Here is a 288,358-nt window from a genome sequence, read left to right on the forward strand (position 1 = left end):
CTTTGCGGGGAAAATGCCATCTGTGTTTGCTAAAGATGACTATTAGTCTCAAAGGTTAGTTTTAAATGTTTCCATTTCTTACAATTCCTTTAGTTTTATCATATAGAATTAGCACTCCGTTGACCGAATATGTTAGTGGTTAGCTTCATTTAATAAAATCATAATCCTGCAGTTGTTTTAAAGGTGTGTACATACTTTTGTTTAGCATTTATATTTTTTGAAAGTGTGGTAGAATGTATATAACACAGTATTTATCATTTTAATCATTTTTAAATGTATAGTATGGTGGTATTAAGCAAACTTCTATCGCTGTGCAATAATCACCACCATCTCCAGAACTTTTTCATCATCCCATTTTAAAACTGTGCACTCATTAAGCAATAATTTTCCATTTGTCCCTCTCTGTCATCGCTGGGAACTATTTTACTTTCTCTATGAATTTTGACTACTCTTTGTACCTTATATAAATGGAATTATCTAATAGGTGTCTTTTTTGACCTCTTTCTCTTATCATATATTTTTAAGGTTTATTCGTGTTATAACAAATGTTAGGATTTTTTTTTTTTTTATAACCGTTTTATCAGTGAAGGTATCTCTTTTTTTTTAAGGTTTTATTTGTTGATTGATGGGGCGCCTGGGTGGCTCAGTGGGTTAAGCCTCTGCTTTCGGTGCGGGTCATGATCCCAGGGTCCTGGGATCGAGCCCCACATCGGGCTCTCTGCTGGACAGGAAGCCTGCTTCCTCCTCTCTGCCTGCCTCTCTGCCTACTTGTGATCTCTCTGTGTCAAATAAATAAATAAAATCTTTAAAAAAAAAGATTTTATTTGTTGATTGAGAAGAGCACATGTGTGCATGCACTTATGAGTGGTGCAGGGGTCAGAGGGAGGGGGAAGCAGGCTGTCCACTGAGCAGGAGGCCTGACAGGACACTGAGATCACACCCTGAGCTGAAGGGAGATGCTTAACTGGCAGAGTTACTCAGGTACCCTAAGTGATAGGATTTTCTGTAAAGCTGAAAAATACTCTACTGTATGTAGATAACACGTTTTGTTTTTCTGTTCATCTGCCAATGACATTGGGATTTTTCTACCTTTTAAGTGTGGATAACGCTCCTATGAACATAGATGTACAAAAATATTATTCAAGTCCCTGCTTACGGTTCTCTTGTATATAGACCTAGAAGTGGAATTTTTGGATCAAATGATTATTTGCTGTTTAATCTTTTGAGTAACCAGCATAAAGTACCATTCACAGTACCATTCACAGCAACAGTACCATTTTACATTCCCCCAAGCAACGCACAAGGTTTCACATTTACCCCCATTCACAATATGACTTTTTTTTTTTGGTTTTCGTTGGTTTTAATGATAGTTGTCCAAATTGTGTGAAGTGGTATGTCATTGTGGTTTTGATTTGCATTTGCCTAATGATTAGTGATGTTGAGTATCATTTCACGTGCTTATTGACCATTTGTATATCATCTTTGGAGAAATGTCTATTCAAGTCCTCTGCCTATTTTTGGTTTTGAGTTTTAGGGATTCTTTATATATTGTGGATATTAATCTCAGATAATATGACATAGAATTATTTTCTTCTATTTGGTGGGTTGCTCATTTACTCTGTTGATAGTGTCCATGGACACTTTTTGACATTTGGCCATGTATTCCTGGATTTGTCTGTGCTCTTTCTTCTGTTCCATTGATCTATGTGTCTGTCTTTATGCCAATGCCATATTGTATTGATTACTATAGTTTTATAGAAAATTTCAACATTAGGGAGTGTGTGTCCTCCAAATTTGTTCTTTTTCAAAATTGTTTTGGATATTTGGAGACCTTTGAGATTCAATATTAATTTAGGGTGGCTTTTCAAAATTTGGGATCTTGATAGGGATTGCATTGAATTTGTGGTTCACTTTGGGTAATATCTGTATGTTAACAACAATAAGTCTTACAGTCTGTGAACATAGGGTGTCTTTTTATTTATTCTGTATTCTTTAGTTTCTTTTATCAGTGTTGTTGAGTTTTCAGTGTGCAAGTTTTTCACATTGACTAAGGTAATTCCTGAATATTTAAAAAAAAATTGATGCTATTGTAGAGGCACCTAAGGTGGCTCAAGTCAGTTAAGCCAAATTTTGGCTTTGGCTCTTGCATCCTGATTTTGGCTCAGATTATGATCCTGAGATTGAGCCCCACATTGGGCTCTGTGCTGTGCGGGGAGCATGCTTGAGGATTCTCTTCCTTTCCCTCTGTTTCTCCCCACTCTTGCACGCACACACGCTCTCTAAAATATTAAAAAAAATTTTTTTGATGCTATGGCAAATGGAATTATTTTCTTCTTTCAAACTGTTTATTGTTAGTGTAGAAATGCAACTGATTTTATTGTGTTCATTTGTATCCTACTACTTTGATGAACTTATTAGTTCAACAGGTTTTTGTGGAATCTTTTTAGTGGATTCTATGTATAAGATCACATCATCTGCAAACAGAGGTACTTACACTTTTTCCTTTCCAGTTTGGATACCTTTTATTCATTTTTCTTGCTTAATTGCTTTGACTAGAACTTCCCCTGTTGAATTTATGGGGCAAAATCAGTCATTCCTGTCTTATTCCTGATCTTAGAGGAAAAGCTTTTAGTCTTTCACCACTTGAACGTGGTGTGAGCTGTGGGGTTTTCCTATATGATTTTTATTTTGTTGAGGTAGTTTCCTTCTATTTCTAGTTGATTTTGTTTATCATAAAAGAATATTGTACTTTGTCACATGCTGCTTTTGCATCAATTTAGAGGGTCATGTGTTTTTTTCCTTCATTCTCTTAATGTGGTTTATCACATTGATTAATTTTATTAGTGTGTTAAATCATCCTTACATTTCCAGGAATAAGTCCCACTTTGTCATGGTGTACAGTCCTTTCAACATGCAAAACACACAACAGGCAAAATCACACCATCTCAATTACTATTCATTTTATAATAAGTCTATTAAATAACTGTATGAGTCTTTTCTTCAAGGTAGTTTTGACTATTCTTTATATTCGCAAATGGATTTTAAAATAATCTTGTTAGTTTCTGCATGTAATAAAAGGAAATCTGGTATTTTGATTAGGATGGCATTGAATCTCTAGATTAATTTGGGGGAGAATTGACATCTTTATGAAATTGAAACATCTCAGAATCTGCAAAGATGGATTTTTCTTTTAGTATATTTTAAATTTCAGGATCAAGGCATTTTTGTTTTCTGTGTTTTGTTTTGGATAACTGAGATAATAGCATCTTTCATTTAATGTTTTGCCCGTGGGAGTGCTTGCTTCAGTATAGAAGAAAATTTTGACTTTGAAGGAAAGAAAGGAGGAATTGCTGTAGCCAAGACCTAAATAGGAAAGAAGGCATGTATAGTCGGACAGATGCTGATGGATTGATAGATATGATGGCAGGAACTTGAGGAGATTCTCTTCTGATTACTGTTTTTTCCATAAGTCGAATAGGTAGCAAAGTCATCAACTGAAAGTGAGGATGAGTGATGAGTGTTAGAGTGTTAGAATAGGGCATCAAATAATCAAGCACATAACTGGGAAATGGAAAATTACTGAACTTAAGGAAAGATTAATTAGCCTGGTGAGTATGGTTGTTTATTCTCAGCCTATTCAGCTACATGGAAGTAAGCAGGTAGTCAAGAGCGGGTTCTTTCCCAGGAAATGACTGGAGGGAGGAGAGAAGAGGGAGAGCAAGAGCCGAGGGAGTGAGGGTGCATGAGAATTTAATTAGATAAAGAGACATAAACTGGCTGAGGAACAGTGAAAAGGTGGTAGGTATAATTAAATTATAGCACCTAATGGGATCTAAAGAGTGTTAAAATTATGTTACTACAGCATTTGAGCCAGAAATATGGGAAGTAGTAGTTAAAAAGAGTTATACTTATGAGTTTAGTTTGATATAATTTGCTTTCAGATTTTTGTTGGTTATTCGTATTAATCTTCATGTGGTAAATGCAGCACATGTTATAAAAAACAAGTTCATATTTTTTAATCCAAAACCTTTGGGGACAGATATTTGTTTTATTTTCAGCCCCTCTATTATTTTTTCCAGGAACTTGCCAGTTTTATTATTCCCTCCAAAGAACTAACTTTTAGTTTTGTTGATCTCTGTTGTATATTTTTTATTTCATTATGGTATGCTCTTTTATTTCTTCATCTGTAGTGTCTTGGGTTTAATTTGTTCTTTTTATAACACTTTCAGATGGTTGCTTAGAACATTGGTTTTTGGCCTTTCCTCCATATATGTGTTCTAAAGCTATAAATTTCCCTCTTAAGCATGGTGTTACCTGCATCCCATAACTTTTGATGTTATGTGAATTGTATAGTGTTCAATTCTTTTCTGATTGTGGCTGTGATTTCTTCTTTGACCCATGAGTTGATTAGAAGTTTATTGCTTAATTTCACTCTATAAGCATTTCTAATCATATTGTTGTTACTTCATAGCTTAATTCATTGGAGGTCAGAGAAACATGTCTGTCCTTTGGAATTTGTTAGCAGTTTATGATCCAGCATGTGGTCACTTTTGGCAAATGTTTTTATTCACTTACAAGGAATGTGTCTTCTGCTCTTGTTAGGCATACTGTACTGTATGTCAGGCTGGTAATTGTAAAATTCAAATCTTTTTGTTTCTTCTAATCTATTCCTTGTTTTGGTGTGCTTGTTCCATTAGTTTCTGAGAAAGCTTTGTTAAAATCAACTTGCTAGATTTGTCGTCTTACTTACTAGTTCCCTTGGTACTGACTGAAGTTTATTTGGAGAAAGTATGTTTTTGGGGTGCCTTGGTGGCTCAGTCGTTAAGTGTCTGACTCTTGATTTTTGCTCAGGTCATGATGTCAGGGTGGTGAGATTGAGCCCGACATCAGGCTCTGTGCTCAGCAGGGTCTGGTTGAGATTCCTTCTGCCTCTGCCTTCTCCCAACCCTGCTTTCTCTCTCAAATAAATTTTGAAAACAAAAGTGTTTTTCCATCTGCACAGTTCAGTACAATATTTTAACAAACTGATATGTGGGCAAAGTCACAAAGTAAATTTCAAATCAATTTGTAGAACATTAGAATCACAGGTAGACATTTTTGAGTCATGTTCTGTCAACAGAGGGAATGTGCATCTCTGTTGCTACTGGCAAAAAGAAAGAGGTTTCCATATTATAAGCCTTTGAGCTGTTATCTGCTGTATGTGTATGTCTTGCATAAATTTCTAATTGCTGTTGTATTTGTCCCTTAATTTTGCTTAGCTTTGTAGAAAGCACAAAAAGTGTTTAACACAGAAAGTGTTAAATCATGGAAAAGGAAATAAAGCCAGTGAGAAAGCTATAGCATCTGAAGTCATGTAGTATTTTACATCCTAACCATGGTAATTTTCTATTATAAATGGACATTTTCTGTATTTCAGTTAAGTATTAAAAGAGAAACAATTGGGGATTATGAGTTTATATGTAATATAATTTTTCCTATTTAAAAACATGGAAAATAAAGTCCTAGTTAGGATTTTGTACAGGATATCTGATTTTAAGGAACAGATTCCTGACTTTAAGTGTTACTAGGTATATTCAGATTTAGAATTGCTAGCTCTTTCCAGTGAATTGAGCTTTTACTGTGTCCTGGAATTGAGTCCTACATCGGGCTCCCTGCTTCGTGGGAAGCATGCTTCTCTCTCTCCCACTCCCCCTGCTTGTGTTCCTCTCTCACGGTGTCTCTCTCCCTCTGTCAAATAAATAAATAAAATCTTCAAAAAAAATAAAAAAATGTACTGTGATAAAGTATAGCTACAGATCTTTATTTTTGATTTGTGTTCTACACAGTGTGTTCTCCATGCTTTTACTTCCATTCTATCTCATATTTAAGATGTACTTTTGTAGTCATCAGATCTTTTTTTAATACAATTCAGGTATTAATTCATTTTCCCCTTCCATTAGCTTGTTAGCTTTCTGTACTTTTACTGCTCTTACATGCATCTTTGACTCAAGTCCAAAAAGTAAAAAAGTACTCTTTTTATTTCCCATTAAATGAAAGGGTTTTAGAACACCTTAACTTTATTTACTCCTGTACTGTACTGTTGTTGTGTATTATTAATATTTTAAATTCTACAGTGTATTATTATCTTCTTTAGTCTATTTACTCAGAGTTACATATTTACCCTCTTCCTTATTCTTATTTGTTTGTTTATGTACGTACTTTTTGGTGCAATATCCAAGCTGTGTCTGGTATCCTTTTTTCTTTCATTCTTCTTTTTTTATTTAAAATTTTTTATTTTTTTTATAAACATATCATATATTTTTATCCCCAGGGGTACAGGTCTGTGAATCGCCAGGTTTACACACTTCACAGCACTCATCAAAGCACATACCCTCCCCAATGTCTATAACCTCACCTTCCTTCTCCCACTCCCCCTCTCCCTAGCAACCCTCAGTTTGTTTTGTGAGATTAAGAATCACTTATGGTTTGTCTCCCTCCCAGTCCCATCTTGTTTCATTTTTTTCTTCTCCGACCCCCTTAACCCCCCATGTTGCATCTCCACTTCCTCATATCAGGGAGACCGTATGATAGTTGTCTTTCTCCGCTTGACTTATTTTGCTAAGCATGATACCCTCTAGTTCCATCCACGTCGTTGCAAGTGGCAAGATTTCATTTCTTTTGATGGCTGCATAGTATTCCATTGTGTATATATACCACATCTTCTTTATCCATTCATCTATTGATGGACATTTAGGTTCTTTCCATAGTTTGGCTATTATAGACATTGCTGCTATAAACATTCGGGTGCACGTGCCCCTTTGGATCACTAGGTTTGTATCTTTAGGGTAAATACCCAGTAGAGCTATTGCTGGGTCATAGGGTAGTTCTATTTTCAACATTTTGAGGAACCCCCATGTTGTTTTCCAGAGTGGTTGCACCAGCTTGCATTCCGACCAACAGTGTAGGAGGGTTTCCCCTTTCTCCGCATCCTCTCCAGCATCTGTCATTTCCTGACTTGTTAATATTAGCCATCCTGACTGGTGTGAGGTGATATCTCATTGTGGTTTTGATTTGTATTTCCCTGATGCCGAGTGATATGGAGCACTTTTTCATGTGTCTGTTGGCCATCTGGATGTCTTCTTTGCAGAAATGTTCCATGCTCCTGGATTGGAAGAATAAATATTGTGAAAATGTCTATTCTACCTAAAGCAATCTACACATTTAATGCAATTCCTATCAAAGTACCATCCATCTTTTTCAAAGAAATGGAACAAAGAATCCTATAATTTACATGGAACAAGAAAAGACCTCCAATACACAAAGGAATATTGAAAAAGAAAGCTAGAGTTGGTGGCATCACAATTCCGGACTTCAAACTCTATTACAACGCTGTCATCATCAAGACAGCATGGTACTGGCACAAAAACACACACATAGATCAATGGAATAGAATAGAAAGCCCAGAAATAGACCCTCAACTCTATGGTCAACTATTCTTTGACAGAGCAGGAAAGAATGTCCAATGGAAAAAAGACAGCCTCTTCAATAAATGGTGTTGGGAAAATTGGACAGCCACATGCATAAAAATGAAATTGGACCATTTCCTTACACCACACACGAAAATAGACTCCAAATAGACGAAGGACCTCAATGTGAGAAAGGAATCCATCAAAATCCTTGAGGAGAACACAGGCAGCAACCTCTTGGACCTCAGCCGCAGCAACATCTTTCATTGCCATAGGCAAGGGAAGCAAGGGCAAAAATGAACTATTGGGATTTTTGTCAAGATCCAAAGCTTTTATACAGCAAAGGAAACAGTTAACAAAACCAAAAGACAACTGACAGAATGGGAGAAGATATTTGCAAATGACATATCAGATAAAGGGCTAGTGTCCAAAATCTATAAAGAACTTAGCAAACTCAACACCCTAAGAACAAATAATCCAATCAAGAAATGGGCAGAAGACATGAACCGACATTTCTGCAAAGAAAACATCCTTTTTTCTTTCTACTTGAAGAAGTCCCTTCATTGTTTTTGGTGTTAAATTCTTTGTTTCTATTTGATTACAGATGTCTGTGTTTTGCCCCCCCCCCCACCCCCTTCAGGAGTATTACTTGCCAGATAGACTATTCTAGTTTGGCATTTCTCCCACTCTTGGCACTTTGAGAATATCATTCCATGTCTTCTGACTTCCATTACTACTGTGAAAAAGTCCACTGTAAATCTTTCCTTTTTTGACTACTTTTAAGATCTCTCTGTCTGTGGCTGTGTCTCTTTGCGTGAGTCTCTCTCTTTCCCTCCATCCACCCTTTTTACTTTGATATGTTTTTTGTTGTGGTTTTCTTTGGATTTGTTTTGCTTGGGAGTTTGTAGATCTGGGTTCTGTGGCATGATGTCACTGGTAAGTTTTTAAAAAGTTTTCAACTATATGTCTTTAAACATTTCTCTCTTTTCTTTCAAGGACTGCAGTTACATGTATTTTGGATCCATGTGTCATAAGTTTTTCACACTCTTTTCTGTATTTCCCAATTTATGTCTTTTTGGGCATCAGTATGAGTATTTTCCTCTTTCTTAGCTTCTGGATCATTGATTGTTCAGCTGTATTCTAACCTATTATGATTTATTTTTTTATTTTCTGTTTTCAGAATTGTATTTTTCAGTTGTTTTCCATACTTTTAGCATTATCTGCTAATAGTCGTTATTAATTCTTTGAACACATTCACATATTTTAAAGTTCTTTTCTGATAACACCATTACTTGGATCTACTATGGGTCTGATTTCTTGCCATTTTAAAATCTGAGTTTTCAAGTCAGGTCTTGACTGGTTATTTTTCATTTTTAGACATTTTATATAATAATGATAAGATCATTTAAATTTCTAGATGATATTAACTTTTGCTGGTAAGATATACTTTTGCTAAAATCTTTACAGGAGTTTTTATTGGCCTGCAGCTAGGCTAATGACACTAGGTAGCCCAGATTCCTTAACCTAATCAGGGATTGAGATGATATGAAGCTATACTTTCCTCCTTGTTGGTCTGGTCTATTTCTAATTTACGTATATACCTAGGGTATAGGCTTTTGGATTCCCTCCCTACTCCCGGTGTGTTTACTGGGGCTGGGCTATTCCTTGGCAGACCTTGCATCTATTTTTGTGTCCTACTGAAGATCTGTTGAAAGCTCTGTTTAGCTTCTCAGCCTCTCAGCCAACGTTGTTGGGTCTAAAAATAAACACACACACACACACACACACACACACACACTCTTATTTATTTGAGAAAAAGTGAGAGAGAGAGCAAGAGTGGAGAGGAAGAGGGAGAAGCAGACTCCCTGCTGAGCAGGGAACCTGACATGGGGCTCAGGCAATATTTTAAGAATCTACTAATGACTAGGGGGAGAATTAATCTGAAGTGCGTTCTCATCCGTTTCTTCCAGATCTCAGCCCTTCAATTCTGTCTTGGAAGTTCTCCAGTGGTTTTGAACAGATTACTTTTCTTGTTGTTTTCTCATTATTAGAAGGTTGGTTTGGGGCTCCTGGGTGACTTAGTCAGTTAAGCATCTGACTTACTTTTGGCTCAGGTTGTGATCTCATTGTTTGTGGGATTGAGCACTCTGTCAGGCTTCGCGCTCAGGTCGGAGTCTCCTTGAAGATTTTCTACCTCTGTCCCCTCACCCCCCCCCACCATTTGTGCTTGCTTATGTTCTCTCACCCTCCCTCTGAAATAAATAAATCTTAAGAGAGAAGGTTGAAGTAACCTATTCAACTATTGTCAAAAGCAAAATGCTTAGATATGGTCTAATAGAATTCAGAATTTTTCAGATTCTAAAAGAGAGTGCAGTACATACACCTTAGAGGCATTAGAGGCATTAGAATTGAAATGCACGAACATTTATCTTGTCTACTACAGTTCAAATTTTTATAATGGGAATTGAATGCAGTGTGATCTGTAAAGGAACATGATTTGAATAAACTGACTTTTATTGGTTTATAGTGCAGTCTCATGAGGAAGCAAAAACATTCTACAGCACAGTTGTTTGTTTGGTTCCCACCAGTTGACTAGCCATCCTTCAGTTTTTCTAATGTTTCCTGCTTCCGTGCACATGGTATTCTCTCTGCTTAGAATGTATACCTTCATACTCAGGTTTGAGGCACATTCCAAAGGAAGCCTTACCTAACTTGTGAATTTAGGTCAAATAAACTAACATCCTAATTTTAATTTCTGGACTCATTTATATGGTAGTTTGATTAATGTCTGTTTTCCCCTCTAAACTATGAACTCAGTGAGATCAGAAATCATGCCTTTTTTCTTTTTAAATATTTTACTCTATGTGCCTACTTCAGTGTTTGGAAGTAGAATACTTTTGCAAGTTGGTGATCAGTTAATAGGTTATCAATTGTTAATAGATGTTCAGTTAATGTTTGTATGAATGAAGAAATGAAAGAATACAAGGGAAGATACGTAAGACATGCCATGCTTATAGTTATGATGGTAGTGTTAAGAAATGAAAAATTCACTGCTTTTGAGCAAAAGCCAGATTTAATCAAACATGGATTTGCACAGTACTTTTAAAGTTTTATGGCTGTATATGCACAATATTAGAAATACTTGAATAAAATTCCCCTGAGAATTTATTATTGTATTTTAGTATTTGTCTTTTATTCCCTTGTAAATATTTTATTATGTAAGTTTTGAAAACACTAGGTCTTTGACACAACTGTCATTCGGAACATGACAGATGATATCATTGCCAGTCATTGAATTACAGGGATAAATGGAATAATAATAAAAAAAAAAATCCTGTTCTTGAAGGATTCATGGTCTCAGGAATACGGACTTAGAATTTATTATACAAATAGCCACAGAGTATAAGGTGCTATGGTTTACTCTATCCGGGGGAACTGAATCTTGATAAATTAGGAGAATTTTATTAAATGGCTAAAAGGAACAATATTTCATTTAATAAGTGGACATTATTATGAAATCATATGGTGCCTTTATGGATTGACAGTAATTTGGGTGGTAGCGAGGGCAGTTTGCAAGAATCATTTGTAAGGGCAGATTGGGGCTACCCAGATTTTTAGTTCATCCTTTGACATGGAGGACATCAGAAACTTTCCAAGGATATTTCCAAGGATATTTTCCAAGCAGAGAAATTCTGGAGCCAGAGTCCCTGAGTTCATATTCCAAGCCCTGCCCTTTACTGTGTGTGTTACCTTGGACATATTTATTTAGGATCTCTCTGCCTCAGTATCCTTATTTATAAAATGGTGATGATAATTAAACCAAAAAGAATGCTGTTTAGATTGAATGAGTTAAGATATATCAGGTACATGGAAAAATTCTTGGCACATAGAAAAATCCCAATAAGTATTGGCTCTTGTTGCTTTTACTATATGCATTGAGAAAAACTCAAAGCTTATTTTCAGCCAGAGCTAGAGGCACAAAAAGATTCAAGGGATTTCTTAGGGGTGAAGTTAACAAAGCTTCAAGTTAACTACCAATATGTAACCAGGAATTTCAACTAATATGTGCCTATGTGCAGCGCAGAGGTAAGTTTGAAATTTGTATAACACTTCCATGATTTACAAACTTATAGAACTTAAATTTTCTAATTTGTGTTTTCTTTTGGATCTTCTAGAAAATTCCAGCTGTAGCCCTTGCACCAGAAGCTGAAATAATAGAAGCTGTGTACGATGCATTAGGGTATTGAAGAAAATACATTTTGAATTAAATGTTTGGAATATAAGGAAGGAAAGGTGATTGAAAATGGGGCGGAAGAAAATTCAAATCACACGCATAATGGATGAGAGGAATCGACAGGTAAATGAAAATTTTAACTTATTTATTCTTGATGTAAATATTTTTTTTTTTTAAAGAGGAGCATAGGATAGAATGGTTGAGTTTTTCTTAAATTTAATTCCAAGTCTATTTTTGTTTTCAAACTAAATAAAAAATTTAAACACTTTTAGCTTGTCATCATGTGCTTTAAAGAAACGTTTTCTTATTGCAAAAATCATAGATGTTGGTTCTAGAAAATATAGGGGAAAAGAAGAGATCACTGTAGTCCCACCGTTACTGTCCATTGTGTAGATTTATTGTAATATACTTAGTCTTTTGTTCATTTGATTATGTTTGTTTTTAATAGGTTAATTATTATTATAAATTCTCACCTCTATTTTCATAATTAGGGAATACCTAAGTTAACTATGGTTATCAGTGAATGTGCTTTAGTCACTTAAATTTTCTGGTTAACCAACAAATAAAGAGAATTTTTTTATGACTCATATTATCACAAATATTCCCAGAACAGTTATTATATTGATCTCAGTTTTAATTGATAAAATATAGTGAACTTAATTTTTAGCACCAGTGTCAATAAACCCTTATAAGTTCAAGATAATTATAGTACTGATATATGAAGACTAGAAATTGTAAGAGTTTAGAGCAGGTATTGGCAAACTGTGGTTCATGGGCAAGCTGGCTCATTTTACAAACAAATCATTGTTAGAAAACTGCCATGTGCATTTGTTTACATATTGTCTGTGCCTGATTTCACATTGTAACAGCATAATTGAGTAGTTGCCCATAGGCCTAAAATCTTTACTCCTGGCCTTTTAAGAAGTTTGCCATGCTCTTGGTTTACAGGAAAGAAGGAAAAATAGTTTCATAGAATATTGTAAATAATCTAGTATTCACAGCATATGCAGGAGGGGTAGATTCTGCTCTGGAAAGTTTACCTCTCAGGAGAAGTTTCCAGAAAAGCTGGTTTCTGGAAGCTTACGAGGAACAGAACAGCACTAAAGATAAAATCTGCCGAGTCTGAGTAGTAATTCATCTGGTAATATGGATATAATTGGAGACAAAACTCAGCTGAATAGCTGATAGAGAAGTTAGTGGAAGTGATTAGAGTTGTCACTGGACCTAAATGATGAGAACTCCTGATTCATCTCATGAAAATTCTTCTGATAAAATGTAGGGCTCACACAGTATGATTCTTTATGAAGGTTGATAAAACAGGGGAGAGTGAGAAAATAACTATTCCATCATGATTCTAAGCAAGCTTGCAAGTAAATGTCCCTTCATAAATCTGAGGACTATGTCACATAGAGGGAACATGGGGGACCTGCTTCATGAACACATGCAATATTAATGTAAAATAGGGTTTATTCGGGGAATAACATAAAAGCAGAGAACTGGCAAAGGACGTAACATTCCCTGAACTCTCATCCCATAGAGAGTCATGTTTAAATTCAGCATAGATACACTGGATCTACCAGTGGAAAAGACATCCCAACTTTAGAGAGAAAAAGGAGCTAGGCATATGTAAGTGACTGTGTAATGGAGCTTTTTAAGCTAAGGAAATGATATTATTAAAAGATGAAGCTTGCCACTATACTCAGCAACTAGAATTAGCCTGAATTAATAATTAATATGCTGAGTTTACCTAAGTCATTTTCTTACTAAGCTGCCAGATGGGGCAAGGGTAAGGGTGTCTGAGTTTCTTCTCAGGAGATTTTGGCAAAGAATGCAGAAACCGTACTGTGGAGGTAGTTAGACAATTTGGTTTTCAGGTTTGATTAGGCACAGACGTAATTTGTCATTTTTAACTTGTGGATTTTGAGTTAAAAGTTTCATTATTCTTGCATTAAAATGGGGGAAAAAGGTTTCTGTGCTGAAGAGAATATGTGTCACTTATTCATCCAAATTTGAATATTTACCATATCAGAGAGAGACTGTTAAGCACTGGAGACTCATTCAAAATATATAGCCTACAGAAGAAATTTAACTATGTGGCAGATAGATGCTAAGCTTAGGTGTTGGGAGGGTTTATGGAAGGAACTACCAACCTCTGGGGTTGTTTAGCGAGCAGTACTGAAGGAGGTAACAGCGAATAGAGTTTTTAATGATGGATTTTTGGAGCTACTAAGATAAAATCACACTTCAAGTCATTAGAAGAGTGAGTTAAAACTCTTGGGGTTGACACTACCATGCACTTAAGAGCTGCTTCACCTCACTTCAATTCTACTTGGAAGCTTTCACTTGACTTCCATTTGGGAGCTTCTAGTGAAACCTTGTGTTGGTCCTTCTTGGCATAATATGTTTCTATTTAAAAAGTAAATTTTGTATTAAAGTATAACATAAAAGAAAAGCACACAAATCCTAAGTGTGGCTAAGAGAGTTATTGCAAAAAGTACATGGCCACGTAACCAGCATATCCCAGTGCACCACCCCAGAAACTCTCTGTCTTGTCTCCCAGGCATTATCTCCCTGCCCCAGGGAAGGAAAATCATTAACTGAACTTTCTAACACATAGGTTAATTACCCCTGGTTTTGAATTTATGTGAACAGCATGTGTTCGTTTGGGCAACATTATGTTTGTGAAATTAATGTTAGTGTTGCATGTGGGTATATATGTAGATGTATTTTATAAATCTACATATTCATATATGTTTTCATTGATGTATGATATCCCATTGAGTGGATAGAACACAATGTGTACACTTATTTTTTCTACTGTAAATAGAATTTTGGGTTGTTTTCTACTTTGAGACTTATTATAAAGAGTGCTATTTTGATTACTCCCGTGTGTGTCTTTGGTACCTATGCATGCTTGGGTATGTACCGAGGGGTACAGTTGCTAAGTCAGAGAATATACCTGTGATAGCTTTAATAACAATAGTTTTCTAAAGTGGTTGTACTGATTTATAATTTTTGCTCTGCTAACAGGGTGTGAAAGTTCCAGCTGCTCAGCTGCTCTAAATATTCACCATTACTAGTTTTTATTCCTTTCATTTTAGCTGTTCTGGTGGGTGAGCAAAAGTAACATTTTAATTTTAAGTTTCTGTGATGTTTGATGAAGTTGATCACCTTTTCATATCTTTCCTGGCCCTTTAGATACCTTCTTTTATGACTTACCTGTTAAGTCGTACCTCACTACCTTTTCTTAGGCAGTCTCCTTGACTGCTTTTTTCTTAGTAATTATTAGTATACATTCTGTATATAATATATTCTGAGTGTTTTGTTCATTGTGTGCATTTCAAATAACTTCCCTCATATCATGGCTTGCCTTTTCACTTTTTCAATTCTTTTTTTTTTTTTTTAATGTTGTCCAGGTTCTCTTCCTTTTTTTTTTCCTTTATGGCTAATGCTCTATGTTGTGTTGGAGAATTACTTACCTATCATAAGTCCATAAAGATTGTTTTTATGCTTTCTTCTGCTTTTTACCTTTCATGTTTTAGATCTGTTATCCATTTTGAATTTAGTTTTGTGTATGGTTTGAGGTGTTGGGTTAAGATTTGTTTTCCTGATAAATACTCAGTTCACCCAGTACAGTTTGTTTTAAGAACCATCCATCCTTCCTCCATTGCATGACAGGGGTTGCCTTTGCTGTGAATCAAGGAATCATACACATGTGGGGCTGTTTCTGAACTCCGTTTTGTTCCATTTTTGTATTTAATATCCTTGCTCAATTCTGTACTATTTTAATTACTGTAGTTTAATATTTGGTAGTAGAAATTCTCTACCATGGTATTCTGCATGACTGAGTGGTTGTTCTTGTCATTTTTCTTTCCAAGTGAAACCAAGTGTCAATATTCACTTAAGAGATGGGCGCCGGGGTGGCTCAGTGGGTTATGCCGCTGCCTTCAGCTCAGGTCATGATCTCAGGGTCCTGGGATCGAGTCCTGCATCGGGCCCTTTGCTCAGCAGGAAGCCTGCTTCCTTGTCTCTCTCTCTGCCTGCCTCTCTGCCTACTTGTGATCTCTCTCTGTGAAATAAATAAATAAAATCTTTAAAAAATATATTCACTTAAGAGAATCAACAAAATAAACTTACTGGAATTCAGATGTATGGATTGATTTAGGAGAACTGAAATCTTTACAGTATTAAGTCTTGTAATCCATAAATAGATATGGTTACCTTACATTTGTTTTTCATTAATGTACAGGTCTAAACATTTTTTATTTTGTTTATTTATAGGTATTGGATTTTTTTTAGTGTCATTATGTTTTTCCCCAGATTTCATTAGTCTCGATGCTTGTTGCTAAGCCTATAAAAGCTTAGTTTATTTTTTTAATGTTGACTTTGTGTCTAGCAATCTTGCAAAATTCACTTTCAAAATTTACTTATTTCTAATAGTATAAGTTGTACACTATTTTGGATTTCCTATGTAAACAGTTGTGTTGTCTGTGAACAGTGATTTACTCTTTTTGAAATCCTTTATTACATTATCTTGTTTCATTGTACCAGCTAGGACCTCTAGAATAATGAATAAATGTGAAGGTAGTGGGCATCCTTTGTCTCATTCTCAACTTTAGGAAAACACATTCAATATGTGATCATTGATTATGGTATTTACTGAGAGTTTTTCTAAAAGATCCCTTTTATCAGAATAGAAAAGTTTTCTGCTATTTCTAATGCCACTGTTTTTATCCTGAATCAGTATTGAATTTTATCAAAAGCTTTTTCTGAGTTTATGTAGATGATTCTATGGTATTTTTCTCCCCTTTTTTCTTTAATGTAGTATCCTATGTTGGTTGATTTTCAAATGTTAAAGCATTTGAATGCTTTAAAAATGTATTTCTTGAAATACACCTTTATATATATCACTTGATTTGATTGTTCTTACCCCATTTTTTATTTTTGCGAGTATGTGTGTGTGTGTGTGAGTTTATTCTGAAATTTTTTTTTCTTGTAATGTCATTCTTAGGTTATGACAAGTTATGCTGGCCTTATAAAATGAGTTGGGAAGTCTTGTTTCTTGTTCTCTGGAGAAGTTTGTGTAATAGTAATATATTTCTTCTTTGAATACTTGGAAAAGTTTACCAGTAAATCTGTTTGTCCTTGGAGTTTACTGTGTGAGAGTTTTTTTAAAGTAAATATTTAATTTCTGTAAGAGATAGAATGATTCCTACTCTTCTACTTTTTCTGCCAGTTGGGTAAGTTGGGTTTTTCAAGAAATTCTCTATTTTATTTAAATTGTTAATATTATTGATATTCAAAGTGCATATGCTCTAATTTTCTTCATATTGCTCATATTCTCTTTTATATTTTGTCTTCCATTCCTTATATTGCTACTTTGTGTCTTTCTTTCCCTTGATCACTGAGATTATGTCAGTTTTATTAACCTTTCTTTTCTTTTTTTTTTATTGTGTTATGTTAGTCACCATAATTATTAACCCTTTCTAAGAATGAACATTTTAGCTCACGGGTTCTGAGCTGTGTCTGCCAGAGAGATGCCTGGGGAGTGAGACAGGGTTTAATGAAATAAAAGGTGAGCCCAAAAAAGGACCTGCCCTCTCCCCACAGGTCTGCTTCTGGAAATGACTTTGTGGACCAGGGACCCTCCTGGGGGCCATCTTGGGGGTGATGGGCTAAAGATGGAGAACCACATGGACCACTGCAGTTACCCCTAGAACAGAGTTAATCCCTTCCAAATATTCTTGGACATGCTGGCTCCACAGAAAATTCATGAATTCATGAGACTCTGCCAGCTCCAGCTGATTTCTTCTGACTTGCTAGAACTAGAATCCATTGTCTTAATACCTTTGGGGAGACCCTTTCACTCCTGGGAAGCTGCCTGCCCAGAGTGGCTGAGGGGACCTCAAAAGAGACAGATCCCTGAGACCCTGGAGGACAGGGCCAGGCTTCTCTGAAGCAGAAGGAAGCTTTAAATCAGGAGAATGAGCCTCACTTACAGGTGGGGGTCCTGAGAGAATGGTCAAGGTCTGGCCCTGCTTTGACCCGTAGGTTTCCTGTCGGGTCATGTGGGCCTTCAGTGGCTGGACACCTGGCTACAATCAGTCTTTCCACCTCCCCCCATGCCTGTAGAAGTGAGATCACTTTTTATTTCAGGGCAAAGTTAGAGCAACTATCTCCTAGAAGCTGGCTGGCCTCCCCATCCCCCAATGCAACTGCTGTGCTCTGGTTGTCAGGCAACTGTTTACCTTAGAGGTAGAGCGCCCCCCAAGGTTCTGAGCCTTCAGTTGAGACCCAGAGAACACTGGCCTTTGGAGGCAGAGCTGGGGAGCTCTCCATAGCCCTGGATGGCCTCCTGCCTACCATAGATCCACTTTCCACTTGGTCCTAGACCACCTGTGCGGTCCTCTGCTGGTGATTTCTGAAAGCTGGAGACACGTTTCAGGTCTCCGTGGATTTCCCTGGGAGATCCTGGTATAAACTGTGATACTGGTTTTACCAGTGAAGAAACAACACATTTTAGAGAAGTGTGAAGGTGTCAGGCAAAAGGTGTTTCACCCACGCTGAAGTCTGTGGAAAAGGCAGTGAGAATATGGAACCGCTGACACAAGCTGATGATGCCCGAGGTCTGCCCGGGGCGGAGGCCAGTCTTCCCAACTTAACATCCTCGTGCTTATCAGCAATAAATACAAACCTCTGTAGGCTGTCTCTTCAGAATACTCTTGACTTTCTGAAAAAGTTGCTGAAGGGCCAGCCTCCTAAATCATCTCATGAGTCTGGTCACAGACCCATCTTCAAAGCCTCAGAAGAGAAGGGAGAAGATCTTGGGGAGAAAACACTGGGTGATGTGAATAAAAACCCTCCTGATCTCCAGAGTCCAGAACGGCTCGCCCAAGAAATTGCGAGATGGAAGCAGAGACTCCATGAAATGGAGCAGGAGAAAGAAAGGCTTGAACAGTCAAACGCAGGATTCCAACAGGCCCTGAACGAGAAAGTCAGCCAGTTAGTACCCGTGGGTGAAAACCTGCTGAAGACCTTCCCCGGGCCCACACACCTTGGAGATCATTTGGGTCATGTCAACTGTGAGGTCGAGGAAAAGAGGCAAACAGAAAATGACGATGGCCCCATCCACGGGTCAGAGGGTGATCTGAAGGGTGTCACTGATGATGCTGATTCCAATGTGTCCCTTCAAAGTGCTGAAGTGAAAAAGCAGGAACTAGCCAGACAATTGCAGGAAGGAAAGCAAATGAATGAGGAGCTTATGGCACAAATAACAGATCTTCAAGCCAAGGAGGCCTCTTTGCAGCGTGAAAATTCACAGCTTGAAGAGGAGATTCAGCAGCTGAAACAGAAGCTTCAAACTCTGCCTCAATTATATCAAGAATGCATCAGCCCCGTTGAGAGAAAATGGTCGGAGGCAGAAGAGCAGTGTGCAGACATTAAGTGGAATCTTTCCTGCACACGTAGAAACATCAAGGCCATGTCTCAGACTCGAGACTTCTACAAGGAGATCGCTGAAGACACCAGAAGACAATTGGAGGAAAATGCCATACACTATCAAAAGGGGATCCTCTTCCATGCAAAGAGAGCTCAGGAAAGCTGGATGGCAGCTGTGCTGACCGAGAGAAGCCTCAAGGAGCTAAAGAAAGAAAGTGATTACAACAGGCAAATGTTGGCCAAAGCAGAGTCCAACTTCCAGCTTTTCCCAAGTGGCCCTTTTACTCCTGCTCCTCCACCAGCTGCCCACAGAGGCCCAGAAGTGTCAGAGAACCCCTGGATCATCAGCACCCCCAGGAAGGAGAAGAGCCAGGACTTGAGGGCCCAGGCAGCTGGGCCACACCACCAGAGCCCCCTGAGGATTTGACTGAGCTCACCGCAGGCCGGTCCTGAATTCCCACAACCACAGCATAACATCTGCATGTGTTTTCTGTCTTTAAAGTTATTTTGACTTATCTCTTTTTAGTTTAGGTATTATTTAGATAGATAGTTAGATAGTTATTTAATTGATAGTACAATTGCTTTTATTCAAGTAGATTTAGCATTATAGTTTTCAGATAGTATTTTTCCATTAAAGTTTCATTTCCTATAATTCTTACAGTTGCATTATTTTCACCAGACCCTCTAGAACTAGAAAATATTAAGTTAAAGATTTCAGTTAAAGATCTCCAGTTACTTTAACAATTATCAAAATTTGGCATGCATACAAACATTTAAAATAATCAACATTTTTTTTAAGAACGTTTTTCTATGGCATGAACATTTTTGTGTGCTGTTTTCATACACATAAGCTTGTATGAGACATCTGCACAAGTCAATTAATATGTATCTGAACAAATTTTGACTTGAAAAACTGGGGAAAAGAAAACCCTAAAACAACAATTTCCTATTCCAACTTCATAAAATTTTGATTATCTTAGCAGAGTTTAGTTACAATTTTTTCTCCCTTTGTTAACATTTAAAACTTTTTTCCTTTTCTTTTAGTTATTGTTTGCTAAATGTTTCGACATTTCTCAATTTATGTAGCAAAAATAAAAGTTTTTCAGAGATGGCAAGCAAACAGACCTCCCCCATGCAGTTCACAAGGCACTTTCAGTCAGTTTGGCGGTCACAGAGAGTAATAGAACAGTAAAGAAAGCTGCCAATTTTTAAAACAATTTTAAAGAGAGAAAGAAATGATGTTCACACAATTTGTATAATATGCAAAATATACCTAGCTCGTATATACACAAAAGGAGAATTGCCCAATGTATCAGATAGATGCTTGCCCTCTTGTTTCTTGGAGCTGTGGAAGCAGAAAGCAAGGCAAAAAGCAGAGGGAGACTCCCAGATGCTAACAACAGGGGGAGCTGTTCCCACTCTTGGGCCTGCCTGGAGGGAGGAGGGGGAACGTGGTGCCATCAGGGCCCTAGGGAAGGCAGATTTAGTTCCAGGCCACCGCAATAATGCAAATGTCACCATAAAGCACATAATTCATTAATTAATATTTTTTATGGAAATCAAATAAAAAAGCCTTGTTTAAAAAATATTTTTTGTTATTATTTCATTTATTTATTTGAGGGAGAGAGTGAGAGTGAGAGAGAGCATGAGAGGGGAGAAGAACAGAGGGAGAGGCGGACTGCTCGTGGATCGGGGAGCCCCATGTGGGACTCGATCCCAGGACTCTGGGGTCATGACCCGAGCTGAAGGCCGTTGCTTTGCCAACGGAGTCCCCCAGCCACCCAAATTAAAAAATATTTTCTTGCTGAAAACTGCTAACCGTCATCTGTGCATTTAGCAAGCTGTAATCTTAGCTGGGAGGAGGGTCTCGTTTCACTATTGATGCACATTGATCAGGGTGGTGGTTGATAGAAAACTGTCACAATTTCTTCAAAGACGACGACTACCAAGGTTGCCGCATCAGCCTACCCTTCCTGTCACGAAGACTTCTGGTAGCGGGCAGGGCTGTGGAGGGACGTGAACAAATTGGAGCGCAGATGGTTGGGAATGTGAAACAGTGCAACTGCTGTGGAACATGGTGCGAACTTTCCTCCAAAAATTAAAAAATACTCTATGATCCAGTAATCCCACTTCTGTATTGCGGAAAACTGAAATCAGGATCTGAACGGGGTTTCTGCATTTCTAGGTTTATAGGGCACTATTCCCAGGAGCCCATGGATGGATGGATGGGCTGAGAGAATGTGGTGTGAATGAGTAAAGAAAATGTAATATTATTCTTTAAAAAGAAGGAAATTCTGTCACACGTTACATATGAATGAAACTTAAGGATATTGCTTTCCACAAAATAAGCCAGTCTCACATACACACACAGACACCAGATTTTCTGAGTCCCCTTATATGAGATCTCTAAAATGGTTGAAAATAATATAAAATAGGGACAGCTGGGTGGCTCAGTAGGTTAAAGCCTCTGCCTTCAGCTCAGGTCATGATCCCAGAGTCCTGGGATCGAGCCCCACTCTGGGCTTTCTGCTCGGCGGGGAGCCTGCTTCCTCCTCTCTGCCTACTTGTGATCTCTGTCTGTCAAATAAATGAATAAAATCTTAAAATAATAATAAAAATAAAATAAAAAATAAAGCAGTCAAATTTCTACAAACAGAAATTGGAACCATGGCTCCCAGGGCTGAGGGGTGGAAGGAACGGGGTGGTTCTTCCCTGTGCATAGAGTTTCAGATTTGCAAGATTAAAATTTCTAGCAACCCTTGCACAATTATGTGAATTTAGTTAGTAATACAAAACAGCAAACTCAAACTCGCATGAGAACAAATGTGTCCTTTCTATCCCCCCAGAATCAAATCAGAAGTTAGGGAGTTAGCCAATGAGGAGGAAGCTGGTGTCTTATTTTCCTATTATTCTATGATGTTTGGGTGCCCTGATTATATACCTCTGGAGAATATCCTAGATATAACCTCAAGATAGAGATTAATCCAAAGGCGCCTGGGTGGCTCAGTGCCTGAGGAATCCAGTTCTTGCTTTGGGTTCAGGTGATGATCTCAGGGTCTGGTATTGAGCCCTGCATCTGAGCTTGTCCCTCGCACTCCTCCTCCCCCACGTACGCGCTCTCTTTCTCTCTCAAATAAATAAATAAATAAATAAATAAATAAATAAATAAAATCTTTTTAAAAAGAGATGATTCTACCTAGAGAACATTTCTCAGGTAGTTCTTCCTATCTCAAATGAAGCTGGTGATTAAACCCAGTCATATCACTCCCCTCTTTTTTTTTTTTTAACAGAGAAAGCAGCAAGCGGGAGGAACAAAGGAACAACAGGCAGAGAAAGAGGAAGAAACAGCCTTCCTAGTGAGCAAGGAGTCCTATGTGGGGCTCCATCCTAGGACCCTGGAATCATGACTTGAGCCTAAGACAGACACTTAACTGATTGAACCACCTAGGAGCCCCGTCCTCCTGGAATCTCAAAACACTTCCCCATTTTGTAATCCAAACAGGTTTACCAGCAAAACAGGTTGTACCAGGCCATGCTGGGGGTCCTGAAGACTGTTAACGTTCAGTCATTACAAAATGAAATTAATATTTGAGCAAATATGCACCATTTATTGTGTTTATAGACTTATTTTTGGTTATTGCCTGTTTAATTTTCCCCTTAATCAGAATTGATTTTAAAAGCTGTTTGCATATACAAACCTCTTTTCTTTCACACTGCATTATACTCAGGGCAGAGGTATCCAGTGAAATTTGGTAAGTTCAAACATAAAGTAGAAATTTTCTTCATAATTAGGTTGAGGTTTTTTTTTTTTTTTTATCAACGCTTGAGGAGATGCTTAGAATTTTAGGCCCTTAAGACTTGATACAGGGAATGTTAATACCCTGTCAGGAGCACTTTGTTTCATTTTGCTTTCTAATTTGTTGGCATTCACTGATTAAGCACATAATTAACAAGCTAGTATAACAGGAGAAGGCATTAGGGAGTGGTTTTTCTTGGGTCATTCAGGTCTTCAGTTATCATCAGCAATTGTATTAAGTGTTATCTATTTGCTTTGTAAAATGTAGTTGAGATATTTGAAAAGAGGAGTTTGAATCAGTCATTTCATTTAACCCTTCTTGTTAATATGGAAAATTGGAAGTTGTAGTAACTTGTTTCACTATATAAACTGTGATATTTGACATTCAACTATTATTGGAATGATAGTGTCTACACTGTTTTTATTTGTTTCAGATTACTTCTTTACAAGATGTATCCATGTGATTTTGTGATATTGTCTTGTGTAATTTCTGCTCTGGTAATTATCCTATAGAAACTTAAAACTTATTTTAAGAATAAGTTTGAGAAGTTGTCAGTGTTTATCATTTTTGTTCACAGCAAGCACTCACCTGTTGTCATGGTATCTCATGACATGAGTGGCTCGGTCACTCAGTGGTTTGCCATCTGCCTTTGGTTCAGGGCTCAGGTCATGTTCTCAGAGTCCTGGGATTGAGCTCCAGCAGAGTTGGGCTCCCTGCTCAGCAAGGAGTCTGCTTCGTCCTCTCCTTCTTCCTCTCCCCCTGCTCGTACTCGCTCTCTCTCTCACAAATAAATATATAAAACCTTAAAAAAAAAAAAAGTGAGCTGAACTGTGGTTGTGCATAACTGTTAAAAGCATGCCCGGGTTAGACAACTTGACTGACTTTGCTATGTGACCTTGGTAGGTACCTTCTTAGTCTGTCAGTTTCCTTTTGAGGATAATAATGAGATTATTGTTGGCTTGCCTTTGTTGCTGTTCCTAACTGCATCTAAAGCAGTTAGGATATTGGTTAGCATATGATAAATACTGCTGTTGCAGTTGCTGTTATTGTCATCATCTCATTAAGTCTTTCTCAAATCTTAATCCCATATGATAGTACTTACTTCCTTGCTTTCTCTCTCTCTCTCTCACTCTCTTTTTTTTTTTATTAAGGACTTCATATAACTGCTGTATATTACATATTCCTCATTCATTCTGTGATGTAGGCTTCCCCAACTAGAATGCAAGCTCCATGAGATCAGTCGTAGAGATGTAGAGATTTTTCACTAGAACAAGAAAGGTGTCTGGAGTATATTGGATACTCAGTAAATATTTTCTGAATGGACTATATTGAATTCTATTCCAAATACTAACTAGATATTGGGGATATAAAAATGCATGAAGTTCTTTCTCTAAAAAAAACATAAAGTATAGAATAGAAGAGGCTCATACTTAAACAAAACTCAGTATGATTTTACTCCCCCCCACCTCCCAGAAGTGATTGTGATGGTAAGAGTATTCCTGAGGTTGCTGTCACAGAAGGTGCCGTTAAACTGGGGAAGATTGTTTAAGAGATGGGGGCACACTGTTTTCTAGCAGAGGTGAAAATTTGAGCGGAATTACAGAGCTTGAAGTCCAGGTTAACAACAATGTAGGCTGATTAGAAATGGAGGGACTGGGTGACTCAGTTGGGTGTCTGACTGGATTTGGCTCAGATCATGATCTCAGGGTTCTGCAGTTGGTTCCATGCTTGGTATGGAGCCTGCTTAGGAGTCTCTGTCTCCCTTTCCCTTTGCTAAACCCCTCTCCCCAACCTGCTTGCTTATATGAATGCAAGCCGCTCCCTCTCAAAAAAAAAAAAAAAAGGTAGAGTGTCTAGCTAGGAGGTTGGTGGGGATCACGGAATCAGATTTGGGAGTAATAGCAATTGGAGATGCAGGTTGTCTAGCCCTTGCCTGGACAGAAGCAATGAGATTTGGAGATTTAATATATGAAATTTAATGATAACTGGATGTAGCACTAACATTTTCGTTCAGGTTTTATTTTGAAGGTAAGAGTATGTTTCATTATAGAACATTATAAAAGAATTTGATTTTTTAAAATATTTCCTTTTAGAAATTGAGAACTATGTACAAAACACAAATTTCCAATAACAATTCATTATTTATTTATTTATTTATTTATTTATTTATTTTTAAAGATTGTGTTTATTTGTCAGAGAAAGAGTGAGAGAGTAGAGACCACAAGAGTGTGCATATCAGCTGGGGAAATAGCACACATAGGGAAAAGTAGGCTGGCTCCCTGCTGAGCAAGGAGCTGGATATGGGACTCAATCCTAGGATCCTAGAATCATGATCTGAGCCCAAGGCAGCGGCTTAACCCACTGAGCCACCCAGGCGCCCTAAAATTGGCTTTTTAAAGCAAGCTCTTTTTAACCTTGCCAAAAAAAGCTTATTTGTGTGTCTATATGTCTTAAAAGTTCAGGCTTTAATATTTAATTTATTAATACAAAAAGAATATTTGGCAATTTGTATTTTTTCCCCTCTAGAGAAGGGGTTGATTTGAAATGGAAATAAAATTATAGTATCACAGTAATTAATATTGCCGAATCAGATTCTAAAGACTGGTATTTCTTTTCATGGAGAAATTACCATTTTTATTTGATGTAGCAGATTTACTTGGGAGTTGGTAGAGTCATCCAGTCATGCATTTCTAAATTATTGGATGAACAACACCATAATTGGTCCTGGCCCATCTGGGTGAGCAAGGTGGGGACTGAGGGAAGGGGCTTTTACCATCTTTCCTTTATACCTAAAGGCCTTACTGGTATTCAAAGAACTGGATTATTCTTTATGTACTGATCCTTGGTTAGTATTCACCAGTGTTCCTTTTTTAAATATGAATTATTGACATCAGTTTTATGTTCACTTTGGCAATCTTATGTTCATTATTTTCATTTCATTATTACCTTTAAAAGACAGTGAAAGCTACAAGCATACATGTATTTGAATACAAACATATTTTACAGCAACGCAGATCACTGACCCTCTGACAATTTTCTTTTATAAATGAGAACATAATATAGTGAATACTTCCAATTATTTTAGCAAAGCGCACATTCAGTAGGCTGTGTGTACAAGGTAAATAGAAAGCATATCATTGGATCTAGAGTGTAGGAAAATGGGACCTAGGAAACCCAATTTGTGAATCTAGTGAGTTATCGAACATTACTGAACATCTAAATAATACTTAACTGAAAAAATAGGTTAGTGACATTAGAAATTCCCCATTGGCTAACATTATGTTTTTATTAGGCAAATACCACAAATGACTTAAATATTTATTTTCCTATTTTTCAGCAAGTATTTTTGGAGCTATCTGCCGGGCATAGTGTTGGAATGTATAATGTATAATGACAAAACATATTTAGTTCAATTTTGGAGTTAAGAACACTTACCCATCTCATTTTTTTTTTTTCCTATAGCAATTGCATTTTGTGAAAAAGGAGCAAAGAATTTTCTGCGAGGATCATATGAAGTGCACTTTCTTGCTGATATATCATTTCTAGTAAGATATTTTTCATTATGTTATGAAGTAAATAAACACAATGGAAATGATTTCCTTTCTTAAAATCAGACGGTCTTGTGAGCTTGAATAGTAGTCTTTTTGGAGTTCATTTTGTGGCTTAATGTAGATTAATTAAGGGAATTTATACTGTCCATTTGAAGCGCATTCTGTTGTACTCTGACAGTTTTTCATATATTTAGCAATACCGCTGAGATAATCCTAACTTTTTCATTGTTCTCACTTCATCTTCCATATCATTTAGCCTTATTTAAAAAAAGAAAAAAAAAACCTGAATTAGTCCATATTTTCTGTGACAATAAATAGAAGAAAGTGTGGATTTGAGGACATGAGTTAGATATAAGCTGAGAAAGATGTTCAAATGAAAGATGAAGTGTACAAATATTTCCTGAAAATATCTTAGGAAGGGTCAAAGAAAAAAGTTAAGCAGAGTTAAGAGATTTTTTAAAAATGTCAACTTAACATTTGTAACTTGAATTTGCCTCCTTAAATCATAGGTGCATATTTGCAAAGCTTCTGAGTAGGGTGTTTGACTTACAAATTTACAGTGGTCTAGGTTCATGGTTCCAGATTGTAAGATGTATAGTGCTCTTCGAACGTTTTCATGGGGGCGCCCCCGTGGCTCAGTGGGTTAAAGCCTCTGCCTTTGGCTCAGGTCATGATCTCAGGGTCCTGGGATCGAGCCCCACATGGGGCTCTCTGCTCAGCAGGGAGCCTGCTTCCCGCCCCCGCCTCCCCCGCTCTCTCTGCCTGCCTTTCTGCCTACTTGTGATCTCTATCAAATAAAAAAAAAATGTTTTCGTGACTGAAACTTTATCTGAATTCCTCCTGTATTCAAAATGGAAAAGAAGTTAGTTACATTAATACCAGAGCATATTGAAATAATAAAATTTTGAAAAATGTTAGTAGGGGATAGCTTTTGATGTGTTTCAATAGATATTAGACCTCATTGATGTGCCTGATGATTATCTCAGTAAGAAAAGGGAGTGGAACTTGACATTTTTTGTACTTGTTTTAAGAACAGTTTTATTTAATATAAAATGTAAAATTTAGGGGGTATTAAGTGGTATTCAAACCTTATGACTTATAAAATGAATCCTTTGTTAAAGTACTTTATTGTGATACCAGTTTCCTTTTAAAAATTTTTTATTTTTAAATTTTTATTTCATTTTTTTGAGAGAGAGAGGGATGGGGAGTGGTAGAGAGGAGGGAGGGAGGGGAGGGGGAAGGCCAGAGGTAGAGGGAGAGAGAGAATCTTAAGTAGGTTCCATGCCCAGTGCAGAGCCCAATGTGGGGCACTATCTCACAACCTTGAGATCATGATCTGAGCTGAATAAGAGTCAGACACTTAACAGAATGAGCCAGTCAGGCACCCCATGATACCAGTTTCTTATGTTTCTATATTTTTCTTTTAAAACTTTGACAGAGGAAGCGTCCATTTTATGATATCTTTCAGTTTGGGGAAGTAGGAGAAGAGGCATAATTTTTTCAATTGAAGCCAAGTATCCTACAGGCCAGAACTTGTATACACACAGGCAGGATGGGAAAAATAGAGTCAAATTCCTATTTTTATTTTTTAATTTTCTAAATATTTTATTTATTTATTTGACAGGCAGAGATCACAAGTAGGCAGAGAGGCAAACAAAGAGGGGGGAAGCGGGCTCCCCACTGAGCAGAAAGCCTGATGCAGGGCTCTATCCCAAGACCCCATCATGACCTGGGCCAAAGGCAGAGGCTTTAACCCACTGAATTTAAGAAGATAAATGTGTGTAAGGTGCAATACAAGGTTTCTAAGATAAATTGGTGATTTCTAAGATAAACTGGAAATTACAGGATTCTGTTGTTTTCCAAGCACCTGGATTGAAGTTTGCTAAAGAAAAATGTATAGATTAAAATGGGTCCTGGAACAGTATTCACTCAGCAGTTCCCCTTCTTTTTGTTGATGAATATTTAAAGAAAAGGGAAGAATTCAGAGTATCTACTAAGCTTAAGCAAAAGAATTTAAACTATGTAGAAACTACGTATGTAATATATGTATTATATACTCTTATGTTTTAGTTTGCTTTTTTTTTTTATGGTATAACCGTAGATACCAATTGGACATTTAATTTTTGAAAATTAATTATAAGAGAATATTTTCCGTTGAAGTTTTTCTCCTGATTTCTAGTGTATGTACAAAAAAAGGTATTAATATGTTTCAAAGAAAGTAAATATGTGAAATAGCATGAATGCAGTAAATACTCATTTTTTTATGATCATAAATACTAATATCATGCTTGGAAATACATTTGTTAGTAGTAATAATGATTCACTCTCCCGCAAATATTTACAATTGTGTAGCATTTTGTTCTAGCCCCATGTGGTACATATAATATGTATAATTTCAATTTTTCTCATAAAAAGTTAGTTTTAGAAATTGTGAGATACTGAAGGTTATGCAGCTCAAACAGTGAAATGTTTGTGGCTAGGATCCACCTTTCTTACTCAAATAGTAATGGATCTTCTCAGTCAGATAGTGCTTTGAAATTCTAAGCAAGTTGTGAAGAAGGAGTAATTGGAAATGGCGCAAAATGCTAAAGCAGAAGGAAGATTTCAGCGGTGTTTAAAGTTCATGATTTTTGGTCTTCAGGATTTGTCTTTCTTCTTTAATTTAAAGGCAGCCATTGTGGTGTTGTTTATGGGAACTTTCTTCCTTTTCTACTACTTCAAAGTAGAATGCATTTTTTCAAGGGAAGCTGAAAGATTTCTTTTTGGAAAATATTTAAAAAATTCTTTTTCTTTAGAGGTGCCTGGGTGGCTCAGTTGGTTAAGTATCTGCCTTCAACTCGGGTCTTGATCCCAGAGTCCCTGGCTCAAGCCCCACATCGGGCTCCCTGCTCAGTGGGGAGTCTCTCCCTCTCTCTGTCCAGACTCAGACTCACCCTCTCTTGCTCTCTTTCTTTCAAATAAGTCGATAAAATCTTAAAAGTCTTTTTATTCTTTACTGTTGACCACATTGTTTAAAAACCTCATGTCTAGATGATAGTTCTGGGGTATTCATTTGCAACAGTAATATATATTGTGTTCCTTAGGACTTTGGTGCTGATTTCATTTTATGTTATCCCAAATGAGCACAGTGTTTCCCACAACATTAATAATTATATGCTCAAGATTCCCAAAGGCATATTTTTAGCTCTAATCTCTGAGTCTTGTGCCTAGGTTCCTGTTTGACATTTTCAATTGTATGATCCATGACCATCTCAGGTTTAATATGTCCCAAATTGAATTAAGTCCCCTCCTCCTCCTCCTCCTCCTACTCTTCCTCCTTCTTCTTCTCCTTCTTTCCTTCCTTCCTTCCTTCCTTCCTTCCTCCTTCTTCCTTCTTCTTTCCTCTAACAATTTATTTATTTGAGAGAGAATGTGCCTGCCAACACAAGCTGGGTCAGGAACAGAGGGAGAGAATCTTCACGTGGACTCCCTGCTGAGCACGGAGCTCAACAGAGGCTCAATCCTAGGACCCTGAGATCCAGACCTGAGCTGAAATCAAGAGCCAGTGCTTAACTAACTGAACCACCCAGGTGTCCTCTAAGTTCCCTTCTTTTAAAGCAGTAATGAATCATTCAAGATTTTCTCTTGTTAAGTACTTGTTTATTTGTTTAAAAAGCTCAGTTGTTGATTGTACACAGTTACTTCTACTACAAAGGTACTTTTTACTAAAAAGTTAGTACTTTTTACTAAAAGTTTTTGAAAAACATTACCAGGATCATCAGAATGAGATGATCTGATGAACTCAGAGATTGATGTTTATTTAATAAGAGCTAACCTTAGAAAGTAAAGTTCACCATGTGTTTAAAGTTCATGCTCTTAAAATATTTAGTTACTTAAGCAACAGAGTTCTTTAAAACAGTAAACAAAATTGATTTGAAAAGACTGAAATTCTGTGATCAGTATTAGTATGATTTTGAGTGTTAGACGATGTTATTTCTCTTTCCCTTTTTTCTTTTTTTTAAATTAAGTGAACTGTACCCCCCTTCGTGGGGATTGAACTCATAACCTGAGATCTAGAGTCACAAGCTCTACTGAATGAACCACAGGTGCCCTGGTATTTCTTAAATTAAGACAGCAGAACCCATATTGGAAGTCTTTCTAAAAATGTGGTTTCTGATTTTATGAAAATGACCCACTAAAAAGAATTTCAGTTAACTGAGAGTTCAGTTTAAACTGATTTTTGACTTTAATGTTGCCTGAACACAGATATAAGCCTTGGAGTTAGTGAGATTCCTTCCCCTCCCCCGAAGGATAAGATATATTACTTTGCGGGGAAAATGCCATCTGTGTTTGCTAAAGATTTCTATTAGTCTCAAAGGTTAGTTTTAAATGTTTCCATTTCTTACAATTCCTTTAGTTTTATCATATAGAATTAGCACTCCGTTGACCGAATATGTTAGTGGTTAGCTTCATTTAATAAAATCATAATCCTGCAGTTGTTTTAAAGGTGTGTACATACTTTTGTTTAGCATTTATATTTTTTGAAAGTGTGGTAGAATGTATATAACACAGTATTTATCATTTTAATCATTTTTAAATGTATAGTATGGTGGTATTAAGCAAACTTCTATCGCTGTGCAATAATCACCACCATCTCCAGAACTTTTTCATCATCCCATTTTAAAACTGTGTACTCATTAAGCAATAATTTTCCATTTGTCCCTCTCTGTCATCGCTGGGAACTATTTTACTTTCTCTATGAATTTTGACTACTCTTTGTACCTTATATAAATGGAATTATCTAATAGGTGTCTTTTTTGACCTCTTTCTCCTATCATATATTTTTAAGGTTTATTCGTGTTATAACAAATGTTAGGATTTTTTTTTTTTATAACCGTTTTATCAGTGAAGGTATCTCTTTTTTTTTAAGGTTTTATTTGTTGATTGATGGGGCGCCTGGGTGGCTCAGTGGGTTAAGCCTCTGCTTTTGGTGCGGGTCATGATCCCAGGGTCCTGGGATCGAGCCCCACATCGGGCTCTCTGCTGGACAGGAAGCCTGCTTCCTCCTCTCTGCATGCCTCTCTGCCTACTTGTGATCTCTCTGTGTCAAATAAATAAATAAAATCTTTAAAAAAAAAGATTTTATTTGTTGATTGAGAAGAGCACATGTGTGCATGCACTCATGAGTGGTGCAGGGGTCAGAGGGAGGGGGAAGCAGGCTGTCCACTGAGCAGGAGGCCTGACAGGACACTGAGATCACACCCTGAGCTGAAGGGAGATGCTTAACTGGCAGAGTTACTCAGGTACCCTAAGAGATAGGATTTTCTGTAAAGCTGAAAAATACTCTACTGTATGTAGATAACACGTTTTGTTTTTCTGTTCATCTGCCAATGACATTGGGATTTTTCTACCTTTTAAGTGTGGATAACGCTCCTATGAACATAGATGTACAAAAATATTATTCAAGTCCCTGCTTACGGTTCTCTTGTATATAGACCTAGAAGTGGAATTTTTGGATCAAATGATTATTTGCTGTTTAATCTTTTGAGTAACCAGCATAAAGTACCATTCACAGTACCATTCACAGCAACAGTACCATTTTACATTCCCCCAAGCAACGCACAAGGTTTCACATTTACCCCCATTCACAATATGACTTTTTTTTTTGGTTTTCGTTGGTTTTATTTTTTTTTTTTTTTAAAGATTTTATTTATTTATTTGAAAGACGGAGATCACAAGTAGGCAGAGAGGCAGGCAGAGAGAGAGAGAGGGAAGCAGGCTTCCTGCGGAGCAGGGAGCCCGATGCGGGGCTCGATCCCAGGACCCTGAGATCATGACCTGAGCCAAAGGCAGCAGCCCAAACCACTGAGCCACCCAGGCGCCCCGGTTTTCGTTGGTTTTAATGATAGTTGTCCAAATTGTGTGAAGTGGTATGTCATTGTGGTTTTGATTTGCATTTGCCTAATGATTAGTGATGTTGAGTATCATTTCACGTGCTTATTGACCATTTGTATATCATCTTTGGAGAAATGTCTATTCAAGTCCTCTGCCTATTTTTGGTTTTGAGTTTTAGGGATTCTTTATATATTGTGGATATTAATCTCAGATAATATGACATAGAATTATTTTCTTCTATTTGGTGGGTTGCTCATTTACTCTGTTGATAGTGTCCATGGACACTTTTTGACATTTGGCCATGTATTCCTGGATTTGTCTGTGCTCTTTCTTCTGTTCCATTGATCTATGTGTCTGTCTTTATGCCAATGCCATATTGTATTGATTACTATAGTTTTATAGAAAATTTCAACATTAGGGAGTGTGTGTCCTCCAAATTTGTTCTTTTTCAAAATTGTTTTGGATATTTGGAGACCTTTGAGATTCAATATTAATTTAGGGTGGCTTTTCAAAATTTGGGATCTTGATAGGGATTGCATTGAATTTGTGGTTCACTTTGGGTAATATCTGTATGTTAACAACAATAAGTCTTACAGTCTGTGAACATAGGGTGTCTTTTTATTTATTCTGTATTCTTTAGTTTCTTTTATCAGTGTTGTTGAGTTTTCAGTGTGCAAGTTTTTCACATTGACTAAGGTAATTCCTGAATATTTAAAAAAAATTTGATGCTATTGTAGAGGCACCTAAGGTGGCTCAAGTCAGTTAAGCCAAATTTTGGCTTTGGCTCTTGCATCCTGATTTTGGCTCAGATTATGATCCTGAGATTGAGCCCCACATTGGGCTCTGTGCTGTGCGGGGAGCATGCTTGAGGATTCTCTTCCTTTCCCTCTGTTTCTCCCCACTCTTGCACGCACACACGCTCTCTAAAATATTAAAAAAAATTTTTTTGATGCTATGGCAAATGGAATTATTTTCTTCTTTCAAACTGTTTATTGTTAGTGTAGAAATGCAACTGATTTTATTGTGTTCATTTGTATCCTACTACTTTGATGAACTTATTAGTTCAACAGGTTTTTGTGGAATCTTTTTAGTGGATTCTATGTATAAGATCACATCATCTGCAAACAGAGGTACTTACACTTTTTCCTTTCCAGTTTGGATACCTTTTATTCATTTTTCTTGCTTAATTGCTTTGACTAGAACTTCCCCTGTTGAATTTATGGGGCAAAATCAGTCATTCCTGTCTTATTCCTGATCTTAGAGGAAAAGCTTTTAGTCTTTCACCACTTGAACGTGGTGTGAGCTGTGGGGTTTTCCTATATGATTTTTATTTTGTTGAGGTAGTTTCCTTCTATTTCTAGTTGATTTTGTTTATCATAAAAGAATATTGTACTTTGTCACATGCTGCTTTTGCATCAATTTAGAGGGTCATGTGTTTTTTTCCTTCATTCTCTTAATGTGGTTTATCACATTGATTAATTTTATTAGTGTGTTAAATCATCCTTACATTTCCAGGAATAAGTCCCACTTTGTCATGGTGTACAGTCCTTTCAACATGCAAAACACACAACAGGCAAAATCACACCATCGCAATTACTATTCATTTTATAATAAGTCTATTAAATAACTGTATGAGTCTTTTCTTCAAGGTAGTTTTGACTATTCTTTATATTCGCAAATGGATTTTAAAATAATCTTGTTAGTTTCTGCATGTAATAAAAGGAAATCTGGTATTTTGATTAGGATGGCATTGAATCTCTAGATTAATTTGGGGGAGAATTGACATCTTTATGAAATTGAAACATCTCAGAATCTGCAAAGATGGATTTTTCTTTTAGTATATTTTAAATTTCAGGATCAAGGCATTTTTGTTTTCTGTGTTTTGTTTTGGATAACTGAGATAATAGCATCTTTCATTTAATGTTTTGCCCGTGGGAGTGCTTGCTTCAGTATAGAAGAAAATTTTGACTTTGAAGGAAAGAAAGGAGGAATTGCTGTAGCCAAGACCTAAATAGGAAAGAAGGCATGTATAGTCGGACAGATGCTGATGGATTGATAGATATGATGGCAGGAACTTGAGGAGATTCTCTTCTGATTACTGTTTTTTCCATAAGTAGAATAGGTAGCAAAGTCATCAACTGAAAGTGAGGATGAGTGATGAGTGTTAGAGTGTTAGAATAGGGCATCAAATAATCAAGCACATAACTGGGAAATGGAAAATTACTGAACTTAAGGAAAGATTAATTAGCCTGGTGAGTATGGTTGTTTATTCTCAGCCTATTCAGCTACATGGAAGTAAGCAGGTAGTCAAGAGCGGGTTCTTTCCCAGGAAATGACTGGAGGGAGGAGAGAAGAGGGAGAGCAAGAGCCTAGGGAGTGAGGGTGCATGAGAATTTAATTAGATAAAGAGACATAAACTGGCTGAGGAACAGTGAAAAGGTGGTAGGTATAATTAAATTATAGCACCTAATGGGATCTAAAGAGTGTTAAAATTATGTTACTACAGCATTTGAGCCAGAAATATGGGAAGTAGTAGTTAAAAAGAGTTATACTTATGAGTTTAGTTTGATATAATTTGCTTTCAGATTTTTGTTGGTTATTCGTATTAATCTTCATGTGGTAAATGCAGCACATGTTATAAAAAACAAGTTCATATTTTTTAATCCAAAACCTTTGGGGACAGATATTTGTTTTATTTTCAGCCCCTCTATTATTTTTTCCAGGAACTTGCCAGTTTTATTATTCCCTCCAAAGAACTAACTTTTAGTTTTGTTGATCTCTGTTGTATATTTTTTATTTCATTATGGTATGCTCTTTTATTTCTTCATCTGTAGTGTCTTGGGTTTAATTTGTTCTTTTTATAACACTTTCAGATGGTTGCTTAGAACATTGGTTTTTGGCCTTTCCTCCATATATGTGTTCTAAAGCTATAAATTTCCCTCTTAAGCATGGTGTTACCTGCATCCCATAACTTTTGATGTTATGTGAATTGTATAGTGTTCAATTCTTTTCTGATTGTGGCTGTGATTTCTTCTTTGACCCATGAGTTGATTAGAAGTTTATTGCTTAATTTCACTCTATAAGCATTTCTAATCATATTGTTGTTACTTCATAGCTTAATTCATTGGAGGTCAGAGAAACATGTCTGTCCTTTGGAATTTGTTAGCAGTTTATGATCCAGCATGTGGTCACTTTTGGCAAATGTTTTTATTCACTTACAAGGAATGTGTCTTCTGCTCTTGTTAGGCATACTGTACTGTATGTCAGGCTGGTAATTGTAAAATTCAAATCTTTTTGTTTCTTCTAATCTATTCCTTGTTTTGGTGTGCTTGTTCCATTAGTTTCTGAGAAAGCTTTGTTAAAATCAACTTGCTAGATTTGTCGTCTTACTTACTAGTTCCCTTGGTACTGACTGAAGTTTATTTGGAGAAAGTATGTTTTTGGGGTGCCTTGGTGGCTCAGTCGTTAAGTGTCTGACTCTTGATTTTTGCTCAGGTCATGATGTCAGGGTGGTGAGATTGAGCCCGACATCAGGCTCTGTGCTCAGCAGGGTCTGGTTGAGATTCCTTCTGCCTCTGCCTTCTCCCAACCCTGCTTTCTCTCTCAAATAAATTTTGAAAACAAAAGTGTTTTTCCATCTGCACAGTTCAGTACAATATTTTAACAAACTGATATGTGGGCAAAGTCACAAATTAAATTTCAAATCAATTTGTAGAACATTAGAATCACAGGTAGACATTTTTGAGTCATGTTCTGTCAACAGAGGGAATGTGCATCTCTGTTGCTACTGGCAAAAAGAAAGAGGTTTCCATATTATAAGCCTTTGAGCTGTTATCTGCTGTATGTGTATGTCTTGCATAAATTTCTAATTGCTGTTGTATTTGTCCCTTAATTTTGCTTAGCTTTGTAGAAAGCACAAAAAGTGTTTAACACAGAAAGTGTTAAATCATGGAAAAGGAAATAAAGCCAGTGAGAAAGCTATAGCATCTGAAGTCATGTAGTATTTTACATCCTAACCATGGTAATTTTCTATTATAAATGGACATTTTCTGTATTTCAGTTAAGTATTAAAAGAGAAACAATTGGGGATTATGAGTTTATATGTAATATAATTTTTCCTATTTAAAAACATGGAAAATAAAGTCCTAGTTAGGATTTTGTACAGGATATCTGATTTTAAGGAACAGATTCCTGACTTTAAGTGTTACTAGGTATATTCAGATTTAGAATTGCTAGCTCTTTCCAGTGAATTGAGCTTTTACTGTGTCCTGGAATTGAGTCCTACATCGGGCTCCCTGCTTCGTGGGAAGCATGCTTCTCTCTCTCCCACTCCCCCTGCTTGTGTTCCTCTCTCACGGTGTCTCTCTCCCTCTGTCAAATAAATAAATAAAATCTTCAAAAAAAATAAAAAAATGTACTGTGATAAAGTATAGCTACAGATCTTTATTTTTTATTTGTGTTCTACACAGTGTGTTCTCCATGCTTTTACTTCCATTCTATCTCATATTTAAGATGTACTTTTGTAGTCATCAGATCTTTTTTTAATACAATTCAGGTATTAATTCATTTTCCCCTTCCATTAGCTTGTTAGCTTTCTGTCTTTTTACTGCTCTTACATGCATCTTTGACTCAAGTCCAAAAAGTAAAAAAGTACTCTTTTTATTTCCCATTAAATGAAAGGGTTTTAGAACACCTTAACTTTATTTACTCCTGTACTGTACTGTTGTTGTGTATTATTAATATTTTAAATTCTACAGTGTATTATTATCTTCTTTAGTCTATTTACTCAGAGTTACATATTTACCCTCTTCCTTATTCTTATTTGTTTGTTTATGTACGTACTTTTTGGTGCAATATCCAAGCTGTGTCTGGTATCCTTTTTTCTTTCATTCTTCTTTTTTTATTTAAAATTTTTTATTTTTTTTTATAAACATATCATATATTTTTATCCCCAGGGGTACAGGTCTGTGAATCGCCAGGTTTACACACTTCACAGCACTCATCAAAGCACATACCCTCCCCAATGTCTATAACCTCACCTTCCTTCTCCCACTCCCCCTCTCCCTAGCAACCCTCAGTTTGTTTTGTGAGATTAAGAATCACTTATGGTTTGTCTCCCTCCCAGTCCCATCTTGTTTCATTTTTTTCTTCTCCGACCCCCTTAACCCCCCATGTTGCATCTCCACTTCCTCATATCAGGGAGACCGTATGATAGTTGTCTTTCTCCGCTTGACTTATTTTGCTAAGCATGATACCCTCTAGTTCCATCCACGTCGTTGCAAGTGGCAAGATTTCATTTCTTTTGATGGCTGCATAGTATTCCATTGTGTATATATACCACATCTTCTTTATCCATTCATCTATTGATGGACATTTAGGTTCTTTCCATAGTTTGGCTATTATAGACATTGCTGCTATAAACATTCGGGTGCACGTGCCCCTTTGGATCACTAGGTTTGTATCTTTAGGGTAAATACCCAGTAGAGCTATTGCTGGGTCATAGGGTAGTTCTATTTTCAACATTTTGAGGAACCCCCATGTTGTTTTCCAGAGTGGTTGCACCAGCTTGCATTCCGACCAACAGTGTAGGAGGGTTTCCCCTTTCTCCGCATCCTCTCCAGCATCTGTCATTTCCTGACTTGTTAATATTAGCCATCCTGACTGGTGTGAGGTGATATCTCATTGTGGTTTTGATTTGTATTTCCCTGATGCCGAGTGATATGGAGCACTTTTTCATGTGTCTGTTGGCCATCTGGATGTCTTCTTTGCAGAAATGTTCCATGCTCCTGGATTGGAAGAATAAATATTGTGAAAATGTCTATTCTACCTAAAGCAATCTACACATTTAATGCAATTCCTATCAAAGTACCATCCATCTTTTTCAAAGAAATGGAACAAAGAATCCTATAATTTACATGGAACAAGAAAAGACCTCCAATACACAAAGGAATATTGAAAAAGAAAGCTAGAGTTGGTGGCATCACAATTCCGGACTTCAAACTCTATTACAACGCTGTCATCATCAAGACAGCATGGTACTGGCACAAAAACACACACATAGATCAATGGAATAGAATAGAAAGCCCAGAAATAGACCCTCAACTCTATGGTCAACTATTCTTTGACAGAGCAGGAAAGAATGTCCAATGGAAAAAAGACAGCCTCTTCAATAAATGGTGTTGGGAAAATTGGACAGCCACATGCATAAAAATGAAATTGGACCATTTCCTTACACCACACACGAAAATAGACTCCAAATAGACGAAGGACCTCAATGTGAGAAAGGAATCCATCAAAATCCTTGAGGAGAACACAGGCAGCAACCTCTTGGACCTCAGCCGCAGCAACATCTTTCATTGCCATAGGCAAGGGAAGCAAGGGCAAAAATGAACTATTGGGATTTTTGTCAAGATCCAAAGCTTTTATACAGCAAAGGAAACAGTTAACAAAACCAAAAGACAACTGACAGAATGGGAGAAGATATTTGCAAATGACATATCAGATAAAGGGCTAGTGTCCAAAATCTATAAAGAACTTAGCAAACTCAACACCCTAAGAACAAATAATCCAATCAAGAAATGGGCAGAAGACATGAACCGACATTTCTGCAAAGAAAACATCCTTTTTTCTTTCTACTTGAAGAAGTCCCTTCATTGTTTTTGGTGTTAAATTCTTTGTTTCTATTTGATTACAGATGTCTGTGTTTTGCCCCCCCCCCAACCCCTTCAGGAGTATTACTTGCCAGATAGACTATTCTAGTTTGGCATTTCTCCCACTCTTGGCACTTTGAGAATATCATTCCATGTCTTCTGACTTCCATTACTACTGTGAAAAAGTCCACTGTAAATCTTTCCTTTTTTGACTACTTTTAAGATCTCTCTGTCTGTGGCTGTGTCTCTTTGCGTGAGTCTCTCTCTTTCCCTCCATCCACCCTTTTTACTTTGATATGTTTGTTGTTGTGGTTTTCTTTGGATTTGTTTTGCTTGGGAGTTTGTAGATCTGGGTTCTGTGGCATGATGTCACTGGTAAGTTTTTAAAAAGTTTTCAACTATATGTCTTTAAACATTTCTCTCTTTTCTTTCAAGGACTGCAGTTACATGTATTTTGGATCCATGTGTCATAAGTTTTTCACACTCTTTTCTGTATTTCCCAATTTATGTCTTTTTGGGCATCAGTATGAGTATTTTCCTCTTTCTTAGCTTCTGGATCATTGATTGTTCAGCTGTATTCTAACCTATTATGATTTATTTTTTTATTTTCTGTTTTCAGAATTGTATTTTTCAGTTGTTTTCCATACTTTTAGCATTATCTGCTAATAGTCGTTATTAATTCTTTGAACACATTCACATATTTTAAAGTTCTTTTCTGATAACACCATTACTTGGATCTACTATGGGTCTGATTTCTTGCCATTTTAAAATCTGAGTTTTCAAGTCAGGTCTTGACTGGTTATTTTTCATTTTTAGACATTTTATATAATAATGATAAGATCATTTAAATTTCTAGATGATATTAACTTTTGCTGGTAAGATATACTTTTGCTAAAATCTTTACAGGAGTTTTTATTGGCCTGCAGCTAGGCTAATGACACTAGGTAGCCCAGATTCCTTAACCTAATCAGGGATTGAGATGATATGAAGCTATACTTTCCTCCTTGTTGGTCTGGTCTATTTCTAATTTACGTATATACCTAGGGTATAGGCTTTTGGATTCCCTCCCTACTCCCGGTGTGTTTACTGGGGCTGGGCTATTCCTTGGCAGACCTTGCATCTATTTTTGTGTCCTACTGAAGATCTGTTGAAAGCTCTGTTTAGCTTCTCAGCCTCTCAGCCAACGTTGTTGGGTCTAAAAATAAACACACACACACACACACACACACACACACACACACACACACTCTTATTTATTTGAGAAAAAGTGAGAGAGAGAGCAAGAGTGGAGAGGAAGAGGGAGAAGCAGACTCCCTGCTGAGCAGGGAACCTGACATGGGGCTCAGGCAATATTTTAAGAATCTACTAATGACTAGGGGGAGAATTAATCTGAAGTGCGTTCTCATCCGTTTCTTCCAGATCTCAGCCCTTCAATTCTGTCTTGGAAGTTCTCCAGTGGTTTTGAACAGATTACTTTTCTTGTTGTTTTCTCATTATTAGAAGGTTGGTTTGGGGCTCCTGGGTGACTTAGTCAGTTAAGCATCTGACTTACTTTTGGCTCAGGTTGTGATCTCATTGTTTGTGGGATTGAGCACTCTGTCAGGCTTCGCGCTCAGGTCGGAGTCTCCTTGAAGATTTTCTACCTCTGTCCCCTCACCCCCCCCACCATTTGTGCTTGCTTATGTTCTCTCACCCTCCCTCTGAAATAAATAAATCTTAAGAGAGAAGGTTGAAGTAACCTATTCAACTATTGTCAAAAGCAAAATGCTTAGATATGGTCTAATAGAATTCAGAATTTTTCAGATTCTAAAAGAGAGTGCAGTACATACACCTTAGAGGCATTAGAGGCATTAGAATTGAAATGCACGAACATTTATCTTGTCTACTACAGTTCAAATTTTTATAATGGGAATTGAATGCAGTGTGATCTGTAAAGGAACATGATTTGAATAAACTGACTTTTATTGGTTTATAGTGCAGTCTCATGAGGAAGCAAAAACATTCTACAGCACAGTTGTTTGTTTGGTTCCCACCAGTTGACTAGCCATCCTTCAGTTTTTCTAATGTTTCCTGCTTCCGTGCACATGGTATTCTCTCTGCTTAGAATGTATACCTTCATACTCAGGTTTGAGGCACATTCCAAAGGAAGCCTTACCTAACTTGTGAATTTAGGTCAAATAAACTAACATCCTAATTTTAATTTCTGGACTCATTTATATGGTAGTTTGATTAATGTCTGTTTTCCCCTCTAAACTATGAACTCAGTGAGATCAGAAATCATGCCTTTTTTCTTTTTAAATATTTTACTCTATGTGCCTACTTCAGTGTTTGGAAGTAGAATACTTTTGCAAGTTGGTGATCAGTTAATAGGTTATCAATTGTTAATAGATGTTCAGTTAATGTTTGTATGAATGAAGAAATGAAAGAATACAAGGGAAGATACGTAAGACATGCCATGCTTATAGTTATGATGGTAGTGTTAAGAAATGAAAAATTCACTGCTTTTGAGCAAAAGCCAGATTTAATCAAACATGGATTTGCACAGTACTTTTAAAGTTTTATGGCTGTATATGCACAATATTAGAAATACTTGAATAAAATTCCCCTGAGAATTTATTATTGTATTTTAGTATTTGTCTTTTATTCCCTTGTAAATATTTTATTATGTAAGTTTTGAAAACACTAGGTCTTTGACACAACTGTCATTCGGAACATGACAGATGATATCATTGCCAGTCATTGAATTACAGGGATAAATGGAATAATAATAAAAAAAAACATCCTGTTCTTGAAGGATTCATGGTCTCAGGAATACGGACTTAGAATTTATTATACAAATAGCCACAGAGTATAAGGTGCTATGGTTTACTCTATCCGGGGGAACTGAATCTTGATAAATTAGGAGAATTTTATTAAATGGCTAAAAGGAACAATATTTCATTTAATAAGTGGACATTATTATGAAATCATATGGTGCCTTTATGGATTGACAGTAATTTGGGTGGTAGCGAGGGCAGTTTGCAAGAATCATTTGTAAGGGCAGATTGGGGCTACCCAGATTTTTAGTTCATCCTTTGACATGGAGGACATCAGAAACTTTCCAAGGATATTTCCAAGGATATTTTCCAAGCAGAGAAATTCTGGAGCCAGAGTCCCTGAGTTCATATTCCAAGCCCTGCCCTTTACTGTGTGTGTTACCTTGGACATATTTATTTAGGATCTCTCTGCCTCAGTATCCTTATTTATAAAATGGTGATGATAATTAAACCAAAAAGAATGCTGTTTAGATTGAATGAGTTAAGATATATCAGGTACATGGAAAAATTCTTGGCACATAGAAAAATCCCAATAAGTATTGGCTCTTGTTGCTTTTACTATATGCATTGAGAAAAACTCAAAGCTTATTTTCAGCCAGAGCTAGAGGCACAAAAAGATTCAAGGGATTTCTTAGGGGTGAAGTTAACAAAGCTTCAAGTTAACTACCAATATGTAACCAGGAATTTCAACTAATATGTGCCTATGTGCAGCGTAGAGGTAAGTTTGAAATTTGTATAACACTTCCATGATTTACAAACTTATAGAACTTAAATTTTCTAATTTGTGTTTTCTTTTGGATCTTCTAGAAAATTCCAGCTGTAGCCCTTGCACCAGAAGCTGAAATAATAGAAGCTGTGTACGATGCATTAGGGTATTGAAGAAAATACATTTTGAATTAAATGTTTGGAATATAAGGAAGGAAAGGTGATTGAAAATGGGGCGGAAGAAAATTCAAATCACACGCATAATGGATGAGAGGAATCGACAGGTAAATGAAAATTTTAACTTATTTATTCTTGATGTAAATATTTTTTTTTTTTAAAGAGGAGCATAGGATAGAATGGTTGAGTTTTTCTTAAATTTAATTCCAAGTCTATTTTTGTTTTCAAACTAAATAAAAAATTTAAACACTTTTAGCTTGTCATCATGTGCTTTAAAGAAACGTTTTCTTATTGCAAAAATCATAGATGTTGGTTCTAGAAAATATAGGGGAAAAGAAGAGATCACTGTAGTCCCACCGTTACTGTCCATTGTGTAGATTTATTGTAATATACTTAGTCTTTTGTTCATTTGATTATGTTTGTTTTTAATAGGTTAATTATTATTATAAATTCTCACCTCTATTTTCATAATTAGGGAATACCTAAGTTAACTATGGTTATCAGTGAATGTGCTTTAGTCACTTAAATTTTCTGGTTAACCAACAAATAAAGAGAATTTTTTTATGACTCATATTATCACAAATATTCCCAGAACAGTTATTATATTGATCTCAGTTTTAATTGATAAAATATAGTGAACTTAATTTTTAGCACCAGTGTCAATAAACCCTTATAAGTTCAAGATAATTATAGTACTGATATATGAAGACTAGAAATTGTAAGAGTTTAGAGCAGGTATTGGCAAACTGTGGTTCATGGGCAAGCTGGCTCATTTGACAAACAAATCATTGTTAGAAAACTGCCATGTGCATTTGTTTACATATTGTCTGTGCCTGATTTCACATTGTAACAGCATAATTGAGTAGTTGCCCATAGGCCTAAAATCTTTACTCCTGGCCTTTTAAGAAGTTTGCCATGCTCTTGGTTTACAGGAAAGAAGGAAAAATAGTTTCATAGAATATTGTAAATAATCTAGTATTCACAGCATATGCAGGAGGGGTAGATTCTGCTCTGGAAAGTTTACCTCTCAGGAGAAGTTTCCAGAAAAGCTGGTTTCTGGAAGCTTACGAGGAACAGAACAGCACTAAAGATAAAATCTGCCGAGTCTGAGTAGTAATTCATCTGGTAATATGGATATAATTGGAGACAAAACTCAGCTGAATAGCTGATAGAGAAGTTAGTGGAAGTGATTAGAGTTGTCACTGGACCTAAATGATGAGAACTCCTGATTCATCTCATGAAAATTCTTCTGATAAAATGTAGGGCTCACACAGTATGATTCTTTATGAAGGTTGATAAAACAGGGGAGAGTGAGAAAATAACTATTCCATCATGATTCTAAGCAAGCTTGCAAGTAAATGTCCCTTCATAAATCTGAGGACTATGTCACATAGAGGGAACATGGGGGACCTGCTTCATGAACACATGCAATATTAATGTAAAATAGGGTTTATTCGGGGAATAACATAAAAGCAGAGAACTGGCAAAGGACGTAACATTCCCTGAACTCTCATTATCCCATAGAGAGTCATGTTTAAATTCAGCATAGATACACTGGATCTACCAGTGGAAAAGACATCCCAACTTTAGAGAGAAAAAGGAGCTAGGCATATGTAAGTGACTGTGTAATGGAGCTTTTTAAGCTAAGGAAATGATATTATTAAAAGATGAAGCTTGCCACTATACTCAGCAACTAGAATTAGCCTGAATTAATAATTAATATGCTGAGTTTACCTAAGTCATTTTCTTACTAAGCTGCCAGATGGGGCAAGGGTAAGGGTGTCTGAGTTTCTTCTCAGGAGATTTTGGCAAAGAATGCAGAAACCGTACTGTGGAGGTAGTTAGACAATTTGGTTTTCAGGTTTGATTAGGCACAGACGTAATTTGTCATTTTTAACTTGTGGATTTTGAGTTAAAAGTTTCATTATTCTTGCATTAAAATGGGGGAAAAAGGTTTCTGTGCTGAAGAGAATATGTGTCACTTATTCATCCAAATTTGAATATTTACCATATCAGAGAGAGACTGTTAAGCACTGGAGACTCATTCAAAATATATAGCCTACAGAAGAAATTTAACTATGTGGCAGATAGATGCTAAGCTTAGGTGTTGGGAGGGTTTATGGAAGGAACTACCAACCTCTGGGGTTGTTTAGCGAGCAGTACTGAAGGAGGTAACAGCGAATAGAGTTTTTAATGATGGATTTTTGGAGCTACTAAGATAAAATCACACTTCAAGTCATTAGAAGAGTGAGTTAAAACTCTTGGGGTTGACACTACCATGCACTTAAGAGCTGCTTCACCTCACTTCAATTCTACTTGGAAGCTTTCACTTGACTTCCATTTGGGAGCTTCTAGTGAAACCTTGTGTTGGTCCTTCTTGGCATAATATGTTTCTATTTAAAAAGTAAATTTTGTATTAAAGTATAACATAAAAGAAAAGCACACAAATCCTAAGTGTGGCTAAGAGAGTTATTGCAAAAAGTACATGGCCACGTAACCAGCATATCCCAGTGCACCACCCCAGAAACTCTCTGTCTTGTCTCCCAGGCATTATCTCCCTGCCCCAGGGAAGGAAAATCATTAACTGAACTTTCTAACACATAGGTTAATTACCCCTGGTTTTGAATTTATGTGAACAGCATGTGTTCGTTTGGGCAACATTATGTTTGTGAAATTAATGTTAGTGTTGCATGTGGGTATATATGTAGATGTATTTTATAAATCTACATATTCATATATGTTTTCATTGATGTATGATATCCCATTGAGTGGATAGAACACAATGTGTACACTTATTTTTTCTACTGTAAATAGAATTTTGGGTTGTTTTCTACTTTGAGACTATTATAAAGAGTGCTATTTTGATTACTCCCGTGTGTGTCTTTGGTACCTATGCATGCTTGGGTATGTACCGAGGGGTACAGTTGCTAAGTCAGAGAATATACCTGTGATAGCTTTAATAACAATAGTTTTCTAAAGTGGTTGTACTGATTTATAATTTTTGCTCTGCTAACAGGGTGTGAAAGTTCCAGCTGCTCAGCTGCTCTAAATATTCACCATTACTAGTTTTTATTCCTTTCATTTTAGCTGTTCTGGTGGGTGAGCAAAAGTAACATTTTAATTTTAAGTTTCTGTGATGTTTGATGAAGTTGATCACCTTTTCATATCTTTCCTGGCCCTTTAGATACCTTCTTTTATGACTTACCTGTTAAGTCGTACCTCACTACCTTTTCTTAGGCAGTCTCCTTGACTGCTTTTTTCTTAGTAATTATTAGTATACATTCTGTATATAATATATTCTGAGTGTTTTATTCATTGTGTGCATTTCAAATAACTTCCCTCATATCATGGCTTGCCTTTTCACTTTTTCAATTCTTTTTTTTTTTTTTTAATGTTGTCCAGGTTCTCTTCCTTTTTTTTTTCCTTTATGGCTAATGCTCTATGTTGTGTTGGAGAATTACTTACCTATCATAAGTCCATAAAGATTGTTTTTATGCTTTCTTCTGCTTTTTACCTTTCATGTTTTAGATCTGTTGTCCATTTTGAATTTAGTTTTGTGTATGGTTTGAGGTGTTGGGTTAAGATTTGTTTTCCTGATAAATACTCAGTTCACCCAGTACAGTTTGTTTTAAGAACCATCCATCCTTCCTCCATTGCATGACAGGAGTTGCCTTTGCTGTGAATCAAGGAATCATACACATGTGGGGCTGTTTCTGAACTCCGTTTTGTTCCATTTTTGTATTTAATATCCTTGCTCAATTCTGTACTATTTTAATTACTGTAGTTCAATATTTGGTAGTAGAAATTCTCTACCATGGTATTCTGCATGACTGAGTGGTTGTTCTTGTCATTTTTCTTTCCAAGTGAAACCAAGTGTCAATATTCACTTAAGAGATGGGCGCCGGGGTGGCTCAGTGGGTTATGCCGCTGCCTTCAGCTCAGGTCATGATCTCAGGGTCCTGGGATCGAGTCCTGCATCGGGCCCTTTGCTCAGCAGGAAGCCTGCTTCCTTCTCTCTCTCTCTGCCTGCCTCTCTGCCTACTTGTGATCTCTCTCTGTGAAATAAATAAATAAAATCTTTAAAAAATATATTCACTTAAGAGAATCAACAAAATAAACTTACTGGAATTCAGATGTATGGATTGATTTAGGAGAACTGAAATCTTTACAGTATTAAGTCTTGTAATCCATAAATAGATATGGTTACCTTACATTTGTTTTTCATTAATGTACAGGTCTAAACATTTTTTATTTTGTTTATTTATAGGTATTGGATTTTTTTTAGTGTCATTATGTTTTTCCCCAGATTTCATTAGTCTCAATGCTTGTTGCTAAGCCTATAAAAGCTTAGTTTATTTTTTTAATGTTGACTTTGTGTCTAGCAATCTTGCAAAATTCACTTTCAAAATTTACTTATTTCTAATAGTATAAGTTGTACACTATTTTGGATTTCCTATGTAAACAGTTGTGTTGTCTGTGAACAGTGATTTACTCTTTTTGAAATCCTTTATTACATTATCTTGTTTCATTGTACCAGCTAGGACCTCTAGAATAATGAATAAATGTGAAGGTAGTGGGCATCCTTTGTCTCATTCTCAACTTTAGGAAAACACATTCAATATGTGATCATTGATTATGGTATTTACTGAGAGTTTTTCTAAAAGATCCCTTTTATCAGAATAGAAAAGTTTTCTGCTATTTCTAATGCCACTGTTTTTATCCTGAATCAGTATTGAATTTTATCAAAAGCTTTTTCTGAGTTTATGTAGATGATTCTATGGTATTTTTCTCCCCTTTTTTCTTTAATGTAGTATCCTATGTTGGTTGATTTTCAAATGTTAAAGCATTTGAATGCTTTAAAAATGTATTTCTTGAAATACACCTTTATATATATCACTTGATTTGATTGTTCTTACCCCATTTTTTATTTTTGCGAGTATGTGTGTGTGTGTGTGAGTTTATTCTGAAATTTTTTTTTCTTGTAATGTCATTCTTAGGTTATGACAAGTTATGCTGGCCTTATAAAATGAGTTGGGAAGTCTTGTTTCTTGTTCTCTGGAGAAGTTTGTGTAATAGTAATATATTTCTTCTTTGAATACTTGGAAAAGTTTACCAGTAAATCTGTTTGTCCTTGGAGTTTACTGTGTGAGAGTTTTTTTAAAGTAAATATTTAATTTCTGTAAGAGATAGAATGATTCCTACTCTTCTACTTTTTCTGCCAGTTGGGTAAGTTGGGTTTTTCAAGAAATTCTCTATTTTATTTAAATTGTTAATATTATTGATATTCAAAGTGCATATGCTCTAATTTTCTTCATATTGCTCATATTCTCTTTTATATTTTGTCTTCCATTCCTTATATTGCTACTTTGTGTCTTTCTTTCCCTTGATCACTGAGATTATGTCAGTTTTATTAACCTTTCTTTTCTTTTTTTTTTATTGTGTTATGTTAGTCACCATAATTATTAACCCTTTCTAAGAATGAACATTTTAGCTCACGGGTTCTGAGCTGTGTCTGCCAGAGAGATGCCTGGGGAGTGAGACAGGGTTTAATGAAATAAAAGGTGAGCCCAAAAAAGGACCTGCCCTCTCCCCACAGGTCTGCTTCTGGAAATGACTTTGTGGACCAGGGACCCTCCTGGGGGCCATCTTGGGGGTGATGGGCTAAAGATGGAGAACCACATGGACCACTGCAGTTACCCCTAGAACAGAGTTAATCCCTTCCAAATATTCTTGGACATGCTGGCTCCACAGAAAATTCATGAATTCATGAGACTCTGCCAGCTCCAGCTGATTTCTTCTGACTTGCTAGAACTAGAATCCATTGTCTTAATACCTTTGGGGAGACCCTTTCACTCCTGGGAAGCTGCCTGCCCAGAGTGGCTGAGGGGACCTCAAAAGAGACAGATCCCTGAGACCTTGGAGGACAGGGCCAGGCTTCTCTGAAGCAGAAGGAAGCTTTAAATCAGGAGAATGAGCCTCACTTACAGGTGGGGGTCCTGAGAGAATGGTCAAGGTCTGGCCCTGCTTTGACCCGTAGGTTTCCTGTCGGGTCATGTGGGCCTTCAGTGGCTGGACACCTGGCTACAATCAGTCTTTCCACCTCCCCCCATGCCTGTAGAAGTGAGATCACTTTTTATTTCAGGGCAAAGTTAGAGCAACTATCTCCTAGAAGCTGGCTGGCCTCCCCATCCCCCAATGCAACTGCTGTGCTCTGGTTGTCAGGCAACTGTTTACCTTAGAGGTAGAGCGCCCCCCAAGGTTCTGAGCCTTCAGTTGAGACCCAGAGAACACTGGCCTTTGGAGGCAGAGCTGGGGAGCTCTCCATAGCCCTGGATGGCCTCCTGCCTACCATAGATCCACTTTCCACTTGGTCCTAGACCACCTGTGCGGTCCTCTGCTGGTGATTTCTGAAAGCTGGAGACACGTTTCAGGTCTCCGTGGATTTCCCTGGGAGATCCTGGTATAAACTGTGATACTGGTTTTACCAGTGAAGAAACAACACATTTTAGAGAAGTGTGAAGGTGTCAGGCAAAAGGTGTTTCACCCACGCTGAAGTCTGTGGAAAAGGCAGTGAGAATATGGAACCGCTGACACAAGCTGATGATGCCCGAGGTCTGCCCGGGGCGGAGGCCAGTCTTCCCAACTTAACATCCTCGTGCTTATCAGCAATAAATACAAACCTCTGTAGGCTGTCTCTTCAGAATACTCTTGACTTTCTGAAAAAGTTGCTGAAGGGCCAGCCTCCTAAATCATCTCATGAGTCTGGTCACAGACCCATCTTCAAAGCCTCAGAAGAGAAGGGAGAAGATCTTGGGGAGAAAACACTGGGTGATGTGAATAAAAACCCTCCTGATCTCCAGAGTCCAGAACGGCTCGCCCAAGAAATTGCGAGATGGAAGCAGAGACTCCATGAAATGGAGCAGGAGAAAGAAAGGCTTGAACAGTCAAACGCAGGATTCCAACAGGCCCTGAACGAGAAAGTCAGCCAGTTAGTACCCGTGGGTGAAAACCTGCTGAAGACCTTCCCCGGGCCCACACACCTTGGAGATCATTTGGGTCATGTCAACTGTGAGGTCGAGGAAAAGAGGCAAACAGAAAATGACGATGGCCCCATCCACGGGTCAGAGGGTGATCTGAAGGGTGTCACTGATGATGCTGATTCCAATGTGTCCCTTCAAAGTGCTGAAGTGAAAAAGCAGGAACTAGCCAGACAATTGCAGGAAGGAAAGCAAATGAATGAGGAGCTTATGGCACAAATAACAGATCTTCAAGCCAAGGAGGCCTCTTTGCAGCGTGAAAATTCACAGCTTGAAGAGGAGATTCAGCAGCTGAAACAGAAGCTTCAAACTCTGCCTCAATTATATCAAGAATGCATCAGCCCCGTTGAGAGAAAATGGTCGGAGGCAGAAGAGCAGTGTGCAGACATTAAGTGGAATCTTTCCTGCACACGTAGAAACATCAAGGCCATGTCTCAGACTCGAGACTTCTACAAGGAGATCGCTGAAGACACCAGAAGACAATTGGAGGAAAATGCCATACACTATCAAAAGGGGATCCTCTTCCATGCAAAGAGAGCTCAGGAAAGCTGGATGGCAGCTGTGCTGACCGAGAGAAGCCTCAAGGAGCTAAAGAAAGAAAGTGATTACAACAGGCAAATGTTGGCCAAAGCAGAGTCCAACTTCCAGCTTTTCCCAAGTGGCCCTTTTACTCCTGCTCCTCCACCAGCTGCCCACAGAGGCCCAGAAGTGTCAGAGAACCCCTGGATCATCAGCACCCCCAGGAAGGAGAAGAGCCAGGACTTGAGGGCCCAGGCAGCTGGGCCACACCACCAGAGCCCCCTGAGGATTTGACTGAGCTCACCGCAGGCCGGTCCTGAATTCCCACAACCACAGCATAACATCTGCATGTGTTTTCTGTCTTTAAAGTTATTTTGACTTATCTCTTTTTAGTTTAGGTATTATTTAGATAGATAGTTAGATAGTTATTTAATTGATAGTACAATTGCTTTTATTCAAGTAGATTTAGCATTATAGTTTTCAGATAGTATTTTTCCATTAAAGTTTCATTTCCTATAATTCTTACAGTTGCATTATTTTCACCAGACCCTCTAGAACTAGAAAATATTAAGTTAAAGATTTCAGTTAAAGATCTCCAGTTACTTTAACAATTATCAAAATTTGGCATGCATACAAACATTTAAAATAATCAACATTTTTTTAAGAACGTTTTTCTATGGCATGAACATTTTTGTGTGCTGTTTTCATACACATAAGCTTGTATGAGACATCTGCACAAGTCAATTAATATGTATCTGAACAAATTTTGACTTGAAAAACTGGGGAAAAGAAAACCCTAAAACAACAATTTCCTATTCCAACTTCATAAAATTTTGATTATCTTAGCAGAGTTTAGTTACAATTTTTTCTCCCTTTGTTAACATTTAAAACTTTTTTCCTTTTCTTTTAGTTATTGTTTGCTAAATGTTTCGACATTTCTCAATTTATGTAGCAAAAATAAAAGTTTTTCAGAGATGGCAAGCAAACAGACCTCCCCCATGCAGTTCACAAGGCACTTTCAGTCAGTTTGGCGGTCACAGAGAGTAATAGAACAGTAAAGAAAGCTGCCAATTTTTAAAACAATTTTAAAGAGAGAAAGAAATGATGTTCACACAATTTGTATAATGTGCAAAATATACCTAGCTCGTATATACACAAAAGGAGAATTGCCCAATGTATCAGATAGATGCTTGCCCTCTTGTTTCTTGGAGCTGTGGAAGCAGAAAGCAAGGCAAAAAGCAGAGGGAGACTCCCAGATGCTAACAACAGGGGGAGCTGTTCCCACTCTTGGGCCTGCCTGGAGGGAGGAGGGGGAACGTGGTGCCATCAGGGCCCTAGGGAAGGCAGATTTAGTTCCAGGCCACCGCAATAATGCAAATGTCACCATAAAGCACATAATTCATTAATTAATATTTTTATGGAAATCAAATAAAAAAGCCTTGTTTAAAAAATATTTTTTGTTATTATTTCATTTATTTATTTGAGGGAGAGAGTGAGAGTGAGAGAGAGCATGAGAGGGGAGAAGAACAGAGGGAGAGGCGGACTGCTCGTGGATCGGGGAGCCCCATGTGGGACTCGATCCCAGGACTCTGGGGTCATGACCCGAGCTGAAGGCCGTTGCTTTGCCAACGGAGTCCCCCAGCCACCCAAATTAAAAAATATTTTCTTGCTGAAAACTGCTAACCGTCATCTGTGCATTTAGCAAGCTGTAATCTTAGCTGGGAGGAGGGTCTCGTTTCACTATTGATGCACATTGATCAGGGTGGTGGTTGATAGAAAACTGTCACAATTTCTTCAAAGACGACGACTACCAAGGTTGCCGCATCAGCCTACCCTTCCTGTCACGAAGACTTCTGGTAGCGGGCAGGGCTGTGGAGGGACGTGAACAAATTGGAGCGCAGATGGTTGGGAATGTGAAACAGTGCAACTGCTGTGGAACATGGTGCGAACTTTCCTCCAAAAATTAAAAAATACTCTATGATCCAGTAATCCCACTTCTGTATTGCGGAAAACTGAAATCAGGATCTGAACGGGGTTTCTGCATTTCTAGGTTTATAGGGCACTATTCCCAGGAGCCCATGGATGGATGGATGGGCTGAGAGAATGTGGTGTGAATGAGTAAAGAAAATGTAATATTATTCTTTAAAAAGAAGGAAATTCTGTCACACGTTACATATGAATGAAACTTAAGGATATTGCGTTCCACAAAATAAGCCAGTCTCACATACACACACAGACACCAGATTTTCTGAGTCCCCTTATATGAGATCTCTAAAATGGTTGAAAATAATATAAAATAGGGACAGCTGGGTGGCTCAGTAGGTTAAAGCCTCTGCCTTCAGCTCAGGTCATGATCCCAGAGTCCTGGGATCGAGCCCCACTCTGGGCTTTCTGCTCGGCGGGGAGCCTGCTTCCTCCTCTCTGCCTACTTGTGATCTCTGTCTGTCAAATAAATGAATAAAATCTTAAAATAATAATAAAAATAAAATAAAAAATAAAGCAGTCAAATTTCTACAAACAGAAATTGGAACCATGGCTCCCAGGGCTGAGGGGTGGAAGGAACGGGGTGGTTCTTCCCTGTGCATAGAGTTTCAGATTTGCAAGATTAAAATTTCTAGCAACCCTTGCACAATTATGTGAATTTAGTTAGTAATACAAAACAGCAAACTCAAACTCGCATGAGAACAAATGTGTCCTTTCTATCCCCCCAGAATCAAATCAGAAGTTAGGGAGTTAGCCAATGAGGAGGAAGCTGGTGTCTTATTTTCCTATTATTCTATGATGTTTGGGTGCCCTGATTATATACCTCTGGAGAATATCCTAGATATAACCTCAAGATAGAGATTAATCCAAAGGCGCCTGGGTGGCTCAGTGCCTGAGGAATCCAGTTCTTGCTTTGGGTTCAGGTGATGATCTCAGGGTCTGGTATTGAGCCCTGCATCTGAGCTTGTCCCTCGCACTCCTCCTCCCCCACGTACGCGCTCTCTTTCTCTCTCAAATAAATAAATAAATAAATAAATAAATAAATAAATAAATAAATAAAATCTTTTTAAAAAGAGATGATTCTACCTAGAGAACATTTCTCAGGTAGTTCTTCCTATCTCAAATGAAGCTGGTGATTAAACCCAGTCATATCACTCCCCTCTTTTTTTTTTTTTAACAGAGAAAGCAGCAAGCGGGAGGAACAAAGGAACAACAGGCAGAGAAAGAGGAAGAAACAGCCTTCCTAGTGAGCAAGGAGTCCTATGTGGGGCTCCATCCTAGGACCCTGGAATCATGACTTGAGCCTAAGACAGACACTTAACTGATTGAACCACCTAGGAGCCCCGTCCTCCTGGAATCTCAAAACACTTCCCCATTTTGTAATCCAAACAGGTTTACCAGCAAAACAGGTTGTACCAGGCCATGCTGGGGGTCCTGAAGACTGTTAACGTTCAGTCATTACAAAATGAAATTAATATTTGAGCAAATATGCACCATTTATTGTGTTTATAGACTTATTTTTGGTTATTGCCTGTTTAATTTTCCCCTTAATCAGAATTGATTTTAAAAGCTGTTTGCATATACAAACCTCTTTTCTTTCACACTGCATTATACTCAGGGCAGAGGTATCCAGTGAAATTTGGTAAGTTCAAACATAAAGTAGAAATTTTCTTCATAATTAGGTTGAGGTTTTTTTTTTTTTTTTTTTTATCAACGCTTGAGGAGATGCTTAGAATTTTAGGCCCTTAAGACTTGATACAGGGAATGTTAATACCCTGTCAGGAGCACTTTGTTTCATTTTGCTTTCTAATTTGTTGGCATTCACTGATTAAGCACATAATTAACAAGCTAGTATAACAGGAGAAGGCATTAGGGAGTGGTTTTTCTTGGGTCATTCAGGTCTTCAGTTATCATCAGCAATTGTATTAAGTGTTATCTATTTGCTTTGTAAAATGTAGTTGAGATATTTGAAAAGAGGAGTTTGAATCAGTCATTTCATTTAACCCTTCTTGTTAATATGGAAAATTGGAAGTTGTAGTAACTTGTTTCACTATATAAACTGTGATATTTGACATTCAACTATTATTGGAATGATAGTGTCTACACTGTTTTTATTTGTTTCAGATTACTTCTTTACAAGATGTATCCATGTGATTTTGTGATATTGTCTTGTGTAATTTCTGCTCTGGTAATTATCCTATAGAAACTTAAAACTTATTTTAAGAATAAGTTTGAGAAGTTGTCAGTGTTTATCATTTTTGTTCACAGCAAGCACTCACCTGTTGTCATGGTATCTCATGACATGAGTGGCTCGGTCACTCAGTGGTTTGCCATCTGCCTTTGGTTCAGGGCTCAGGTCATGTTCTCAGAGTCCTGGGATTGAGCTCCAGCAGAGTTGGGCTCCCTGCTCAGCAAGGAGTCTGCTTTGTCCTCTCCTTCTTCCTCTCCCCCTGCTCGTACTCGCTCTCTCTCTCACAAATAAATATATAAAACCTTAAAAAAAAAAAAGTGAGCTGAACTGTGGTTGTGCATAACTGTTAAAAGCATGCCCGGGTTAGACAACTTGACTGACTTTGCTATGTGACCTTGGTAGGTACCTTCTTAGTCTGTCAGTTTCCTTTTGAGGATAATAATGAGATTATTGTTGGCTTGCCTTTGTTGCTGTTCCTAACTGCATCTAAAGCAGTTAGGATATTGGTTAGCATATGATAAATACTGCTGTTGCAGTTGCTGTTATTGTCATCATCTCATTAAGTCTTTCTCAAATCTTAATCCCATATGATAGTACTTACTTCCTTGCTTTCTCTCTCTCTCTCTCACTCTCTTTTTTTTTTTTATTAAGGACTTCATATAACTGCTGTATATTACATATTCCTCATTCATTCTGTGATGTAGGCTTCCCCAACTAGAATGCAAGCTCCATGAGATCAGTCGTAGAGATGTAGAGATTTTTCACTAGAACAAGAAAGGTGTCTGGAGTATATTGGATACTCAGTAAATATTTTCTGAATGGACTATATTGAATTCTATTCCAAATACTAACTAGATATTGGGGATATAAAAATGCATGAAGTTCTTTCTCTAAAAAAAACATAAAGTATAGAATAGAAGAGGCTCATACTTAAACAAAACTCAGTATGATTTTACTCCCCCCCACCTCCCAGAAGTGATTGTGATGGTAAGAGTATTCCTGAGGTTGCTGTCACAGAAGGTGCCGTTAAACTGGGGAAGATTGTTTAAGAGATGGGGGCACACTGTTTTCTAGCAGAGGTGAAAATTTGAGCGGAATTACAGAGCTTGAAGTCCAGGTTAACAACAATGTAGGCTGATTAGAAATGGAGGGACTGGGTGACTCAGTTGGGTGTCTGACTGGATTTGGCTCAGATCATGATCTCAGGGTTCTGCAGTTGGTTCCATGCTTGGTATGGAGCCTGCTTAGGAGTCTCTGTCTCCCTTTCCCTTTGCTAAACCCCTCTCCCCAACCTGCTTGCTTATATGAATGCAAGCCGCTCCCTCTCAAAAAAAAAAAAAAAAGGTAGAGTGTCTAGCTAGGAGGTTGGTGGGGATCACGGAATCAGATTTGGGAGTAATAGCAATTGGAGATGCAGGTTGTCTAGCCCTTGCCTGGACAGAAGCAATGAGATTTGGAGATTTAATATATGAAATTTAATGATAACTGGATGTAGCACTAACATTTTCGTTCGGTTTTATTTTGAAGGTAAGAGTATGTTTCATTATAGAACATTATAAAAGAATTTGATTTTTTAAAATATTTCCTTTTAGAAATTGAGAACTATGTACAAAACACAAATTTCCAATAACAATTCATTATTTATTTATTTATTTATTTATTTATTTTTAAAGATTGTGTTTATTTGTCAGAGAAAGAGTGAGAGAGTAGAGACCACAAGAGTGTGCATATCACCTGGGGAAATAGCACACATAGGGAAAAGTAGGCTGGCTCCCTGCTGAGCAAGGAGCTGGATATGGGACTCAATCCTAGGATCCTAGAATCATGATCTGAGCCCAAGGCAGCAGCTTAACCCACTGAGCCACCCAGGCGCCCTAAAATTGGCTTTTTAAAGCAAGCTCTTTTTAACCTTGCCAAAAAAAAGCTTATTTGTGTGTCTATATGTCTTAAAAGTTCAGGCTTTTAATATTTAATTTATTAATACAAAAAGAATATTTGGCAATTTGTATTTTTTCCCCTCTAGAGAAGGGGTTGATTTGAAATGGATATAAAATTATAGTATCACAGTAATTAATATTGCCGAATCAGATTCTAAAGACTGGTATTTCTTTTCATGGAGAAATTACCATTTTTATTTGATGTAGCATATTTACTTGGGAGTTGGTAGAGTCATCCAGTCATGCATTTCTAAATTATTGGATGAACAACACCATAATTGGTCCTGGCCCATCTGGGTGAGCAAGGTGGGGACTGAGGGAAGGGGCTTTTACCATCTTTCCTTTATACTTAAAGGCCTTACTGTTATTCAAAGAACTGGATTATTCTTTATGTACTGATCCTTGGTTAGTATTCACCAGTGTTCCTTTTTTAAATATGAATTATTGACATCAGTTTTATGTTCACTTTGGCAATCTTATGTTCATTATTTTCATTTCATTATTACCTTTAAAAGACAGTGAAAGCTACAAGCATACATGTATTTGAATACAAACATATTTTACGGCAACGCAGATCACTGACCCTCTGACAATTTTCTTTTATAAATGAGAACATAATATAGTGAATACTTCCAATTATTTTAGCAAAGCGCACATTCAGTAGGCTGTGTGTACAAGGTAAATAGAAAGCATATCATTGGATCTAGAGTGTAGGAAAATGGGACCTAGGAAACCCAATTTGTGAATCTAGTGAGTTATCGAACATTACTGAACATCTAAATAATACTTAACTGAAAAAATAGGTTAGTGACATTAGAAATTCCCCATTGGCTAACATTATGTTTTTATTAGGCAAATACCACAAATGACTTAAATATTTATTTTCCTATTTTTCAGCAAGTATTTTTGGAGCTATCTGCCGGGCATAGTGTTGGAATGTATAATGTATAATGACAAAACATATTTAGTTCAATTTTGGAGTTAAGAACACTTACCCATCTCATTTTTTTTTTTTCCTATAGCAATTGCATTTTGTGAAAAAGGAGCAAAGAATTTTCTGCGAGGATCATATGAAGTGCACTTTCTTGCTGATATATCATTTCTAGTAAGATATTTTTCATTATGTTATGAAGTAAATAAACACAATGGAAATGATTTCCTTTCTTAAAATCAGACGGTCTTGTGAGCTTGAATAGTAGTCTTTTTGGAGTTCATTTTGTGGCTTAATGTAGATTAATTAAGGGAATTTATACTGTCCATTTGAAGCGCATTCTGTTGTACTCTGACAGTTTTTCATATATTTAGCAATACCGCTGAGATAATCCTAACTTTTTCATTGTTCTCACTTCATCTTCCATATCATTTAGCCTTATTTAAAAAAAGAAAAAAAAACCTGAATTAGTCCATATTTTCTGTGACAATAAATAGAAGAAAGTGTGGATTTGAGGACATGAGTTAGATATAAGCTGAGAAAGATGTTCAAATGAAAGATGAAGTGTACAAATATTTCCTGAAAATATCTTAGGAAGGGTCAAAGAAAAAAGTTAAGCAGAGTTAAGAGATTTTTTAAAAATGTCAACTTAACATTTGTAACTTGAATTTGCCTCCTTAAATCATAGGTGCATATTTGCAAAGCTTCTGAGTAGGGTGTTTGACTTACAAATTTACAGTGGTCTAGGTTCATGGTTCCAGATTGTAAGATGTATAGTGCTCTTCGAACGTTTTCATGGGGGCGCCCCCGTGGCTCAGTGGGTTAAAGCCTCTGCCTTTGGCTCAGGTCATGATCTCAGGGTCCTGGGATCGAGCCCCACATGGGGCTCTCTGCTCAGCAGGGAGCCTGCTTCCCGCCCCCGCCTCCCCCGCTCTCTCTGCCTGCCTTTCTGCCTACTTGTGATCTCTATCAAATAAAAAAAAATGTTTTCGTGACTGAAACTTTATCTGAATTCCTCCTGTATTCAAAAGTATTCAAAATGGAAAAGAAGTTAGTTACATTAATACCAGAGCATATTGAAATAATAAAATTTTGAAAAATGTTAGTAGGGGATAGCTTTTGATGTGTTTTAACATTAACATTTTCAATAGATATTAGACCTCATTGATGTGCCTGATGATTATCTCAGTAAGAAAAGGGAGTGGAACTTGACATTTTTTGTACTTGTTTTAAGAACAGTTTTATTTAATATAAAATGTAAAATTTAGGGGGTATTAAGTGGTATTCAAACCTTATGACTTATAAAATGAATCCTTTGTTAAAGTACTTTATTGTGATACCAGTTTCCTTTTAAAAATTTTTTATTTTTAAATTTTTATTTCATTTTTTTGAGAGAGAGAGGGATGGGGAGTGGTAGAGAGGAGGGAGGGAGGGGAGGGGGAAGGCCAGAGGTAGAGGGAGAGAGAGAATCTTAAGTAGGTTCCATGCCCAGTGCAGAGCCCAATGTGGGGCACTATCTCACAACCTTGAGATCATGATCTGAGCTGAATAAGAGTCAGACACTTAACAGAATGAGCCAGTCAGGCACCCCATGATACCAGTTTCTTATGTTTCTATATTTTTCTTTTAAAACTTTGACAGAGGAAGCGTCCATTTTATGATATCTTTCAGTTTGGGGAAGTAGGAGAAGAGGCATAATTTTTTCAATTGAAGCCAAGTATCCTACAGGCCAGAACTTGTATACACACAGGCAGGATGGGAAAAATAGAGTCAAATTCCTATTTTTATTTTTTAATTTTCTAAATATTTTATTTATTTATTTGACAGGCAGAGATCACAAGTAGGCAGAGAGGCAAACAAAGAGGGGGGAAGCGGGCTCCCCACTGAGCAGAAAGCCTGATGCAGGGCTCTATCCCAAGACCCCATCATGACCTGGGCCAAAGGCAGAGGCTTTAACCCACTGAATTTAAGAAGATAAATGTGTGTAAGGTGCAATACAAGGTTTCTAAGATAAATTGGTGATTTCTAAGATAAACTGGAAATTACAGGATTCTGTTGTTTTCCAAGCACCTGGATTGAAGTTTGCTAAAGAAAAATGTATAGATTAAAATGGGTCCTGGAACAGTATTCACTCAGCAGTTCCCCTTCTTTTTGTTGATGAATATTTAAAGAAAAGGGAAGAATTCAGAGTATCTACTAAGCTTAAGCAAAAGAATTTAAACTATGTAGAAACTACGTATGTAATATATGTATTATATACTCTTATGTTTTAGTTTGCTTTTTTTTTTTATGGTATAACCGTAGATACCAATTGGACATTTAATTTTTGAAAATTAATTATAAGAGAATATTTTCCGTTGAAGTTTTTCTCCTGATTTCTAGTGTATGTACAAAAAAAGGTATTAATATGTTTCAAAGAAAGTAAATATGTGAAATAGCATGAATGCAGTAAATACTCATTTTTTTATGATCATAAATACTAATATCATGCTTGGAAATACATTTGTTAGTAGTAATAATGATTCACTCTCCCGCAAATATTTACAATTGTGTAGCATTTTGTTCTAGCCCCATGTGGTACATATAATATGTATAATTTCAATTTTTCTCATAAAAAGTTAGTTTTAGAAATTGTGAGATACTGAAGGTTATGCAGCTCAAACAGTGAAATGTTTGTGGCTAGGATCCACCTTTCTTACTCAAATAGTAATGGATCTTCTCAGTCAGATAGTGCTTTGAAATTCTAAGCAAGTTGTGAAGAAGGAGTAATTGGAAATGGCGCAAAATGCTAAAGCAGAAGGAAGATTTCAGCGGTGTTTAAAGTTCATGATTTTTGGTCTTCAGGATTTGTCTTTCTTCTTTAATTTAAAGGCAGCCATTGTGGTGTTGTTTATGGGAACTTTCTTCCTTTTCTACTACTTCAAAGTAGAATGCATTTTTTCAAGGGAAGCTGAAAGATTTCTTTTTGGAAAATATTTAAAAAATTCTTTTTCTTTAGAGGTGCCTGGGTGGCTCAGTTGGTTAAGTATCTGCCTTCAACTCGGGTCTTGATCCCAGAGTCCCTGGCTCAAGCCCCACATCGGGCTCCCTGCTCAGTGGGGAGTCTCTCCCTCTCTCTGTCCAGACTCAGACTCACCCTCTCTTGCTCTCTTTCTTTCAAATAAGTCGATAAAATCTTAAAAGTCTTTTTATTCTTTACTGTTGACCACATTGTTTAAAAACCTCATGTCTAGATGATAGTTCTGGGGTATTCATTTGCAACAGTAATATATATTGTGTTCCTTAGGACTTTGGTGCTGATTTCATTTTATGTTATCCCAAATGAGCACAGTGTTTCCCACAACATTAATAATTATATGCTCAAGATTCCCAAAGGCATATTTTTAGCTCTAATCTCTGAGTCTTGTGCCTAGGTTCCTGTTTGACATTTTCAATTGTATGATCCATGACCATCTCAGGTTTAATATGTCCCAAATTGAATTAAGTCCCCTCCTCCTCCTCCTCCTCCTACTCTTCCTCCTTCTTCTTCTCCTTCTTTCCTTCCTTCCTTCCTTCCTTCCTTCCTCCTTCTTCCTTCTTCTTTCCTCTAACAATTTATTTATTTGAGAGAGAATGTGCCTGCCAACACAAGCTGGGTCAGGAACAGAGGGAGAGAATCTTCACGTGGACTCCCTGCTGAGCACGGAGCTCAACAGAGGCTCAATCCTAGGACCCTGAGATCCAGACCTGAGCTGAAATCAAGAGCCAGTGCTTAACTAACTGAACCACCCAGGTGTCCTCTAAGTTCCCTTCTTTTAAAGCAGTAATGAATCATTCAAGATTTTCTCTTGTTAAGTACTTGTTTATTTGTTTAAAAAGCTCAGTTGTTGATTGTACACAGTTACTTCTACTACAAAGGTACTTTTTACTAAAAAGTTAGTACTTTTTACTAAAAGTTTTTGAAAAACATTAAGAATTGATTTACCAGGATCATCAGAATGAGATGTTCTGATGAACTCAGAGATTGATGTTTATTTAATAAGAGCTAACCTTAGAAAGTAAAGTTCACCATGTGTTTAAAGTTCATGCTCTTAAAATATTTAGTTACTTAAGCAACAGAGTTCTTTAAAACAGTAAACAAAATTGATTTGAAAAGACTGAAATTCTGTGATCAGTATTAGTATGATTTTGAGTGTTAGACGATGTTATTTCTCTTTCCCTTTTTTTTTTTTTTAAATTAAGTGAACTGTACCCCCCTTCGTGGGGATTGAACTCATAACCTGAGATCTAGAGTCACAAGCTCTACTGACTGAACCACAGGTGCCCTGGTATTTCTTAAATTAAGACAGCAGAACCCATATTGGAAGTCTTTCTAAAAATGTGGTTTCTGATTTTATGAAAATGACCCACTAAAAAGAATTTCAGTTAACTGAGAGTTCAGTTTAAACTGATTTTTGACTTTAATGTTGCCTGAACACAGATATAAGCCTTGGAGTTAGTGAGATTCCTTCCCCTCCCCCGAAGAATAAGATATATTACTTTGCGGGGAAAATGCCATCTGTGTTTGCTAAAGATGACTATTAGTCTCAAAGGTTAGTTTTAAATGTTTCCATTTCTTACAATTCCTTTAGTTTTATCATATAGAATTAGCACTCCGTTGACCGAATATGTTAGTGGTTAGCTTCATTTAATAAAATCATAATCCTGCAGTTGTTTTAAAGGTGTGTACATACTTTTGTTTAGCATTTATATTTTTTGAAAGTGTGGTAGAATGTATATAACACAGTATTTATCATTTTAATCATTTTTAAATGTATAGTATGGTGGTATTAAGCAAACTTCTATCGCTGTGCAATAATCACCACCATCTCCAGAACTTTTTCATCATCCCATTTTAAAACTGTGCACTCATTAAGCAATAATTTTCCATTTGTCCCTCTCTGTCATCGCTGGGAACTATTTTACTTTCTCTATGAATTTTGACTACTCTTTGTACCTTATATAAATGGAATTATCTAATAGGTGTCTTTTTTGACCTCTTTCTCTTATCATATATTTTTAAGGTTTATTCGTGTTATAACAAATGTTAGGATTTTTTTTTTTTTTATAACCGTTTTATCAGTGAAGGTATCTCTTTTTTTTTAAGGTTTTATTTGTTGATTGATGGGGCGCCTGGGTGGCTCAGTGGGTTAAGCCTCTGCTTTCGGTGCGGGTCATGATCCCAGGGTCCTGGGATCGAGCCCCACATCGGGCTCTCTGCTGGACAGGAAGCCTGCTTCCTCCTCTCTGCCTGCCTCTCTGCCTACTTGTGATCTCTCTGTGTCAAATAAATAAATAAAATCTTTAAAAAAAAAGATTTTATTTGTTGATTGAGAAGAGCACATGTGTGCATGCACTCATGAGTGGTGCAGGGGTCAGAGGGAGGGGGAAGCAGGCTGTCCACTGAGCAGGAGGCCTGACAGGACACTGAGATCACACCCTGAGCTGAAGGGAGATGCTTAACTGGCAGAGTTACTCAGGTACCCTAAGTGATAGGATTTTCTGTAAAGCTGAAAAATACTCTACTGTATGTAGATAACACGTTTTGTTTTTCTGTTCATCTGCCAATGACATTGGGATTTTTCTACCTTTTAAGTGTGGATAACGCTCCTATGAACATAGATGTACAAAAATATTATTCAAGTCCCTGCTTACGGTTCTCTTGTATATAGACCTAGAAGTGGAATTTTTGGATCAAATGATTATTTGCTGTTTAATCTTTTGAGTAACCAGCATAAAGTACCATTCACAGTACCATTCACAGCAACAGTACCATTTTACATTCCCCCAAGCAACGCACAAGGTTTCACATTTACCCCCATTCACAATATGACTTTTTTTTTTTGGTTTTCGTTGGTTTTAATGATAGTTGTCCAAATTGTGTGAAGTGGTATGTCATTGTGGTTTTGATTTGCATTTGCCTAATGATTAGTGATGTTGAGTATCATTTCACGTGCTTATTGACCATTTGTATATCATCTTTGGAGAAATGTCTATTCAAGTCCTCTGCCTATTTTTGGTTTTGAGTTTTAGGGATTCTTTATATATTGTGGATATTAATCTCAGATAATATGACATAGAATTATTTTCTTCTATTTGGTGGGTTGCTCATTTACTCTGTTGATAGTGTCCATGGACACTTTTTGACATTTGGCCATGTATTCCTGGATTTGTCTGTGCTCTTTCTTCTGTTCCATTGATCTATGTGTCTGTCTTTATGCCAATGCCATATTGTATTGATTACTATAGTTTTATAGAAAATTTCAACATTAGGGAGTGTGTGTCCTCCAAATTTGTTCTTTTTCAAAATTGTTTTGGATATTTGGAGACCTTTGAGATTCAATATTAATTTAGGGTGGCTTTTCAAAATTTGGGATCTTGATAGGGATTGCATTGAATTTGTGGTTCACTTTGGGTAATATCTGTATGTTAACAACAATAAGTCTTACAGTCTGTGAACATAGGGTGTCTTTTTATTTATTCTGTATTCTTTAGTTTCTTTTATCAGTGTTGTTGAGTTTTCAGTGTGCAAGTTTTTCACATTGACTAAGGTAATTCCTGAATATTTAAAAAAAAATTGATGCTATTGTAGAGGCACCTAAGGTGGCTCAAGTCAGTTAAGCCAAATTTTGGCTTTGGCTCTTGCATCCTGATTTTGGCTCAGATTATGATCCTGAGATTGAGCCCCACATTGGGCTCTGTGCTGTGCGGGGAGCATGCTTGAGGATTCTCTTCCTTTCCCTCTGTTTCTCCCCACTCTTGCACGCACACACGCTCTCTAAAATATTAAAAAAAATTTTTTTGATGCTATGGCAAATGGAATTATTTTCTTCTTTCAAACTGTTTATTGTTAGTGTAGAAATGCAACTGATTTTATTGTGTTCATTTGTATCCTACTACTTTGATGAACTTATTAGTTCAACAGGTTTTTGTGGAATCTTTTTAGTGGATTCTATGTATAAGATCACATCATCTGCAAACAGAGGTACTTACACTTTTTCCTTTCCAGTTTGGATACCTTTTATTCATTTTTCTTGCTTAATTGCTTTGACTAGAACTTCCCCTGTTGAATTTATGGGGCAAAATCAGTCATTCCTGTCTTATTCCTGATCTTAGAGGAAAAGCTTTTAGTCTTTCACCACTTGAACGTGGTGTGAGCTGTGGGGTTTTCCTATATGATTTTTATTTTGTTGAGGTAGTTTCCTTCTATTTCTAGTTGATTTTGTTTATCATAAAAGAATATTGTACTTTGTCACATGCTGCTTTTGCATCAATTTAGAGGGTCATGTGTTTTTTTCCTTCATTCTCTTAATGTGGTTTATCACATTGATTAATTTTATTAGTGTGTTAAATCATCCTTACATTTCCAGGAATAAGTCCCACTTTGTCATGGTGTACAGTCCTTTCAACATGCAAAACACACAACAGGCAAAATCACACCATCTCAATTACTATTCATTTTATAATAAGTCTATTAAATAACTGTATGAGTCTTTTCTTCAAGGTAGTTTTGACTATTCTTTATATTCGCAAATGGATTTTAAAATAATCTTGTTAGTTTCTGCATGTAATAAAAGGAAATCTGGTATTTTGATTAGGATGGCATTGAATCTCTAGATTAATTTGGGGGAGAATTGACATCTTTATGAAATTGAAACATCTCAGAATCTGCAAAGATGGATTTTTCTTTTAGTATATTTTAAATTTCAGGATCAAGGCATTTTTGTTTTCTGTGTTTTGTTTTGGATAACTGAGATAATAGCATCTTTCATTTAATGTTTTGCCCGTGGGAGTGCTTGCTTCAGTATAGAAGAAAATTTTGACTTTGAAGGAAAGAAAGGAGGAATTGCTGTAGCCAAGACCTAAATTGGAAAGAAGGCATGTATAGTCGGACAGATGCTGATGGATTGATAGATATGATGGCAGGAACTTGAGGAGATTCTCTTCTGATTACTGTTTTTTCCATAAGTCGAATAGGTAGCAAAGTCATCAACTGAAAGTGAGGATGAGTGATGAGTGTTAGAGTGTTAGAATAGGGCATCAAATAATCAAGCACATAACTGGGAAATGGAAAATTACTGAACTTAAGGAAAGATTAATTAGCCTGGTGAGTATGGTTGTTTATTCTCAGCCTATTCAGCTACATGGAAGTAAGCAGGTAGTCAAGAGCGGGTTCTTTCCCAGGAAATGACTGGAGGGAGGAGAGAAGAGGGAGAGCAAGAGCCGAGGGAGTGAGGGTGCATGAGAATTTAATTAGATAAAGAGACATAAACTGGCTGAGGAACAGTGAAAAGGTGGTAGGTATAATTAAATTATAGCACCTAATGGGATCTAAAGAGTGTTAAAATTATGTTACTACAGCATTTGAGCCAGAAATATGGGAAGTAGTAGTTAAAAAGAGTTATACTTATGAGTTTAGTTTGATATAATTTGCTTTCAGATTTTTGTTGGTTATTCGTATTAATCTTCATGTGGTAAATGCAGCACATGTTATAAAAAACAAGTTCATATTTTTTAATCCAAAACCTTTGGGGACAGATATTTGTTTTATTTTCAGCCCCTCTATTATTTTTTCCAGGAACTTGCCAGTTTTATTATTCCCTCCAAAGAACTAACTTTTAGTTTTGTTGATCTCTGTTGTATATTTTTTATTTCATTATGGTATGCTCTTTTATTTCTTCATCTGTAGTGTCTTGGGTTTAATTTGTTCTTTTTATAACACTTTCAGATGGTTGCTTAGAACATTGGTTTTTGGCCTTTCCTCCATATATGTGTTCTAAAGCTATAAATTTCCCTCTTAAGCATGGTGTTACCTGCATCCCATAACTTTTGATGTTATGTGAATTGTATAGTGTTCAATTCTTTTCTGATTGTGGCTGTGATTTCTTCTTTGACCCATGAGTTGATTAGAAGTTTATTGCTTAATTTCACTCTATAAGCATTTCTAATCATATTGTTGTTACTTCATAGCTTAATTCATTGGAGGTCAGAGAAACATGTCTGTCCTTTGGAATTTGTTAGCAGTTTATGATCCAGCATGTGGTCACTTTTGGCAAATGTTTTTATTCACTTACAAGGAATGTGTCTTCTGCTCTTGTTAGGCATACTGTACTGTATGTCAGGCTGGTAATTGTAAAATTCAAATCTTTTTGTTTCTTCTAATCTATTCCTTGTTTTGGTGTGCTTGTTCCATTAGTTTCTGAGAAAGCTTTGTTAAAATCAACTTGCTAGATTTGTCGTCTTACTTACTAGTTCCCTTGGTACTGACTGAAGTTTATTTGGAGAAAGTATGTTTTTGGGGTGCCTTGGTGGCTCAGTCGTTAAGTGTCTGACTCTTGATTTTTGCTCAGGTCATGATGTCAGGGTGGTGAGATTGAGCCCGACATCAGGCTCTGTGCTCAGCAGGGTCTGGTTGAGATTCCTTCTGCCTCTGCCTTCTCCCAACCCTGCTTTCTCTCTCAAATAAATTTTGAAAACAAAAGTGTTTTTCCATCTGCACAGTTCAGTACAATATTTTAACAAACTGATATGTGGGCAAAGTCACAAAGTAAATTTCAAATCAATTTGTAGAACATTAGAATCACAGGTAGACATTTTTGAGTCATGTTCTGTCAACAGAGGGAATGTGCATCTCTGTTGCTACTGGCAAAAAGAAAGAGGTTTCCATATTATAAGCCTTTGAGCTGTTATCTGCTGTATGTGTATGTCTTGCATAAATTTCTAATTGCTGTTGTATTTGTCCCTTAATTTTGCTTAGCTTTGTAGAAAGCACAAAAAGTGTTTAACACAGAAAGTGTTAAATCATGGAAAAGGAAATAAAGCCAGTGAGAAAGCTATAGCATCTGAAGTCATGTAGTATTTTACATCCTAACCATGGTAATTTTCTATTATAAATGGACATTTTCTGTATTTCAGTTAAGTATTAAAAGAGAAACAATTGGGGATTATGAGTTTATATGTAATATAATTTTTCCTATTTAAAAACATGGAAAATAAAGTCCTAGTTAGGATTTTGTACAGGATATCTGATTTTAAGGAACAGATTCCTGACTTTAAGTGTTACTAGGTATATTCAGATTTAGAATTGCTAGCTCTTTCCAGTGAATTGAGCTTTTACTGTGTCCTGGAATTGAGTCCTACATCGGGCTCCCTGCTTCGTGGGAAGCATGCTTCTCTCTCTCCCACTCCCCCTGCTTGTGTTCCTCTCTCACGGTGTCTCTCTCCCTCTGTCAAATAAATAAATAAAATCTTCAAAAAAAATAAAAAAATGTACTGTGATAAAGTATAGCTACAGATCTTTATTTTTGATTTGTGTTCTACACAGTGTGTTCTCCATGCTTTTACTTCCATTCTATCTCATATTTAAGATGTACTTTTGTAGTCATCAGATCTTTTTTTAATACAATTCAGGTATTAATTCATTTTCCCCTTCCATTAGCTTGTTAGCTTTCTGTACTTTTACTGCTCTTACATGCATCTTTGACTCAAGTCCAAAAAGTAAAAAAGTACTCTTTTTATTTCCCATTAAATGAAAGGGTTTTAGAACACCTTAACTTTATTTACTCCTGTACTGTACTGTTGTTGTGTATTATTAATATTTTAAATTCTACAGTGTATTATTATCTTCTTTAGTCTATTTACTCAGAGTTACATATTTACCCTCTTCCTTATTCTTATTTGTTTGTTTATGTACGTACTTTTTGGTGCAATATCCAAGCTGTGTCTGGTATCCTTTTTTCTTTCATTCTTCTTTTTTTATTTAAAATTTTTTATTTTTTTTATAAACATATCATATATTTTTATCCCCAGGGGTACAGGTCTGTGAATCGCCAGGTTTACACACTTCACAGCACTCATCAAAGCACATACCCTCCCCAATGTCTATAACCTCACCTTCCTTCTCCCACTCCCCCTCTCCCTAGCAACCCTCAGTTTGTTTTGTGAGATTAAGAATCACTTATGGTTTGTCTCCCTCCCAGTCCCATCTTGTTTCATTTTTTTCTTCTCCGACCCCCTTAACCCCCCATGTTGCATCTCCACTTCCTCATATCAGGGAGACCGTATGATAGTTGTCTTTCTCCGCTTGACTTATTTTGCTAAGCATGATACCCTCTAGTTCCATCCACGTCGTTGCAAGTGGCAAGATTTCATTTCTTTTGATGGCTGCATAGTATTCCATTGTGTATATATACCACATCTTCTTTATCCATTCATCTATTGATGGACATTTAGGTTCTTTCCATAGTTTGGCTATTATAGACATTGCTGCTATAAACATTCGGGTGCACGTGCCCCTTTGGATCACTAGGTTTGTATCTTTAGGGTAAATACCCAGTAGAGCTATTGCTGGGTCATAGGGTAGTTCTATTTTCAACATTTTGAGGAACCCCCATGTTGTTTTCCAGAGTGGTTGCACCAGCTTGCATTCCGACCAACAGTGTAGGAGGGTTTCCCCTTTCTCCGCATCCTCTCCAGCATCTGTCATTTCCTGACTTGTTAATATTAGCCATCCTGACTGGTGTGAGGTGATATCTCATTGTGGTTTTGATTTGTATTTCCCTGATGCCGAGTGATATGGAGCACTTTTTCATGTGTCTGTTGGCCATCTGGATGTCTTCTTTGCAGAAATGTTCCATGCTCCTGGATTGGAAGAATAAATATTGTGAAAATGTCTATTCTACCTAAAGCAATCTACACATTTAATGCAATTCCTATCAAAGTACCATCCATCTTTTTCAAAGAAATGGAACAAAGAATCCTATAATTTACATGGAACAAGAAAAGACCTCCAATACACAAAGGAATATTGAAAAAGAAAGCTAGAGTTGGTGGCATCACAATTCCGGACTTCAAACTCTATTACAACGCTGTCATCATCAAGACAGCATGGTACTGGCACAAAAACACACACATAGATCAATGGAATAGAATAGAAAGCCCAGAAATAGACCCTCAACTCTATGGTCAACTAATCTTTGACAGAGCAGGAAAGAATGTCCAATGGAAAAAAGACAGCCTCTTCAATAAATGGTGTTGGGAAAATTGGACAGCCACATGCATAAAAATGAAATTGGACCAGTTCCTTACACCACACACGAAAATAGACTCCAAATAGACGAAGGACCTCAATGTGAGAAAGGAATCCATCAAAATCCTTGAGGAGAACACAGGCAGCAACCTCTTGGACCTCAGCCGCAGCAACATCTTTCATTGCCATAGGCAAGGGAAGCAAGGGCAAAAATGAACTATTGGGATTTTTGTCAAGATCCAAAGCTTTTATACAGCAAAGGAAACAGTTAACAAAACCAAAAGACAACTGACAGAATGGGAGAAGATATTTGCAAATGACATATCAGATAAAGGGCTAGTGTCCAAAATCTATAAAGAACTTAGCAAACTCAACACCCTAAGAACAAATAATCCAATCAAGAAATGGGCAGAAGACATGAACCGACATTTCTGCAAAGAAAACATCCTTTTTTCTTTCTACTTGAAGAAGTCCCTTCATTGTTTTTGGTGTTAAATTCTTTGTTTCTATTTGATTACAGATGTCTGTGTTTTGCCCCCCCCCCCAACCCCTTCAGGAGTATTACTTGCCAGATAGACTATTCTAGTTTGGCATTTCTCCCACTCTTGGCACTTTGAGAATATCATTCCATGTCTTCTGACTTCCATTACTACTGTGAAAAAGTCCACTGTAAATCTTTCCTTTTTTGACTACTTTTAAGATCTCTCTGTCTGTGGCTGTGTCTCTTTGCGTGAGTCTCTCTCTTTCCCTCCATCCACCCTTTTTACTTTGATATGTTTGTTGTTGTGGTTTTCTTTGGATTTGTTTTGCTTGGGAGTTTGTAGATCTGGGTTCTGTGGCATGATGTCACTGGTAAGTTTTTAAAAAGTTTTCAACTATATGTCTTTAAACATTTCTCTCTTTTCTTTCAAGGACTGCAGTTACATGTATTTTGGATCCATGTGTCATAAGTTTTTCACACTCTTTTCTGTATTTCCCAATTTATGTCTTTTTGGGCATCAGTATGAGTATTTTCCTCTTTCTTAGCTTCTGGATCATTGATTGTTCAGCTGTATTCTAACCTATTATGATTTATTTTTTTATTTTCTGTTTTCAGAATTGTATTTTTCAGTTGTTTTCCATACTTTTAGCATTATCTGCTAATAGTCGTTATTAATTCTTTGAACACATTCACATATTTTAAAGTTCTTTTCTGATAACACCATTACTTGGATCTACTATGGGTCTGATTTCTTGCCATTTTAAAATCTGAGTTTTCAAGTCAGGTCTTGACTGGTTATTTTTCATTTTTAGACATTTTATATAATAATGATAAGATCATTTAAATTTCTAGATGATATTAACTTTTGCTGGTAAGATATACTTTTGCTAAAATCTTTACAGGAGTTTTTATTGGCCTGCAGCTAGGCTAATGACACTAGGTAGCCCAGATTCCTTAACCTAATCAGGGATTGAGATGATATGAAGCTATACTTTCCTCCTTGTTGGTCTGGTCTATTTCTAATTTACGTATATACCTAGGGTATAGGCTTTTGGATTCCCTCCCTACTCCCGGTGTGTTTACTGGGGCTGGGCTATTCCTTGGCAGACCTTGCATCTATTTTTGTGTCCTACTGAAGATCTGTTGAAAGCTCTGTTTAGCTTCTCAGCCTCTCAGCCAACGTTGTTGGGTCTAAAAATAAACACACACACACACACACACACACACACACACACTCTTATTTATTTGAGAAAAAGTGAGAGAGAGAGCAAGAGTGGAGAGGAAGAGGGAGAAGCAGACTCCCTGCTGAGCAGGGAACCTGACATGGGGCTCAGGCAATATTTTAAGAATCTACTAATGACTAGGGGGAGAATTAATCTGAAGTGCGTTCTCATCTGTTTCTTCCAGATCTCAGCCCTTCAATTCTGTCTTGGAAGTTCTCCAGTGGTTTTGAACAGATTACTTTTCTTGTTGTTTTCTCATTATTAGAAGGTTGGTTTGGGGCTCCTGGGTGACTTAGTCAGTTAAGCATCTGACTTACTTTTGGCTCAGGTTGTGATCTCATTGTTTGTGGGATTGAGCACTCTGTCAGGCTTCGCGCTCAGGTCGGAGTCTCCTTGAAGATTTTCTACCTCTGTCCCCTCACCCCCCACCATTTGTGCTTGCTTATGTTCTCTCACCCTCCCTCTGAAATAAATAAATCTTAAGAGAGAAGGTTGAAGTAACCTATTCAACTATTGTCAAAAGCAAAATGCTTAGATATGGTCTAATAGAATTCAGAATTTTTCAGATTCTAAAAGAGAGTGCAGTACATACACCTTAGAGGCATTAGAGGCATTAGAATTGAAATGCACGAACATTTATCTTGTCTACTACAGTTCAAATTTTTATAATGGGAATTGAATGCAGTGTGATCTGTAAAGGAACATGATTTGAATAAACTGACTTTTATTGGTTTATAGTGCAGTCTCATGAGGAAGCAAAAACATTCTACAGCACAGTTGTTTGTTTGGTTCCCACCAGTTGACTAGCCATCCTTCAGTTTTTCTAATGTTTCCTGCTTCCGTGCACATGGTATTCTCTCTGCTTAGAATGTATACCTTCATACTCAGGTTTGAGGCACATTCCAAAGGAAGCCTTACCTAACTTGTGAATTTAGGTCAAATAAACTAACATCCTAATTTTAATTTCTGGACTCATTTATATGGTAGTTTGATTAATGTCTGTTTTCCCCTCTAAACTATGAACTCAGTGAGATCAGAAATCATGCCTTTTTTCTTTTTAAATATTTTACTCTATGTGCCTACTTCAGTGTTTGGAAGTAGAATACTTTTGCAAGTTGGTGATCAGTTAATAGGTTATCAATTGTTAATAGATGTTCAGTTAATGTTTGTATGAATGAAGAAATGAAAGAATACAAGGGAAGATACGTAAGACATGCCATGCTTATAGTTATGATGGTAGTGTTAAGAAATGAAAAATTCACTGCTTTTGAGCAAAAGCCAGATTTAATCAAACATGGATTTGCACAGTACTTTTAAAGTTTTATGGCTGTATATGCACAATATTAGAAATACTTGAATAAAATTCCCCTGAGAATTTATTATTGTATTTTAGTATTTGTCTTTTATTCCCTTGTAAATATTTTATTATGTAAGTTTTGAAAACACTAGGTCTTTGACACAACTGTCATTCGGAACATGACAGATGATATCATTGCCAGTCATTGAATTACAGGGATAAATGGAATAATAATAAAAAAAAAAAATCCTGTTCTTGAAGGATTCATGGTCTCAGGAATACGGACTTAGAATTTATTATACAAATAGCCACAGAGTATAAGGTGCTATGGTTTACTCTATCCGGGGGAACTGAATCTTGATAAATTAGGAGAATTTTATTAAATGGCTAAAAGGAACAATATTTCATTTAATAAGTGGACATTATTATGAAATCATATGGTGCCTTTATGGATTGACAGTAATTTGGGTGGTAGCGAGGGCAGTTTGCAAGAATCATTTGTAAGGGCAGATTGGGGCTACCCAGATTTTTAGTTCATCCTTTGACATGGAGGACATCAGAAACTTTCCAAGGATATTTCCAAGGATATTTTCCAAGCAGAGAAATTCTGGAGCCAGAGTCCCTGAGTTCATATTCCAAGCCCTGCCCTTTACTGTGTGTGTTACCTTGGACATATTTATTTAGGATCTCTCTGCCTCAGTATCCTTATTTATAAAATGGTGATGATAATTAAACCAAAAAGAATGCTGTTTAGATTGAATGAGTTAAGATATATCAGGTACATGGAAAAATTCTTGGCACATAGAAAAATCCCAATAAGTATTGGCTCTTGTTGCTTTTACTATATGCATTGAGAAAAACTCAAAGCTTATTTTCAGCCAGAGCTAGAGGCACAAAAAGATTCAAGGGATTTCTTAGGGGTGAAGTTAACAAAGCTTCAAGTTAACTACCAATATGTAACCAGGAATTTCAACTAATATGTGCCTATGTGCAGCGCAGAGGTAAGTTTGAAATTTGTATAACACTTCCATGATTTACAAACTTATAGAACTTAAATTTTCTAATTTGTGTTTTCTTTTGGATCTTCTAGAAAATTCCAGCTGTAGCCCTTGCACCAGAAGCTGAAATAATAGAAGCTGTGTACGATGCATTAGGGTATTGAAGAAAATACATTTTGAATTAAATGTTTGGAATATAAGGAAGGAAAGGTGATTGAAAATGGGGCGGAAGAAAATTCAAATCACACGCATAATGGATGAGAGGAATCGACAGGTAAATGAAAATTTTAACTTATTTATTCTTGATGTAAATATTTTTTTTTTTTAAAGAGGAGCATAGGATAGAATGGTTGAGTTTTTCTTAAATTTAATTCCAAGTCTATTTTTGTTTTCAAACTAAATAAAAAATTTAAACACTTTTAGCTTGTCATCATGTGCTTTAAAGAAACGTTTTCTTATTGCAAAAATCATAGATGTTGGTTCTAGAAAATATAGGGGAAAAGAAGAGATCACTGTAGTCCCACCGTTACTGTCCATTGTGTAGATTTATTGTAATATACTTAGTCTTTTGTTCATTTGATTATGTTTGTTTTTAATAGGTTAATTATTATTATAAATTCTCACCTCTATTTTCATAATTAGGGAATACCTAAGTTAACTATGGTTATCAGTGAATGTGCTTTAGTCACTTAAATTTTCTGGTTAACCAACAAATAAAGAGAATTTTTTTATGACTCATATTATCACAAATATTCCCAGAACAGTTATTATATTGATCTCAGTTTTAATTGATAAAATATAGTGAACTTAATTTTTAGCACCAGTGTCAATAAACCCTTATAAGTTCAAGATAATTATAGTACTGATATATGAAGACTAGAAATTGTAAGAGTTTAGAGCAGGTATTGGCAAACTGTGGTTCATGGGCAAGCTGGCTCATTTTACAAACAAATCATTGTTAGAAAACTGCCATGTGCATTTGTTTACATATTGTCTGTGCCTGATTTCACATTGTAACAGCATAATTGAGTAGTTGCCCATAGGCCTAAAATCTTTACTCCTGGCCTTTTAAGAAGTTTGCCATGCTCTTGGTTTACAGGAAAGAAGGAAAAATAGTTTCATAGAATATTGTAAATAATCTAGTATTCACAGCATATGCAGGAGGGGTAGATTCTGCTCTGGAAAGTTTACCTCTCAGGAGAAGTTTCCAGAAAAGCTGGTTTCTGGAAGCTTACGAGGAACAGAACAGCACTAAAGATAAAATCTGCCGAGTCTGAGTAGTAATTCATCTGGTAATATGGATATAATTGGAGACAAAACTCAGCTGAATAGCTGATAGAGAAGTTAGTGGAAGTGATTAGAGTTGTCACTGGACCTAAATGATGAGAACTCCTGATTCATCTCATGAAAATTCTTCTGATAAAATGTAGGGCTCACACAGTATGATTCTTTATGAAGGTTGATAAAACAGGGGAGAGTGAGAAAATAACTATTCCATCATGATTCTAAGCAAGCTTGCAAGTAAATGTCCCTTCATAAATCTGAGGACTATGTCACATAGAGGGAACATGGGGGACCTGCTTCATGAACACATGCAATATTAATGTAAAATAGGGTTTATTCGGGGAATAACATAAAAGCAGAGAACTGGCAAAGGACGTAACATTCCCTGAACTCTCATCCCATAGAGAGTCATGTTTAAATTCAGCATAGATACACTGGATCTACCAGTGGAAAAGACATCCCAACTTTAGAGAGAAAAAGGAGCTAGGCATATGTAAGTGACTGTGTAATGGAGCTTTTTAAGCTAAGGAAATGATATTATTAAAAGATGAAGCTTGCCACTATACTCAGCAACTAGAATTAGCCTGAATTAATAATTAATATGCTGAGTTTACCTAAGTCATTTTCTTACTAAGCTGCCAGATGGGGCAAGGGTAAGGGTGTCTGAGTTTCTTCTCAGGAGATTTTGGCAAAGAATGCAGAAACCGTACTGTGGAGGTAGTTAGACAATTTGGTTTTCAGGTTTGATTAGGCACAGACGTAATTTGTCATTTTTAACTTGTGGATTTTGAGTTAAAAGTTTCATTATTCTTGCATTAAAATGGGGGAAAAAGGTTTCTGTGCTGAAGAGAATATGTGTCACTTATTCATCCAAATTTGAATATTTACCATATCAGAGAGAGACTGTTAAGCACTGGAGACTCATTCAAAATATATAGCCTACAGAAGAAATTTAACTATGTGGCAGATAGATGCTAAGCTTAGGTGTTGGGAGGGTTTATGGAAGGAACTACCAACCTCTGGGGTTGTTTAGCGAGCAGTACTGAAGGAGGTAACAGCGAATAGAGTTTTTAATGATGGATTTTTGGAGCTACTAAGATAAAATCACACTTCAAGTCATTAGAAGAGTGAGTTAAAACTCTTGGGGTTGACACTACCATGCACTTAAGAGCTGCTTCACCTCACTTCAATTCTACTTGGAAGCTTTCACTTGACTTCCATTTGGGAGCTTCTAGTGAAACCTTGTGTTGGTCCTTCTTGGCATAATATGTTTCTATTTAAAAAGTAAATTTTGTATTAAAGTATAACATAAAAGAAAAGCACACAAATCCTAAGTGTGGCTAAGAGAGTTATTGCAAAAAGTACATGGCCACGTAACCAGCATATCCCAGTGCACCACCCCAGAAACTCTCTGTCTTGTCTCCCAGGCATTATCTCCCTGCCCCAGGGAAGGAAAATCATTAACTGAACTTTCTAACACATAGGTTAATTACCCCTGGTTTTGAATTTATGTGAACAGCATGTGTTCGTTTGGGCAACATTATGTTTGTGAAATTAATGTTAGTGTTGCATGTGGGTATATATGTAGATGTATTTTATAAATCTACATATTCATATATGTTTTCATTGATGTATGATATCCCATTGAGTGGATAGAACACAATGTGTACACTTATTTTTTCTACTGTAAATAGAATTTTGGGTTGTTTTCTACTTTGAGACTTATTATAAAGAGTGCTATTTTGATTACTCCCGTGTGTGTCTTTGGTACCTATGCATGCTTGGGTATGTACCGAGGGGTACAGTTGCTAAGTCAGAGAATATACCTGTGATAGCTTTAATAACAATAGTTTTCTAAAGTGGTTGTACTGATTTATAATTTTTGCTCTGCTAACAGGGTGTGAAAGTTCCAGCTGCTCAGCTGCTCTAAATATTCACCATTACTAGTTTTTATTCCTTTCATTTTAGCTGTTCTGGTGGGTGAGCAAAAGTAACATTTTAATTTTAAGTTTCTGTGATGTTTGATGAAGTTGATCACCTTTTCATATCTTTCCTGGCCCTTTAGATACCTTCTTTTATGACTTACCTGTTAAGTCGTACCTCACTACCTTTTCTTAGGCAGTCTCCTTGACTGCTTTTTTCTTAGTAATTATTAGTATACATTCTGTATATAATATATTCTGAGTGTTTTGTTCATTGTGTGCATTTCAAATAACTTCCCTCATATCATGGCTTGCCTTTTCACTTTTTCAATTCTTTTTTTTTTTTTTTAATGTTGTCCAGGTTCTCTTCCTTTTTTTTTTCCTTTATGGCTAATGCTCTATGTTGTGTTGGAGAATTACTTACCTATCATAAGTCCATAAAGATTGTTTTTATGCTTTCTTCTGCTTTTTACCTTTCATGTTTTAGATCTGTTATCCATTTTGAATTTAGTTTTGTGTATGGTTTGAGGTGTTGGGTTAAGATTTGTTTTCCTGATAAATACTCAGTTCACCCAGTACAGTTTGTTTTAAGAACCATCCATCCTTCCTCCATTGCATGACAGGGGTTGCCTTTGCTGTGAATCAAGGAATCATACACATGTGGGGCTGTTTCTGAACTCCGTTTTGTTCCATTTTTGTATTTAATATCCTTGCTCAATTCTGTACTATTTTAATTACTGTAGTTTAATATTTGGTAGTAGAAATTCTCTACCATGGTATTCTGCATGACTGAGTGGTTGTTCTTGTCATTTTTCTTTCCAAGTGAAACCAAGTGTCAATATTCACTTAAGAGATGGGCGCCGGGGTGGCTCAGTGGGTTATGCCGCTGCCTTCAGCTCAGGTCATGATCTCAGGGTCCTGGGATCGAGTCCTGCATCGGGCCCTTTGCTCAGCAGGAAGCCTGCTTCCTTCTCTCTCTCTCTGCCTGCCTCTCTGCCTACTTGTGATCTCTCTCTGTGAAATAAATAAATAAAATCTTTAAAAAATATATTCACTTAAGAGAATCAACAAAATAAACTTACTGGAATTCAGATGTATGGATTGATTTAGGAGAACTGAAATCTTTACAGTATTAAGTCTTGTAATCCATAAATAGATATGGTTACCTTACATTTGTTTTTCATTAATGTACAGGTCTAAACATTTTTTATTTTGTTTATTTATAGGTATTGGATTTTTTTTAGTGTCATTATGTTTTTCCCCAGATTTCATTAGTCTCGATGCTTGTTGCTAAGCCTATAAAAGCTTAGTTTATTTTTTTAATGTTGACTTTGTGTCTAGCAATCTTGCAAAATTCACTTTCAAAATTTACTTATTTCTAATAGTATAAGTTGTACACTATTTTGGATTTCCTATGTAAACAGTTGTGTTGTCTGTGAACAGTGATTTACTCTTTTTGAAATCCTTTATTACATTATCTTGTTTCATTGTACCAGCTAGGACCTCTAGAATAATGAATAAATGTGAAGGTAGTGGGCATCCTTTGTCTCATTCTCAACTTTAGGAAAACACATTCAATATGTGATCATTGATTATGGTATTTACTGAGAGTTTTTCTAAAAGATCCCTTTTATCAGAATAGAAAAGTTTTCTGCTATTTCTAATGCCACTGTTTTTATCCTGAATCAGTATTGAATTTTATCAAAAGCTTTTTCTGAGTTTATGTAGATGATTCTATGGTATTTTTCTCCCCTTTTTTCTTTAATGTAGTATCCTATGTTGGTTGATTTTCAAATGTTAAAGCATTTGAATGCTTTAAAAATGTATTTCTTGAAATACACCTTTATATATATCACTTGATTTGATTGTTCTTACCCCATTTTTTATTTTTGCGAGTATGTGTGTGTGTGTGTGAGTTTATTCTGAAATTTTTTTTTCTTGTAATGTCATTCTTAGGTTATGACAAGTTATGCTGGCCTTATAAAATGAGTTGGGAAGTCTTGTTTCTTGTTCTCTGGAGAAGTTTGTGTAATAGTAATATATTTCTTCTTTGAATACTTGGAAAAGTTTACCAGTAAATCTGTTTGTCCTTGGAGTTTACTGTGTGAGAGTTTTTTTAAAGTAAATATTTAATTTCTGTAAGAGATAGAATGATTCCTACTCTTCTACTTTTTCTGCCAGTTGGGTAAGTTGGGTTTTTCAAGAAATTCTCTATTTTATTTAAATTGTTAATATTATTGATATTCAAAGTGCATATGCTCTAATTTTCTTCATATTGCTCATATTCTCTTTTATATTTTGTCTTCCATTCCTTATATTGCTACTTTGTGTCTTTCTTTCCCTTGATCACTGAGATTATGTCAGTTTTATTAACCTTTCTTTTCTTTTTTTTTTATTGTGTTATGTTAGTCACCATAATTATTAACCCTTTCTAAGAATGAACATTTTAGCTCACGGGTTCTGAGCTGTGTCTGCCAGAGAGATGCCTGGGGAGTGAGACAGGGTTTAATGAAATAAAAGGTGAGCCCAAAAAAGGACCTGCCCTCTCCCCACAGGTCTGCTTCTGGAAATGACTTTGTGGACCAGGGACCCTCCTGGGGGCCATCTTGGGGGTGATGGGCTAAAGATGGAGAACCACATGGACCACTGCAGTTACCCCTAGAACAGAGTTAATCCCTTCCAAATATTCTTGGACATGCTGGCTCCACAGAAAATTCATGAATTCATGAGACTCTGCCAGCTCCAGCTGATTTCTTCTGACTTGCTAGAACTAGAATCCATTGTCTTAATACCTTTGGGGAGACCCTTTCACTCCTGGGAAGCTGCCTGCCCAGAGTGGCTGAGGGGACCTCAAAAGAGACAGATCCCTGAGACCTTGGAGGACAGGGCCAGGCTTCTCTGAAGCAGAAGGAAGCTTTAAATCAGGAGAATGAGCCTCACTTACAGGTGGGGGTCCTGAGAGAATGGTCAAGGTCTGGCCCTGCTTTGACCCGTAGGTTTCCTGTCGGGTCATGTGGGCCTTCAGTGGCTGGACACCTGGCTACAATCAGTCTTTCCACCTCCCCCCATGCCTGTAGAAGTGAGATCACTTTTTATTTCAGGGCAAAGTTAGAGCAACTATCTCCTAGAAGCTGGCTGGCCTCCCCATCCCCCAATGCAACTGCTGTGCTCTGGTTGTCAGGCAACTGTTTACCTTAGAGGTAGAGCGCCCCCCAAGGTTCTGAGCCTTCAGTTGAGACCCAGAGAACACTGGCCTTTGGAGGCAGAGCTGGGGAGCTCTCCATAGCCCTGGATGGCCTCCTGCCTACCATAGATCCACTTTCCACTTGGTCCTAGACCACCTGTGCGGTCCTCTGCTGGTGATTTCTGAAAGCTGGAGACACGTTTCAGGTCTCCGTGGATTTCCCTGGGAGATCCTGGTATAAACTGTGATACTGGTTTTACCAGTGAAGAAACAACACATTTTAGAGAAGTGTGAAGGTGTCAGGCAAAAGGTGTTTCACCCACGCTGAAGTCTGTGGAAAAGGCAGTGAGAATATGGAACCGCTGACACAAGCTGATGATGCCCGAGGTCTGCCCGGGGCGGAGGCCAGTCTTCCCAACTTAACATCCTCGTGCTTATCAGCAATAAATACAAACCTCTGTAGGCTGTCTCTTCAGAATACTCTTGACTTTCTGAAAAAGTTGCTGAAGGGCCAGCCTCCTAAATCATCTCATGAGTCTGGTCACAGACCCATCTTCAAAGCCTCAGAAGAGAAGGGAGAAGATCTTGGGGAGAAAACACTGGGTGATGTGAATAAAAACCCTCCTGATCTCCAGAGTCCAGAACGGCTCGCCCAAGAAATTGCGAGATGGAAGCAGAGACTCCATGAAATGGAGCAGGAGAAAGAAAGGCTTGAACAGTCAAACGCAGGATTCCAACAGGCCCTGAACGAGAAAGTCAGCCAGTTAGTACCCGTGGGTGAAAACCTGCTGAAGACCTTCCCCGGGCCCACACACCTTGGAGATCATTTGGGTCATGTCAACTGTGAGGTCGAGGAAAAGAGGCAAACAGAAAATGACGATGGCCCCATCCACGGGTCAGAGGGTGATCTGAAGGGTGTCACTGATGATGCTGATTCCAATGTGTCCCTTCAAAGTGCTGAAGTGAAAAAGCAGGAACTAGCCAGACAATTGCAGGAAGGAAAGCAAATGAATGAGGAGCTTATGGCACAAATAACAGATCTTCAAGCCAAGGAGGCCTCTTTGCAGCGTGAAAATTCACAGCTTGAAGAGGAGATTCAGCAGCTGAAACAGAAGCTTCAAACTCTGCCTAATTCTTGATATAATTGATATCAAGAATGCATCAGCCCCGTTGAGAGAAAATGGTCGGAGGCAGAAGAGCAGTGTGCAGACATTAAGTGGAATCTTTCCTGCACACGTAGAAACATCAAGGCCATGTCTCAGACTCGAGACTTCTACAAGGAGATCGCTGAAGACACCAGAAGACAATTGGAGGAAAATGCCATACACTATCAAAAGGGGATCCTCTTCCATGCAAAGAGAGCTCAGGAAAGCTGGATGGCAGCTGTGCTGACCGAGAGAAGCCTCAAGGAGCTAAAGAAAGAAAGTGATTACAACAGGCAAATGTTGGCCAAAGCAGAGTCCAACTTCCAGCTTTTCCCAAGTGGCCCTTTTACTCCTGCTCCTCCACCAGCTGCCCACAGAGGCCCAGAAGTGTCAGAGAACCCCTGGATCATCAGCACCCCCAGGAAGGAGAAGAGCCAGGACTTGAGGGCCCAGGCAGCTGGGCCACACCACCAGAGCCCCCTGAGGATTTGACTGAGCTCACCGCAGGCCGGTCCTGAATTCCCACAACCACAGCATAACATCTGCATGTGTTTTCTGTCTTTAAAGTTATTTTGACTTATCTCTTTTTAGTTTAGGTATTATTTAGATAGATAGTTAGATAGTTATTTAATTGATAGTACAATTGCTTTTATTCAAGTAGATTTAGCATTATAGTTTTCAGATAGTATTTTTCCATTAAAGTTTCATTTCCTATAATTCTTACAGTTGCATTATTTTCACCAGACCCTCTAGAACTAGAAAATATTAAGTTAAAGATTTCAGTTAAAGATCTCCAGTTACTTTAACAATTATCAAAATTTGGCATGCATACAAACATTTAAAATAATCAACATTTTTTTTAAGAACGTTTTTCTATGGCATGAACATTTTTGTGTGCTGTTTTCATACACATAAGCTTGTATGAGACATCTGCACAAGTCAATTAATATGTATCTGAACAAATTTTGACTTGAAAAACTGGGGAAAAGAAAACCCTAAAACAACAATTTCCTATTCCAACTTCATAAAATTTTGATTATCTTAGCAGAGTTTAGTTACAATTTTTTCTCCCTTTGTTAACATTTAAAACTTTTTTCCTTTTCTTTTAGTTATTGTTTGCTAAATGTTTCGACATTTCTCAATTTATGTAGCAAAAATAAAAGTTTTTCAGAGATGGCAAGCAAACAGACCTCCCCCATGCAGTTCACAAGGCACTTTCAGTCAGTTTGGCGGTCACAGAGAGTAATAGAACAGTAAAGAAAGCTGCCAATTTTTAAAACAATTTTAAAGAGAGAAAGAAATGATGTTCACACAATTTGTATAATATGCAAAATATACCTAGCTCGTATATACACAAAAGGAGAATTGCCCAATGTATCAGATAGATGCTTGCCCTCTTGTTTCTTGGAGCTGTGGAAGCAGAAAGCAAGGCAAAAAGCAGAGGGAGACTCCCAGATGCTAACAACAGGGGGAGCTGTTCCCACTCTTGGGCCTGCCTGGAGGGAGGAGGGGGAACGTGGTGCCATCAGGGCCCTAGGGAAGGCAGATTTAGTTCCAGGCCACCGCAATAATGCAAATGTCACCATAAAGCACATAATTCATTAATTAATATTTTTTATGGAAATCAAATAAAAAAGCCTTGTTTAAAAAATATTTTTTGTTATTATTTCATTTATTTATTTGAGGGAGAGAGTGAGAGTGAGAGAGAGCATGAGAGGGGAGAAGAACAGAGGGAGAGGCGGACTGCTCGTGGATCGGGGAGCCCCATGTGGGACTCGATCCCAGGACTCTGGGGTCATGACCCGAGCTGAAGGCCGTTGCTTTGCCAACGGAGTCCCCCAGCCACCCAAATTAAAAAATATTTTCTTGCTGAAAACTGCTAACCGTCATCTGTGCATTTAGCAAGCTGTAATCTTAGCTGGGAGGAGGGTCTCGTTTCACTATTGATGCACATTGATCAGGGTGGTGGTTGATAGAAAACTGTCACAATTTCTTCAAAGACGACGACTACCAAGGTTGCCGCATCAGCCTACCCTTCCTGTCACGAAGACTTCTGGTAGCGGGCAGGGCTGTGGAGGGACGTGAACAAATTGGAGCGCAGATGGTTGGGAATGTGAAACAGTGCAACTGCTGTGGAACATGGTGCGAACTTTCCTCCAAAAATTAAAAAATACTCTATGATCCAGTAATCCCACTTCTGTATTGCGGAAAACTGAAATCAGGATCTGAACGGGGTTTCTGCATTTCTAGGTTTATAGGGCACTATTCCCAGGAGCCCATGGATGGATGGATGGGCTGAGAGAATGTGGTGTGAATGAGTAAAGAAAATGTAATATTATTCTTTAAAAAGAAGGAAATTCTGTCACACGTTACATATGAATGAAACTTAAGGATATTGCGTTCCACAAAATAAGCCAGTCTCACATACACACACAGACACCAGATTTTCTGAGTCCCCTTATATGAGATCTCTAAAATGGTTGAAAATAATATAAAATAGGGACAGCTGGGTGGCTCAGTAGGTTAAAGCCTCTGCCTTCAGCTCAGGTCATGATCCCAGAGTCCTGGGATCGAGCCCCACTCTGGGCTTTCTGCTCGGCGGGGAGCCTGCTTCCTCCTCTCTGCCTACTTGTGATCTCTGTCTGTCAAATAAATGAATAAAATCTTAAAATAATAATAAAAATAAAATAAAAAATAAAGCAGTCAAATTTCTACAAACAGAAATTGGAACCATGGCTCCCAGGGCTGAGGGGTGGAAGGAACGGGGTGGTTCTTCCCTGTGCATAGAGTTTCAGATTTGCAAGATTAAAATTTCTAGCAACCCTTGCACAATTATGTGAATTTAGTTAGTAATACAAAACAGCAAACTCAAACTCGCATGAGAACAAATGTGTCCTTTCTATCCCCCCAGAATCAAATCAGAAGTTAGGGAGTTAGCCAATGAGGAGGAAGCTGGTGTCTTATTTTCCTATTATTCTATGATGTTTGGGTGCCCTGATTATATACCTCTGGAGAATATCCTAGATATAACCTCAAGATAGAGATTAATCCAAAGGCGCCTGGGTGGCTCAGTGCCTGAGGAATCCAGTTCTTGCTTTGGGTTCAGGTGATGATCTCAGGGTCTGGTATTGAGCCCTGCATCTGAGCTTGTCCCTCGCACTCCTCCTCCCCCACGTACGCGCTCTCTTTCTCTCTCAAATAAATAAATAAATAAATAAATAAATAAATAAATAAATAAAATCTTTTTAAAAAGAGATGATTCTACCTAGAGAACATTTCTCAGGTAGTTCTTCCTATCTCAAATGAAGCTGGTGATTAAACCCAGTCATATCACTCCCCTCTTTTTTTTTTTTTTAACAGAGAAAGCAGCAAGCGGGAGGAACAAAGGAACAACAGGCAGAGAAAGAGGAAGAAACAGCCTTCCTAGTGAGCAAGGAGTCCTATGTGGGGCTCCATCCTAGGACCCTGGAATCATGACTTGAGCCTAAGACAGACACTTAACTGATTGAACCACCTAGGAGCCCCGTCCTCCTGGAATCTCAAAACACTTCCCCATTTTGTAATCCAAACAGGTTTACCAGCAAAACAGGTTGTACCAGGCCATGCTGGGGGTCCTGAAGACTGTTAACGTTCAGTCATTACAAAATGAAATTAATATTTGAGCAAATATGCACCATTTATTGTGTTTATAGACTTATTTTTGGTTATTGCCTGTTTAATTTTCCCCTTAATCAGAATTGATTTTAAAAGCTGTTTGCATATACAAACCTCTTTTCTTTCACACTGCATTATACTCAGGGCAGAGGTATCCAGTGAAATTTGGTAAGTTCAAACATAAAGTAGAAATTTTCTTCATAATTAGGTTGAGGTTTTTTTTTTTTTTTTTATCAACGCTTGAGGAGATGCTTAGAATTTTAGGCCCTTAAGACTTGATACAGGGAATGTTAATACCCTGTCAGGAGCACTTTGTTTCATTTTGCTTTCTAATTTGTTGGCATTCACTGATTAAGCACATAATTAACAAGCTAGTATAACAGGAGAAGGCATTAGGGAGTGGTTTTTCTTGGGTCATTCAGGTCTTCAGTTATCATCAGCAATTGTATTAAGTGTTATCTATTTGCTTTGTAAAATGTAGTTGAGATATTTGAAAAGAGGAGTTTGAATCAGTCATTTCATTTAACCCTTCTTGTTAATATGGAAAATTGGAAGTTGTAGTAACTTGTTTCACTATATAAACTGTGATATTTGACATTCAACTATTATTGGAATGATAGTGTCTACACTGTTTTTATTTGTTTCAGATTACTTCTTTACAAGATGTATCCATGTGATTTTGTGATATTGTCTTGTGTAATTTCTGCTCTGGTAATTATCCTATAGAAACTTAAAACTTATTTTAAGAATAAGTTTGAGAAGTTGTCAGTGTTTATCATTTTTGTTCACAGCAAGCACTCACCTGTTGTCATGGTATCTCATGACATGAGTGGCTCGGTCACTCAGTGGTTTGCCATCTGCCTTTGGTTCAGGGCTCAGGTCATGTTCTCAGAGTCCTGGGATTGAGCTCCAGCAGAGTTGGGCTCCCTGCTCAGCAAGGAGTCTGCTTCGTCCTCTCCTTCTTCCTCTCCCCCTGCTCGTACTCGCTCTCTCTCTCACAAATAAATATATAAAACCTTAAAAAAAAAAAGTGAGCTGAACTGTGGTTGTGCATAACTGTTAAAAGCATGCCCGGGTTAGACAACTTGACTGACTTTGCTATGTGACCTTGGTAGGTACCTTCTTAGTCTGTCAGTTTCCTTTTGAGGATAATAATGAGATTATTGTTGGCTTGCCTTTGTTGCTGTTCCTAACTGCATCTAAAGCAGTTAGGATATTGGTTAGCATATGATAAATACTGCTGTTGCAGTTGCTGTTATTGTCATCATCTCATTAAGTCTTTCTCAAATCTTAATCCCATATGATAGTACTTACTTCCTTGCTTTCTCTCTCTCTCTCTCACTCTCTTTTTTTTTTTTATTAAGGACTTCATATAACTGCTGTATATTACATATTCCTCATTCATTCTGTGATGTAGGCTTCCCCAACTAGAATGCAAGCTCCATGAGATCAGTCGTAGAGATGTAGAGATTTTTCACTAGAACAAGAAAGGTGTCTGGAGTATATTGGATACTCAGTAAATATTTTCTGAATGGACTATATTGAATTCTATTCCAAATACTAACTAGATATTGGGGATATAAAAATGCATGAAGTTCTTTCTCTAAAAAAAACATAAAGTATAGAATAGAAGAGGCTCATACTTAAACAAAACTCAGTATGATTTTACTCCCCCCCACCTCCCAGAAGTGATTGTGATGGTAAGAGTATTCCTGAGGTTGCTGTCACAGAAGGTGCCGTTAAACTGGGGAAGATTGTTTAAGAGATGGGGGCACACTGTTTTCTAGCAGAGGTGAAAATTTGAGCGGAATTACAGAGCTTGAAGTCCAGGTTAACAACAATGTAGGCTGATTAGAAATGGAGGGACTGGGTGACTCAGTTGGGTGTCTGACTGGATTTGGCTCAGGTCATGATCTCAGGGTTCTGCAGTTGGTTCCATGCTTGGTATGGAGCCTGCTTAGGAGTCTCTGTCTCCCTTTCCCTTTGCTAAACCCCTCTCCCCAACCTGCTTGCTTATATGAATGCAAGCCGCTCCCTCTCAAAAAAAAAAAAAAAAAAAAAAGGTAGAGTGTCTAGCTAGGAGGTTGGTGGGGATCACGGAATCAGATTTGGGAGTTATAGCAATTGGAGATGCAGGTTGTCTAGCCCTTGCCTGGACAGAAGCAATGAGATTTGGAGATTTAATATATGAAATTTAATGATAACTGGATGTAGCACTAACATTTTCGTTCAGGTTTTATTTTGAAGGTAAGAGTATGTTTCATTATAGAACATTATAAAAGAATTTGATTTTTTAAAATATTTCCTTTTAGAAATTGAGAACTATGTACAAAACACAAATTTCCAATAACAATTCATTATTTATTTATTTATTTATTTATTTTTAAAGATTGTGTTTATTTGTCAGAGAAAGAGTGAGAGAGTAGAGACCACAAGAGTGTGCATATCAGCTGGGGAAATAGCACACATAGGGAAAAGTAGGCTGGCTCCCTGCTGAGCAAGGAGCTGGATATGGGACTCAATCCTAGGATCCTAGAATCATGATCTGAGCCCAAGGCAGCGGCTTAACCCACTGAGCCACCCAGGCGCCCTAAAATTGGCTTTTTAAAGCAAGCTCTTTTTAACCTTGTCAAAAAAAGCTTATTTGTGTGTCTATATGTCTTAAAAGTTCAGGCTTTTAATATTTAATTTATTAATACAAAAAGAATATTTGGCAATTTGTATTTTTTCCCCTCTAGAGAAGGGGTTGATTTGAAATGGAAATAAAATTATAGTATCACAGTAATTAATATTGCCGAATCAGATTCTAAAGACTGGTATTTCTTTTCATGGAGAAATTACCATTTTTATTTGATGTAGCAGATTTACTTGGGAGTTGGTAGAGTCATCCAGTCATGCATTTCTAAATTATTGGATGAACAACACCATAATTGGTCCTGGCCCATCTGGGTGAGCAAGGTGGGGACTGAGGGAAGGGGCTTTTACCATCTTTCCTTTATACCTAAAGGCCTTACTGGTATTCAAAGAACTGGATTATTCTTTATGTACTGATCCTTGGTTAGTATTCACCAGTGTTCCTTTTTTAAATATGAATTATTGACATCAGTTTTATGTTCACTTTGGCAATCTTATGTTCATTATTTTCATTTCATTATTACCTTTAAAAGACAGTGAAAGCTACAAGCATACATGTATTTGAATACAAACATATTTTACGGCAACGCAGATCACTGACCCTCTGACAATTTTCTTTTATAAATGAGAACATAATATAGTGAATACTTCCAATTATTTTAGCAAAGCGCACATTCAGTAGGCTGTGTGTACAAGGTAAATAGAAAGCATATCATTGGATCTAGAGTGTAGGAAAATGGGACCTAGGAAACCCAATTTGTGAATCTAGTGAGTTATCGAACATTACTGAACATCTAAATAATACTTAACTGAAAAAATAGGTTAGTGACATTAGAAATTCCCCATTGGCTAACATTATGTTTTTATTAGGCAAATACCACAAATGACTTAAATATTTATTTTCCTATTTTTCAGCAAGTATTTTTGGAGCTATCTGCCGGGCATAGTGTTGGAATGTATAATGTATAATGACAAAACATATTTAGTTCAATTTTGGAGTTAAGAACACTTACCCATCTCATTTTTTTTTTTCCTATAGCAATTGCATTTTGTGAAAAAGGAGCAAAGAATTTTCTGTGAGGATCATATGAAGTGCACTTTCTTGCTGATATATCATTTCTAGTAAGATATTTTTCATTATGTTATGAAGTAAATAAACACAATGGAAATGATTTCCTTTCTTAAAATCAGACGGTCTTTTTAGCTTGAATAGTAGTCTTTTTGGAGTTCATTTTGTGGCTTAATGTAGATTAATTAAGGGAATTTATACTGTCCATTTGAAGCGCATTCTGTTGTACTCTGACAGTTTTTCATATATTTAGCAATACCGCTGAGATAATCCTAACTTTTTCATTGTTCTCACTTCATCTTCCATATCATTTAGCCTTATTTAAAAAAAGAAAAAAAAAACCTGAAGTAGTCCATATTTTCTGTGACAATAAATAGAAGAAAGTGTGGATTTGAGGACATGAGTTAGATATAAGCTGAGAAAGATGTTCAAATGAAAGATGAAGTGTACAAATATTTCCTGAAAATATCTTAGGAAGGGTCAAAGAAAAAAGTTAAGCAGAGTTAAGAGATTTTTTAAAAATGTCAACTTAACATTTGTAACTTGAATTTGCCTCCTTAAATCATAGGTGCATATTTGCAAAGCTTCTGAGTAGGGTGTTTGACTTACAAATTTACAGTGGTCTAGGTTCATGGTTCCAGACTGTAAGATGTATAGTGCTCTTCGAACGTTTTCATGGGGGCGCCCCCGTGGCTCAGTGGGTTAAAGCCTCTGCCTTTGGCTCAGGTCATGATCTCAGGGTCCTGGGATCGAGCCCCACATGGGGCTCTCTGCTCAGCAGGGAGCCTGCTTCCCGCCCCCGCCTCCCCCGCTCTCTCTGCCTGCCTTTCTGCCTACTTGTGATCTCTATCAAATAAAAAAAAAATGTTTTCGTGACTGAAACTTTATCTGAATTCCTCCTGTATTCAAAATGGAAAAGAAGTTAGTTACATTAATACCAGAGCATATTGAAATAATAAAATTTTGAAAAATGTTAGTAGGGGATAGCTTTTGATGTGTTTTAACATTAACATTTTCAATAGATATTAGACCTCATTGATGTGCCTGATGATTATCTCAGTAAGAAAAGGGAGTGGAACTTGACATTTTTTGTACTTGTTTTAAGAACAGTTTTATTTAATATAAAATGTAAAATTTAGGGGGTATTAAGTGGTATTCAAACCTTATGACTTATAAAATGAATCCTTTGTTAAAGTACTTTATTGTGATACCAGTTTCCTTTTAAAAATTTTTTATTTTTAAATTTTTATTTCATTTTTTTGAGAGAGAGAGGGATGGGGAGTGGTAAAGAGGAGGGAGGGAGGGGAGGGGGAAGGCCAGAGGTAGAGGGAGAGAGAGAATCTTAAGTAGGTTCCATGCCCAGTGCAGAGCCCAATGTGGGGCACTATCTCACAACCTTGAGATCATGATCTGAGCTGAATAAGAGTCAGACACTTAACAGAATGAGCCAGTCAGGCACCCCATGATACCAGTTTCTTATGTTTCTATATTTTTCTTTTAAAACTTTGACAGAGGAAGCGTCCATTTTATGATATCTTTCAGTTTGGGGAAGTAGGAGAAGAGGCATAATTTTTTCAATTGAAGCCAAGTATCCTACAGGCCAGAACTTGTATACACACAGGCAGGATGGGAAAAATAGAGTCAAATTCCTATTTTTATTTTTTAATTTTCTAAATATTTTATTTATTTATTTGACAGGCAGAGATCACAAGTAGGCAGAGAGGCAAACAAAGAGGGGGGAAGCGGGCTCCCCACTGAGCAGAAAGCCTGATGCAGGGCTCTATCCCAAGACCCCATCATGACCTGGGCCAAAGGCAGAGGCTTTAACCCACTGAATTTAAGAAGATAAATGTGTGTAAGGTGCAATACAAGGTTTCTAAGATAAATTGGTGATTTCTAAGATAAACTGGAAATTACAGGATTCTGTTGTTTTCCAAGCACCTGGATTGAAGTTTGCTAAAGAAAAATGTATAGATTAAAATGGGTCCTGGAACAGTATTCACTCAGCAGTTCCCCTTCTTTTTGTTGATGAATATTTAAAGAAAAGGGAAGAATTCAGAGTATCTACTAAGCTTAAGCAAAAGAATTTAAACTATGTAGAAACTACGTATGTAATATATGTATTATATACTCTTATGTTTTAGTTTGCTTTTTTTTTTATGGTATAACCGTAGATACCAATTGGACATTTAATTTTTGAAAATTAATTATAAGAGAATATTTTCCGTTGAAGTTTTTCTCCTGATTTCTAGTGTATGTACAAAAAAAGGTATTAATATGTTTCAAAGAAAGTAAATATGTGAAATAGCATGAATGCAGTAAATACTCATTTTTTTATGATCATAAATACTAATATCATGCTTGGAAATACATTTGTTAGTAGTAATAATGATTCACTCTCCCGCAAATATTTACAATTGTGTAGCATTTTGTTCTAGCCCCATGTGGTACATATAATATGTATAATTTCAATTTTTCTCATAAAAAGTTAGTTTTAGAAATTGTGAGATACTGAAGGTTATGCAGCTCAAACAGTGAAATGTTTGTGGCTAGGATCCACCTTTCTTACTCAAATAGTAATGGATCTTCTCAGTCAGATAGTGCTTTGAAATTCTAAGCAAGTTGTGAAGAAGGAGTAATTGGAAATGGCGCAAAATGCTAAAGCAGAAGGAAGATTTCAGCGGTGTTTAAAGTTCATGATTTTTGGTCTTCAGGATTTGTCTTTCTTCTTTAATTTAAAGGCAGCCATTGTGGTGTTGTTTATAGGAACTTTCTTCCTTTTCTACTACTTCAAAGTAGAATGCATTTTTTCAAGGGAAGCTGAAAGATTTCTTTTTGGAAAATATTTAAAAAATTCTTTTTCTTTAGAGGTGCCTGGGTGGCTCAGTTGGTTAAGTATCTGCCTTCAACTCGGGTCTTGATCCCAGAGTCCCTGGCTCAAGCCCCACATCGGGCTCCCTGCTCAGTGGGGAGTCTCTCCCTCTCTCTGTCCAGACTCAGACTCACCCTCTCTTGCTCTCTTTCTTTCAAATAAGTCGATAAAATCTTAAAAGTCTTTTTATTCTTTACTGTTGACCACATTGTTTAAAATCCTCATGTCTAGGTGATAGTTCTGGGGTATTCATTTGCAACAGTAATATATATTGTGTTCCTTAGGACTTTGGTGCTGATTTCATTTTATGTTATCCCAAATGAGCACAGTGTTTCCCACAACATTAATAATTATATGCTCAAGATTCCCAAAGGCATATTTTTAGCTCTAATCTCTGAGTCTTGTGCCTAGGTTCCTGTTTGACATTTTCAATTGTATGATCCATGACCATCTCAGGTTTAATATGTCCCAAATTGAATTAAGTCCCCTCCTCCTCCTCCTCCTCCTACTCTTCCTCCTCCTTCTTCTCCTTCTTTCCTTCCTTCCTTCCTTCCTCCTTCTTCCTTCTTCTTTCCTCTAACAATTTATTTATTTGAGAGAGAATGTGCCTGCCAACACAAGCTGGGTCAGGAACAGAGGGAGAGAATCTTCACGTGGACTCCCTGCTGAGCACGGAGCTCAACAGAGGCTCAATCCTAGGACCCTGAGATCCAGACCTGAGCTGAAATCAAGAGCCAGTGCTTAACTAACTGAACCACCCAGGTGTCCTCTAAGTTCCCTTCTTTTAAAGCAGTAATGAATCATTCAAGATTTTCTCTTGTTAAGTACTTGTTTATTTGTTTAAAAAGCTCAGTTGTTGATTGTACACAGTTACTTCTACTACAAAGGTACTTTTTACTAAAAAGTTAGTACTTTTTACTAAAAGTTTTTGAAAAACATTAAGAATTGATTTACCAGGATCATCAGAATGAGATGTTCTGATGAACTCAGAGATTGATGTTTATTTAATAAGAGCTAACCTTAGAAAGTAAAGTTCACCATGTGTTTAAAGTTCATGCTCTTAAAATATTTAGTTACTTAAGCAACAGAGTTCTTTAAAACAGTAAACAAAATTGATTTGAAAAGACTGAAATTCTGTGATCAGTATTAGTATGATTTTGAGTGTTAGACGATGTTATTTCTCTTTCCCTTTTTTCTTTTTTTTAAATTAAGTGAACTGTACCCCCCTTCGTGGGGATTGAACTCATAACCTGAGATCTAGAGTCACAAGCTCTACTGACTGAACCATAGGTGCCCTGGTATTTCTTAAATTAAGACAGCAGAACCCATATTGGAAGTCTTTCTAAAAATGTGGTTTCTGATTTTATGAAAATGACCCACTAAAAAGAATTTCAGTTAACTGAGAGTTCAGTTTAAACTGATTTTTGACTTTAATGTTGCCTGAACACAGATATAGGCCTTGGAGTTAGTGAGATTCCTTCCCCTCCCCCGAAGAATAAGATATATTACTTTGCGGGGAAAATGCCATCTGTGTTTGCTAAAGATGACTATTAGTCTCAAAGGTTAGTTTTAAATGTTTCCATTTCTTACAATTCCTTTAGTTTTATCATATAGAATTAGCACTCCGTTGACCGAATATGTTAGTGGTTAGCTTCATTTAATAAAATCATAATCCTGCAGTTGTTTTAAAGGTGTGTACATACTTTTGTTTAGCATTTATATTTTTTGAAAGTGTGGTAGAATGTATATAACACAGTATTTATCATTTTAATCATTTTTAAATGTATAGTATGGTGGTATTAAGCAAACTTCTATCGCTGTGCAATAATCACCACCATCTCCAGAACTTTTTCATCATCCCATTTTAAAACTGTGCACTCATTAAGCAATAATTTTCCATTTGTCCCTCTCTGTCATCGCTGGGAACTATTTTACTTTCTCTATGAATTTTGACTACTCTTTGTACCTTATATAAATGGAATTATCTAATAGGTGTCTTTTTTGACCTCTTTCTCTTATCATATATTTTTAAGGTTTATTCGTGTTATAACAAATGTTAGGATTTTTTTTTTTTTATAACCGTTTTATCAGTGAAGGTATCTCTTTTTTTTTAAGGTTTTATTTGTTGATTGATGGGGCGCCTGGGTGGCTCAGTGGGTTAAGCCTCTGCTTTCGGTGCGGGTCATGATCCCAGGGTCCTGGGATCGAGCCCCACATCGGGCTCTCTGCTGGACAGGAAGCCTGCTTCCTCCTCTCTGCCTGCCTCTCTGCCTACTTGTGATCTCTCTGTGTCAAATAAATAAATAAAATCTTTAAAAAAAAAGATTTTATTTGTTGATTGAGAAGAGCACATGTGTGCATGCACTCATGAGTGGTGCAGGGGTCAGAGGGAGGGGGAAGCAGGCTGTCCACTGAGCAGGAGGCCTGACAGGACACTGAGATCACACCCTGAGCTGAAGGGAGATGCTTAACTGGCAGAGTTACTCAGGTACCCTAAGTGATAGGATTTTCTGTAAAGCTGAAAAATACTCTACTGTATGTAGATAACACGTTTTGTTTTTCTGTTCATCTGCCAATGACATTGGGATTTTTCTACCTTTTAAGTGTGGATAACGCTCCTATGAACATAGATGTACAAAAATATTATTCAAGTCCCTGCTTACGGTTCTCTTGTATATAGACCTAGAAGTGGAATTTTTGGATCAAATGATTATTTGCTGTTTAATCTTTTGAGTAACCAGCATAAAGTACCATTCACAGTACCATTCACAGCAACAGTACCATTTTACATTCCCCCAAGCAACGCACAAGGTTTCACATTTACCCCCATTCACAATATGACTTTTTTTTTTTGGTTTTCGTTGGTTTTAATGATAGTTGTCCAAATTGTGTGAAGTGGTATGTCATTGTGGTTTTGATTTGCATTTGCCTAATGATTAGTGATGTTGAGTATCATTTCACGTGCTTATTGACCATTTGTATATCATCTTTGGAGAAATGTCTATTCAAGTCCTCTGCCTATTTTTGGTTTTGAGTTTTAGGGATTCTTTATATATTGTGGATATTAATCTCAGATAATATGACATAGAATTATTTTCTTCTATTTGGTGGGTTGCTCATTTACTCTGTTGATAGTGTCCATGGACACTTTTTGACATTTGGCCATGTATTCCTGGATTTGTCTGTGCTCTTTCTTCTGTTCCATTGATCTATGTGTCTGTCTTTATGCCAATGCCATATTGTATTGATTACTATAGTTTTATAGAAAATTTCAACATTAGGGAGTGTGTGTCCTCCAAATTTGTTCTTTTTCAAAATTGTTTTGGATATTTGGAGACCTTTGAGATTCAATATTAATTTAGGGTGGCTTTTCAAAATTTGGGATCTTGATAGGGATTGCATTGAATTTGTGGTTCACTTTGGGTAATATCTGTATGTTAACAACAATAAGTCTTACAGTCTGTGAACATAGGGTGTCTTTTTATTTATTCTGTATTCTTTAGTTTCTTTTATCAGTGTTGTTGAGTTTTCAGTGTGCAAGTTTTTCACATTGACTAAGGTAATTCCTGAATATTTAAAAAAAAATTGATGCTATTGTAGAGGCACCTAAGGTGGCTCAAGTCAGTTAAGCCAAATTTTGGCTTTGGCTCTTGCATCCTGATTTTGGCTCAGATTATGATCCTGAGATTGAGCCCCACATTGGGCTCTGTGCTGTGCGGGGAGCATGCTTGAGGATTCTCTTCCTTTCCCTCTGTTTCTCCCCACTCTTGCACGCACACACGCTCTCTAAAATATTAAAAAAAATTTTTTTGATGCTATGGCAAATGGAATTATTTTCTTCTTTCAAACTGTTTATTGTTAGTGTAGAAATGCAACTGATTTTATTGTGTTCATTTGTATCCTACTACTTTGATGAACTTATTAGTTCAACAGGTTTTTGTGGAATCTTTTTAGTGGATTCTATGTATAAGATCACATCATCTGCAAACAGAGGTACTTACACTTTTTCCTTTCCAGTTTGGATACCTTTTATTCATTTTTCTTGCTTAATTGCTTTGACTAGAACTTCCCCTGTTGAATTTATGGGGCAAAATCAGTCATTCCTGTCTTATTCCTGATCTTAGAGGAAAAGCTTTTAGTCTTTCACCACTTGAACGTGGTGTGAGCTGTGGGGTTTTCCTATATGATTTTTATTTTGTTGAGGTAGTTTCCTTCTATTTCTAGTTGATTTTGTTTATCATAAAAGAATATTGTACTTTGTCACATGCTGCTTTTGCATCAATTTAGAGGGTCATGTGTTTTTTTCCTTCATTCTCTTAATGTGGTTTATCACATTGATTAATTTTATTAGTGTGTTAAATCATCCTTACATTTCCAGGAATAAGTCCCACTTTGTCATGGTGTACAGTCCTTTCAACATGCAAAACACACAACAGGCAAAATCACACCATCTCAATTACTATTCATTTTATAATAAGTCTATTAAATAACTGTATGAGTCTTTTCTTCAAGGTAGTTTTGACTATTCTTTATATTCGCAAATGGATTTTAAAATAATCTTGTTAGTTTCTGCATGTAATAAAAGGAAATCTGGTATTTTGATTAGGATGGCATTGAATCTCTAGATTAATTTGGGGGAGAATTGACATCTTTATGAAATTGAAACATCTCAGAATCTGCAAAGATGGATTTTTCTTTTAGTATATTTTAAATTTCAGGATCAAGGCATTTTTGTTTTCTGTGTTTTGTTTTGGATAACTGAGATAATAGCATCTTTCATTTAATGTTTTGCCCGTGGGAGTGCTTGCTTCAGTATAGAAGAAAATTTTGACTTTGAAGGAAAGAAAGGAGGAATTGCTGTAGCCAAGACCTAAATTGGAAAGAAGGCATGTATAGTCGGACAGATGCTGATGGATTGATAGATATGATGGCAGGAACTTGAGGAGATTCTCTTCTGATTACTGTTTTTTCCATAAGTAGAATAGGTAGCAAAGTCATCAACTGAAAGTGAGGATGAGTGATGAGTGTTAGAGTGTTAGAATAGGGCATCAAATAATCAAGCACATAACTGGGAAATGGAAAATTACTGAACTTAAGGAAAGATTAATTAGCCTGGTGAGTATGGTTGTTTATTCTCAGCCTATTCAGCTACATGGAAGTAAGCAGGTAGTCAAGAGCGGGTTCTTTCCCAGGAAATGACTGGAGGGAGGAGAGAAGAGGGAGAGCAAGAGCCGAGGGAGTGAGGGTGCATGAGAATTTAATTAGATAAAGAGACATAAACTGGCTGAGGAACAGTGAAAAGGTGGTAGGTATAATTAAATTATAGCACCTAATGGGATCTAAAGAGTGTTAAAATTATGTTACTACAGCATTTGAGCCAGAAATATGGGAAGTAGTAGTTAAAAAGAGTTATACTTATGAGTTTAGTTTGATATAATTTGCTTTCAGATTTTTGTTGGTTATTCGTATTAATCTTCATGTGGTAAATGCAGCACATGTTATAAAAAACAAGTTCATATTTTTTAATCCAAAACCTTTGGGGACAGATATTTGTTTTATTTTCAGCCCCTCTATTATTTTTTCCAGGAACTTGCCAGTTTTATTATTCCCTCCAAAGAACTAACTTTTAGTTTTGTTGATCTCTGTTGTATATTTTTTATTTCATTATGGTATGCTCTTTTATTTCTTCATCTGTAGTGTCTTGGGTTTAATTTGTTCTTTTTATAACACTTTCAGATGGTTGCTTAGAACATTGGTTTTTGGCCTTTCCTCCATATATGTGTTCTAAAGCTATAAATTTCCCTCTTAAGCATGGTGTTACCTGCATCCCATAACTTTTGATGTTATGTGAATTGTATAGTGTTCAATTCTTTTCTGATTGTGGCTGTGATTTCTTCTTTGACCCATGAGTTGATTAGAAGTTTATTGCTTAATTTCACTCTATAAGCATTTCTAATCATATTGTTGTTACTTCATAGCTTAATTCATTGGAGGTCAGAGAAACATGTCTGTCCTTTGGAATTTGTTAGCAGTTTATGATCCAGCATGTGGTCACTTTTGGCAAATGTTTTTATTCACTTACAAGGAATGTGTCTTCTGCTCTTGTTAGGCATACTGTACTGTATGTCAGGCTGGTAATTGTAAAATTCAAATCTTTTTGTTTCTTCTAATCTATTCCTTGTTTTGGTGTGCTTGTTCCATTAGTTTCTGAGAAAGCTTTGTTAAAATCAACTTGCTAGATTTGTCGTCTTACTTACTAGTTCCCTTGGTACTGACTAAAGTTTATTTGGAGAAAGTATGTTTTTGGGGTGCCTTGGTGGCTCAGTCGTTAAGTGTCTGACTCTTGATTTTTGCTCAGGTCATGATGTCAGGGTGGTGAGATTGAGCCCGACATCAGGCTCTGTGCTCAGCAGGGTCTGGTTGAGATTCCTTCTGCCTCTGCCTTCTCCCAACCCTGCTTTCTCTCTCAAATAAATTTTGAAAACAAAAGTGTTTTTCCATCTGCACAGTTCAGTACAATATTTTAACAAACTGATATGTGGGCAAAGTCACAAAGTAAATTTCAAATCAATTTGTAGAACATTAGAATCACAGGTAGACATTTTTGAGTCATGTTCTGTCAACAGAGGGAATGTGCATCTCTGTTGCTACTGGCAAAAAGAAAGAGGTTTCCATATTATAAGCCTTTGAGCTGTTATCTGCTGTATGTGTATGTCTTGCATAAATTTCTAATTGCTGTTGTATTTGTCCCTTAATTTTGCTTAGCTTTGTAGAAAGCACAAAAAGTGTTTAACACAGAAAGTGTTAAATCATGGAAAAGGAAATAAAGCCAGTGAGAAAGCTATAGCATCTGAAGTCATGTAGTATTTTACATCCTAACCATGGTAATTTTCTATTATAAATGGACATTTTCTGTATTTCAGTTAAGTATTAAAAGAGAAACAATTGGGGATTATGAGTTTATATGTAATATAATTTTTCCTATTTAAAAACATGGAAAATAAAGTCCTAGTTAGGATTTTGTACAGGATATCTGATTTTAAGGAACAGATTCCTGACTTTAAGTGTTACTAGGTATATTCAGATTTAGAATTGCTAGCTCTTTCCAGTGAATTGAGCTTTTACTGTGTCCTGGAATTGAGTCCTACATCGGGCTCCCTGCTTCGTGGGAAGCATGCTTCTCTCTCTCCCACTCCCCCTGCTTGTGTTCCTCTCTCACCGTGTCTCTCTCCCTCTGTCAAATAAATAAATAAAATCTTCAAAAAAAATAAAAAAATGTACTGTGATAAAGTATAGCTACAGATCTTTATTTTTGATTTGTGTTCTACACAGTGTGTTCTCCATGCTTTTACTTCCATTCTATCTCATATTTAAGATGTACTTTTGTAGTCATCAGATCTTTTTTTAATACAATTCAGGTATTAATTCATTTTCCCCTTCCATTAGCTTGTTAGCTTTCTGTACTTTTACTGCTCTTACATGCATCTTTGACTCAAGTCCAAAAAGTAAAAAAGTACTCTTTTTATTTCCCATTAAATGAAAGGGTTTTAGAACACCTTAACTTTATTTACTCCTGTACTGTACTGTTGTTGTGTATTATTAATATTTTAAATTCTACAGTGTATTATTATCTTCTTTAGTCTATTTACTCAGAGTTACATATTTACCCTCTTCCTTATTCTTATTTGTTTGTTTATGTACGTACTTTTTGGTGCAATATCCAAGCTGTGTCTGGTATCCTTTTTTCTTTCATTCTTCTTTTTTTATTTAAAATTTTTTATTTTTTTTATAAACATATCATATATTTTTATCCCCAGGGGTACAGGTCTGTGAATCGCCAGGTTTACACACTTCACAGCACTCATCAAAGCACATACCCTCCCCAATGTCTATAACCTCACCTTCCTTCTCCCACTCCCCCTCTCCCTAGCAACCCTCAGTTTGTTTTGTGAGATTAAGAATCACTTATGGTTTGTCTCCCTCCCAGTCCCATCTTGTTTCATTTTTTTCTTCTCCGACCCCCTTAACCCCCCATGTTGCATCTCCACTTCCTCATATCAGGGAGACCGTATGATAGTTGTCTTTCTCCGCTTGACTTATTTTGCAAGTGGCAAGATTTCATTTCTTTTGATGGCTGCATAGTATTCCATTGTGTATATATACCACATCTTCTTTATCCATTCATCTATTGATGGACATTTAGGTTCTTTCCATAGTTTGGCTATTATAGACATTGCTGCTATAAACATTCGGGTGCACGTGCCCCTTTGGATCACTAGGTTTGTATCTTTAGGGTAAATACCCAGTAGAGCTATTGCTGGGTCATAGGGTAGTTCTATTTTCAACATTTTGAGGAACCCCCATGTTGTTTTCCAGAGTGGTTGCACCAGCTTGCATTCCGACCAACAGTGTAGGAGGGTTTCCCCTTTCTCCGCATCCTCTCCAGCATCTGTCATTTCCTGACTTGTTAATATTAGCCATCCTGACTGGTGTGAGGTGATATCTCATTGTGGTTTTGATTTGTATTTCCCTGATGCCGAGTGATATGGAGCACTTTTTCATGTGTCTGTTGGCCATCTGGATGTCTTCTTTGCAGAAATGTTCCATGCTCCTGGATTGGAAGAATAAATATTGTGAAAATGTCTATTCTACCTAAAGCAATCTACACATTTAATGCAATTCCTATCAAAGTACCATCCATCTTTTTCAAAGAAATGGAACAAAGAATCCTATAATTTACATGGAACAAGAAAAGACCTCCAATACACAAAGGAATATTGAAAAAGAAAGCTAGAGTTGGTGGCATCACAATTCCGGACTTCAAACTCTATTACAACGCTGTCATCATCAAGACAGCATGGTACTGGCACAAAAACACACACATAGATCAATGGAATAGAATAGAAAGCCCAGAAATAGACCCTCAACTCTATGGTCAACTATTCTTTGACAGAGCAGGAAAGAATGTCCAATGGAAAAAAGACAGCCTCTTCAATAAATGGTGTTGGGAAAATTGGACAGCCACATGCATAAAAATGAAATTGGACCATTTCCTTACACCACACACGAAAATAGACTCCAAATAGACGAAGGACCTCAATGTGAGAAAGGAATCCATCAAAATCCTTGAGGAGAACACAGGCAGCAACCTCTTGGACCTCAGCCGCAGCAACATCTTTCATTGCCATAGGCAAGGGAAGCAAGGGCAAAAATGAACTATTGGGATTTTTGTCAAGATCCAAAGCTTTTATACAGCAAAGGAAACAGTTAACAAAACCAAAAGACAACTGACAGAATGGGAGAAGATATTTGCAAATGACATATCAGATAAAGGGCTAGTGTCCAAAATCTATAAAGAACTTAGCAAACTCAACACCCTAAGAACAAATAATCCAATCAAGAAATGGGCAGAAGACATGAACCGACATTTCTGCAAAGAAAACATCCTTTTTTCTTTCTACTTGAAGAAGTCCCTTCATTGTTTTTGGTGTTAAATTCTTTGTTTCTATTTGATTACAGATGTCTGTGTTTTGCCCCCCCCCCACCCCCTTCAGGAGTATTACTTGCCAGATAGACTATTCTAGTTTGGCATTTCTCCCACTCTTGGCACGTTGAGAATATCATTCCATGTCTTCTGACTTCCATTACTACTGTGAAAAAGTCCACTGTAAATCTTTCCTTTTTTGACTACTTTTAAGATCTCTCTGTCTGTGGCTGTGTCTCTTTGCGTGAGTCTCTCTCTTTCCCTCCATCCACCCTTTTTACTTTGATATGTTTGTTGTTGTGGTTTTCTTTGGATTTGTTTTGCTTGGGAGTTTGTAGATCTGGGTTCTGTGGCATGATGTCACTGGTAAGTTTTTAAAAAGTTTTCAACTATATGTCTTTAAACATTTCTCTCTTTTCTTTCAAGGACTGCAGTTACATGTATTTTGGATCCATGTGTCATAAGTTTTTCACACTCTTTTCTGTATTTCCCAATTTATGTCTTTTTGGGCATCAGTATGAGTATTTTCCTCTTTCTTAGCTTCTGGATCATTGATTGTTCAGCTGTATTCTAACCTATTATGATTTATTTTTTTATTTTCTGTTTTCAGAATTGTATTTTTCAGTTGTTTTCCATACTTTTAGCATTATCTGCTAATAGTCGTTATTAATTCTTTGAACACATTCACATATTTTAAAGTTCTTTTCTGATAACACCATTACTTGGATCTACTATGGGTCTGATTTCTTGCCATTTTAAAATCTGAGTTTTCAAGTCAGGTCTTGACTGGTTATTTTTCATTTTTAGACATTTTATATAATAATGATAAGATCATTTAAATTTCTAGATGATATTAACTTTTGCTGGTAAGATATACTTTTGCTAAAATCTTTACAGGAGTTTTTATTGGCCTGCAGCTAGGCTAATGACACTAGGTAACCCAGATTCCTTAACCTAATCAGGGATTGAGATGATATGAAGCTATACTTTCCTCCTTGTTGGTCTGGTCTATTTCTAATTTACGTATATACCTAGGGTATAGGCTTTTGGATTCCCTCCCTACTCCCGGTGTGTTTACTGGGGCTGGGCTATTCCTTGGCAGACCTTGCATCTATTTTTGTGTCCTACTGAAGATCTGTTGAAAGCTCTGTTTAGCTTCTCAGCCTCTCAGCCAACGTTGTTGGGTCTAAAAATAAACACACACACACACACACACACACACACACACACACTCTTATTTATTTGAGAAAAAGTGAGAGAGAGAGCAAGAGTGGAGAGGAAGAGGGAGAAGCAGACTCCCTGCTGAGCAGGGAACCTGACATGGGGCTCAGGCAATATTTTAAGAATCTACTAATGACTAGGGGGAGAATTAATCTGAAGTGTGTTCTCATCCGTTTCCTCCAGATCTCAGCCCTTCAATTCTGTCTTGGAAGTTCTCCAGTGGTTTTGAACAGATTACTTTTCTTGTTGTTTTCTCATTATTAGAAGGTTGGTTTGGGGCTCCTGGGTGACTTAGTCAGTTAAGCATCTGACTTACTTTTGGCTCAGGTTGTGATCTCATTGTTTGTGGGATTGAGCACTCTGTCAGGCTTCGCGCTCAGGTCGGAGTCTCCTTGAAGATTTTCTACCTCTGTCCCCTCACCCCCCACCATTTGTGCTTGCTTATGTTCTCTCACCCTCCCTCTGAAATAAATAAATCTTAAGAGAGAAGGTTGAAGTAACCTATTCAACTATTGTCAAAAGCAAAATGCTTAGATATGGTCTAATAGAATTCAGAATTTTTCAGATTCTAAAAGAGAGTGCAGTACATACACCTTAGAGGCATTAGAGGCATTAGAATTGAAATGCACGAACATTTATCTTGTCTACTACAGTTCAAATTTTTATAATGGGAATTGAATGCAGTGTGATCTGTAAAGGAACATGATTTGAATAAACTGACTTTTATTGGTTTATAGTGCAGTCTCATGAGGAAGCAAAAACATTCTACAGCACAGTTGTTTGTTTGGTTCCCACCAGTTGACTAGCCATCCTTCAGTTTTTCTAATGTTTCCTGCTTCCGTGCACATGGTATTCTCTCTGCTTAGAATGTATACCTTCATACTCAGGTTTGAGGCACATTCCAAAGGAAGCCTTACCTAACTTGTGAATTTAGGTCAAATAAACTAACATCCTAATTTTAATTTCTGGACTCATTTATATGGTAGTTTGATTAATGTCTGTTTTCCCCTCTAAACTATGAACTCAGTGAGATCAGAAATCATGCCTTTTTTCTTTTTAAATATTTTACTCTATGTGCCTACTTCAGTGTTTGGAAGTAGAATACTTTTGCAAGTTGGTGATCAGTTAATAGGTTATCAATTGTTAATAGATGTTCAGTTAATGTTTGTATGAATGAAGAAATGAAAGAATACAAGGGAAGATACGTAAGACATGCCATGCTTATAGTTATGATGGTAGTGTTAAGAAATGAAAAATTCACTGCTTTTGAGCAAAAGCCAGATTTAATCAAACATGGATTTGCACAGTACTTTTAAAGTTTTATGGCTGTATATGCACAATATTAGAAATACTTGAATAAAATTCCCCTGAGAATTTATTATTGTATTTTAGTATTTGTCTTTTATTCCCTTGTAAATATTTTATTATGTAAGTTTTGAAAACACTAGGTCTTTGACACAACTGTCATTCGGAACATGACAGATGATATCATTGCCAGTCATTGAATTACAGGGATAAATGGAATAATAATAAAAAAAAAAAATCCTGTTCTTGAAGGATTCATGGTCTCAGGAATACGGACTTAGAATTTATTATACAAATAGCCACAGAGTATAAGGTGCTATGGTTTACTCTATCCGGGGGAACTGAATCTTGATAAATTAGGAGAATTTTATTAAATGGCTAAAAGGAACAATATTTCATTTAATAAGTGGACATTATTATGAAATCATATGGTGCCTTTATGGATTGACAGTAATTTGGGTGGTAGCGAGGGCAGTTTGCAAGAATCATTTGTAAGGGCAGATTGGGGCTACCCAGATTTTTAGTTCATCCTTTGACATGGAGGACATCAGAAACTTTCCAAGGATATTTCCAAGGATATTTTCCAAGCAGAGAAATTCTGGAGCCAGAGTCCCTGAGTTCATATTCCAAGCCCTGCCCTTTACTGTGTGTGTTACCTTGGACATATTTATTTAGGATCTCTCTGCCTCAGTATCCTTATTTATAAAATGGTGATGATAATTAAACCAAAAAGAATGCTGTTTAGATTGAATGAGTTAAGATATATCAGGTACATGGAAAAATTCTTGGCACATAGAAAAATCCCAATAAGTATTGGCTCTTGTTGCTTTTACTATATGCATTGAGAAAAACTCAAAGCTTATTTTCAGCCAGAGCTAGAGGCACAAAAAGATTCAAGGGATTTCTTAGGGGTGAAGTTAACAAAGCTTCAAGTTAACTACCAATATGTAACCAGGAATTTCAACTAATATGTGCCTATGTGCAGCGCAGAGGTAAGTTTGAAATTTGTATAACACTTCCATGATTTACAAACTTATAGAACTTAAATTTTCTAATTTGTGTTTTCTTTTGGATCTTCTAGAAAATTCCAGCTGTAGCCCTTGCACCAGAAGCTGAAATAATAGAAGCTGTGTACGATGCATTAGGGTATTGAAGAAAATACATTTTGAATTAAATGTTTGGAATATAAGGAAGGAAAGGTGATTGAAAATGGGGCGGAAGAAAATTCAAATCACACGCATAATGGATGAGAGGAATCGACAGGTAAATGAAAATTTTAACTTATTTATTCTTGATGTAAATATTTTTTTTTTAAAGAGGAGCATAGGATAGAATGGTTGAGTTTTTCTTAAATTTAATTCCAAGTCTATTTTTGTTTTCAAACTAAATAAAAAATTTAAACACTTTTAGCTTGTCATCATGTGCTTTAAAGAAACGTTTTCTTATTGCAAAAATCATAGATGTTGGTTCTAGAAAATATAGGGGAAAAGAAGAGATCACTGTAGTCCCACCGTTACTGTCCATTGTGTAGATTTATTGTAATATACTTAGTCTTTTGTTCATTTGATTATGTTTGTTTTTAATAGGTTAATTATTATTATAAATTCTCACCTCTATTTTCATAATTAGGGAATACCTAAGTTAACTATGGTTATCAGTGAATGTGCTTTAGTCACTTAAATTTTCTGGTTAACCAACAAATAAAGAGAATTTTTTTATGACTCATATTATCACAAATATTCCCAGAACAGTTATTATATTGATCTCAGTTTTAATTGATAAAATATAGTGAACTTAATTTTTAGCACCAGTGTCAATAAACCCTTATAAGTTCAAGATAATTATAGTACTGATATATGAAGACTAGAAATTGTAAGAGTTTAGAGCAGGTATTGGCAAACTGTGGTTCATGGGCAAGCTGGCTCATTTTACAAACAAATCATTGTTAGAAAACTGCCATGTGCATTTGTTTACATATTGTCTGTGCCTGATTTCACATTGTAACAGCATAATTGAGTAGTTGCCCATAGGCCTAAAATCTTTACTCCTGGCCTTTTAAGAAGTTTGCCATGCTCTTGGTTTACAGGAAAGAAGGAAAAATAGTTTCATAGAATATTGTAAATAATCTAGTATTCACAGCATATGCAGGAGGGGTAGATTCTGCTCTGGAAAGTTTACCTCTCAGGAGAAGTTTCCAGAAAAGCTGGTTTCTGGAAGCTTACGAGGAACAGAACAGCACTAAAGATAAAATCTGCCGAGTCTGAGTAGTAATTCATCTGGTAATATGGATATAATTGGAGACAAAACTCAGCTGAATAGCTGATAGAGAAGTTAGTGGAAGTGATTAGAGTTGTCACTGGACCTAAATGATGAGAACTCCTGATTCATCTCATGAAAATTCTTCTGATAAAATGTAGGGCTCACACAGTATGATTCTTTATGAAGGTTGATAAAACAGGGGAGAGTGAGAAAATAACTATTCCATCATGATTCTAAGCAAGCTTGCAAGTAAATGTCCCTTCATAAATCTGAGGACTATGTCACATAGAGGGAACATGGGGGACCTGCTTCATGAACACATGCAATATTAATGTAAAATAGGGTTTATTCGGGGAATAACATAAAAGCAGAGAACTGGCAAAGGACGTAACATTCCCTGAACTCTCATTATCCCATAGAGAGTCATGTTTAAATTCAGCATAGATACACTGGATCTACCAGTGGAAAAGACATCCCAACTTTAGAGAGAAAAAGGAGCTAGGCATATGTAAGTGACTGTGTAATGGAGCTTTTTAAGCTAAGGAAATGATATTATTAAAAGATGAAGCTTGCCACTATACTCAGCAACTAGAATTAGCCTGAATTAATAATTAATATGCTGAGTTTACCTAAGTCATTTTCTTACTAAGCTGCCAGATGGGGCAAGGGTAAGGGTGTCTGAATTTCTTCTCAGGAGATTTTGGCAAAGAATGCAGAAACCGTACTGTGGAGGTAGTTAGACAATTTGGTTTTCAGGTTTGATTAGGCACAGACGTAATTTGTCATTTTTAACTTGTGGATTTTGAGTTAAAAGTTTCATTATTCTTGCATTAAAATGGGGGAAAAAGGTTTCTGTGCTGAAAAGAATATGTGTCACTTATTCATCCAAATTTGAATATTTACCATATCAGAGAGAGACTGTTAAGCACTGGAGACTCATTCAAAATATATAGCCTACAGAAGAAATTTAACTATGTGGCAGATAGATGCTAAGCTTAGGTGTTGGGAGGGTTTATGGAAGGAACTACCAACCTCTGGGGTTGTTTAGCGAGCAGTACTGAAGGAGGTAACAGCGAATAGAGTTTTTAATGATGGATTTTTGGAGCTACTAAGATAAAATCACACTTCAAGTCATTAGAAGAGTGAGTTAAAACTCTTGGGGTTGACACTACCATGCACTTAAGAGCTGCTTCACCTCACTTCAATTCTACTTGGAAGCTTTCACTTGACTTCCATTTGGGAGCTTCTAGTGAAACCTTGTGTTGGTCCTTCTTGGCATAATATGTTTCTATTTAAAAAGTAAATTTTGTATTAAAGTATAACATAAAAGAAAAGCACACAAATCCTAAGTGTGGCTAAGAGAGTTATTGCAAAAAGTACATGGCCACGTAACCAGCATATCCCAGTGCACCACCCCAGAAACTCTCTGTCTTGTCTCCCAGGCATTATCTCCCTGCCCCAGGGAAGGAAAATCATTAACTGAACTTTCTAACACATAGGTTAATTACCCCTGGTTTTGAATTTATGTGAACAGCATGTGTTCGTTTGGGCAACATTATGTTTGTGAAATTAATGTTAGTGTTGCATGTGGGTATATATGTAGATGTATTTTATAAATCTACATATTCATATATGTTTTCATTGATGTATGATATCCCATTGAGTGGATAGAACACAATGTGTACACTTATTTTTTCTACTGTAAATAGAATTTTGGGTTGTTTTCTACTTTGAGACTATTATAAAGAGTGCTATTTTGATTACTCCCGTGTGTGTCTTTGGTACCTATGCATGCTTGGGTATGTACCGAGGGGTACAGTTGCTAAGTCAGAGAATATACCTGTGATAGCTTTAATAACAATAGTTTTCTAAAGTGGTTGTACTGATTTATAATTTTTGCTCTGCTAACAGGGTGTGAAAGTTCCAGCTGCTCAGCTGCTCTAAATATTCACCATTACTAGTTTTTATTCCTTTCATTTTAGCTGTTCTGGTGGGTGAGCAAAAGTAACATTTTAATTTTAAGTTTCTGTGATGTTTGATGAAGTTGATCACCTTTTCATATCTTTCCTGGCCCTTTAGATACCTTCTTTTATGACTTACCTGTTAAGTCGTACCTCACTACCTTTTCTTAGGCAGTCTCCTTGACTGCTTTTTTCTTAGTAATTATTAGTATACATTCTGTATATAATATATTCTGAGTGTTTTGTTCATTGTGTGCATTTCAAATAACTTCCCTCATATCATGGCTTGCCTTTTCACTTTTTCAATTCTTTTTTTTTTTTTTAATGTTGTCCAGGTTCTCTTCCTTTTTTTTTCCTTTATGGCTAATGCTCTATGTTGTGTTGGAGAATTACTTACCTATCATAAGTCCATAAAGATTGTTTTTATGCTTTCTTCTGCTTTTTACCTTTCATGTTTTAGATCTGTTATCCATTTTGAATTTAGTTTTGTGTATGGTTTGAGGTGTTGGGTTAAGATTTGTTTTCCTGATAAATACTCAGTTCACCCAGTACAGTTTGTTTTAAGAACCATCCATCCTTCCTCCATTGCATGACAGGGGTTGCCTTTGCTGTGAATCAAGGAATCATACACATGTGGGGCTGTTTCTGAACTCCGTTTTGTTCCATTTTTGTATTTAATATCCTTGCTCAATTCTGTACTATTTTAATTACTGTAGTTCAATATTTGGTAGTAGAAATTCTCTACCATGGTATTCTGCATGACTGAGTGGTTGTTCTTGTCATTTTTCTTTCCAAGTGAAACCAAGTGTCAATATTCACTTAAGAGATGGGCGCCGGGGTGGCTCAGTGGGTTATGCCGCTGCCTTCAGCTCAGGTCATGATCTCAGGGTCCTGGGATCGAGTCCTGCATCGGGCCCTTTGCTCAGCAGGAAGCCTGCTTCCTTGTCTCTCTCTCTGCCTGCCTCTCTGCCTACTTGTGATCTCTCTCTGTGAAATAAATAAATAAAATCTTTAAAAAATATATTCACTTAAGAGAATCAACAAAATAAACTTACTGGAATTCAGATGTATGGATTGATTTAGGAGAACTGAAATCTTTACAGTATTAAGTCTTGTAATCCATAAATAGATATGGTTACCTTACATTTGTTTTTCATTAATGTACAGGTCTAAACATTTTTTATTTTGTTTATTTATAGGTATTGGATTTTTTTTAGTGTCATTATGTTTTTCCCCAGATTTCATTAGTCTCGATGCTTGTTGCTAAGCCTATAAAAGCTTAGTTTATTTTTTTAATGTTGACTTTGTGTCTAGCAATCTTGCAAAATTCACTTTCAAAATTTACTTATTTCTAATAGTATAAGTTGTACACTATTTTGGATTTCCTATGTAAACAGTTGTGTTGTCTGTGAACAGTGATTTACTCTTTTTGAAATCCTTTATTACATTATCTTGTTTCATTGTACCAGCTAGGACCTCTAGAATAATGAATAAATGTGAAGGTAGTGGGCATCCTTTGTCTCATTCTCAACTTTAGGAAAACACATTCAATATGTGATCATTGATTATGGTATTTACTGAGAGTTTTTCTAAAAGATCCCTTTTATCAGAATAGAAAAGTTTTCTGCTATTTCTAATGCCACTGTTTTTATCCTGAATCAGTATTGAATTTTATCAAAAGCTTTTTCTGAGTTTATGTAGATGATTCTATGGTATTTTTCTCCCCTTTTTTCTTTAATGTAGTATCCTATGTTGGTTGATTTTCAAATGTTAAAGCATTTGAATGCTTTAAAAATGTATTTCTTGAAATACACCTTTATATATATCACTTGATTTGATTGTTCTTACCCCATTTTTTATTTTTGCGAGTATGTGTGTGTGTGTGTGAGTTTATTCTGAAATTTTTTTTTCTTGTAATGTCATTCTTAGGTTATGACAAGTTATGCTGGCCTTATAAAATGAGTTGGGAAGTCTTGTTTCTTGTTCTCTGGAGAAGTTTGTGTAATAGTAATATATTTCTTCTTTGAATACTTGGAAAAGTTTACCAGTAAATCTGTTTGTCCTTGGAGTTTACTGTGTGAGAGTTTTTTTAAAGTAAATATTTAATTTCTGTAAGAGATAGAATGATTCCTACTCTTCTACTTTTTCTGCCAGTTGGGTAAGTTGGGTTTTTCAAGAAATTCTCTATTTTATTTAAATTGTTAATATTATTGATATTCAAAGTGCATATGCTCTAATTTTCTTCATATTGCTCATATTCTCTTTTATATTTTGTCTTCCATTCCTTATATTGCTACTTTGTGTCTTTCTTTCCCTTGATCACTGAGATTATGTCAGTTTTATTAACCTTTCTTTTCTTTTTTTTTTATTGTGTTATGTTAGTCACCATAATTATTAACCCTTTCTAAGAATGAACATTTTAGCTCACGGGTTCTGAGCTGTGTCTGCCAGAGAGATGCCTGGGGAGTGAGACAGGGTTTAATGAAATAAAAGGTGAGCCCAAAAAAGGACCTGCCCTCTCCCCACAGGTCTGCTTCTGGAAATGACTTTGTGGACCAGGGACCCTCCTGGGGGCCATCTTGGGGGTGATGGGCTAAAGATGGAGAACCACATGGACCACTGCAGTTACCCCTAGAACAGAGTTAATCCCTTCCAAATATTCTTGGACATGCTGGCTCCACAGAAAATTCATGAATTCATGAGACTCTGCCAGCTCCAGCTGATTTCTTCTGACTTGCTAGAACTAGAATCCATTGTCTTAATACCTTTGGGGAGACCCTTTCACTCCTGGGAAGCTGCCTGCCCAGAGTGGCTGAGGGGACCTCAAAAGAGACAGATCCCTGAGACCTTGGAGGACAGGGCCAGGCTTCTCTGAAGCAGAAGGAAGCTTTAAATCAGGAGAATGAGCCTCACTTACAGGTGGGGGTCCTGAGAGAATGGTCAAGGTCTGGCCCTGCTTTGACCCGTAGGTTTCCTGTCGGGTCATGTGGGCCTTCAGTGGCTGGACACCTGGCTACAATCAGTCTTTCCACCTCCCCCCATGCCTGTAGAAGTGAGATCACTTTTTATTTCAGGGCAAAGTTAGAGCAACTATCTCCTAGAAGCTGGCTGGCCTCCCCATCCCCCAATGCAACTGCTGTGCTCTGGTTGTCAGGCAACTGTTTACCTTAGAGGTAGAGCGCCCCCCAAGGTTCTGAGCCTTCAGTTGAGACCCAGAGAACACTGGCCTTTGGAGGCAGAGCTGGGGAGCTCTCCATAGCCCTGGATGGCCTCCTGCCTACCATAGATCCACTTTCCACTTGGTCCTAGACCACCTGTGCGGTCCTCTGCTGGTGATTTCTGAAAGCTGGAGACACGTTTCAGGTCTCCGTGGATTTCCCTGGGAGATCCTGGTATAAACTGTGATACTGGTTTTACCAGTGAAGAAACAACACATTTTAGAGAAGTGTGAAGGTGTCAGGCAAAAGGTGTTTCACCCACGCTGAAGTCTGTGGAAAAGGCAGTGAGAATATGGAACCGCTGACACAAGCTGATGATGCCCGAGGTCTGCCCGGGGCGGAGGCCAGTCTTCCCAACTTAACATCCTCGTGCTTATCAGCAATAAATACAAACCTCTGTAGGCTGTCTCTTCAGAATACTCTTGACTTTCTGAAAAAGTTGCTGAAGGGCCAGCCTCCTAAATCATCTCATGAGTCTGGTCACAGACCCATCTTCAAAGCCTCAGAAGAGAAGGGAGAAGATCTTGGGGAGAAAACACTGGGTGATGTGAATAAAAACCCTCCTGATCTCCAGAGTCCAGAACGGCTCGCCCAAGAAATTGCGAGATGGAAGCAGAGACTCCATGAAATGGAGCAGGAGAAAGAAAGGCTTGAACAGTCAAACGCAGGATTCCAACAGGCCCTGAACGAGAAAGTCAGCCAGTTAGTACCCGTGGGTGAAAACCTGCTGAAGACCTTCCCCGGGCCCACACACCTTGGAGATCATTTGGGTCATGTCAACTGTGAGGTCGAGGAAAAGAGGCAAACAGAAAATGACGATGGCCCCATCCACGGGTCAGAGGGTGATCTGAAGGGTGTCACTGATGATGCTGATTCCAATGTGTCCCTTCAAAGTGCTGAAGTGAAAAAGCAGGAACTAGCCAGACAATTGCAGGAAGGAAAGCAAATGAATGAGGAGCTTATGGCACAAATAACAGATCTTCAAGCCAAGGAGGCCTCTTTGCAGCGTGAAAATTCACAGCTTGAAGAGGAGATTCAGCAGCTGAAACAGAAGCTTCAAACTCTGCCTCAATTATATCAAGAATGCATCAGCCCCGTTGAGAGAAAATGGTCGGAGGCAGAAGAGCAGTGTGCAGACATTAAGTGGAATCTTTCCTGCACACGTAGAAACATCAAGGCCATGTCTCAGACTCGAGACTTCTACAAGGAGATCGCTGAAGACACCAGAAGACAATTGGAGGAAAATGCCATACACTATCAAAAGGGGATCCTCTTCCATGCAAAGAGAGCTCAGGAAAGCTGGATGGCAGCTGTGCTGACCGAGAGAAGCCTCAAGGAGCTAAAGAAAGAAAGTGATTACAACAGGCAAATGTTGGCCAAAGCAGAGTCCAACTTCCAGCTTTTCCCAAGTGGCCCTTTTACTCCTGCTCCTCCACCAGCTGCCCACAGAGGCCCAGAAGTGTCAGAGAACCCCTGGATCATCAGCACCCCCAGGAAGGAGAAGAGCCAGGACTTGAGGGCCCAGGCAGCTGGGCCACACCACCAGAGCCCCCTGGGGATTTGACTGAGCTCACCGCAGGCCGGTCCTGAATTCCCACAACCACAGCATAACATCTGCATGTGTTTTCTGTCTTTAAAGTTATTTTGACTTATCTCTTTTTAGTTTAGGTATTATTTAGATAGATAGATAGTTATTTAATTGATAGTACAATTGCTTTTATTCAAGTAGATTTAGCATTATAGTTTTCAGATAGTATTTTTCCATTAAAGTTTCATTTCCTATAATTCTTACAGTTGCATTATTTTCACCAGACCCTCTAGAACTAGAAAATATTAAGTTAAAGATTTCAGTTAAAGATCTCCAGTTACTTTAACAATTATCAAAATTTGGCATGCATACAAACATTTAAAATAATCAACATTTTTTTTAAGAACGTTTTTCTATGGCATGAACATTTTTGTGTGCTGTTTTCATACACATAAGCTTGTATGAGACATCTGCACAAGTCAATTAATATGTATCTGAACAAATTTTGACTTGAAAAACTGGGGAAAAGAAAACCCTAAAACAACAATTTCCTATTCCAACTTCATAAAATTTTGATTATCTTAGCAGAGTTTAGTTACAATTTTTTCTCCCTTTGTTAACATTTAAAACTTTTTTCCTTTTCTTTTAGTTATTGTTTGCTAAATGTTTCGACATTTCTCAATTTATGTAGCAAAAATAAAAGTTTTTCAGAGATGGCAAGCAAACAGACCTCCCCCATGCAGTTCACAAGGCACTTTCAGTCAGTTTGGCGGTCACAGAGAGTAATAGAACAGTAAAGAAAGCTGCCAATTTTTAAAACAATTTTAAAGAGAGAAAGAAATGATGTTCACACAATTTGTATAATATGCAAAATATACCTAGCTCGTATATACACAAAAGGAGAATTGCCCAATGTATCAGATAGATGCTTGCCCTCTTGTTTCTTGGAGCTGTGGAAGCAGAAAGCAAGGCAAAAAGCAGAGGGAGACTCCCAGATGCTAACAACAGGGGGAGCTGTTCCCACTCTTGGGCCTGCCTGGAGGGAGGAGGGGGAACGTGGTGCCATCAGGGCCCTAGGGAAGGCAGATTTAGTTCCAGGCCACCGCAATAATGCAAATGTCACCATAAAGCACATAATTCATTAATTAATATTTTTTATGGAAATCAAATAAAAAAGCCTTGTTTAAAAAATATTTTTTGTTATTATTTCATTTATTTATTTGAGGGAGAGAGTGAGAGTGAGAGAGAGCATGAGAGGGGAGAAGAACAGAGGGAGAGGCGGACTGCTCGTGGATCGGGGAGCCCCATGTGGGACTCGATCCCAGGACTCTGGGGTCATGACCCGAGCTGAAGGCCGTTGCTTTGCCAACGGAGTCCCCCAGCCACCCAAATTAAAAAATATTTTCTTGCTGAAAACTGCTAACCGTCATCTGTGCATTTAGCAAGCTGTAATCTTAGCTGGGAGGAGGGTCTCGTTTCACTATTGATGCACATTGATCAGGGTGGTGGTTGATAGAAAACTGTCACAATTTCTTCAAAGACGACGACTACCAAGGTTGCCGCATCAGCCTACCCTTCCTGTCACGAAGACTTCTGGTAGCGGGCAGGGCTGTGGAGGGACGTGAACAAATTGGAGCGCAGATGGTTGGGAATGTGAAACAGTGCAACTGCTGTGGAACATGGTGCGAACTTTCCTCCAAAAATTAAAAAATACTCTATGATCCAGTAATCCCACTTCTGTATTGCGGAAAACTGAAATCAGGATCTGAACGGGGTTTCTGCATTTCTAGGTTTATAGGGCACTATTCCCAGGAGCCCATGGATGGATGGATGGGCTGAGAGAATGTGGTGTGAATGAGTAAAGAAAATGTAATATTATTCTTTAAAAAGAAGGAAATTCTGTCACACGTTACATATGAATGAAACTTAAGGATATTGCGTTCCACAAAATAAGCCAGTCTCACATACACACACAGACACCAGATTTTCTGAGTCCCCTTATATGAGATCTCTAAAATGGTTGAAAATAATATAAAATAGGGACAGCTGGGTGGCTCAGTAGGTTAAAGCCTCTGCCTTCAGCTCAGGTCATGATCCCAGAGTCCTGGGATCGAGCCCCACTCTGGGCTTTCTGCTCGGCGGGGAGCCTGCTTCCTCCTCTCTGCCTACTTGTGATCTCTGTCTGTCAAATAAATGAATAAAATCTTAAAATAATAATAAAAATAAAATAAAAAATAAAGCAGTCAAATTTCTACAAACAGAAATTGGAACCATGGCTCCCAGGGCTGAGGGGTGGAAGGAACGGGGTGGTTCTTCCCTGTGCATAGAGTTTCAGATTTGCAAGATTAAAATTTCTAGCAACCCTTGCACAATTATGTGAATTTAGTTAGTAATACAAAACAGCAAACTCAAACTCGCATGAGAACAAATGTGTCCTTTCTATCCCCCCAGAATCAAATCAGAAGTTAGGGAGTTAGCCAATGAGGAGGAAGCTGGTGTCTTATTTTCCTATTATTCTATGATGTTTGGGTGCCCTGATTATATACCTCTGGAGAATATCCTAGATATAACCTCAAGATAGAGATTAATCCAAAGGCGCCTGGGTGGCTCAGTGCCTGAGGAATCCAGTTCTTGCTTTGGGTTCAGGTGATGATCTCAGGGTCTGGTATTGAGCCCTGCATCTGAGCTTGTCCCTCGCACTCCTCCTCCCCCACGTACGCGCTCTCTTTCTCTCTCAAATAAATAAATAAATAAATAAATAAATAAATAAATAAATAAATAAAATCTTTTTAAAAAGAGATGATTCTACCTAGAGAACATTTCTCAGGTAGTTCTTCCTATCTCAAATGAAGCTGGTGATTAAACCCAGTCATATCACTCCCCTCTTTTTTTTTTTTTTAACAGAGAAAGCAGCAAGCGGGAGGAACAAAGGAACAACAGGCAGAGAAAGAGGAAGAAACAGCCTTCCTAGTGAGCAAGGAGTCCTATGTGGGGCTCCATCCTAGGACCCTGGAATCATGACTTGAGCCTAAGACAGACACTTAACTGATTGAACCACCTAGGAGCCCCGTCCTCCTGGAATCTCAAAACACTTCCCCATTTTGTAATCCAAACAGGTTTACCAGCAAAACAGGTTGTACCAGGCCATGCTGGGGGTCCTGAAGACTGTTAACGTTCAGTCATTACAAAATGAAATTAATATTTGAGCAAATATGCACCATTTATTGTGTTTATAGACTTATTTTTGGTTATTGCCTGTTTAATTTTCCCCTTAATCAGAATTGATTTTAAAAGCTGTTTGCATATACAAACCTCTTTTCTTTCACACTGCATTATACTCAGGGCAGAGGTATCCAGTGAAATTTGGTAAGTTCAAACATAAAGTAGAAATTTTCTTCATAATTAGGTTGAGGTTTTTTTTTTTTTTTTTTATCAACGCTTGAGGAGATGCTTAGAATTTTAGGCCCTTAAGACTTGATACAGGGAATGTTAATACCCTGTCAGGAGCACTTTGTTTCATTTTGCTTTCTAATTTGTTGGCATTCACTGATTAAGCACATAATTAACAAGCTAGTATAACAGGAGAAGGCATTAGGGAGTGGTTTTTCTTGGGTCATTCAGGTCTTCAGTTATCATCAGCAATTGTATTAAGTGTTATCTATTTGCTTTGTAAAATGTAGTTGAGATATTTGAAAAGAGGAGTTTGAATCAGTCATTTCATTTAACCCTTCTTGTTAATATGGAAAATTGGAAGTTGTAGTAACTTGTTTCACTATATAAACTGTGATATTTGACATTCAACTATTATTGGAATGATAGTGTCTACACTGTTTTTATTTGTTTCAGATTACTTCTTTACAAGATGTATCCATGTGATTTTGTGATATTGTCTTGTGTAATTTCTGCTCTGGTAATTATCCTATAGAAACTTAAAACTTATTTTAAGAATAAGTTTGAGAAGTTGTCAGTGTTTATCATTTTTGTTCACAGCAAGCACTCACCTGTTGTCATGGTATCTCATGACATGAGTGGCTCGGTCACTCAGTGGTTTGCCATCTGCCTTTGGTTCAGGGCTCAGGTCATGTTCTCAGAGTCCTGGGATTGAGCTCCAGCAGAGTTGGGCTCCCTGCTCAGCAAGGAGTCTGCTTCGTCCTCTCCTTCTTCCTCTCCCCCTGCTCGTACTCGCTCTCTCTCTCACAAATAAATATATAAAACCTTAAAAAAAAAAAGTGAGCTGAACTGTGGTTGTGCATAACTGTTAAAAGCATGCCCGGGTTAGACAACTTGACTGACTTTGCTATGTGACCTTGGTAGGTACCTTCTTAGTCTGTCAGTTTCCTTTTGAGGATAATAATGAGATTATTGTTGGCTTGCCTTTGTTGCTGTTCCTAACTGCATCTAAAGCAGTTAGGATATTGGTTAGCATATGATAAATACTGCTGTTGCAGTTGCTGTTATTGTCATCATCTCATTAAGTCTTTCTCAAATCTTAATCCCATATGATAGTACTTACTTCCTTGCTTTCTCTCTCTCTCTCTCTCACTCTCTTTTTTTTTTTATTAAGGACTTCATATAACTGCTGTATATTACATATTCCTCATTCATTCTGTGATGTAGGCTTCCCCAACTAGAATGCAAGCTCCATGAGATCAGTCGTAGAGATGTAGAGATTTTTCACTAGAACAAGAAAGGTGTCTGGAGTATATTGGATACTCAGTAAATATTTTCTGAATGGACTATATTGAATTCTATTCCAAATACTAACTAGATATTGGGGATATAAAAATGCATGAAGTTCTTTCTCTAAAAAAAACATAAAGTATAGAATAGAAGAGGCTCATACTTAAACAAAACTCAGTATGATTTTACTCCCCCCCACCTCCCAGAAGTGATTGTGATGGTAAGAGTATTCCTGAGGTTGCTGTCACAGAAGGTGCCGTTAAACTGGGGAAGATTGTTTAAGAGATGGGGGCACACTGTTTTCTAGCAGAGGTGAAAATTTGAGCGGAATTACAGAGCTTGAAGTCCAGGTTAACAACAATGTAGGCTGATTAGAAATGGAGGGACTGGGTGACTCAGTTGGGTGTCTGACTGGATTTGGCTCAGGTCATGATCTCAGGGTTCTGCAGTTGGTTCCATGCTTGGTATGGAGCCTGCTTAGGAGTCTCTGTCTCCCTTTCCCTTTGCTAAACCCCTCTCCCCAACCTGCTTGCTTATATGAATGCAAGCCGCTCCCTCTCAAAAAAAAAAAAAAAAAAAGGTAGAGTGTCTAGCTAGGAGGTTGGTGGGGATCACGGAATCAGATTTGGGAGTAATAGCAATTGGAGATGCAGGTTGTCTAGCCCTTGCCTGGACAGAAGCAATGAGATTTGGAGATTTAATATATGAAATTTAATGATAACTGGATGTAGCACTAACATCTTAGTTCAGGTTTTATTTTGAAGGTAAGAGTATGTTTCATTATAGAACATTATAAAAGAATTTGATTTTTTAAAATATTTCCTTTTAGAAATTGAGAACTATGTACAAAACACAAATTTCCAATAACAATTCATTATTTATTTATTTATTTATTTTTAAAGATTGTGTTTATTTGTCAGAGAAAGAGTGAGAGAGTAGAGACCACAAGAGTGTGCATATCAGCTGGGGAAATAGCACACATAGGGAAAAGTAGGCTGGCTCCCTGCTGAGCAAGGAGCTGGATATGGGACTCAATCCTAGGATCCTAGAATCATGATCTGAGCCCAAGGCAGCGGCTTAACCCACTGAGCCACCCAGGCGCCCTAAAATTGGCTTTTTAAAGCAAGCTCTTTTTAACCTTGCCAAAAAAAGCTTATTTGTGTGTCTATATGTCTTAAAAGTTCAGGCTTTTAATATTTAATTTATTAATACAAAAAGAATATTTGGCAATTTGTATTTTTTCCCCTCTAGAGAAGGGGTTGATTTGAAATGGAAATAAAATTATAGTATCACAGTAATTAATATTGCCGAATCAGATTCTAAAGACTGGTATTTCTTTTCATGGAGAAATTACCATTTTTATTTGATGTAGCAGATTTACTTGGGAGTTGGTAGAGTCATCCAGTCATGCATTTCTAAATTATTGGATGAACAACACCATAATTGGTCCTGGCCCATCTGGGTGAGCAAGGTGGGGACTGAGGGAAGGGGCTTTTAACATCTTTCCTTTATACCTAAAGGCCTTACTGTTATTCAATTGTGAGTTATCGAACATTACTGAACATCTAAATAATACTTAACTGAAAAAATAGGTTAGTGACATTAGAAATTCCCCATTGGCTAACATTATGTTTTTATTAGGCAAATACCACAAATGACTTAAATATTTATTTTCCTATTTTTCAGCAAGTATTTTTGGAGCTATCTGCCGGGCATAGTGTTGGAATGTATAATGTATAATGACAAAACATATTTAGTTCAATTTTGGAGTTAAGAACACTTACCCATCTCATTTTTTTTTTTCCTATAGCAATTGCATTTTGTGAAAAAGGAGCAAAGAATTTTCTGTGAGGATCATATGAAGTGCACTTTCTTGCTGATATATCATTTCTAGTAAGATATTTTTCATTATGTTATGAAGTAAATAAACACAATGGAAATGATTTCCTTTCTTAAAATCAGACGGTCTTTTTAGCTTGAATAGTAGTCTTTTTGGAGTTCATTTTGTGGCTTAATGTAGATTAATTAAGGGAATTTATACTGTCCATTTGAAGCGCATTCTGTTGTACTCTGACAGTTTTTCATATATTTAGCAATACCGCTGAGATAATCCTAACTTTTTCATTGTTCTCACTTCATCTTCCATATCATTTAGCCTTATTTAAAAAAAGAAAAAAAAAACCTGAAGTAGTCCATATTTTCTGTGACAATAAATAGAAGAAAGTGTGGATTTGAGGACATGAGTTAGATATAAGCTGAGAAAGATGTTCAAATGAAAGATGAAGTGTACAAATATTTCCTGAAAATATCTTAGGAAGGGTCAAAGAAAAAAGTTAAGCAGAGTTAAGAGATTTTTTAAAAATGTCAACTTAACATTTGTAACTTGAATTTGCCTCCTTAAATCATAGGTGCATATTTGCAAAGCTTCTGAGTAGGGTGTTTGACTTACAAATTTACAGTGGTCTAGGTTCATGGTTCCAGACTGTAAGATGTATAGTGCTCTTCGAACGTTTTCATGGGGGCGCCCCCGTGGCTCAGTGGGTTAAAGCCTCTGCCTTTGGCTCAGGTCATGATCTCAGGGTCCTGGGATCGAGCCCCACATGGGGCTCTCTGCTCAGCAGGGAGCCTGCTTCCCGCCCCCGCCTCCCCCGCTCTCTCTGCCTGCCTTTCTGCCTACTTGTGATCTCTATCAAATAAAAAAAAAATGTTTTCGTGACTGAAACTTTATCTGAATTCCTCCTGTATTCAAAATGGAAAAGAAGTTAGTTACATTAATACCAGAGCATATTGAAATAATAAAATTTTGAAAAATGTTAGTAGGGGATAGCTTTTGATGTGTTTTAACATTAACATTTTCAATAGATATTAGACCTCATTGATGTGCCTGATGATTATCTCAGTAAGAAAAGGGAGTGGAACTTGACATTTTTTGTACTTGTTTTAAGAACAGTTTTATTTAATATAAAATGTAAAATTTAGGGGGTATTAAGTGGTATTCAAACCTTATGACTTATAAAATGAATCCTTTGTTAAAGTACTTTATTGTGATACCAGTTTCCTTTTAAAAATTTTTTATTTTTAAATTTTTATTTCATTTTTTTGAGAGAGAGAGGGATGGGGAGTGGTAGAGAGGAGGGAGGGAGGGGAGGGGGAAGGCCAGAGGTAGAGGGAGAGAGAGAATCTTAAGTAGGTTCCATGCCCAGTGCAGAGCCCAATGTGGGGCACTATCTCACAACCTTGAGATCATGATCTGAGCTGAATAAGAGTCAGACACTTAACAGAATGAGCCAGTCAGGCACCCCATGATACCAGTTTCTTATGTTTCTATATTTTTCTTTTAAAACTTTGACAGAGGAAGCGTCCATTTTATGATATCTTTCAGTTTGGGGAAGTAGGAGAAGAGGCATAATTTTTTCAATTGAAGCCAAGTATCCTACAGGCCAGAACTTGTATACACACAGGCAGGATGGGAAAAATAGAGTCAAATTCCTATTTTTATTTTTTAATTTTCTAAATATTTTATTTATTTATTTATTTGACAGGCAGAGATCACAAGTAGGCAGAGAGGCAAACAAAGAGGGGGGAAGCGGGCTCCCCACTGAGCAGAAAGCCTGATGCAGGGCTCTATCCCAAGACCCCATCATGACCTGGGCCAAAGGCAGAGGCTTTAACCCACTGAATTTAAGAAGATAAATGTGTGTAAGGTGCAATACAAGGTTTCTAAGATAAATTGGTGATTTCTAAGATAAACTGGAAATTACAGGATTCTGTTGTTTTCCAAGCACCTGGATTGAAGTTTGCTAAAGAAAAATGTATAGATTAAAATGGGTCCTGGAACAGTATTCACTCAGCAGTTCCCCTTCTTTTTGTTGATGAATATTTAAAGAAAAGGGAAGAATTCAGAGTATCTACTAAGCTTAAGCAAAAGAATTTAAACTATGTAGAAACTACGTATGTAATATATGTATTATATACTCTTATGTTTTAGTTTGCTTTTTTTTTTATGGTATAACCGTAGATACCAATTGGACATTTAATTTTTGAAAATTAATTATAAGAGAATATTTTCCGTTGAAGTTTTTCTCCTGATTTCTAGTGTATGTACAAAAAAAGGTATTAATATGTTTCAAAGAAAGTAAATATGTGAAATAGCATGAATGCAGTAAATACTCATTTTTTTATGATCATAAATACTAATATCATGCTTGGAAATACATTTGTTAGTAGTAATAATGATTCACTCTCCCGCAAATATTTACAATTGTGTAGCATTTTGTTCTAGCCCCATGTGGTACATATAATATGTATAATTTCAATTTTTCTCATAAAAAGTTAGTTTTAGAAATTGTGAGATACTGAAGGTTATGCAGCTCAAACAGTGAAATGTTTGTGGCTAGGATCCACCTTTCTTACTCAAATAGTAATGGATCTTCTCAGTCAGATAGTGCTTTGAAATTCTAAGCAAGTTGTGAAGAAGGAGTAATTGGAAATGGCGCAAAATGCTAAAGCAGAAGGAAGATTTCAGCGGTGTTTAAAGTTCATGATTTTTGGTCTTCAGGATTTGTCTTTCTTCTTTAATTTAAAGGCAGCCATTGTGGTGTTGTTTATAGGAACTTTCTTCCTTTTCTACTACTTCAAAGTAGAATGCATTTTTTCAAGGGAAGCTGAAAGATTTCTTTTTGGAAAATATTTAAAAAATTCTTTTTCTTTAGAGGTGCCTGGGTGGCTCAGTTGGTTAAGTATCTGCCTTCAACTCTTGATCCCAGAGTCCCTGGCTCAAGCCCCACATCGGGCTCCCTGCTCAGTGGGGAGTCTCTCCCTCTCTCTGTCCAGACTCAGACTCACCCTCTCTTGCTCTCTTTCTTTCAAATAAGTCGATAAAATCTTAAAAGTCTTTTTATTCTTTACTGTTGACCACATTGTTTAAAAACCTCATGTCTAGATGATAGTTCTGGGGTATTCATTTGCAACAGTAATATATATTGTGTTCCTTAGGACTTTGGTGCTGATTTCATTTTATGTTATCCCAAATGAGCACAGTGTTTCCCACAACATTAATAATTATATGCTCAAGATTCCCAAAGGCATATTTTTAGCTCTAATCTCTGAGTCTTGTGCCTAGGTTCCTGTTTGACATTTTCAATTGTATGATCCATGACCATCTCAGGTTTAATATGTCCCAAATTGAATTAAGTCCCCTCCTCCTCCTCCTCCTCCTACTCTTCCTCCTTCTTCTTCTCCTTCTTTCCTTCCTTCCTTCCTTCCTTCCTCCTTCTTCCTTCTTCTTTCCTCTAACAATTTATTTATTTGAGAGAGAATGTGCCTGCCAACACAAGCTGGGTCAGGAACAGAGGGAGAGAATCTTCACGTGGACTCCCTGCTGAGCACGGAGCTCAACAGAGGCTCAATCCTAGGACCCTGAGATCCAGACCTGAGCTGAAATCAAGAGCCAGTGCTTAACTAACTGAACCACCCAGGTGTCCTCTAAGTTCCCTTCTTTTAAAGCAGTAATGAATCATTCAAGATTTTCTCTTGTTAAGTACTTGTTTATTTGTTTAAAAAGCTCAGTTGTTGATTGTACACAGTTACTTCTACTACAAAGGTACTTTTTACTAAAAAGTTAGTACTTTTTACTAAAAGTTTTTGAAAAACATTAAGAATTGATTTACCAGGATCATCAGAATGAGATGTTCTGATGAACTCAGAGATTGATGTTTATTTAATAAGAGCTAACCTTAGAAAGTAAAGTTCACCATGTGTTTAAAGTTCATGCTCTTAAAATATTTAGTTACTTAAGCAACAGAGTTCTTTAAAACAGTAAACAAAATTGATTTGAAAAGACTGAAATTCTGTGATCAGTATTAGTATGATTTTGAGTGTTAGACGATGTTATTTCTCTTTCCCTTTTTTCTTTTTTTTAAATTAAGTGAACTGTACCCCCCTTCGTGGGGATTGAACTCATAACCTGAGATCTAGAGTCACAAGCTCTACTGACTGAACCATAGGTGCCCTGGTATTTCTTAAATTAAGACAGCAGAACCCATATTGGAAGTCTTTCTAAAAATGTGGTTTCTGATTTTATGAAAATGACCCACTAAAAAGAATTTCAGTTAACTGAGAGTTCAGTTTAAACTGATTTTTGACTTTAATGTTGCCTGAACACAGATATAGGCCTTGGAGTTAGTGAGATTCCTTCCCCTCCCCCGAAGAATAAGATATATTACTTTGCGGGGAAAATGCCATCTGTGTTTGCTAAAGATGACTATTAGTCTCAAAGGTTAGTTTTAAATGTTTCCATTTCTTACAATTCCTTTAGTTTTATCATATAGAATTAGCACTCCGTTGACCGAATATGTTAGTGGTTAGCTTCATTTAATAAAATCATAATCCTGCAGTTGTTTTAAAGGTGTGTACATACTTTTGTTTAGCATTTATATTTTTTGAAAGTGTGGTAGAATGTATATAACACAGTATTTATCATTTTAATCATTTTTAAATGTATAGTATGGTGGTATTAAGCAAACTTCTATCGCTGTGCAATAATCACCACCATCTCCAGAACTTTTTCATCATCCCATTTTAAAACTGTGCACTCATTAAGCAATAATTTTCCATTTGTCCCTCTCTGTCATCGCTGGGAACTATTTTACTTTCTCTATGAATTTTGACTACTCTTTGTACCTTATATAAATGGAATTATCTAATAGGTGTCTTTTTTGACCTCTTTCTCTTATCATATATTTTTAAGGTTTATTCGTGTTATAACAAATGTTAGGATTTTTTTTTTTTTATAACCGTTTTATCAGTGAAGGTATCTCTTTTTTTTTAAGGTTTTATTTGTTGATTGATGGGGCGCCTGGGTGGCTCAGTGGGTTAAGCCTCTGCTTTCGGTGCGGGTCATGATCCCAGGGTCCTGGGATCGAGCCCCACATCGGGCTCTCTGCTGGACAGGAAGCCTGCTTCCTCCTCTCTGCCTGCCTCTCTGCCTACTTGTGATCTCTCTGTGTCAAATAAATAAATAAAATCTTTAAAAAAAAAGATTTTATTTGTTGATTGAGAAGAGCACATGTGTGCATGCACTCATGAGTGGTGCAGGGGTCAGAGGGAGGGGGAAGCAGGCTGTCCACTGAGCAGGAGGCCTGACAGGACACTGAGATCACACCCTGAGCTGAAGGGAGATGCTTAACTGGCAGAGTTACTCAGGTACCCTAAGTGATAGGATTTTCTGTAAAGCTGAAAAATACTCTACTGTATGTAGATAACACGTTTTGTTTTTCTGTTCATCTGCCAATGACATTGGGATTTTTCTACCTTTTAAGTGTGGATAACGCTCCTATGAACATAGATGTACAAAAATATTATTCAAGTCCCTGCTTACGGTTCTCTTGTATATAGACCTAGAAGTGGAATTTTTGGATCAAATGATTATTTGCTGTTTAATCTTTTGAGTAACCAGCATAAAGTACCATTCACAGTACCATTCACAGCAACAGTACCATTTTACATTCCCCCAAGCAACGCACAAGGTTTCACATTTACCCCCATTCACAATATGACTTTTTTTTTTTGGTTTTCGTTGGTTTTAATGATAGTTGTCCAAATTGTGTGAAGTGGTATGTCATTGTGGTTTTGATTTGCATTTGCCTAATGATTAGTGATGTTGAGTATCATTTCACGTGCTTATTGACCATTTGTATATCATCTTTGGAGAAATGTCTATTCAAGTCCTCTGCCTATTTTTGGTTTTGAGTTTTAGGGATTCTTTATATATTGTGGATATTAATCTCAGATAATATGACATAGAATTATTTTCTTCTATTTGGTGGGTTGCTCATTTACTCTGTTGATAGTGTCCATGGACACTTTTTGACATTTGGCCATGTATTCCTGGATTTGTCTGTGCTCTTTCTTCTGTTCCATTGATCTATGTGTCTGTCTTTATGCCAATGCCATATTGTATTGATTACTATAGTTTTATAGAAAATTTCAACATTAGGGAGTGTGTGTCCTCCAAATTTGTTCTTTTTCAAAATTGTTTTGGATATTTGGAGACCTTTGAGATTCAATATTAATTTAGGGTGGCTTTTCAAAATTTGGGATCTTGATAGGGATTGCATTGAATTTGTGGTTCACTTTGGGTAATATCTGTATGTTAACAACAATAAGTCTTACAGTCTGTGAACATAGGGTGTCTTTTTATTTATTCTGTATTCTTTAGTTTCTTTTATCAGTGTTGTTGAGTTTTCAGTGTGCAAGTTTTTCACATTGACTAAGGTAATTCCTGAGTATTCAAAAAAATTTGATGCTATTGTAGAGGCACCTAAGGTGGCTCAAGTCAGTTAAGCCAAATTTTGGCTTTGGCTCTTGCATCCTGATTTTGGCTCAGATTATGATCCTGAGATTGAGCCCCACATTGGGCTTGTGCTGTGCAGGGAGCATACTTGAGGATTCTCTTCCTTTCCCTCTGTTTCTCCCTACTCTTGCACGCACACACGCTCTCTAAAATATTAAAAAAATTTTTTTGATGCTATGGCAAATGGAATTATTTTCTTCTTTCAAACTGTTTATTGTTAGTGTAGAAATGCAACTGATTTTATTGTGTTCATTTGTATCCTACTACTTTGATGAACTTATTAGTTCAACAGGTTTTTGTGGAATCTTTTTAGTGGATTCTATGTATAAGATCACATCATCTGCAAACAGAGGTACTTACACTTTTTCCTTTCCAGTTTGGATACCTTTTATTCATTTTTCTTGCTTAATTGCTTTGACTAGAACTTCCCCTGTTGAATTTATGGGGCAAAATCAGTCATTCCTGTCTTATTCCTGATCTTAGAGGAAAAGCTTTTAGTCTTTCACCACTTGAACGTGGTGTGAGCTGTGGGGTTTTCCTATATGATTTTTATTTTGTTGAGGTAGTTTCCTTCTATTTCTAGTTGATTTTGTTTATCATAAAAGAATATTGTACTTTGTCACATGCTGCTTTTGCATCAATTTAGAGGGTCATGTGTTTTTTTCCTTCATTCTCTTAATGTGGTTTATCACATTGATTAATTTTATTAGTGTGTTAAATCATCCTTACATTTCCAGGAATAAGTCCCACTTTGTCATGGTGTACAGTCCTTTCAACATGCAAAACACACAACAGGCAAAATCACACCATCGCAATTACTATTCATTTTATAATAAGTCTATTAAATAACTGTATGAGTCTTTTCTTCAAGGTAGTTTTGACTATTCTTTATATTCGCAAATGGATTTTAAAATAATCTTGTTAGTTTCTGCATGTAATAAAAGGAAATCTGGTATTTTGATTAGGATGGCATTGAATCTCTAGATTAATTTGGGGGAGAATTGACATCTTTATGAAATTGAAACATCTCAGAATCTGCAAAGATGGATTTTTCTTTTAGTATATTTTAAATTTCAGGATCAAGGCATTTTTGTTTTCTGTGTTTTGTTTTGGATAACTGAGATAATAGCATCTTTCATTTAATGTTTTGCCCGTGGGAGTGCTTGCTTCAGTATAGAAGAAAATTTTGACTTTGAAGGAAAGAAAGGAGGAATTGCTGTAGCCAAGACCTAAATTGGAAAGAAGGCATGTATAGTCGGACAGATGCTGATGGATTGATAGATATGATGGCAGGAACTTGAGGAGATTCTCTTCTGATTACTGTTTTTTCCATAAGTAGAATAGGTAGCAAAGTCATCAACTGAAAGTGAGGATGAGTGATGAGTGTTAGAGTGTTAGAATAGGGCATCAAATAATCAAGCACATAACTGGGAAATGGAAAATTACTGAACTTAAGGAAAGATTAATTAGCCTGGTGAGTATGGTTGTTTATTCTCAGCCTATTCAGCTACATGGAAGTAAGCAGGTAGTCAAGAGCGGGTTCTTTCCCAGGAAATGACTGGAGGGAGGAGAGAAGAGGGAGAGCAAGAGCCGAGGGAGTGAGGGTGCATGAGAATTTAATTAGATAAAGAGACATAAACTGGCTGAGGAACAGTGAAAAGGTGGTAGGTATAATTAAATTATAGCACCTAATGGGATCTAAAGAGTGTTAAAATTATGTTACTACAGCATTTGAGCCAGAAATATGGGACGTAGTAGTTAAAAAGAGTTATACTTATGAGTTTAGTTTGATATAATTTGCTTTCAGATTTTTGTTGGTTATTCGTATTAATCTTCATGTGGTAAATGCAGCACATGTTATAAAAAACAAGTTCATATTTTTTAATCCAAAACCTTTGGGGACAGATATTTGTTTTATTTTCAGCCCCTCTATTATTTTTTCCAGGAACTTGCCAGTTTTATTATTCCCTCCAAAGAACTAACTTTTAGTTTTGTTGATCTCTGTTGTATATTTTTTATTTCATTATGGTATGCTCTTTTATTTCTTCATCTGTAGTGTCTTGGGTTTAATTTGTTCTTTTTATAACACTTTCAGATGGTTGCTTAGAACATTGGTTTTTGGCCTTTCCTCCATATATGTGTTCTAAAGCTATAAATTTCCCTCTTAAGCATGGTGTTACCTGCATCCCATAACTTTTGATGTTATGTGAATTGTATAGTGTTCAATTCTTTTCTGATTGTGGCTGTGATTTCTTCTTTGACCCATGAGTTGATTAGAAGTTTATTGCTTAATTTCACTCTATAAGCATTTCTAATCATATTGTTGTTACTTCATAGCTTAATTCATTGGAGGTCAGAGAAACATGTCTGTCCTTTGGAATTTGTTAGCAGTTTATGATCCAGCATGTGGTCACTTTTGGCAAATGTTTTTATTCACTTACAAGGAATGTGTCTTCTGCTCTTGTTAGGCATACTGTACTGTATGTCAGGCTGGTAATTGTAAAATTCAAATCTTTTTGTTTCTTCTAATCTATTCCTTGTTTTGGTGTGCTTGTTCCATTAGTTTCTGAGAAAGCTTTGTTAAAATCAACTTGCTAGATTTGTCGTCTTACTTACTAGTTCCCTTGGTACTGACTGAAGTTTATTTGGAGAAAGTATGTTTTTGGGGTGCCTTGGTGGCTCAGTCGTTAAGTGTCTGACTCTTGATTTTTGCTCAGGTCATGATGTCAGGGTGGTGAGATTGAGCCCGACATCAGGCTCTGTGCTCAGCAGGGTCTGGTTGAGATTCCTTCTGCCTCTGCCTTCTCCCAACCCTGCTTTCTCTCTCAAATAAATTTTGAAAACAAAAGTGTTTTTCCATCTGCACAGTTCAGTACAATATTTTAACAAACTGATATGTGGGCAAAGTCACAAAGTAAATTTCAAATCAATTTGTAGAACATTAGAATCACAGGTAGACATTTTTGAGTCATGTTCTGTCAACAGAGGGAATGTGCATCTCTGTTGCTACTGGCAAAAAGAAAGAGGTTTCCATATTATAAGCCTTTGAGCTGTTATCTGCTGTATGTGTATGTCTTGCATAAATTTCTAATTGCTGTTGTATTTGTCCCTTAATTTTGCTTAGCTTTGTAGAAAGCACAAAAAGTGTTTAACACAGAAAGTGTTAAATCATGGAAAAGGAAATAAAGCCAGTGAGAAAGCTATAGCATCTGAAGTCATGTAGTATTTTACATCCTAACCATGGTAATTTTCTATTATAAATGGACATTTTCTGTATTTCAGTTAAGTATTAAAAGAGAAACAATTGGGGATTATGAGTTTATATGTAATATAATTTTTCCTATTTAAAAACATGGAAAATAAAGTCCTAGTTAGGATTTTGTACAGGATATCTGATTTTAAGGAACAGATTCCTGACTTTAAGTGTTACTAGGTATATTCAGATTTAGAATTGCTAGCTCTTTCCAGTGAATTGAGCTTTTACTGTGTCCTGGAATTGAGTCCTACATCGGGCTCCCTGCTTCGTGGGAAGCATGCTTCTCTCTCTCCCACTCCCCCTGCTTGTGTTCCTCTCTCACGGTGTCTCTCTCCCTCTGTCAAATAAATAAATAAAATCTTCAAAAAAAATAAAAAAATGTACTGTGATAAAGTATAGCTACAGATCTTTATTTTTTATTTGTGTTCTACACAGTGTGTTCTCCATGCTTTTACTTCCATTCTATCTCATATTTAAGATGTACTTTTGTAGTCATCAGATCTTTTTTTAATACAATTCAGGTATTAATTCATTTTCCCCTTCCATTAGCTTGTTACCTTTCTGTACTTTTACTGCTCTTACATGCATCTTTGACTCAAGTCAAAAAGTAAAAAAGTACTTTCATTAAATGAAAGGGTTTTAGAACACCTTAACTTTATTTACTCCTGTACTGTACTGTTGTTGTGTATTATTAATATTTTAAATTCTACAGTGTATTATTATCTTCTTTAGTCTATTTATTCAGAGTTACATATTTACCCTCTTCCTTATTCTTATTTGTTTGTTTATGTACGTACTTTTTGGTGCAATATCCAAGCTGTGTCTGGTATCCTTTTTTCTTTCATTCTTCTTTTTTTATTTAAAAATAGAAATGGAAGGAAAACTTCCAAACTCATTTTATGAGGCCAGCATCACCTTGATCCCAAAACCAGACAAGGATCCCACCAAAAAAGAGAGCTATAGACCGATATCCTTGATGAACACAGATGCGAAAATACTCAACAAAATACTAGCCAATAGGATTCAACAGTACATTAAAAAGATTATTCACCACGACCAAGTGGGATTTATTCCAGGGCTGCAAGGTTGGTTCAACATCCGCAAATCAGTCAATGTGATACATCACATCAATAAAAGAAAGAACAAGAACCATATGATACTTTCAATAGATGCTGAAAAAGCATTTGACAAAGTACAGCATCCCTTCCTGATCAAAACTCTTCAAAGTGTAGGGATAGAGGGCACATACCTCAATATCATCAAAGCCATCTATGAAAAACCCACCGCAAATATCATTCTCAATGGAGAAAAACTGAAAGCTTTTCCACTAAGGTCAGGAACACGGCAGGGATGTCCATTATCACCACTGCTATTCAACATAGTACTAGAGGTCCTAGCCGCAGCAATCAGACAACAAAAGGAAATTAAAGGCATCCAAATCGGCAAAGAAGAAGTCAAATTATCACTCTTCGCAGATGATATGATACTATATGTGGAAAACCCAAAAGACTCCACTCCAAAACTGCTAGAACTTATACAGGAATTCAGTAAAGTGTCAGGATATAAAATCAATGCACAGAAATCAGTTGCATTTCTCTACACCAACAGCAAGACAGAAGAAAGAGATATTAAGGAGTCAATCCCATTTACAATTGCATCCAAAACCATAAGATACCTAGGAATAAACCTAACCAAAGAGACACAGAATCTATACTCAGAAAACTATAAAGTACTCATGAAAGAAATTGAGGAAGACACAAAGAAATGGAAAAATGTTCCATGCTCCTGGATTGGAAGAATAAATATTGTGAAAATGTCTATGCTACCTAAAGCAATCTACACATTTAATGCAATTCCTATCAAAGTACCATCCATCTTTTTCAAAGAAATGGAACAAATAATGTTAAAATTTATATGGAACCAGAAAAGACCTCGAATAGCCAAAGGGATATTGAAAAAGAAAGCCAACGTTGGTGGCATCACAATTCCGGACTTCAAGCTCTATTACAAAGCTGTCATCATCAAGACAGCATGGTACTGGCACAAAAACAGACACATAGATCAATGGAACAGAATAGAGAGCCCAGAAATAGACCCTCAAATCTATGGTCAACTCATCTTCGACAAAGCAGGAAAGAATGTCCAATGGAAAAAAGACAGCCTCTTCAATAAATGGTGTTGGGAAAATTGGACAGCCACATGCAGAAAAATGAAATTGGACCATTTCCTTACACCACATACAAAAATAGACTCAAAATGGATGAAGGACCTCAATGTGCGAAAGGAATCCATCAAAATCCTTGAGGAGAACACAGGCAGCAACCTCTTCGACCTCTGCCGCAGCAACATCTTCCTAGGAACAACGCAAAAGGCAAGGGAAGCAAGGGAAAAAATGAACTATTGGGATTTCATCAAGATCAAAAGCTTTTGCACAGCAAAGGAAACAGTTAACAAAATCAAAAGACAACTGACAGAATGGGAGAAGATATTTGCAAACGACATATCAGATAAAGGACTAGTGTCCAGAATCTATAAAGAACTTAGCAAACTCAACACCCAAAGAACAAATAATCCAATCAAGAAATGGGCAGAGGACATGAACAGACATTTCTGCAAAGAAGACATCCAGATGGCCAACAGACACATGAAAAAGTGCTCCATATCACTCGGCATCAGGGAAATACAAATCAAAACCACAATGAGATATCACCTCACACCAGTCAGAATGGCTAAAATCAACAAGTCAGGAAATGACAGATGCTGGCGAGGATGTGGAGAAAGGGGAACCCTCCTACACTGTTGGTGGGAATGCAAGCTGGTGCAGCCACTCTGGAAAACAGCATGGAGGTTCCTCAGAATGTTGAAAATAGAACTGCCCTATGACCCAGCAATTGCACTATTGGGTATTTACCCTAAAGATACAAATGTAGTGATCCAAAGGGGCACATGCACCCGAATGTTTATAGCAGCAATGTCCACAATAGCCAAACTATGGAAAGAACCTAGATGTCCATCAACAGATGAATGGATCAAGAAGATGTGGTATATATACACAATGGAATACTATGCAGCCATCAAAAGAAATGAAATCTTGCCATTTGCGACAACATGGATGGAACTAGAGCGTATCATGCTTAGCGAAATAAGTCAAGCAGAGAAAGACAACTATCATATGATCTCCCTGATATGAGGAAGTGGTGATGCAACATGGAGGCTTAAGTGGGTAGGAGAAGAATAAATGAAACAAGATGGGATTGGGAGGGAGACAAACCATAAGTGACTCTTAATCTCACAAAACAAACTGAGGGTTGCTGGGGGGAGGGGGTTTGGGAGAAGGGGGTGGGATTATGGACATTGGGGAGGGTATGTGCTTTGGTGAGTGCTGTGAAGTGTGTAAACCTGGTGATTCACAGACCTGTACACCTGGGGATAAAAATATATGTTTATTAAAAAAAAAAAAAAAAAGAAAGGACAAATACCCAACTTTTGTAGCAGCATGGACGGGACTGGAAGAGATTATTATGCTGAGTGAAATAAGTCAAGCAGAAAGAGACAATTATCATATGGTTTCACTTATTTGTGGAGCATAACAAATAGCATGGGGGACATGGGGAGTTAGAGAGGAGAAGGGAGTTGGGGGAAATTGGAAGGGGAGGTGAACCATGAGAGACTATGGACTCTGAAAAACAATCTGAGGATTTTGAAGGGGTGGGGGGTGGGAGTTTGGGGTACTAGGTGGTGGGTATTATAAAGGGCACGAATTGCACGGAGCACTGGGTGTGGTGAAAAATAATGAATACTGTTATGCTGAAAATAAAAAATAAATTTAAATAAATAAATAAATAAATAAATAAATAAATAAATAAAATAAAATAAAATTTTTTATTTTTTTTATAAACATATCATATATTTTTATCCCCAGGGGTACAGGTCTGTGAATCGCCAGGTTTACACACTTCACAGCACTCATCAAAGCACATACCCTCCCCAATGTCTATAACCTCACCTTCCTTCTCCCACTCCCCCTCTCCCTAGCAACCCTCAGTTTGTTTTGTGAGATTAAGAATCACTTATGGTTTGTCTCCCTCCCAGTCCCATCTTGTTTCATTTTTTTCTTCTCCGACCCCCTTAGCCCCCCATGTTGCATCTCCACTTCCTCATATCAGGGAGACCGTATGATAGTTGTCTTTCTCCGCTTGACTTATTTTGCTAAGCATGATACCCTCTAGTTCCATCCACGTCGTTGCAAGTGGCAAGATTTCATTTCTTTTGATGGCTGCATAGTATTCCATTGTGTATATATACCACATCTTCTTTATCCATTCATCTATTGATGGACATTTAGGTTCTTTCCATAGTTTGGCTATTATAGACATTGCTGCTATAAACATTCGGGTGCACGTGCCCCTTTGGATCACTAGGTTTGTATCTTTAGGGTAAATACCCAGTAGAGCTATTGCTGGGTCATAGGGTAGTTCTATTTTCAACATTTTGAGGAACCCCCATGTTGTTTTCCAGAGTGGTTGCACCAGCTTGCATTCCGACCAACAGTGTAGGAGGGTTTCCCCTTTCTCCGCATCCTCTCCAGCATCTGTCATTTCCTGACTTGTTAATATTAGCCATCCTGACTGGTGTGAGGTGATATCTCATTGTGGTTTTGATTTGTATTTCCCTGATGCCGAGTGATATGGAGCACTTTTTCATGTGTCTGTTGGCCATCTGGATGTCTTCTTTGCAGAAATGTTCCATGCTCCTGGATTGGAAGAATAAATATTGTGAAAATGTCTATTCTACCTAAAGCAATCTACACATTTAATGCAATTCCTATCAAAGTACCATCCATCTTTTTCAAAGAAATGGAACAAAGAATCCTATAATTTACATGGAACAAGAAAAGACCTCCAATACACAAAGGAATATTGAAAAAGAAAGCTAGAGTTGGTGGCATCACAATTCCGGACTTCAAACTCTATTACAACGCTGTCATCATCAAGACAGCATGGTACTGGCACAAAAACACACACATAGATCAATGGAATAGAATAGAAAGCCCAGAAATAGACCCTCAACTCTATGGTCAACTATTCTTTGACAGAGCAGGAAAGAATGTCCAATGGAAAAAAGACAGCCTCTTCAATAAATGGTGTTGGGAAAATTGGACAGCCACATGCATAAAAATGAAATTGGACCATTTCCTTACACCACACACGAAAATAGACTCCAAATAGACGAAGGACCTCAATGTGAGAAAGGAATCCATCAAAATCCTTGAGGAGAACACAGGCAGCAACCTCTTGGACCTCAGCCGCAGCAACATCTTTCATTGCCATAGGCAAGGGAAGCAAGGGCAAAAATGAACTATTGGGATTTTTGTCAAGATCCAAAGCTTTTATACAGCAAAGGAAACAGTTAACAAAACCAAAAGACAACTGACAGAATGGGAGAAGATATTTGCAAATGACATATCAGATAAAGGGCTAGTGTCCAAAATCTATAAAGAACTTAGCAAACTCAACACCCTAAGAACAAATAATCCAATCAAGAAATGGGCAGAAGACATGAACCGACATTTCTGCAAAGAAAACATCCTTTTTTCTTTCTACTTGAAGAAGTCCCTTCATTGTTTTTGGTGTTAAATTCTTTGTTTCTATTTGATTACAGATGTCTGTGTTTTGCCCCCCCCCAACCCCTTCAGGAGTATTACTTGCCAGATAGACTATTCTAGTTTGGCATTTCTCCCACTCTTGGCACGTTGAGAATATCATTCCATGTCTTCTGACTTCCATTACTACTGTGAAAAAGTCCACTGTAAATCTTTCCTTTTTTGACTACTTTTAAGATCTCTCTGTCTGTGGCTGTGTCTCTTTGCGTGAGTCTCTCTCTTTCCCTCCATCCACCCTTTTTACTTTGATATGTTTTTTGTTGTGGTTTTCTTTGGATTTGTTTTGCTTGGGAGTTTGTAGATCTGGGTTCTGTGGCATGATGTCACTGGTAAGTTTTTAAAAAGTTTTCAACTATATGTCTTTAAACATTTCTCTCTTTTCTTTCAAGGACTGCAGTTACATGTATTTTGGATCCATGTGTCATAAGTTTTTCACACTCTTTTCTGTATTTCCCAATTTATGTCTTTTTGGGCATCAGTATGAGTATTTTCCTCTTTCTTAGCTTCTGGATCATTGATTGTTCAGCTGTATTCTAACCTATTATGATTTATTTTTTTATTTTCTGTTTTCAGAATTGTATTTTTCAGTTGTTTTCCATACTTTTAGCATTATCTGCTAATAGTCGTTATTAATTCTTTGAACACATTCACATATTTTAAAGTTCTTTTCTGATAACACCATTACTTGGATCTACTATAGGTCTGATTTCTTGCCATTTTAAAATCTGAGTTTTCAAGTCAGGTCTTGACTGGTTATTTTTCATTTTTAGACATTTTATATAATAATGATAAGATCATTTAAATTTCTAGATGATATTAACTGACTGGATTTGGCTCAGGTCATGATCTCAGGGTTCTGCAGTTGGTTCCATGCTTGGTATGGAGCCTGCTTAGGAGTCTCTGTCTCCCTTTCCCTTTGCTAAACCCCTCTCCCCAACCTGCTTGCTTATATGAATGCAAGCCGCTCCCTCTCAAAAAAAAAAAAAAAAAAAAAAGGTAGAGTGTCTAGCTAGGAGGTTGGTGGGGATCACGGAATCAGATTTGGGAGTTATAGCAATTGGAGATGCAGGTTGTCTAGCCCTTGCCTGGACAGAAGCAATGAGATTTGGAGATTTAATATATGAAATTTAATGACAACTGGATGTAGCACTAACATTTTCGTTCAGGTTTTATTTTGAAGGTAAGAGTATGTTTCATTATAGAACATTATAAAAGAATTTGATTTTTTAAAATATTTCCTTTTAGAAATTGAGAACTATGTACAAAACACAAATTTCCAATAACAATTCATTATTTATTTATTTTTAAAGATTATTGTTTATTTGTCAGAGAAAGAGTGAGACAGTAGAGACCACAAGAGTGTGCATATCAGCTGGGGAAATAGCACACATAGGGAAAAGTAGGCTGGCTCCCTGCTGAGCAAGGAGCTGGATATGGGACTCAATCCTAGGATCCTAGAATCATGATCTGAGCCCAAGGCAGATGCTTAAACCGACTGAGCCAATCAGGTGCCGCTCCGATTTGTGTTTAATTGGTTATTTAATATGGGTCAAAAGCTAAACTTTAATTTGAGAACCCATAAAAAAAAGAGCTCCACTTTGAATTACTTGATTTTAGAAGTTGGTGATGAAACTTTTTAAGGAGCTTTTTTTCTTTTTTTTCATTTCAGTGTAATTAGTTTAAAAGCTAAAATTGGCTTTTTTTATTAAAGATTTTATTTATTTATCCGACAAAGAGAGATCACAAGTAGGCAGAAAGGAAGGCAGAGAGAGAGGAGGAAGCAGGCTCCCCGCTGAGCACAGAGCCTGATGGGGGACTGGATCCCAGGATCCTGAGATCATGACCTGAGCCGAAGGCAGCGGCTTAACCCACTGAGCCACCCAGGCGCCCTAAAATTGGCTTTTTAAAGCAAGCTCTTTTTAACCTTGCCAAAAAAAGCTTATTTGTGTGTCTATATGTCTTAAAAGTTCAGGCTTTTAATATTTAATTTATTAATACAAAAAGAATATTTGGCAATTTGTATTTTTCCCCCTCTAGAGAAGGGGTTGATTTGAAATGGAAATAAAATTATAGTATCACAGTAATTAATATTGCTGAATCAGATTCTAAAGACTGGTATTTCTTTCCATGGAGAAATTACCATTTTTATTTGATGTAGCAGATTTACTTGGGAGGTGGTAGAGTCATCCAGTCATTCATTTCTAAATTATTGGATGAACAACACCATAATTGGTCCTGGCCAGTCTGGGTGAGCAAGGTGGGGACTGAGGGAAGGGGCTTTTACCATCTTTCCTTTACACCTAAATGCCAAACTGGATTATTCTTTATGTACTGATCCTTGCTTAGTATTCACCAATGTTCCTTTTTTAAATATGAATTATTGACATCAGTTTTATGCTCACTTTGGCAATCTTATGTTCATTATTTTCATTTCATTATTACCTTTAAAAGACAGTGAAAGCTACAAGCATACATGTATTTGAATACAAACATATTTTACGGCAACGCAGATCACTGACCCTCTGACAATTTTCTTTTATAAATGAGAACATAATACAGTGAATACTTCCAATTATTTTAGCAAAGCGCACATTCAGTAGTCTGTGTGTACAAGGTAAATAGAAACCATATCATGGGATCTAGAGTGTAGGAAAATGGGACCTAGGAAACCCAATTTGTGAATCTAGGGAGTTACAGAATATTACTGAACACAGCCTCAGAGTGATCACCTCAGTTTCTGCTCCTCCCTTCTCACTAGTTTATCAACCCCTGGAGTTTTCAGTGTTCAGCTCCCAGGACAAGAGCGATTAATTAGCAGCAACCCATTGCCCATACAAAGGTTAGATTCTTCATCTCCCTATACACAGATCCTTCATCTCCCTTTACAGATCCTGTAAAGGGCTACAAGGAAAAAACAGTTGCAGAAGACCAATTCACATCTGTCAGGTTTTCACCCCTCTAGAGTCTTGGCAACTCAAGTCCTTTTTCCTGCAGGAACTTTCCAGTGTCTTTTGTTGTATTTTATCTTGTTTTTCTGGTTGATGTCAGTGGGTTATTTAGTCTTCTATCAGTTACTTCATCTTACCTAGAAGCAGGTTTGTCAATTTCTTTCAACATTTTATTAATATAATACATGCTATTTTATATATTTTGAGACTACATACCATTAGGCTCATACATATTTAGAATTATTTTACCTTCTTGATGAATTTTTCAATATATATTGATCTTCTCTGTTTTCAGTGAGACTTCCAATTTTAAGTCTATTTCATCTTACTTTAACATAGTTATACCTTTCTTACAGCTAGTGTTTTCTCAGTAGGTCTAGCTCTCTACATTTACTTTCAACCTTACTATGTACTTAATGCTTTAAGTATATGTTTTATATATAGTATATGGCTGGATTTTTCTTTTTAATGTAGTCTGATAGTATCTCTTGACTTGCCAGTTTACTTGGATTTTATTCTTTGTTTTGTTTGTATATTTGCACTATTTTATAACATCTTATTGATTTCAATTTGTTTAAGGGCCTCAGGCATTAAAAAATGACATAATCATATCACTCCTTGTGTCCTTAAAGGGGATATCAGAGGGGGAAGCACACCATGAGAGACTGTGAACTCTGAGAAACAAACTGAAGGTTTTGGAGGGCAGGAGGGTGGGGGTATGGGGATGGGTGGTGGGTATTAAGGAGGGCACGTACTGCACAGAGCATGGGGTGTGGTGCATAAACAATGAATTTTGGAACACTTAAAAGAAATAAAATAAAATGGGGGGGGGGGAAGAACTCTTCAGATTCAGCTTTACACAGAGTCCCCTACAGAAAAGAGCACTGGAAGAAGATACTCTATCTAGATGGAAATCTACCAATGGGGGGGGGGGGTTGGTTTGTATTTTGTTTTGTTTTGTTTTTGGATTTGTTTGTTTGTTTGTTTTGTTTTGTTTTAAGATTTATTTAGAGAGAAGGCTTGAGTCGGGGAAGGGGCAGAGGGAGAGAATCTTTCAAGCAGACTCCTCTCTGAGTGAGGAGCCCAATGCAGGGTTCAATCCCACAACCCTTGAGATCAGGACCTGAACCAAAACCATGAGTCAGATGCTCAACCAGCTGAGCCACCCAGGTGCCCCAACCTTGGAGGTTTTGATTAAGAATGGTTAGGTAGCCAATGCCAGAGGTTAGTCAGTCCCTACCCATTTTTTTCAGACTCTTATACAAACCATTGCTTCTGTGATGCTCTGATATTAATCCCTCTTATGAGGTGGCAGGTAGTAGGTGTCCCAGAAATGAAGATGAGAGGCATAAGCTGAACTGAAACTGCTCCTTTTATTTTATATTATATTGTTTTATTTTGTTTTATTTTATTTCTTAAGTAAACTTCCGTGTCCATTAGGGATCCCAATGTGGGACTTGAATTCATGACCTGAGCTCAAGACATCCCTCACATTCAGAGTTAGATGCTTAACCAACTGAGCACACAGGCACCCCAAAACTGCTTTTTATCATTTTTAAATTTTTAATTTTTTAAAAGATCTTATTTATTTGCCAGAGAGAAAGAGAGAGCAAGCGAGTGAGCACACACAAGCAAGGGGAACAGCAGGCCGTGAGTGGAGTAAGCTCTCCACTGAGCAAGGACCGAGATGCAAGACTCTATCCAGGACCCAAGATCATGACCTGGGCTGACAGCAGACGCCAGGTGCCCCACCACTGGTTTAATTCTAAGGGAGGTAGATCCTGTGTCAACATCTTGTCAGAAATCTCAATTTGCTATTTTTTGATTTTGTTAAAATTAATAGTCCTATTCTATTCTGTGATCTAAATTTCCAGTATTTTAGTCATAGTTCTCAATTGAAAGGATTCATTAGTTATCAGTTATTCTTTACTGTGGTTCTTGCTTCCTTTTGTTGTTGTAATCTGTTTCGTGCTTTATGGATTAATTTAGAGAATTCTTTAGCACCACTCAGTGCCATGTGGCATTTTAGAAGCTGACTGAATATGCAGCATTGAACAAAACTGAAAAAAATCCCAGTCTTTCCCAATTTACATTTTACTTAGATGACTAGGTTTTTTCCAGCTAGTAGTTTTGTTTTGTTTTTCTTCCAAGAAGAGTTTCTGGGTGCTATATTTCCTTAGTATTTTTTTTAAAGATTTTATTTATTTATTTATTTGTCAGAGTCACAGGTAGGCAGAGAGGCAGGCAGAGAGAGAGAGGGGGAAGCAGGCTCCCCGCCAAGCAGAGAGCCTGCCATGGGGCTTGATTCCAGGACCCTGAGACCATGACCCAAGCCGAAGGCAGAGGCTTTAACCCACTGGGCCACCCAGGCGACCCTCCTTAGTATTTTTATGTTTGAAAATGTTTGTTACTTTGTACTTGCACTATGGCTTGGTCATTCCTTTTCCCTAGAACATTGCAAAGGTTAGTTCAAGGCGTTCTGGCTTTCAGTTTTGCCAGCATCAGACTGAGTATATTTTTCTTTTCACCAACAAGTGATTTAACATTCAGTAACTTATGCAGAATATGACATGAGTTTGATTACTTAAAGTGTGTGTGTGTGTGTGTGTGTGTGTGTCTGAAGTTTGTGACCTTTCAGTATTATTTTTTTAATTTTTAATTTTTTTCATTTGGTATGGCTATACTTTGCTTTCTTTCTTTTTTTTTTTTTTAATTTTAATTCCAGTGCAGTTAACATGTTGTATTAGTTTCAGGTGTACAGTATAGTGATTCAGAGTCCAATATATTACTCAGAGTGCATCAAGGTAAGTGTACTCTTAATCCCCTTCACCTATTTCACGCATCCCCCACTCCACCTCCCCTCTGGTAATCTACTGTTCTCTAAGTTGATAATCTGGTTTTTTTGGTTTCTCTTTTTTTCTTTATTCACTCGTTTTGTTTCTTAAATTCCACACATGAGTGAAAGCATATGGTATTTGTCTTTGCCTGACTGGCTTATTTTATTTAGCAGTATACTCTCTAGATCCATCCATGTTGGTGCAAATGGCAAGATTCCATTCTTTTTTATGGTTCAATAATATTCTAATGATATATAACACATCTCCTTTATTCTGCAATCTGTAGACACTTGGAGTGCTTCCATATCTTGTAACAAATGCTGCAGTAAATATAAGGGTACATATATCCCTTTGAATTAGTGTTTTTGTATTCTTTGGGTAAATACCCGGTATTGTGATTACTGGATTGTAGGGTAGTTCTATTTTTAGTTTTTTGAGGACTCTTCATAGTCTTCCACAGTGGCTGCACCAGTTTGCATTCCCACTAAGAGTGCACAAGGGTTCTTTTTTTCCCATATCTTCTCCAATGCTTGTTGTTTCTTGCATTTTTTTATTTAAGCCATTCTGATAGGTGTGACATGATTATCTTATTGTGGTTTTGATTCGTATTCCTGTGATGATGAGTGTTTTCATGTGTCTGTCGGCCGTCTGAAAGTGTTTTTTGGAGAAATGTCTGTTCATATCGTCTTCCTATTTTTTATTTGGGTTATTTGTTTTTTTGGGGTATTGAGTTGTATAAGTTCTTTATATACTTTAGATAATTCCCCTCGATTGGATATGTCATTTGCAAATATCTTTTCCCATTCCCTAGCTTGTTTTTTAGTTTTGTCACTTGTTTCCTTTGCTGTTTTCAATGTAGTCACAAGAGTTTGCATTTTGCTTTTATTTCTCTTGCCTCAGAAGACATGTCTAGAAGAATATTGCTATGACCAGTGTCAGAAAAGGCTACATGCGCAAGAATGAAACTAGACCACTTTCTTAGACTATACACAAGAATAAACTCAAATGGATTATGGATCTAAAATGTGAGATGTGAAACCAAAAAAAATCCCAGAGAAGAACACAGCCAGAAATTTCTCTGATGTTTTATTTTTAAACAAATATTTTTTCTTTCCAGTTGTGTGCTTTTTTAATATACTTTCTTTTGATGTTTTTATTCATACTAATTTTTTGTTTGTTTGTTTTGATCCTTTGAATTTCCTTATTGTGGCTTTAATCTCTGTTACGATTTCTTTTCTTCCTGGTTCTTGTCTGTGTGATACTAGCTCACTTTTTAGGTCATTATATTATGTCTTTGGTAATGGCATTAGGTACAAGTAAACAAGGGATGATTTTTTCCGCCCCTAAAGATTTTATTTATTTATTTGAGAGAGAAAGAGCAAGAGCCAGAGGGAGGGGAGAAGGACAAGCCAACTCCCTACCAAGGTATTCTCTAGCCTAATTTTATGTTATGTTATCTGCTTCACATGAAGTACATGAACTGAAATGTAGCTGGATTGCAACATTACTAATTAACAGTATACCAATTAGGAGACTGACTAATACCCACTTTTAGATGGAAAACTGATGTCTAGAAGGAAATCTCTATATGCCATCCAAAAATTTCTTAACTGCAAACTCTGAAGTAGAGGCAAAATGTAGAGACTCTGAAGGCTTATTTTTTTCCTTTGTATCTTATTATTTTGTTACAATCTAGCATCTTGGGCAGAATGTTTTTTACCTTAAACGGTAATCGTTATCTTTTTATTCTCTCTGTTGTTGCCCTCCCCCACCTGAATTCCATTTCCTTAAAAACGAAAACAAATATTTCAGCAGATGTTGAGGGGTTTTTTTGTTATTTGTTTTGTTTTGTTTTAACGTAACTTGTAATTTGTGTTTCATACTGAGAATTAAAATATCAGCTATAGGCCAGTATTCAAAAATACTTCATAAAAAGTATTTTGGATGTGTGGACACCTTTCATATAAGTAAGTGCCATAAGCAGGCTGCATTGCTTTGGCTCATTAACTTTTCTCGTCACGTGAAAGTTTAATTAAAAAAAAAAAGAACTTTTAACCCTATTTTCAGTCAGTCCACAAAAATGTGGCTTATTTTTCTGGTTATATAATATGTGGCACTTTATACTTGGTGTACTGTGAAATATAAAAAAAATACAAGGCCTTAAGAACTTAAGGAGATAGATCTCTATAAAGTTAGGAGAATAAAGTAATCAAGTGCTAAGAGGTATAGATGTTAAATGCATCTGATGTTACCAAAAGGAAGAACACATACATCTTGCCTAAATTTACTGAAAACTATTAAATCATGTTACATTTTAATTTTATCATGCTACATAGGAAATTTATTGAAAAATAAGGAATATCTTTCATTTGTACAGTGAAATGCATTTTAATTGTTGCTTCTCTTTTACATGTGTAGATTATATTTGTAATATAATAGTATAGTCAATTTTATACCTGTGGGAACAACTTTGTAGTAGAAACAATTACCTTAATCATATTAAAGATTCTCAGCTTCTTCAATAACTACTGTAATGATTGATTATAAATGTAGGTCGGTAATGAGACAAAGTTCATAGAAGGAAAAGCATATCGTAGTTGTTGGTGAGGAGAGAAAATGCTGCAGTTAACACTGTTTCCAGTTCTAAAGACTATTTAAAGGTACATTTATGGACTTTTTTTTTAAAACCCATTTTTTTAAAAGATCTTATTTATTTATTTATTTGACAGAGAGAGAGAGATCACAAGTAGATGGAGAGGCAGGCAGAGAGAGAGAGGAGGAAGCAGGCTCCCCGCTGAGCAGAGAGCTCAATGCAGGGCTGGATCCCAGGACCCTGAGATGATGACCTGAGCCGAAGGCAGAGGCTCAACCCACTGGGCCACCCAGGCAACCCCCCCCCTTTTTTTTTTAACCCATTTAAAAAAAATAGACTTTATTTTTAGAACAGTTTTAGATTCACAGCAATATCAAGGAGAAAGTTTGCGTATACTTTGTGCTCCCACAGATGCACAGTTCCCTGACTACCATATCCTACATCAGAGTATGGTACCTTTTTTTAAACTGTTAAAGCTACATTGAACAACATCATCGCCCAAGGTCCATGGTTTACTTCGGGGTTCATCCTCAGTGTTGTACAGTCTCTGTGGTTTTGACAGTTGTATAATGACATGTAGTCATCATTATAATATCATGCAGAATAGTTTCACTGCCCTAAAAATAATCCCTCCTGCTAACCCCTGAAAACCACTTACCTCTTTATTGACTCCTTAGTTTTGACTTTTCTGAATTTCCTGGGATTTTTGCAAATTAAATTTTCCCAAATTAAATCATATAGTATGTAGCCTTTTCAAATTGTTTTCTTCCATTAGTAATAATACATTTAAGGTTCCTACATGTCATTTCATGGCGTGATCGTTTATGGCTTCTTAGAGTTGAATAATATTCCATTGTCTGGATGTATCACAGTTTATCCATTCACCTACTGAAGGTACATACATATTTATTGGGTTCTGTTGATATTATGTTGAGTGTTTTTACATCTATGTTCATAAGAAATATTGGCCTGTAGTTTTATTTTCTTGTTCATCTATGTGGTTTTGGTATTTAGGGTAGTCTTAGTCCCTTATAGGTACCATTGGATAAGTTATATCCTCATAGGATAAGTTAGGAAGTATTCCCTCCGCTTCTGTCTTCTAGAAGAGGTTGTAAAATGTTGATATAATTCCTTAAATGTTTGGTAGAATTCACCAGTGAATCCATCTGGGGCTGATGCTTTCAGTTTTCAAAGGTTGTTTACTATTGATTAATAGATGATCTGAATAGGCTTGTATTGATTTCTCCTTGTTTGAGATTTGGCACATTGTGGCTTCCAAGGTACTGGCCTATTTTATCTAGCTCATCAAATTTGCAGGCATAGAGCTGTTCATATTCCTCTGTTATCTTTTTAATGTCAGTGGGATTTGTAGTTGAGTTGTAATGTCAGTTTTTCATTTCTAGTATTAGTAATGTCTATCTTTGTTCCTAGTTAGCCTGACTAGAGGTTTATGAATCACTCCCCACCCCCAGAGAATTAGTATTTGGTCATAACATTTTCCCCTTTTGATTCCCTATTTTCAACTTAAGTGTTTGCTGTTCTAATTCTTATTGTTTCTTCTCCTTCCTTTGGATTTAATTTTAATCTAATTTAAGCTTAGATTTTTGATTTTAGATCTTTCTTCTTCTTAGTTTATGCATCTAATACTATTTTCCCTCTAAGCATTGCTTTCACTCTCAGTACCTGAGTACTTTGATCTAGTTCAAAATAGTTTTTCATTTCTCTTGAGATTTCTTCTCTGACCTCTATGTTATTTAGAAGTATGCTGCTGGGTGTTATATTCAACTAATGATGTACTATAAGTTGGCTCTTTAAATTTAAATGAAAAATAAATTAAAAAATAAAAGCACACACACAAAATAAAAGTATGTTGTTTAAGTATTTTGATATTTTCCAGCCAATTTTCTGTTACTGATTTATTTAATTTCATTGTCATCTGAAAACCTATACTTTGTGATTTCTATTCTTATAACTTTGTTGAGGTATTTTATGGCCCAGAATGTGGTCTGTCTTATTGAATATTTCATGTGAGCTTGACAGTAATGTATATTCTTCTGTTATTTGGTGAATTTGATGTCAGTTATATTAAATTGCTTGATGATGCTGTTGAGTTCAGTTATGCCCTTACTGATTTTTCTGCCTGTTGGAACCAATATTCAACATTTCTGATAGAAATGTAGTAAATAAAATGCAGTCTAATTTAATAGCTTTCACTAAATTTACTCAAGATGTCTGTTTTCTTCTTTTTGGTAACATCAAATCCCTTTAATATCTATTTGTCCTATGTTGAAGTCTCCTCCTATAATAGTAAATTTCTCTGTATTTCCTTGAGGTTTTAACACTTTGTCTCATATATTATGATGCTTTGTTATTAGGTTTATATGCTTTAAGGACTGTTATGTCTTCACAAGAATTGACTCCTTTATCAATTTTTAATGCCCTTCTTCATTTGAGATAATTCTCCTTGCTCTGAAGATTGCTCTGCTGGAAATTAATGTAGCTATGTTAGTTTTGATTGGTGTTATAGCAAAGTATATCTTTCTCTACTTTTAATCATTTATGTGTCCTTTAAGTGGTTTTTTTTTTTTTTTTGTAGACAGAATATAATTGAGTATTGGTTTTGATATATGGACAATCTGGTTTTTAATTGGTGTATTTAGACCATAGACTTTTACAGTGATTGGTGATACAGTTAGATTAATAACTGCCATATTTGTGTTCTAATGGTTGCTCTAATTCTTTGTTCCTTTTTTTGTTTATGGTCTTTTTCTGCTTTCTGTGGGTTTAGTTGAGTATATGATTCCATTTTCTCTCCTTCCTTAGCAGATCAGTTATAGTTCACTTTTTATTTTTATTTTTTTAGTGTTTGCCCTAGAGTTTGCAGTATAAATCTACTTTCAGATAAACACTTCACAGTTATAGATTTACAGGTAGTACAATAACCGTATAATAACAAGTATTCCCAATTCCTCCCTTCTATCCATTCCATGTCATTACTGTAATTCATTCCATTAGTATTTTGTTGCTATTATTATTTGAATAGACTGTTATCTGTTATGTCAATTAAGAAAAAAAAGAAAAGCTTTTATCTTCCCTTATTACTTTTTTGATATTCTTGATATTCTTTGATATTCTACATGAGTTTTTGTTCTGTAGGAGTTACCTTCTTTTTGAATAATTTCTTTTGACATTTCTTGCAAGGCAGATCTATAGACCATGAATTCCCTCAATTTTGTTTGTCTGAGAGGGTCTTTGTTTCTTTTAAAGTGTAATTTCTCAAGATACAGAATTTTGGATTGGTGGATTTTCCCCCCTTAATACTGTATATATTACTCCACTGTCTTATTTCTTATATTGTTTCTGAGGAGAAATTGCTTATAATTCTTATATTTGTACTTCTGTAGGTACGGTGTTTCCCCCACTCTCCCAGCTTCTTTCAAGATTTTTTATTTTCTATACTTTATATCGACTATACTTAGATGTAGTTTTTTGTTTTTTGCAGGGGGCGGGGCAGGGTTGTTGCATTTCTTCCTTGATCTGTGGTTTGCTGTCTGACATTAATTTGGGGAAAATTCTCAGATGTTATTGCTTCAAATGTTTCTTACTTTCATTTTCTTCCCCTTCTGGTATTCATGTTATGCATATGTTATACTTTTTTAGTTGTCCCACAGTTCTTGGATATTTCATTCTATTTTTTTCAGTCTTTGGTCTTTTTGATTTTCAATTTTGGAAGTTTCTGTTGACATATACCTTAGCTTAGAGGTCCTTATCAGTTTGCAGCCTGCTAATGATCCCATCAAAGACTTTCTTCATTTCTCTTAGAGTATTTTTTATCATGAGCATTAAAAACAAAAAAAAAAAAGTTTTTTAGAAGTTCTGTCTTTTTAGTTATGTTACTCACATATATTGTCTGCTTTTCCTCCATTAGACTCCCTTAGCATGTTAATTAGCATGTATTGCTGGTCTGATCAACATTTTTGTTAAATATGAGTAGTTTTGATGCTTCCCTTTTCTCTTCAAACTGTGTTTTTTTGCCATGAAGTTTGCCTTGTAAATTTTTTTGGAACCAGGCATGATGTCCTGGGAAAAGGAACTGCAATAAAAAGACCTTTAGTAATGTGGTGGTATGGTATGGGGAGAGGGGAAGTGTTCTGTAGTCTTCTGATTAGTTCTCAGTCTTTTAGTGAACCTGTGCCTGTGGCCTGTAAACTTTAAACCTGTTTCTCAATCCCTGCCCCCCATCTTTAGGTGGGACAGAATGGATAGAGGGGTTTAAAGGTGAATATTTCCCTTTGCTCATGTTAAAGGCTTGAGGGAGCTGGAGCTGGATATTTCCTTTTCCCTAGGTTACTTGGGCTCTGCTGTCATAGAATAGTTTGTCTTGAAGGCAGGCATTGTAAAGAACAGAATGTTCTGGTGTATTTCAAAATGATCACTTTTCCCATATTCCCTGCTTAGAAGCACAGAGGGATTTTTCACTGATCTTTACTGTGAGAACGTGAGAGGCATAAAACTCAAAAAAGTGTATACATGCACCCCAAAGCCCAAACCCTCCCCCCCCCCAGGAGTTTTTAACTTTTATATTTGTCTTCTCTGAGACTTCAGGAATTCCTCAATTACAGTTTAGGTTTTTTTTACCTTGGTATTTCTTTTTGTGATAGTTTCTGCTGTGGCTCTGGTATTTTATGATTTTCTGTATCTGCACATCTGTGTCCAATTTGGAGAGCAGAAATTACTCTGCGACCTCAGTAGTGGGGGATCTAAAAGAGTTGTTGATGTTCAGATTGCTCAGTTTGTTTACACACATAACATGGAGGGTAAATAACATGCTGGGTCAACCAGGAAATCAAAGAGGAAATGAAAAAATACATGGAAATAAATGAAAATGAAAGCACAATGGTCCAAAATCTTTAGGATTCAGCGAAAGCTGTTCTGAGAGGGAAGTTTGTAGCAGTGCAGGACTACCTGAAGAAACAAGAAAAATGCCAAATAAACAACCTAGCCTTACCCCTAAAAGAGGTAGGGGGAAAATAAAAGAACAAAGCCAGTAGAAGGAAGGAAATAATCTAGCACAAAAAGAAATAAAATAGAGACTTCAAAAAGCAACAACAACAACAACCAAGAAAGATTAATGAAACTAATAGCTGGCTCTTTGAAGAGAGCAACAAAATTGATAACCCTTTAGCCAGACTCATGAAGAAAAAAGAATAATCAAATAAATGAAATCATAAATAAAGGAAGAGAAATAACAACTGACACCTCAAAAATGTAAAAGATTATAAGAGAATATTGTGAAAAATGGTATGCCAACAAAATTGGACAACCCGTAAGAAATAATTAAATTTCTAGAAACATACAACCTACCCAAACTGGAACAGGAAGAAAAACAAAAACAAAAACTGAACAGAATGATTATTAGCAATGAAATTAAATCAGTAATCAGAAACTCTTGACAAATAAAAACACAGGATCAGATGGCTTCACAGGTGAATTCTACAAAAGATTTAAAGAGTTAATACTTATCATTTTCAGAGTATTTTTTAAAACTAGAAGGGGAGAGAAGGCTTCCAAATTCATGCTATGAAGTCGACATTACCCTGATAACCAAAACAAAATAAAGGCACTACAAAGAAAGAAAAATAACAGGCCAATATCTCTGAATGAACATCGATGCAAAAATTCCTCAACAAGAAGATATTAGCAAACTGAATCCAACAATACATTTTAAAAAATCATTTACCATGATGAAGTGAGATTTATTTCAGGGATGCAAGAGGGGTTTGTATGGGTCATTATTCACAAATCAATTACTGTGACATACCACATTAATAAGAGAATGGTGGAAACCATCTGATTATCTCAATAGATGCAGAAAAAGCATTTGGCAAAGTACAACATCCATTCATGATACAAACATTCAACGAACTAGGTCTAGAGGGATCATACCTCAACATAATAAAAGCAGTATATGAAAAACTCATACCTAACCTCTTACTCAATGGTGAAAACCAGAGTTTTTCCTCTAAGACCAGGAATAAGACAGGAATGTCCATTCTCACTACTTTTATTCAAAAAGACATCTAAATTGGTAAGGAAGAGGTAAAGCTGTCACTCTTTGCAGATGGCATGGTGTACTGTATGTAAAAAACCCTAAAGACTCCACTAAAGAAACTCCAAGAACTGATAAATTCAGTCAGTCCTAGGATACAAGATTAATATACAGAAACCTGTTATATTTGTATACACAATAATGAAGTAGTAGAAACTACTAGAATACAGTCACACTTTAAATTACACCAAAAATAATAAAATACTTAGGAATAAATTCAACCAAGGAAGGGAAAGACTTCTACTTTGAAAACCATAAAACACTGATGAAAGAAATTTAAAAGTTACCCAAACAAATGTAAAGATACTTCTTGTTTATGGATTGGAAGAACAAAAATTTTTCAAATGTTCATACTACCAAAAGTAATCTAGAGATTTAATGCAATCCTTTTCAAAATACCAACATTTTTCACAGACCAGAACAAATAATCTTGTAATTTGTATGGAGCCACAAAATTCTCCAAATAGCCTAAGCAGTCTTGAGAAAAAACAGCAAAGCTGGAGATATCCAAATCTGGAATATCCAGATATTCCAGATTTCAAGATATACTGCAAAGCTGTGGTAATAAAAAACTGTGCTATTGGCACTAAAATAGACGTATAGATAATGGAAGAGAATAGAGAGTCCAGAAAGAAACCCATGCTTATATGGTCAATGTGCAATAAGAGAGGCAAGAATCGACGATGGGGAGAAGACAGTCTCTTCAACAGATGGTGCTGGGAAAACTGGACAGCTACATGCAAAAGAATAAGGCTGGGCCACTGTCTGAAAACATACACAAAATTTAAATGGATTAAAGATCTAAATGTGAGACTCAAAACCATAAAATTCCTAAAAGAAAACACAGGCACTAATTTCTTTGAAATCAATTGTAGAAACAGTTTTCTAGATGTCTCCTAAGGGAAGGGAAACAAAAGTAAAAATAAACAATTGGGACTGTATCAGAATAAAAAGCTTTTGCATAGCAAAGGAAACTATGAACAAAACAAGGCAACCCACTGAATGGGACTTCTCCCATTTATTTACAAATAAATATTTAAATAAATATTCATATACTTAAAAATGAATATATTTGTAAATGATATATCCAACAGGGGGTTCATATCCAAAATATATAAAGGACTTAGATCTATACTATAAAAAACCAAACAATCTGATCAGAACATGAGGCAAAGGACCTGAATAGACATTTTTCCAAAGAAGACCTCCAGATGGCCAGCAGACACATGAACAACATCGCTAATTATCAGGATAATGCAAATCAAAACCACAATGAGAGATCACCTTAATAATCTGTCAGAATGGCTAGAATCAAAGAGACAAGAAATAACAAGTGTTAGTGAGGATGTGAAGAAAAAGGAACCCTTGTGCACTGTTGGTGGGAATGCAGATTGGTGCAGCCACTATGGAAAATAGTGTGGAAACTTCTCAAAAAATTAAAAATGAACTACTTTATGATCCAGGAATCACACTGCTGGATAATTTGCCCAAGGAAAACAAAACCACTAATTCACAAAAAAAATTTATATATCCCTATGTTTATTGCAGCATTATTTATAGTAGCCAAGATAAGGAAGCAAATCAAGTGTCCATTGACTGAAGAGTGGATAAAGAAGGTAAAGATAAAGAAGATATTGAGATAAAGATAAAGAAGATATTTAAAAAATTATATATAGTATATATATACACACATACATACATGCAGTGGAATATTATTCAGCCATAAAAAAGAATGTAGATGGACCTAAAGGGAAAAATGCTAAGTGAAATAAGGCAGACAGAAACATAAATACTATATGATTTCACTCATATGTGGAATTTGAAAAACAAAACAAATGAATAAGAGACAAAATAGACAAATACAGAGAACAAACTGGTGGATGCCAGGAGGCAGGTGAGGTGGGTAGGAAATAGATGAAGGGGATTGAGAGTATACTTATACTGATGAACACGGAGTAATATTTAGGACTGTTAAATTAAAAAAAAAATTCAACAGTAAAGATAGACCGAAATACATAGCATGTAAGAATCTTTGCAGGCACTTGGGATCTTAAATATAGATGGTCTTTGAGATATGGTGTGCCACCCTTGTTAAATTCAGAGAATTATATGAGTCCCAGATTTGATAACAAAATCCAGAAAACTATTTAGGGTAAAACAAATTTGTCTCAATTTATAAAGGTAATGAGTGTTTTTTAGGTTAGGCTTTTAGTCCTATTTTGTTTTTCTTTATAGTGATGGTAGTACGGGAGTAAAATGATTTAAAATTTGTGTTTATTTTGGCTACATATCACTGAAATAGTGATACTTTAAGGATTATTAAAATTTGACAATAGTTAGAATAAAATATCTAATGTGTTTGATGTAATTTATAAACCCATTTCATGATGTATTCAAAATACTGAAGGGGAAGAATCTACAGCCAAGAATACTCTATCCATCAAGACTATCATTCAAGGGCACCTGGGTGGCTCAGGGGGTTAAGCCTCTGCCTTCGGCTCTGGTCATGATCTCAGGGTCCTGGGATTGAGTCTCGCATTGGGCTCTCTGCTCAGCAGGGAGCCTGCTTCCTCCTCTCTTGCTCTGTCTGCCTCTCTGCCTCCTTGTGATCTCTGTCTGTCAAATAAATAAAATTTTAAAAGAAAAAGATTATCATTCAAGATACCATTTTACCTTTAAGTGGGAAGAGTTTCCCAGACAAAAGTGAAGATTCATGACCCCCCTAAACCAGCCCTGCAAGAAATATTAAAAGGTACTCTTAAGTGCAAAAGAGAGACCAAAAGTGAGAGAGGATAAGAAAGGATGGGGGGAATTCTTAGTAATCAAGGTAATGAGGGCTGCATAAATCCTGATTCACTCAACATAATTTCCAAAAATAATCCACACAGAAAAGCATGAAGAACAAATACAATTGTATGAAACCTACAACTTTGGTGCAACTAGAAAGCAAATGATGTCCAAATTTGTTTTAGCTTTAGGGAAATATTACCAACTTACAGTGTGCTATTTTTTCTTTAACTTCTGCAGGTCTTTCACATGAGCAAGCATACTTAAGGAAAAACAGTGTGGAAGGGAGAAGAGACTTTGTGAATATCTAAAGTTGATTTGAAATCATTACTAAAAAAGGGAAGTCTATTCTAATAAGTACAAAAATTCTGAAAAATACTACTTGTAGGTCAAACAGACCAGCGGTAAAGGACTTAAAATTTATGTGATATTTAAGGAAATGGTCTTGGGAGGGTAACTGTTTGGGGGCTTTTATAAAGGAAGACAGAGGTAATCATTTGGAAAATGTTTTTTGAATGGAAAAGAAGGGAAGAGATAATGAAATCCTTCAAGATAAATTTTTTTAAAAAGTACAAAAAAAGATATTGAATGATATCAGAACTCCTCTCCCTCCTGCTGCTCCCTTAAAAAAAAGCTTCCATTAAAGAGACCATACTGAATGATCCATCCTCCCACTGCCAGTACTTTCCATTGCAATTCATTGAGGCCAGTAATTTTCATGTATACAATCTACTATAAAGAAGAAAACAGATGATTTATAGCTGTTCAGGTGATGAAGTTGTTGTCCCCAAACAATGGAAAAGTGGAAAAAAACCTGTAAAATGATAACTCCAAGCTGAAACCATTCTCCATAAATAAGTGTTTAGAAATGTGACCGATGAAAAAAATCATTATTCAAAATTTGGAAATACTAAGAATAGATTTCGATTTTTTCCAAAGCTATAGATGAAACAAAGTGATTAAATTGCATAAAGAAAAATAAAAAGATAACATTATATCAAAACAAAGGTTAAATTACACAGTGACCACAGAAGACTAGATTCAAGTGAAATCTTAAAAAGATTACTGAAGGATAGCAGGAGATAACTAAGTGAATGGAAATGAGATAAGATTGTTCAGGGGGTTAGGGAGAAGGTGTTTGAAAAGGGAGGTAGATTAGAGAGGTCCAGCTTACATATAATTCCTTGGAGCATCTCACTGTGCCTGCAAGTTCAGAGAATATTGGGAACATGTCAGATGGACACAGAAGATAGCATAGTGGATCTCTCATTGGTAAAATCAAAAACAATTTAAACATCAAAAGAAAAAAGGTAATGATTATAATGCATTGAATAAGGTAGCCTATAAGTTGATATGGACATGAATGAGTAAATGCATACATGGAGGAAAAGCAAACTGTCTTATAAAATGCAATTAGTAGTAAATGTAGATATAATGTATTATGAAATTAGAAAATCCCTATTTGACAACCACCATAGTAATTTTTAGGCAAGAATCATGAATGGATTAATGGATCAGTTAAACTTTGATAAATATGATATTTACATAGAAATTTTATCAAATACTTACTAATTACAAGGGGGAAAATAGTAACTTTATAAGGGAAAAATCTTGACAGACTCTATCTTAACCAAGTTAACACTACCAGTTGGGACAAATAGATGTCATGTGGATTTTCATGAGAGAGATTGTGGACAGAACATCACTTCTAAGTTGTTCCTGCCAAAAACATAGTCTAAAGGTAATCAGAAAGAAACATTAGACAAAGTCAAATTGAGAGATATATGACAATATAAATATAGCCTGTATTCTGCACAAGTACGAAGGTCCTGAAAGACAAAGACTGAGGAAATATTTCAGATTAAAGAGGTTGCAGTTTTCAGAAAGCAACAGCTAATTCTGGATTGGATCCTGCACTAGCAGGGGGAAAAAGGAAATTGGGAATAATTGAGAAATTTGAATAAGGTTTGTAGATTATAGTGCTATATCCTTGTTTTCTGATTTTGATAATTGTGTTTTTCTTTGTTTTTAAGAAAATATTTAGGGGCAAAGGGACCGTATAACTTCTACTTTAGTTTGTCCAAAGGAGTCAGGAAAAAAAGTGTGTGTGTGTGTGTGTGTGTCTTTTATTTAGGGAAGGCAGTCATGGTAAAATGTTAACAGTTGGGGAGTTTGGTTGAAGATAAATGAAAAATGTGGAATATAAAGTTAATTTTATGTTACTAATTTCATATAAGCTGCTAGCAGTAAACCAGTGTTTTAGACTAAATGCTATAGATAAAATGAAAAAAGACTTTATTTATGAAAGTTGAAAGCGAAATATTAATATTTCTAGTTTTCAATGTTATGTCTTTGGGGTCATCCTTGAAATATAAGTGTGTTCTTGTACACATTTTTCTAATTACTGGGAAAGCTCTTTTAGACCTGTAGTTGAAAGACCCACGGATCCCCTTACCCAAGAATTCAACACTGCCACAGGATGCAAACAGCAAGAGGCTGTCTTTTTTCCATTGGACATTCTTTCCTGCTTTGTTGAAGATTAGTTGACCATAGATTTGAGGGTCTATTTCTGGGCTCTCTATTCTGTTCCATTGATCTATGTGTCTGTTTTTGTGCCAGTACCATGCTGTCTTGATGATGACAGCTTTGTAATAGAGCTTAAAGTCCGGAATTGTGATGCCACCAACTTTGGCTTTCTTTTTCAATATCCCTTTGGCTATTCGAGGTCTTTTCTGGTTCCATATAAATTTTAGCATTATTTGTTCCATTTCTTTGAAAAAGATGGATGGTACTTTGATAGGAATTGCATTAAATCTGTAGATTGCTTTAGGTAGCATAGATATTTTCACAATATTTATTCTTCCAATCCAGGAGCATGGAACATTTTTCCATTTCTTTGTGTCTTCCTCAATTTCTTTCATGAGTACTTTATAGTTTTCTGAGTATAGATTCTGTGTCTCTTTGGTTAGGTTTATTCCTAGGTATCTTATGGTGCTGGGAAAATTGGACAGCCACATGCAGAAAAATGAAATTGGACCATTTCCTTACACCACACACAAAAATAGACTCAAAATGGATGAAGGACCTCAATGTGCGAAAGGAATCCATCAAAATCCTTGAGGAGAACACGGGCAGCAACCTCTTTGACCTCTGCCGCAGCAACATCTTCCTAGGAACAACGCAAAAGGCAAGGGAAGCAAGGGAAAAAATGAACTATTGGGATTTCATCAAGATCAAAAGCTTTTGCACAGCAAAGGAAACAGTTAACAAAATCAAAAGACAACTGACAGAATGGGAGAAGATATTTGCAAACGACATATCAGATAAAGGACTAGTGTCCAGAATCTATAAAGAACTTAGCAATCTCAACACCCAAAGAACAAATAATCCAATCAAGAAATGGGCAGAGGACATGAACAGACATTTCTGTAAAGAAGACATCCAGATGGCCAACAGACACATGAAAAAGTGCTCCATATCACTCGGCATCAGGGAAATACAAATCAAAACCACAATGAGATATCACCTCACACCAGTCAGAATGGCTAAAATCAACAAGTCAGGAAATGACAGATGCTGGCGAGGATGCGGAGAAAGGGGAAACCCTCCTACACTGTTGGTGGGAATGCAAGCTGGTGCAGCCACTCTGGAAAACAGCATGGAGGTTCCTCAAAATGTTGAAAATAGAACTGCCCTATGACCCAGCAATTGCACTATTGGGTATTTACCCTAAAGATACAAATGTAGTGATCCAAAGGGGCACATGCACCCGAATGTTTATAGCAGCAATGTCCACAATAGCCAAACTATGGAAAGAACCTAGATGTCCATGAACAGATGAATGGATCAAGAAGATGTGGTATATAAACACAATGGAATACTATGCAGCCATCAAAAGAAATGAAATCTTGCCATTTGCAACAACATGGATGGAACTAGAGCGTATCATGCTTAGCGAAATAAGTCAAGCAGAGAAAGACAACTATCATATGATCTCCCTGATATGAGGAAGTGGTGATGCAACATGGAGGCTTAAGTGGGTAGGAGAAGAATAAATGAAACAAGATGGGATTGGGAGGGAGACAAACCATAAGTGACTCTTAATCTCACAAAACAAACTGAGGGTTGCTGGGCGGAGGGGGCTTGGGAGAAGGGGGTGGGATTATGGACATTGGGGAGGGTATGTGCTTTGGTGAGTGCTGTGAAGTGTGTAAACCTGGTGATTCACAGACCTGTACCCCTGGGGATAAAAATATATGTTTATAAAAAATAAAAAATTTTAAAAAAAAGATAAAACTCTGAATAAAATGAATGAGCTCATTGTGCTTCCAATAATAAAGATTGGATGGAGAGGGGGGTGCAAGTTAGTTAGTTATTATAGCTAAGGAGCTTTTACTTAGATAAGTAAAAAAAAAAAAAAAAAAAAAATCACAAAGTATGAAATGGCCAAAAGATGGGCAATATAGAGAAAGCAAATCCCAAATGACAACAAATATAAGAAAAATATATCTAACAATTACTAGTTAGGAAATGCATATTAAAGAAATGAGATTTTTATTTTACATCTATCATACGAACAAAACAGTTGTAACATTTATATGAAAAAATTATGAAAGAGTCCATTAGTATACCATTTGACATAGAGGCATATCCACAAGGTGTGGTTGAATGACTAAAATAAAATAAAGAGTATTGATAGAGTCCCTGTTTTATCAAATGCTGACAAAATCCCTTATTATGTATACATGTATATATGAATATGGTTATATGATCTTGCATAAAAATGTGGAATGAAAAATACTAAGTGAAAAACACTGGTTAAGGGGTTTATTTTGGTTCAGGGGAAAGTAGGGAGGCAAGTATAAAACACTATTTCCATATATATATGCACTTATATAAAATATATATTTGTGTATTTATATTGTAAGGATTTTTTTTAAAGATTAATTAATAATAGATTTACTTTCACAAGGTGAGGAAAGCAACCATTAGACACATGTAGTGTTAAGAGTGTTCCACAAGGAGGGAAAATAGAAAAGTTCCCAGGGAGGAAAGTAGCTGGTGGTTAAGGAAGACACACACACATGCACATAAGCACACACACAAACACATGAATGAGGCTTACTGGATGTAAAGGAGAGTGATGGGAAATAACTTCAGAGAGATAGTTTGAAGCCAGATAATTTATTTTGTTTACTTAATGAGTTTGGATATTACTTCCAGTGCAGAAAAAAAGCTCTAAACTTCTACTTAAATAATGGGATGTATGTTTTAAAAATATCACTTGGTTATCCAAAGGATACGAGCATAGTCATTTGAAGGGCACATGCATCTCAGTGAGGGAAGAAAGGACCTGAGAATAGACTGTAACAAAGGGGTGAGGTAAGTGGACTGCAGGACTGGATGCAGGTTAAAGAATTTCTGGAGAGAGGATACAAAGCAGGAGAGCTAGATAGGAGGCAAAGTGGAATACAAGAAATTGAGATTTTGGAGGTGATGTTGATGAAGTTCTAGAACCTAGATGAGGTTCGGTGGGCTGAGGTCTGGTGCCGATGACCAAGAAAGAATTCTTGAGACATCTTTGGTGCAGAATGGTGGTTTATTAAAGCACAAGGACAGGACCTGTGGGCAGGAAGAGCTGCTGCCCTGGGTTGTGGGGATGGCAGGTTATATACCCTGTGGTTGGGGGAAGGTGAGGGGGAGGAAGGTTTCAATGGAGTTTTCATATGCTAAGGAGGGCCTATAAGGTGCCAGGATGTCCCAGGCCTACCTGAGGCCTTGCCCTGGCGACTTGATCAATGTTGTCTTTAGACCAGCCATTAACATTAAGATAGTTGGGAGACTTTTTGGTGGGGTGTCACAATCCTGCTCTCAATCGTCTTTGTTAGTGAGATTTAGGACATTTGTAAGCCAAGGGAGACTCCTGTCTAGCAGGATTGTGAGCTCTGCAAATTAACCATTTGCTTATTGTTCATGCAGTCAGGGCTGCCTGAGGGATGCTACACATATACTGAGCGGGAGCAGATGGAGAGGGGGGTGCAAGGCGCCAGCTTTTGCTTTGTCTTCAGCCAACCTCATGCTCCCTCATCAATGTGATTATTGGTGGTGGCAGAGTTAAAGGTGTGACAGTAGGAGTGGGTGTTTAACATAGGGTGGATGTGGATCATTTGGAGGTTGGGGATGTTTTTGCAACGATTTTTTTTTTTTAAACTGGGATACTGAAATCACCAGTTATACAAGTAGGGCTGGAAAGGGAAGTACCAGGTGAAAGATATCAGTACATGAGGGGGTCACATGGTGCCCTTCAAGAGGACAGTTATTGAGTGGTTTAAGTTTCATGGTGTGAGCTTCAAAATACCTGGGGCTTTTGAAGGGGAAGGAAGGAAAAATAACTTGTAAGATAGAATACGGAGCAAAAAGGACTTATTTATCTTTCCCGCTCTTGAGCATAGTAGATGTAATATTTAAAATAGACCAACAAATATTGGTCTCTGTTTGAGAGGACTTCAGGTGACAGGTTTCAGTTGGAAACTGGAAGAATATTCAAAGAAAAATTTGAGGACACTGGGGAATTTGTTGACCCTAGACTGTGAATTTTACACTGGATGATAAGGGCCCAGTGGTCAACTGTGTCCTCTTGTTTTTTGTGTTCTGCAGCAGACTGGCAGCCAGGGATAAAGGAAAACTTCCTCAGGAGAGTGCTTTCTGAGGAATTAGAAGTTAAACGTGGAACACTAGTCTTGCGGCAGATGGGGGAGTAAGAGGCTCATGTGGAACGTGAGGCTACCAAGCTTTTTCAGCTGTGGAATCTGACTCAGGATTAAAAGAGGCCTCATCTTTAGGTAGCCTGTATTCAAGTACTGCTAATGCTTTTACTAAAATATATACCTTTTTTTTCTTTGATCGTCTAGGTTACTTTTACAAAGAGAAAGTTTGGATTAATGAAGAAAGCCTATGAACTTAGTGTGCTCTGTGACTGTGAAATAGCATTCATCATTTTCAACAGCTCTAACAAAATGTTTCAGTATGCCAGCACTGACATGGACAAAGTTCTTCTCAAGTATACAGAGTATAATGAACCTCATGAAAGCAGAACCAACTCGGATATTGTTGAGGTAACACATATATCTAGTAATGCCTGAATTGCAGACATGATTATTTCTTCCCTTTAGTAACTTTTAACTGTCAGATTGCTTCACATCCACATTTCAAATCCGTTGTATATATATATAAAATACATAAAAATATTTAAAAACATATATTTTATTATATATATATAAAATTTTTTTTTCTCCAAATCATTTCCTGGGATGATCTGATTATTGTATAATAATGTATATATATTTTTTATCCCAATCATTTGTTACAAGGATCTGATTATTGCTCTGTCATGACCCACTTAGGCTATATACATATCCTGTTTATTGAGACAAAATTAGGCTATTGTACTGTGTAGAGCAGTATAATACAGCATTTTATCTATGATTATTTTGTATGCATTTTAAAGTTAATATTATAAGAATCTATATCACTTGGGATAGTATGAAGTTACACTGTTAATATGCTTTAATCATTTCGTTGCATCAGTGACTACCCACAATTTTAAACACTAATGAAATGGAAGAAAATGACAAAAATAATACTTCTATTTTGTGAATATTATTTTAGTTGTGGGGTGGGGAGAGATTCTTCACTTTTTTTCCCCTCCTTATCTGTTGTCCTTCAGTATTTCTAATAATTCTGCCAACCTAATTAAAGTGAAAATAAAAGGAATTTATTTGGAATTATTTCCATCTTACTCAGAAATAGGTTTTAAAGCAAAACCTTCAAAAAGGAGAATCTGTATGCCTTCCCCTATAATTCTTTTCTGCTGTAAAATATTTTTATAAAAGATAATTTTCCATTTATATTTCTAATGACATTTTAAATTAGCTTAATACTTTTGTCTTTTTTGTTTACATTTAGAGATTCTGTTTCATTTTTATTCAAAAAAGGAAATTTTTTTCCCCTACTACTTCAAAAGTTACATACTTTGGCTTAGTTTTTATATTAGAAGACTATTTCAGTAAATTAGGGATTTCCTTGTGAAAATACTAAAACCGTGTGAAACGATGCGGAATTAACCACAAAGGAAGAAATGAAATCCTAATGTAGATTTTATATGAGTAATTAAAATTAAGATAAAGATTCTTTAACTATTGTAGTGTACAGGAAGCTAATTTACCTGTCTCCACTGATGAAATGCATTTTAAATTTCCTCTATACCCTATTACTCTACTGCAACCATTCATTTTTGGACAGTAATTGATTTAGTTTGTTACTGCGGGGGAAAAAAATCTGCTACTTATAGTTAAAAAAAACCTCTGTTACTTTTTAGCAGTTAATCAGTTGTTTGCAGTGAGAAGTAAAAGCATCTTCTATTACAGCTACAACTCATCTCTGTTGCTTGTTCCCCACAGTTTTATTTAAATGGCTCTTTGCTATGAACATCCCCTGAAATGTGTATGAAGTGTTCGATTTTGCTTTTGTGGTTCACTTCAGTTAAACAACATGGTTACGTAGCCAAACCCCTTAATGCAGTTGTGATTGTATCAATTTTAAGTTACTTTATATTAGCATTTATGGTATATCTTAATCACTTATGTGCGGTATAAATTAGACCCTTTCCCTATTAAACCATAATTCACTTTGAATTATGATTTTGTAAATTATGAGATCATTATTCAGGTAATCTTTTATCAGAGACTTCATAACTGGATTCCCTTGAAATGGAGAATATCCCTGGTGCGTTTAATTTAAAATGACATCTTATTTTAAAAATCTTTGTATCTTATCAAACGCTCCACTGCCTAAGTCAAAGAAATAGAGTTGACTTTAATAATGTCAACAAATAGATAATTCAAGCTAGTTTCATTGTAGAAGGCAACCACCTCCTTAACCCTAACTACTCTGCTCTTTCATTGCAGCAGTTGTTGTTCTTGGCCCCTGGAAGTTGAGGGTACTTCGCACAGCCTAAAGTTTACTTCCTTAGAGAACATGAAGAATATAGTCTGATTTAATCCTCACAGAATTTTCAAACTGCCTCAGTCTTCATCTCTGTTGTGGTCAGCAATCAAAGTGTAAGAGAGTAAATCCCAAACATGTTTTAGCAGTCTCCTATATTACAGTTTACTTTAGTGTGAAGGGAAACTTCGCAGGTCAATTATCAATTGGGAGTTGAATGTTTTCTTTTTAAGTGAATTTCTTAGATACAAGTGAACATGAATATTATGTGGAGTTCTGAATTATATAAATACAGTGGGTAGAAGACATATTGGCTTATAAGGGATAAATTTGTTGGTAGGATAAATTATAAGGCTGAATTTACTTTGTATGTGAAGCTGACTGAATTAACCTTCATTATAAAACGATGGTGGTTATCCTAGATACTCTTTCTTCCACATATAAAGGTAATGGAACTGCAGCCTCACTAGTGTTGTGCATGTGTCTGAGTTCCTTTTATCAGTGGTGGTGATGGCTAATACTAAGGGAGCTATGAAGATTATTGTGAACCAAACTAAGATTATAGGATAAGAGTAATGACAGATACATATAGAACTTCCTATGGGACAGGCATTTCCAAGTGCTTTACAAATATCTCATTTAAAGATACTTTTAGAATACCATTGTAAGTATTTTTTTCATATAGTGTTTCATATAGTTTCCTTTCAAACAGTTGTAGTCATTGGAAGCACATTTTTGTCCATTTAACAGAAATATTCAAGGGGTTCCTGTGTGCCATGGAGTCTGCAGAGTGATGTTATTTAGTGATTTCTGACTCAGGCGCCAAGACTATTCTTTCTACACATAGTTTTGTAAACCAGTGAGATACACTTGTACCAACTGAAGATTTTTTATCTGTGAACGTCTAACAAATTGGTGTAATGTTCTGGGTGGCCGAAAAGCCATCTCCTGTGACTGAGTTCATCAGCTACAGTAAATGGAAGCATAAGTGACTCACTTTAGAGTGTTTCCTAATGCAATATGGTTGTCAGTGAGACTAACTGAAAACTTTGAGAACAACCTTCATAAGGCCTCTAACATGAATTCATTTATTTCCTATTGCATGTAAGTTGATGAAGTTCCAGAACCTAAGTCAGGTTCGGTGGGGTGAGGTTCGGAGCTGACGACTAAGGAAAGAATTCTTAAGACATCTTTGGTGCAAAATGGTGGTTTATTAAAGCACGGGGACAGGACCCGTGGGCAGGAAGAGCTGCTGCCCCGGGTTGTGAGGAGTGGCTGGTTATATACACAGGAGTTGGGTAGGTGAGGACAAAGGGGTGTTCAGAAGGGCTATTGGGGCAAAGAATACTATCAGGATATTGAAGGCTTAGTTGCTATCAAGTAAAGACAATTGGGAGTCTCCTGGTGGAATGTTACATTCCTGCTATCAAGCATCCCTGTTAATGAGATTTAGGTTTAGAAGAAATTTAACTTTATTTACTTTTCCTTCTACCTCTGCCTCCTTCGGTTTTTTATGGAGGGGAGGGTGACCTTAGGGATTGAGGAACTGTGTTCTGTGTCTTTGGAAATTGGGAAATTGATAAGGTAACTTCTTTGTTGTAAATCTCAAGGACATTTGCAAACCAAGGGAGACTCCTGCCTTGCAGGACTGTGATCTCTGCAAGTTAACTATTTATCCTTTTGGGCAGTCAGGGGTGCCTGAGGAATGCTACACATATGGAGGGGAGCGGGTGAAGAGGGGGTGCAAGGCGCCAGCTTTTGCTTTGTCCTCAACCAGCCTCCTGCTCCCTCATCAAGTTACTCTTTAAGATCAGTAGGATTTTACTTTCTCCCATATTGCTAAAAAGCTATACCTGCAAGGATGTACGTGTATTAGGCCTATGGAACTAGATCTAGTATGTTTTTTGGGAACACAGTGAAAAAAATATATTTAAAGTAGTTGGTATTTAAATATTATGATGATAAACAGATAAAAAGAAAGATGTGGTTCTCACATTTTATCTATCTTTTGATTTTAACCTCAAATTTAAGAAACCCATATACAGAATGGTGTTCTATCTTTGCTGTCCCTTGTTTCACATTACCTATATTTTGAAACTAGTTTCTTAAAATTTTAACAATTATAATTGATAAAAAATAATTTCTCTATGGCTTTTAAAAAAAATCAACAGCATTTACATATTTTAAATTGCATTTAGATATTTTAAAGTCTGTAATGTCTTGTAGGATGTAAATACCCCCTACATTCAGAAAGCTTAAATAAATGAAAATGGAAACTTACACATTAGTCAATTAGATAGTGTCATTAAGATAAACTTTATAAGAGACTTCATAACTGGATTTCTTTATAATGGAGAGTATTGCTGCAGTGTTAATGGGATTTTATTTGAAAATGCTTATACACTGCTTTTTAGGAGCTTATTCCTTTAAAAAATGAGTTTTACTATATTTACTATATTTCATTAGGAGACATTCTGTAAAGAATGTCATCAGAAATATGCATTGTACCTCTCCATGTTATTAAGCATTGATAACAAAAATATGTGGCTTTTTGTTTGGTAATTTAGTTGAAATGTACAAAGGCAATGTTATAATCCCCCATCTTTCTCTTTTCAATAAATTAAGATTTAAAAGCTTATGAACTGTAGTATGCAATTTGATAAGAACATTGGATTTGTCTTAGAGTATTAGAGAAACTAGCAATGAAAATCAGTTGGTTACCGTTATTCATACACGTGTGTGTACATTGTGTTTACACTAAACAAAGGCTAGGGCCAATAAAACATTTCTGTATCAAAATAAAAATGATGCTAAAGCCACAAAGCGAGGATTTTAGCAGCTGCTAGTAAATGCCTGAGAATAGTTTTGTATCTACTTTTCTCTTTGCTTCGCTTTGCAGGAATATTTGAAATATGATATATTCCAGTGTATAAATATTTTAAAAATAGTTATGACTTGGTGATATTGGAGAATATTCAGCAAATAGCTTATGTGGTGATTCTGATCACTGTGCTGTTATTTAAGAATGTAAGAGACCATGGCCATTTACCTCTTTAGTTAGTATCTTGTAAACTGTTCCCAGATAGAGGTATCTTCCTCATGACAGGAATACTGTAGTACTTAAAAGAAAAATTTCTCTTGTACTATCTTATTTGATCTTCATATCCAAGGTATGCTTTTTCAGAAGTGGGGATTGAGACTCCATTTGCCCAGAGTCATGTAGCAATTTAACAGCAGAAATAGGATTAGAATCTGGCATTGACATTATAGCCTCCCTTTGCTCCCCAGTTTATTGAATCCATTGGAGCTTTGGAATATTTCGCCATAAATGGATGAAGGTTTTTTTATATAAGTCAGTGATGTATACATAACATGTAGCAAACATGAATGAGTTTTCCTCAAAAATAACAGAAAATGAGTGGGGATAATTGTAGTAAGAATAGTAGATAACTTTTATCTAGTTGCTAATTTAGCCTGGTACCTTCTGGGGCTTTTACTTATTTCATCTGATTGAACCCTCTTACTGTCCTTATTTCACAGATGAGGAATTTGAGACACAGTGATAAAATAGGATGACAATAATTCAGATTCTAAAGAAAGAGAAAATCTGCTTTTTCAGAGTCTTACTCATTCCTCCGACTTTCAGATCACAAAGAATTTAGAAATTACCAATATCTTAAAAAAGAGGAAGATAGGGAATCAATATAAGATGCATCTACCAATTATTAAATAAAAAGAGCTGGTAGTGAAAGTTGACCATGGCAGGGATACATTATTTGAAAATCCGTGGCTCTCAGAGTATAGTACCTTGACCACCAGGAGCAGCATCATAAGAGAACTTTTAGAGATCTGAGGTTACTGAATCAGAAACGCTGAGGGGAGGTCTGAGCAATCTTGTATGAACTCGAATTAACTTGTCCTAAGTGGTGTGAGCCCAAAAGCTTCAAGGTAACATGCAGTCCCTGGGCAGTGGTTATCCAGCTTCTTAAACATTTTTATTCCCAAGAATATCCCTGAAATCATTTTAAGCAATGAGCAAGAACAAAGTGTAACTTGTAAGACCTTCTAAGGAAGCAATCCAAAATAGCATGCCAATTTCGGTGTGAATTACAAACTAGGGGACACGTTTCCAGTGGGTTACCTTCTAACGGGTTACTTTCAATTCACTTCTGCATGGTTATAAGTGCTTCTTTGAATGTATATAGAGGGCCTGGTGCGGATGTGTGGACCATGGATTACAGTTCCTCAGTTGAACAAAACAGAAAGATAAAAATGATTTTTGTCTCCTGAGATCATCTAGTACTGACCTTATAGAATCAGAAGCATCATTATACTTCGGTTTTCTGACAGTATTACAATGTTCTCAGAGAATCTTTCTGAGCCAATAAGTTTTTTTTTTTTTTTTTCTCCCCATGTTACAGATGAGGAATGGAACAGACAGGGAGTGTTTAAGAGGCTTGCCTAATGTTTTACAGCGCTGCAGTGGAGCGGCAGGGAAAGGGGAAAAATAATGAGACAACTGAAGACAAGACAAAGCTTCCCTCCACCTCCAGCCCCCTGCCCTGCTCTTTTATTCCTAACAGAGCCTGATGCAGCAGGATGGTGATTCACAGGGCGAGGCAAGAAATCCTCATGGCCCTCCTCCTCTTCTCACTTGTCCTGCACCATCACCTCACACAGCAGTCACCATAGCTCTCGCAATTTCAGTATGACTCTTTTTATTTTTACTATGTATTTGAATATTATTATTTATCATACAATTATTGGTTCTCACGTATGTGCTTTTTAAGGAACTGTGCATCTCTGCTTGTGATTTTTATTTTCTTGAGGTCAGATTTTTCTCCCAACGAAGATTGATGTTGCTGATATATGAACAGGAGTTCATGTGGGAAAGGGATGAGGGATCACTTTATAATACAGCTTACATTTCTCTACTGCATTTCTTGTGTTCATCGATGGATACCTATGTATCTTTTTCATGTCTCTTTGGGTCACAGATTGAGTGTTTTAGTAGTTAGCATCAGTAAGTTGTTCTTTTTCCTCTGAAGTTCTTTGCTACATTAGCCACATTTTTGGCCAGTGAGAAAAAGGGTACAGAGGATTGGGGGAGTGATCAGAGCAAACTTCCTCTCGAGGTAACACCATCATCTTAGTTTTTTAAAGGACAGGGTTGGAGAGCAAAAAGGGTAGAAGAACGGTGTTCTAGCTCAAAGGGGCAGCTTATGTGGAAATTGGGAAATGAAACCTAGCACAGTTATTTTATGGAGTTAAAGTCAGCCAAGCATAGCTGTAGTAGTATAGTGTGAAGAGTGGAAATGGCCAAGACCTGGAAAGGAAACCAGATCCCAGGGAGGTGTATAAGGCCCTTGACTTTCTCCTGAAGGCTTGGGTAGCTATTGAAAGAGCTGTGTCTAGGTTTTATGGACTCTCTTCTCTTTCCAAGCAGTACCTTGTGTTCAAATCACACTGTAATTTTGTTTGTTTGTTTGCTTTTGAAAGGGGTTGAAAAGGGAGGAGGAAAAGGGTAAAAATGTTGACTATAATGCATTATTTTTACATTTTTAATTTATTGTACTGATACTTACCATTCCATGTGCAAGGCATTGTGCCACACACTGGGAATAAGTGGCCATATCTCTGCCATTTTCCTAAAAGCTATTTTATTATCTTTCTACAGAAGTTCTTTTGTTAGATAAATTTCAGTACAGATTCAAGACACTTAGAATCTCAAGGTTTTGATGTTTCCCATCAAAGAGTAATCATTCAGCATATAAATACTATCTTACTATTAGAGTTATAAGCTAATTCAGTGCAAAAGATGCAGGGTACTTACCATGTTTAAGGATGTTCTGTGTATGCCTATAGAGTGAGAGATAGATAGAGTGTAAGTGATATATCTCTTATAAAGTTGTAGCAAGTGCAGACATGCAGTTTTTTAAAAAAAAAAAAAATGGCCATTGAAACACATAGCTCTTCTTAAAATTAAGGAGACAATTTGTATAGTTTTTATATTTATTCTGATGTTATTTTTGTAGCTCAGCTTTGAGAGAAGCTCTAGAGATCTAGAGTCTAAAGAAAGGTATCTTTTTTTTTAAGATTTTCTTTGTTTATTTGAGAGAGAGAGAGAGAGAGAGAGAGAATGTGTGCATAAGCAGGGGGAGCAGCAAAGGGAGAGGGAGAGAAGCAGGCTTCCCGCTGAGTAGGGAGCCTGATACAGGGCTTGATCCCAGGACCCCAGGATCGTGACCTAAGCCAAAAGCAGACACAACCAACTGAGCTGACCAGGGACCCTGAGAGGTATCTTCTTATCATAGATTAGTCATAATCCTACTTTTTAAATTTACAATTACACATTCAGTGCTTGACCAAATAAATCCTTCCAAATGGTAGTATGAACTTCCCTTATTTTGGAAAAGTAAGCATACCTTGTAATTTTGTAGGTTTTGTTTGGTGTGTTGATTTGTGAATCAAATCAATTTTGGATATGTGCTTTGATACTTGTGTGTCCTAGGGATATTCTGTGAAGAATCTTATTGTATGTGTAGGCACACTGATATTTGATTTTATTTCTTACTCATTTTGATTTTAATTGATGGGCAGTAAAAGATCAGAAGTACACTTTTAAGATTGTTTTTGAAATGTTAATGATTCTTGCAACTTGTTATGTAAACTACAAGTCTGAGTCTTAGAGAATAAACCAAAGCTTGAATTCATATTGGAATTTACCTCTTGTAATTTGACAGGAAGTATTGTTCTGTGCTGCCTTGTTTTTAAAGAAATTTTCATTCCATATAACTGCTTTGTTATTTTGTGGTAATTTCTGGGCTTGAGTTGTTATTTCCAAAGTCTCTTGAAAATCTCAAAAAGCTTATGTTCTGCAAAAAACCCTTAGAAATAGTAACTAGTATTTGTAAAGGAATTTTTAAAAAATCAGTTTGCTTTTTCATGCTACCAGTGGTCTTATAGGATTGTTCCATTGTATAATTAAAATATTTTTAGTGCTATTTTCCATATGTGTTATAGTTGGATTAAGTTTTTAAAAATTGTTCTGTTAGTTTGAGGTATAAAAAAATCTATCAGTTATGTTCTGTACAACAACAGAAAGGAAGGGTTTTAGATGAAGATTTAGGCATTTTGTGAAAGGTGGTAATAATTCTCAAATTCTGTTATTTGAGACTTCACTGATTATGATCTAAAGTAAGTTTCTATATTTAGTATTTATAATTAGCATTTCTTTGCTATACTGATCTGTTATTTATTGAATATTTATGGTACCTATTTAATAGGAACAGAAAGTAGAATTAAAGTTCTAAATCCTGGGGCGCCTAGGTGGCTCAGTGGGTTAAAGCCTCTGCCTTCAGCTTGGATCATGAGCCTAGAGCCCTGGGATTGAGCCCCACATCAGGCTCTCTGCTCAGTGGGGAGCCTGCTTCCTCCTCTCTCTCTGCCTGCCTCTCTGCCTACTTGTGATCTCTCCCTATCAAATAGATAAATAAATCTTTAAAAAAAAAGTTCTAAATCTTGTGGGTATTCAGTATCAATTAAAATAATATATGCATAAGCATTTTTTAAAAAAGATTTTTTATTTTTAAGTAATCTCTACATGCAGCATGGGGCTCATACTCACAAGCCCAAGATCAAGAGTTGTATGCTCTACGGACTAACTCAGCCAGGCACCCCATGAAAGCATTTTGAAAACTCTTTTGTATTAGATTGTTTCTGATTACAAGCAACAAAGACCTGACTGAAACTCACCTTTAAAATAAGGGTACTTGTTGGGGCGCCTGGGTGGCTCAGTGGGTTAAAGCCTCTGCCTTTGGCTCAGGTCATGATTCCAGGGTCCTAGGATTGAGCCCCACATCGGGCTCTGTGCTCAGCAGGGAGCCTGCTTTCTCCTCTCTCTGTCTGCCTCTCTGCCTGCTCGTGTCTGTCAAATAAATACATTTATTAGCAAAGTCTTTGCTAAAGAACATCAATATTCTTCCCACTGGATTCCCAAGATCTTTTAAAATCTTTTTAGAAAATTAAAAAATAAATAAAATAGGGGTACTTGTTACATCACATAACAAAAAATGCAGCAGTGTGGTAGAGATTAGGCTCTGCTCTGTTGAAGTAGGCTCCAGGTTTCTGCCTTCTCTCAGGCATCAGCTTTGTCCTTATGCTGGCTGGTGCATATTGACAGTAGCAGCTCCCGATCTTACCTCTGCACATGGCATCATCTATAGCAGCATTACCCAATAGAATTTCTTGTGGTGATGGAAATGTTCTCTATTTGTGCTGTCCAGTAGTGGTAGCCATTAGTCATATGTAGCTGTTGAGCACTTGAAATAGTAATAGTGCCATTGAGAAACTGTATTTTTAACTTGTCTACCATATTGTTAAGTACCAATATAAAGCATCAGAGATCTGTTCTGTCCTAGAGTTTTCACCAAATGTTCTGAAATTAACTCTATTATGCTGACTTGGATAACATGCTTCCACACTCCTCCCTGCAGTACACTAATCATGGTAGCGAGGAGAAAATGGAAAGTGCTGATTGGCTTATTCTTGCTAGATACTCCACCTCTGAGAGGTACTATGAAGCTACATTGATCCAGAAAGTTTCTATTTGCATAGGTGGGGATAGACCTGTAGCTCTGTATGGGTCTGACCCATACATTCATGGTCAGTGGACGTTTGACAAAAGTGCTAAGGTTAATCAATGAGAAAAGGAAAGTCTTTTCAATAAATGGTGCTAGAAAAGCTGGATATACATAAAGAAAAAATAAACCTTAATATTACTACACATCATACACACGTCTATGGAGTAAAGAGTTTGTATGGGTGAATAATAAAGGTGAGGAACACACAGACTGGGTGTAGCTGATACAGTGCCTTGAATATCAGGCTGTGGTGTTTGACCTTTGTCTTACAGGCAGTGGGCAGCCTTTAGAGGTGTTTAAAAGTTTAGGTAGTCAAATAATTGTTACAAGAATACTAATCTGGCAGCAGATTACCAGCATTTTAAACATGTTTATAGCTTTTAAAAATAGACTACAGATCTCATCTTTTAATTATGATAGTCTTTAGTAATGTTGAGATTTTATGAAGAAGAATGCTGTTCCACTTAGTTTGAATGACGAATGGTGATTAAAATGGTGGTTTAGACTGTGTCCTAAAGATTATGGAATATTGACATGTCATGCTTTTTCTTAATTGATCTATAAAAAAATTGAAGAGAGCATCATTTGTAGAAAAGGAAATGTTTAGAATTTACCCATAATGTGAATGTGATCAAGTATAAGTATAAATAAGCTTTGTAATGTGATCTCCCTTAATGTAACAATTTATAGTATTTTTATTTAAAGTCATTATTTATTATGAAAAAGTGACCAAAGTTACTGTAAAAGGGAGTTTATTATGAGAAGGTTTGGAAAACCCTGATCTAGTTCTGTACTTCATTTAAATGATAAGAAAGCAGGAGTCCAAACAAAGCCAGGGACTGGTCCAAGATCTTACGAGTTTGCAGTGACAAAACCAAGACTTAAATAATGTTTTCTTGAAGACCCTGGGTCTATCTCAGAAAGTCTTTGCTAAAGAACATCAATATTCTTCCCACTGGATTCCCAAAAATCAGCACACAGCTTAATAATAACCTGTACGGTTGAACTAAAAGCAGTGTTGCTTCCTTCAGTTAATTTATACTCTTAAAACTTTATCAGGGACGCCTGCGTGGCTCAGTTGGTTGGGTGTCCAACTTGATTTTAAGTCAGGTTCACGGTCTCATGGTGACAGGATCAAGCCCCACGTTAGGCCCTGCACAGTGTGGAATCTTGCTTGAGATTCTCTGCTCCCCTGCCCCATTCACAAACTGTCTCTCTGTCTCAAATAAATCTTTAAATTAAAAAACAAAAAACAAACATCAGACGTTACCCAAAAGTGTTAAGGACAAAAAGCAATGAAGTATGTTTAAATGGAAATAAAGTTCAAGAATGAAAGAATGTGATTCTCTTCACACTGTAATACTGGAAATACTGCCTTGATTGCTGTATTGCCCCCATCTTTCACATTGACTCCCACGATATATTATTTCCAACCTTTAGAAAAGTAAACAGACTTAAAAAGAAAAACATACAAGTGCTTCTGCTGTAATGCATTCCTGAAAAATCTCATAAACTCCAAAACCTGTGCAACGTTGTGTTTTGATCAACACAAACTAAAAAATAATTAGTAATTGAAAAGAGAATTTGAACTGCTCAGTGAGACAGCTTAGTATGTAGTTAGTGGCTACCACAGTAGGTGTTATAAATGCACAGAATTGATTACTTGAGTAGAAGTGTTGGCAACATTTAATTAGAATGGAGATAGTGGGTCTTAGGACAGTGCAGATGACTGTGTAGCAATGAGCAATGGAAGGTGGGGGGTTTGCCATTAAAGTGAGCATGGGAAATATTACAACCTTCATCAAGGCTGGGAATAGTCCTCTGAAGCCCTCGTTTTCAATTTCTTTTTTTCTTTTTTTAAAAAGCTCTGGCTCTCAAGAGGCCTTTCTCCTTTCCTGCTAAAGGTTGCCACTTTCCTGGCTCCCCTTTCCTAGGAAAAATCCCCAGTGAACCAGAGTGACTTCTTTATACTGACACCATTCCCTATTTGTCAGTTTCATGGCACCTAATTTACATTCCAAAACACATTATAGTAGAGAAGACTGTATTGTTTAATCATAGAAAGAGTTTTGCTTTTTTTTTTTTTTAAAGCAAATTTATCAGCTAATATTCATCTGAATAAGCGGCTGCTGTGTAAAAGATTATTCTGGGTGTGGGGGGAGTTGTATTATTACTGGTTTCTTTTAAGGTACAAAAAATAGCTGTTTTCATAGATTCTATTGGCTTTTGTTTCATATAGTTCTGTTCAGTGCTAATCTTAATATACCTGGGTATAAGACTCAATAGGTGTGAATTCCAGTGTGATTATTCATAATAATGGTAAAGATTTCTAGTGTTTTCTGCAACCTGCATAAAGTGCTTTCACACTACCTGATATCTTTATAAATTATTGCCCCCCAAATCCTTCACTGTCATGTGAAATTGAATGATTGAATGTTCAGCAAGGCAACGTAGTTTAGCTAGTGGCTACCACAACGTAGACACATTTGAGATTAACTTTTTCTCTTTTTATTGAGATATAATTTTCAGACCATAGAATTCACCATTTAAAATTATAGTTTTTAATGTATTCAAAAGTTTGTGCAACTGTGCACGCTAATTCCAGAACATTTTCATCAACCGTTCACAGTCATTTCCCAGCTCCCCTTACCTCCTCATCCTGGCAAACACTAACCTTTTTTGTGTGTCTATGAATTTGCCTATTCTGGATATTTCATATAAATGTTCTGTCTTGTGTCTAGCTTCTTCCATTCAGCATAATACTTCCAAGGTTCATTTATATTGTAGTATGTACCAATATATCATTCCATGGTTAAATGATATTCCATTGTATGGATAAACCATATTTTGTTTATCCAGTCATTCATTGATGGACATTGGGTTATTTCCACTGTTTTATTGCTACAAAAATGTGGCTCTGAATTTGTGTACAAGTTTTTGTACGGACATGTTTTCATTTTTCTTAGGTATCTACCTAAGAGTGGCATTGGCCAGTTTGTATGATAGCTCTGTGTTGAACTTTTTGAGGAACTTGACAGTGGAATTCTGTAGAAAAGATGGGACTCCTTTCCACAATTCAAGGAAAAGCAGAAACATCATCAAAAAACTTTGTAGATGTCATTAGAAAATATTTGGTTAATTTTTTCCTAAAACATTGTTGTTGTTGTTGTTTTTTTTATTTCTGTAATGTTGGATCAGGTTATCTGGACCAACCCTTCTGCTGAAGACAACTAAAAATACTAGAAAAATTGTACAAAAACTTCCTTATAGTATCAAAGAGCTGTTAAGGAACATGCCAGACCAAAATCTAAGAAAAGGTAAGATCCTAAGAGGTAAAGAAGTATTTAAAATTCTGGCTACCCTGAGTCATTTGCCCACCAGGATAAAACAGTTGAAAACTGAGCTTCAGGTTTTGTTGGATCCAGAGGCAAAGAACAACTCATTACATGTAGGTTTCCAAGTCTAATAGATCGCCTCCCATATCAAACTGGGACCAGGAAGAACAAAAAGTCCACAGTCTTTTCTCACTTGAAAAAATTGCAAGGGGAGATCTGTTGTCCTGAACAGATGGGGGAAGAGGAGAATAAGAAAAGTAAGAAAGAGAACCTGTCTCTGTGGGTTGTAAAACAAGTACCAGCATTGTGTGGGACCACTCATTGTCCAAAATCATTTAACACAGGAAGCCCGGGAAAACTTTTGCCTCAGGTATCTGGAAGAAGCAAATTGATATACTTTTTGAAGAAAGGCACTTTATTCAAAGCATCAAAAATCTCTTTCAAATAACCTTTCAAAACCATAGAGCATACCTCATACAAAGATGACTGACCATAAAAGAAAATAAGACACCATAAGCAAAATGCAGAAGAAATAGCAGAAACTAACATCTAAATACTTCAGATACTCATTATTATACATAGATTATAAACAGTTTCACTCTGTTTTAATAAACAAGCTTGAAAATATCTGCAAGAAACAGGAAAATCTGAGAGAAGTAATATAGCAAAATTGAATGAAATACTTAGAGCAATGAAAATTCACAAGAATTTGTGAACTGAAACAGGTTATCTGGAGGCTCACCACAAAGAGATGAAAAGGTAGAAAATATAAGATGTTGAGGAAAAGGAAAATTGGTTGGAAATTCTAGCCTGAATTTTTGTTGGCTTTCTAGAAGGAGGGGAAGAGAGGATGAATATGATGGGGGCAGATGTGATATTTGAAGAGATAATGACAATTTTCCAGGATTGGTTTAAGGAGTTCAACAAATCCCTTGCAGAATAAAAGAAAAAAGAATATATATATATTGTATGTATATATATATATATGGAGTGAAACTACAGAAAACAAAGACAAAGAGAAAAACATACAGAGCAGTTTATCTTCAAAGGAGTAGTGACTCTAGCCGCAAATGAAAATCTCTAGTCAATGAAATGATATCCTGAATGTGTTGAGAAGACGGAACTTGTAATCCAATTTAGAATTCTATATTCAGAGAAAATGTTTTAAAGAATGAAGGCAGGATACCTGACTTACATGCCCAGGAAACCCCATTGCTTCCTTTCTTCTGGCTGGCAGCAGGGAGGCCACACTATAGCTGGAGGTACTGTAAAAGACATGAACTAGCAGGAATTCATCAGCGCTCTGGCAGTCTTTGCTGAAAACATTTGGGGAGCTGAAAGTCCCTGCATGGGTAGACACTATAGCAGAAAGAGCTTGCTTGCTCTCTGTGATGAGAATTGTTTTGTTTGTTTGTTTGTTTTTTAAAGATTTTATTTATTTGTCACAGAGAGCACAAGCAGAGGAAACAGCAGACAGAGGGAAAAGCAGACTCCCCACTGAGCAAGGACTCCCTCCCAGGACCCTTGGATCATGACCCAGGCCGAAGGTAGCAGCTTAACCGACCGAACCACCCAGAAGTCCCTGATGAGAACTGGTTCTACACATGGGCTGCTTCCGCAGCACGGCACCTGTTTCTCCAGGGTGGTGCTGGGGTCAGCTCCATAACCAATATCTACGGGGGACACCAGAGAAATGGGTTCATGCCCAGCCACTTCAGCAGAGGTTCTAGGAGCATGGCCCACAAGTCCTCCAAAACTTAGGAGCTGAAAACTATGAAGAAGGACCAAGAGGGAACCTGCACACTGACACATCAGGGACAGAGAAATCTGGAAAGAATCACCAGACAGGTATCAAGTGCCACCAGAAGTATTAGAACAAATGCTGGGTTAATAAATTGGCTCATTCATTTAAAAAAAAAAAGCAAAAAACTGTGTATCAGTTTTGCAACTAAACCATGTCAGGCTTTTGAAGAAGGGGTCCAAAACCCAAGTCAGACTGTCTTGGTAAGAAAGCAGTCTTCATGGGAAGATCAAATGATCTTCAGAAGCTTCCAGTAGACAGTGACCCGTGTCTCTGTTTCATCAGTGAACATTAGAACCTAGTAGGTACTCTCAGTAAGTTTTGTTGGAAAAAAAGAAGGCAAATTAAATTATTTGTACAATTAAAACACACACACACACTAAGAAGGGATGGTGAAAACCAATAGCCAAGGCTTTTGAAGATACACTTTCCTGACTTCATGGTGCACTGAGAACCAAGTTTATCAAAATATTTATGTGTGAAGATTTGCAACAGAATTACATTATCCTCTGTTGATAGGCTGATGCCCAATATCTCGGTTTCTGTGAGTTAAGGGCCCCCTCAAACTGTTGGGATTGCTCAGGGTTAAGGGAAGAAGTATCATTGTCATTTATTGGGATCTTTACACTCAATCCTAGGAGTATCATAGAACTTTTAAAATTTAAAGAAGCCATATTTTGAACACGACACACTTCTTACTGAGGAAGATAGGAATAAGATTATGGAGGAACTGGAGAAGGAACCAGAAGGCATTGCCTATAGCTATATGCAAAAGGAATGTGCTGTCTTCCCAAGGTTGAAGTGTTTCCTGATCCCAAGCCTCTCTGTGTTCTCCCTTTCATTTATCAGCTGATTAATGCAGTCTGTTGAACCAGCTGAACTAGTACAGTGTGGTGGAAAAAGCACTGAATTGGACATCAGAAGATTTAGATTCTAGTCCTAGTTCTGCTACTTAAGAGCTGTGTGATGTGGTAGGGTTGAAGGCGGAGTACTTGGGTCTCTCCTAAGCTTCATATTCTCCTTTGTAAAGATAGGAGGTTAACCTAGGTTGCAATGGTACCATTTAATTTGTTTTTCATCAGCTATCTTAGTATACTTTTTTTGTGTATGTAAAATCTCAGGATCCTGTTGTGCCTCAAATATTTTGACTCAGTGGACAAATTTTCAGAAAAATAAAACTTAACAAAATGGAATCATGAAACTATAGACAACCTGAATAGTCTTAATTGTGAAGTTTACCACAGAAGATCTCCAAGTCCAGATGGCTTCATAAGCAAGGACTAACAGATTTTTTAAGGAAGAAATAATGCCAGTATTTCTAAACTCTTTCAGAGAACAGAAAAAGAAGAAACACTCTTTTCTCCATTATATGCGCTAGCCCAACTTTGATAGTAAAACCAGCAAGCAGAGTTCGAAGAAGAAAAATCAGAAGTCAGCCCCACTGAACATAAATGCAGAACTCCTAAACAAAATATTAGTCCACTCCTTTGAGCTCACATTTTTTTTTAGTGGAGACACTTAACTTGTTTTCACTTTGATGCATTTTCTGTACTCCTTGGGCATGCATATAGACTCTATCAGCCTCTCTTTGGGAGTAGCCATGTGACTAAATTGGCCAATGGAATTTGAGTAGAAGTGACACATGCTGGTTCCAGGGCTGATCTGTCAAATACCTCCCACATGATCTTTATACTGTCTCTTCCCTCTTTGCCTGCCAGGTGCAGAGAATCCAGATGGGCACTCTTGAGGTCTTATGTGTGGAAGCACAAGATAAATGAATCTGGGCTCTGAATAATCTCATGCAAGCCTCTGAGATAAGAAACAACCTCATATGGCTTTTTATGAATAGGAAACTTCATTGTGTTAGACCACTGAGAGTGTTTTGTTCATTAAAGCATCTCGTGTTACTTATGCTAACTAAAACAGAAATTAAATCCAGCAGTATATAAAAGGGACAGTGTATTATGACTACATTGGATTGCTCACAGGAATGTAGGGTTGATTTAACAGTTATCCCATCATTGTGGAATGGAACTCTCAATAGGTATATATCTCTGCCACCAAAAACCAACCAACCAAATAAATAAATAAATAAAATAATAATAATCTTTATAGAGTCAAGGTAATGCCAGTCAAAAGAATTCAACAACTGATTCTGAAATAAAGGGAAAATGAGGGGGAAAAGAAGACCTCCTGAAGAATAACAGTGTGAGAGGGTTTGCTCTACAATATATTGTGACTTATTTTAAAGCTGTAGTAATGGAGATACTATGACAATGCACAAATACTGATTTCCAAACATAGCAGTGAAGTAATAGCTTAGAAACTGAACCATGTGTGCATAAATGGGGGGGTATCTATAATCATAGGGGAAAGAAAAAAATTCTTTAATAGTGCTGGGACAATTAGATACATAGGAAACTATGAAGGGAGTCTACCTCATATCTTACGTAAAATCTATCTCCAGGAAGATTATAGACTTAAATGCAGAAGGCAAAATTGAAAGCTTTTAGAAGATATAGGAGATTATTTTTATGATTTTGAGGTAGGGAAGGATTTATTGAAGACATAAAAACTATAAAGGAAAAATTGGTAAATTTGACTTTGTTTTTATCTGAAGGCAGTTTTTTTTTTCAAACCACAGAATGGAAAAAGATTTTTATAATGCATAAAATTAGTAAAGGACTTATGTTGATTTCAAATTTTAAAAATGACAATAAATAAGAAAAAGATGAACAACCCAATTAAAAATTTGGAAAGTACTTGACCAGACACTTAGAAAAAAAAATTCAGAGAGCCAATAGGTATGAAATGTGCTTCATTTCCTTAGTAATCAGGGAAATGCAAATCAACTTCTCATTTCAGGTAGAAATGTACTTCGATACAATTATAGTTGACCCTTGAACAGCTCCACAGTTGGGAAAACAGCACCCTGTGCAGTTGAAAATCCATGTTTGACTTTTAACTCCCCCTAAACTTAGCTGCTTACCAGAAGCCTTACCAGTAACATAGTCAGTTAACACACATTTTTCAAGTTATATGTGTTACATACTGTATCCTGACAGTAAAGTCAGCTGGAGAAGAGATGTTATTAAGAAAACTCGAAGGAAGAAAAAATACATTTACTGTATTATACTGTATTTATTAGGAAAGAGATTTTGGTAGGTCTGCACAGTTTAAACCTGTGTTGTTCAAAGAAAAAAGTACTTTAAAAAATGTTTTGACATTATCTAGTATAAGAAAGATAAGAGCCACATATTTTATGAACTTTGCAGTTCCATTCCCAAGAATATACTCTAGAGAATTGTGTGTAGATATGGGGTAGGTTATGTTTACAAAAATGTTCATAGCACCATTTTCATTTCAATAATGGCCAAAAAACTGAAGCAACTCCAATATCTGCAGTAGAATGAATAAAGTTTTTCCCCTATACAATGAGTTACAATATTCAGTGAAAATGAACAAACTAGATCTGTATGCAACCCTGAATCTAATAAACATAATGTATAATAAAAGAGGCGAGACAGAAGAATGCATCGCATATACTTCATTCACATAATATTAAAAAGTAAGCCGAAGGATATAGTTACAGGTACGCATACATGTGGTAAACCAGAAAGCTTCGTCATCACAGAGGTTGGGTGGTCTTTCCTGGAGAGGGCAGAGAGGAGAGGTGTGTGATTGAGGGAGATATATAGGTTCCAGTTCTAGTCTGTGTTTTGATTTGGTTTGATTACTAGTAGTCATTATATAATTGTTGAATTTAATAAATTTTGATGGCCTTTCTTTGTGAATTTTTCAGTTTTAAAAAATTAAATGTTTTTATGCATTTTCAGAGTGTTTAGGAAGAATATGAAGTGTCTTTAATTAGCAACAGTTATTGAAAATGAGGAAAAAGAGAACTTTGCCTATTTAAAATAGCCCTATTTGGTTTGAGTTCCTTGAAACTTAAGACATGTTATTCCTTTATTTTACAAGTAGTCATATCTTGTGCTAGATCTGATTATCCATTCATCCAGTATTTATGGAGCATTTACTGCTCAGGTGCTTGACAGAAATGAGATTCAGGATGGGTGGTGATATTATAGATTGATTAATTAGCTCCTTGTGCATTTAAAAAATCATGCATATATACGTATTGAGTATTTTAGTTCCATAGTTTTGCTTCTGAGTACTGTGATTCTATTAGCTTGTAATGGAATTTGGCAGTAGCAGAATTGAGCATACATTAAAGAACATTTCAGTTCTTTGTAGGCAGTTGTTAAACAGTCTTGTCAGGTGTGGGCTCTGGTAAACACTCAGACAGTATAGACTCCTGAGTTGAAAACTTTGTAGCATAACTAAAAATTGCAGAAAATGCCAGCCCCCTGTGATTTTTTTTTAATTTTTTATTTTTTTTATAAACATATATTTTTATCCCCAGGGGTACAGGTCTGTGAATCACCAGGTTTACACACTTCACAGCACTCACCAAAGCACACACCCTCCCCAATGTCCATAATCCCACCCCCTTCCCCCAAACCCCCTCCCCCCAGCAACCCTCAGTTTATTTTGTGAGATTAAGACTCACTTATGGTTTGTCTCCCTCCCAATTCCATCTTGTTTCATTGATTCTTCTTCTACCCACTTAAGCCCCCATATTTCATCACCACTTCCTCATATCAGGGGGATCATATGATAGTTGTCTTTCTCCGCTTGACTTATTTTGCTAAACATGATACACTCTAGTTCCATCCATGTTGTCGCAAATGGCAAGATTTCATTTCTTTTGATGGCTGCATAGTATTCCATTGTGTATATATACCACATCTTCTTGATCCATTCATCTGTTGATGGACATCTAGGTTCTTTCCATAGTTTGGCTATTGTGAACATTGCTGCTATAAACATTCGGGTGCACGTGCCCCTTTGGATCAGTACGTTTGTATCTTTAGGGTAAATACCCAATAGTGCAATTGCTGGGTCATAGGGCAGTTTTATTTTCAACATTTTGAGGAACCTCCATGCTGTTTTCCAGAGTGGCTGCACCAGCTTGCATTCCCACCAACAGTGTAGGAGGGTTCCCCTTTCTCCACATCCTCGCCAGCATCTGTCATTTCCTGACTTGTTGATTTTAGCCATTCTGACTGGTGTGAGGTGATATCTCATTGTGGTTTTGATTTGTATTTCCCTGATGCCGAGTGATATGGAGCACTTTTTCATGTGTCTGTTGGCCATCTGGATGTCTTCTTTACAGAAATGTCTGTTCATGTCCTCTGCCCATTTCTTGATTGGATTATTTGTTCTTTGGGTGTTGAGTTTGCTAAGTTCTTTATAGATTCTGGACACTAGTCCTTTATCTGATATGTCGTTTGCAAATATCTTCTCCCATTCTGTCAGTTGTCTTTTGATTTTGTTAACTGTTTCCTTTGCTGTGCAAAAGCTTTTGATCTTGATGAAATCCCAATAGTTCATTTTTGCCCTTGCTTCCCTTGCCTTTGGCGATGTTCCTAGGAAGATGTTGTTGCGGCTGAGGTCGAAGAGTTTGCTGCCTGTGTTCTCCTCAAGGATTTTGATGGATTCCTTTCGCACATTGAGGTCCTTCATCCATTTTGAGTCTATTTTCGTTTGTGGTGTAAGGAAATGGTCCAATTTCATTTTTCTGCATGTGGCTACCCAATTTTCCCAGCACCATTTATTGAAGAGGCTGTCTTTTTTCCATTGGACATTCTTTCCTGCTTTGTCGAAGATTATTTGACCATAGAGTTAAGGGTCTATTTCTGGGCTCTCTATTCTGTTCCATTGATCTATGTGTCTGTTTTTGTGCCAGTACCATGCTGTCTTGATGATGACAGCTTTATAATAGAGCTTGAAGTCTGTAATTGCGATGCCACCAACATTGGCTTTCTTTTTCAATATCCCTTTGGCTATTCAAGGTCTTTTCTGGTTCCATATAAATTTTAGCATTATTTGTTCCATTTCTTTGAAAAAGATGGATGGTACTTTGATAGGAATTGCATTAAATGTGTAGATTGCTTTAGGTAGCATAGATATTTTCACAATATTTATTCTTCCAATCCAGGAGCATGTGTCTTCCTCAATTACTTTCATGAGTACTTTATAATTTTCTGAGTATAGATTCTGTGCCTCTTTGGTTAGGTTTATTCCTAGGTATCTTATGGTTTTGGGTGCAATTGTAAATGAGATTGACTCCTTGATTTCTCTTTCCTCTGTCTTGTTTTTGGTGTAGAGAAATGCAACTGATTTCTGTGCATTGATTTTATATCCTGACACTTTACTGAATTCCTGTACAAGTTCTAGCAGTTTTGGAGTGGAGTCTTTTGGGTTTTCCACATATAGTTTCATATCATCTGCAAAGAGTGATAATTTGACTACTTCTTTGCCAATTTGTATGCCTTTAATTTCCTTTTCTTGTCTAATTGCTGAGGCTAGGACCTCTAGTACTATGTTGATTAGCAATGTTGATAATGGACATCCCTGCCGTGTTCCTGACCTTAGCGGAAAAGCTTTCAGTTTTTCTCCATTGAGAATGATATTTGTGGTGGGTTTTTCATAGATGGCTTTGATGATATTGAGGTATGTGCCCTCTATCCCTACACTTTGAAGAGTTTTGATCAGGAAGGGATGCTGTACTTTGTCAAATGCTTTTTCAGCATCTATTGAGAGTATCATATGGTTCCGGTTCTTTCTTTTATTGATGTGTTGTATCACATTGACTGATTTGCGGATGTTGAACCAACCTTGCAGCCCTGGAATAAATCCCACTTGGTCGTGGTGAATAATCCTTTTAAGGTACTGTTGAATCCTATTGTCTAGTATTTTGTTGAGTATTTTCGCATCTGTGTTCATCAAGGATATTGGTCTATAGCTCTCTTTTTTTATGGGATCATTGTCTGGTTTTGGGATCAAGGTGATGCTGGCCTCATAAAATGAGTTTGGAAGTTTTCCTTCCATTTCTATTTTTTGGAACAGTTTCAGGAGAATAGGAATTAATTCTTCTTTAAATGTTTGGTAGAATTCCCCTGGGAAGCCGTCTGGCCCTGGGCTTTTGTTTGTTTGGAGATTTTTAATGACTGTTTCAATCTCCTTACTGGTTATGGGTCTGTTCAGGCTTTCTATTTCTTCCTGATTCAGTTGTGGTAGTTTATATGTTTCTAGGAATGCATCCATTTCTTCCAGATTGTCAAATTTGTTGGCGTAGAGTTGCTCATAGTATGTTCTTATAATAGTTTGTATTTCTTTGGTGTTAGTTGTAATCTCTCCTCTTTCATTCATGATTTTATTTATTTGGGTCCTTTTTCTTTTCTTTTTGATAAGTCGGGCCAGGGGTTTATCAATTTTATTAATTATTTCAAAGAACCAGCTCCTAGTTTCGTTGATTTGTTCTATTGTTTTTTTGGTTTCTATTTCATTGATTTCTACTCTGATCTTTATGATTTCTCTTCTCCTGCTGGGCTTAGGGTTTCTTTCTTGTTCTTTCTCCAGCTCCTTTAGGTGTAGGGTTATGTTGTGTATTTGAGACCTTTCTTGTTTCTTGAGAAAGGCTTGTACCACTATATATTTTCCTCTCAGGACTGCCTTTGTTGTGTCCCACAGATTTTGAACCGTTGTATTTTCATTATCATTTGTTTCCATGATTTTTTTTTCAATTCTTCTTTAATTTCCCGGTTGACCCAATCATTCTTTAGAAGGATGCTCTTTAGTCTCCATGTATTTGGGTTCTTTCCAAACTTCCTTTTGTGGTTGAGTTCTAGCTTTAGAGCATTGTGGTCTGAAAATATGCAGGGAATGATCCCAATGTTTTGATACCAGTTGAGTCCTGATTTAGGACCGAGGATGTGATCTATTCTGGAGAATGTTCCATGTGCACTAGAGAAGAATGTGTATTCTGTTGCTTTGGGATGAAATGTTCTGAATATATCTGTGATGTCCATCTGGTCCAGTGTGTCGTTTAAGGCCTTTATTTCCTTGCTGGTCTTTTGCTTGGATGATCTGTCCATTTCAGTGAGGGGGTGTTAAAGTCCCCTACTATTATTGTATTATTGTTGATGTGTTTCTTTGATTTTGTTATTAATTGGTTTATATAGTTGGCTGATCCCATGTTAGGGGCATAGATATTTAAAATTGTTAGATCTTCTTGTTGGACAGACCCTTTGAGTATGATATAGTGTCCTTCCTCATCTCTTATTATACTCTTTGGCTTAAAATCTAATTGATCTGATATAAGGATTGCCACTCCTGCTTTCTTCTGATGCCCATTACCATGGTAAATTCTTTTCCGCCCCCTCACTTTAAATCTGGAGGTGTCTTCGGGCTTAAAATGAGTTTCTTGGAGGCAACATATAGATGGGTTTTGGTTTTTTTATCCATTCTGATAGCCTGTGTCTTTTGACAGGGGCATTTAACCCATTAACATTCAGGGTAACTATTGAGAGATATGAATTTAGTGCCATTGTATTGCCTGTAAGGTGACTGTTACAGTATATGGTCTCTGTTCCTTTCTGATCTACCACTTGTAGCTCTTTGCTTAGAGGACCCCTTTCAAGATTTCCTGTAGAGCTGGTTTGGTGTTTGCAAATTCTTTCAGTTTTTGTTTGTCCTGGAAGCTTTTAATCTCTCCTTCTATTTTCAATGATAGCCTAGCTGGATGTAGTATTCTTGGCTGCATGTTTTTCTCGTTTAGTGCTCTGAAAATATCATGCCAGCTCTTTCTGGCCTGCCAGGTCTCTGTGGATAAGTCAGCTGCCAATCTAATACTTTTACCATTGAATGTTCCAGACTTCTTTTCCCAGGCTGCTTTCAGTATTTTCTCTTTCACTGAGACTTGTAAATTTTACTATTAGGTGACGGGGTGTGGGCCTATTCTTATTAACTTTGAGTAGTGTTCTCTCAACCTCCTGAATTTTGATGCTCGTTCCCTTTGCCATATTGGGGAAATTCTCCCCAATAATTCTCTCCAGTATACCTTCTGCTCCCCTCTCTCTTTCTTCTTCTTCTGGAATCCCAATTATTCTAATGTTGTTTCGTCTTATGGTGTCACTTATCTCTCGAATTCTCCCCTCGTGGTCCAGTAGCTGTTTGTCCCTCTTTTGTTCAGCTTCTTTATTCTCTGTCATTTGGTCTTCTATATCACTAATTCTTTCTTCTGTCTCATTTATCCTAGCAGTGAGAGCCTCCATTTTTGATTGTACCTCATTAATAGCTTTTTTGATTTCAACTTGGTTAGATTTTAGTTCTTTTATTTCTCCAGAAAGGGCTTTTATATCTCTCGAGAGGGTTTCTCTAATATCTTCCATTCCTTTTTCGAGCCCGGCTAGAACCTTGAGAATTGTCATTCTGAACTCTAGATCTGACATATTACCAATGTCTGTATTGATTAGGTCCCTAGCCTTCGGTACTGCCTCTTGGCTCTTTTTTTTGTGGTGAATTTTTCCGCCTTGTCATTTTGTCCAGATAAGAGTATATGAAGGAGCAAGTAAAATACTAAAAGGGTGGCAAGAACCCCAGGAAAATATGCTTAAACCAAATCAGAAGAGATCCTAAATTGTGAAGGGGGAGAAAGGGGATAAAAAGAGGTTCAAAAAGGAAGAAAGAAAAAAAAGAAAAGAATTTTAGAAAAGAAAACAAATAAAGAAAAATATAAAAAAGAAAATATATATATATTAGATAAACTAGTTTAAAAACGTTAAAAAAAAAAAGGGTAAAAGTTAAAAAAAATTTTACCAGAAGGTGAGAAAAAAAAAATTAAATTAACGGCGAGACTAAAAAAAATCACAGGGATAATGCCATGAGTTCTGTGCTTTGCTTTCTCCTCCTCTGGAATTCTGCTACTCTCCTTGGTATTGAAACTGCACTCCTTGGTAGGTGAACTTGGTCTTGGCTGGATTTCTTGTTGATCTTCTGGGGGAAGGGCCTGGTGTAGTGATTCTCAAGTGTCTTTGCTCCAGGCGGAATTGCACCGCCCTTACCAGGGGCCAGGCTGAGTAATCCGCTCGGGTTTGCTTTCAGGAGCTTTTGTTCCCTGGGCGCTTTCCGTAGAGTTCCGGAGGACGGGAATACAAATGGCGGCCTCCTGGTCTCCGGCCCAGAGGAGCCGAGAGCCCGGGGCCCCACTCCTCAGTGTGCCCTCAGAGAACAGCGCCCAGTACTCCCGTCTGCCTGACCTCCGGCCACGCTCCGAGCTCACCGTGCCTGTGGCTGGTTCAAGGTAACACCGAGCTGTGAGCTTACTGTCCGCTCTGTCTCTGTAGCTGGTTTTCCCGTTCCAATACCCGCAAGCTCTGTGACAGTCAGACACCCCAGATCCTTCTGTGACCCTGCGGGACGTGAGGCCACGCTGACCCCACGTGGGCTTCACCCCAGTTTAGCCTCTGGAGCGATGTCCCTCAGTGGAACAGACTTTTAAAAGTCCTGATTTTGTGCTCCGTTGCTCCGCCGTTTTCCGGGAGCTGGCCCCTCCCCCCGGGGTCTATCTTCCCATCGCTTTGGATTCACATCTCCGCCAGTCCTACCTTTCAGAAAGTGGTTGTTTTTCTGTTTCCAGAATTGCTGTTCTTCTCTTTGATCTGCTGATGGATTTGCAGGTGTTTGCAATCTTTAGATAAGCTATCTAGCTGATCTCCGGCTAGCTGAAGTAGTCTCAGCCTGCTACTTCTCCACCATCTTGACTCCTCCCTGGGATTTTTTTTTTTTAAGATTTTATTTATTTACTTGTCAGAGAGCGAGGGAGCGAGTGAGCACAGGCTGACAGAGTGGCAGGAAGAGGGAGAAGCAGGCTCCCTACTGAGCAAGGAGCCTCGATGTGGGACTCGATCCCAGAACGCTGGGATGATGACCTGAGCCGAAGGCAGCCGCTTAACTGACTGAGCCACCCAGGCGTCCCTCACCCCGCCGGTCGGGATTTTTATCAGTTCTTATTTCAGACTTCCTAGAGTTTAAATATTTAAACTTATTTACAGTGAAAAATATCATGAGTACTAGATTTCTTTATTAAAAAACAAAATATTATGGTAACATGATTTTATGTATATGTATTTATATAATATCTCTATATATACACATGCATATATGTAATTTCCATGGAGAATAAGCGTATCTAAAATTTTAAATACATTGTTTTTTGGGGATAAGAGCATGTAAGCTAAAAAAAAAAAAAAAGCTGTTTAAAATTGACCACCTTTTGTATACAACCCATTTTGAAATATGTTTGCTTTTTTAAATTTATTGTATAAAAGAAAACTTGGATATACTTAGGGAAAAAAGTAAACAGCATTGTTTTTGTCTTGAGTTTCTTTTCCCTGTCTCCTTTCCACCATTTCCTTATCCTTTCCATCTCCACTGTCACTAGCAGATTTAATAATATAGGCTAGAAAATGAATTATAGGACCTGCCAATCTGTGCTATATACCGAGAATTCTGTATCTGCTTCCTTGAACTTGAGAGATAGGGTCGGTGATGCTTTGTAAGTAGAACAATACAGCACTTTAAGGATCTTTGTTGGTATATGTACCATTATTTGAATCAATTATCTTTGGCTAGAAACAGTAAGCACTGCTCAGGCATCTTACTTCCAGGTTTGGGATCCTTTCTGAGCTCAGAGTAGTGGGGGCACTAGCCAGACTTGTTTTGGGAATTATAGGACTTAGATAAGAGACCACTAATATATGACCTAAAGGATTATGATAGTTTTTTTCATCAAGGTTCTTTGATTCTAAGAACTAGAAATCCATTTAAAGTAACTCAAGCTAAAGAAGAATTTATCATTTTTTTAAAAAGATTGTATTTATTTGAAAGAGAGAGCACAAGCAGGGAAGAGGGGCCGAAGGAGAGGGAGAAGAAGGCTCCCTGTTGGGCAGAGAGCCTGCTTCAGGGCTCGATCCTAGGACCTGGAGACCATTACCTGAGTCAAAGGCAGATGTTTAATTAACTGCGCCACCCAGATACCCCTAAAGGAGAATTTATTGAGAGAATACAGTCACGTGGCACCCAAGGCAGATAGGAATACCGGGTGTTCTAAAGGCTTGGCACCAGGAGCTCCATCTCAAGGTCTGCATGGTGTGTCATCTCTGCCACCAACCCTGGTTTGCTGGATGACTCTGGCAAAGGCTTTATGTAAAAATAATTGATGTTCTGGGTCCTTTTCCAGTTAACCATTTTTATAATCAGAGTATAATTTCCAAATTTAAAAAAAGCTTTATTTATCTTACTGTCTTTTGTCGCAGTGGGAGAAAAGGGTTGGTGAGCTGTGGGACCTCTATCTTAGTACGAATAAGATTTTTTAAAAAACTGGGTTGGTTCTCTATAGATGGTATGAATTTTTCTACTCTAGAAAAGTATGACTTTTGTTTTTCAGGTTACCAAGTTTGTATTCCAACCTGCTGGGCTCAAAATAAGATCCAGAATCAAAACCTTTGTTTGGTAAAGACTATACACACACAGTGTAAGAGATGTCCTCTTGCACTACCAGTTCTATTCTTTATTATCCAAAAGCCCACTGGGGCATCTCCCAGCAGCTTTCAGAATATAAAAGTTAAATACATGTATGAATTTAAGAAATTATACCTATGAAATTATATTTTTTCTCATAGTTCAAAAGTAGCCAAATACAACAATTTCTGTGGATCCATCTGGTACAAACTAATATTTTTAGATTGCCTTATTATGTATTTTTACAAATTCATAACTTTATGTTTTAGAAGACTTCTAAAGGAACTTGTCATAGCATCCTGATCTCGTTCTTTGCCTTTTTTTTTATCTTGCAAGTATTAATAAATAAATATTTTATGCTTGTCTACCACCTTGTTTGTCTAGATTCAGAAAAATGTAAAGCAGTCTAGACTTCAGTCTTTGACTTGAAAGTTCACGTATTAGTTGAGGGTACATTAGATAGGTAAATACAAGGTAGTATAAATAAATGAATGTTCTATTGAATAAGTGCTCTTAGAATTTTATTGTAGGGAAGTAGTAGGGGAAAAGTTTCATGGAAGATGGGGTTCAAACAAGGCCACAGGCCATAGTGAGCTATAAAACAGTCCTACAGAAAAGAGGGCAGGGTTTTAAACAAGTGAGCCGATAAGTAGGAGCTAGGCTGTTGGTGACTTGCAGTTAGGCTAAGGAATTTTGGTTCTGTATTCTGTATCTGTTATTTCCAAAGAGGGATGTAAGATATGTAAAACAGTCTCTTGCAGTTTAGGAAGAAAATATTAGAAATTCTACTCTAAAATGTGCTTATTAATATTAAAAGGATTAATTTATGCATATAAATTGCAAAATGTATGCATATTTTGGGGGCTGTGCATAAAATATGTGTCTGGATGGAGTAGCTAATCTAAGTCTTAGAGACTGCTGCTTTAGATTCTAGAGAAGCATCAAAGATTTAAAACAGGTGTGATAAATACAAAGTGGTTTTGAGGAGACCCAAATCTCTAACAAGTTATGGGACAGATTAGAAAAGAGAGTAGAAAAAGTACAAGGGTATATTCTAAGCATCTAGATATAAAGCAGCACAGGCCTGTGTTGAATATGGTGGCAGTGGAAATAACTATAATCTATAAAACTTGGTGTTCCCTGTGAATTGTGGGGGAGAAAACAAAGCATGCACCTCAAGATTGCTTTCTGTGTTGCCTGGAGAAGGGTAAGTCTGAAGAGGGGATCTGTTTAATGAGAGGTAGTGAGTTCCATTGAAATAGAGTAGCCAGATATCCAAATGAAAATGTGCAACAGGCAGTTGAGACTATAGGTCTTCCAAATGTTAGGTTAGGTGTGAAAGAAAGCATAATCATTACTCTTACAACTATAGAATGAACAGGCATCAAAGATTTTATTTAACGAATGAGTACACCAGTAAGATGTTACAGCCAGTTCAAAGAACTCAAAATACCATGTAATAGTGGTTAAAGAATGCTGAAGTGAATTTACAAATGCAAGAACACGGGTCAGTATCCACAAGGTGATAATCAGTGACATCCCACAGGAAACAATTTCTATGAACAGGAGTTATTTGCAGTTATTATTCATTTTCTGCAAGTTAATTAACATCCATCCCTACAGAGTTGTAATATAGCTTTGTCAAAGAACAAAGGTAGATAAACCTGAATGAAAGTTCTAGCCAGGATGTAATTTTCATTGTTTTTTCCATAAATTGATGGAAATGTTTTAAATTTCAGAGCCTTCCTATTGGTAGGGTCTTTAATCAATAGAAATTTTTAAGTTCCTCTTCATTTAGTTAAAACTCATTTAATTAATACAAAAAAAAAAAAAAAAAAAACGACCCACCTCTTTTAAGTTTAATTTGGGCATTTCCAGCTCAGAAACTGTGGATGTGATACAGGGATCCCTTGTCCCTTGGAAGTTTTGTTTTTGGTTTTTTGGTTTTTTGTTTTAAGATTTTATTTGTTTATTTGAGAGAGCACAAGCAGGGGAAGCCTCAGGTAGAGCGAGAGGGGGAGAAGCAGGCTTTCTGCTGAACAAGGAGCCCAATGCAGGGCTTGACCCAGGACACTGGGATCATGACTTGAGCCGAAGGCAGACGCTTAACCAACTGAGCCACCCAGGTGCCCCTCCCTTGGAAATTCATATATGTAAAACACCACCCAGTCTTCTAGCAGCTCAAATTTCACCTTAGAACTCACTTACTTCAGATGGAGAGGAACCCTGCCTCAGAAGATTGTGGGTTTGTTGTTGTAGACTGTTGTACTCTTAATACTGTGATAGGAATAGCATTTAATTTATGAATTACCACAAGAATTAAGGATTACTCTTTTATTTCTTGAAGAAGAATACTGAAAGGTTACAAGCCTTCTCTGATCATCTCTCCTTAATTTTTGATACTATAATAAATTAACACAAATCACTAATCAGTTAACCAAATATTTTCAAAAAATTTAGCAGCACATTAGTTTTTTCTTTTAAAAACCAATGCTTAGTACATACTAAATCCTAACAAGAATTACTGGGAAGCTCCCTTGAGTTTACATTTACTGTGAAACATAAGTCAAGGGTAGTTTTATACTACTGTTAAACAGTACTCTTCAAAAGTAAAATCATGACTCTCAAATCTAAAATGAACATGAATCAAAGACTTTAACTCGTGGGCACCTGAGTGCTCAGTCCGTTAAGCATCCAGCTCTTGGTTTGGGTTCACGTCGAGATCGTGGGGGTCCTTCGATCACCCTGCATTGGCCTCCGCATTCAGTGCAGAGACCACTTGAGAATTCTGTCCCTCTGCTCCTCTTTCCCACTCACACACACTCTTTAAAAAAAAAAAAAAAGATTTTAACTCATTAGTGACTGAGGAAACTGGAAAAAATTACAAGTGGTTAATAGATAAATCCTAAGATTAGACAAATACATAAGCCCATCAAGAAGGCAAAATAAATTTTCTTCGTCGGTGCAAAAAAATAAAAGACCTGACCTCTTCCACAGTAGTGACAGAAGTCAATTGAACCACCATCAGACAGAATTTATTTGCATGTCTACAAACATTAATTTCCATTATTACCAGTTTCAACAAATTAACTTCTATCTCTACAGAGTTGTTAAATAGCTCAAAGGCACAAACCCCATAGAATCGGATGACATGGAAGGATGTGCCCTAAACAATACATAGTTTTCCATAAAGACACTTAGGAGGGGTTTTTTTTTTTTTTTTTGATCCATTTAAAAAGCTTTCAGAATCTGTCCTTAGATAACTAATACTTAAGGTAAATATTAGCTAAGGACGTTGATTATTTAAAATCTGCATTTTATAATGTATGTTCAAGTATGCAGAAAGTACCTGACCGAATTGGCCCAAAATATAAGAAGAAGTGCCATTAAAATCATAATATTGTTTACATCTATTGTGAGGAGTAGAAATGTTTGTTTTTTAAAGGTGTTTAGCTAACCCTCCAAAAATAAAATTTCTTTTATAGAAACACACTGATGAAAATTATATGGGCATTCATTTTAGGATTTCATTTAAGTAATCTTTGCAGTTGGAATCATTAGACATGTTTAGAACACTGGTACAAAAGAACACCTAACAGGTTGTATCAAGTTAGCTTAAATTAATAACTTAATTATTTAAGAAAAGCAACTTCAGTCAACTTACATGATACATACCTGTGAAACTTGAAATTATTTTGGCACAATTGAACTTTCCCCATGAGTTTGCCATAATGTCACTGAAAACTGTCTGTTGATGTACAATAGCAAAGTACTTTTTATGAAGTACTATTTACTTCAGAATGGACCATAATAATCATCTGTAATAGCCATAGACTGTGCACCGTGCTAGTACTCTTAAGGAATACACAACAACAGATTCCTCAAAATGGTAGCCTTTCACACTGTTTTCTTCGTTAACCAAGTGTTTTTATTGTGGCTGACCTGAAGCACGTGAAAAAATTGAAGCTAGCCTGTTTCTTATATGCCTCACCTAAGCTTGTTAATAGATGACAGCATTCCATGTGTTAGTACCTGTGACACAGGAGAGACTTTTACTATTAAGCTCTGTGGTAATGATAAAGAAGACAGAAAAAGTCTTTTTATGGTAGTTGGGTCCTCACAACAACTCTTCATGTTCTGGTGATAAGAAGACGCAAGTTGGGTATCCAGTAGAGGTACATGAGCTTGTTATCTCCAGAGCTGATAGAGCCTCTTGAATTCCCTCACAATGACAGGAACCCCATCTGAAGTGAAGGCTTGCAGAGCTGGAGATACCAGAACACTATTCTTTATGAGTGCAAGTAGGGTTAACCCTGTTGTTGTAGAATAAAACTTCTGTGTAATTACTTTAAAAGTCCATATTCTTTTTCTTCAGTAATTTGAAAGGACTTCAAAGAGGCACATAGTTGGTGGTCGCTATTAGTGAAAGCATGACTATGAATTTCCTAGTCTTAAGATGCGTGAATATGATGGGAAAATATCTGGAGATTTCAGGCTAGAATAAGTCAACAAGTTCATGATGAAATCTGTGTAGGCACTTACTATATTTGTTTTGTTTCTAGGGCTGTGTAGGTTATAAGAGTTCATTGTGTTCCAATATTCTGAATGTTAACGTCTTCATTGCTGATAGCAACTTGCAGAGCTTTGGCAAGCAGAACTTGCTACAGTGAGCGGAGGAGAATACATGTCTCCATCCCTTAGTTCTAAATAACTGGACCTTTTATGGCTAAGTACACATAAAAGTTCATGTGATCAGTTATATCCATAGAACATAGAGCCACGGGGCCAGTGTTAGGGAAGTACAGGTAGTGTTTGCTCTATGCTTATGTTTAGTGATTGTGTTACGGTGGGGGTTTCAGAGACTATATGTGGGATTCCTAGTGCATGCTAAGTAATTGGAGAAGTTAACGTATCAGCACTTAGGATTGTTTATGATTCTGTAAGCATGAAAAAAATCAAATTGACTAAAGGATTTTAAAATAATTTGACTTCAGGGAAACTAAGAAAAAAATTTCCTATCTTAACCTGTTGTGTGTTTACATTCTTTCAGTGCTTATAAAATAAGCATTCATAATTGTAAATTATATTTTAAAGGATATCAAGATTACTATGAATTAATTAAGTGCATCTTAAATCTAATTTAAATAATCATTAAAGAATAAATTAGCAAACATAGTACTAATTTATTGATCAAACTTTGTTTCCCAATTAAATAAACTTCATTAGTTTACTTGGAAAATTTTAACTTCCCAAAACTTCACAGTGGTTGATTAGAAAATCAGCCAGCCTCAAAGCTATTTAAAATGTTGAACTCTGTAATTCTACTTTAAAAAAACACCCATTGGGGTTTTTAAAAATTTAGACATTCTGGAAATAAATTAGTATTCCACAAATTGTCAAGCCCTTGGTTGTAAAGCTACTCTTTTAAATATTGAACAAGTCATTTATGGTGATTTTAGTGAAAAAAATTAAAAATCAGAAAACAAATAGTTCATTATATTTTTACCTCAAAATAAGAAGGAAAAGTGAACATATTGTCTAGGAGATACTTTCATAACACAAAGTTTTCCAGAAAGTCAGTTCAGTGGATTAGGTCAACCCCTGAAGGAGCTCTGTACGAAGAGGTAGCCAAGGGGGTGAAAGATACATGCTGTTTAACATATTATTACAAACTTTAAAAGTAAGTAGAAGGGGGAAAATTTCATTAGTGGGGTGTTTTTTTGTTTTGTTTTATAGAACTTCAAAATAAATTTGTTGCAATCTTACACCAATAGATGTTCAGTGTCACTAATAAAGTCACTAATAATATGTATACTCTACATAGAAAAGAGTCATAGCTGTCAAATGTAAATAAGTATTTGCGTTTTTTGCCTTTAAGTTTTGTAGGAAAATGATAGTATTTAAGAACAAATTAGGAATGAGGTTACTGAGATAGGATGCTAATTCTTTCTGGTGGCTAGGATAAACTCAGGTGGAAAGCAGTTTCAGTAGATGAAGTTGCTGAAATGTTCATTTTGTAAAGGTACTATGATAGCTTCTCAGAGCATCATTTTGATACATTTCTGTGTCAGTTTGCACACTCATTGGCCCTATCAGATGTGTTGATCAGGCTGTAATCAGATTCAGATTGTAAATGTCAGAGCCGTGAGTAATTTAGTATCTCTAGGAAGTTTGGGAAGAAAGAATCCAAATAAATTAACATTTCTTTTTTTCTTAATGTGCACTGGGAACATTAATTTTGCTTATACCTAAGGTTTACATTATTTGGAGGATTAGAGTACATTTGTGATCATTTAAAAACCATTTCAGTGGCTCTTGTAATAATTCATTCAGTCTGTGCTCTCTTAATAAATTTTACAAAACTCATGGCAAGTTAGTATCATTTGTGTGTGAATTTTCCAATTGTATTTCAGACTTTAAGAAAGAAAGGCCTGAATGGTTGTGAGAGTCCTGATGCTGACGATTACTTTGAGCACAGTCCACTCTCGGAGGACAGATTCAGCAAACTAAATGAAGATAGTGATTTTATTTCAAACGAGGCCCTGAAAGTACTTTTACTTTACCTCTACTTTTTATTTGTTGATCCTTTTTGTTAACTTCATTATATAGGCTCTGAACAAGAAGGAACACAGAGGGTGCGACAGCCCAGACCCTGATACTTCCTATGTGCTAACTCCACATACAGAAGAAAAATATAAAAAAATTAATGAGGAATTTGATAATATGATGCGGAATCATAAAATCGCAGTGAGTACTAAAGTATGGTTTCTGCTTTTATCTTGTGCATGAAGATATTGGCTATGCATCCTGTTTATTTTCGCAGTGGGTGATGATACCAATAAGTAGAAGGGGAAGAAATTTCGTTAGGGTTTTTTTGTTGTTGTTTGTTTTACAGAACTTCAAAATAAATTTGTTGGAGTCTTATAATAATACATGTTCAGTGTCTTAAACAAGGAAGTGAAGAGAAGGCATCCTAATCTAAGTTCTACTTACTGTCTCCTATACCTTTGGACAGGGCGCATAAATCCCTCTCAGATGCCAATTTTCTCATCAGTAAAGTGAATGAGCTGGCTTACGTAATTTTTAAGGTCCCTTCTAGCTCTTAAATTTCCATGATTGTAAATATAAAGGGTTCATATAAGATTTCCCTTTCCCTCTCATGACTTAAAAAATATTACATGTACATTAATAGATCTTGAGACTATAAAATATAAAGTGATTAGATTTATTACAAAATTTGATGTTTCAGGATTATTTTTAATTATTTTGTATAGTTGCTGTAATAGTAGTAACTTACTCTTTGGTTCTTTGTAAATGTCTGAAAACTATTTGGCAAAATACCTCCAAACTTTTCTTTTCTTTTATTGTAGGTATTGAGGAAGAGAGGCTTGGCTTGATACTAATTTAAGGAAGCAAAGTTTTTAAACTGGTTGCAAATCAAATACTTGGTTTAAAATTTTCCTATGCTCATACATCTAACCATCATGAAAACCAGTAGTTTTTTGAGTTATCCTTCTTTGATAGTTCTTCAAAGAGTTCTTACGGGGAGCTCATTGGCAAGAGCTGCTTAAAACAGCTATTTTGGATCTGATTTTCTAAAGCTGCATCTGTAGTGTAGGCTTCAGGGAACAAATTGGTTCTGATTCTGATATTTATCTTATTGTCAGAGTTAATTCTCTTAAAAACTATGCCTTGAAGTATACATCATGGATTATCTCTTCAAAGGAGTCCTTTACTATAAGAAGCTCATGAAAAATAGATTTAAGGAAGTATTTTTGTGCTAATACAGTTATTATTCTTTAAAAACATAAATAAAATAAAATCCCTTCTGACCTCACATGGATGCTGGTGACTTTGTAGTAAATGTTAAACTGCAAAATATTGTGTAAATAAAATTGCTTTACCTTTGAAAAAAAATTTTTTGTCATGTAGCCATTGTTTTATGTCAGTTAATGAATGATAATTTTCTTTCTGAAATAATCTATTGAATAGAGAACATAAATTATGTTCTTCCAACTTTGAATTAGCAGTGTTACCACTCTTTGCAATCACTTTTAAAATATGGAGAGAAGAAAGCTTTCTTCTTTCTCTATAATGGAGATTTTATAAAGAGAACTGTTATATTCATGGTTAACAAGTATATTATATATGGTCTACGAAGGAAATACAAGAAGAAATGACAAATACTGTTTTAAGGGGGTGTGGAATACTTAGGAGGGAAGTAAGATAGCATTTATAATTATAACTTAATCTTCATACAATTTAAAGATAGGTTTTCAGCGGTTAATTTTATTGTTTAGATGGTTTCTTTGCATTTCATCACACTCAGATTGCATTGTGTTGTATATATGACTTGATTTTTTTTTTAAGTTTTGTCCATTAAGAATGTCAGTCAGTTAAACCAGGGCTGATTTATAATGTCCCACATTTGGTGTATTAAATTTATAATTTGTGTACATATTTTCTCCTTTTGTTAAATTTGTAATCTCTCAATAGAAATGTAATGTTACTAAACTGGTTTGGATTATTAAAATGCAAATTTTATGCTTACTTGGTAACAATATATTTTGTAATGTCTAAATCTGACAACACTACTTTAATATCAGGTTCTGACATCTAATTTTCATTTCTAGGACTGTTTTAAATATATATATATATATATATATATACACACACACACACACACACACACTTTATAGTGGTGTATATGTATTCATATATAAAACGGAAATTGAAAAGTTTATGTCAGACATACTCATGTTCAAATGTAATTCTGAAGAAAGCAACTTAAATCTACCAGTTGATTAGTAAGAAACTATCCCTGTCCTCAACTTTTAATAACTGTGGAGTTACCTTATCCAAATTAAAATTCGTAAGTTATTTATTTAATATAGATGAAAATGAAACTAACAGTTTTCTCTTCCTTGTTCTTTATTTACAGCCTGGTTTGCCACCTCAAAACTTCTCAATGTCTGTCACAGTCCCTGTGACCAGCCCTAATGCTTTGTCCTACACTAACCCAGGGAGTTCACTTGTGTCGCCATCTTTGGCCGCCAGCTCAACATTAGCAGATTCAAGCATGCTGTCTCCACCTCAAGCCACGCTGCACAGAAATGTATCCCCTGGAGTCCCTCAGAGACCGCCGAGTACCGGCAGTACAGGTGTGTAGTGGTCTCTCTTCTGCTGGTTCTTTAAGAAAAAGAATTGCTGACATAAGCAGTTTCTTATTTCGCTACCTTTAATTTTCTATGATGTGCGAGAGTCACTGCCACATAATTGATTCCATTTTAAGGAATATTTTTGAGGATTTACTGCGGCGCTGTGGCATCCTCTTGGGTACAGTGGACCCATATACAGAATCTCCCATCTATAACTTTCCTTTTCACGGGAAACCATACTTTGACAGGCAGAAAATTTAATTAGGGTATCATGAGCAAAGACTTAAAGTTCGAGTGTGAGTCACTCATGTCAAAAATAAGAGAGTAGATGTACCTGACTGGAGTTAGAGTTCATGAATTCAGCAAAAATCAGCATTTATGACTTTATTCTTTGTAATACAGTGTTTCCTCTTCTTTAAGTCCCAAATTTAATAGTACTGTTAGCACTGACCCCATTCTTAGGAATTTGTACTTTTTGATATTGATACAGGAAAGCATTTGTATCCAGAGCTTGATAGGTGAGCTTTTATATGTATATTTAACTATATCATATTACACAGTTATGCCAGATTCAGTCTAGGGCTAGTTTTTATTTTTGCTTTTTAGGAAAGGAGTGCAGTTTACTTCGTTCAGATAAGGAAAACCAATTCATGTTCATTCTCTGCCCTCTCTGTTCCCTCTCCAAAATTTTTAGGTGGGATGTTGAGCACTTCAGACCTCACAGTGCCAAATGGAGCTGGAAGCAGTCCAGTGGGTGCGTGAATTACTCCTGTTTGTCTTTCTAGGCATCTGCCCTATATGAGATAAAGGGAATATTGTCCCTCAAATGAGGCCTTATACCAGATAAGGGAAAAATGGGTATATGACTAGAACAGACATGTCCCTTCGTAGACTTAATTTTCTTCTGAGGGGTGTTTTTACTAATACCTAACATTTTTAAATAACATCCCTGCTCTGTTCTTTATACCTTGGCCTTGAGTGCTTCCTCAAGTGCTTTCAGATACTGTTCTTTGCTAAAGATGCAATTGCCTTCATACAGTTTTTACATCAAGCTAGTTTCTTAAGGAGAAGATTTCTGTATCATCTATTCTTGCCAAAAGTTAGATCATTAGCAGATGATACATTTTATAATAGCATGAAATGTTTTTGGAGAGGTTGCAATAACAAAGAAATGGTGGGCCTGCTTCTAGAGCTACAAAGATTATTAAGAAGTTTGTCTTCAAAGCATTGTTTTGGTGGCTACCTGTAGAACATCCACATTTTGTCACAGTTGTAGCCAAATTGGGTTAGTTTTGTTTTGTTTTTTACTTTAGGATCCCAAAGATGACTAGCAAGTTTAAACACATGTTTAAATATGTCTGCCCAACCTCCGAGTGCCGGCAAAGATACACTATGAACTGAACATTACAGAAACATGGCATATATGTCAAAGAGTTGTAAGAATAACTGTATTCCTTTGGATTATCATCACATTAAGTGGTCTTGGTCTCTTAATCTGTGATAAACATAGTTGTCATCATTGTATCATCATTGTATCTGGAAAAAAAAACTTTCCTCCCTGATTTAGATATCGTGTGTTCCTGGAGACTTCTGAACACAGACACTTCTAAGAAAAATTTACACTTGTATGTATTCAGCCCATTCATTCTATTAAAATGTAAGGAGCTTCTGCCTCAAGAGATTTGCAGAGATAATTGAATAACTTAATTTAAGGTGATGAGAAAGAAACATATTGCTGAGACAAGTTATAAAACATAGTGGTAGGTTAAATGCCTAATTCTGCCACATATTAATTGTGCTTTGGATGGAATATTATATAAGACCAATGTAGGATCTTTTTTAACATAATTGTGGAAAATTCATAACAGTATTAATAGTTATACATTAGGCTGCTTTACTTATATGTGTATTTCCAAATATTTATAGTTTATTTAAACTTCATTTGAGTTATTTGCATGCCCATATACATACTCTTTTTGTGTTAAACCTTCCCATATGCTTGTACTCCCCCAGTACTGCCCATCTTACTTTGCCTTCTACTTCCTAGCTTAGCTAAGGCTAGACTCGAGAATTTCTATTTCATTTAATGTTAATTGTAAGTACCTCTTGGTTTATTTCTGAAATAGTTCCCCCCTCCCCCATGGAGTTTAACTCTTCGAAGATTTCTAATGTGTTTTCCCCTTGACTTTCCTTCTTTTTTTTTTCTTCATCCTTCTGGCATATTGTAAACACGGTTCTAACTCCTGTCAAACAAGTGTTTCAATTCCCATTTTTTTTTGTACTTTTTACACTTTCTAAAAGCTTTTATCAATATTTTTTCTTATCTGCCATGCAACTGTAAATCTAAACTCTGTCTCTGCTGCTTGGTTTTTCTGTGCTCCCTTTGGTAATTTGAAACTCAGACTTTGTCATCATCAAAATACATTTTCTTTTGTTGTTGTTGTTGTTTTCATTCATTTTTCTTTTTTTATAAGCCTCCTCTCCCTGTCGTGACCTTTATGTTTAGAGGACTACATAATCCTACTCCTGGGATCATGGCACATCGTCATTACTTCATACAAAGCATCTCAGTCTGCTGTGTATTAATCCCTTTTATACCTCTGTTCCATTCCCATGCCCTTCCTCCCCCCATCTTAGGTAACTAATGTGTTTAGTGTTAATAGTGTTAATAATCATGATTAGGGAACATGTATTTCTATTAAAACTTAAAATTCAAGTAAGTATTAAAATATTGTAAGTGCTTAGTGAGAAACTTAAAGATTTTATTTATTTGAGAGAGAGAGAGCATTGCATGAATGGGGGGCTGGGGGAGAGAGAGGAGACAGAAGGAGAGAAACAAGGAGCCTCCTTGCTGACCTGCTGACTGGGGAGCTGGACATGGGGCTCAGTCCCAGAACCGCATCACAACCTGACCCACAGGCAGACATTTTACCAACTGAGCCCCCCAGGCACCCCTTTAGTGAGTTATTTAAAAGTCTGTTTATATTATTACGTATAAACAGAGATAAATCCTGCTTCTTAGGGTACACCTCAGCATCTCATAATGCATCAAGATTGTATGTCCTGATTCTTCATTAACTCATACTCGTACATGCCAATTTTACCTAGACTGTGTGTAACGCTACTTACTCCACTTGTGTGGCTTGTATTCTAAATGGCATATATGTATCTATCTATCTATCTATCTATATATTTATATATATATATATATCTGCTTTTTAACAGAATTAGATCTGAGTAGACTTTTTATGTCAACTAAGATACCAACTGGAAGCATGTATTTATGTGAAATACTTAGAGCATACATGGGTTTAAAGTGTTTTTACTATAAATTGTCCCTAAAATAAATGATCTGCCATGGGTGTTTTTAAAATGTTATTTTTGTGAGGAAGAGCCAGATAATATGTTTTAGCTCATTTTCAACAATGATGCCATTTTGGTTTAGTAGTTTGGAAAAAGTAGTTTAAACTCATTATTATACCAGATATACTCTTTATGAATGAAAAGATTAAACAGTTAAGATTCCCAGGGAAATTTAGAGGGAAAAATATTTAAAAGTAAAGAATGATTTCTAATCTATTTTTCCAGATATGTTTCTTGGAACTGTATGAGAAGAAGGATTTATCAATGTTTGGTAAACCTTGTGTTAAATAAAACTAAGCAATTTTCTTCACTGTAGGACTTACTGGAGCCTTTAAAATGCTAATTTGTTTGTGAGTCATTAAACTTAGTATGTAACATATGGTTACACAAAGTGATTTCATAATAGAAACCTTCATTTTTTTCCTCATGAAAAAGCATCTTTCATAATTAGTATCATAAAACATTTTGGGAAATCTTCTTTCTGGTCTTAAGATGATATATAGAAAAGAGCTTTTGGATAATGAAACCTTCCATAAATGAAATTAAAATTGAGGTTTAAAAAAAGACAAGACAATTAAGCTTGTGCTGTGATAATAGTAGACCTGATTATTGGGACCAACCCTTCCACTGAAGACACCTACAAATGCTAGGCAAAATATTTTTTAAATCTGCTTGAAAGCACTTGAGAACCTACAAAATAATGAAGAATTCCTGGCTCAAGATCCAGGGAATGTTGGAGACAGATCCTCAAAGAGGGTGAGCCTGGCATTAGTGACTGCTTTTCCGCAGGTGGTAGTTGCCACTTCCACAGTGGAGCAGGATGCCTCAGAGACCTAGGGGGACAGGGAAGTCAAAGTTCAGGGCCCTTAAAAATTGGGAGGGTCCAGTGTGCTCCTGTCACTTTGTCCCTAAAATAAATGATCTGTCATGGGTATTTTAACACTTTGTGTTAAGCCCCCAAAAGGCAAGACCATAGAAGTAGAGTGAATCAGAGATTAACAGGCCCTTCTAGTAGCTACATCTAACATCTGCGCCATCTGCTTTCCATACACTAGAGTGTTGTTATCTACATTTAAAGTACAGAGTAAACGTTCTTTACACTGTGTTCCTTTTTTCTCTTTTTTAAGATTTTGCTTGTTTATTTGTCAGAGCATGAGGGGGGAGGAAAGACAGGGCAGAGGGAGAAGCAGAGTCCTTGCTGAGCAGGGAGCCCAGTGTGGGACTCAGTCCCGGGACCCTGGGATCATGACCTGAGCTGAAGGCAGACGCTTAACTTGACTGGCCACCCAGGTGCCCCATATGTTCTTCTATACTTAAAAAAAAAAAAAAAAAAAAAAGTTCTTTGTGTACATAAAACTGAAAATTGACCACATGCTGGGCCACAAAAAAAGTATCAACAAATTTTGGAGAATTTAATCACATAGAGGTAAGCTCTCTGGTGACAGAGTATTTCAGCCAGCAACCATTTTTTATGTATAATAAATCAATTTTTTATACATAATCTGTATAATAACTTTAATTTTTCAGTCCAGGCTTAAAGGCTTGCCATGAACCACTTCCATATAGTTTCAATTAACCTTTAAACTGGAACATTTTTACTGATACTGTAATTTTCAAATGTATAATGTTTTTATAGATGAGCCTCTGTTCTCCTCGTTCTTATTTTAATTTTTGTTGAGTCTCCTGCTTCCCAAAATACAGGATGCTTCAGGCCCATGTAATAAGGCAAGCAGAAGCATCTTTGAGGTTTTTAAGCATGAGACAAACTTAGAATAGGGAAAGACATGTTAAATAGGAAATCAGAGGAAGCATAACTGTAAAAGAAGGATTGATTTGGTTGTGTAAAATTAAGAATCTTTATTGATCAAAATCACCATGAAGAGAACAAAAAGGCAAGACAGTGAGAAAATGTAGATTGTATACATACAGCACACAGAGGTCTTTTTTATCAAGAATACTTACAAGTCATCATGAAAAAAATCTGATTTTTGAAAATGTGCATGAGAACATTTTACAAAAGAAGTTACCGGGTATCCAGTAAGCCTGTGACAAGATACTCAGTCTCAGTAACCAAGGCAATGCAAAATTAAAATCACAGAAAGCATCATACAACAGCCAGAATGGCCAAAGCAGAATAGGCTGATAATACCAGGTGTTGATAACTCTCATTGTGAGAGTTCCAAACTCTCATTCCCTGAGGATTACGGTGCAAATTGATGCAGCTGTTTTGACATTGTCTCCTAAAGTAGTAGATATATGGGTTCTACAACCCACCATTTTTATTCATCCTTATATACTGTAGAGAAATGCATATGTGTACCATGAGCATCAGGAAATAAAGGAATGCGCATGGCATTGCCTGTTACAGGCAACATCTAGAAATAATCCAAATTTCTGTCAACAGTAGAACAAATAAATAAGTGATAGTATGTCTATGTGAAGGAGTTCTATACTGGAATGAAAAGGAAGAAACTATAGCAGTAATTAGCATGGTGGCTGAATTTCATCAGACTATGATGTATGAAAGACAATGGATGCAAATACAAAATTATTCTATTCTATCTAAATAAAGCTGGAAAAATAGCCAAGCAATATTATGTGCTAAGATTGCGTGTAGATAGATGATAAAACTGTAAAGAAAAACAAGTCACTGTAATAGTCATAATACTGGTTATTTTGGGTAGGTGGGACAACAGGAATGTTCGGGGGGCCCAATTATAGAGCCTTTTCAGGGTTTTGGCAGTATTGTTTTTCCTGATGTAATGGATACATGGAGATTTTAAATTTATGCTAAAGCCTTGATTGTTAAGTTTTTATTTTATGTACCATTTTGTATTATGTGGTATGTTAATATGAGTTTTAAAATAGATACATTTGATTTTTAAAAGGAATTCTAAACCAAAGTGTGGAGGTACTTTTAAAATGCTAAGAGAGGGGCACCTGGGTGGCTCAGTGGGTTAAAGCCTCTGCCTTCAGCTCAAGTCATGATCCCAGGGTCCTGGGAGCCCTGCCTCTGGCTCTCTGCTCAGTGGGAGACCTGCCTCCCCCTTTCTCTCTGCCTGCCTCTCTGCCTACTTGTGATCTCTGTTTGTCAAATAAATAAATAAAATATTAAAAATCAATCAATCAATCAAATGATAAGAGAATGTAGTGTATATTGTATAGGTGTTATACTATCCTGAAATCTAGAGAGAAAACATTACACATTCATACTCTCAGAAAGACTTAACAGTCTTTGGGCAAAGACTCCGTTCATTGGGCACTATTGTCTGCATGTGGCAGCGGGATGTACAGTCCCATCTTGAGATCAGGAAGCACGACTGTGTCAAGGGGACAGACCAGCAAAAGCCTAGGATGGCAGAGCAGAAAGCTGGAAAGCTCTGGCTCCTCCACAGTGAGCTGCAAAAGCCACTGAGCTTGCAACCACTTTTCTCCAGTTGTCTTAAGGGAGATAAAAAGATTTTCTCATTCCGTAAAGAAGTAAAATAAAATACAAGCAAGAGGAAGGGGAATATTTAATAAGTAGGTGGGTTTTTTAATGTACCTAAATGTACAATTCAAAAAAGAAACCCAACTAGTATTTGAAAAATGGAAAGGATGTATCAGGAGATTTAAATAAAAATGACAAAAGAAAACCACAAACTCACTAATTGCCAACTATTACCACTTTGTGTTGTGATCTGGAGAACCAGTGCAGGTGTGAGGAAACTGATGATGGCATTGTAAGTTAGTAATGAGCTTTCTGAAAAGATTTTGCAAAGATGTCCCAGTAGTCATAAAAATGTTCATGCCTCTGAGCCCACAAATCCCATTCCTGGGAATCTCTCCTAAAGAAATGAACTAGAACTTGAAAAGATTCACTGCAACTTTATTTATAGTATGAATAATAGGAAGAAACCAATGTATTCAACAGTATGAAAGTTATGTAAATGAAAATTTTCATCTGAACTTCTTTTTAGTTGTAATTTAAAACTATGCAAAAAAATATGCATGTGGAAAATAAAAAGGAGGGGAAATCCAAACTGATTATCATAGTTATGTTGGGATGGTGGATATAGGAATTTTCTCTCTCCTTTTCTAGTTTCTAAACTTTCTATATTGATATGGTTGGTACCTCCACAGTCATAACATTTTATTATAGTAAATTAAAGCATTCATTTGTTTTTCCTTGAAACATAATTTGTTTTCAGTCTTTTATTGTTCAAGTAAAACCTGCCAGTTTTGTACATGCTGTAAATTGTATACATTTTCCAGAGTGGCACTCTGACTTGGCATACGAGGTACATTTCTCTACTGAAAGTTGACCTACTCTGATGTAGGTGAAGTCCAAGTTCTTTTGGAGGCTTTTTCTTCACAAACCCCACTGGGTGCTCACAGAAGAGATTGGGAACATCCTGAAGATGTCTCCCCTATGATGTACGGCTGAGAAAAGGGAAGAGCAGCCCCTGTAATAGGGACAAAATGTGCTGCCTGGACCCTTCTCCCCTTTCTGTCCTATGGACCAGAAGTGTTCATCTGTGAGGGGATGAACGACAGAAAGTGTCACCCTCCAGGCCCTTTGGCGACCTCCCATTGTATCTTGAGAAATGGAAAAGGAAAAACATTTGAAGCCAGGGCGGAGGTGCAGGAACAATGTGAACGCCAAGAGCATGGCAGATGCCCAAGAGGCCCCAGCCCGGGGCGCAGCACCAAGAGGGGAAGGCTGCAGACTGAGAATGGATCACACACTGGAGAAAAACCGACTTCCGGCAAACCAGCCTCACTTCCTGCTGCAGGGATTCGGGGCCCATGGTGGCGGCACCAAGGGTGATGACTGCACCCATGAGCTCCAACTCAGCCCAATTCCTAACTAAATGAACTCCAACCAAGCGCTAAAGACCTATTGGTCTGTAGGTCAGTGAAGTTAACCCAAACTGCAAAACAAAGAGCAGAACAAATCTTCCAAGAGCTGTGGACTTCTATCAGGTGGTTTAACATATTTGTCATTGGAATTCCAAAAAGAGGGGAGAGAGAACAGAGCAGAAGAAATATTTGAAGAAACAGTAACACCAAGTAGGACAAATACACACACATTTCAGGTTACTAAAAGCAAAGGACAACAAGGAGAAAATCTTAAAGGCAGCCAGAGGAAAGAGAAGGAAAAAGAAAATATATACCATACTTCTCTTCAGAACCTATGCAAGCTATAAAACCGTGGAGTAACCTGCGGTGCTGGAATTCAAAACAAGAAACCCTCAACCTGGAATTCTGTATCCAGCAAAGTTGTCTTTCAGAAATGAAAGAGAAATAAAAACTTTCTCAAACAAAAAAATCTGGGGAATTTATTGCTGGGAGATCTGTTCTGCAAAAAATGCTGAAGGAAGTCCTTCTGCAAAGGGACTGTGATGCCAGCGAAAACTTGGATCTACACAGAGAAATATAGAACACAGAGAAATAAAGAACAATGGAAATGAAATAAATGAAGATAAAATAAAACACAATTTATTTTCCCCTAAATTTTATAAACCTTTTATTTTAGATTACAAAGATAGTACAGAAAGTTCTCCTAATGCTTCGTACCAGTTTCTCCGATTATTAACATCTTGCATTAGTATAGTACAATAGTACTGGTAGTACTGCATAGTACTAAAAGGTCAGTATTGATACATTATTATTCACAGAACTTTTGTACGTTATTCAGATTTCTTTAGTTTTTAAACCACATAGCTTGTGTTCTGGGACCCCATCCAAGACACCACATTACACTTAGTAGGCTGTTTCCCACTTAGTAGGCTGTTTCCTCAGACTCCTCTTGGCTGTGATAGTTTCTAAGTCTTTCCTTGCTTTAATGACCTTGACAGTTTTGAGAAGTACTAGTAAGGTATCTTGTAGAATGTCCTTCCATTGGGACTTTTTTCCCCACGTTTTACTCATGATTAGACTGGGGTTATGGGTTTCAGGGAGGAAGGCCACAACTCAAGTGTGCCATTTTGATCACCTCATACAAAGGGTACATAGTATCATTATGAGTAATTACTGTTGTTGTCAACCTTGGTCACCTTGCTGATGCAGTGTTGCATGGGTTTCTGTGCTGCAAAGTTACACTTCTTCCTTTGCGTACTGTCCTCTTTGGAAAGAAGTCCTATGCAAGGTCCATACTTAAGGAGTGGGGAATTGGGCTCTACCTCCTTGAGGGCAGAATATCTACATAAATTATTTGGAGTTCTTCTGAACAGGTGATTTATCTGTTTGCTTTTATTATTTAATGATTTACTTTAATACAGACATGGATATTTATACTACTAAATTCTGCTAACATATAGTTCTACCAATACTGTTTCATTCTGTTGCTCATATTCCAGCTTTAGCTGTCGAGGACTTTTCACTTGGTTCCAGTTCCTCTGAAAATACACCCTCATCCTTGTGGGGTTATTTTTGGCAGGGAGGGGATAATGAAGGTTACTTTAAAATTTTTCAGTTACGATGAAGTGTTCCAGGCTCATCTTGTATATTCCCTGCCCCAGTTCCAGAATCAGTCATTTCTCTAAGGAACCAGGTTCCTTATTATTGGAGACTGGTATTAGAAACCGGAATCCAGGCATCTCTCTTTTTCATTGTTCTAAAAGATCACTACTTTCTAAAGCAAAAATAGCGGGAATGAATTTGGTGCTTATAATACATGTAGAAATAAAGTGTAGGACAACAAAAGACAGGAAGCAAAGTTGTAAACACACTGTTCGAAGCCCTTACTCTACACCTAATATGATATCTACTTGACGGTAAACTCTAGTTAACTAAAGATGTATGTTATAAAACCTAGTGCAACTACAGAAAACAATTTATGAAAGAGGTATAAAAAGTCAATAGAGGAGATAAAATGGAATTATTAAAAAATGCTCGAATAGCCCAAGATATGGGAGAAAACAGGAAAATACAACAAAGAGACAATGAGGCAAATAAATACAGCTAACAACATTGTAGATTGTAATCCAACCATACAAGTAATCACACTGAATGTGGTCGTAAACATCAGTTAAAAGACAAAATGTCAGATTGTTTAAGAAAAGGAAGGTCATGGCGATTCATAGACCTGTACCCCTGGGGATAAAAACACATCATATGTGTATTTATTTTTAAAGATTTTATTTATTTATTTGACAGACAGAGATCACAAGTAGGCCAAGAGGCAGGCAGAGAGGAGGAAGCAGGCTCCCTGCTGAGCAGAGAAGCCAATGCGGGGCTTGATCCCAGGTCGCTGAGATCATGACCTGAGCCGAAGACAGAGGCTTTAACTCACTGAGCCACCCAGGCACCCCCTTTATATGTTTATTTTAAAAATTAATTAATTTTAAAAAAAGGAAGGTCATACTATACACAGTCTATAGAAACCCTACTTTAAATATAAAGGCAGAAAAGTTAGCAGATAGAGAAAACATACTATGCAAATGTTAACCACAAAAAGGCTAGTGTAGCAATATTAATTTTAGACAATATGGGCTTCAAAATAAGGAATATTATCAAGAATAAAGAAGGACTTCACACAGTCCATTTTCCAAGAAATAAGTATCTTTAATGTATACACATGTAACAGCCTGCCTTCAAAATTTGTAAGCCAAAAACTGATGGAACTAAAAGGTGAAATAGAAAAATCCACAACTGTAGCTGGAAACTTAAACATTCTTCTCTCCGTAATCGGCAGAACAAGCAGGCAGAAAAATCTGTACAGATCTGGACAACCTGAGCAATACTCAACCAGCCTCACCAGTACTCTAATAGACTTTTATGGGACACTTCACAACAGCAGAGCATAACATTTTTCTTAAGGGCCCTTGGAACATTCACCAAGATAGACCATTACCTGTGCCATAAAGTAAATCTCAACAAATATCAAAGAGTTAAAATCAACTAGATTATATTCTATGATCATAATGAAATCATAACAGAAAGGAAAAATCCTTATATATTGAGAAATTAACACACTTTTAAATAATCTCTGGGTCAAAGAGGAAATCTTAGGAGAAATTATAAAATATGTATGTGTGTATGTGTGTGTATATGTATGTATATGAGAGAGGGAAACTTACAGCATTTGATGTTTATATTAGAAAAGAGAAGGTACTAAATCAGTAAACTTTTGTTAAAACTCATAAACTCAAGAAAGAAGAGCAAAAACTTAACCCAAAGCAATCAAAAGAAAAAATTCAGAAATAAATGAAATTTAAAATGAAAGCAATAGAGAAAAGCAATCAAACAAAGCCTAGTTTTTTGATTGCTAAACTTCTGGCCAAGCTGACCAAATTAAAAGAGAAGGCACAGGTTATCAATATCAAGAATGAAAGAGGTACTGGCAGAAAGGTGGGCGCCAGTGGACAAAACAGAGAGCCCAGAAAATAGACCTACACAGATATATTCTGTTGTATTTTGACAAAGGCAGTAAAGCAGTTCAGCCGAGAAAGGATAGCTGGTCCAACTGACTCTCCTGGAACAGTTCACCATCCATATGCAAAAATAAAACCTCAAAATACAAATCATACCTTATTCAAAAATTAACTAAAAACGCATCATAGACTCAAGCATAAAATACAAAACTCTGAAACTTTTAGAAGAAAATTTTGGAAGAAACAATACACCAAAAACACGATCCATAAAGAAAATTCTGATATATTGATGCTATCAAAATAGTTTCACTATCAAAAAGTTTTACTCTGTAAAAGGTCCTACCCAGAGAATAAAAAGACAGCCTACAGATGAGGAGAAACTGTTTGCAAATCACATACTCGTAAAGGACCTACCTGCTTCTATGATAATACAACTGTACATCTATTAGGATGGCTAAGATTTAAAAAATAAAATCAGTGGTACTGTGATAGCATTGTATGGGGACAGATGGAAAAGCTACACTTGTGAGCACAGCATACTGTATGGAGTTGGGGAACTGCTGTGTTGCACACCTGAAAAAATGTAACATCATGGGTCAGCTTTACTCGGGTGCCTGGTTGGCTCAGTCGGTTAAGTGTCCAGCTCTTGATTTCAGCTCAGGTTTTGATATCAGAGTTCAAGACCCGCTGATATCAGAGTTCAAGGCGAGTTCAAGGCCCGATGAGGGCTACTTAAAACAAAAACCCAGCATTCTAAAATGCCAAGTTCTGACAAGGATGCAGAGCAACAAGAACTCTCGTATATTCATGCTTAGAGCAAAGTCACACACCACTTGGGAAAACAGAACAACAACGTCTTACAAAGTTAAATATATACTTGTCATACAACCCAACAGTCCTCTCGGAGAACTGTGCTTATAGAAATCTGTATTTTTCACAGTTGCCAAAAACTGAGAACAACCTAGATGTCCTTCCAACAGAAGAATCGATGCATATACACACTGTGGTACATCCAAAGAGTACTGCTCAGCAAAAAAAAAGGGACGAGCCACTTATTCACAGCAGTATAGATGATCTTAAATGAGTTTTGCTAAGTGAAAGAAGCTGGATCCAAAAGACTACATAGCATTTGATTCTATTTATATTTCATTCTGCAAAATGCAAAACAGATCAGTAGTTGCCAGGGATGGAGAGAGGAGTTGACTGCAAAGGGTATGTGAGGTGAATTTTTGAGGCGATGGAACTCTTCAGTGATCCTGTGCTGGTGGGTGTACATATGAGTCTATGCCTCTGTTAAAACTCATAAAACTGTACAAAGAGTGGTTTTACTATATGCGGTTAAAAATCAACCAGGATTCCAGGGGAACTGCAGATGGAATACAGACTGTGACACATGAATATGGCTGTAGTACAAGTCTGTGACAGGATGATCCGGAAGGGGACGGGGAAGGAGCTCTCAGTAACTTTGGAAACGGTTTTAACTCTAGATAGAGAAAACAAAAAAATGAGGAAGTCGTTGTGCTCAAGAGGGTACATTTGTTAGACAACACTCAAACAGTGAATACATTGTAGATAAAGCCAGGTTTTTCATTGTTCGGGGGGGGGGTGACTTACAAATAAGCAAGGTGGTTGGGGTTGGGGAAGGAAGGCTACAGTGAACACTGTGTTTCTGGGCTATTGTTGGAAGTTTCAGTATGAACTTACTTTCTTAACATAGATAGAGAAATATCAATGTATATACACGTGAATAGTGTACCTCATATATTTCCTAGCTCTACCGATAGACCCTTCAGGTAATGGCACCTGATAACTGAACACACCTAGTACTCAGATCTTCGTTTCTAAACATTCTCCAATAAAAGGAATCAGGATTCCTTGGAGAAATGATTGATTATAGAGTGGGAGCAATGAAAATACAGGATGAGTCGGAGGTGCCAGAGGATAAGGAAGTGCAGGTGAAATGCTTACAGGAACCAGCCTCTCTGAAGAGCTCCAGTGGCCCAAACTAGAACAATTTAAGCAACAAAATAAGTAACAATAGTATTGGATTAGTACCCAAGGAATACAAAATACCAAGTCTGTTATTGATAAAAATGATGAAAGAAACAGCTCTTCCTTAGAGAAGAGTTCTAATTATTACATGTAGAAAGAATGAGAGAAATAGCAAATCATCACTGTCATTACCACAGTACAGAGATCATGGCCAGACAGGGTCAATGGATGCTAAAATGAGTGAGTGAAAGTTTAAGGAAAAACAGGGTGTTTGCATAGCCTCAAAATGTCTCTCCCCAAATAACTGACAAAGGGAACAATAGTAATTTTGTAGTAGGGAGTCCTCAAAGACGCGACTTTCACCAGCAATCGAGTTTAACATCACCAATAATGAACTGACATACCTTCTGGTATGTGCTAAGAGGGTCACATCACCTCTTTGGTACTCTTCCAAAAATCCATGCTCTCTATCCAAGAAAATTTAAGACCCAAATTACAGGACGTTCCATGAGATATCCACCCAGTACTCTGCAGTTTTTTTTTTTATCCAAAGATTTTATTTATTTATTTGACAGAGAGAAATCACAAGTAGACTGAGAGGCAGGCAGAGAGAAAGAGAGAGAAGCAGACTCCCTGCTGAGCAGAGAGCCCGATGCGGGACTCAATCCCAGGACCCCGAGATCATGACCTGAGCCAAAGGCAGCGGCTTAACCCACTGAGCCACCCAGGCGCCCCTACTCTGCAGTTTTTAAGGTCATGCAAAATGAGGAAAGATGGAGGGAGCGGTCACAGACCAGAGGAGACGAAGGGTATGTGACCGGTAAGGGCATGTGGGATGCAGCATCCAGTCCTGGAGTAGAAAAAGGACATCAATGAAAGACGGGTGAAATCCAGGTGAAGTCCTGTAGCCTCAGTTATTGCTGGTTCCTCTGTCAGTTTGACAGTTGTCTCGTGCTTCTTTGAGAGGCAGACCCGGGTGGGGTGGTGCTGGGGTGTGTGCTGTGATGGTGCGCTCTCTTCACAGCCGCTCTCTAGGGGTAAAATTATTGCAGGATACCGAGTTAAAGATACACACAGGTGTAACAGGTAACCCCGAAAAGAAAAACATGTGGGCATTCAGGGTAGTCATTTGGCTCACCGTTTAGGAACAGGATGTCGAACACCTGCCCCTGTCTTTCAGAGAGGCTACAGAAAGTTTCATTTAAGGCTCAGTCAACTGCAGAAGGTAAGGGCAGACCTGCATGGAGGACTTCAGCTGCTGGTCAGAACTATCTCTGTCTGGGCTTTCTTTCAGAGATCATGAAGCAGCTCTTAGAAGACTCAGAATTTGCCATATAAACTATTTTACACCCTTGGCCTGGCAGGTGCAAGTGGAAACCACACAGCACTTACCTGCGGTATTTGCATGCGGGTCCTGTGGTTGGAGGCCTGTGAAGATCTGTGTAACTCTGCCGCTGAAGGGCCTCTCGCCCACATTTGAGACAGCAGCTGTAGGCTGGGCGCTTGTTTTTCAGAGTTGGCAACCAGCCTGCCTGTGTTACCGTTTGTTTGCAGGTTGGCTGGCTTTTGGATCCGGGTCTCCTCCATCACTGATGCTTACAAAGACTTCCGTAGATTGACAGAGAAACTTGACTCCTTCAAGTAAAATAAGAAAGCACTAGCTAGCAGATTATTTCTAGCATGTTAGTATTTTCTGAATGCTTAGGAGAAGAGCAAATATGTGTCCTTCATCTCTTTTCTGGACGTGATTTATCAGTTCAGTTCTCTTCCAGTCTCATTAGCTTCATACATGTTACTGTTTTTCCGCAGCGAAATTATACACACGAAAGCTGTATTTGCATCCAAATCCATGTTATCCAAGACTGTTATGAACTACTGTTGGAGTTCTTCTTGTTTTGTAACACTATGCTAGCTGCGGTGGGAAATTAGAAAACAAAATAATTCCTGCTGACCAAAAAGCATACAACTAGGAGATAAATAATGGACGTGTGTGACCAGGTGGGCTACGGATGCGAGGACGAAGTACTCTCAGGGTTTCAAGTATAAACTGGTGTCATGATGAGGAACTCTGTTTAAACACAGTGGCGGTAGCCCGGCGGTATGTGGGTGAGGCCGACACAGGAGTGGACGAAGCCAGGGAGGGGGGCAGCTTTAAAGCCTGGCCTGCAAGAATCCGAAGAATCTTTCTTCTGAAAGCAGCTACTAGTGGAGATACGATAAATAATTTATATTTGTATTCACTGCTTATATTTAATCATCTCTTTAGAGTTCCAAGCAACTGCTAGTGTCCGAATAACGTGTTTTTCTAAGGAAATATTTTATTTTTGAGTATCAACAGTCTTAGTAACTCCCGTATCCCTCTCATGTGCTGAGTGCAGTCGGAGGAAGAAGAATTGGAGTTGGTGACTCCAATTGGTGAGTGTGCGTTTCTGCTTGAAGGGAGTTGCAAAAGATCTGGAAAGTACGAATTCTCTTAAGTGTTTATATCTAACCAGTGTTCCCTTTGTTACACAGTTTTTCTTGCTGTTATTAAACACTATCCAAGCACTTTTAATAACGGAACCAATCTAGTACTACTGAGTCCATCCCGTTTTTCTGCTTATAGTTGTATATCTTGACCCATTTTGTTTGTTGGAGGGAACATTGGAACAGAGCCTTTAAAAACAATAGCTGTCAATGATCACAAGACACTTGCTAAAGATTTTTTTTTTAAGGAAGGATATAAAATACCTTATATAGTTCCCCAAATTATTAACATATTTTTAGAAAATGACTTCACCCTCAAAGTTCCTCAGATTGTAACACATGGTCTTGTGTTATTTCTCTTTCTTTCAAAAAGATTACATCATTTTTGGTGAGGTCACTTTTTTCAGAGTTGGAATTATTTCATACTGCATGAGATGATCTGAACCATAAGGGGGATTCCCTGTTTGCTAAAAGGAATGTCTGTAATTTAATATACACAAATTTACCTTTTTGTATCAGGACATACTCTGTTGTTAAAAGTTTTTCTAAAATAAATGATTTCTTTTTTCTAAAATAAATGATTTCTATTGGCTTCTCTTCTAGAAAATAAATTTGACTAAAAATAACTTTTATCTCTTCTTTGGGAACTAAAACCCAAAATTCACAGAAATCATATAAATTCTGTCAGTTGCTAATTAGTGACCTTAAGGGAGAAAAACTTCAAAATGTTTAGTTTGTAGCATGGACAAGGGTTCAGATTGCATCAGAGCATGGGGGGAAGGCATCTGTTGGTTTTATTTATATTTTATTATTACATATATACACATGCTGGTGTGTTTTGCACAGTTTCTGTCTTTTTAGATAAGGTTGTCTGTGTTCTGTCCTTAAACTAAGAGATCATTCTTTAACTTCGTGATCACTCACAGTTTGAGATGTGGTTTTGTATTTAGTAAACTAAAATATACTAGTGTGCCATCAACTGTGGTGTTGGATTATATCATGTGCAGATTTAGACTTTCTTCTGGGGAAATACTTTATTTAGTGATATGGTAATAATTAGAAAATGGAAGTTTATAATTAAAGATAAAATGATTTGTCTTCGACTGTTTACTCTTAAGAAGTTAGTTGTCACAAGTGTTTCCTTTCAATTCTGTAGCAGTATGTTGCCCTCTAGTGGTCCCACAAGTCTCTTACTCAGAAAAATCAATGCCTTGGAGATTCGGAGCTTTGATGCATCCTGCCGATATATTGGCATTCACCGTTACACACACACACACACACACACACACATACACACCACCTCTTCTTGAGGTCATGCCCGGAGATTGCCATGGAGTTGAAGCCCTGGCATGGATAGAGTTAGGCCAAACTGGGTCATGCTGTGTTCTTTCGCCTACTGTCTGACTCTGAGTTTCCAGATTAAGTCCAAAGTATATCTCTACCTCAAAAACTCATTAAAATTATTAACTTGATGCTGAGATGAACATGTGTTCCCACTTACCATACACTGACTTCCACCCACTTAAAGTTCACTCCCCAGTTACAGAATCTCAAAGATAAATTTCTAAATCTTTGAAAACCACAAGGTGAAGAAAGACTCTCATGGTGAGAGCCGGGCTGCTGAGATGCCTTGAGAAGCCTTGCTGTTCTAAACAACCTCGCTTTGTGGTAGCTCCAGGGGTCTCACCTGTGGATCTGAAGTGACATAGAAATGTGGGCCAGAGGGTTTCTCAGGAGAGTCATTTAAGGATACTGTCTTACATCTGGGTGGTACTCCAGTCACCAGAGCACTTCCCACCTCTTGGCTCATTAGAGCTTCCCAGTAGTACCCAAGGCCGGCAGCACAAAGATCACTGTCTTCCCTACTGTGCAAACAGAGAGGTTCAGAAAAGTGAAATGATTCCCCCCCCCCAACCTTAGGAAGTCGGGAATTGGGGAGAAAAACGTAGGTGATGTCTCTATATTAAAAGCCCTGGGCTAGTTGTGCTTTGGCCTTCTTGGGTGCTGAACCCATGGATCATGGAGTCTGTTCTCTTTATCTGAGCCTGCTTTTGGAGCATTCCCGGAAGCCCCTGTCGTGAGAAAGTGCTGTCACCCCCGAAACGTAGAGTGGCCATGTCAGGCTGACTTGATTATTCAGTAGTTGGGTTTTTTCACTCCCGGTACAGATAGGATATGGTGTAGATGGAGTCGGTCAGCGAGCATTTAGTGTTGCCCCATTCGCCGTCTCATGAGAAGTGCGCTAGTTACAAGCTCTCCACGCAAAGCCTCTCCTTTCAGAAGTGTCGGGAGCCTGAGCAGGGATGTGTATTGGAACCTGCTGCCAAGAAATAGGTCACTGGGGGGGGGGGGTGACAGTAGGGGAGGCTGAGCTTGTATGGGCGTGGGGCACCGGGGGGTGTGGGGGGCATGGGGTGTGGGGGTGTGGGTGTAGCAACTGTAGGAGCGCAGGGCAGGAAAACTGGAAGCAAACTGTACTATAGGAAGCCAGGACCTCACAGCACGCTAACATGGGAATGCTGCCGGTGCAAGTGGTTTCGATCCCTAAACTTACTTACACTCTCAGGATACAAAAGACTTTTGGCTCTCCTCAGCTCGAAAACCTAGATGTTTGATTTGGGGCAGCCTGGTGGTATTTTAGTGCCAGCAAGTCCTCATTTATGGTAACACATCAAAGCATTCTCACCCAGAGTGCAGGTTTCTGTTTTAAGGATATATCCTTGCCACCGATAAACACTATGAAAGACAAGGGAAAATGAATAATTAATGTAAAACTATGTCCCTTGAAATTAAATATTTAGTTCACATTAGTATTTCTAAGGTTTTTTTTCACATCATCACTGCTTTAAGACATAATGACATTCACATCATAAAACTGTGAAAAATGTCACTTTTAAATTGAATGTTATTTTTAAAATACTAAGGCTGAATATAAATACTCAAATAATGACCCTTTTTTCTACTCTCTCACAGAATACCCAAAGGATAAGCAGTTCTCACACCACTCAGCCTCTAGCTACCCCAGTCGTGTCTGTGACCACCCTGAGCTTGCCTCTGCAGGGACTCGTGTACTCAGCCATGCCGACCGCCTACAACACTGGTTAAGCCTGCTCTCTTGCCTTCTGTGGCTCGTACTTCTTTGTTTGGTGATCACCATGTGCTTTTGTGATTTTCTTTTTTTTACAAGTATATTGATTGAAATCAATCATCTCCAGTTCTTTAGAGTCACATTTGGGCATATTAAAAGACAAAGGTTAGCTTTGAAAAACGTACAAAAAAATACATTGTGGAATGATTTCCCAGTGTCCGCTTTTACTTACCCTGACAAAGAAACAGAGAGCTGTTCCCAGAATCTGTGACCAGACAGGACGAGAGCGCCGCTTGGCATTTTCTCTGGTGCGTCTCGCTGCAGTCCTCCAGGCTGGCAGGTGTTGACCTGCTGGGGGGAGCACGGCCTCCGCCTGGACTCGGGACTCCGGAAGGGGACACGTGCATGGCTGCGCCGGGCAGCTGGTGTATTCCTCTGTGTACCTACCTTTTTTAGTTTCTGTCCCTTGTGCCTCAGGAGCAAAACCAGGACATTTCTTGTTTCTCCTCAGAGCCAGTCAGTCATTCCTCCCTTCTGAGAGGAGCTTCTCACTCATTTATGTTTACTTAGACGTTTCATCTTACAACACCTATTGCGGGGGTCTGTAAGGCAAAGTCAGCACTGCTGAGTGACCGGAGAGGTGCCGTGGGCCACGCGGGCTGTCCACAGAGGCCCGGCACGTGGCAGGTTTCTTCCAGATCAGCCGTTCTGGGGAGAGGCAGAAGGTTGGCAGGTGTGGTTTCGCCTTCTTACCCGCTGAGCCAAACACCTGATGCTTCAAAGGAAGAAGGAAAGAAGGAAATAGTTAAGCGATACCTTGTCAGCTTTCAGACTGCAGTGCAGGGTATTCATCCTTTCAGGATTCTTATAAGCAGACTGTAATAAAAACCATCTAATTTTAGCCTTCAGAGTAAATGCTTTAACACGGTGCTTTCACACTGCTGTCTGACGCTCCCTGCAGCCATTGATACATTTGCTTGTCACTTTAATGCTGTGTAGTTCATTTAAAACAGAATTTTAAAAGGTTTTGTTGAAAAAAGAAAGCCTCTTAGGAGAATGTCCACTACCTTTTCTAACAATCAATATGAAAAAAATGCCCAAACCTATTAAGTGCAAATTTAGAGTGAAGCGAGAGATAACATGTTCATAGAAATTCTGTGTCCTGGTGGTGATCGCCAGCTGTAGGCACGCCCATATGCCAGGGACAGAGCTTTTGTCCCAGGTTCGTGCCAGCTCGGGATACAGGCCGGAGCTGAGGTCAAAGCGGCTGAGGTTAGTAGTTTGTGCTCTGAGACCTGAGAGCGTGAGGAAAGAAGGGGGAAAGCACGACCTGAAAGGTTCAGAAGCGCTCCAGCGGGGAAGGTGGCACTTGAACTGGTTCGGAGCGAGAGCAGTTTCTTGAGCTTTCATGACGGGTTTTCCAGGATATGTCCCTGTGCCACTGTGCGTGCTTAAGAAATGCTGTTGGATTAGCATGAAGTTGTTTTTTAAAAATCCAGAAGGAATTACCAAAACATAAAAACTGAGACTTGGCCTCAGTCTCATTCCTTCTTTTAACTGTGACTCAGTCTCTGTGCTCATTTTCAGAGCATGTGTGAAGCTTAATCTTAAAAAACATTATTTTTACTCTGTCTCGTTGCCCTTTTTAAACACGTCCACCTTCATCTTTCTGTAGTTTGGCAGCTGCCTTTCTGTGCAGAGTCAGACTCGTGCCAAATGATCAGGAAAGGGATGAAGGTGGGATCAACATTTCCAAAAGTGCAAGTTTTTATGTGGAAGAGCCCCGGTGCTTTGTCCTGTCATGCCCCTCATAAGGTCCCTCCGCAGCCCTGCTCGTGTGTCCATTCAGCACACGCCTGCTGAACACTCGCTGGGTGGCAGCTGTGGGGCTGGGCACGCGGGAGTGTACGGTTCACAGCGGAACTTGGGACAGACCGCTGTGAGAATCAGGTACCACAGTCGTGTTAAGAGCTACGAGAAGCCTCGCTAGAGGGGCACCCGTGACTCAGCGGGGCGGGGCAGGGAGATTGTTCCGGGGAGAAGGGAGCACGGCGGGATCGGGATGGCGCAGGGTGTGAAGGGTGGAAACTGTAGAGGTACGTCACAATTTCTAGGCCATGTTGAAGATTTTGGATGTTGAGAGCACAGGGAAGCCAGAAAGTGTAGGCAGAGAGGTATCGTGAGCCCATTTGTTAAAGATCACTTTGGCTAGTGTTCCTGGGGCAAGGCTGCGTGCTAGGAGACCGTCCGGAGGCTCGCATGGTGGCCCAGGTAGTGGATCCTGATGGCTTAGAGGAGAGCGGTGGCAGGAAAGCTGGTGAAACAGGCAGGTTTGAGAGACAACACAGAGAACTGACGGGCCTTGGTGGTTGGCGCTGGAAGTCGGAGAGAAGTATCAAGAACACCCACAGGTTTCTGGCACGACCGAGGTGAATATCGGTGCCATTTATTAAGATAAGGAGCAGGTTTGGAGGAGACGATTCCAGTCGGGTGTCAGATTTGAGGGGTTTGGAGAGACATCCAAATGAACATACCAAGGAGGTAGCTGGGTGGACCTAGAGGTCGAGAGCTGGGGGCTGCAGGGGGCACCGGTGTGCATGCGGGACCCCTGCGCACCTCGGCGGGGAGTGGCTGAGGCGGTCGGAGAGCGTGGCGGGAGCAGAGTGTGGAGGCCGGCAGGATCCCAAGAAGCAGCTACGTTCTTTCCTCTGAGTCCCTTTTTTTATGAATGTTAATGCACTAGGAAGATGGGCTTCCTTAAATACCTCCCTTGAGACGGGAAAAAACAGTTAAAAGTAGAAGGGTTTTTGCCACCTCTCTTTGAAAGTAAATGGAAAAAACAAGTGTTAATGAAGAACTGAAATAGCTCGACGTGTGAACGATACCTAATGTCCTGGGTCTTGGCCAGAGTGATTATGACTGAGCCTTTCTGAGGAAATGAGCCACATTCTCTGTTACACTCTTGTCACACATAAGTTTTTTCATGAACTTGAAGCTGTGTTGCGCGCAGTCAGCGATCTCAGACAGCCCCGGCCGCGAGCGACCACTGCTCACCCGCTGTGTGCCGGCGTCCTTCACTTGGCCGCCGAGCTGGCCCCACACGAGGAGGGCTGCTGTGTCCTTCCTGCTCCCCTCTTCTCGGGAAGAGAAGAGCTGCTGCTCTAGGCTCCATCCGGTCTGTCGCTGCTTTTCCCAGGGGGTAGCGGTGCGCACGTGTCAGGCGACCGCTGCGTGCGCACGTCCCTTAGCAATGGCCCTGCCATTATTTCTATTTACAAGTCTGGAGAAAGGATCTCAACCTTTTGTGAGACAGGAGACTGTAAACACGTAGCACAGAGTTGAGGCTGACTTTATCGAGATAATCCCAGACAAGCAAATGCAGCTAGGACCTGCCGAAAGAAAAACTGTTGTCGGTGTGGACGTGTGTGTTTTAGTTAGGAAGTACCTGGCTTCTTGCAGCTGGGGTAACCGGCTTGTGCTTGGGCCTTCTCTCTCTCACACGAGTGATACTTCTCTCTTTGTTCTAGATTACTCACTGACTTGCCCAGACCTGTCCGCCCTGCAGGGCTTCAACTCCCCGGGCATGCTGTCTCTGGGACAGATGTCAGCCTGGCAGCAGCACCATTTAGGACAAGCCACCCTCTGCTCTCTGGTGTGAGTAACGGGAAATTGTCTCCAAATCTCTCCTCCCGGCCCTTGCACTTTATTTTTCTATCAGTTACAGTCTTTGGTGCTGTTGACTGTCACATGACGGTCCTAGGACGACTTCTTCTTTATGTGGTACAAGTGTTTGGAGAAAATATTTCCTTTACGTGCTTCTGGATAATAGCTTGGGTCCTGCTCAAACTAGGCATTCCCTGAAGAGATTCGGGAGGCAAGGCTTCTCTTCTCTGGAGATGGTGACCAAGGGGTACTGAGGCACAGGCGGCCCCCACATTCTCCCTGCTACTAGGGCTTTTGGATACCCCTGGGCCCCACCGTAAGCTTTTCTCACGCCTGTCCCCTCACCCTGCCCAGAACGAATGTTCTCTGCGTTGAACTCTTCTCGGTGAGGGACGGTGTGGGCAGTGGGCTGGGATCATCCACATGAAACCCAGTAGCTAGCTGGCTCCACACACAAGATGCCCACCCCCTACTGTTCCTCCCGTCCTGTCCGTGGAGAAAGCCAAGGTGGTTTTCCTTGCATTTCTTCACCCATTGGCCCTTGGGGGTCTGTTCATCCTAAATGAACACACCATGAGCTGAAAGGGTCGCTCAGCTCGGGGGAGAAGCCTGTATGCAGGCTCTGCTACTCTGAGTGGCCTGTCTGAGGCGGTGCCCTCCCCTGGAAGACAGGGTCAGGTGACGGCCTTGCAGGTACTGTGCAAGCAGTGAGCGGTGCCTCTCCCAGGGCTGGAGCAGAGGGGAAGCCAAAGGCTTCCTCTCCCGTTCTGGTCCACGCACAGCAGCGGACACACAGTTTCGGCTCCTTTATCTGCAGAAGGACCAAGGGCTTGGGCAGGAGAACTAGCCACCCCGGTTTTGTTTTCCTCCCATGGAGAGGTCATTAAAACCAGTCTGGGCATTTGGACAGGCTCTGTTGGGTGGAGGCTGCAGTATCACTCCGGTCACACAGATGCACTCACCAACCCTCTAACATCTTGTCTTTCCTTCAGTGCTGGAGGGCAGTTATCTCAGGGTTCGAATTTATCCATTAATACCAACCAAAACACCAACATTAAGTCAGAACCAATTTCACTTCCCCGGGATCGAATGACCCCATCAGGCTTCCAGCAGCAGCAGCCACCACTGGCGGCCGCCACAGCCCCCCCAGCCCCCCCAGCCCTGGCAGGAAATGGGGCGCTCCCCTGTGGACAGTCTGAGCAGCTCGAGCAGCTCCTATGATGGGAGTGACCGGGAGGATCCACGGGGCGACTTCCATTCTCCAATCGTGCTTGGCCGACCCCCCACCACGGAGGACAGAGAAAGCCCTTCCGTCAAGCGAATGAGGATGGACGCATGGGTGACCTAAGGCTCCTGGGCTGGTATTCGTACTTTGTGATCCCGCAGTGAACTGCCCTACATATCTACATCGGTAAATAAGGACATGAGTTAACTATATTTATATGTACATACATACATATATATCCCTTTATATATATATATGTATGTGGGTGTGAGTGTGTGTGTGTGTGTGTGTGTGTGCGTGTGTGTTACATACAGAATCGGGCACTTACCTGCCTCGTAGATCTGCAGATGTACGTCCCGTGGCAAACAAAGCGCCCTGTAGGCAGATTCTAGTCTGGCACTTCCTTGGACTACTTGTTTCATAAGATAACCAGTTTTTGCAGAGAAACGTGTACCCATATATAATTCTCCCACACTAGCTTGCAGAAACCTAGAGGGCCCCTACTTGTTTTATTTAACTGTGCAGTGACTGTAGTTACTTAAGAAAAATGCTTTGTAGAACAGAGCAGTAGAAAAGCAGGAACCAAGAAAGCAATACTGTACATAAAATGTCATTTATATTAATTACCCAGCCTGGCATGGGTCTCTGTTGCAGAGGGGTGCATGGGAAGGGCTGTTGATATTTTAAAACAAAACAAAAAAGCCCCACACATAACTGTTTTGCACGTGCAAAAAAATGTATTGGGTCAAAGAAGTGATCTTTAGCTAATAAAAAAGAGAGAGAGTAGAAAACACGCATGAGATATTCAGAAAATACTAGCCTAGAAATATAGAGCATTAACAAAATAAATTAATATATTAAGCTATAATTGGACTATGTCAGAAGTTTCTTTTTACATTCATATCTTAAAGAAACTGATTTTAGCTCATGTATATTTTATATGAAAGAAAACACCCTTATGAATTGATGACTATATATAAAATTGTATTCACTACTTTTGAACACATTCTGCTATGAATTATTTATATAAGCCAAAGCTGTATGTTGTAACTTTTTTTTAAAGAGAATAGCTTTATCTTGTTTTAACTTTTTAGATTTATGTTAAGAGGGGAAAAAAACAAAAATATCTTGCAAGCAGAACCTTGGGAAAAAAAGCCATGAACACTTATTATTCTATATGTAAATTAAAAGTCGAGCCAAACTCTTTTGTGTATATAGCATCTTAAATATATTATCACCTTTGATGTAAGTACCTATGTATTGTATGGTCACCAGATTAAAAAGTATATTTTTGTGGATTGCCGCCAATTTGGGGGGAAAAGGTGAGATCTTTATTAAGTATTCACTGTTTAATATTTACTATTTTGTTAAATATACTGTACTTTGGATTTTAATTATTAGCCCAGTCTTTTCAGAAGATTATATAAAGGGGTTTCTCCTCTCACTCGTGGTGAATGTGTGATGTTACGTTGTAATCTTTGTGCTGTATGGGTTGAATACCATAATATATTTTATATGTGTACATAAATAGCAAAGTGGCAAAAAAAAACTGGTGTTAAGTTCATCTTGCATAAATATAAAATGTGTTGTAACAGATTTAAGGCATTATTTAAAACTTGCCTTTTGTGAGGAAAAAAATATAGTAGAAAAAGCTGACTTAATTTAATATTAGAGAACATGGCAAAATAGGAGCCCAGCACAAAGGTTTTATAAGTGGTAAATGATTAGGGAAAAATACTTGTGGGGAAAGGGATCTTTCTTCCTGGCCCCTCTAAAATAGAATGATGCAGCTGGTTACAAAATACTACCATTCTGAGCTCTCTGTGCATCGAAATGGCACTTCGGTGTGGGGAGAAATTCTCTCACGGGCACACCGCTGGCTGGCACGGCGCGCCGTCCTCCTGAAACCCGGGCCGCGCCCCGCTCCGCCTCCGAGCGCGGCCTCCCTCTTACCGAGACAGCGGGGCTGGAGGGCAGGTTCGTCCGTTTCCTGGGCTTGTGCCACAAACAAAATTCAAAGTCCTGTATATCTTTCATCGTAGATTTTTAAATACTCCCTTTCCTGAGAAACTCAAAATAAGGGTTTAAAAACTGCTGCTATTTTGTATTTTAAACTTAATGTTGAGCAGCTACCTACAATTTTTTACTTAGGTTTTGCTTTTCCCCCTAAATTGCCTTGCTTCTGACATTTTCCTCATATGCTATTTGTGACAAATCATCAGCCAGACTTCCTGACTGACACATAGGTATTAGGTACAGGGGAAACCTGTGGTGTTCACAGCTACAAAATGGAATTCGGTTTTAGTAACAGTTCAGGTAGTAAATTTTGAGAGGCCAAAAAAAGGGACGGTGACATGCTGTCTCCTCTCAGCAGGATGGCCCTTGGGCTCTTGTTCAGAAAGGATTAGTTTCTCTTTCAAACGTACTTACTTTACTGAACTGCATACCAGGACGTTTCTTCCTAAGGTCACACCTGATTGAGACAAGACAGTCTCCCGACACTGAATTTCCAAGATAATCCTTACCACTTTGTAAACCATTTATAGCTTTGAAAGTGTTAAGTGATTCTTCCCTTACTCTTCATGCACGTTCATGAACTTCTGCTGTACATTGGAATAGGAGTTACCACATTCGCATTTACTGTCTATTTTCTTGTGTGCCTTATGAGATGGCTTTTCTGACTGTATCTCAATAGTCTTTCTTTCTATGCAGGTTTATAATCAGTACAACTACTGTTTTCTAAAATACTATTACACGAGGCTCGGAGTTTGTATTTCAATTACACTGACCAAGTAACAATGTATTCCGTTTTCAGAAAGTGAATATTTGACTGTTAACCCTTTTCCTGTCTGCCCAGTGTGACCTGGAGCGTGTGGACTTGACAGACACCCTCACCCAGACTCCATATACAAACACCACATACACATGCACATCTCCTGGTGGAAACCAACTCAGAGTGGGGAAGACACGAATGACGAATGGTGTTTCTTTAGAACTGAGTTTTCTTACCGTTTTAGACTCGTGTGTTTTGTATGACACCATTACCAGAAAATTTTATCCTTCAGATGAAGTATTTTATTACTAAAAGACCAAAAAAAAAAAAAAAAAAGGCTTAGAGGACGCCGCACTGGCTCAAGTACAGTTTCCAACAGCTGTCCTTCCCCTTCCCTCAGTGCGCAAACCGTCCTGCTTTGAGTGAGAGTCACCATTGTATGTCTGCAGATGGTCCATCTTTTGAGCCCTAATTATGTCCACTGTGTTAAAGACTAAATCGGGTTTGTTCGAAAAGAACAATATATGTTTTACCATTTCGTTTAACTGTAAGGACAACTAATAAAGCATTAACCTATTTTCTGTATTAACCATCATGCGCACAAGAAATACATAGTAAATAAGGAACCAGAAAACTCCTGGCATTGGATCATAAGAAGCTAGATGATTAGAATGTGAAAAAGATTTTACAAATGTAAAACTTTTATTTCTCTGTAGAAACTTTCTTCACTTTGCTGTGCAAGAAGACACTGCTTTGCTATATTTAAAATGGCTTTTTTAAAAAGAGATTTATGTATTTGGTAAATGTTTGTAGTCAACAGTTCACACAAGAAGCTGTACACGGTTTGATCATGTAAAACCGTTTGGCGGCACAAGCTGGACTTTGTTGCCATCCTTGAGATGAACCTTTTAAGAAAAATAAGTTAATCTCAATTTTTCCCTGAATGTGTTGTTCTTTCTTCATTATACAATAAATATTATAGTGAACTTTTTATCAAATGGTTAAGAAAATGCTAGAGGTTGTTGTAAACTATTTGTATCCTGCACTCACTACAGTAAAGATGGACTGGCTTTTCCTGTGTACTCCAGACTCTGTCATGTTTGCCGCCAGTCGTCCCCTGGCCCCGCCCCCAGATGCGACTCCTGTCCCTTCCCCTCACAGGCCTCTTCCTGCCCGAGATCCCCTTTACCTACTTTGAGGCTTGGTCAAGGAAGCTGCGGCCACAGCTCACCAGCCTCGCCCACAGCTGCTCCTGAGGCTTCCCTTCCTGGGCTGCCCGGGTCCCTGCAGGAGGCAGGGGGCGATCCGGGGCCCAGCTCGGCCAGCCTGGCCCGTCACTGCAGCCGGCGTGGATGGGGCCGGCCCTCGCAGGCGCTGCCGCAGGGCCCGCAGGATATACCGGCGGGGGCAGAGGGCGAGTTACTGCTAAACAGGCTCTGAGGATAGCGACTCGGTCTACCCAAAATGCACACCCAATACTGAGCGAGCCGCAGCAGAGGACAGATTTACTGAATGAGTTCGTTTCAAAAATGACAGGTGTGAAAACTTATCTTAAACTTGGCAGTGGCAAGCGCTCTCTTCCTTGGATTTGCCTTTTAAGCCAGCTCGTAACGGAGCACATTCCTGCTGTCAGTTAGATTAAAAGCTAAAATTTTGTGCTGGTTTTACTCGCTGGCTCCAGTGAGGCTCCTATTAGCAGGTTTTGAAAGCTGCTTGAGTCCCGTGGCTAAAAATAGTCTGATCACAGCTGCAGCTGCTTACAATCAATTCATCGCGATGTCCAGGCTCGCTCCCATGGGCGCCCTCCGCTAGCCTGGAGCCTGCTTTTAAGCTGATGCTGCCTGGCACCTGCCTCGAAGAGGAGTTTTCGTTTGGAACTCTCCGCCAGCCCGGTGGCCCCGGCCTGCTCTCATGTGCCCGGCCAGTCGCTCGGCAGGGGTCAAAGCACCACCTAGGCATGGGACCCAGGAAACCGGTTGTGTTTTCCTGTCCTCCACAGAAAGGGGGTTCCGGAGAGGTGCCTGGAACATTAAGGAGAGGGGCTCCTCAGGGACCCGTGGACTCGCGCCCTCACACCGCAGACACCGCTGAGCCCAGTGTGGGAGAGGTGAGCCCTGGGCCCCAGCTGTCACAGGGTGTGAGCTGAGGACACGCTCTTCTCAGCCAGCCCCCAGCCAATGACTGCACACAGCTGGGCTACGCCCCTTCCCTCCTGCAAGGAATCATCTGCACTCCCAACTCCCATCTGCTTCTGCTTCCAGACGACCCAGACTGACAGGAGCTCACCCAGCTTTAGAGAATGCTTAGACTTCAGTCACTTCCTGACATCATCTGCCTGCTCACTCTCTACCAAAGCAGCTGAAGGCAGCTGGGGAAGAAAATCAAAATCACAGTTGTACTAATTGGTTTCACTGTAAACTACCCTCCCGCCCCGCCCCACTCCCCCTTTTAAGCTTTTTTTAAACTTTACTTTGAACTTACTTCTAACTTACAGAAAAGCTGCAGAAATCATCGTTTCCATATATCCTGCACCCACCTTCCCGACAGTTAACATTGACATAACTGTCATTCCACTATCAGAACCAGGAAGCTGACGCTCTTCCAGGACTACTAAGCCCGCCTTCCGGTGCAGGCCAGCATCAGCACGGCCACCTGTAACTAGCTCCTCCAGTGTGCATGCCCCCAGCACAGCCCCCGGGGAGCCCTGCCTTCCGTTACTGGCCAGCACCACCATGCCCACTTGCAGCTAGAATGAGTCCCTCTGGCCAAGGGCCTGCATGCCCTCCACCTCCTTTTCTGCAGCCTGACACCTGTCCCCGACCTCCACTGCAATATGCACACCCAGGGGTAGAGGGTCAAGTTCTAGGGCAGCACACAGACACTCGGGTCCTCTGCCAATGCCAGGGAGCCCCCAGTTGGCCCTAGCCCTTGCTACCTGCCCTGCCCCCATCACGACAACTTTATCAGCAAGTGACCTCTGCCACTACCAAGGGGCCTATAGCTGGCCCCTCACAGTCGAGTGTGAACACCACTGGCCCTAGCCACTAATGCTGCCTGCTCTGGTCCCTAGCTACTAACTGGTTCTAGAGGCTGAGAAGCCCAATAGCCCTTACAGGTGCTGCAGACACCTGCAGTGATCACCAAGAACACTGTTACCAACAGTGTGGACCCCAGTGGCTTGAGCCAGAGAGCCATCATGCCCCAACTGAACCTACTGCTACTGCACACTCCTGCACCTGTTGCCCCGCACCACTAGACCTGGTCACGAGGCGATCCGCGCTCCCCCATCTGCAAGTGAAAGTCTTCTCTAACCAAAAGCAATCCATAAAGTCTGGAAGACGTGAGGGAAACATGTCTCTACCAAAGGGGAGTCCAGTAACGGGACCCAAAGAAACAGAGATGCAGGTATTGCCCATCACAGGATTCAAAATAATTGTAGTACAAATGCTCAGAGCTACAAGAGAACACATAAGTGATTCAACAGTATGAGGGAAACCATACAAGAACAAAAGGAGCAGCTAAACAAAGAGAAAAGAACCAAATTTGGGGGCTGAAGAATACAATGAACTGTAGAATTCAATAGTTTCAACAGCGTAGTTGAACAGAAGAGAGAGGCAGTGAGCAAGAAGGCAGATCAGTTGAATTTAAACAATTAGAAAAAAATAATGAAAAGGCACAATCAAAAGAAACAATGTACATATTACTAAAGTCCCAGAAGAGAGGGAGAAAGGAATGAAAAGCTTATTTAAAGAAATAATGACTGGGAATTTCTCAGACATGGGAAGAGAACTAGATATCCAAGTTCATGAAGCTTGGTCACCATAAACCTTCAACCCAAAATGTTCTCCAAGATATATAATAATGAAATGGTCTAAAAATCAAAGACAGAATTTTAAAAGCTAGAAGAGAAAAAAAAAAAATTCTCTCACACAAGGAAACCCCCATAAGGCTCTTAGAGGATTTCTCATCCGACAACTTACAGGCAAAGAGAGAGTGGGATGATAAATTTAAAGTGCTGAGAGAAAAACTGCCAGCCGAAATACTTTACCCAGCAAAGCTGTCCATCAGAAATGAAAGTGAAATAATAAAATTTTTCCCTAAAAAACAAAACCTGCTAAACTCTTGCCAGTAAACTACATTATAAGAAATGCTAAATAACAATAAACATACAATAATAATAATACACATATAAAAATAAATAATAAAATCTTCCCCTAATAAAAGCTGCTAAGCTTTTGCCACTAAACTACACAAGAAATGCTCAAAGTGGGGGGTGCCTGGGTGGCTTAGTCGATTAAGTGTTTGACTTGATCTCAGCTTGGGCCTTGATCTCAGTGTTGTGAGTTCAAGCCCTATGTTGAGCTCCTTTCCAAGTTAAAATAAATAGTATTTATTTTATATTGGATCATAAAATAGTAATGAGCCCACTTTAAATAGAATTTTTTTAAAAATTAAAAAAATGCTAAAAGGATTTCCTCAAGCTGAAACAAAAGGACACTAATTAGTAGCTTGAAAACATAGAAATATATGACACACTGGTGTAGAGTCAGACTTAGAATACCTTAACACTGTTAATATGGCATTGTGCTAGGTAAAGATTCACCTAAAGATTAAAAGCCAAAGGTATGAAACCTAGGTATAGCTTTGACAGTTTGTTAATGGATACACCATTAACAATGTAAATAGTGTCATCAAAAATATAAAATGGGGGAGAAAAGGATAGATTTTTAAAATATGCAATCAAATTATTATTAGCATAAAATACACTGATAGCTATAAGATTTGTTATGTAAACCTCATGGGAACTCCAAAACAAAAAGCTACAACAGATACACATAAGATAAGAAGGGAATCAAAGTATACTGATACCAAAATCTCTTATTTACACAGGGAGGCAACAAGAGGAAAAGGAAAATGGAACTATATACAGCCAGAAGATAATAAAGTGGCATTCATAAGTCCTTAACCGCCAATAATTACTGTAAATGTTAATGGACCAAATTCTCCAATCAAAAGGCAGACTTACTGCCAAGATTAAAAAAAATAATACCCTATTATATGCTACCAGGGACTCACCTCAGCTCTAAGGACACACATAAAATCAAAGGAATGGCAAAAGCTACCCCATGCAAACAGAAGCCAAAAGAACATGGGTAGTTATACTAATACCAGACAAAACTGACATTAAGCCAAAAAACAGTTAAAGTGACAAAGATGGTCACTGCATAGTGAATGATAAGGGGGTCAATTCATCAAGATACAAAAATCATCAACTATATGCACCCAACTTTAGAGCACCTGAATTACATTAAGCAAATTCTAACAGATTTGAAGGAAAAAACAGATAACACAATAATAGAAAGGAAATTCAGTACCCTACCTACCAACACAAGATCATCTAGATAGAAAACCGGTGAGAAAGCACTGCACTTGAACTATACTTTAGACCAAATGGACCTAACACGTATAAACAGGCCAACTAACAGCAGCAGAATACACATTCTTCTCAAGTCCATACAGAACATTTTCCAGAATACATCACATGTAGGTCATTAAAAAAAAAAAAAAAAAAGTCTTAGCAAATTTTAAAAGATTGAAAAAAACCCAAGTATCTTTTCTGACTATAGTGGTATGGAACCAGAAATTAATAAATAACAGGAGGAAAGCTAGAAATACAACAAATATATGGAAACTACAAAACATGCTCCTGAATATAGACCAAGAAGAAATCAAAAGAAAAATCAAGAAGTATCTTGAAACAAATAGGAATAGAAGCACAACATATCAAAAGCTATGGGACGTTGGGGCGCCTGAGTGGCTCAGTGGGTTAAAGCCTCTGCCTTCGGCTCAGGTCATGGTCTCAGGGTCCTGGGATCGAGTCCCGCATCAGGCTCTCTGCTCAGCGGGGAGCCTGCTTCCTCCTCTCTCTCTGCTTACCTCTCTGCCTACTTGTGATCTCTGAGTGTCAAATAAATAAAATCTTTAAAAAAAAAAAAGCTATGGGACGCTGCAAGAGTAGTTCTAAGAGGGAAGTTTATAAAAACAAAAAATCTGCAACAGATACACATAAGATGAGAAGGGAATCAAAGGGTACTGCTACAGGAAAAATTCACAAATACCTACATCAAAACACAAGAAAACATCAACCACCTCAATTTACAGGTCAAGGCACTAGAGAAAGAACTAAGCCCAAATTTAAAAATAGATGAAATAGAGACAAGAAAAATAACTAAAAAGATCAATGAAACTAAGAGCTGTTCAAAAAAATGTGAAGAATTTGAAAATCTGAGCAGACAAGTATCACGTAAGGAGATTGAATCAGTAATCAAAACGTCCCAACACACACACACACACACACACACACACACACTTCCTACCTCCCAACACAGAAACGTATAGGACCAGATACTTTCACTAATGAATTCTACCAAATATTTATTATAATTTTTTTTATTTTTTTATAAACATATGATATATTATTAGCCCCAGGGGTACAGGCCTGTGAATTGCCAGGTTTACACACTTCACAGCACTCACCATAGCACATACCCTCCCCAATGTCCATAACCCCACCATCCTCTCCCTCCCTCACCCACAGCAACCCTTAGTTTGTTTTGTGACATTAAGAGTCTCTTATGGTTTGTCTCCCTCCTGATCCCATCTTGTTTCATTTATTCTTTTCCTACCTCCCAAACCCCTTCACGTTGCATCACCACTTCCTCATAACAGGGAGATCATGTGATAGTTGTCTTTCTCCAATTGACTTATTTCACTAAGCATAATACTCTCTAGTTCCATCCACATTGTCGCAAATTCTACCAAATATTTAAAGAAGAGTCAGTGACGGTCTTTCTCAAACTATCCAAAAATTAAAGAGAAGGAACTCCCAAACTTATTTTACATGGCCAGCATTGCCTGATACCAAAGCCAGATAAGGAGCCTATAAGACAAGAAAATTACAAACAAATATACTTGATTAATATAGATGCAAAAATCCTCATCAAAATATTAGCAAACCAAATTAATTAGCACACAGCACATTAAAGAACCACTCACCATCCAGTGGGATCTGTCCCTGGAATGCAAGGCAGTTCGACACACACAAATCAATGGGTGACTGTGAGACACAGTAACAGAAAGAGAAAAAAAAAATCATCTGACATATCAACAGGTGGAAAAACGGCATTTTATAAATACAACAACCTTTCATGATAAAAATGGTCAACTAATTAAGTATAGGAGAAAGACACCTCAACACAACAAAGGCCACATATGACAAACCCATAGCCAACATCGTAATGGTGAAAGCTGGAAGCTTTTCCTCTAAGGTCAGGAACAACACAATGATACCTACTGTCACCACTCATAGCCAATCAGTTAAAAAAAGTAAAAGGCAGGGCACCTGGGTGGCTCAGTGGGTTAAGCCGCTGCCTTCGGCTCAGGTCATGATCTCAAGGTCCTGGGATCGAGCTCTGCATCGGGCTCTCGGCTCAGCAGGGTGCCTGCTTCCTCCTCTCTCTCTCTCTGCCTACTTGAAATCTCTCTCTGTCAAATAAATAAATAAAATCTTAAAAAAAAAAAAAGTAAAAGGCATCCAAATAAGAAAAGAAGGGAAACTGCCTTTGCTTATGAATGATATGATCTTATATACACAAAATTCTAAAGACACAACCAAAAAACTGCCAGAATGGACAAATTCAGTAAAGTTGCAGGATACAAAATAAACATACAGAAAACAGTTTTTAGCATTAACAACAAAATATCTGAAAAAGAAGCAAAATAATCCTATTTATATTAGCATTTAAAACAATACTTAGGAATAAATCTAACCAGAAAGGTAAAACTTTTATATGGTGAAAACTATGACTTTGATGCAAGAAACTGAAGAAGACACAAGGAAATGTAACAGTAACCTGTGTTCACGGATGGAAAGGACATTGTTAAAATGTCCATACGACCCAAAGCCATTTATAGATCCAGTGTAAACTGTAAAAAAACATCCCCATGACATTTTCAAAGAAATAGAAAAAACAGTCCTGAAGTCTATATGGATCCACAAAAGACCTTGAACAGCCAAACCAATTCTGAGAAAGAACAAACCTGCAGGCATCACATTTCCTGATTTCAACCTATTCTCCAAGCCATCATAGTCAAAATAATAGGCACATAGGTCAACAGAACAGAATTGAGAGCCCAGACGAAGGAAAAAACAAAACAAAACAAAAACCTCCTGCATATAGAGTCAACAACTATTGACAAGGGAGCCAGGAATACTGGGGAAAGGACAGAAAGAAGATCTGTGGGGAAAACTGGATGACCACATGTGGAAGAATGACAGTGTGTCTCTATCTTACATGTTCACAAAAATTGACTCAAAATGGATCAGACTTACACATAAGACCTGATACCATAAAACTTCTACAAATAAACACAGGGAAAAAGCTCCTTAAAATTGGTCTTGGCAATGAGTTTTTGGATTTGACACATAAAGCACAAACATCAAAAGCCACAATCAACAAGTGGGACAACATCAAACTAAAAAGCAAAAGAAACAACAAAATGAAATGGGAATGGGAATGGGAGAAGAAATGGGAATACGGATGGGAGAAGATATTCGCAAACCACATCGCTGATAAGGGGTTAATAACCAAAATACATAAAAACACATACAGTTCAATAGTATAAAAACAAACCATCTGATTTAAAAATGGGCAGAGGATCTAAGTAGACATTTTCCTAAAGAAGACATAAGGATGACAAACGGGTACATGAAAAGATGCTCAACATCACTACTCATCAGGAAAACGTAAATCAAAACCAAAATGAGGTATCATCTCACCTTCAGCAAAAAGAGGGAACAAGGGTAAGGGTGTGGAGAAAAGAGAACCCTTGTGCTCTGTTGGTGGGAGCATAAGTTGTTTCAGTCATTATGGAAAATGGCATGGACGTTCCTCGAAAAATTAAAAATAAAACTACCATATGACCAGGCAATCCCATTTCTAAGTGTATATCAAAAGAAAATGAAGACAGGATATCGAAAGATAGCTCCCCCGCCTCCGACTTCAGGTGTCACCTAAGGAAATGCCATCTTCTCTAGAAAATCTTTCTTGTTTTATCCACCATGAATCTTCTTATCTATTACCTTCTCACAAGGCCCAGCACGTTTTACCACATCAGCGCCCTTAATATAAATTTTACCTTTCCCCCCAGATTAGAAGCACCTTGAGGGCAGGGCCAATGCCTTGCTTTCACATAGCCTTTTGGCATATAATAGGTGCTCTGAAAGTTTGTGAATGAATGAATGAATGGTAACACATGTTCCTTACTCGGGGTGGCCAGTGGGATTCAAAATAACAGTATTTCCTAAAGTTCTGGGAAGGTCTCCCTGTGATCAGAGCCCCTCCCCAGAGCACTGCTGTAGTTGTCCCTTGGGAATCCTACAGAAAAAAGGGAGGGATGGAAGAGGGCCCAGAGCCCAGGAAGGTTCTGCACATCACCGCCATGCCAATCCTTCCCAGGGCTGTGGGGCCTGACCACGCAGGGGGCAGGGAGAGTGGCCCATCTCTCCTCAGAAGCTGTCGTACCCAGGTGGCTCCTGGAGAACAGACAAAAATGGATCCTGTACCTTCCCCCTCTCACCACTCCCTATGCCCTTACTGGCCCTCCTCTCTGAAAATAAGCTTCGAGGAACCTTGTCCTAAGATGTTAAGTATTTCAGGGAAATGGCTAAGTTTCGGGGAAGTTTCCTTTACTGACACAAATGAGGTTTATTTCTCAGAGTCAAGGAGCCTGGCTCACTGGCACCACCCAGGAAATAGGCAGGTAAATTCTGATTCCACAGTTCTCCCTCAGGTGAAGGCAGGGATCTAATGTCTTAACAGGTGTGGCCAGTAGCACATTGGGGACCAGAAGATATTTTCTCAGTTCTTCTCTTGCTTCTCTTCTCTCAATTCTGCCTCCTCCTAAAACCCTGTTTTGGGAGGGAAAGAGCAGCAAAGTCCCAAGAAAAGGGGTTCAAGACCCCAGGTTCCCAAGCCAGTTAGCCTGGGTGGGACTCCCACATCCCCATTTGCAAGTTACATGATCTTAGCTTCATTTTTCCATTAACAAAACAGGAAGAGTAAGTGCCAACCTCCCGAGGACACCGTAAGGAAGTGAGTTGGTGATAAAGCTCTTAGAGCATCATCTAGCATCTCGGGAGTGTCATGGTTTAAATGAGGATTATTTTTATTCTGCACTGCATCCCAGTCTTTTCCCAAAGAGAAATCTTCACATCAGTTTGGGTCCTTCCTATAGCCAAGCTCAGGTTCCTGCCTTGCCAACCCAAGTGGCTACTGTCTCAGTTCAGGAACTTGAGTTCTTTTTCCACTTCTCCCCTCCACACTCCAGCCATGGCAGCCTAGGCCTTACATGGAGCTGTGACCATCCCCCAGCTGATATCTTCCAGACAAACCTTCCTCAACTCTCAGCACCACCCCAGCCAGCACCCAGCTGGTGCAGGGCTCCAAGTACACTGCTTCAATAAACAGATACATTAGTCTACTAGGAGGTCATCCCATCGTCTTCTCTGCCACTCCCTCTAGGCACCAGGTATGGGGAAGTGGGGAACCTGCCAAAGCACAGGGACAGATACCCTGATCTCCTGCTAGGGAAAGCAAACACTTTAAAACCCCATCTCATATACAAATGGTTGTAACTTTTTAAGACACACATTTCCGCTAAGAACTCCTGGCTTATGTCAGGAAAAGGCTTTCAAGGAATGGTAGAAGACAGGCCAGGAGAGGGAAGCTTCTTTGCTCATTTAAAAAGCAACATGAGGGGACCTGGGTGGCTCAGTCAGTTAAGCTGCTCACTTTGGCTCAGGGTGTTGGGATCAAGCCCAGTGTCAGGCTCTGTGTTCAGTGGGGACCCTGCTTCTCCCTCTGCCCCTCTCCCTGCTTGTGCACATGCACTCTCTCAGGTAAATAAAATCTTTCAAAAAAAAAATAAATAATAACAAAAAAATAAAAATAAAAAGCAACATGAAAGCTATGGTCATAGCTGGGGAAAAACCCACAGGGAACAGGCAGCATTGCCCCATGCATTTTACCTACAAGTGGGTAGCAAACCCTTTTAAGAAAAGCTTCCTGAAGCAACTGGGTGGCTCAGTCCATTGAGCATCTATCCCTTGATTTCAGCTCAGGTCATGATCTCAGAGTACTGGGATCCAGCTCTGCATCAGGCTCCGTGCCCAGCAGGGAGTCTGCTTGAGGATTCTCTCTCTCTCCCTGCTTCCCTCTGCCCATCCTCAAGATGACAACATATATCAATCCTGACTTTACTCCTTCCAACCCCCAGGAACAATAAAAATTATTCATGGACAAGACACCACTGAAAGAATCCTAGAATATGGAGGTGAGGTTGAAGCACCACAGAGACCAAGACAGATCTCATTAGAAAGGTAGAGAATTAGCTACACATCGACTGCATTGCTCCTCACTCAGGCTGGCACAGCAGCACAACCATAGCCTACTGTTCCTCTAGAAGGAAAAGAGAGCTTAGGGTGGACATCCAGCTCCCCCAGCATTGTGGGCCCCTCCCTGAGAGCATCCACACTTGCCCCATGGTGACTATGGGGGAGTTTGCAGGGCTTGACCACCTGTAAAGTCTAGAACCTGTAAAGAAAACTTTTCAAATGTGTATACACCAATGTCAGTAATCAAGAATCACAAAGTATCAGATACAGGTGACACTGCCAAAGGAAACTAATAAAGCTCCAATAACTGACCCTAATGAATGAAAATCTATTAACTGTCAAAGAATTCAGAATGATCCCCTAAATTCCTCTTTAAAAAGTTTAGTGAACTATAAGAATACACAGACAACTAAACCAAATTAAGAAAACAATGCATGAACAGAACAAGTTCAACAAAGAAAAAGAAACCATTTAAAAAAAGAGATAGATCCTAAAGTTGAAAAAAATACAATGACTGAAGAATTTAATAGAGAGATTCAAAACAGACTTGACAAGGCCAAAGAATCAATGATCTAGAAGAGAGGATATTTGAAATTATCCAGAGAAAAGAAAAGAAAAATGAGGAAGAGTGAAGAAAGCATACAAGACTTAAGGAACACAAATGGAGAAGAGAAAGGGAGAAGAGAAAGAGAAAAGGACAGAAAGTATATTTAAAACAACAATGGCTGCTAACTTCCCAAACCTGGAAAGAGAGATGGGCATCCATTTTCACGAGGCCAAAAGGACTGTAAATTGGTGAACCTGAATAAGGATACACTGCGATACATCGTAATTAAAATGTCAAAAGTCAAAGACAAAGAACTTTAAAAGCAGCAACAAAAAAGAGAGAAGTTACACACAAGGTAATTCCCATAAGACTACCATCAGATTTCTCAACAGAAACATTTCAGGCCAGGGATGATATATTCATAATATTCAAAGAGAAAGAAAACTGTCAGCCAAGAGTTCTATACCCAGCAAGTTGTCCTCCAGAGATGAAGGAGAGCTATACTTTCCAAAACAAACAAAAGCAGAGGGATTTCATCACCACTAAACTTGCCTTCCAAGAAATGTTAAAGGGAGTTCTTTAGTGGAATTCAAAGGATGCTGATTAAGGTCATAAAAACATAAGAAAGTAACATAAAACTATCTGGTAACAGTAAATACATAGTCAAAATTAGATTCTATAAAACAGTAATTGTGATGCATAATTCATTTACAGCTCTAATTTAAAAGATAAAAAATAGGGCACCTGGGTGACTCAGATGGTGAAGAATCTGCCTTAGGCTCAGGTCATGATCCCAGGGTCCTGGGATCAAGTCCCACATCAGGATCCTGGGATCGAGTCCCGCATCAGGCTCCTTGCTCCTTGGGGAACCTGCCTCTCCCTCTGCCTCTGCTTCTCTCTCTCCCTCTGTCTCTCATGACTAAATAAATAAAATCTTAAAATAAATAAATAAATCAATAATAAAAATAGTAGTAAAAACAACCATAATTACAATGTTATTGTTTCACAATATAAAAAATATGTAAACTTTAGCATCGATAAACTAAAATAAGGGAGAGCAGAAGTAAAAGCATAGTTTAGGAATGCTATAGAAATTGTTATCAGTTTAAAATAAGCTGTCATAATTCTGATACTTTATGTTAGCCTCATGGTAACCACAAAGAGAAAATCTGTAGTTATCACAACAAAAAATAAAACAGAAAAAAATGATAAAGAATTCAAAGCATACTGATACCATAAGACACCAAAATACCAAACAAGACAGTAGGAGAAGAAACAAGGAGCAATGGATCTACAAAACAGTCAGAAAACAATGAAATGGCAACAGTAAGTCCTTACCTATCAATAGTTACTTTAAACATAAATGGATTAAATTTTTCAGTCAAAAGACATAAAATAGATGAACAGATTGAAAAAAAAAAAGAAAAACCACAAGACCCAATGATATGTTGCCTACCAGAAACTCACTTTAGCCTCAAAGATACACAGACTGTGAGTGAAGAGATGGATAACGATACTTCAAGCAAACAGTAACCAAACAAAAACAACCAAACAGGGGTAGCTGTACTTAGACCAAGCAGAACAGATTTTAAAGTAAAAATGGTAAGAGACACAGGTCATTACACACAGATAAAGGGGTCAATCCATCAAAAAGATATAAAATGTAAGTATTTATGCATTCAACATTGGAGCACCTGAATAAAACAGAGGATAAAGGAAAAACAAACAGCAATACAATAATTATTGGAGACTTTAATACCTCACTTTCAACAATGGATATATCATTCAGAGAATTAATTAAAAAAAAAAAGTGGATTTGAACAGTATAGACCAAAAGGACCTAACAGATATACAGAGAGCATTATTATCCTACAACAGAATATACATTATTATCAAGTGCCTATGAAACATTTTCTAGGACAGACCATATATTTGGCCACAAAACAAGTCAAAGAAAATTCAAGGTTAAAATCATATCATGTATCTTCTCTGAACACAATGATATGAAACTGGAAATCAGTAACAGGAAGAAAACAGGAAAATTCATGGAGAAATGGAAATTAAACACCACTCTATCTTTTTTTTTAATTTATTTATTTATTTGACAGAGAGAGAGAGATCACAAGTAGTCAGAGAGGCAGGCAGAGAGAGAGGGGGAAGCAGACTCCCTGCAGGGCTCCATTTCAAGACCCTGAGACCATGACCTGAGCCAAAGGCAAAGGCTTAACCAACTGAGCCCCCAGGCACCCCTAAACACCACTCTCTTAAACAACAGATCGATCAAAGAGGAAATTAAAGAGGGAAATAAAAAACTCTCCTGTGACAAACTAAAATGGAAACACAACATACCAAAACTTACATAATATGTGCAGAAAGGAGTTAATAGAAGAAAATTCATAGCAATAAGCACCTACATTAAGAAACAAGAAAGATCTTAAATAAGCAATCTAACATTTTAAGAAACTAGAAAAAGAAGAACAAAGTAAACCCAACATTAGCAGAAAGAAGGAAAGAATAGATTACAGCAGATAAATCAAATAGAGAATAGGAACACAATAGAAAAGATTAATAAAACTAATAGCTGGTTCTTTGAAAAGATAAACAAAACTGATAAACCGTTAGCTCGACTAAGCAAGGAAAAAAGAGAGAAGACCCAAGTCAACAAAATTATAAAAGAAAAAGGAGACATCACAACTGATACCACAAATACACAAAGGATCATAAGAGACTACTGTGAACAACTATTCACCTACAAACTGGACAATCTAGAATAAATAGAAAAATTTTAAAAAATATATAATCTACCAAGACTGAATCAGGAAGAAACAGAAAATCAGAATGGATCCATACTAGTAAAAAGATTGAATCAGTAATCAAAAATCTGCCCAAAAAGAAAAACCCAGGACCAGATGGTTTCACAGTGGCTTTTACCAAACATTTAAAGAAGAATTAATGCCAATACTTTTCCCAAACTTAAAAAAAAGGAAACATTTCCAAACTTATTTTATGAGTCCTGACCAAAGGTAGAAAAGTATCAGGCACTACCTGATACCAAAGCTAGGAAAGAATACTATAAGCCAATTCTCAAATTCTCAATAAAATACCAGCAAACCAAATTCAGCAGCACATTACAGAGATCATTCACCATGACCAAGTTGGATTTATTTCAGGGCCAGAAGGTGGTTTAACATATGCAATCAATGTGATGCACCTTACTAACAAAATGAAGGACAAAAATCATATGATCCTCTCAATAGATAGAGAAAAAACATTTGACAAAATTCAAAATCTATTCATGATAAAAACTCTTAACAAATTAGGTGTAGAAGGAATGTGCTCAACATTACAATGGCTATATATGACAAGGCCACAGCTAAGATTATGCTTGATGATGAAAGGGTGAAATCTTTTTCTCTAAGATCAGTAACAAAAACAAGCTCACTCTCACTGCTCTTATTCAACATAGTCCTGGAAGCCCTAGCCAGAGTGATCAGGCAAGAAAAAAAAAAAATAAAAAGCAGGAAATTGGAAAAAAAATGTAAGTAAAATTGTCTCTATTTGTAGATGACTTGATTATGTATACAAAATCCTAAAGACTCCATTAAAAAAACCAAAAACCAAAAAGCAATGAATTTGGTAAAGTTCCAGGATACAAAATTAACATACAACAATCAGTAGCATGTCTATACACTAACAATGAATGACCTGAAAAGAAATAAAATGATTCCATTTGCAGTAACATCAGAAACAAATATTTAAGAATAAATTTAACCAAGGAGGTGAAAGAATACTGGACACTACAAAAAGACACTGATGAAAAAAGATAAAAATAAATGGAAAGGTATCCTGTGTTCATGGGCTGGAAAACTGAATATTGTTTACCTTTCCATATTACTTAAAACCGTCTATAGATTCAATGCTATCCCTATCAAGATTTCAATGGCAAATTTTACAGAAGTACAAAAAAATCCTAAAAATTTATATGGAAGCACAAAAGACTGAATAGCCAAAGGAATCCTGAGAAAGAAGTACAAAGCAGGGGCATAACACGTCCCGATTTCAAGCTATATTATAAAGCTATAGTAATCAAAACCATGTGGTAATGGCATTAAAACAGATACAGACCAGCAGAACAGAAGCGAGAACCCAGAAATACATCGATCGGTGCCTATACAGTCATACTGAGAGGGGAGCCAAGAAAACTCAATGGGGAAGAGTCTCCTCAATAAATGGTGCCGAGAAAATGGGTTTTCAGGTGTACAAAAATGAAAGACCTCTATTTTTTTCCACTCCCCAAAATTAACTCAAAATGGATTAACAACTTGAATGTAAGCTCCTTCATGGTAAACTTCTTGACACTTGTCTTGGCAATGATTTTCTGGATAGAACACCAAAAGCATAAGCAACAGAAGCAAAAATAAACAAGCGAGACTAAATCAAACTAAAAACCTTCTTCATAGCAAAAGAAACAATCAACGAAATGAAGACAACCTGCGGAATGGGAAAAAATATTTGCAAACCATATATCCAATAAAGAGTTAACAGCCCAAATACATCAGGAACTCACACAACTGAGCAGTGAAAAGAAAGAAATGTAACAATTTTTAAAAATGGCAAAGCACCTGAATAGATATTTTCCCAAAGAAGCTATACAAAGGGCCAACAGGTACATGGGAAGGTGCTCCACATCACGGATCATTAGGGAAATGCAAATCAAAACCACAGTGAGATATCCCCTCATGTCTGTTAGAATAGCTATCATCAAAAAGACAAGAGATCACAAATGCTGGTAGGGATGTAGAGGAAAAAGAACCTTTACCATTCTTCTTCAACCCCAGGAAGACTTCATTATTAACAGAGGCAGTTTAAAGAACTACCTTCCCGAGGAAGGACTGTGGCATGGCCTTGACTGGGCAGTCCTGCTCAGGGTGACCCTGGACTTCGGCTTGGTCTCTGCAGCCTTGTCACTCCAGGGTAAAACGGGAGCATCATTTTCCTGATGACGTAGATTCCCCAGGTGTCCACAGTATTGGGCACTACAGTTCAATGAAAAGACTGAACATTTCCTATCAAATCTAATTACTTCTTTAAAGATTTTATTTGACAGAGATCACAAGTAGGCAGAGAGGCAGGCAGAGAGAGAGGAGGAAGCAGGCTCCCTGCTGAGCAGAGAGCCCGATGCGGGGCTCGATCCCAGGACCCTGGGATCATGACCTGAGCCAAAGGCAGAGGTTTTAACCCACTGAGCTACCCAGGCACCCCTCTAATTACTTCTTTAAAACATTAACTCCCAAGACACTATAAATGTAGTAAAATGTGTAGAAAACAAGCTTCATGGTATCTCTTGTGTATACGAAACAAAACCACTTTAAAGCACATTGTACAGACCAATCAGTGAGACCCTGCTGGTTTACCACTTCTGTTCTTCACCTGTTCGACCTTGAGCAGCACAAGCCCTGGGGGGACACCCCTGGACAGGGGCACCTCCATGTTCTCCAACATTGTCACACATCTTTTAATTCTGAATTACCACCCCCGTTGAAAAAAAAAAAGAATCCTCAATTTTTCTTCACAGAAGAAATTATTTTATTCCATTTTTTTAAAGTAAGAGATACATATATTTATTCTTTGCCCGGCAAAAGCCATTTCCCCGTAGGTCTCTGCCTGGTGAAGTTAATGATACATTAGAGAAACCTGCGGCCTCCAGGGGCACAGTGAGCGCACCCTTCTGGCTGGAAAAACAATCACATGATCAAAGCAGTTCCTGTAGCAAAGATCCACAAGTTCATTTTATCCTGAAGACCATTTTGGTTTTGAAGAAAGGATTTACTTCTGAAGATACTTTAAGTTTACCAACCAACTGAACCCAGGGCAAATCGTTCCCCACACAGCTGAGAGGAGAAAAATGAGAAGCCCATTTCAAGCACTCTTGCCACCACACTCCCTTCCTCTTACTTGAAGAAATCTTCCCAGTTCATCTCTAGGCCTGATGTGTCCAGGGACATAAACCACCTCCAAGCTCAGCATTTGTGCAGTCTTCCTCCCTGAAGGCAGGCTCCTCCGAACCATGTAAGCCCATTTCCACCCTTCCATGGGACCAAGATGGGCTCCAGCCAAACAGGCCTTCACCCTTACCTCGTGTACCCCTGCTCCACCTGCAAGGCCTGAGGCTGACCCAGGCCTCCCTTGAGCCTCTAGCATGTTGCAGCAGACACCTGCTGTGTAGACAGGAAAACCTCCGGCTGATGGGAGCTTGTGGTTTGGTCTTTTAACATTATGAGCTACACTATATAAAGTGTATTTAGACAAAGAAAAACACTGAGCCTGATTCCGGGGCAACGGCTCTAGACTTCCCAAGATTAGAGCTAGGGAGGCAGCAGGAAGCACGCCCATTCTCCCTGTATCTCCCTTCCAAGTACCTCCAGGGGCTGCTGCTCTCAGCAATGCCAGACTGGCGAATGGCATTGCCTGTCTGGCCTTAGATGTGTCACATGTTGAAACCCTGGCGATAGGCACTCCTCTTTCTCTCTGCACCTACTCAGCTCCAGGCACTGGGCAGCACGAATTCTTCCCAAAAATGCTAACTTGGGAAATCTGATTAGCCACTGCAGTGGGGATGCTCTTCAGAAGAAACTGAGCAAAAGCTCCAAATGATCTAGCCAGGAAGTGCTGGCCATACCATGCAGCAGCTTAAAGCAGGCCTGTGTACCCCTAAGTAGTTCTAGAAGTACAAGGTACACACCTGCCATTTATTCGGTATTAGAGCAATTCAGATTCAGGCCTTTTTTTGATCCTAGAAGTGACGTTGCCTCAAAAAGGCTAACTGGTGGGACAAATATGAAATAGAGCTAATTATAATTCAGTCATACTCCAAAACAGGGTGATATTCACCACTGCTGGGCAGCACCTTTGTCAGGGAGACAAAGAGCACCACGTGTCACGGCAGAAGACACTGCAAACAGCAAAGTGACCAAATCTGACGTCAGAGGCTCCCATAGTGAAGGTCCAATGCTGCTCCTCAACTTCCAAACACTTCCAACTTGGGGGCCCATGCAGTGCCAGTCCACTATATACCTTCAAGAAATAGCATGTGTCACATGCAAATGTCCCTTACTGTACCTCTGGATGTAGGGGGATAGCAGGGGGGCGCATGTTTTGGCTCCCACAGCCTTGGATTAGGTCAGCCTATTCCCCAGGGTCAGATGTTCCTGGAGAATACACAGCGGCTTCTGAGACATGTCCGTAGGTCATAGAAAAGGAAAGGCAGCACCCTAGGATATGACTGATGTCAGGTGATCCACATTAAGAGGCCAAATGCTCACACTGGCCTGATTCTTTAGAAACAAGAGCTGGTTCCCTGCCTGGGTGGTTTGACTGAACTGGCTGTCTGCAGAGGGGACAGTTGGCACTGGAACTGCTAATCTGGGGGCTTGCCCTGGAACTGCACTCACGCTCATCGAGCCATTGGGGACAGCAGTTGTGTTCAAGCTACTGGGGATCTCGCCAGTAGCTTGTATTTTAAAATAGACCAAGTAAAACACTGGTAAAACAATCCCAATTAGAAGCATGATAAAAATGGCATTCCACCACTGAATTCCACAGTTGGCACTGTTCGTGGGGGTCTTTGGAGAAGTCGGGAGCAGCGGCTGATTGGAGGTCTCTGCCGAGTAACTTTCATTTAAAAAGATTTCTGACTGCACCGCGCGCTCAATATTCTCGTCAATGCCCTTAAAGAAATCTGTCAGTGGGCTGGAGAGGGCACCGGCGCCTACAGCTGCTCTATCTGGGTCTGGCTGCTCCTCGAAGGTCACTCTGGTCTCTGAGGATGGGCTCAGGAGGGATCTGAGTTCTCTGTGGGTCTCTGTAAGGATCCCATGATTTTTCACTGGAATCTTAATAGATTTCAAAGCATATAAGTCTTGTTCTCTGATCAAGTTGTTGACTTTCTTGATATCTGCGACCTAGGAAAGCCACGAAGACAAACAGCACAAAACATGTAAACTCCTTAGAATGAATATTCAAAAAGTAGCTCTTTCTGGAAGAAAATCCAAGCCCACCCCGCTTACGAATCTGATGAATATTGGAAAACCGCACCTAGGCACAAAATTAGTTTAGGCTGAATAAAACTGTTTTTTGACTTTAACTCAGCCGGAATGTATAGCTTAATCATCACGTTTCCATACAGATTTACAAGTTTCAAAAACATAAGATCAGTTTTGGAAGAGTCTCTTGCTAATTCAAAGTGTGACCGCAACAAAATATTTTTAGGTAAAACCCAACCTCGGCCAGCTCTTTTTTTCTACTTCTTCTAACTTTTGAGGCAACAGTGCCCCCATCTGGCTGACTTCCCTCCCACATCAGAACCCAATTCAGTAGCTGATTATATTAGGGATCCCCAAACACAAAGCCTCAGCCAGCTCCACACTCAGAACGTATTTTAACTGTTATAATACTTAAAGAGGTATGTCCTCAGAATTCTACCATGTTTCCTTGCCCAGAAGTGCTGTATGGCATATAAATTTATTTTCTAAATAAAATGACCTAGGGGTAATATACTTTGGAAGGTTTCACACACTTGTGATAATTAGAAACATATAGAAAATCATGAATCAAGCTGGAAAGTATGGACTGAAATCTGTTGCAATTTTAGGACTGGAAGAGAAAGGAACAGCACTATGAGTTTTACAAAGTTCGGGACAAACTCCTTCCACAGTCGAATCTTAAGGGAGGGGTGGTGCAGACCGTTAAGTCAAAGAGAAACCCTCCCTCAAGCTAATGTTTGAACTTAACTTGAAAGCATTAGAGGTGGACCTTAAGATTTGACGCATAAGCCCACTAACTAGAGTGTAAATACAGCCACTGACCTAATTCAAACCAATCATCTCTATTATTTCACTTATTGAGCAACTGTTTTTATTATCTAATTGAATTGAGGTAGCAGATATTTTTAACAGATCACACCTGAAAACTAAACCAGCTTGAGACCTGTTTGTCTTTACCCTTAGTGAATTAACACCAAATTTATATTTACTTTAAATTGGAAAATTGATTGCTTTTTGGAAGCATTATATGTAACATCTTCACAGATGTATTAGACATCAGTATTCCAGGAATCCCACTGCATCCACTCAGTGTGGGGTTGGATTCATTATTAGCCCATGTTCCATAAACCACACTGTATGCCTACAGAAAAATCTCAGTACAACTGAGAGACCACAGTAAGTCCCTAGAGACAAGCCTCTTTAGTTCTTCTGGGAAATACAGCATCTTATACAATGTGTTTAACCATTTGAACCTTGTTAGATAAATGACAAGAAACTAAGGAGTAAAAGGTTTCTAAAATATATTGGTTAGATAGCCTTAGGGGAGGCCACAGAAAGTTATAACAGTGTCATTAGCGAAATGAAATAAATCGTTTCAATCTAGGAGAAAATGCAGCAATTCTATAAATACCTTCCTACTTACTTTGCCATGTTAATCACTCTGAATGCTAAAAACATAATTAAAGAGAGAAACAGGGTTATACAGATACACAGTGTACAAAGCCTAGATCATGCAGTTCTAAGAGAGGACATAAAACTTGACCAAATAAGCTATAAGCAACAAGAAAGGGTCAGAAAAAGTGAAGCAGCTAAAAAAGCAAGCCTACCAAACAAATCAAGGATAAATTCTGCTGGCATCTTTGGCCCTAGTAGGTCTTAAACAAAATGTGCTTGGGGAAAAACAAACAAACAAAGAAGGTGGGGGGAGGTGGAGGGGGACATCTGGGTGGCTCAGTTACCTGAGCATCTGACTTTTTTTTTTTAAGATTTTATTTATTTGAGAGAAAGACAGAAAGCACAAGCCAGGGGGAAGGGTAGAGGGAGAGGAAGAAGCAGATCCCCACTGGGGCTCGATCCCAGGACCCTGGGATCATGACCTGGGCCAAAGGCAGCGGCTTAACAGACTGAGCCACCCAGGCATCCCCCATACCTGCAAGATTCTTTTATTTATTTATGTATTTGTTTGTTTGTTTATTTATTTGACAGAGAGATAGAGAGCACAAGTAAGCAGAGCAGCAGGCAGAGGGAGAGAGAGAAGCAGGCTCTCTGCTGAGCAGGAAGCCCGATGTGGGGCTCGATCCCAGGACCCTAGAACCATGGCCTGAGCCAAAGGCAGCTGCTTAACCAACTGAGCCATGCAGGCGCCCCTGCAAGATTCTTAATCCATCTGGGACCTCGAGGTATCAACTGAGCTTATGACCTATGTAGGGTAGCTGGGAATGGAAGATTGAACAGTGGCAGAGAAGAAGGCCAGAGGCACAGAGAAAGGAGGGTCCTGAGCAGGAGGAGTATTTCAAGATTCCCGTCTAGGGGCTCCTGGGTGGCTTAGTTGGTAGAGTGGCTCTTGGTTTCAGCTCAGGTCATGCCAGGCTTTTAGGATCAGGTCACACTTAATGGGGAATCTGCTTGAGCTTCTCTCCCTCTGCCCCTCCCCCCACTCATTCTCTCTTTCTAAAATAAATAAATAAGTCTTTAAAAAAATTTAAAAAAAACAAAAACAAACTCCATGCTTCCCCCTTCTGCTCCTCCTCCTGACGCACCCCCAAAAATGCAGTGGTGTTACCAGGAAACAAAAGCACAGCACTGCCACCATGGAAAGCTTTGATTTCTTCCCCTTTTAAGGCTGCTTCCCTCTCCTTGGGACTTGTGCTAAGAACTTGGAATGTACAATTTCGTATCATTTAAGAGAGAAGGGGTATTAGGGAGCTGAAGGGGCAGCCACATGGCAAACATGAAAGGCTGCTCCAAGACATCTTTATAAGCTCCATTCCCATCGGGGTCCTTCTCAGAGCCACCTCCCTGCAGAGCTAACTGAGGCTTGAAGAGCCAGCCTGCTTATGCCCTGCCCTTCAACACGGGGCTTTATTTTATCCTGCGATTGCTAGGGAGAGCTACAGACGGCAACCAGCGGACAGCGATAGATAGCATTACCTCTTCTCATTGTCATTTTCAGTTTCATTTAGGTTCGGCTGCCTTAAGCCCTGGAAAAGCTTTACTTAAAAGACTGGGCTCTGCCTTTCCAGGTTTATCAAAATAAAGCAGAAGTCGAGCTGGCTAGTTTTAAGGGCACAAAGGAAAACACGGTTTGGGGACTGGAGGTTTTGAATTACACGAGGCAAATATAGCAGGCTCCTGCATAAGACAATAAACATCCAAATATTTAAAATAACTGCCCCCACGGCCTCCATCTGAATTCTCCTGCCTTTGTTATCAACAGAAAGGGAATGGCTCAGCAGCAGGTCTTCCTAAATTCCAAGGATTAAATGGCACAGATTGCCTTTGCGATTCAACAGCACATTCTAGAAGGAAGAGTGTTTTTGTACTGATGCCTTTCTTTTGGGGTATTTGTAGAACAGCTTTCAGTTTTTGAGACTTTAATTTGGAAATGATAATAGTTATTTACTGAGTGCTTTAATGTGCAAGGTAGGGACCTTTCAAGGACTTTATATATAAGATCATTAAACTCTGACAAAACCGTGTAAGATACATACGATGAAGAAATTGAGACTCCGATAATTTGCTAAAAATCAAAGAACTAGTGAGTAACGGCGAAGCAGAATATAAGAAAGAAAGGGTATTAGAGATTCAAGGGGCTGGTGGATCTTCCACATTCCAAGTCATGCCTTGTCCATCAGACCTCACCTCTGATGCATGCGAAATAAATATCGCCATATTTTTCCAAGTTTAGGATGGTATCGATGGTAAGATGCTCCTTTGTGTAGCTCAAAGGGGAAAAACGTCTGTGGCTTAAACTGACAATTAATTCCAAGACATGTTCGGACTTCAGAGATATAAAAACATAGGGGGAAAAGTACCTTTTCATATTCATGAAGAATGATCCCTTAAAAGCCAGTCAGTCTGAAATGCAAGGAAGAGAATCGTTAAATGCTGGCCCAACTTGGGGGTAACCTGAGGGGAGCCCAGGCATATCCTGGGTCCCATCTGGGTTTCCCCAGAGCTCAGGATAAAATTCAGGCGGTAATTCAGGATCGTACCTGCAGGTGGCAATGCAGGCCACCGGATCTGGCCTTTGATCTTCACCAGCAGGGTTTCAGAGGGACTCCCTGGCCAGAGGTAAGAAACAGGTTCCCAGACCTTCAATTTTTGTTCACTCTTCTGTTCTGTTCCAAACCTCGGGGTCTTCTGCGTTTCCTTTTGCTCCTGTCTGGTATCTTCTTTCTCTACATTACTCTTTTTCTGCCCACATTTCCGAAGTCCAAAACCAGGTAGACTCGTGTGAGAACAAATGTGTCCTTCCTATCCCCCCAGAATGAAATCAGAAGTTTGGGAGTTAGCCAATGAGGAGGAAGCTGGTGTCTTGTTTTTCTATTAGTCTATGATGTTTGGGTGCCCTGATTATATCCCTCTGGAGAATATCCTAGATATAACCTCAAGATAGAGATTATTCAAGGGCGCCTGGGTGGCTCAGTGCCTGAGGAATCCAGTTCTTGCTTTGGGTTCAGGTCATGATCTCAGGGTCGGGGATTGAGCCCTGCATCTGAGCTTGTCCCTCGCACTCCTCCTCCCCCATGTTCGCGCAGGCAGGCTCTCTCTCTCTCTATATATATATATCAAATAAATAAATAAATAAATAAATAAAATCTTTTTAAAAAGAAAACAAGGATTCTACCTAGAGAACATTTCTCAGGTAGGTCTTCCTATCTCAAATGTAGCTGGTGATTAAGCCCAGTCATATCACTCTCTTCCTCGAATCTCTCTTTTTTTTTTTAAACAGAGAAAGCAACAAGCAGGAGGAACAAAGGAACAGGCAGAGAAACAGGAAGAAACAGCCTTACCACTGAGCAAGGAGTCTATGTGGGGCTCCATCCCAGGACCCTAGGATCATGACTTGAACCTAAGATAGAAGCTTAACTGACTTAACCACCCAGGAGCCCCACCCTCCTGGAATCTCGAAACACTTCCCCTGGTTCTAGACAACTTCTGCGGCCTCCTCCCATACCACCTACCCCAGGCTCCAGGTAACTGAGAAAACCTGTGAACACATCCTCTGTCCATTCCTAGCTCCAGGCCTCTCCTCCATATGTTCTTTCCCTAAGTCTCTGCCCATAAAAAAATCCTCATTCTTCAAAAGTAAGTTTGAGTTCCTTAATGAAGTCTTTGCTCACTTAAAACTCATTGACCTCCACCAGAGCTTTTTTTTTTTTTTCAAGATTTTATTTATTTAACAGAGAGAGAGAGAGAGAAAACACAGACAGAGGGAGAAGCAGGCTTCCTGCTGAACAGGGATTTGGATGTTCGGCTCAATCCCAGGACCCCAGGATCGTAACATGAGCTAAAAGCAGACGCTTAACCAACTAAGCCATCCATGGGCCCCCACTCACAGCTCTTAATAGCTCTCTGTAAATCATTGGTATGCCAGCCACCTCATTAGTTATCAAAGTGACAACCTGCCTTTCTCTGTCTGATTTATATCCATATCCCTAACACCCCACACAAGGCTCAGGTTATAGTGGAAACTCAATTGATATTTACTGAATGAACAAAAAATTAAATGTCCCTTTTCTAACATATACCAGAACTGACAGGGAAATTGTTTTTAACAATTGTGAAATTGTTTTTAACTTTTGCACTTTTAAAGCTCTTGATGTCCAGACCCCCCACCCAAAGCAGTGAAATATCAGAACTTCTCAACTGAAGCTTGGGTTCAGTACAGGCATTGGTGTTTTGCAAAGCTTCCCAGGTGATCTCAAGGTACAACCAATTTTGAGAATCTGACAATTGCCTCGACGGCAATAGTTCTCAGTGTGGTCCTAGGTCCAGCATTAGAATATCGCTGTCATCTTACTTGAAATGAAAATTCCTAGGACCCACCCCAAACTGTAGAATCAGAAATGGCAGGGCTGCGGGGATGGGGGAAGTGGACAAAAATCTGTGTTTTAACCAGACCTTCCATGATACAAAGTCAAGTTTGAGAAGCACTGCCTTAGAAGTTTACTTTAAATAAGTCTATACAGACTCTGTAAATCAGGCCCTCCCATCTTCTTCTGATTCCTGTCTGGTCCCTATTTCTTCATAAGGTTGTGCATACCCACAAGCACAAGCCCCTTTTTTGGAAGATTTTTTTTCCCCCAACCTAGTTTGGCCTTACAGTCAACATCAACTTATAGTAAAATAGCTTAAGAAGATACTTTATGTGGGTTTTTTTTTTTTTCAATCTTTAAAACAACCAAGGAAGCATTCTCCTGGCTATTTTTTGAATCATGGAAAAGAAATGGACAAAACCCAACATACATGGAATTTGTCCCTCATGTTATGTCTGATGTGAAGTGTCCCATTGTCTTACAATAAATTGAAGACATCCATCCCACAAAAGACGAGAAAAAGGCTGCAGAAAAAAACGATGAATGCCTGGGGGCACAGCAGAGATCTGACCCCAGATCTGTCCTACCATTGGGGCATTCTCAGGATTTTCACGACCCCCATTTTGTTATTTTTGCCCATAAACCCATAGTTTTTGTAAAGAAAATCTGCTGCTCTCAGGAATTCCTGGCTATCTCTTGAAGGGAAGTGTTCATTTTGAGAGCATTAAGTACTCAATGCTGTTTCCTACTCATTTGCAGTGGTATACACTCAGAGCTTTCTTTTTCTTTAAGACCTTGGGAAAAGAGATGGTTTCAACACCTCTAAGAGTGGAGGGGCTGTTTTCTTCTAAAATGTCTGCTTCTCTGAAACTCATATGCTTTGCTCCAAATCTATGGTCTGAATTCTTGGGTTTGTTATTAACATGGCTCCTTTTTGAATCATGATTCTTATAAAATTTGTACAGGCTCTAAGCTAGGCTCTGTGAGGGATCAGCAGTGAGAAAGATAGACAGACCCCACTTGCTCCCAAGATTCAAAAGCCTGGTGGGAGGTGTCGTCTTATCAAACCCTCCAACATCTGTCCACTATCCACCTGCAGGACTTCTCTCTCTTTTCTTTCTTTTTTTTTTTTTTTTAAGATTTTATTTCTTTATTTGGCGGAGAGAGACAGCTAGAGAAGATCACAAGCAGGGGGAGTCGGGGAGGGAGACATAGGCTTTTCACTGAGCAGGGAGCCCAGAGCGGGGATAGATCACAGGATCCTGGGATCATGATGGGCTCCTGACCCGAGCCAAAGGCAGATGCTTAAGTACTGAGCCACCCACACGCCCCTACAACCATGACTTCTAAGAGGACCTGAAGGTCCTGCTATGCGAGACATACTTGATGTCCCCACAGGATACCCAGGGCAGACCTTGTTTCAAAAAATAAGGCTCTGGGATGCCTGGGTGGCTCAGGTGGTTGGACGACTGCCTTCGGCTCGGGTCATGATCCTGGAGTCCCGGGATCGGGCTCCCAGCTCCATGGGGAGTCTGCTTCTCTCTCTGACCTTCTCCTCATTCATGCTCTCTCTCACTGTCTCTCTCTCAAGTAAATAAATAAAATCTTTAAAAAAAAATAATAAGGCTCGTACTAAAAATAAAAATAAAAATAAGGCTCTAACAAAAACAAAACAAAAGTCTGACAGTCAAGAGCAGCCAAATAGGAGACTCTAATCTACCCCTCCACAGCTCTCCATTTCCCACACCTGCATTTCAAAACCAAAACCAAACAACGCATATGATGCAAAAGGCTCTGCCTCACATGAAAACAGGCAGCCTTGGCACCACTGAAAACACCTTATTTCCCAAACCAGCCCATTAAAATCTCTCCAGGCTATCCAAGCTCCGCCCCAAGACCCCTGACTGACATCTGTTCCTTTGGTTTTCATTCTCCAGCAAGCTTGTTCTGATATTTTGTAAGCCACAGACTCAGGACAAAGTCAGAGGACACTAATGCATATGTACACTTGGTGGAAAGAGATTGAAAAGCAGGAAGTTGAAACACTGACATGATACAATACGGAAGGAAGCTCTGGGTCATGGCTCTAGTGCTCTCTGTGGTAGGTCTCTGCTGTGGGTCATGCTGAGGGCTTCCCTAGACCACAGCCCGCTCTGCTTTGCCTTCAGCCAGCCCTTCGGAGGCTGGGGGCCCTGCATCACTGGGGTGCCCCTCATGTCCCACAGGAAGATTTCAGCTCTGGGTCCTCTTGTGGCCTTCCAGAACTGCCTTTCACTAATTTTCTGTTTCTTTTTAAAGCATAACTTTAGTTTGGGGCATCTGGGTGGCTCAGTTGTTAAGAGTCTGCTTTCAGCTCAGGTCATGATCCCAGAGTCCTGGGATGGAGCCTCACATCAGGTTCCCTGCTCAGCAGGAAGCCTGCTTCTCCCTCTCCCACTCCCCCTGCTTGTGTTCCCTCTCTTGCTGTGTCTCTCTCTGTCAAATAAATAAAATCTTTTAAAAAATGTTTTTAAAACAAACCCATACTTTGGTTTTTTATTGGGCAAGAACATATATGACTTGATAGTAAATCAATCCTACCCTATAATTATAAAATGATGCTCTTTACCACATTGTAAGATTTCAATTCTCAGCCAGCCTATTTCTGATGTCTTCATGGGAACTCATGTGATATAATAATAAAATGGCTGTATCCCCACCAGGTTATTCAAATCCCCACTTAAATCCTACACAAGGGGTGCCTGGGTGGCTCAGTGGGTTACAGCCTCTGGCTTTGGCTCAGATCATGATCAGAGGGTCCTGGGATCGAGCCCTGCATTGGGCTGTCTAATTGGTGGGAAGCCTGCTTCCCCCTTTCTCTCTCTGCCTAGTTGTGAACTCTGTTTATCAAATAAATAAATATAAAAAATCTTAAAAAAAATCCTACACAAGTGGCTCCAACTTTTCTATCAAAATAAAGACTTTAAGACACAAGATGGTTTAAGAAAAAATGGAAACTCCATAGCCTTAAACCAAACAATCTGGGGGGCGGGGGGTGGGGGGTGGGGAGAACCAGGTGGTGGGTGGTAGGTGTTAGAGAGGGCACGGATTGAATGGAGCACTGGGTGTGGTGCAAAAAACAATGAATACTGTTAAGCTGGAAAGAAATAAAAAATTTTTTAAAAATCTGGCTTTTTCTGTACAACTAATAAGCAGTGTTTTCCTCTGATTAAATCGTCTTTCATTCAAAGAAATATTTCATACCTGACGTTCTTACACCCTATCCAACTGCTATGGGATAAACTGTGTTCCTCCAAAATTTATGTTGACGTCCAAACCCCGGGTTAACTAAGAAGGTGAATGTATTTGAAGATAGGGCCTTTTACAGAGTGATTAAGCTACACTGAGGCAATTAGGGTGAGCCTAATCCAATCTGACTGATGTCCCAATAAGAAAAGGAAATTCAGACACACAAAGAGACACCAGGGACATACACTCACAGAGAAGGGAGGTGGCCATTTGTAAGCCAAAGAGCAAAACCCTAGAAGAAGCTGAACCTCCCTGTACCTTCATCTTGGAGTCCAGCCTCCAGAACTGTGTGAGAAGATTAATCTCTGCTGCTTAGCCCCCCAGCCTGTGGAACTGTGTCGTGGCCCTCCTAGTACTCATACAACAACCCGTTCAAAGAGACCAACTGAATTATTAGTAAAGAAAATAACGTGTGAATTACCATCTGCTTTCCTTGGCATTTTAAATATTTTTCACATGTCATGAGTGTATGAATTTTGAAATTCCCAGCGGGAAAACATACTTGAAAAGCCTAATGGCAGATCAGTTGTACTGTGTCTGCTGTGTTGGGGCAGGCAGTAGGGACTGTCTTCCAAGTCCCCCGACTTACTATATTAAAAGGCCAGATGTTAGCTGCTTGCATGAGGGTGTCCCTCATTAAAGGATCTGTGTTGTTTTTCTTTCAGCAAAGGCTTTATTTGTTTAAAAGACATGAAGCTTGACTTCCAAATTCAAGGGACCATTTACTGATGAGATTCGTAATTGTCCCAGGTCCACTGCCTCCACCTCAGACTCTAAGACAGGGAGTGCTGTACACGTGACTTATGAATGAAGGAATCCCAAAAGCAAATTTCTGAGCAAATCAGAAAATCAGGACAAGAACAAGAAGGAAGCCATATTAGGTAAACTTCAAGTAAAGTTTACAGATAATTGACTCAGATTTATCCCATGATGGGGATCTCTGGATCACTGGAATGTAGTTTGCAGCTCAGCCCTGTCATGACCAAAGGCAACAGGCATGGAGATTTCAAACTCCCAAATCCATCAGTCACTGGCTTAGAAGAGAGGAAATTCCCAGACTCTGCCAGACCAATCCTTCGATGGTCATGGGGGAAGCTTCGGGAGCTGGTTATTGGGAGCAAAATCTTCTCAAAGTCCTGGGACCCTAATAATAAAAGAGACCGAAGGAGATCTGGTGGGAGTACCAGCATTATCCATCACAGTAAACACTGAATTACTCTGTTTCGTCAACTCACCTGTAAGATTCTGGGTCATATTCTGGAAGGTCACCATAGACTTCTGGAGTCTGTATTAACAGCTTTAAGAACTTCAGCGTTACCCAGATTTTTATTGGGCCAGGATATTCCTCTCATTTCTACCATGCCCCTCCCCCTGCCCAATTCCAGACATTCCTTCCTCAGGGAAACCAGCTGGAATGAGCTACCTCCTCTATAGGGTCTCTGTATGCTCTCTCCCTCCGGGTCCTGCCACCTTCTTCACCCAGCCCATCCTCCTTCTGAAGGTGTCTCTCTCTCTCTCTCGTCACATCCTTCCTTCCTACTTTCTGATGTTCTACATTTTTCCAGACTCTTGGCTGCATTTCTTTCACCACTGGACTGACACCCTTACTACAATCTGGTTGACAAACAAGAACAGTGTCTTGTCTGGGGCCCCTTTTCCCCAGTGTCTCAGAAGAATGCGTGCTTTCCCCTGCCACCTCAGGCTGGGTTGAATTAAGACTTACATGCATGTCCCTGTCACAGTCTCCAGTGAGAACATTCGGGTTTTGCAGTCTGAAGAGTCCCTTGATTTCTCAGCCTTTACACTGACTAATTGAGAATTAAGCCTAATAGGGTACAGCAGAACTAGGCAGAAGAAAAACATGAGTCCTAGGCTGATACCATTTACCTGTGCCTTGTAGGGCCAGCTCAGACCTCATCTTTACACACTGCTTGCACGTGGTGAAGCTTTGCTGAATGGAATAGATCCACAGGTCCTAATGAGTGACTCAGGGCCTCGGCTCCCCTGACTTTCCATAACCAAGAGTTCAGTACTTATCAAGGCCCCATATCAATCCAAAAGCTCTTTCTGTCAAAGAGAATAAATTCCTGCTAAGCAGGAACTTGATGAAAACCTCAGTGGTCTGAGACTTTCCTCCTGGGGTTTGTCGTTGTCTCCTACAAAAACTTGATCTACCTCCAAAACTTTAAGGGCCATTGATGGGATCTGCTTGGACCCTAACCCGGACCATCTAGGGAAAATTGTTCTGGATCCTTTTCCAATGGGGACATTGTTTTAATTTTCTAGGGCTCTTGTAAGAAATTACCACAAACTCGGCGACTTCAAACAGCAGGAATTTACTCTGTTTTGGAGGCCAAAAATTAAACATCAAAGAGTTGGCAGGGTTGGTTTCTGCTGGAAGCTCTGACGAGAATCTGCCCCCTGAGTCTCTCCTAGATCCTGGTGCCTGTGGCAATCTTTGGCATTCCTTGCCTTGCAGACGAATTACTCCAAACTCTGCCCCTGTCTTCGCATTGGCTTCCCCCTTTGTCTCCTTGTATCTTTCCCTTTTCTTACAAGGGTATTTATTCACTGGACTTAGGGTACATGTTTTTATAAGGATGAGTTAAATCTGGGGTGATTTTCATCTCAAGATCCTTGACTTAATTATATCTGTAAAGACTTTTTTCAAATAAGATAACAGTTACAGGTCCTGGGGTTTAGGACATGGACATATATTTCAACCCACTAGAGGAGTATTTCTGAATACTCAGTTATTAGCTTCAAATATCTATCCAAAGACAGCATATGTTCTTTTTTTTTTTTTTTTAAGATTTTATTTATTTATTTGACAGACAGAAATCCCAAGTAGGCAGAGAGGCAGGCAGAGAGAGAGGAGGAAGCAGGCTTCCCACTGAGCAGAGAGCCCAATGCAGGGCTCCATCCCAGGACCCAGGGATCTGACCTGAGCTGAAGGCAGAGGCTTTAACCTACTGAGCCACCCAGGTGCCCCAGCACATATTCTTAACAATACACAGTATGAGGTAGAGTAAACAAAGGAAAGTCCTCTTTTATTTTGGGGAAAACAAATACCCGAGCATCTCTCAGACTATGAGGTAATAGGGTTTTCACAGAACTCATGTCTCCTTCCATGAACAGACATAAGCTTGACTAAGGCCAAAGACCTTTCTTGTCTTCATTCTAGCAGCTCATGTCACCAGGATGTTTGGCCTGTGTAATATGTTACAAGTGACTAAGACAGTTGTGCCTCTGTAGACTAAGTTGTGACATGGAGCCAAACAGCTGGAGTAATTCTGCAGTGAGATGGTTGTGGCCATCCCAGTGGATCAACAGGAGAACTTTCATCGCCTTGCTCCTCCAAAGAGATCACATCCAAATAATAAATGTGATTGGAGTTACCACCTGCTAAACCTCAATAACGCACTTTCTTTTCTTTTTCTCAAGATTATTATTTATTTATTTATTTATTTGACACAGAAAGAGGGATCACAAGTAGGCAGAGAGGCAGAGAGAGAGAGAGAGAGAGGGAGAAGCTGGCTCCCTGTGGAACAGAAAGCCTGATGTGGGGCTTGATCCCAGGACACTGAGACCATGACCTGAGCCAAAGGCAGAGGCTTAACCCACTGAGCCACCCAGGTGCCCCAATAATCCACTTTCATTGTACAAGACCAATCCAAGATCAATTGACCTGGCCACATTTGACAGTTAAGTAAAAATAAAAAAGATACCGCCCCTGTCATACCAAGTGCCCGCCCTAACGCCCATCTCCCAATGTGATAAGCAGCTGATAGATGATTGAACACGACATCTGAAACTAATGGTGTGCTATATGTTGGCTAATAGAATTTAAATTAAACAATTAAAAGAAACCCCACCATCCTCATATCTTCCCAGAATTTTTTTTGGTGGGGGGTAACATTAACTTTAAATATTTCTCCATAGAAATTGTAATACCTCCACATTATTAGTTTGATCGCTAGAGGGAGGTCCATACGTTTCAACTTGGCTCTTCTTACCTTAATAGCTCTTGTATCAAATCTGAAAGGCATGTTCGTACAGGATATACAGTATATGCAACAACTACATGCTCCCCAACCAGAAAATTGATTAAAAAAAAAATGACTCGTGATCTGCTGGAACTATGAGAAGCATTTGTGAATCAAAACTCCATTTGTTCCTTGACCCTTGTAAGACTATTGTGACTAGTGCAAAGTAACGGTACACTGAGATCCCAAGAATTAATGGTACCTATAGCCAGTGTCCAGTGACCCTTGGAAGATGTGAGTAGCTCATTCTCCTTAGAGAAAAATAACCCTGCTACATAGTTGATGGGAAGTTAAATCAAAGATTCAATATGTGTATTTCTGACCTTTTTTTTTTTTTTCCCCAAAACACCAAATGTACGCATTCAAGAATTAGGCAGTGACAATTGACATTATGGTCCAAATTAGGCCACTATTCTCTCCAAACCAGAAGTAATTTTTCAATTAAAAGAGCCATGGGAAGGGTATTTCCACTTTGGAGACTCTTCCCAATATTTTTCAATATGGACTCATCTCAATATTTCTTTCTGTTCCTCTTACCAAATACAATTAAAAATCCTGGGCAGGGCACCTGAGTGGCTCAGTGGGTTAAAGCCTCTGCCTTCGGCTCAGGTCATGATCCCAAGGTCCTGGGATTGAGCTCCACATCAGACTCTCTGCTCAGCATGAAACCTGCTTCCTCCTCTCTCTGCCTGCCTGTCTGCCTGCTTGTGATCTCTGTCTGTCAAATAAATAAATAAAATCTTTAAAAAAAAATCCTGGATGTCTTCTCTATTTAAAGGAGAAACAGAAAAGTCGACAAATACAATTGTAGACCTCAACACCCCTGTCAACACTGAATGATATGACTAAACAGAAAACCAGCTAGTATAGGGAATACAAGGTACCCTCAACCAATAGGATTTAACTGACATTTATAGAATTGTCCCCCCCACCACCACCAATGGCAGAACACTCATATTTGAGACACGTATCAAGACAGACCACATCCTGGGCCCTAAAAAATAACTCAACAAGTTTGGAACTGCAATGATACAGAGCATGTTGTCTGACCGCAACAGAATTAAACCCGAAATCACTAATGGAAAGATAACAGGAAAATCTTCAATACTTGGAAACTAAAAACACACTTCAAAATAATACATGAATCAAAGAGGATGTCTCAAGGGGAAAAACAAACAAACATTAATCTGCATGAAATTATGGAAACCCATCTTTCCTTCTTTTAACCTGTCTGGGGTATGAGAGGGAGCTGTCTCATCCTATCTTTCTGGAAGATTCCATGCCCAATAATCTTCAAATGGTAGAGACATCATGGTTCCAATACTGACCCTCAGTAGGCACTTCCTTCCACATGACCACATGCGATAATTACATCAATTATTTAAATCAGAATCCTAATTCTTAAAAGAAAAGAAATCTAATTCTCTTCAGCAACACCTCAGCCAGATAGACAATCTCAGACTGCCGCTGCTGTTCTATTCGCTTAGTTTATACTGCCTTCAAGACACTACTGGATCCCACACTGTAGACCACTGGGTAGAAGGATGCTTGGTGGCACACAGTGGAGCCCAGCTCTGCCTAAGGAGACTTGGTAACTTCCAGAACTGATGAGAACCTGGGCAGCCAGGCTTTGAAACTCAGCTAGGATGAGGAGAGACCAGACGACAGGATGTATAGGCATTTCTTACACAGAACTGTCCTTCTAGGATATCTTCACCAGCAACGCTGTCACTAGAGCTCAACATCATCAGTGCAGGACTCTCGATGCTGCCATAGCACCGCCCCCCACCCCCGGCCCCAGAATAATGTTCCAACTCTCTCGATAGGACATGGCCACTACTTAAGGAATAAAAGTTCCAGAGAAGAACATCCATCTGGCTCGCATGCCACCAAGTCAGGATTCACAACTGAATTTACTTGACTTCACCCTAAAATTAAGCTATCTGGTCTCCGAGGAATGGCCTTCAAAATCTGGGTAAGTTAGGGTGCCTGCGTAGCTCAGTCAGTGGTCTTCGGCTCAGGTCATGATTCCAGTGTCCTGGGATGGAGCCTCACATTGGGCTTCCTGCTTGATGGAGAGCCTGCTTCTCCCTCTCCCTCTGCCTGCCAGTCTGCCTACTTGTGCTCTCCCTCTGTCAAATAAATAAATAAAATCTTTTAAAAAAAAGATTTGGGTAAATTAGAAAATTGTTGTTGATGGGTGGATTGAGGAGATGAAATTGATGGGCTAAAGAAATTGATGGATTAAAAATAATCTATTATTGGGGCACCTGGGTGGCTCAGTGGGTTAAGCTTCTGCCTTTGGCTCGGGTCATGATCTCAGGGTCCTGGGATCGAGCCCCACATCGGGCTCTCTGCTCAGCGGGGAGCCTGCTTCCTCCTCTCTCTCTTCCTGCCTCTCTGCCTACATGTAATCTGTCTGTCGAATAAACAAAATCTTAAAAAAAAAATCTATTATTAAATTCTTTATTTGCCTCTACCTATTGATTGACAGAGGGGAAGGAACACCCAGGCCAAACTGATATATTTTATGGTGAAACTGACTGTATTACCTTACTGAAAAGACCAGGAGTAGATCTGACTTTAACTGATAGTCAAGAGTTCAACAGTACAGACTTTGGTTTTTGTCTTCTTCTATCCCCACGCCTACTCCTCAAACTCAGTCTTCTACTCCACATGGTGACAAGAAGGCTGCTGCTGCTCTTCCGTCCTGGTCCTCTCAGCTTCAAGCCATGTAACAAGGGGAAGAAGGATCTCTTTCATATGAGTTCAGCAAACCCTCACTGTTCCTCACTATGTCAGCCCGGGACACATTCCCTAAACCCTAACTTATCACTACAATGAATATGATGTTCTGCATTGATTGGCCAGGCTGGTCTAAGGCCTAACTTTTGGAGGGGTCTAAAGCAAGATTTTACATAGAGGCTCATATAACATACGTAAAATTATTTTGAAACTATAAATCAAATTATATTTTAAGTAAAATATATTCTACACTCTTAAAAATATACCTTCATAATAACCTGGGAGGAAGGTCTGCATTTAGAATTCTCAGACTCTGTAGATGGCCTGCTCTGGAATATAGCATCCTAGAAAAGGGTAGCCCGGGGAAACCTGGGTGGCTCAGTGGGTTAAGCCTCTGCCTTCAGCTCAGGTCATGATCCCAGGGTCCTTGGATCAAGCCCCACATCGGGCTCTTTGCTTGGCAGGGAGCCTGCTTCCCCTTCTCTCTGCCTACCTCTCTGCCTACCTGTGATCTCTCTCTGTCAAATAAATAAATAAAATCTTAAAAAAAAAAAAAAAAAAAGAAGAGGGTGGCCTGAAGCCCAACAAGTTCTCTTTCTTTTCTTGGCTCTGGCCTACAGTCTAGGGGCCACAGATGCACACATACGGTCGCTCTGTCATACACAAGCATACCTGGCCCACACTGCCAAAAAAAGCTAGCTATTACCCACCCAGGGGAGGACATACCCCCTGCCTAGTCTGCCCTCAGGACGGGGAAGAGGCCACCATGGGACTTGGAAGCAGGTAGAGATGTTTAGGCCGGTCATTTTCGGATCCTGGGTACTTAGATCCAGAACATGGACCAGAATGGGAGGTGTGGGGTCCTGTGGGGTGTATCGACTGGGCCCAGGGTATGTTCCCCACTGTGCAGATGACTATGAAGCAGGATCCAAGACAGGAACCCACTTGCAGGGGTTGTTGAGCAGAGAGTCAGCTACTCCTCCTTCCCTTTGGCCAGGAGTGGCATCAGTACCAGGGGAAACACAGGGCCATCGAATGCAGATCTCGGAGGGGTCCTCCAGAAAGAAATTAGAGACAGTCCTTGGACTTTGCATGCATGGATATTTGGTGGCTAGGAAATGGTGAACGCCAACAGCATCCATGACATTAAGTATATGTTAACATCGAAGAGGTGTTTCTGGTTCCCACTTTGTTGCTCTTCTGTGTCCACCGTGGGTCAGTTTGGTTTCCTCCCAATTTAAATTTCACTGCTTTCCCCCATTTTATCTTTTCCTGCCATTTCCTGCTGCCGCAGTGATTCCTGGCTGTGACCTGGACAGAGATTCCACTGGAATCTAATGGAACATTACCCCATGGAACATACACTCCATTGCCTCTCATGTGGACCATCGTAACTGCCTTCTTACGGGTCTGCTTCCCTGAATCCAGTTTTGTTCCCTCACCCTTACCCCTGACATCTACCTCTCACTGCTGCTGCATTCTATCAACAGACATTATCTGTCCTGTAGTCAGAGCCAGAATCTTTTAAAAATAGTTTTTAAATCCTAAATATTGCACCTGCTGCAAAGACCCCCAGCCCTCAGGAAAGCACTGCCGCTCAGTGTGGTTGGCAAAGGCTATGTGGTCTGGGCCAGGTTAGCCTCCTCTCAAAACTCTCTCTCTACTTTGCCCCTTGGGCCTTTCCTCCCCTGTCATGGGGGATTTCTTTCACTTCTTCCGCTCTACCCCTCACCCCATCTAGCTCTCTCCCTCCTTGTCTGGACTCTCTTATCTCCGTAGTTTCACAAAGAATTTTCCCTCTTTTGACTCCATTTATATTTCTCTCTTTACTTTCACTTTAATTAAATAGACACTTGTCATCCCTTAGCTTTTTTTAAAAAAAATTCTTTTCAGCATAACAGTATTCATTGTTTTTGCACCACACCCAGTGCTTCATTCAATCCCTGCCCTCTCTAATACCCACCACCTGGTTCCCCCAACGCCCCAACCCCCACCCCTTCAAAACCCTCAGATTGTTTGGTTTAAGTCTATGGAGTTTCCATTTTTTCTTAAACCATCTTGTGTCTTAAAGACTTAATTTTGATAAGAGAAAAGTTGGGGCCACTTGTGTAGGATTTTTTTAAAAGATTTTTTATATTTATTATTTGATAGACAGAGTTCACAAGTAGGCAGAGAGAGAAAGGGGGAAGCAGGCTTCCCACCAAGTAGACAGCCCGATACAGGGCTCCATCCCAGGACCCTCCGATCATGATCTGAGCCAAAGCCAGAGGCTGTAACCCACCGAGCCACCCAGGCACCCCTTGTGCAGGATTTAAGTGGGGATTTGAATAATCTGGTGGGGATACAGCCATTTTATTATTATATCACATGAGTTCCCATGAAGACATCAGAAATAGGCTGGCTGAGAATTGAAATCTTACAATGTGATAAAGAGCATCATTTTGTAATTATACGGTAGGATTGATTTACTATCAAATCATATTTGTTCTTGCCCAATAAAAAACCAAAGTATAGGTTTTTTTAAAAAAAATTTTTTTAACATTTTATTTATTTGACAGAGAGAGACACAGCAAGAGAGGGAACACAAGCAGGGGGAGTGGGGGAGGGATAAGCAGGCTTCCCACTGAGCAGGGAACCTGATGTGGGGCTCCATCCCAGGACTCTGGGATCATGACCTGAGCTGAAGGTAGACGCTTAACAAGTGAGCCACCCAGATGCCCCAAACTAAAGTAATGTTTTAAAAAGAAACAGAAAATTAGTGAAAGGCAGTTCTGAAAGGCCACAAGAGGACCCAGAGCTGAAATCTTCCTGTGGGACATGAGAGGCACCCCAGTGATGCAGGGCCCCCAGCCGCCCAAGGGCTGGCTGAAGGCAAAGTAGAGCAGGCTTTGGTCTAGGGAAGCCGTCAGCAGGACCCACAGCAGAGACCTACCGCAGAGAGCACTAGAGCCATGACCCAGAGCTTTCTTCCGTATTGTATCGTGTCAGTGTTTTAACTTCTTCTTTTCAATCTCTTTCCACCAAGTGTACATATGCATTAGTGTCCTCTGACTGTGTCCTGACTCTGTGGCTTACAAAATATCAGAACAAGCTTGCTGGAGAATGAAAAGCAAAGGAACAGATGTCAGTCAGGGGTCTTGGGGCGGAGCTTGGATAGCCTGGAGAGATTTAAGGGGCTGGTTTGGGAAATAGGGTGTTTTCAGTGGTGCCTAGTCTGCCTGTTTTCATGTGAGGCAGAGCCTTTTGCATCATATGCGTTGTTTGGTTTTGGTTTAGAAATGCAGGTGTGGGAAATGGAGAGCTGGGGAGGGGTAGATTAGGGTCTCCTATTTGGCTGCTCTTGACTGTCAGACTTTGTTTTGTTTTTTTAAGAGCCTTATTTTAATTTTCATTTTTTGTAAGAGCCTCATTTTTTGAAACAAGGTCTGCCCTGGGTATCCTGTGGGGACATCAAGTATGTCTCACATAGCAGGATCGTCAGGTCCTCTTAGAAGTCATGGTTGTAGGGGCGCATGGGTGGCTCAGTACTTAAGCATCTGCCTTTGGCTCAGGTCAGGAGCCCATCATGATCCCAGGATCCTGTGATCTAGCCCTGCTCTGGGCTCCCTGCTCAGTGAAAAGCCTATGTCTCCCTCCCCCACTCCCCCTGCTTGTGATCTCTCACTGTCTCTCTCCGCCAAATAAAGAAATAAAATCTTAAAAAAAAAAAGAAAGAAAGAAAGAAAAGAGAGAGAAGTCCTGGAGGTGGATAGTGGACAGATGTTGGAGGGTTTGCTAAGACGACACCACCCACCAGGCTTTTGAATCTCGGGAGAACAGGGTGGGGGGCTTCACGGCTTTGCGGGGACCATAGCTGAAGCCAGATCACATCTGACTGCATATCCAGTGGCAGCCGGACCAGCGGCGGGGCCTCACCTGGGCTCATGCCGTGTTTTGAGATTTCCTGTCTTTTTCACACCCCGTTCAGCCGTGTTGCTGAGTCTGGTTACCTGGTCTTCTTCTGAATTTTGGGAGTTTGCCCCAAGGCCTTGCAGATAACATTCCTTTTTACTTGAGTTAGCAAAGTTCTTTCGCTGTGGCTTGTAGCAATAAATTCCAGCAAATCACCTTTCTTTCGGCACTCATCTTTCACCTTTCCCTCCTCGGTTTCCAAACCGAATTCTCTCACCTGCGCCTAGAAATCTTCCCCTTCCTGCCTTTCCGGGAATCTTCTCACGTTGGATGTCCTCCTTCCCATAACTTTCTGCAGCAAAGATCCCGCTAGCCAGCACCTCCCCACCCCAGCCCTTTCCTCTGACTTAGTCCCAGGATGCTCTCTGTCTCGCCCTCCACCCCTTGGGCTTCATTTCTCTGTCTTGGCTACTTCCTCCTCCTTGCTTACACCCCTGTCTGGGCCTCTTCCTTTTCCCATAAACTTTCTTATTCATTATACAGTGGAACACGTAAAGCACCCGTTCCAAGAGGGAGGATTTTGGCCAACTGCAGCTGTGCCCCAAGGATCGGCCTGAGGCTCACGGCTCTTCTCTGGATTAAAACACTCTGCGAAAGTACCAGGTCTCACCATGATGCCTCTTCACCCCTGGACCCAATCTCCCTCCTGTGTGTTTCCACACGCACACCATCCTTTCTACAAACATTGCGTGCATCACCATTCTCCCGATCCCTCCACAGCGAAGCCTGAGAAGCACCTCTGATCCTTTGCTACGTCTGACCCCCACCAAGTCCCGTGTGCAACCTGTCTTACCTCTGGCCCTTCCTTTCCATCCCCCTATCGCTCCCTGCATTCAGTCCATCTTCCCCTGACAACAGGGTCATTTCTGAGATAATTACCTTTCTTCCAATGACTTTTGTTCTCACCTTTCTCATACATTATCATGTTCTCAGCATGAATTACTTTAGGGAGTAATTCATACTTTAGGGAGATGCTGATCTCTGAGCATCCAATGTGAGCTGACTGTCCCTCTGATCTAACTGACGAGGTGTATTGGAGGGAATTTTTGGAAGATAAGAAGCTCAGCATTTTGTACCCTATAGGACTTTGTCTTAGAGTGGAGGACTAAGATTTTCTCTTTATAATTACAATGAGTAAGAACAGAACCTTTAAAAATTATTTAATCAACTTATTAATTAGTTAATTAATTAGATGAACGTATTAACTGAAATGTAGAGAGGTGAAGTCATTGGTCTGAGACTTAGCTCAAGTCTAATTCCCCACCACTCATATCCTAAAACTCATATTCATACCTTTTTTTTCCTAATTGAGGTAAAAAATGCATGACATGGATTGTACCATGTACATAAAATAGGGCCCCCCAGGTCCACCTATTTTATTTTATTTTTCAACCACTTGAGAGATCTCATATGAGGGGACTCAGAATATCTGGTGTGTGTGTGTGTTTGTGGGTGTGACTGGCTTATTTTGTAAAAGGCGAAAGATTTATACGATCTGAAGAGAAACCAGAGCATTGGCTTATTTTGTGTAACGCGATATCCTTAAGCTTCATCAATATTGTAGCGTGTGACAGAATTTCCTTCTTTTTAAAGAATAATATTACATTTTCTTTACTCATTCATACCACATTCTCTCAGTCCATCCATCCATCCGTTGGTGGGCCTTTGGATGGCTTTTTCTCTTGGGCTCCTGGGAATAGTGCCCTATGAACCTAGAAATGCAGAAACCCCGTTCAGATACTGATTTCAGTTTTCCGCAATACAGAAGTGGGATTACTGGATCATAGAGTATTTTTTAATTTTTGGAGGAAACTTCGCACCATGTTCCACAGCAGCTGCACTGTTTCACATTCCCAACCATCTGCGCTCCAATTTGTTCACATCCCTCCACAGCCATGCCCGCTACCAGAAGTCTTCATGACAGGAAGGGTAGGCTGATGCGGCAACCTTGGTAGTCATCGTATTTGAAGAAATTGCCACAGTTTTCTATCAACCACCACCCTGATCAACGTGCATCGATACTGAAATGAAACCCTCCTCCCAGCTAAAAGATTACAGCTTGCTAAATGCACAGATGACGGTTAGCATTTTTCAGCAAGAAAATATTTTTTAATTAGGGTGCCTGAGGGAATCCGTTGGCAAAGCAACGGCCTTCAGCTCGGGTCATGATCCCAGAGTCCTGGGATCGAGTCCCCCATGGGGCTCCCTGATCCACGAGCAGTCCGCCACTCTCTCTGTTCTTCTCCCCTCTCATGCTCTCTCTCACTCTCTCTCTCTCTCAAATAAATAAAATCTTAACAAAACATATTTTTTAAACAAGGCTTAATTTTTATTTTTTAGAGATAATGCTATTGTACACTTACAAGACTGCAGTGTCGTGGGATAAACACCTTTTATATGCCCTGGGAAACCTGAAAAAAATGATTTCCAGAAAAACTATTAATTAATGAATTATGTGCTTTATGGTGAGATTTGCATTATTGTGGTGGCCTGGAACTAAATCAGCCTGCCCTGGGCCCTGATGGCAGCACTTTCCTCCTCTCCCTCCAGGCAGGCCCAAAAGTGGGAACAGCTCCCCCTGTTGTTAGCATCTGGGAGTCTCCCTCTGCTTTTTGCCTTGCTTTCTGCTTCCACAGCTCCAAGAACAGAGAGCAAGCATCTATCTGATACATTGGGCAATTCTCCTTTTGTGTATATACAAGCTAGGTATATTTTGCATATTATACAAATTGTGTGAACATCATTTCTTTCTCTCTTTAAAATTGTTTTAAAAATTGGCAGCTTTCTTTACTGTTCTATTACTCTCTGTTATCGCCAAACTGACTAAAAGCGCCTTGTAAACCGCATGGGGGAGTTCTGTTTGCTTGCCATCTCTGAAAAACTTTTATTTTCAGTACATAAAATTTAGAAATGTCTAAGCATTTAGCAAAAAATATCTTAAACAAAAGGCAAAAAAGTTTTAAGAAGTTAACAAAGGGAGAAAACGCTGTACTTTAAGCTCTGCTAAGATAATTAATGAATTTAAGGTTAGTCTAAACAAAATTTTATGAAGTTGGAATAGGGAATTGTTGTTTAGGGTTTTCATTGCCTCAGTTTTTCAAATCAAAATTTATTCAGATACATATTAATTGACTTGTGCAGATGTCTAATGCAAGCTTATGTGTATGAAAACAGCACACAAAAATGTTCATGCCATAGAAAAATGTTCTTAAAAAAATAAAAAGAAAAATGTTGATTATTTTAAATGTTTGTATCCATGCCAAATTTTGATAATTATTAAAGTAACTGGAGATCTTTAACTTAAATCTTTAACTTAATATTTTCTAGTTCTAGAGGGTCTGGTGAAAATAATACATCTGTAAGAATGACAGGAAATGACACTTTAATGGAAAAATATTATCTGAAAACAATAATGCTAAATCAACTTGAATAAAAGTTATTGTAATATCAATTAAATAACTATCTAACTAACTATTTAAATAATACCTAAACTAAAAAGAGATAAGTCCAAATAACTTTGAAGACAGAAAACACATGCAGATGTTATGCTGTGGTTGTGGGAATTCAGGACCGGCCTGCGGTGAGCTCAGTCAAAACCTCAGGGAGCTCTGGTGGTGTGGCCCACCTGCCTGGGCCCTCAAGTCCTGGCTCTTCTCCTTCCTGGGGGTGCCGATGATCCAGGGGTTCTCTGACACTTCCGGGCCTCTGTGGGCAGCTGGTGGAGGAGCAGGAGTAAAAGGGCCACTTGGGAAAAGCTGGAAGTTGGACTCTGCTTTGGCCAACTTTTGCCTGTTGTAATCACTTTCTTTCTTTAGCTCCTTGAGGCTTCTCTCGGTCAGCACAGCTGCCATCCAGCTTTCCTGAGCTCTCTTTGCATGGAAGAGGATCCCCTTTTGATAGTGTATGGCATTTTCCTCCAATTGTCTCCTGGTGTCTTCAGCGATCTCCTTGTAGAAGTCTCGAGTCTGAGACATGGCCTTGATGTTTCTACGTGTGCAGGAAAGATTCCACTTAATGTTTGCACACTGCTCTTCTGCCTCAGACCATTTTCTCTCAACGGGGCTGATGCATTCTTGATATAATTGAGGCAGAGTTTGAAGCTTCTGTTTCAGCTGCTGAATCTCCTCTTCAAGCTGTGAATTTTCACGCTGCAAAGAGGCCTCCTTGGCTTGAAGATCTGTTATTTGTCCCATAAGCTCCTCATTCATTTGCTTTCCTTCCTGCAATTGTCTGGCTAGTTCCTGCTTTTTGCTTCAGCACTTTGAAGGGACACGTTGGAATCAGCATCATCAGTGACATCCTTCAGATCACCCTCTGACCCATGGATGGGGCCATCGTCATTTTCTGTTTCCCTCTTTTCCTCGACCTCACAGTTGACATGACCCAAATGATCTCCAAGGTGTGTGGGCCCGGGGAAGGTCTTCAGCAAGTTTTCACCCACGGGTACTAACTGGCTGACTTTCTCGTTCAGGGCCTGTTGGAATCCTGCGTTTGACTGTTCAAGCCTTTCTTTCTCCTGCTCCATTTCTTGGAGTCTCTGCTTCCATCTCGCAGTTTCTTGGGCGAGTCCTTCTGGACTCTGTAGATCAGGAGGGTTTCCATTCAAATCACCCAGGGTTTTCTTCCAAAGCTCCTCTCCATTCTTCTCTGAGGCTTTGAAGATGGGTCTGTCACCAGTTTCTTGAGATGATTTAGGAGGCTGGCCCTTCAGTAACTTTTTCAGAAAGTCAACAGTGTTCTGAAGAGACAGCCTAAAGTGGTTTGTATTTATTGCTGATAAGCACTAGGATTTTAAGGTAGGAAGACTGGCCTCCACCCCAGGCAGACCGTGGGCACCATCAGCTTGTGTCAGCGGTTCCATATTCTCACTGTGGAAAAGGATTCCACAGACTTCAGCGTGGGTGAAACACCTTTCGACTGACACCTTCACCCTTCTCAAAATGTGTTGTTTCTTCACTGGCAAAACCAGTACCACAATTTATACCAGGATCTGCTAGGGAAATCCACAGAGACCTTAAACGTGTCTCCAGCTTTCAGAAATCACCAGCGGAGGACCGCACAGGTGGTCAGGGACCAAGTGGAAAGTGGATCTATGGCAGGCAGGAGGCCATCCAGGGCTGTGGAGAGCTCCCCAGCTCTGCCTCCAAAGGCCAGTGTTCTCTGGTTCTCAACTGAAGGCTCAGAACCTTGGGGGGTGCTCTACCTCTAAGGTAAACTGTTGCCTGACAACCAGAGCAAGCAGTTGCATTGGGGGATGGGGAGGCCAGCCAGCTTCTATGAGACAGTTACCCTCTAACTTTGCCCTGTAATAAAAAGTGATCTCACTTCTTCGGGCATGGGGGGAGGTGGAAAGCACTTATTGTAGCCAGGTGCCCAGCCACTCAAGGCCCACGTGACCCGACAGGAAACCTATGGGTCAAAACGGGGCCAGACCTTGACCATTATCTCAGGGTACCCACCTGTGAGTGAGGCTCATTCTCCTTATTTAAAGCTTCCATCTGCTTCAGAGAAGGCTGGCACTGTCCTCCAAGGTCTCAGGGATCTGTCTCCTTTGAGATCCCCTCAGCCACTCTGGGCAGGCAGCTTCCCAGGACTAAAAGGGTCTCCCCAAAGGTATTAATTAAGACACATGGATCCTAATTCTAGCAAGCCAGAAGAAATCAGCTGGAGCTGGCAGAGTTTCATGAGTTCATGAATTTTCTGTGGAGCTAGCATGTCCAAGAATATTTGGAAGGGATTTACTCTGTTCTAGGGGTGACTGCAGTGGTCCATGTGGTTCTCCATCTTTAGCCCATCACCCCCAAGATGGCCCCCAGGAGGGTCTCTGGTCCACAAAGTCATTTCCAGAAGCGGACCTCTGGGGAGAGGGCAGGTCCTTTTTTGGGCTCAGTTTGCCACCTTTTATTTCATTAAACCCTGTCTCACTCCCCAGGCATCTCTCTGGCAGACACAGCTCAGAACCTCCTTGTCCATCTACTCGGGCTCCCTCAGTAGCAACTTGTCCTTAGTCCCTTTATCTGAGGGAGAAACAAGAGAACTGCCAGGTGAGGCCATGCTGGGGGTCCTGAAAGACTGTTAACCCTCAGACCCCAGGGGCTGCATGGGACAGGACATAGTCTCTGGCCCAGCTGGTGGTGCGGGCAGGAAACGGCCAAATGCCTACAGAGAGACTGGGTTCTTTTCTTCTTTTCATTAGACCATTTCTTTTCTTTTTTTTTTTTTTTCATTTGACCATTTCTTAAGAGTAATTTTAGATTTAAAGGAAAATTGAGCATGAGAGTATGCATGTTGTACTCAAATTTCTGTAGAACTCAACCTGTGTTTTATTGGTGTAACACACATCATTTGAAGAACCCCCACTTTTATTGAGATCCAATTTACCTATCACACAATTTATCCATTTTAAGTGTACAATTCCATGAATTTCAGCATATATAGAATTACACAACCATCACAATGAGCTTAGAACAGTTCCATTAATGTAAAAAAAAAATAATTAAAAAAAAAAAGACCTCACCAAGCCTGCCATTTCTATTCCCTTTGGCCCATTAGTTGTCAGAAGGAAATCTAAAATTTTCTGGGCTTCACAAATACCCTTAGGGCAAACCTTTCTTCCCAGTTGATGTACCTACCTGCATAAGTAGTTTCTTTGCCATATTGGATTAGCGATTCCTCCCTGTCTGATAAGCTTTCTCATTGCTTAAAGATTTAAAAACAAAACAACAACAAGAACAGCAACAACAAAACCCCAATGCCTTTTCAGGCTCTTTCACCTGTTTGCAGGTGCAACATGTGTGTGCGTGCTCAGGTTCACAGGACGTCCCCTCCTGGTGCCTTCTTTGCCCCACAGCTTGGATCTGAGAATTAGGGTTAGTCTCGCGGGTGAATGAGCTTCACTGAGCAGAGTGGGGAAGAGAAGGGCCTGGTGTTTGCCACGTGCTTGTGACCCTTAGTGCAGCTGCTTCTGTATGTGAAGCCATCTTTGCTGGAAATGCCTTCCAGTTTGCCAACGGCATCAGATTCTGTATGGCCCATGGACGTCTCATGGGAATTTGTCCTCTGACTGGTATAAATGCTGAAGACGCTGGCTGGCCATTCCCCAAAGAAAGAGGTTTGATGATTGTTTTAGGAACAGAACGGTGGTTTTGCATCTTCTGATAAGCTGACTATCCCAAACTTGGGAATATTTCCTCTGTTTCCCAAATAAATACCATCCACACCCGTTCTCCAACAAAATTAAAATAGAGAAGTATAGGTTCAAAGATCTTTCTATCAAAAAGACCTCTTAAGAAAACAGACACACACATGCACTCACTATAGTTGAATTCCTGGAGGTCCTCTCCCTATCTTACTGTCCTGGATAATAGTTCTAGCATCTAGAATTTGGATCTTCATTGCTTAGTTTAAAATATATATTTTTGAAGATTTTATTTATTTATTTGACAGATCACAGTAGACAGAGACATAGGGAGAGGGAAGCAGGTCCATACTGAGCAGACAGCCCGATGTGGGGCTCAATCCCAGGACCCTGGGACCATGGCCTGAGCTGAAGGCAGAGGCTTTAACCCACCAGCCACCCAGGCACCCCTTCATTGGTTAGTTGGATACGGTTTTTCTTGGAGATGAGCAAGTGGGGTCTGTCTATCTTTCTCACTGCTGATCCCTCACAGAGCCTACCTTAGAGCCTGTACAACTTTTATAAGATTCATGATTGAAGAAGGAGCCATGTTAATAACAAGTCCAAGAATTCAGACCATAGATTTGGAACAAAGCATATGAGTTTCAGAGAAGCAGACATTTTAGGAGAAAACTAACCCTCTAATCTTAGAGGCGTTGAAACCATCCCTTTTCCCAAGGTCTTAGAGAAAAAGAAAGTCCTGAGTGTATACCACTGCAAATGAGTAGGAAACAGCATTGGGTACTTAATGCACTCAAAGTGAACACTTCACTTCAAGAGATAGCCAGGAATTCCTGAGAGCAGCAGATTTTCTTTACAAAAACTATGGGATTATGGGCAAAAATAACAAAATGGGGGTCATGAAAATCCTGAGAATGCCCCAATGGTAGGACAGGTCTGGGGTCAGATCTCTGCTGTGCCCCCCGGCATTCATCGTTTTTTTCTGCAGCCTTTCTCTCATCCTTTGTGGGACGGATGTCTTCGATTTATTTTAAGATGATGGGACACTTCACATCAGACATAACATGGGGGACAAAGTTCATGTATGTTGGGTTTTGTCCATTTCTTTTCCATGATTCAAAAAATAGCCAGGAGAATACTTCCTTGGTTGTTTTAAAGATTGAAAAAAAAAAAAAAAACCCACATAAAATACCTTCTTAAGCTATTTTACTATTAGTTGATGCTGACTGTAAGACCAAACTAGATTGGGGGAAAAAAACCTTCCACTAAAAGGGGCTTGTGCTTGTGTGTACACACAGCTGTATGAAGAAATAGGGGCCTGTCTAGAATCAGAAGAAGATGGGAAGGCCGTATTTCCAGAGTCTATATAGAATTATTTAAAGTAAACTTCTAAGGCAGTGCTTCTCAAACTTTACTTTGTATCATGGAGGTCTTGTTAAAACACAGATTTTTGTCCACTTCCCCCATCCCCGCAGCCCTGCCGTTTCTGATTCTACAGTTTGGGGTGGGTCCTAAGAATTTTCATTTCAAATAAGATGACAGCGATATTCTAATGCTGGACCTAGGACCACACTGAGAACTATTGCCGTCAAGGCAATTGTCGGATTCTCTACCTGGTTGTACCTTGAGATCACCTGGGAAGCTTTGCAAAACACTGATGCCTGGGGTGTACCCAAGCCTCAGTTGAGAAGTTCTGATATTTTACTGCTTTGGGTGGGGGGTCTGCACATTAAGAGTTTTAAAAGTGCAAAAGTTAAAAACAATTTCCCTGTCGGTTCTGGTATATGTTAGAAAAGGGACATTTAATTTTTTGTTCATTCAGTAAATATCAATTGAGTTTCCACTATAACCTGAGCCTTGTGTGGGGTGTTAGGGATATGGATATAAATCAGACAGAGAAAGGCCGATTGTCACTTTGATAACTAATGAGGTGGCTGGTATAGCAATGAACATATTTACAGAGAGCTGTTAAGAGCTCTAAGTGGGGGCCCTTGGATGGCTTAGTTGGTTAAGCATCTGCTTTCAGCTCAGGGCACGATCCTGGGGTCCTAGGATCGAGCCCCACGTCCAAATCCCTGTTCAACAGGAAGCTTACTTCTCCCTCTGTCTGTGTTTTCTCTCTCTCTGTTAAATAAATAAAGTCTTGAAAAAAAAAAAAGAGCTCTGGTGGAGGTCAATGAATTTTAAGTGAGCAAAGACTTCATTAAGGAACTCAAACTTACTTTTGAAGAATGAGGAATTTTTTATGGGCAGAGACTTAGGGGAAGAACATATGGAGGAGAGGCCTGGAGCTAGGAATGGACACAGAATGTGTTCACAGGTGATCTCAGTTACCTGGAGCCTGGGGTAGGTGGTATGCCAGGAGGCTGCAGAAGTTGTCTAGAACCAGGGGAAGTGTTTCGAGATTCCAGGAGGACGGGGCTCCTGGGTGGTTCAGTCAGTTAAGCGTCTGTCTTAGGCTCAAGTCATGATCCCAGGGTCCTGGGATGAAGTCCCACATAGAACTCCTTCTTCAGTGGGATGGCTGTTTCTTCCCGTTTCTCTGCCTGTTGTTCCTTTGTTCCTCATGCTTGTTGCTCTCTCTGTTAAAAAAAAAAAAAAAGAGAGAGAGAGAGATTCCAGGAAGAGAGTGATATGACTGTGTTTAATCACCAGCTACATTTGAGATAGGAAGACCTACCTGAGAAATGTTCTCTAGGTAGAATCATCTTTATCTTTTTAAAAAGATTTTATTTATTTATTTATTTATTTATTTGAGAGAGAGTGTGTGCATGTTGGGGAGGAGGAGGGCGAGGGACAGCTCAGATGCAGGGCTCGATTCCCAACCCTGAGATCATGACCTGAACCCAAAGCAAGAACTGGATTCTTCAGGCACTGAGCCACCCTGGCGCCCTTAGAATAATGTCTATCTTGAGGTTATATCTAGGATATTCTCCAGAGGTATATAGCCAGGGCACCCAAATATCATAGACTAATAGGAAAATAAGACACCAGCTTCCTCCTCATTGGCTAACGCCCAAACTTCTGATTTGATTCTGGGGGGATAGGAAGGACACATTTGTTCTCACACGAGTCTACCTGGTTTTGGCCTTCGGAAATGTGGAGAAAGAAGACACCAGACTGGAGCAAAAGGAAACGCAAAAGACCCCGAGGTTTGGAACAGGTCAGAAGGGTGAACAAAAATTGAAGGTCTGGGAACCTGTTTCTCACCTGAGGCCAGAGGGTCCCTCTGAAACCCTGCTGGGGAAGACCAAAGGACAGATCCGGTGGCCTGCACTGCCACCTGCAGGTACCATCTTGAATTACCGCCTGAATTTTATCCTGAGCTCTGGGGAAAGCCAGATGGGACCCAGGATATGCCTGGGCTCCCCGCAGGTTCCCCCCAAGCTGGGCCAGCAGTTAACGATTCTGTTCCTTGCATTTCAGACTGACTGGCTTTTAAAGGATCATTCTTCGTGAATATGAAAAGGTACTTTTCCCCCTATGTTTTTATATTTCTGAAGTCCGAACATGTCTTGGAATTAATCATCAGTTTAAGCCACAGACGATTTTCCCCTTTGAGATATACAAGAGCATCTTACCATCGATACCATCCTAAACTTGGAGAAATATGGCGATATTTATTTCGCATGCATCAGAGGTGAGGCCTGATGGACAAGGCATGAATTGGAATGTGGAAGATCCACTAGCCCTTAAATCTCTAATACCCTTTCTTTCTTATACTCTGGATCGCGGTTACTCACTAGTTCTTTGATTTCTGGCAAATTATCAGAGTCTCAATATCTTCATCCTATGTATCTTACACGGTTTTGTCAGAGTTTAATGATCTTATATATAAAGTCCTTGAATGGTCCCTACCTCGCACATTAAATCACTCAGTAAATTAACTATTATCATTTCCAAATTAAAGTCTCAAAAACTGAGAGCTGTTCTACAAATACCCCGAAGGAAAAGCATCGGGACAAAAACACTCTTCATTCTAGAATGTGCTGTTGAATCGCAAAGGCAATCTGTGCGGTTTTATCCTTGGAATTTAGGAAGACCTGCTGCTGAGCCGCTCGCTTTCTGTTGATTACAAAGGCAGGAGAATTCGGATGGAGGCCATGGGGGCAGTTATTTTAAATATTTGTATGTTTATTGTCTTATGCAGGAGCCTGCTATATTTGACTCGTGTAATTCAAAATCTCCCATCCCCAAACCGTGTTTTCCTCTGTGCCCTTAAAACTAGCCAGCTCGACTTCTGCTTTATTTTGATAAACCTGGAAAGGCAGAGCCCAGTCTTTTAAGTAAAGCTTTTCCAGGGCTTAAGGCAGCTGAACCTAAATGAAACCGAAAATGACAATGAGAAGAGGTAAGCTATCTATCGCTGTCCGCTGGTTGCCGTCTGCTCTCCCTAGCAATCGCAGGATAAAATAAAGCCCCGTGTTGAAGGACAGGGCATAAGCAGGCTGGGTCTTGAAGCCTCAGTTAGCTCTGCAGGGAGGTGGCTCTGAGAAGGACACCGATGGGAATGGAGCTTATTAAGATGTCTTGGAGCAGCCTTTCATGTTTGCCATGTGGCTGCCCCTTCAGCTCCCTAATACCCCTTCTCTCTTAAATGATTCAAAATTGTACATTCCAAGTTCTTAGCACAAGTCCCAAGGAGAGGGAAGCAGCCTTAAAAGGGGAAGAAATCAAAGCTTTCCATGGTGGTCGTGCTGTGCTTTCGTTTCCTGGTAACACCATTGCATTTCTGGGGGTGCATCAGGAGGAGGAGCTGAAGAGGGAAACATGGAGTTTGCTTTTGGTTTTTTCCCGTTATTTTTTTTTAAATATTTATTTATTTTAAAAAGAGAGAATGAGTGGGGGGAGGGGCAGAGGGAGAAAACCTCAAGCAGATTCCCCATTAAGTGTGGAGCCTAACACGAGACCCGATCCTAAAAGCCTGACATGACCTGAGCTGAAACCAAGAGCCAGACACTCTACCAACTAAGCCACCCAGGAGCCCCTAGACAGGAATCTTGAAATACTCCTCCTGCCTGAGGTCTCCTTCCTCGGTGCCTCTGTCCATCTTCCCGGCCACTTTTCAATCTTCCATTCCCAGCTCTCTTACATAGGTTGTAAGCTCAGTTGATACCTCAAGGTCCCAGATGGATTAAGAATCTTTCAGGTATGAGGGACGCCTGGGTGGCTCAGTCTGTTAAGCCACTGCCTTCGGCCCAGGTCATGATCCTAGGGTCCTGGGATTGAGCCCCACATCGGGCTGCTTGCTGGGCAGGGAGTCTGCTTCTCCCTCTGCCTCTGCCTGCCTCTCTGTCTGTCTGTGCTCTTGCGTGCTCTCTCTCTCAAACAAACAAATAAATAAAATATTAAAAAGAAAAAAAAAAAAAAACTCGCCGGTATGAGATAAAGTCATGGTTTGAGTCCAGGTTGAGGTGACATCCACCTGTGGGTTTTGATTTTGTTTTTTCCTTGAGAGCGCCCTGCCCCCCCCCCCCACGTTCCCCTCCCCAAGTAGGAACCCCACCTGCATCCTTGTCTGCGCTCCCAACAGGCATGTTTGCAGATATGGTAAGTGTTTGTATGACTCATATGGTAAGTCTGTTAACATCTGCTAATTTATTTATGCCCCAGAACAGCCTGTGGAGAGAAAACCACTGGGTCCATTTATAAATGAGAAACTAGACCCTGAAGGAGGGAAGTAACTGGTCCAAAGTTAGAGACAGCCTGTACAGAGGGAAGCGCACATCCTCACCCAGATTTCACAACGGCAAAGCTCCCTTCCATCCCTGACTCACCAATACAAAGTGAGTTCCCCAAATGCAGAACCCCACCAAGGAAGCCGCCTCATGGCAGATCAGATCATGTGTAAAATCACATACTCCCTAAATTAGGCAAATTCACAAGAAATGTCACCTTCGGTTGTCACCAGAACCGTATGAGGTATTTGCTTTATTATTGCTTGGAAGATGGGAACACCGAAGCCCAAGGATTTGGGGTCTTCTCCAAGGCCAAGGCTACATGGGTAGCAACAGGAGGTACCAATTTTCTCTTCAAATACCATGAACATCAGCCTATTATTTGTGACCCTATTGTGTCCAAACCTTCCCGACACTAGAGAGATCATAGGTTCGGTAATTTCCAACACATTATCCTTAAAAGCCCAGGCTGGGGTCGTCTGACACTGCCAAGAAAACAGTCAATTAGTGCTCTGTTTGGGGTTGCTTTTCCTCTGTATTACTTCACTGCCTGAAGACTCCTTCCTTTGTTTATCCACTGAAGTTCAGCAGACCCCCTGGGGCTCGCCCTAACATGGAATCATAATAATTAGTCCAACAATGACATCTATTATAACTTCACTTTTATCTCTGGAGATGCCCAGACACTTTGCCAACACTCAGTCTGTAACCTTGTCTGAAGATGGGACCAACTGTGGGAGAAGTGGGAAGTCCCCCATGGAAGTAATTTTGGAAAAGAAAATTGGTATGTGGTCCCCATCCCTTGTGCATGCATAATACATGGGGGTTAACAGAATGCACTTCTAATTTATAACTTTATGCTGACAGCGATAAGCTTGGCAAAGGCAATTTGGGGGAGGGGAGAGAGGGTTGATTGTTATCACATTTGGAGTGCTCTATGTCCCAGAATTTGATTGCAAATCAACTTGTTCAGGCAATCAACTTGGAATGAGGTGTTTCATGGGATGTAGGAATTTCTGTGCAAAAACTGGACAGTCCAGAGCAAAATGGGATTCACTGCTCGCTTTTCCTAACGCAGACACCGGCTACATGCCAAGGTTTGGCAAATGACCTGCTACCTATTTTTGTAAGTGAAGTTTTATTGGAATACAGCCACGCCCATTTAATCATGAATGGTCTATGGGTGATGTCACACTACACTCACAGAACCCAATAGTTGTGAGGGAGATCATATGGCCCACAGAGCTGAGCATACTTGCTACTGGGTCTGCACAGAAAAAGCTTATTGAGGGGCACCTGGGTAGTTCAGTGGGTTAAAGCCTCTGCCTTCAGCTCAGGTCATGATCTTAGGGTCCTGGGATCGAGCCCTGAGTCGGGCTTTCTGCTCAGTGGGGGGCCTGCTTCCCTTCCTCTCTCTCTCTGCCTGCCTCTCTGCCTACTTGTTATCTCTGTCAAATGAATAAAATCTTAAAAAAGAAAAAAGAAAAAAGAAAAAGCTTATTGAATACTCATCTATATTTCACTTAGAAATGATCTTGAAGACAACATATACAGAGATGGCTAGGATTCTGGGGCACCTGGGTGGCTCAGTCGGTTAGGGGTCCTACTCTTGGTTTCAGCTCATTGTGAGATCGAGCCCTGAGTCAGACTCCACTGCCAGTGGGGAGTCTGCTTCTCTTTTCCCTCTCTCTCTGCCCCTTACCCCACTTGTGCTCTCTCTCTCAGATCAACCAACAAACTAATCAATCAATCAATCTTTAAAAAAAAAAAAGATTTCTGGGGTGCCTGGGTGGTTCAGTCCATTAAGCATCTGCCTTCAGCTCAGGACATGATCCCAAGGTTCTAGAATCAAGCTCCACATCAGGCTCCGTGCTCCACAGAGACCCTGCTTCTCCCTCTTCCTCTGCCTGCCGCTCTGCCTGTGCTCGATCTATCTCGCTGTCAAATAAATAAATAAAAATCTCTCTCTAAAAAAAAAAAAAAAGGATTTCTAAGGATTCGTTAGAGATGACCAAACCCACATTCTTTCACCACGTGATCAACCATCAAAAAATGGCTTAAATAGTGAAGTTTCAATACAGTACTCCTTAATAAGAAGGGAATGCTAACCTTTCACCAGAAAGACCAAGAGAACAGTTGCCTTTATCCTTTTTTTTGGTCTAGGTATCCTTTGTCTTGGGATTTATCTTCCTGCTGTTCAGGATAGTTTGCGGAACTATACACTCTCTCAGTGCTCAAAGTGTTTTGTTTCTTTAAAAATTTTCTTAAATTTTAAAATTTTAATTCCAGTAAAATCAGCACCCAGTGTTTTACTGGTTCCAGGTGTGCAATAGAATGATTCAACTGTTCCATACACTACTCAGTGCTCATGACGGTAAGTGCCATCCTTAGTCCCCGTCACTCCTATCTCCCATCCCGCACCCACCTCCCCTCTGGCCACCATCAGTTTGTTTTCTATAATTAAAAGTCTGTTTCTTGGTTTCTCTCTCTCTCACACACACTTTTTCTTTGTTCCTTTGTTTTGTTTCTTAAATTCCACATCTGAGTGAAATCGTTTGGTTTTTGTCTTTCTCTGACGGACTTATTTCGCTTAGCGTAATACCCTGTAGTTCCGTCCATTTCATTGCAAATGGCACGATTTCATCCTTTTTAGGGCTGAATAATATTCCATTGTGTATGTATACCACACCTTCTTTATCCATTTACCTATTGATTGGTCATTGGGCTGCTTCCATAACGGGGCTGTGGTAGAGAATGGGGCAATAAACAAAGGGTATGTATATCTTTTAGAATTCTTGTTTTTGTATTTTTTTTATAAATTCCCTATAGTGTGATTACTGGATCATAGAGTAGTTCTAGTTTTACATTTCTGAGGAAATTTCATACTATTTCTCACAGTGGCCACACCAGTTTTCATTCCCACCAACAGAGCACAAGTGTTCTTCCGTGTCTCCACATCCTTGTCAACACTTGTTTCTTGTGTCTTTTGTTTCTCATTGCTCAGAGTTTTAAGATTTTTTTTTTTTTTTTAAGCGGGCTCCACACCCAGCCCGGAGCTCAATGTGTGGCTCAAACTCATGACCCTGAGATCAAGACCTGAGCTGAGATTGAGTCAGACACTCAACCAATTGAGCCATCTGGGTGCCCCAAAAGTTTTAAATACCAAGTTTTTAACGTATAAATTTATGTAGATGATTGTCTCCCAAAGCTATTCCTGCTATGATATTTGCTGTTTGCTTTGTACATAAAAATGGACTATAGAATTGGACTCTGGTTAAAACACAGCTTTGGGGGCGCCTGGGTGGCTCAGTGGGTTGAAGCCTCTGCCTTCGGCTCGGGTCGTAGTCCCAGGGTCTTGGGATCGAGCCCCGCATCAGGCTCTCTGCTCAGCAGGGAGCCTGCTTCCTCCTCTCTCTCTCTGCCTGCCTCTCTGCCTATTTGTGGTCTCTGTCTGTCAAATAAATAAATAAAATCTTTAAAAAAATAAAAGTAAAAAAAAATAAAAGATAGCTTTTCCACTCACCGGTGAGTGGTCTTGAATAGGTTCAACTCCTTTGGACCTCAATTTTCTCATCTGCTTAGTACAAATACTATGATGGTATATTGAAAGAATTAATGTAGCGGGAGTACAAAGCGCCAGAGTATACACAATAAGCATTCAATACATTTAACCTACTATTAGTAACACCACCGTTATTAACAACTCCTTAAATCATTACTTGGTCTATTTTTAACCTTTTACTTCCTTCTTGGTGCTTGTATTAGTCAAGATTCTCGAGGGAAACAGAACCAATAGGAGATAGATAGATAGATAGATAGATAGATAGATAGATAATGATTTATTATAAGGAATTTGCTCATGGAATAGTTCAAAGGCCTGAGTGCTGGTGGTGTAGATTCCAGGTCAAGTGTGAATTTCTGAGAACCAGGAGCCTTGAGGGTGAGAAGAGATCTCCCTTCAGCAGTCAGGCAGAGAGAGATTCAGGTGTTTAAGAGACTGGGTAGGGTGGTGCCTACCCACACTGCACAGGGCCATTTGCTTTCGTCAGTTCACCTTTTCTAATGCTAATCTCTTCTGGAAACATCTTCACAGGCACACCCAGAAATGATGTTTAATCAGGTGTTAGACACACCCAGAAATAATGTTTAATCCTGTAGCCCCTCAAGGTCACTCATAAACTTAGCCATCACAGCATTCAAATTAAAACACATCACCACCTGGGCAAACAACTGAACACAGTGGTAATACCTTCCCTCCTAGGTCTTCCCAAGTAGCACTAGCTCAGAGACATTTGCTATAAACATCTCGGGACCCGCACTGTGGGTGGCAGGTACCCGCAGGTAACCCTCGGCCTCCCATTTCCTTCGTATCCACAGCTCATCGAGAAGCAGAATCGTCTCTTGTCCTCAACTCACCCGAGCATGTCCAGGTCACCCAGTTAGGGACGAGTGACCTAGCACCCAAAGCCTGTCCTTCTTCTCCAAGTCCAGCCCTTTTATCGTTGTATTTATTGTCTCCCATGTCTTTTGAGATAATCCCTAGTGCAACGGTTGCACAGAAAGCATTAGGCAGTCTTAAACATTGAAATGTTTCTCAGAACCTCCTCAGTAGAGACAAAATAATCTATTCCTGAAGGAAGAAAGATGGCATTCAATGTATTCGGGTGGAATGCGCTGGTCCTAGAGCATGAAGCCTGGATGGTTCAGGTGGTGAAGCATCCAACTCTTGATTCTTCAGACCATAATCTCAGGGTCTTTGAGACGGAGCCCACGTGGGGCTCAGAGCTCAGCATGGAGTCTGCTTGGCCCCTCCCTCTCCCCCTCCCCCCACTCTTGGGCCATCTCTCTTTCTCTCTTCCAAATAAATAAATAAATAAATAAAATCTCTGAAACAACATTAAGCTTCTGGCATTCTTCTGGCAGACTCTCTGAAACCTCACAGAGATTAGAGGACATATTAAGATTAAGCTTATGTGTCAGAGAATTGAGGGTAGGAAGGCTTCTTGAAACTCTGCTATAGATACTGACTTTAAGCACTTTTTAAAAGTCTTTAAGGAGAATGTTTAATTGACAACAAGTCTTTTTTTTTTTTCTTTCTTCAGATACATCTTGTGAAACCTATTTTGACCCAGAATGTTTATATTTTGGATGATCAGTGAATTTTTGCATTGAAGGGGACTTCAAGGGTAGCTTTGAACAACGCTGTTTTGTGGTTGGCAACAGCTGAGGTTCAGGGAAGCTAAGCAACATGCCCAGCGTCACACTCCAAGGAAGGAGAAGCACCATTGACAAGACCAAGATCTCCTGTTTCTTAGTTCAGGGTCTCTTCAGCTGTGAGCCTTTCCCCATAGGTCCTTTGTTATGTTTTTCTACCAGCTCCAAATAGACACCCAAGTGTAGCTTTCTCAGAGAGCTACGAGCCTGGAAGTGTTAAGGATATGCCAAGCTGAAGTCAGGCGCATCTTAAACCCCTCTGTCTGGCCTGCCGGGTCCGAGGCTTGCTTGAGACCTGGCATCTAGGTTTCATTTGGACTCCCCATTGTCCCTCCTCTCTTCTGTGCCTTTTTTTTTTTTCCCTCTGCTATAAGTAGGATTGATAAAGTTTGCTTTTTTCTGCACTCAGGATATTGCTTAATACAATACAAGGTCACTTGTGTGAATGGGAGTCAACATATGGTAGTGATTACATGGTAAAAGGGCAAAAAGCCCAGCGAGCGAACACAAAAGCACATTTACTGCTGCCAACTAGCAGCACTCACTGAGGGAAGCAAATAGTCTGTGTGTAATTCTGTCAATAAGCCTGAGGCACAGACACTTGAAAATCCCAGAAGTGAATCTGTGAGTGAGGGGAAAAGCACTTTTGAAAGAAAATAGAGAAATGAGCTCTGTGCGGAGCAGACTCACTCCCCGTGGCATTGACGTTCAGGTGCAGGCATCTGTCCAGGTCCACGTGAGCTGACGTCCCATCTCCCACCCTTGTGAACTTTTCAACAACAGCCAAAAGGGAATGCTGATACTATGTACTTTGCTGAGTTATTGTAAAGGTTACAAATATTGTCTGATGCTGGGCAGGAGAACTCAAGACATGTTAGCTGTTATTCTTATTATTATTATTATTACTAGCACTTTCCAACATCATCATTCTAGTCTAAGGCACCATGATTGATGCTACCTGGGAAAGATCAGTAGTTCATAAAAACTTCCCGGCAAGTTATACACACAAACTATATTTTACTGTATGGGTGTTTGTGGATACAGTTACACAATCTTTTATCCCAAATCACAGGTCATATACAGTTTAGAGGGAAAAAAAAAGGGGGTGGGGAATCAGAGCTTTCAAATAAATTCCTAAACTCAGTCACATTCACTTCCCTGTCAAGGGTTCCCAAGACCATCCCAGACCTGGCAATTTGCTCGAAGGACTCACAGGAGTCAATATACAGTCACGCTCATGGCTACAATGTATTATAACAAAAGGACACAAAGTAGAATCAGCAAAGATAAAAAGCTCAAGGGGCAAAGTCCAGAGGAAACCAGGCATAAGCTTCCAGAGTCTTCTCCCAATGGGGTCACACAGGATGCACTTGATTTCTCCAGCTGCAAATTGCAAGAACACAAGTGAAATGATGTTTGCCAAGGAAGCTCATCGGAGATTCAGCACCCAGGGTTTTTATCGGGGACTCGACACATAAACACGCTTTGCCTTGCACAGACCAAAATTTAAGACTCCCGTAAGAAAAAACAGGCTTTCGGGACAAGCTATATTTTTCCAAGAACAGCCTGGCTTAGTAAGCTACTCTTAGGAGTCAGGGACGGTGGCAACCCTCCCCAAATCCAAGTTCCCAGATGCCAGGCATGAGCCAATCATGCAAAGAGGCTTTTTTAAGCAGGAGCAGTCTCAGGGCTGCTGTGCTCTTTCCACACGACTTTCTGCAGCAAAATCTGTGAATAATGACACAGACACTGAACAGCATCATGCCACTTTGGGTCAGGTATTACCGTAAAACATAACATGATAATCTCTGGTTTGTAGAATTTGTTGGGTTTTGGAATCGTCATTAAGAGATTAAAGTTTGGGGCGCCTGGGTGGCTCAGTGGGTTAAAGCCTCTACATTCGGCTAGGGTCGTGATCCCAGGTACCCCGCATTGGGCTCTCTGCTCAGCAGGGAGCTTCCCTTCCTCTCTCTCTGCCTGCCTCTCTGCCTACTTGTGATCTCTGTCAAATAAATAAATAAAATCTTTAAAAAAAAAGAGAGAGATTAAAGTTCTGTTTTGTTCTCTCTCTCTCTCTGCTTTTTCTTTCTTCCTTCTGTTTTTCCTTGATTCTCTTCTCTTCTCCCTTTCTCTCTCTTTCTTCTTTCCTAACTTTACTTTTGCTCAGTCTTATGATTAAGTAAAATGTATACAGTTACCCACTAGTCAGGAGGTGAGAAATGCAAGCATTTTGTGATAAATGTAGGGCAAACCCTACAGCAATGACTAAAATAACCAAACAAATGGCACAGCTAATGAGCCAAGAAGGAGATAAAAATGGAATCACAAAATTACATTCAATTAATTCCAAACAAGATAGAAAAAAGAAAAAGGGAACAAAAAAACTAAATGGGACAAATGGGGACCTAACAACAAGAAAACAGAGGTAAACCTAATGATATCAATAATTACATTAGTGGTAAAGAGCCCAGACATTGCAATTAAGAAGCAAAATGACAGCTTGGATAAAAACAAGACCCGGGGTACCTGGGTGGTTCAGTGGGTTAGGCCTCTGCTTTCAGCTCGGGTCATGGTCACTGGGTCCTCCCGTGAGGCCCCATGTTGGGCTCTCAGCTGGGCGGGGAGCCTGCTTCCCCCTCCCACTCTGTCTGCCTCTCTGTCTGCTTGTGATCTGTCAAATAAATAAATATATATATATTTTTTAAAAGACCTACCTTTATGCTAGAAATGAGCTCTATAGCAATGTAAATAGAATAAAAATAAGGATGAAAAAAAGTATGCTATGATAGCACTAAAAAACAAAACAAAACAAAAGCCAAACCAAAACAACAACAAAAAACCCCATAAAAACCAAGAAGAGTGGGTATATCAGTATCCCACAAGGTAAATTTCAAAGAATATTAGTAGAAATAAATAAGGTAGTTTTATGATGGTAAAAGGGTCTGTCAAGAAGACAAACAACCAAAAATGTTTATGTATCTAAGAGAGATTTAAAACAAAATCTACGGAAACTGCAAAAACAAATTTACAAAGAGAATCAGAGATTTGTATCCCCTTCCTTCAATAATTGATAGAGTGAGCAGACAAAGTCAGCCAGGATAGAGAAAAATTGAACAAAATTATCAACAAACCTGACTTACTTTACATATATAGAAAAACCCACTCCAATCAGAATATACATTCTTCTCAACCACAAATGGAACATTTTATAAAGTTATGATTTGGGGGGCACCTGAGGGGCTCAGTGGGTTAAAGCCTCTGCTTTTGGCTCGGGTCATGATCCCAGGGTCCTGGGATCGAACCCCACATCAGGCTCTCTGTGTGGCACGGATTAGAAAACAAATCTTAATAAATATTAAGCCAGAAAACAAATCTCAATAAATTTTGAAAGATTCCATTTATCAATGAAAAAATCCAAAAGGAGAATCGGGAACTATGTTGAATAGAAAAAGAAAATAAAAACACAGCATGGTAAGTTTTGACTACTGTGAAATAACACTAACATGATATTTATACCACCAGACAATTCTATTAAATAGAACACATGTCTTAAGTTAATGGCTTACGTGTTTACCTTAAGAATCTACAAAACAGTAAAGGCACATTTGATCCAAAGAAGAAAAAAGCAAATAGAAATGGAAATTAATGGAACAGAAGACAGAAAAAAATTATTACTAGAGATAATAAATGAAACTAAAATTATTTGAGAAGATTGATAATATGTAATATTGACAAACTAGCCAGGCTTGATGTGGAGAAAAGAAAAGAAGACCCAAATTACTAATGGGATAGATTACATTACAGCTGATTCTACAGATAGTAGTGAACCCCAAGGAAATTTTATGGACTTTTTCTAATTTCTTTCTTTTATTTGATTTAATTAAATAATTAATTTATTTATTTTAAAGAGAAAGTTAAAGAGAGAGTGGTGGGGAGGGGCAGAGGGAGAAGAGAGTACCCCAAGCAGACTTCGCACTGAGCACAAGCCCTGACAGGGTGCTCAGTCTCATGACCCTGAGATCGTGACCAGAGCCAAAATCAAGAGTCTGTCTCTTAACAGACTGAGCCACCCTGGCAACCCCAAGGGAATTTTATAAATACTATGTCAATAAATTTAACGATGTAGACTTCAGATTAGGCAAAAAAAATTTTTTAGATCCAACCTCAAAGCATGTTTATAATCTAATATTTTTTTAAACATACTTCAACATTTTTTAAATGTCTGCTCTTCAAATAACACTGTTGGGTGTATAAAAATATAAGCCACAGACTAGTAGAATATTTTCAAAGCTTAACTGATAAAGGACTTGAATCCAGACTATATAAAGAATACTCAAAACTCAAAAAAACCAGTACAATTTTAAAAAATGGGCAAAAAGTCTGATTGAATATTTTACCACAGGAGATATATTGATGGCAAATTAGTATATACAAACATGGTAGGCTTTGAGAAGTTATTTAAAAATGCAAATTAAAACCACAAGGAGATATCACTACATACCTTTTAGTATGGCTAAAAGAGCCCAAACATTGCAACTATATAAAATTATTGCAAATACATAAATATTTTATATTTATATACTTATATAATATTTACACATTAAAATTAGATATTAAATATTTAGACCTATATTATATATTAATATTTATATATTTTAAATAATATTACAAATATATAAAATTATATAAAAACCATATAAAGTGCTGGAAAATGTGTGGAAAAATTAGAACTCTCAAACACTGCTATTGGAAATGTAAAATGGTATATCCACTTTGGAAAATCATTGGCAGTTATTTTAAAAATTAAACATCCATGTGCCATATGATCCATTCTACTCCTAGCTATTTACTCAAGAGAAAAGAAAGCATATGTTCTTTCAAATATTTGTATACAAATATTCACAGCAGCCTTATTTGTAATTGCTATAAATTGGAAAGAATCCAAATGTCCATCACCAAGTGAGTATATAAATACATTATGGTATATCCACACAATGGAAACAACAGAATGAGCTGCTGGTGTACACAACTTGGATGAACTAAGAAATAATTATCCAGAATGAAAGAAGCCAGATAGACATAGAATATCTTCTGTAGACTTCATTTATATAAACTCTAGAAAATGTGAGTGGATCTACAGTATAGAAAGCAAGGAAGGATTGCCAAGAGGCACACAGAAACTTTGGAAGATGGATATGTTCACTGTCTTTTTTTTTTTTTAAGATTTTATTTATTTATCAGAGAGAGAGAGAGAGAGAGAGAGCGAGCACAGGCAGATAGAATGGCAGGCAGAGGCAGAGGGAGAAGCAGGCTCCCTGAGGAGCAAGGAGCCCGATGTGGGACTCGATCCCAGGACGCTGGGATCATGACCTGAGCCAAAGGCAGCTGCTTAACCAACTGAGCCACCCAGGCGTCCCTGTTCACTGTCTTGATTGTGATGATGGGTTTGTGGATGTATAAATAATTCAAAACTTTAATAAGTGGGTCCACTTAAGTGGGTACATTTTATTATAGGTCAACAATTAAATAATAGTGTTACATAAACAGGGCAAAACTTATTAAATCATACACTTGAATATTTAAACTTTATTAAAGGTCAACAATACCTCAATATTTTCTAAGGGTTACAATGAATACTAGTGTAAGATCCCTTTCTAATAATAACATTTTGAATACATGGATCCCAGTGAAATTGATTTTAAACTTTACAGTGTTCTGTGAAAGAGTGCCTTAACAATTTTTCTAAGTTAGTCCTTCTAACCAAAACACAATTCAACTAGTTAATAATTCTGCTGAATATTTTTTTACTTTTAGGACTTAGTTAAATGGTTCTATTTGTGTAATTCTTCCTACTTGGCTAATTAAAAGCACAAAACAGCAAAAGCCCATCTATAGATAGCACTGGGAAATGTGTCTTTTTTTTTTTTTTTTAAGATTTGATTTATTTAGTCGACAGAGAGACACAGCCAGAGAGGGAACACAAACAAAGGGAGTGGGAGAGGGAGAAGCAGGCTTCTCACTGAACAGGGATCCTGATACGGGGCTTGATGCAGGACTCAATCTCAGGACCCTGGGATCATGACCTGAGCTGAAGGCAGATGTTTAATGACTGAGCCACCCAGTTATCCCTTTAGTGAGTTGTAATTCCTGGCAGCAAATCCTTGTCATTTCTATATCCATGAGGTTTCACTTCCCTGGAGCCCCAGCCTGTGAGTTAGGTGCAGGAGCCAGCCACGTAGGGCCAAACTTAATTATTTACTCAAGCATATTCCTTTATGTGGGGCATATCTCTCCTAAAAGGAAGTAGGCATGGCCAATTTAAACCACCCATAAAATAAGCCAAAAAAAAAAAAAAAAGAAAAAGACCAAAAAAACAAACAAACACTCCCTAAGTGAACTTTCCTTTGTTCTTCATCCCCTCCCAAACTCATCTAAAAATAAAAGAACTCAGTTTTATATGAAAAGACCAATGCACACAGATATATTTTCTTAAGATCTGACATCTTGATGAAGAAAAACAGAAAAACTGCCAATGTACAGACTGTATATGTGAAGGAAAAAAAAAACTTAAAAAGAAAGAGATTGGAGCACCTGGGTGGCTCATTGGGTTATAGGCTCTGCTTTCAGCTCAGGTCATGATCCAGGATCCTGGGGTCGAGCCCCACATCGGGCTCTCTGCTTCGCGGGGAGCCTGCTTCCTCCTCTCTCTCTGCCTGCCTCTCTGCCTACTTGTGATCTCTGTCTGTCAAATAAATAAATAAAATCTTGGGGGGAAAAAGAGACTAATTTTCATCCATTGTGCATGTATTTTATTTTATTTTTTTTAAGACTTTATTTATTTGAGACAGAGAGGAGGAGAGAGAGCATGAAGTGCAGGGAAGAGAAGAGGGAGAGGGAGAAGCAGGCTCCCCACTGAGCAAGGAGCCCAATGTGGGGCTCAGACCCGGGACCCTGAGATCATGACCTGACCCAAAGGCAAATGCTTAACCGACTGAGCTACCCAGGAGCCCCAGTTCTACCCGTATTTTAGAAAAGACCTTTGCCACATGAATTCACAGAGGAAGGCCTGTCTGAGATGTGATCCTTTTATCCTTTGAAAGAGGATTGCAGTGACTTTTGTAAAAATCTCTCCATAACGACTGGATGAGTTCAAGGGGACTGGGAGAGCCTGAGTCTGAGACACAGCTGGGTCTTCTTGATTTTGAAACTTACCTAGGCGTTCTACGTTACTGCAGCAGGGGAGGCGGGGGCCAGGCTTCTGCCGGAGAAATGCTCTCACACGCTACTGGGCTTGCTGTAGGAGGGGAGAGGCATGACTTAGCAGAACTTTGTTGCAGTTTACTGGAAGCCGGTGTGTTCCTCCTGCTCTGGCTTGTGCTCGGATAAACCAAGCAGCATGTAATAGGGCTGGTGGTTTTCTTGTCCTTTCCTGTTTGGAGAAAGATATTGACAGTAGAGCACGCCAGGTCCCTGACTCATGGTCGGTGGAAACTGCCAGAGTGCCGAGCAGAGGACTATACCCACTCTCTAAACTTCATACTTTCCCTACTTGTGATGCAATCCCCAGACAACATCCAAAATTATTCTTAAAGTTTCTGAGAAATCCCAGGAGGGAGAAAGGAAGCGTCATCAGTGCTGTGTGGATGTCCCGGATCGGGTCCGTACCCAGGCAACGGGATGTGACAATAAAGATACTTTGTTTGGCTGGAATCTTCCCAAAAAGTAGACACCTGTCTAGTCAGAAGAAAAACCAGCCCAGCCCAGATGGCAGGACATTCTACAGTACACCCAGCTAGGACTCCTCAAAACTGTCACCGACCAAAGGAAATGCGAAGCATGACATCTA

General features: G+C 38.4%; 2 protein-coding genes, 1 long non-coding RNA gene and 1 pseudogene across 4 annotated transcripts in view; 1 reads left to right on the forward strand and 3 right to left on the reverse strand.

Moving 5' to 3' along the window:
* Nucleotides 1–104,312: 104,312 nt before the first annotated feature.
* Nucleotides 104,313–219,936, forward strand: LOC309867645 (myocyte-specific enhancer factor 2A-like; the record flags this gene model as incomplete). The annotated part of the gene is given in 8 exon segments (XM_082736704.1): nucleotides 104,313–104,366; nucleotides 158,206–158,409; nucleotides 192,915–193,049; nucleotides 195,443–195,662; nucleotides 196,354–196,413; nucleotides 218,453–218,579; nucleotides 219,581–219,712; nucleotides 219,714–219,936. Coding segments are annotated over 8 exon segments (1,155 nt in total).
* On the reverse strand, nucleotides 210,323–213,725 carry LOC309867657. Its single transcript, XR_014313291.1, has 3 exons — nucleotides 213,525–213,725; nucleotides 210,764–211,006; nucleotides 210,323–210,402 (listed from the first exon to the last, which is right to left on the reverse strand). It is a non-coding gene; the product is annotated as an uncharacterized lncRNA (long non-coding RNA).
* A 21,885-nt stretch (nucleotides 219,937–241,821) lies between the features above and the next one.
* LOC309868117 (lysM and putative peptidoglycan-binding domain-containing protein 4 pseudogene) lies at nucleotides 241,822–255,789 on the reverse strand (annotated as a pseudogene). Its single transcript has 2 exons — nucleotides 255,757–255,789; nucleotides 241,822–242,549 (listed from the first exon to the last, which is right to left on the reverse strand). The product of its transcript is annotated as a lysM and putative peptidoglycan-binding domain-containing protein 4 pseudogene (transcript).
* Nucleotides 255,790–281,736: 25,947 nt separating this feature from the next.
* The window catches only part of LOC309868118 (uncharacterized protein), a gene marked incomplete at its 5' end in the record, with an annotated part of 27,222 nt that continues 20,600 nt past the window's right edge, over nucleotides 281,737–288,358 (reverse strand). The window contains one exon of the mRNA XM_082737579.1: nucleotides 281,737–281,895. Within this exon, the coding sequence (XP_082593705.1) occupies nucleotides 281,764–281,895 (132 nt within the window). The 3' untranslated portion in view covers nucleotides 281,737–281,763. The remainder of the gene's footprint in view (nucleotides 281,896–288,358) is intronic.

The sequence above is a fragment of the Mustela nivalis genome (genome assembly GCF_964662115.1).
Source record: "Mustela nivalis genome assembly, chromosome: 6".
Taxonomy (NCBI): domain Eukaryota; kingdom Metazoa; phylum Chordata; class Mammalia; order Carnivora; family Mustelidae; genus Mustela; species Mustela nivalis.